Source organism: Micrasema longulum, unplaced genomic scaffold (assembly GCF_059751315.1).
Source record: "Micrasema longulum isolate JH-2025_06_02 unplaced genomic scaffold, ASM5975131v1 h1tg000931l, whole genome shotgun sequence".
Taxonomy (NCBI): Eukaryota; Metazoa; Arthropoda; class Insecta; order Trichoptera; family Brachycentridae; genus Micrasema; species Micrasema longulum.
The window spans coordinates 20,817-309,174 of NW_028278122.1; the positions used below are offsets into that span (position 1 = coordinate 20,817).

The following is a 288,358-nucleotide window of genomic DNA, read 5'->3' on the forward strand; positions in this document are numbered from 1 at the left end:
TATCACTCCATACTTTTCATAAAATCTTTATTGTAAGGTTTCTTGTTATTTTATGTTTATTTAAGATTCATATCTATATTTGCTACGGTTTTAAGATATTGATATTTTTGCACATGTCATTTCTATAAATAAGCGTTTTCAGATTATTTAAAAAAAATATATATTTATTTATCAAAAGCATACAAAAATTAACATATAAATTATCAAGTCCTACTGAACTGCATAAAATGCAGTTCGTCAGCAGGTGCTTATAGTTTAGTTCATATATATAAACAAAATCTTATCTCTTAAATTCTATAAACATATAAAAACTCTTATAACTATGAAAAAAATGAAAAATATGTACGTCGAAAATAAAAAATTGTCCAAATGGAAAAGAAAAACACCAAAAAATCTTAATATAAAAAACCACGTTCTAAAAGCCAGATTCTCAGCAGACGTCTTTCTCTTGAGCCAGATAAGTTTTTTTGATTTTTACTATTTAATAGGAGCATATTATACATTTTTTATATATTGTACTCAAGTGTCCTTTTCCCGTATTTATTTTTGAATTTAGGGAGAGCTAATTCATCTACACTAGTAAACCGAGTATTATATACATGCTCCAATTTATTTATGTATTCTGATAGAGACGCATGCTGAAAAACCAGCTTGGACTATAATAGAGCTCTAACGGATAAAATATTGATAGATTTATACAATAAGGATATTGGAATATCGTGTCGCTGACACGATATATATAAATATATACATATAGATATATTTATTTTTTCAATGAATTTTTCATTGAATCATTGATCATTGATCATTGATCATTGAATCATTGAATCATTGATATATTTATTTTTTCAATGAATTTTTCATTGAATCATTGATCATTGATCATTGATCATTGATCGTTGATCATTGATCATTGATCATTGATCATTGATCATTGATCATTGATCATTGATCATTGATCATTGATCATTGATCATTGAATCATTGATCATTGAATTTTTTAAGTTCTGTACAAGGTTTATATATTTTTTTTGTTTTTTGTATTTGATGTGTTCTTTTAATATTTTTTTAAAGCATAAGCCGTTAAGTGGATAAACAAACAGTTATGCAGCACAAAACACGTTTTACACGAACAGTAACTAAAGTTTCGATAACATAACTTAACGTCTAGTAATAAGTAAAAACAAGCGTTATAAGGAACTAACATACCCATTTGAAAAAACTTACCTTGATGGTAAGTGTAACTGATCTACATACGAGTGTGAGTTAAAATAATCTACACTTTTTGTTCTATCATTAATTCACACAAAACATGGGGTTCAATCTGTATATTGGTTTTCAACATAGTTTCTTTTTCTTTGCAATACCCTTGGTTTAGCACAGCTGTCCAGAAGCTTGCGTATTTCTTAAGAAGACTTACGATGCCACTTTTGTACTGCTTTTTGCACTTATTTGCCTGTCTGTAGAAAATCGATGACCTCACATTACCTTGTATGTTTACTATCCAGGTCTGATGATTATTGATTGATTAGGTCAGTTTTGTCAGGGGACTTGGGAACATTAATTGAGAATTGATTGACGTTCATTGTCGAAGAGACTTTACGTTGCAAATGCAATAAAGATCTTTGATATTGTCTTGCATACCACAAAGCTTGTGGTGTTAGTAATATTTTAGGAGAACTAAGGCTAATTCACTGTTTTGTTGAATAAAAAAAAAACACTCAAAGAGTATTTTACTAAAAATGTTACTCTACAAAGTAACTTTATATTGTTAATAGATTTTCAAGGATTTTTTAAGTGTTTCTTTTATACTCATTTGGAAGTAGAGGTAAAGTGTATTTGTTTAACATTTTTTTATGAAAAAAATATCATATATTTGTAATGTGTTTTCAAACACGTAATATTTAAATGAATAAAATATTTTCAATATTAGGCCATTATAAAAAAAATCCGAAGCCATTTATAACGCGGAGGTAAATTTGATTGAAGAATTTAACAAAACATGAAACATTTAAGAAGATTAAACAATTTAGTTGATAGTTTCTAGACGGAAGTTAAAATTTAAGAGTTAAAATTATTTGCATAATGGTAAAATTTAAACATAAATGATTGTACAATATTTTCATTATTGCGGAATAAAATTTGGCCAGGGTTACCAGTATCAAGGTTATATTTCTATCGTGTTTATTCAGCTGGCTGGAATGAATAAATAGTAAAATACTTTCATTATTGCGTTTACTTTAAAAATAATTGAAAACTTTGAACTTTTGATTAGAGTAATGAATATTGTGAATATTATTCGCGCGCACGCACACTATAAAATAATGGCGTGTGTACTAAAATGGTCTCATTTTTGTTCGTAGGTAAATCACTAAAATATCTAAATAGTTAATTTTGAAGCTTACAAAATTGCTTTGTAAATTAATAAAGTTTTTCGTTACCAAATGGTGGTTTCCTTGCAGACCACATTTAAGTTAATGAAATAATGAACAATATTTATATAACCAACATCCAAATATGTCTAAATGTAATTTATCACTGTAATTTGGCCTCCTGGCCTGTTATGGTGAATAATTAAATTAAACTTAGCTGTTTCTTTTCTTGTATAACATGAATTGAATGTCAATTAAATGATCCTTTGAAAAATAATAATAATAATTAAATAATTAAACAATTGAATGTATTTTAAACTTAACTTAGACTGTTTAGATTTTTTTCAAAATACATATACATATAGGTATCGATACTAAAAATAAGTTGTTCTCTAAATAATAAACTTTAAAAACTGTACAAATCTCTTTGTAAGATAAATATGATAAAGTATGAATTCTTGTATTTGTATTTATATTTCGAGTTACAATTTAAAATAAATTAAATATCAACATATTACAACAGAGATGAAGAACATTTAAGAGAAGGTAATATGAAAGTCTAGGCATCTACAGGGCTTATGACCTGCCAATGGCTGGTTTATGTGGCCACTTTACAAACTGTGTAACATTCACCATTCTGCCCATATTTAAACATCTATATTCCTTCAATTCTTTCACCTGTTGATGTTTGTGAAGTTAAAGAGCTAAAACCTTTATTTATGCGGGTTAGATTCATCTAATTGAATTATTTCACCTACACACTAGACTAGGCAACGCCTGAAAATGTTATTTTTTCAATTTCTATACTTCTTCATGGACCAGGTAATTTATCAACAATATTTTGAGTTTGTCCAATTTTTTTGTAGTTGTTCTTTATATCTGTTGTAATATGTTAATATAAACAGCTCCCCAGGGAGTTGAATCCAGTCCTTGTCTACAAAAATTTGGACAAACTCAAAATATTGTTGATAAATTAAATATGTTTAAACAAATACAAAACATTAAAAAAATTAACAAACCGACGTTAATTTTACGTACTGAGTCCTAAAATTTAAATCCGAAAATATCAAAAAACATTTTAAAAAGTTTTTTTATTTATAAATATTTTCCATTTTGGATTGATACTAATTACTGACTCACTAATTACTGACTAATTACGGAAATCCATCGACCAATGCATAGTACAACAATAAATAAATATCACTTATATTTGTCATTCTTAACGTATTCTTTATGTTTAGTATTTTACTGAAGCATCGTTTTTAAATAATTTACAGTGATCGTGAATAATTTAACAGAACTGGGGATGCAAAATAAATTGAACGTTTGTTTTTTCAACAATATACGATTTAAAGTAAACCCAATGCTGTTAATCTAGTTGATTTGATTCAGGTGGAGCTTTTTTTCGTTCTCGTAAAGCTTAATTAATTCGCTTCCGGATTGGGAGCGCTTCCTAGCGGATATCGGTCGCGCCCATAGCCTACCTGTACCTCCATACACATATTATGTAGTTACACTTATTTACTGACTTCAGACCGCTTCTCACCTACGAATATAGAGTATAATAAATTCATTTGCACAGAGTCGGATGAAAACTAATGAAAGTAAAGATTTATTATTGTATGATCTGATTCTAGTAAATAAACAGAATGCGATGAAATCGTAGTGAAGAGATACACTGGATGAGATGAAGTTCTCACCATCATAACTTTCCACTTTCCGCATTTATTGGTGCATAGGGCTCAATATAAATAAACCAAACTCAGCGTAGTTCAATCATCTGTTATATGAAGGTATGATGACCAGTCTTACTCTTCAATGTAAGAAAAAAAAATGCAATTAGAAAATTCTTAAACCCTTGTGTGGCGTGGCTATGTTGTCACATAAGTCCACATAGAATGCAAAACTAGATTTTTCTATCTTATTTTTTTTAAATAATGTAGTTATATTTTGCTAGATCAGGTCTAATTCTGACCAGAAATAGATATTTCTATAAATATATATTTATAAAGGAAATCTATTTCCTTTCATTTGGAGTTTTACAGCGTTCCGCATTTTCGATAAAGCAGTGCTTCACAGTTAGACGGTAAAACAGAAAAAACAAAGATGGCGACATTACGTCAGGTTTTTACATGCCCTAAGTAAATAAAGAATAAAAATTGTTGAAATAAATCATTAAAGCAAATTGGAAAGAGATTGACTTAATAAACTTAAATGTCGTTTATTTGTTTTTTTATAGGTAGGAGTGTTGATAAAAATATTATGTTAATTAAGTTCGTTTTGTGATGTAAAACTGATAAAATAAAATAAATAAATCTGTTTTTAGAGATCATCACAAGTATTTCATTATTCCGACAATTTAAAGTCATTAGTATTTTATATATTTAAACAATAACAGTGAAAGGGGAATAAAAGGAATCGACAAACTCTCTATAAAGTTTATTCAGTACCTACCTACTTTTAAAGATTAAATACCGTCGATATTTTTTTGATTATTTTGTTATATTCTCATGGCATATACAAAGAGAAGTGTTTTGAGTTCATTCAGGGTGCTATCGAATCTACGTTGAGCTGCATATCGAAGTCGCCATAGAAGCGGCTACTGGCCCTGCCCATCACTATACAATTATTTATTCATGTACGCTAAAGGAACTCCGTAACATAAGTCCGGATTAAAAAGGAAAAATAAATATTTTCTATTTTTCCAATGAAATTCAAAAAACATGCAAACGTTTTGTATGGAACATGAATTCGTTATCTTCCTATTTGTAACCAATGGTGCATAGGGCTGTGTATTTGAATTTTATTTGCAGCCAATCTCCATTATTCACTACGTGAAGGGAAAATGATCAGTCTCACGCTTCAGATACAAAAACACTACATTAATTAATCACCTTTTAAAATTATTATTATTATTATTATTTTATTTTTTTTAAACCAGCACAGTCATATCTTTCCTACCGGAATTCTAGGCGAGAAGGCGAGTTCTCTAACCAGTTTAACACCCTGATTTGGACTAATCTCCCCTTTATTTTCTTTTTTAGGATTTTTGCGTAAGAGTACGCATCGGGTCAAAATCACTCATCCAGGATTCTGCTTCTATTTCACGCACAGAACTGTATTCATTGTAATTAAACATGACAAAGAGAGAGAAAAATAACATATAATTACGATGAAAACACATAAAAAGTTATACTGGAATCAAATACAACTGTTTGATGATGTAGCATTAAAAAAAAAATCGTCGCAAATGCCACCTTAAATCACACTTCTTTTTTCACATACTATAATTGTAAATAGTTTTTAGTTTGAGTGCTGCTGAACAACATTTATTTGGTACTTCTTGGGGTCTTACTTATTAACCTGGTATAAAGTTACGCCTAGGCATAGTGGTAGAATAAGCATGGGAATACTATCTTTATTTTACCACTATAATAAGGATGGTATTCCCATTCGTATTCTAGCACTACGCCTCGGCGTAACTTTTTACCAAGTTTATGAGTAAGGTCCATATTTAGTAACATAATATAATGAATTACTTATGATTCATTACTATTATCAGTTAGGTACTAATTAGTAACATATTATAATGAATTACTTACAAAGTCTGAAGACTTTTCTGTGGAACGCATTTTTCTACAGGGACACTCGTATATTACACACTAAAATATAGTATATTTTCTAAAATATACATTTATTCATTACTTTTTAACAGTTGCTTAGTGGATGCATTTAACTGGCTGTAATTTTGGTACTTGTGAAAACTATTTTATATTTGTTTTAACTCTTTGTTTCCCGTATATAAAAATAAATTAAAAAAAATAAAAAATATCCACCTTTTTAAAAATTGTTTGCGTCGAATCCAAAGGTTCGCTCCCTTTTTTCATTCTGCCATTCTTATTGCGCAGTTTACACTAGGGTACACCAGCAAAGAACTTACAATCAATATTGCAAGCTTTACTTGATTTTAAAGAACATCAAACCTGACCTGTTATTGACAAGTCGCTCCAACTTCATAACAATGGAAAGTTTCGTGCTTAGATCATCCCTATCGTGTATTTTGTAGATGAAAACTAGTACTTTGCTTCGAAGTAATAATTGATTCGGGTATTGAAGGGAACAGTGAGAATCCAATCATTACGTCGAATAGGAATTGAATTTGTCGGAGCGAATACATCTTCGGCCACAAGAACGTATTGATCTTCGAGATATGTGCGGAGTAGTGTTCCAAACTGCTACATATCGAGAAAGCATATAAAATTAGACGTGATTTTTTTTTATTTTATTTTTTTTCAAAATAGTCCAGCTGGAAGAATTTAAGAAATATGTATGTTTGACATAGGCAGTGTATGTTATACGGTGGGTAAAGTGACCAGCAAAAGACAGATAATAAGCCTATTCATACCTTTGTTGTTATATGTTTATCTTGATAACTCCCTAAGGGGTGAAATTCAGCTCTTCTCAACAGGAATTTTGATGAACTAAAAACAATATTACTTTGCTTTTTAGTCATGATTTAGTTTTCTAATAGTTTTTATTTTCTGTAAATAAAAGCCCCTTGGACGTTAATAAACGTTTTTTGCGAATTTTTATTTGATTATGGAAATTTCATATTCCAATCTATTGGGAGGTGCCGCGGCCTTGCGCAATTGGTTAAACGGCTACATCGTACAAAATATGCATGAAAAAATCATTGTTTTTTTAATACTCACTTACGACAATACATTGATTATTTATTATTGGAGTTACTCGTAAATTTCAAGATTGCGACATGATCAGTCTTACAGTTATTTAGTTAACGTTGTTTTTTTTTACTCAAACAAACGGCAATTAGTAGAATTTATTATTCACAAAACTGTAGCCTTGTATCGGATTCAAACAAAATAGAGAGAAATTACAGTTAAGCGCTTTTAGAAATGTCTCAATTAGATAGCACTAGAACCAATTTCCGGCCAAAGGGTTGTTTCCGCTTGCCTTCTGTTTATCTTCCGTGGTACTGCTGAATAAATATTTATTTAACTGAACCTTTTATGCTCTTTTATCAATATTTTTAGTAGCTTCCCTTAAACAACTGCGACACGAAATTCTATTTCATTTTGTCAATATTGAAAAGTTGGGAGTATTCTTAATAGTGTTTACAGAGTGTTGTTGTTCTTGTGATTACAAACGACATGTGCAATTTACACATTTTTTGTCTATGATAAAAAATACATACTTCCGTTTTTATGATTTACCCAAATTTTCAACTAAAGGATCTTTTTTTAGTCTTCATAACGTTTTAGAAAATGGGAAACAAGTTGTGATCGAGCGGGGTTCGAACCTCAGACTTCCCGTTCCCGAGTCCCTAGCCATGGAACTACAACCCATCTTAATATCGTGACACAGTTGGTGTAATAATGTAGTATCCTATACACTATTATATGCCAATGATAATGATTTTCCTAAGTACCCTGTACACTATTATGCGTCGATAGGGAATGATAATATCCAATTTGGAAGCGGAAATTAAATGCGTTTAAAAAAAAAGATATTTTTCCATTTCCATAAAATGTTTTTTCATTTTTTTAAATAGAGAAACTAAAATACTACAAAAAATTATCTACCGTGTACAAATAAATAAATAAAATTTGTAAATAAACAAATTTAAAAACAAATTTAGCCTGCTTGTTTATCAGAAACATGTTTATAAATTTAAGCATAATGTAAGTCCAATTGGTTCTTAAATGTACTGAATTTTTAAAATTATTTATTAGAGTTTTGTAAAACACGTATTTTTACAGAAAAGTTAAGATGTTCGTTGATAAGTTTAATTATTTGTATGTTTTTACAAATTAATAAAATGACATGTAAGCATTAATTTAAACGAAAATCTCACAAAAGGTAATGAATTTATTGTCTCGCAGTAAATAAGGATATTTTTCATTTAAAGGGAATCAAGATAAAACACCATGAGCAGAAGTAACTGTGAGGGTTGAAGGGACAGCATTTTGGACCTTATTTATTCATGTTTTGGTGCTGGAAGGCTGTTCTACACGTCGACTAAATTTACGTTAATAGAAATTTACTTTACCTGTCGCTATAGTCTTATAGGGAAAAGCAGCTATTAAGCTACAGTTTAACAATATGAGTTTTGTTTTGTTAAAGAAAACGTACAAAAAAGTATTCAAGAGACAACGTTTTTAGCTCTTAAAAGACTGTGCTGAAAATTCTCTCTGAAGATGGTATTTTAACCAAACCATTTATATAAACAAATATTTAAACATCATATTTTATTTATTGATTCATTCAAAGTTACATTCGTTTAAATACATAAATGAAAATATTAAGGCTTTTTGGGCTGTGCCCGCGTCAAGCAATAATAATTAACAATGAAAATTTAATTGAAAAATTAATTTGATTAAATTATTATGACATGTGATGCAAGAGAATAACAATCCAAAAAACAAGGTATAAGTAATAAATAATGAAAGTCCAAAAAATACAATGTAAAAAAGTTAATCAGACATAAATATTAATATAAAAATTATACAAATTTAGATTCATAGATAATCAAATATACAAAATAATCGTATCATTAAAATCAACAAAATAATAGTAACATATAGATGTATTAAAAAATAAACAAAATAATAGTATCATTGAAACCAATATAAAAAGAATAGGTATATGCATATATTTATTTATAAATATACACATAATTGAGATATGGTTTCTAGAAACTCACTCTATACTTTGGTAAGAAATAGGACATAAAAATAATTTGTTAAGTAAGAGTGAACACTAAATTATATTTAAAAAAAATACATAATAAAAAATATATCAATAAAATAAGCAAATAAAAGTAAAAGTATGGAAGGAAAGCAGATTTGTCAATTTTTGCTAATTGCTAATATCGAACTTTAAAAAATTGACAACCTCGTCCCTATCGATGTGCAGCAACCATTTGCAAATATTTTTTCCTATATATATATTTAAGTACTGTTTGATAATCTGTTACCAATTATTTTCATATGCAAAAAAGATTTAATTATTTAAAACAAGTAGAGACTTATATTTTAAATAGACTTATGTGACATCATAGCCACAAAAGTCAATAAATTTTACGACAAAAATGTAGGTTATTTTTAATGACATATAACTAGATATTTGACACATTAATGTCAATGAATATTTTTATTATTTTATTAATCTAATATTTAACATCGTCTTCCTGGTAGACCATCTCAAAGATATAGACACAATTGGATCTCAATGTCCCAAGAGTAGCAGATTTTTGCAATAATTGATCAACAGATCTAAACGAAGAGAAAGAAGAAGAAATATTTTCAATGCTTTTTTCTACCGCATTCTGAAAACATAAACTATTGGGTACATTGAAAATATTGTTGTATCGCTTCCGAACATAAAAGTTGGCTAAAGAATTAACAATGCAAAATTTTTGATGGATGCATAAAACCAGGATGGCTGACAGGCATGGCTTGACCAAATCCAACAAATACTTGAAGATTGACAAGCCAAAAGTCGAAATGTTGTCGTGTTTGCATGAAAAAACGTATGAATATAAAGAAAGTGGGGTCTTTATCTAAATACATAATATGGCCTTATATCGTCTCTGCCAACCCAACGGGAAAACCGCGTGACGGTTTATATATTTTTATTGTTTTAAATACTGCTATATAATTTAATTATGTTTTTATTTTATTTCAGAAACAGTCGCGTCATCTTTTGCGTGGGATAACAATTTGTAAGTAATTAATTAATGTTTATTAATAAATGTAATTTCAATTTTACGAGATGTTATAAATTTTACTATCTGAATTATAAAACTGGATTCATATACTCATCGTTATCAAACCGCCTTTCTGCACACCGTGGGCATAGGGCACTGTATTTGAAAATAAATAAAGCACAGTTCGATTATTTGTTACATGAAGTTAAGAAGACAAGTCTTACGCTACAGGTGCCAGTCTAGGAACAATGAAAGATTGCTGCCCAGAAAAACTTTCAAATCAATATTTCACGTCCCTCCTGCCAGGAATCGAACCTTCGAACTAGAGAATGGTGAGCAAACGCATCAACTACAACACAAAAAGGCGGACTCCACATGGTTTCCTTTTTCAGGATTTTTACCTGACAGCAGCCATTGAGTCAAAAACACTCGTCTAGGGTTTTGGTTCTATCTCACACACATATATGTACTCTTCATACGCCTGGACACTGATAACACAAATGAAGTGGATTCGATGTTCTGAAAAAACTACAGCCAGTTTATATACCTACATACATATAAAGGCGGGTATATTGCCTTAAGGCAATTTCTTCCGACCTACCCAAACTGTTTGATTTAAGAAAATTAACAGTACTTACACAAATATATTGTAGTGATGTTAGTTTTTTTTTTAAATCTTTTTAAAAAAATAAACAGACCATACAATTGAAATAAAAATTTTCTCTATACCATGAGGAAAGCATTTCATAAAGCTTGTTAGAATAATATTATTATTATAAAAATAAAAACTTTGTTATTAGTGTAACATTTGGTTCCAGGAGAGCACTTCTTCCATCGACGGGTTATATAAAGCTATGTTTTATATTTTCTGAAATAACTAAACGTGTTACACTAATAAACGGTGTTTTATTTTTACAACAATTAATGTTAGTATAATTTTCTCAAATTAACTTTTCATGTTATCTTTGCAGTATCACGTTAGGTGTTTATTATACTTGGTTTAAATAACCGATACAAAAAAAACCGTTCAATTTAGTCAAAAACATGGATTTCATTCAGAATCCATTTCAATATTTCATCAAAACGTCACTTTTTGTGTAATAACAATGGGCCTTTGTTATTTTCCGATGTGTGATAATCGTAATATTTTATCGTCGTATACACGATTATTTTGTGTAAATCTAAACGTGTTACACATATTTACGTTTTGACAAGCACAAAGTTAAACGTGCTCCGAATATTTACGATTTGACACGTACTTACAATATTGATTGACCCGGTAAAAAAGTGATTTTCGTTAATAATACGAGCAATTATTCACATATTTAATATTTTAGTTAACGTTAACAATGATAGCAATGCGTAAGCTGGTTCTCGACAGTGGGTATATAAATTTATTTTTGTCACAGCGAAAAATTGGAATAAATAGGAAAGGAGTTGGGATGGACTGACTTTTTGTAGATTTTTGGTTCTTCTTGAAAACAGCAGCAAAACTCCACACTGATTGTCTCTTCTTTGTCACATAAATTATGTTTAAGTTTATTATTAATTGTATTTTTATTTTTACGCGATGGGGTATACCGAAATCGATTTGGCGATTTACGTGTATGTTAGTCGAGTTTTAAGCGGACACTGACCCCGGGTGACAAAATAAAAAAACTAAATAGTTTTTGGAATTTCATACAGGTGCGAAAGGGACAGGATTCAAGTTGGCCAGAGAAAGGGAGACATGTATAGGAATTTATTTACGCTGTGACACATTTGCAAACGGCCTAACCAATGAAGAATACATATTTAAACTTATTGCAACAGAGAAGGAAAACATTTTTGAGAAGGGAATATGGAAGTTTAGGCATTTTCAGGGCTTATGACCTGTCACTGGCTGGTTTAAGTGACCACTTTACACACTGTGTCACATTCACTATTCTGCTCATGTTTGAACATCCGAATTTCCTCAACTCTTCCATCTGTTGACTTTTGTGAAGCAAAGGAGCCGAAACCTTTATTATGCGGGTGAGATTCATCCGGCTAAACCAAATCACCATCCAAATATTTGTAGACAAGGACTGAATTCAACTCCCTGAGGAGCTGTTTATTTTACTGTTTATATTTAACTCATAAACTTTGTAGATAAGGACTGGATTCAACTCCCTGGGAAGCTGTTTATATTACTGTTTTTATTTAACTCATAAGCTCCGTAGATGCCCAGACTTCTATATTACCTACTCTAAAATGTTCCTTTTCTCTGTTGCAATATGTTAAAACAATATCTTCTTCTTTGTCTTATCAGCCCGTTTTTTTTCCACTGCTGGATATAGGCCTCTTCCAAATTTTTCCATGTTTTTCTGTCCTGGGCACTCTGTTTCCATCCATGGCCCACGAGTTCGTCGACGTCATCAGTCCATCTCCTCTGCGGTCTCCCTGTATTTGTTAATATAATACATGAACACGATATTATACTCCCAGGAGTTATAAAAAAAACCCATTTCATTTCATATTTCACATAATAAATATTAACGTCTGCTCTTCCGGAGAACGAACTCGGAATTTCAGGTATGACCGGCAAATACAGAGCAAGTGTTAGTGGGAAGATAGTGCGTTTTTTTAAAGAATGGATAAAAACATTATCATATTTAAACAGAGATAAAGAACATTTTAGAAACTGGAATATGAATATCTAGACATTTACAGGGCCTGTGACCTGTATTCGCTGGTTTAATCTGCCACTTTACACGCTGTGTAACAATCACTATTCTGCCTATGTTTGTACTTTCATTTTTCATCTACTACTCTACATGTTGATTATTGTGAAGGTAAAGAGCTAAAACATTCCACAAATAAGATGGAAAATCGTTGACCATGGAAAATAACAAAGTTGGTTCTTTAAATATTAATTGAATTTTTAGCAAAGCTTTTTACAGTGCTACTGCCACACGATTGAATAACGCCATTTTTAGTTACATATATTTATACTTTACTCTGTGGAGCTCGATAAAATCTCTTGCTCATGTTTCTCGGAAGAAGCCAAATGTTGTTATGTCGGGATAGAAAATGCCCCCCCGATTATCAGCACGAGGAAGTGAAAATGGAATCTACCAGGGTTCGTGTGGTTTGATGAGTGATTATGCCAATTATGTCGAGGGATCAGGAAGGGGTGTTTTGTAAGGAGCTTTGCTTCAGATACATAAATAGGATAAACAATTTGCCCGGTGGATTCAACACTAACAGAAAACTACACTACACTACAGTAACGTACACTCGCTCATTAAAAAAAATAGATTTAATATATTATAGAAATCGCTCCAGCTTGTGGTTTTAAATACTGATATATAACATGCAGGGATTTATTTATTTAAAGAAACAAACAGTCGACAATGACAAAATAACATTTATAAAATTGGTTTAAAGACAGACCAGCGAAGTTTCTTAATAAGAATCATACATATTATTAAATTGTGTTACAACAAACAGGTGTGTTTATGTGTATTTGTATGAGAGTAAGTGTAGATGTGTGTTTATGTGTATTAGTGTGAGAGTAAGTTTTCAAGTGTGTGTAAGTGTAAGCATCATTAAATAGTAAGCGGGATCGTATCGCAGCCAGAAATCAATATCATTGATGTATCAATAATCGCATCTGCCAATACGATATCGATATTATGTAGAAAAATATCGGCGATATCTATTCCGATTCCAATGTGGATGGTAAATTTAAAAGAGCGTGTAAACCTCAGAGTAGTAATTTAATTATTTATATATATGCCTAATGAGCATTTTTATGGACATATTTATACATAGAAAATTATTATAAAGGAAAGTAGAAAGACACAATGTTATTTAGTATACTTGGTGGGAGTCGAAGCGGGAGAGAGGTGTTTATAATTAAATTTGATTCAGTGATCGCTTGAAAGAAGACAACTTGTTATCAAAGAAATCAAGACTGGTATGTTTGTTGGCAGACCTAAAAATTCTGGGCATAAGGGAATAAAAAACATAGTTAGTTCTATGGGTATCGGTATGTAAGAGTAAGTTTTGTCTGAGGTTTCTAGTTGGGATATTTAATTTTATTGAGCTCAGTAGTTCAGGCGCATCAAAGAGTGAGTTGAGAATTTTAAATAGGACTAGAAGGTCGGCTTTATTTTGACGGTCTTGAAGAAAAAATATTTCTTAAAAATTGGTGTTGAACTGATTCAATATTTTTGATGTGAACATCATAATATAGAGACCAGATAACAACAGAGGAATACTCTAGGTGCGGGCGAACTAGGGAACAGAAGAGAAATTTAATGGTATTGATATTTTTGAAGTCAGTTGTTCTTCTGTTAATAAATCAAAGGAGTTTTAGGTATTTACTGATAATTGTTTAGTGTGAATTGTAAAAAAAAATATTAGTGAATACATAAACAAATATTAATGTATTTATAATAATTGTAATGCGCTAGCTATGGAGGGGCCCTATCGTTATTTTCCATAAAAATAAACCGTTACATATTTTTGGTTAGCGACAACTTTACCCTGCTGGCGGACATTTTGTTTTGTTTGATAACAGACACGTAAATGACGCTTTCCTCAATATGTTTGGCTCTGTTTGTAAATAACTTGGATATTTACTTGTTACAATAAATAAACATCGACAATGGTGAATTCTAGTATGTTTGGTTAGAGCAGTTGGTGTTCAAATAGTCAGTTTTTACAGGTTATTGATTTTGATTATTATTTTTATTTGATTAACATTAATTTTTGGTATTTATTGTCTCGATATGTGTATTCTACGATTTACTTTTAAAAAGTTTGAGTCCAAATCGAGTAGAGGTCGATTTAAATTAGACTCGAAAATAGCAATGTGGACCTAGAAATCGCATTTAGAATGACTTGTCCAAATTTCGGGCGGCTGCGACTCGATTTTACCGTTTTGGAAATGTGACAGACAAACAAACACATACATTTATTTTCAGTTTTATAAAATAACAATCAGAGAATCATAGAAAAATAAATTGGAATTACCCTGCAATAATAAAAATACACAGGTACATATTTCAAAGTAATTATAATGCAAATTAAAATAGATTTGGCTATTCTCGACCTGGGTACGGCCCATTGTTTTGCTGCGAACTGTAGCTAACTTAATAATTATAGTCAAATAATGGTTTTTCTACTTTTGGGCTCCTCTATAGCATGCGCATTATTACTCTTAGGTGTAAACTGAACAATCGGTACTCAAACAAAGTTGCAAAACAAAAAACAAACCTACCTGAAATAATGTTTAATACGGTTTCCATACAACGCGAAGCAAAAATTGCAAATAACCCTCATATAACACGGTTTCCATATAACACGTTTTTCGTACAAAACAACATTCCAACAACGTAAATGAGTTGAAAAGTTTATTTTTTGCGTTTATCTGCTCGTTTTTTGATCGGGAAGTACAAACTAATTTCATTTATGTACTACCCTCAATATGAGAAAACTTGATTATTAGATTTTCAGCTTATTTAAAAAAAAAGTAGGCCAAAAATACTGTGGCTTGGATCTTAAATGGCCAATTTCGTAAATCACAGCATTATTTTACGGCTAATTTGTCATGTTACAATAAACTGTTTGAGGTGTTTAAAACTATTAACAATGAAAATACACTATCTCCTATGTGCGGGTATATAAAATTATTAAATATGTATATGTTTTTTCTTGACATCAACCCTCCACAAAATGTTGGCAAGTAAAAAACGAAATATACGATGGTTACCTTTTTAATTTTTATTTTATATTTTTTTGCGGTGTTATAATTTACCTAAATATCCAAATTTTTGAGCCATTCTCAAGGAGTTGTAAATAACTTACTATTAGAAATTTTTTAATCAAATTGCGGTAGGTGTTGATCGAGCCTCAGACTTCTGATCCGTTAGTCCGCACGCTAGCTACGGAACCAACACCTGATTCAAACTTACTATTCGAAAAAATTAAAAAATTTAAAAAAAATATTGCCGTTTGTAGACATTATTATTTATTTGACGTATCGTTGAATACATGGAAACTTTGATAATGAAATTTTTATTAGTTTACGAATGTAATGCAAAACAAATCATTCTGATTTATAGACGATTTTATTTTTTATGAAATTAACTTAAGGTGGTTTCCATGTGGACATTAGCATTAATTCGGGGATTTTTATAGCGCGGTTTCCAAATAACCCGCTACAAATTAATCGCGTTATAGAAGGGCCAACTGTACTAGCAGATGCGGTACTTCCTTTATCTTCAGCGCCGCTGCCGTATTTAACATTGACAGATGTTTTGACATATTGTTATTTGATAACTTCACGTTAGTTTAGTGATAATCAAAATAATTTTGTTAATATTTGAATTAATTTGAAATAATTAATAATTCATATAAACATTACAGCTAAATTAGCTTTTGAAAATAGTGAAATTCGAAACGTATCGGTGTATTCGCAAGTAAATATCGCAGATTCTGAAAAATCAGAAACACCAAAATATTCACTGAATAGTATAGTATGGTATCGGTATAAGATTCATCTTTAATTAGAAAGAGATGATGATGACATTTTGATTTCTAAAATACCAGTATTCATTCATACTTTACTAGCCTTTTCCGTATTCATTCATCTTTTGACATGACCCAACTTAAGATTTTGGTTTATCTGATGATGCCATTTCTCCCTTGGTTATAAATATCCGATTTACCATTTTTTCACCGTTTATTTATGCTACATGACCAACCATCTTGGTGAACCTTTCTTAATCTTATCAATTAAACCTGTCTCATATTTGCACTCTTGCGTGATTTTGTCATTTGTATCATTGTCGTGCATTTATTTCTCTCACATTTGACTAGAGATCCATTTATTTGAATTTAAAACATCTGTTTTATAAAACATTATCACTTTATTTTCATACGCTTTTTAGAATATTCGGTGTTCAATAAACAATAAACATATACAGAACTCTTAAAATTCACGAATGTGACTGTAGCTGCCATGCTATGGAAAAGGTATAAAACTTAAAAATCTATCTAAAACATTGACTGTTACTTAAAATAGGTAGCATCAGTCTTCCTCATTATCTTCATACAAGATAATAACATGCAACGTAGGTACGTAAATACCAATTGATAGAATTCACGTTATTTACGAAGACAAAAAGTCTACAATTTGGGGGAACAAGCATCATTATTATTTCACGGCAGTTCTTGAGTTTGGTCCTGGTTATTGATTTATTCTCCGTCCACCGAATTTGCTTTAAGGTCGAATAAAGTTAATAAGGCAATCTCACAAACGACATTATTCTTTGTGAACCTTAATAAAACAACATCAACCGAGTTCGAATATACTTCTTTTGAGAGGAGGAGAGCTGAAAGGAAGTAGGAGACGAGTATATTCCTTTATAAAAAGTTCAAATGCTAATACAAGTCCAGTCCTGAAATTCAGAGGAGGAACGAAGTCTAGTAAAGTTTTATCCACAATTTTTTTTTTTATCAAAAACATTTTTCACTTCACTCTAAACTATTTGTTTATAAATTTGTATAAACCACCTTAACTTTTGGGTTATACGTCAACCGGTTTTGAGGATACTTCGTCATCATCAGGGTTGCTATTCTAAGTCTTCTCTTCTCCCTAGAGCGTGATTAATTCTGGATTTTCATTTTTTGCATGCGCCTACACTTGGCTTTATATGTGGCCATACTGATAATTGAACGTTAAATAAATATAAACACGTAAAATCAAACATGATGATTTTCATTTAAAACATTTTTGCGACCTTAAGTTTAATTTACTAAGCCTTATTAAGCGTATTCTTTTGTTTTCAGCTTTTTAAACAACTTTATACATAATTTGACGTTAAGTTATCAGTGTGGCCTTATGTGAAAAGAAGTATATTCGCATGCAACAAATAAAAATCCCCAAATTTATGTCTTCTCTTCCTCCACGTTAGATCTATAATTGCACCCCAGGTACTCAATCACTGATGTTTATCACGATGTTTCTCGAGTCAATTCAAAGTATTTAACCAACACTAATCCACATTTTTTTATCGTGGGCTGCTGTACCTACTTAAAATAACTTAGAATTACTCGCGTTGTTATTTGTTTTCTAAAATATTGTAAGGAAAAATCAAAAGGATGGATAATGGTAGAATGTCTAAATAAAAAAAAAATATAGATAAGTAAAGCCATTTACCAAAAACTTCCCATGATAAATAATCTATTTAATTTGACTTCGAGTTTTATTTTTAAATTATCCTGGTTATGATTCATAGGATCTTATTTCTCTCTCTTCCTTTCAATCTTCTGTTTCGTTCTTACAATATTTTAAAATATAAATAACAACGCGAGTAGTTCTAAGTTGGTTTAAATCCCGGTGAAAGGGAAGTCCTCGAAACCGGTCGACGTATGACTTAAAAGTTTATATGGTTTATTCAAATTTATAAACAAAAAGTGTAATATTTTAAGTATTTACTTCTACTACTGCAGAACAGCGTTTTTTTACTGTTATTTATTTATTTATTAAAAATATTATACATTAGTTGATTATAGACACAGTTAACAGTGACACAACCAGGAACAAATGATATTTTAAGTTACATGTTATAATTTAAGTTTCTCTCTAAATGTATAGACTTTTCAGTGGGACCAATTTTATTGAACAGGTTTTTTTTACACACGTAAAAAAATGTGTGTAAAATAAAAAAAAAACAGTTTCCTTTTTATTTGAAGACGTGCGCGAATAATGATTTTCTGGAGATGATTGAACAATCTGGAAATAACGCAATTTATTTTTTGTTCTCTGAAATAATTTATTTTTCTATAAACGACCAAGGAACCCTTAATTTAGAAATTATAGATTATAATTATAGATAAATTATACATTCACAATACTGGATTACAATCCAGTGTTGTGAATGTGAGTGTGATAAACATTTTTTTTATATTTCGGATCAACAAAGTGACCTACAATCAAATTGGAGTCACAAAATTGTTTTGCCGGCAGGACATTAAAAAAAAAATATATATATATATATATTCTCTCCCATATGTTTCGTCGCACGGATATTAGGCTACAACTCACCAAAGTAGTTCTGGATTTAACCCTTTATAAACTTAATCATATTGAGAGATATTTCAACCGAGATGGAGAATCTTTTTGAGTATGAAAAAAGTCCAAGTACAGTCATCCAATTTTTGAAATATCTGATTTTAATAATGTACTTTTTATTTAACAATTTTTTTTTTTTTATAAAACCTTACTAGGCAAACCCCGTATTTAGGAAGAAGTTACTGAGATATTTGCGAAAAACTGTAAAAAAAGAATTGTGAGATTTCTAATTATGCTTCACTAACTCAATGGAGAAGCTAAGTTTGCGGTGTCAGTATAATTATTGAAATATGTTTTTGCAAGATTTAGAGACAGTTTTAAATTACGCTATTATTTAGGTAGGTTTATTTTGGCATCAATAATTTTTAATAATAATTTAATTAATTTTTCGTTTTCGGAGGGGATTTTTAAGTTTGCTTCTAATACCCTCAATAGTAAAAATGGTTTTTTCTTGTTTTAAATTAGCATTAAAGATGAAGGTACATGTTTAATAAAATAAAATAAATTTCACAGTTCTGACACGTTTATTTTCTAAAGCCTTAATAAACTTGCTCAGTAGATTATTTATCGTTATAAGGACAACATCAAACATTGAACAATGTTTGATTGCTTAATGAATGCTGTCGATCAAATAAATGACGAATGTGATAAACTAAATAATTACTTCCTTTCAAGTTGACTCCCATCATTTTTAAGGGTTTATCGATGGTATCTATTGTAAGGCGAGTGGAAAGGTGTTACAAAGGGGAGTCAGGTGGTCTCAAGTACTCTTAAGGGCGGCAAAGAAAAATGTAAACCTTTTACAACCCATAGCAAAAGTATTATAACAACCCTGGCCGTACTGAAGTACTCTGAAACCCTGCACATGTCTTTCATTTTTCTACATATTAATAACGAAGTACCCTTTCGTTCAAAGGGTTTAAATTTGAATATTTTTTTTGTTTTGAAGGTTCCTACTTCAACTTATGAAATTGAGCAGGAAAATACTTATTATATACCAGTTATATTATTATTATGTTCAAGGTTTGTAAGTAAGTACCTAATTATGAATTTCAAGATAATTTTATCATTTAATAAAAGAAAAACCTATTTTACAATGAATCTCTGGATTTAGGTTATAAATGTTTCTTACAATTAATTTCATCGTCGTCATCATTTACCTATCCTCATCCAGTGGCGCATAGGGTACTGTATTTGTAAACCAAATGTAACGTATTTCGATGGTCTGTTACTTTTATTTTTTATTTGCAAAACCGACAGTTCAACATACATTTTTATAGAATTGTATGAATTCAGAACCAAAACAGGTTTCCACTAATCGTACAAAGTTAGCAAAGAAAATATAACACATATGTAGGATTAATGTTGCTGAGGGTTGGTTGGAGCTTCTATCCCAGTAATAGATTGACAGAGAAGACACGAGATTGCTGTTTGATGTTTATTTATTACATGGTAAATAAATAATGAATTATGTCGGACGAGTGTTACGTCGATGATGGGTTGAATAGACTACACTTGAGCTACATGCTGGAATTGAGTGACGTCGTCGAGCTGGTCTGACGTGAACTGAACTTGTTGGGCTGACTAACTGAACGAGCTGACTGTGGCCTCTTTATAGACGACGTTCATCTGTAGTTCATTTTTTCATAGTAGGGATGACGGAAATGTACTGCAGAACAATGCTCCCGGTGCCTTAACTGCTTTAACGTGCAATACTAGAAGAGTTACATTATACGAATGTATTGGATTTGATAGAAAATGATGACATTTCATCGTCGGTCATTAGTCTACTTCAGGTGAACTAATTTAACACGTGTGTGTCATCGATTATGAACTATGGACCCTACACATATATAGTTTATATTAGTATATATGAAAATTATAACTTTTAAAAAAAAAATAGGTAATAAAAGATGGTGTTTTTTTTAAATCAACAGTTTTTGTGAATGAGGCGGGATTAGAACAGGAATTCATGAAGAGAGGATAATAAGAGGAAGAACGTATTTATTATTAAAGTCTTTATCAAGTTGCATAATGCATTTTAACTGTCAATATTAAATCTGTCAGAATGGTATTTGTGAAGTCTAGTTACATGAAGATAAGGTTATCAGGTACGCTTCTGGTGCCAGATACAGTTTAAACCTTTAAAATTCATATTTTACGTCTCGGTCAGTAATCGAACCCAGAACCAAAAAAAAGGAAGCCAAACGCGTCAATCACTACACAGCGAGGCGGACTCGTCTCGACTTGATTTCTTTATTCAGGATTTTATTGGATCGAAAACACTCGTCCTGGGTTTTGGTTTTATTTCACACACAACTGTATTCTTCATGAACTGAAAACATAAAAAAATGTTATCTAAATATTTTACCTGGTCAGCGCCATGCAAAGGAACTAATAAAAGGGTACTCGCAAAGGTTGGCCTAATATTGCGACCTAACAAATCTCAGCCGAAATCAAGTGAGGGTTATCACTAGAGCCCCACAGGGTACTCCAGATTGAACAATCACCTTGCTAGAAAGAACCTTTCCGAAAATTATAGATTTAGGTTCTGCAGCGCCGATGAGGAAACATCTATACTCATTATATGTGAATGTGATGCTTTAAAGCTTACCTACCACATACCGCACACCGCATCTGAGGACATAAGTCTCCTTGGCGGTGCCCACATACACGGAAAATTTGCTCGTTGTCTAACGAGAAAAGCTGCCTGAAGGAGCTCTCTGAAATCTGGTAGCCTTAGCATCTTTGTGCTAAAAAGAAAGTAATCCAGAAGTACATAATATGTACTTCATTGGATTGAGAAGAGAGGGAAGTGAATTTTTCACTGACTGGGATTAAATTGATTGGACATGATCAATTCGCCGAAACGATTACAAAACTTTTTAAAAGCCTTGAAATTACTTTTAGAAGCCACCAGATCTGTATATCCGACATGACCTATAACACGGATAGTAGCGAGAAGCTCCATTCGGTTATCATAGAGAAGGGGAAAGGGACAAGACCACAGGATGTGTTCAGAAGATTGGTTAGGATATCCACAGCAGCACGAAGGGGAGTCAACAATATTAAAAACAAATAATTTTTGATTAAATTTACCATGACCTGATAAAAACTGCGTAGTCCAGTGATCGGGGATAACCCAAGAAGATGTGATGCTTCACATCATAAAAAGAGCCTCATCCTCGGGGGACCACTGGTTAAACATGGGGACGTTCAAAAGCTCGCTCCCTAACTAATAGCCCGATACTCCACGGATCTGGAATTGGAGGGGGAGATTTATCAAACTGTAAACTCTCGCCTTCCACACAGTAGCCAGGTTCTTTTTAGACGTGGGCCGCGATTATGAACGGCTATCTTCATGGGAGACGTTATAAACCAATATCGATATTTCTGTACGAAAGTAAGTATATTTGTGAGAAAATTCAAAGTACCTTCGTCGGTAACTGGTAATTGAACATGTTTAGAAAAAAAAATTGTAGCAAATTTTTCACAATGAAAACATAATTTTACTTTGTAGATGAAATTGAAGATAAATTTTAACTTCCCGTCAGAATACGTACCCTGGGCTAGGAGGGCGAGAATTGTTCATGGGAACCCGTAACAATAAATCTTCACAGGTCGCAGTGACGTCAGAAGCTTGTATAGCCCCGACTCTCACCTCTTAGAATAATAATAATATTTTTATATTTTACGTACTCTAAATTTAAAGTACATCAACATATTAAGAAAAAATATTTTAGCAAGGTATTAAAAATCGATTTTTCGACGGAAAATGTATGTTCCTATAATTTTGGCCAAATTTATGTTTTCAACTAATCTGAAATAACTGCAAAAACAAATTTTTTTCAAGAAAAAAACAGTTATTCCCTTTTTAAATTATATGAATATAAACTAATACAATGAACTAGTGAAGTTCGTGAGTGTGTTTATTTATGTGTTTTTGTGTGTGAATGCGAGTAGCGTCTCTTAATATGTATATTTGTAAGAGAATTCCATAGTAGTGGAGTGTGAGAAGGAAAAACAATCGTGAAACTGCTAAAAAAACTTATTGACTAGTTCCTAAGAAAACGAAAAGTCATGTTCACAAAGTTATAGTAAAGCCATAAAAGAAAATAGTTCTTTGTTAAAAATAACTTGTCAAATATATTCCTTGGCACGGGATTTGCCAGTGAGAAATACATTATAGCCAAATCCTAAATATACATATATCTATAAAACACCGAATAAAAAAATTGCCTCAAAACAGGAATCAAACTTCGAACTTCTGATAAAGAATCAACATAACTACCACTAATACAATTTTAAACTTCTTTATATTTTTTTGTACAAAAATGAGTAGTGATTCTCTTTTATATTTCTTGGTACCCAGAATTATCCTTTCTTTATAATAAATACTAAAGAAAGTTATATTCTTATTATAGACGTAAATATTTATAGTCCCTTGGGAGATTTATCTTGACTTTTTTCCCTTTTTTAAGACAACCCTTAAGAGATTTGTATGTCTTTAAGATATATATTATGCTTCAAGTATACAAATAGTACCTTACATGATTAACAATATTTTGAGTTTGTCAAAATTTTTGTAGACAAGGACTGGATTCAACTCCCTGGGGAGCTGTTTATATTAACATATTACAACAGAGATGAGGAACATTTAAGAGAAGGTAATATAGAAGTCCAGGCATCTACAGGGCTTATGACCTATCAATGGCTGGTTTAAGTGACCACTTTACACACTGTGTAACATTCACCATTCTGCCTATATTTGAACATCTATATTCCTCTAATTCTTTCATCTGTTGATGTTTGTGAAGTTAAAGAGCTGAAACCTTTATTTATGCGGGTGAGATTCATCTAATTGAATTATTTCACCTACATACTAGGCAACGCTTGAAAATATTATTTTTTCTACTTAAATTATTTTATTTTATTTGTTTTATTTAGTTTATTAATTTTATTAATTTTATTAATTTTATTTATTTTATTGATTTTATTTATTTCATTTATTTTATTTATTTTGTTTATTTTATTTTTTTAATTTATTTAACTTATTTAATTTATTATATTTATTTTATTGGGTAAACAAGCAGTATGTACACAAATTTGTCAATTTCTTTGTATATTAGTGCAGGACCTTCATGAACACACCAAAAAAATTGTTCACACTTAATCCAATAATTTAAATTATGTTAAATATAATAAATGTAAAAGAAACAAAACGCAAAAATATGTTTATAATAATAAAGTTAAATATCAGCTTCTCTCAACATTTTTATGATTTTTGACCTCATTTTCACAAAAAAACAAAATCACCTGATGCTCATATTCAGTGCCTTTTGCACTAATAGGAGAAGAAGAAAAATACTTTTAACGCGTCTAAATCATTGTTATATTTTAAAATCTTTGTTTTATGTTTCACAAATTTCGTAACATGCAATTTAAAATTAATTTTATGTTGTTGGTTCAAAAAACAAAAGCCCTTAGGCTAAAGCACACATTAGAAAATTTGTTCCTCTGTCTAAACTGTTTACCTACGGATGTATTTAGGGTAAAGCTATGAAATCTGAAACAATAACTCGGTGTTTATTATATTCAAAGTACGTACCTTTATCACCTTACCCCTAACCCTTTCCTATAAAGAGTCAAATGTTAATAAGGGTAGAGGATTCGTAAAAGAAACGCAGCCATTCAAAACACCATAAAAACAAACCGCCCCATTACACAAAACAAAGATATCCATACAAACGAAAGTTCAACAGTTTTCCAGTTTGAATACAGAACGCGTAGGTAAAATTACATAGATACTCATTTTACGTTCCATTATCTAATGTGTTAAGCGCCCGTTGTCCTTCTAACTTAGCGGTTCTCAACCTTTGTTGAATTTCGTATGCGTACTATGTATTGACAACTCACTTCACTAAATAAATCATCGTTCCCGCATACACTAGAAATTATGCGAAATCTGCGAATCTACAAAAAAATCGATTTACAATCGCTTCTTATATTTTTAATTAGTTTACACTGTTAATAATGTAATTAATGATTTATAAATAATAATAAAATTATACATCTCAACTAGAAACCTCAGACAAAACATAAGTTTTTATACCGATAACCATATAACTAACTATGGTTTTCATTTCCCATTACACATAATTCTTAGATCTGCCAAAAAACAAACCAGTCTTAATTTTTTCTTCGTCTTCTTTCAAACGACCACTGAATCAAAATTAATAATTTTAAACACCTCTCTCCCGCTTTCACTTTCACCAAGCCTACTATACACCATTCTGTCTTTCTACTTTATTTTATAATATTTGATGCACAACTTATTTTTATGTCAAACAATCGACAAATACGTAAATTAACCAAGTAACAGATTAAGTTTCTGCAATGGTTTTTTGAGTAAAATTACGTTCAAATTATACTTACTTCTGACGAATATTTTTTTTTACCAAACTCAAAATTGAAGCTTTTAAGCCTAAATAATACATTAAAAAAAATTCACAAGTAAAACTTTTTTACCCATAATACCAAACATAAATTCTTGCCATTTGGCGGTATATATATTATTGTACTCATATTTTATTGAAAAACTTTTTTTTAAAACAGCAATACTTGAATCTTATATAAATAAAATTACAATAATTACGTTTTAGTCAAAAGTATTTTTAGTTCGCCTAAATCTTTTGAAAATAAAAACTGGAAGTTCTTTATCCATGTTAAAAGTGTTTGTTCATATTGATAAAATTTGTAGCATGCATACTAAAAACACTATTTATTCTAATTACTGCTTAAAAAGAAGCATGAAAATTTAGTTAATATATTCACCGATTTCCTAGCAGGAATTCAAAATAATCATAAATATTTATTTTAAAACGTCACTCACACATAAGCTAAGTTTATTGAAGGGTTGAATGGACTGCACTCTTTTGAGATGCATTAGTAAAAAAGTGTTTCTATTTATAAGGTGTTTTTTCCGTGTTTTAAAATCACGTAAAATGTTTCCCTCGGAACGCGATGCTCCGCATTAACTTTAATGTAAAAAAATAAAAAAAACAATAAGGTTACGCCGTACATACACAGGGTAAGTCAGTTATGTTTGTATTTAAATTTATTTCAACAAAGGGAAAACGTTTTTGAGAAGGGAATATGGAAGTCTAGGCAATTACAGGGCTTATGACCTGTCATTGGCTGGTTTAACACACTGTGTAACATTCACCATTCTGCCCATGTTTGAACATCCACATTTCCTCAACTCTTGCATCTGTTGACTTTTGTGAAGTAAAAGAGCTGAAACCTTTATCACGTGGGTGAGATTCATCCGGCTGAACCAAATCACATACTAGGCAACGCCTGAAAACAATTTTCCAATTTTTATACTTTTTCTTTTACCAGGTAGTAATTCAACAATGTTTGAGTTTCCGTATTCCCTTCTCAAAAACGTTTTCCCTCTGTTGAAATAAATTTAAATATGAACAACTCCCTAGGAAGAAAATCCAGCCAGTCTGCAAGCATTTGGAGATACTCAAACATTGTTCAGTTATGTTTGTGTTACGCGTAGGTACCTCGGGTTGAGAATCACCGGTCTAACAAAACACTAGGTCGTTCATACCTTACCCCACGTAGGAGAATATGCCCCGATTACAGAACGGTTTGTTTGGGATTATGAATTAGTGTTTACATTCTTAATTTAAATATTGAAATGTGATGATTAGTCTTTATGCGCACGTTTCGTTTTTAAATTTAGTATTCATTAACAGCGAATTTCGCGTACCGAGCAAAGCGAGTGACGCGCATAACGACCATTCATGTACTGAACTGTACTTGAGTATTTAACATTCCGTCTTTTTAAGATTGAGAATTTAAAGGATCTGTAGGTACCACCGTTTTTTTGAATGACTGGAAGAGAAAAGTTTTATTCATTTTTTTATATTTTTTTTATCAATAAATTTCATAAAATGTACATGTTTTTTTAAAAACTCTATACATATCTACTTTTATATATCAAGTAAATATTACCACTGCAATTTTCCAAAAAAAGAAACTAACTCTTGTGCTTGGAGAGTGACATACACTATTGTAGTTGTTTATTTATATAATTTTAAATACGATTACATGAGAAAAAAATAAAAACATAGGATATATAAAGAAAAACATAAAACAATAAAACATTTATACTAATTAAAATTTAATGTTGTTTTTACACGTGTTCAAAAATTTTCTTTAGATTTACTTTAAATTTATTTATTGATATATTATTTTTAATAGTTTTTGGTTTATCGGGAAGATTATTATAATTTTTTACATTTTTGAAGACAAAGCTATTTTGACCATGATTTTTGTGGAATTTAGGAATTTTAACATTTGACTTTAGATTTTTCACTACTTTTCCAATTAATTTATCTGAAATTATTTTTAATGTTAATAAATATTAGTATAAAACCACTTAACGATTTGTTGTATCTTCTTTCAATTTCTTGACTTTTTACGTATTTCCATTTTCTCTGACTCAATTCCTTTTATGTATATTTAATTTCTCAAAATCGGGCTGCTTTTCATTCGATGTTACACCGATTGGTTAGTGTTCCTTTACCTAAAGATAATTTTGATATTAAACTTAACACCATTAATCAAATTGCAATCAGTAACGGTTACGCCGCAAAATTAATTGATACCCTTATAAATATAAAATTTAAAAAAAATGTTAATTAATTATAATATTACCCTGTAAATAACAACAAAGAGAGCACTTTTAAACGGAGAAAAAGTATATATGTGAATAATACCTAAAATAAATTTTCCTGCCAAAAAATATACAACCTGTTTTTTTCACACTCAAAATAGTATTGGAAAATTATTAATATATTGTAAAGATAAAAGTGATAGATTTGGTTTTGAGATAAACTAACTACAATGCATCACGTGTCCACCGAGGTATATTGAGATAACGTCACGTAACTTTAATATTTGATTAAAGAACATATCAGATGTTTAAATTATAACAAATTTTCAGAATTTGCCAATAATCTCACAAATTCAAATCACTATTTTAATAAGAATACATTTTTTTTTTCAAATACTAAATAAGGACATAAACCATGCAATATGTCGGTGTTTCATCGCACCTGCAGCGTAAGACTGATCACCTAACCTTCATGTAACAGATTATCGAAATACGCTGCGTTATTGGTGGGCCAATACAGCGCCCTATACATCACTGGATGCGAAAAGAGAAATGCAATTAAAACTGAAACTATTTTAACTATAGCATAGAAAAATATCAAACTACATCTGAGTTGGGTGCAATTTTTTTATGAACATTAAAACGTATTATATTTAGATTAACAAATTACAACAGGGACGGAGAACATTTTAGAGAAGGGAAAATGGACGTTTTTGCATTTACAGGGCTTATGACCTGTCATATTAGCTGGTTTAAATGGCCACTCTACACACTGCGTAACATCAATGATTTCGCCTATGTTTGAACAGCCATCTTTCTTCAATTCTTCCACCTGTTGATTTTAGTGAAGTTGAAGAGATGAAACCTTAATTGTTGTTAAGAGATTCATCTGACTGAATTATTTCACAAACAAGGCAACGCCTGAAAACTATCTTCTTATATGTAAGTTTCTTCTGAGACCAGTTGGTTTTATTACAATATATTTTGTATACAAACATTTGGACAAACTCAAAATAAAGTATTATGTTCAGCTATAATCATATAAATACGTCCATAGTTTTATTATCATAATCAAAATGCGGTTCCACTAAGAAATGTCAGCAGAAAAAATAATTCTACTATAAACTGACCTATTTATTTTTCCAATAAAGTTTATCAAAGGTAGAACGTATTCAAGGGTATTTCACCCAAGGGTATTCACTTTAGAATGATTGAACCAGTTTTTATTTGTTGCATATTCATAGTGAATAATTTAGCATAATTATTAAAATGCATAATTCTTCACCGCAACCCTTGTTTGTCACGAGGTGAAAAGTAAATTAATACAGGGGAGGGTTATAATTTACTTAATAAATATTTGATGTTAGCATCATAACGTTCGCATGGTAAAATTTGCTATTTTTTTTCCAAATTGATAAGTTAATGTTATGTCCAACAAATATATACCATATTTACATTTAAAATTTATCCATTAGTTCCTTAACCCCTGAATTTGTTCTGGTGTGAAATAACTCAAATATTTAACATAAGAGAATGAATTTTATGTGACTAATCACTGTTGGTACATATTTGAACGTTTTTGAGTAATTTTTTAGTTATCAGTAGTTTTGAAGTAATTAATTCCAAAAACTCACTCCTTTCAAGGATCAATTTCGCATAAAGCCGTCAACCGTTTGGTTGTATTAAATTACTGCTCCTTTACAAACTTAAAAATATGTTGATAAGTCCACCCGGTCCATGAAAAAGTATATAAATTGAAAAAATAAAAATTAAGGCGTTGCCTAGTATGTAGGTGAAATAAATCAATTAGATGAATCTCACTCGCATAAATAAAGGTTTCAGCTCTTAAGCTTCACAAACATCAACAGATGAAAGAATTGAAGGAATATAGATGTTCAAATATGGGCAGAATGGTGAATGTTACACAGTGTGTAAAGTGGCCACTTAAACCAGCTAATGACAGCCCTGTAGATGCCTAGACTTCTTTATTGCCTTCTTTAAAATATTCTTCATATCTGTTGTAATATGTTGATATTATAAATATGATAACAAGTAAGTTTTTTTTCAGTATTTTTGTTGTTTGATTATAATATCGGTTTTCATTCATAAATAAGAAGTTTTTTTAAATTGCAATTTTCTGATGGTACAAATTTATACGAATATTTTTCTCTAAATGGAGTTTTAAAAAGAAAACACAGTTGTTTTCAAGCTATAAATAACAAGTTTAAAAAATAATTCGTTCAAAACGTCTACTTAATCTATGAACAGGGATCAAAGGGTTAACATAAAAAATACAGAAAGCTTTACTATCTTCTTCTTTTGTAGATGTGCTGTGATAAAATTCCATTGTTATGGCTGTGGTATTTTACCAATAAAATATGTTTGCTAATCTATCTGCCGTTTGCAAATGTCAAAATCTATCAAATTATTTCGTACTTAAATTTCTTGTGTAGGTTCAATAATTTCAAGTTATCTAGCGGTTATTTTTCTAAACAATTAAAAAAATATACAAGTTATCGATAAAATCATGTAAATCTAGATTACATGCCACCCATGCGCTGCGTAGCTGCAAAACGTTCTGAAATCTAGCTCCTATCGTTATTTTATCATAATTGATCACAAAGAACTGGACTCCAACCATCTACATTTATTTATTTTATTTATTCATTCAAAATTACACTCGTTTAAACAAAAGTGAACTTATTAAGGCTTTTTAGGCTCTGCCTGTGTCAAGCCATAATAATTAACAATAAAAAATACGTAGTAAAATTAATTAGATTAAAATATAATGACATGTGATGCAATATAATAACAATCCAGGAAAAAAAGGTTTAAGTAAAAAATAATAAAATTCCAAAGAATTCAATTTAAAAATAGAATCACACATAAATATTAAAATGTAAATTATACATTATATAAATTGAGATTTATGCATTATCAGATATACAAAATAACAGTATTATTGAAATCCTCAAACTAAAAGTATAATAGTAAAATATAGTAGTATACCAAAAATACTAGTATCATCGAAATCAATAGAAAAAGAATATATATAATATAATAACTTAATTGAAATGATAATTGAGATATGGTTTCTATAAACTCACTCTACACTGTAGTAAGAAATAAGAGTAATAAATAATATGCTCAATAAGATTGAGTACTTAATTTAATAATACAAAAATACATAATGAAAAAAACATAAAAATATCAAGATATATAAAAAGCAACTAAAAGTAAAAGTATGGAAGGAAAGCAGATTTGTCAATTTCGGCAAATTGCTAATCTCGAACGTTAAAAAAATTGACAACCTCGTCCTAACATTATGTGCTCTTTAGCTGCAGCCGTGTTAGGATACTTATTTTGCAGTGCCTTTGTGTTCATTTTCACAAAACTGACGCTTTGTAAATAAGGAAATATCACATGCTACGAAAACCGATTAAAATATGCAATATGGATTTAGAATAATTACTTCTATCTTCAAAATCTATATGGATATAGCGAAGAAATGTTCTCATGCATAAATGTAAAAAAGAAATTTAATAAAAATACGTTCGTAGAAAAACGCGACGTATTTCTTGGTTGTTGTGACGTCAAGATTTGTAATAATGTTCTAAACAAAATTTAATGACTAGGAACGAATAAACATGAATCATGAAGAATTAGGGGCGTGGCCGAAGCAATGACCATTTTTGCGGGAATTCAAAATTTCAAATTTAAAAATATCTTTATGCTACTAATAATAAGCGAAAAAAGAGTTTTTTACTGGACAATTTTAAATAGATCTTTTTTACTTTAAAAATGTAAAAAAAGTGATATTTCTTGATTGTCTAGCATTTATATTTTTATAGTAGTAATACCAAAACAAAAATATTTTTTTGGATCAAGCGATAACTTACAAACATCTATTTCAATGTACTTTCAAATAAAAATATTTTTCTTTACTATTAAATTTTTATTTAAAGTCGTGAATGCTGTGTTTAAATAATAAACTCATAAAAAATGCAAGCATGGTAACTTTCTATGTAACACCCGTGTAATTACATTTCATTCTAACTCCCCCACGAAGTTCTACTAATTTCACTTTTCAACTGTATTAGAAAAAGAAAGGAGTAGAAATGCGTGTATGCACAAATTGGTACGCAAACAATTAGAAAAGTACCAAGAGAGTATCGAATACATTTTCGAAGTCAAACACATTTTGCATTCGTACTGATTCTCAAAAGTATTAAAAATTTGGACCGTCATAAATAACTCTTTAGATGGTAAACAAGTTATCGTAGAGCGAGATTCGAACCCCGAAATCTATGACATTAACCGTCTTTAAATAAAATCAAAAATAATAATCGATTATTTTAACTTATATACAATAAATTCATTTGAACATATTTTATTTATTTAATAGTAATTTTAACTACGGCATACCTAGTTTATTATTATTTTAGAATCACGGTTAAGGTGAAAATGTTACGATTAATAATATAGTATTAATCTTTAAAGCATAAACTTTGTGGTCAAACATTTTACTAAATGTCATTAAATATTTGTATATAACCACTTACCGACTTTTCTATGTCTACCGGTTTCGAGACATACCCGTCTCTTCGTCAGGAAACCAATCATTCCAACATGAAAACCAACATGCAAAACCCACTATACACCTTCACTATAGTTGTTGCACAAAAATATAAAACCAACACGACATGCATTTTAATAAGCACATGCACTGATTAAGACAAACATGCACTGATTAAATTATGAAAATATTCTCTTGTTTAAGAATTAATGAAAAAAGTAGAGGGGATGGAGGGAGGTGATAAGCTTAATAGGTTTTATAGGGTGATCATCACAGTGGAACATCGTATAATAGACTATTTTGGAAGTTTGTTTGATTATTGATCAAAGGAACATTATTTTTTAAAGCTTTCCTAATGTGAAATATTTCTATATTATTTACTTTTAACGACGAACTTTTTACTTTTAACTGACGAAGAGACAGGTACTTCTCGAAACCGGTAGACATAGAAAAGTCGGTAAGTGGTTATATACAAATATTAAATAACATTTAGATTAATAATAAACATGTACGCTGAAGTCGTACCATTATCCATATTCTAAAAATCGGTTGATACTTATTCTTGTGATTACCATATTGGCTTTTCACGTATGCCCAAAAAAATCCATGAAGAAGATCATAAAAGTAAAAAAATATTACTAGAAACTATATTATTATGTCACGGATCACATAAAAAGGGTAAGGAATCGATTAGGTTGGTCTTTGAACTTTAGTGATCGAATGGCCTGCCAAAAAAATAAATATGAGATAGAACATGATCCCACGTATCTAATTTATTTGATATAAAGTATTCTTTGATAAACTGAAGTTCAAGTATCAGTGTCCTCTCTCAAAAGAATTTATAAAAACAATAATGTACATTTGCAACTTCTTGAAATTGATTGTTCAGGTCTTGATCAAAATATTACAGTAATGTAATAGTAACATTCATATGACTAATTAAAGTATGTGAAGGATTAATGCTGTTGGAAAGCATTGGAGCTCCTACCCAGTTGAAGGTTGGCAAGAAAACGATGTTGATGTTTTGATCTGAGTTTATTACATGTCACAAAAACAAAGAATCAGAAAAAAGAGGGCTACATGCCGGAACTAACTTAGTGAACTGGCTGAGCTTGTACGAACTGATTAATTAAACATGCTACAACTTGCTTATGGATAGTTTTAATTCAGTATTCATTTTACTTCCTTTTTGGGATATTGAGGTCGTGTACTAATTTCGTATTTCTCAGCGATTTTATATCCGCTCGTGTTAGCAGTTCACTGTTATTTATATTAATGTTTTGACAATCTATGGTTTGCATACAAAAAATGTATGATTCACATATGTAACTTTATGTACATACGATTTGTACCGTGTCGCAATTGCCTCTATTGTACCTATTTGCAGTTTTTAATTTTTGAATGTGAATTGTGTCACGACTTTCCGAAATGTATTTATTACTCGGTACCCGGATTTTACTCATATTCTTTTGATCTCTTTTCATATAACATATTGTGATATTATATAAATAAAAATTAGTGGTTAAAAACAAAATTGTTTTATTTATTTTATTATAATGAATAACCACAAAGTTAGCGCTTCAAATATAAATTTTATATATTGATAAAAAAGTAATCAGAAAAAATATTTTAACGACTAATAAATCCGTAAAAACACATCTTAAAGTGATTTTATACCATCGAAAATTGTTGAATTCTTTTTCTACGTTTGAAATTGACGTTTTATGTGTACAAAGTTAATGTACTATGAGCGTGTTGACGTCACGACGGCCACCCACGCGTCGGCGTCGGCATCCGCGGCGGCGACTAATAAGTCGGTGACAATAAGGGCCATGCATGTTTATTGTTGAGGAATCACACACCGGCGGCGGCGGTTGTACGGGAGTGATACACTGTAATAAATGTTGAGTGACCCCCCTGGCTAAGGTCGGAGGGAGTAGTCTGCCGGCCTATTGACTGAGCTTTCAGGGCTGGGAAAATAATCGAATGTGAAAACTAAAAATGTATTTATTTAAAATAAAAAAATGGCAGTTTCAAATATTTGACAATGACGACACGTTCAAAAAAATTACAATCTATTTTGAAAAAAAAAAAAAATATTTGTATCACTAACTTTGTGATTTTCCATGCTAAAATTGAAATAATTTTTAACTTTGTTTAAAATCACCAAATATATTTTATTTGCCAGTCGGTTATTACCTCGAGAATGATATAATATTTTCATTTATACGAAAGAGAAACAATGTATGGATGTCAGAAATTTTTTGAAAATTTAGTAAAAAATTGTTTTACGCGGTTTTTTTAGAAGCAGCAAGGAGAATTTGCAGCAAATAGTCTCTAGAATGTATGATGTATGCCTGAAAAGCGAATTTGTGTTATTAAGTCGAAAGTTGTGATATTTGGTAGGAGAAGTGAAGTTTTTTTTTTATACGTGAGTTGCATTATTATTTTACCTTGCTTGTAATGTACAAGGTTTATATTTACTTCCTTATTACTAAAAAAAAAAAAAAAATCAAAATTATATTAAATTTACTTCAATGAAAAACTTTATTTGGTTATTTTATGAAAGGACCGGTGGAATGTTTCGGCTGTAACCTGTTTCAAGAGCTGAGAAGTGAGGTTACTGAGTGCATAATAAATGTGAGCAATGAATGTGTTGAACAAGTAAAATAATTTGTGTATCTGAGAAGCATGTTTTCAAGAGGCGGATAAGTAAACAAATATGTTTAAAGAAGAGTAAACGCGGGCAACAAAATGAATGGCGCACTAAGCACAGTAATTGCTAATAAAAATATTTCAATCGAAGCTACACTGGCAGTACACATCAGGGTTTTAGTCTCAACACTCATGTATGGAAGTGAAACATGGAATTGGAAGAAAAAGGACAAAAGCAGAGGGAATGCGGTTAAATTACAATCGTCTAAATGAATAGGTGGGAAATTAATGTAAGACAAGGTTACGAATGATGAAATCAGGCAAGAGTGCATATCTGAGATAGGTATACTTGATAAAATTAAGAAAAGGTCACTTATGTGATTTGCCCATCTAGACCAAATGGATGACGAAAAAATGGTAAAATATTTATACGAGTATATGGCTAGAATGAATAATAACATAAGACGTGGATGACCAAGAAAGACGGTTCACGCTCAAATAATTTAAAATCTTTAGTCTGGTCATGTCAAAAGAAGACACAATCGAAGGTCATATATTTCAAGATGTAGGAATGTGGAAAAAGATAGGAAAGTTTTTTTAATTTTTTTTATTTTATTTAATGCACAAAATACACAATTTTTCATAGACACAATTATATTTTTTATGTCCCGACTTGTTAGAAAATTCCGTGTTAAGTCGGGACTCTTCGATATATAAATCAAAAATATTTATTTACATATTAAAACAATATACAGGTAATCAAAACAATATACAAAATAATAATAGAAAAATAAAAATAATAAAAATGTATAATACATGTCGAAAATGGAATCAAAAATTATATACTAATACGTATGACAGTGATGACATACACATATACGATATACGTATATGGATAATAATGAAAACAGCAGCGATGTTATGCATTTATTCCCGAAGCAATCTCATACAGTGGTCTCTACCCCTAGATACAATCCAATTATGGATCTTCATCTTAAACATAGACGTCAGAATAGACTTTTATGGTGGTCCATCCTCTTTTCTATCCTTACGAGAAGTGGGGTGATGGTAGAAGTAGTAATTTGTATTTATTTTTTGTTTTTTTCTGCACAACCCTGTCAAGCCCAGTAGGGGTGCCAAGTGGGTAGAAACAGGTGTGTGGGGAGACGAGCTCGGTAGTGAGTCAAGGTCGACCGATCGACCGTCTCCGGGTAGCAGGAACGGGATAGAGGTGTTCAGAGAGCCGGGAAACTATGATCCGGCAAAGGTATCCTCACATTACAATAATGATATCAATGCTAGGAAAAGAAAAATCCAATAAAAGAACAACTTAATATGATTTCATGTTTCTTTAATAAGTCGAATAAGATGAAAAATTACAACATACGGGTTCAGATTCAATGGCGACAAAATTTTTTTTTATTCACAGCGTTATTTTTTAGTTCAGTTTTGTTTCAAATTTTGTAGTAAATTTATTTATTTATTTATAAACGGCATTTCTGTCATTTACATATATGTGGTTTAAAGAGTGCTGAGTTATAAAAAAATCGAGGATGATATATTAATATACTCGTACTATACAAATTATAAATAACTTTAAATAAATACATAGTTTAAAGTAATTATACAAAATCAAAATACATTAATTAATTGAATTATATTTATTCTAACCGAGTCTCCTGAAGTTGATTTGTTTTTTTTTGATAAAAATATGTCGGTCATTTTATATTTTAAGTTAGGTAGATATAAACTAAATATATCAAAATATGATGCATATTCATTCCCGGTATTCTGTTATCTAAAAATAGGTGAGTTATATGGAGCTACCGTTCGAGAATTTTGACAATAATATATTGTAGATGTTTCGCTTAACCTAGTTGGTACATAGAATGAAATCAACTTCAGTAGATCGGGGGTATCAAACATTGGTTTTATTATTCTATATTAAGTCGTAAGATCGGTCGATGTTCTTCGTTCTTGCAATTTAGTTAATTTAAGAGAGTCTAGAATTTTGTTATAATTTAATTGATTACTAGAAAAACCCATCTTAAAATTAATACATCTAAGAAACTTATTCTGAATTCTCTCAATAGAATCTGAGAAAGTGATTTGATAAGGTGTCCATATTGGAGAATTATAATCCAGTTGGCTCGTAACTAGAGATGTGTAAAGATATTTTAATGTATTTATATTATTAAAATCTTTTCCGGTTTTAAATACAAATCCTAATAATTTTAAAGCTTTTTTTTTAAATTAATAATTTCGAATCCAACAAAACACCCAGATCAGTAATTAACATCAGTAATTTTAATTTGATTTAACATATAATTAAATAGAATAGGATTTTTTATTTTATAGAATCTCATAACTTGACATTTGCTTATATTGAGTTGCAATTTATTTTGTTGGCACCAGATGATTAATTTGGTGAATATTTTTTATCTTAACTGTATTTTAAGATTCTGTAGAATTACCTAGATTATGTCCATGTAAATTCTAATTTTCTGGAACTAAATGGTTGGGGTAGGTAGAAAGAAATTGCCTTAATGCAATATGTTCGTTTATTATAAGTATATAAATTTTATAATATGTATTTAAAGTGTAAAATAATGAAATACATTAATGATTAATTTATAGTTATTTGCCTTTTTTTTCTCTTTATTTGGAAAAAAAAATACAAAACTTATGTTAATGTTTAATAGTTTACGAAACGTACACGATTTAAAAAAAAGGATATAGGTTTTTAATTAAACAACTTGGATTCTATTTATTTACTTGCTGTTTATTGTGTAGAAATCCATATTATAATGTTAATACTAAAATAATACACTAATTTAAGGCTACTTAAAATTGTTTATTTCATTTTTAAAACACAAAAACAAAAAATTAGAACAATTCTTTTGCATTGTAAGGGCATTTTCAACCGTTTCATTTCATTAATTTATTCATTCAAAATTACACTCGTTTACATATTCTTGAACGTATTAAGTCTTTTAAGGCTGTGCCCGTGTTAAGCCTTAATAATTAATTTATATATTAATTTTAAAAATATTTTTTCAGATAATTGTATATATCTTGAAATCTAAGTTAATAATATTGATGTTTTTGAATGATATTTCTTGATTAAACTCCATAGTTAATGATTTTGATAAAATTATAAATAAAGTTTTCAATAAATCTTTTTAGTTTAGTTGTACGAACTTTATTTATTTTTATTTATCAGTCTTGAAAATGCCTACTTAGGCGAAAGCACACGTTGGTTAAAATAATGAAAAAAGTAAAACCAAACCAAGAAGTTCCTACCGAGAAATCCAACTTCTGCCATTCTAATCTAAACTTGAAAATAAGGCAAAGATTGGTAAAATGTAATGTGTGGTCTGTATTGTTGTATGGCTGTGTGACTTAGACTCTGAAGGTGAACACTATAAACAGGCTGGAGGCTTTTAAGATGTGGTTGCATCTTGCATCGTAGAATGCTTAAGATATCTTGGGCAGACCTGATAACGAACCCAGAAGTCTTAAGTTGAGCTAGAATAAACAGAGAACTCTTAACCACCATAAAAGTTTTTAAAAAAATCGTATCGGGGGTATATAATGCGTGGAAAAAAGTACCATTTGCTTGATTTAATTTTGAAAGGCAAGATTGAGTGTCACCGAGATGCTGGAAGAAGACAAGTCTCCTGGCTGCGAAATATATGAGACTGGACTGGCTTCAGGAATGTGGAGCAGATTTTCCGGACAGCACAGGACAGAGAGACCTTTGCCAGAGTGATAGCCAACGTTGGAGATACCTGACAGGGCACTAAGAGAAGAATAAGTTTTATTAATAACTTTGTTTATAATTTTATCAAAATCATTAACCAAGTTAATGTATTGTTTACTCGAGAATAGACTTAAACAAAATGAACAGCAGAGCTCTGAATGTTTTCGTACATGATTGTTCTTTTATATAAAGCATAAATGTTTGTACACAAACGTTTAAGTATGTTATAATCCACATTGTTCGTTACATTGTTACCGCCTGGGGTTATATTGACCCACGAGTCCATCAAAAGGTTAAAATGGGTAACAGCTTTCAGTATACCTCGGAAAAGGTGAGTCGTTGTGCCCCATCCAGCATCTCTCAGAATAATATCATTTTACGGTTGTATTTCTCCTAACCGTTCTCTTTATAGTTTAGCAGAGAGGGTGAAATCAAGTAAATATTTTCCTTCTTTGTTGGCCAAAGACTAAGTTTTTTCGGTGTTATGATGTTTTCGGATATTGTTTTAAAATAATGAAGGTATTTTATTTTGTTTAACCGAAGAAAGAAAATGATTCAGGTAATGAGGAAGTTGAGCCCTCCGGGAAATTGGATATAAAAAATTGTTACGCCCGGTAAAAAAGTATTCTTACGCACGGTAAAAATTAGAGCGCACGAAGAAGTTTCTTGAAAATGTGTGTGTGTTTTTTTTAAAATTAACTACTTTGCATCACGTCACTAGTTTTCTGAATCAACCAATGATAAGAGGGTTGTTTTAGATTTCTGGTTTACGGTATGTAAACTGACCAATCAGCAGAACAAATCGAGTAGAGGGAATATAACGTGAGACGTCACGTGCGAAGTAATTTAAAAAACACAAAACTTTTAAAAAATCGCAGCGCTGATAAAACGATGAATTTATATATTTTTTAAATTTTAATCTTAGTTTAAGAGTCTACAAAAAAATGAAAACATAATAATAAAACACTGACTTCCTCATTATTTGTAAATAATACATACTTTTATTTGTTTTTAATATATCTTGATTATTTTATGTTTTTTCACCATGTATTTTTTATTATTTAAATGAGTACTCACTGTTGTTTGGCATATTATTTTATTACTCTCATTTCTTACAATAGTATAGTGTGAGTTTTTAGAAAGCACATCTCAATAATTATCATTTCAATTAGGTCTTTATACAAAAAATATATATTGATTTCAATGATACTATTATTTTTTTGTCTATTATTATTTATACCCTGTTTTTCTGGATTGTAATTCTATTGCATTACATGTCACTATGATTTAATTAAGTAAATTTTACTATTTGTTTTTTATTGTTAATTATTATCGCTTGACACGGGCGCAGCTTAAAAGCCTTAACAAGTTCATTAATATTTAAATGATTGTAATTTTGAATGAATGAATGAATGAAATGATTTACAGTTTGTTCATGCACATAAATGCAGCCAATTAAGTGATCTATTAACATCATGTTTCATCAAACTTTAAGCTGAGAAACCATTTTTTATTGAATAAAAGCCAGGTGCCTCGAAGCAGTTAGTAAGTAAGTTAAATGTATCTTACGTTTTCGTAAAAAAGTTTTTTTTTATTTATTACAATTTTAAAAAACCCGTTAGGGTTACATTAGAAATTTTATATTGTCTAGTCATTTTATGTCTCGTCTAGTCTAGTAAGTTCAGTCATCATGTGCTTTTTCAGATTGATTTTAAATTTGTCTCCATTAAAAGTTTTCAAGTAGTAAGGTAGGTCGTTGTAGTGTTTAAGTCCATTATGTAGTATTTTTGACTGTCCTGTGTTTGTCTTTGCTTTTCAATATGATAGTGTTTTTGTTGTCTGGTGTTATATTTGTGTATGTCAGCATTTTTGACTAATATTATGTCGTCGTCTTGTATGTTTCCCAGTGTTATTTTGTGCACAATTTTAAGGTCTCAATTTTAGTCAAGTAGTTTATGTCAAACTGGTGTGTTTTTTTGTACAGTTCAGTCGTAGAGGTCAGGTGGGGTAGGTTGTATGTTAGTTTAAAATTTTTATTTTGTTGTCTTTGTATTCTTGTTATGTCTGTCTTGTTACCAGTTCCCCAGAAGGCGATCATGTAAATCAATTTACTTTTGACATAGGCTTCGTACATCATATTTTTTCCTTTCTTGATATAAAATCTTTAATTTTGTAGAAGAGGCTATGTAGTGATGCCGTTAACTCGTTCGATAACTTTTTTTGCATTACCATTTTGACGGTTTTAATGGAAAGGTAACAGTTAAGAGTTAGTGTTCCTGTGAGGGCAGGTTTCAGTGCATGATATGCACATTTTTGCTTATACGTAGAGCTATTTACAGCGGCTATATGCATATAAGACAGCGAAATTAGTATTTCCACTCTTACTTATTTCTTGCTCATGCCTTGCTTGCCTAGCTCCTGAAATAACAGTCGTGTTCAGCAGTCCTCATTTTGCGGGGCCAAGCAATATCAGAACCCTCCTGATGATGCTGCAAGAATAAATCTCTACAGAGAAGCAACGCTTTCAACGCTGCAATATTTTATTTAGATTTAGAATGTCACGGACATAGAATTAAGAATAGTCCAGAAAGAGCGTAGAATCATATTTGAATACATCGGACTCTGTCCAATAATTCCCCCACTATGACACTTTTGCCGCGCACATTCGTGATGTGGCCGCGTAATGTTGCATAATGGAAAAAAATATAATTATAACACAAATGGGTAAAAAAAGGAATCTGTTAATTTCTCTAAAATTTTATTGTGCCTGCTGAAATATTGATTGACACAACAGAGTAGATAAATAAAGGGTAATTTAATAAGATTAATTGAATTAATGAACTTTAAACTTAAAATATAAAACATTTGACATAAAACGGATATTTTCTATCATGTTAAATAATATTTGATGTTTTGTAGATAATGTCGGTCAAATGTCCACCACAGAGTTTTTTATCCGGGATGCAATTTTCATTATTGCTCTTATTAGATGAGCAAAGTACGGTAAAAAAAATTACTACCGTGGCAACACTAACGAAATTCCCATTTTGTTTCTTCGACAATCTGACAGATGGAAAAATAATTCAATTTTTAAGTAATGCATTTGCTACTTAAACATTCGTTTGCTGATTACACATGAAAAGTGATACTATTCTGTTTTTTTAAGATCCTAGCAGTATTTCTACACTTTAAAAGGACACAACACAGCATATTTCAATTCAAATCAGGAGTTGCGTACTGAGCGACGACTATAAAGAAACTAATGGGTCAAAACGTAAACCTACTCATTTATGAGTAGTTTAGTTGCCTTTTGTTTGATATGCGTATGCGGTTTCTGGAATATTCTAAATTCTATGGTCACGGAGTAATTATTAAATGTTCTTCAAATTTGACACTAAATACTTACAATCAATTTTTTTTAAATAACGCCGCTCTATTTTTAAATGCAAAGAAAAAATGTTTTGAAATGCACTTATTTTAAACTTATTCAACTTCATAATACATATTCGGTGCTTCAACCCTTCGAGGCTTTTAACTGCTGCTAGATTTGTTCCCATTTGCATCTCCAATTATTTTGCATTAGCAATTGACGTCATATACTCATTCTGGCTTTTCCATATTTATTCATCTAAAAACAGAACCTTGTAACATTTTATCTAGAAACCCGACCACAGCTTCTTTATTAAATTCATTCTCAAATAAATTTGCGAACACAAACTTTTATTATACATATATATTTATTTAATCTTGCACGTATTACTCATTTATTTTCCATAATTGTGTTTACAGACTCAGTTCATGAAGTTATTATTAAAAAAAAAAAAACAAAAAACATATCAATTAATGGACTTACAGAATATAATCTAAAGCAGCACATTTTTGCCGTTTTCATAATTACCAAAATGTGATCATAATTTGCATCATATTTTAATTATTATACTCTAAAAAAACGATTGCTTAACCTTACGTTCAATGTGTAAATTTGTCGAAAAGAGTTGAAGATCAAATTTGGAATAATTTAGTATAGTCTGATAAAAAAAACAGATTTTTCCAAAATGAAGTTAAAAAATTCATCACTAATACGTCTACCAAGTACCTATCTTCCAACGCACATTTCATAACTCTGAACTGCCTACAGTCCTGGCTCCGCATGAAATGGCGCCAACATTTGCGTCACTAATTAAACTATACGACCATTTTATTACTGGCCTCAATGCTAAGTGAAAATTAAAAGCCTTTAATTGTTTATATGGACGGCCTTATTCCGCTCATATAAAAAAAACCCATTTGAAGTTCGTATGTAATAAAATAATTTTATATTATGATGCCACATTATTATGTAAAATGAAAGTGATTTATTTCATTAATGTTAGTAAATATTTGTATTTAACCAATTACTGGCTTTTGATGAATACTGGTTTCGAGACGTACCCGTCTTTTCGTCAAGACACTCACTACACCAACATGCAAATTCCAAAATACTATTTTAATAGGTATACAGTAGTTAAAAGGACGAAAATTAAGCAACATGGAGGTATTTCACAATTAAAAAGCATTGAAATCCATATTCCCTTAAAAAATAATAAAATATCTTTTCAATATAGCCTACTCTTTGATTAAAAAATTAACCAATCGTGTGACGTTTAACTCCTTAGCTCATCTCCTCTCTAATCCCCACCCCTACAAACATATCGCTGAATTTTACCAACCTATTTTTAGTGCATGTTCGGACATGATGGTGTTTGCATCCCGTTTAATTTTGTATGTAATTGGCGTATTTTTTCATAAATACTTTGTATACTACAGTGGTGGTAAAGGTGGAAGTGCATTTTAGTATTTGCATGTTGGTGTAGTGAGTGCCCTGACGAAGAAACGGGTACGTCTCGAAACCGGTAGACATAAAGAGTCGGTAAGTGGTTAAATACAAATAAAAATGATTGACCACAAAGTTAATGCTTTGAACATAAAAAGTGATTTATTTCAATTAGGCGTTTAAGTATACCTGATCAAAACATTTTTTTTTTTTTTAATGTGATTATGAAAATTACATATGAAATTGAAATTGAAAACACACAACAAGATGACGTAATAGTTATCCAGAATGCTGACACGAATATAAGACCAGAACGCACTACAAAATTGAAAAAATAAGGGAAATTCAGGACAGTAAAAAATGCAATGCAATGGACACTATAATGACTTACCTATCTACCTGAAAAAATTACATTGGTGAAAAACTCATAATTAACATTAAAAACATAAGGACTGTAATACAATTACAATTTTTATAGTTTTAACCAGGTGAGACATAATATGACTTAACGTTATAATATTATTTACAATAAACGGTGTTTCAAGGTCAGACCGTAAAACTTTAGTAAATCAAATTCCTTGCATAAGCAATAATAAATATTTTTTCCATAAAATCATTTCTTTAATTTTTTAAAAAATAATTTGAAAATGGAACAAACCTTTATTTTTTTAAACTAGCATCCCTTCCACAAATCCTCCCCTAAAAAAATCATTCAAATAAAAAACGTGTTTGACCGACAAAGAGATACTCAACAGACGCGGGTAAGAGAAGCCACTGGGTAGGAAAGGGGTAGGGGCTTTGTAGAAGGGATGCTAGTCAGGGAAATTAAGGATCTACGCCATTTTAAATATTATGAGGAATGTTGCTCTAAAATTTTGCCGTGTGACCCTGAAACACCGTGTATAACCCTACGGGGTTTTTAAAATTCTAAATATATATTATAAAAACAGTTTTTTTTAAAGGAATTCATTCAAACGTACCCAAAAATTAAAGTGCCGGTAAATAAAAACAAAAAAATTTTTTTTGTGGCAAGCAATGTCTTGAACATTTTTTACCAAGACGGCAAAAGTCTACGACTAATCAAAACATATTTTACGTTAACAATCCGTATAAATCATGTAATCATCTACTAGTTGAATAATCAACAAAAACAACGCTAAAATATTTCCCAAATTAATATGTTTCTTCTGTTCACGTTCATACAAAAGGGTCGTTGCATTATTAGTAATATTAATAGGATTAGTGGAATATAATACTGAAAAAATATATATAAATGTCAAAAAGCACATCCCTGTACTTAAATTTATATTTTTTCTATAGTAATTAAGAAAACGTTGTCCAGTCATTCCCAATTTTCATAATCAAATAACACTTCGATGATAAGTCGTAGCTCTTTGTTGCACTAGTAAAAATTGTTAAAAATTGCATTGTCTACAAGATACAGTTTATTTTTTTTACTGGCCGGCATTTTTTTTCTTGGGTATTTTTTGTACGAAGTATGAATTATTTCCTTTGAATGATAATAAAAATTTCGAACTTTAAAACCGTTGCTTTACGGAAATTTATTAGAAATGCGTAAATAAAAGTCGACATGAAATATACCTACCAGTATATAACAATTGACTACTAATGGGTATTTTATCTCTACTGAAGAGTGAAGATTGCCGAGTCATGCCTTTCATACAAGAATACAAAAATTTAGGTGAAAACAAAGATGGCCTTCGGAAAACCTTAAGTTTGTTACCACCAATTGAGTTGTCAGCCGCTACGCCAGAAAATAACACCATGTCGGCTTTTTGTTCATATTGTTAGCGCCTCTCAATACCGCAAACAAGTCACAATAAAAAATTAAGTAGATTATTTTTTAAGTCTCATTTTTTTATGTTATCTGCAACTTTTATTAGGTTTCTTCGTTTGTTACAATTTTCTTTAAAACACGCGTTGAGTGAAAAAACATTGTTGGGTATTCAGACTTGGTTCAATTTATACAAATGCTACAAATACAGATTTAGCAATGAAAAAAGAATCATATTATAACTGATCACCTTTTCTGCGACTGTTGCGATGTTGGATTTACAATAAAACTTGAAATATTAATACCGTTAGAATATCTTCAAAAAACTATTTTTTTCTATGATATATTTTGTTGCCCTTTAATAATAAGGAATATTTTTATGTTTTTTTATATTTTTTACTTACTTTTTTAATTACTCTTTACAAAACTACTACATAATATTTTATTTTCTCTTTCGTATTTTACACAAAAATATTATAACTGTCTATTTATTATAGAAGCGAAAATTCATATTTTTTTGTATACCCACGAACAGGCCATGCCTTTGTGGAATTTTTGTTTACTATTTTTACTATTATTATGTATTTCATTGCTATGTAATTATCTTTTATATTTTTAATACTCTGTTTTACCTCTTCTACAAAAACGTAGAACTAATATTGACTCCATATATATGTTCGGCATACTAAATGGTATAATCGATGTTCCATCATTACTGGGACAAGTAAAATTCAATATTCCGACTCGTAGATTGAGAAACAATGAAGTACTGTTCATCGATCAGCATAGAACAAACTATGGCCTAAATTCTCCAATGACCCGCCTTTGTCGTAGTGTTAACTCAAGACAGGATCTGGACTTGTTTGGTTTAAGTTTACAACGATTTAAACGAGCACTAAATAAATAGTCCAGATCTTGTCTCGATGTCCCTTATGTTTGTCAATGCTTCTTTCTTTTTTCTTTAAATGTTTTAAACTATTCTTTTATTGTAATATTTAAACCTTATAAATTGTATACATGGACAATGTCCGTTAATAAATAAATAAATTATGTATACTGTAATAAAAAAATAACTTTTAAATAGAAGCTTAAAGAAAGGGATATTTCCTAAAAATATGAGACACAGTGTTATAATACCAATGAAAACCGAAAATGATAAAATGTAACGATGGGCCCGGAGCATAATGCTCTGGTATACAGTACCTGCTCAGCACCATGCGAAGGAACTGATAAAAGGGTCTTCGCAAAGGTTCGCTTTCGATTTAATAAAGCTCATCCAAAATCAAGTGAGGGTTATCACTATAGCCCTTACAGGGCACGGCCGATTGAATAAACACCTCACTGGAATGAACCTTTCTAAAACTTATCAATGTGAATTCTGCAGTGTAGATGATGAAACACCAATACAATGCTTTGTATTACAAAAGAAGACGCGTCCTCGGGAGACCACTGGTTAAACCTGAGGATGTTAAAACGCCGGCCTCCTACATTATGGTCCGATGTTTTAAGGATTTGGTCTTAGAGATGTATAATTATCAATAAAAGAACACTCGCCTTCATTAGCCAACCGCTTTAAAATGCAAAACATGGACGGCGAGAACTAACTTATGGAGACTCATCACAATAGATCTATAAAGGTCGCAGTGACGTCAGGAGCTTACATATGAGTCATTCTGGCCGCCGATTTTTAAAATAAGGAGTTTTCTCCATCATTTCATGGACTTATGTAAAGAACGGAAAAAAATTACTTCGTTTAAAAAAACAATAAAGTCGATAAATATTAACTTTTACGCAAAAACTAAATTTGCATTGATAATATTTTAAATTATGAGTAAATGTACAGACTTAAAATAAAACATTTATGTAGGTATGATCAGAAAGTGTATGGCTGAAAATAAGACACCGACAACTTTTTTGTCAATTACTAATACTCGTGTAATATGACAATTGCCTGAATTATAATGAAAATTTATGAGAACGATAGGAACACGGCGTCGAGTCTCAAAATAATACTATAAGCAACGGTGATATTCTATTCAGGTTTTTCAAAGACTTCTGTCGGTAAATTATTTGATTTGATTATTATCTATATTATTTAACTTCCTGCGCAAAATGAACTTTATGATTCGCGAAATAATGTGGTAAAATGAATAATTAATATTCTATACCAATTCCACCATTTACAAAGTTCAGAGTTTCCCAACATTTTTTAATTATGCCTGAGGCTTCGTTTATTGAGTATCATTTTATAGTATTTGTCCATATATATTATACCTACCTCGAAAAGTTAAAATTGAAAGCTTTTTTAGTTGAAAAAATAATCCTTTAAAATTAAGATTTGCTTTGATAAAAATTACTTACAAAAAATAGCCTAGAGGAATTGAGATTGACAAAATTTGGTGTGAATTAGTATAAGATAGATTACATGGTTATTATTTGTATGCTTGGTTCATTTATTGTAAAACTTTATATTTATATAAAGATAAGATATATCTGTATAATGGCGGGCATATTGTCCGCAAGCAATTTCTTTCTACCTTCCCGAACCGTTCAATTTAATAAAATCAGTAGTATATGAACGTATTTTAGGTATATTATAATATGTTCACTGTAAAACAAAAGTTTGATGTACAAATATATTTATTTAAGAAATAAAAATTGATTTGATATGTACACTATACTATGAAGAGGGGAGGGAGTAAATAGGGAAGGAGAGAGGGAGGAGAAAGGAAAAACTAAAATATTCACGAAGTGATATTTCATACATGATTTGAATGTACATAAAAAAGGGGCGTCTCTGACATTAATGGGTAAATGGGGAAAAAAATAGAATGGTGAATGGGTATTGAAATGGTTCTCTAAGAGAAAGCCTATAATTATCCGTTTATTTATAACAAAAGCGATAAACCAGTTATTGGGTAATCTTGAGAATGAATTTTATAGCATTTACAGTAAAAATATATTTTCTTTCAAATATTGGATCTTTCGTAATTATTTTATTGTTATCAGTAATGTATTCGATGATTGCAAGTGGTTCTTTCTTCTGTATATTGATTACAAGATACAAATTTAGTTTTTTTATTGTATATTTATAAAAAGCATAAATATTACAAACAGTATGTTTAATATAATGCAAGCTTTGCAAAGCCTGGAGTAATTTGAAAAAACATACATACACAAGTAAATGCAAATTGTGAGTACGGGCCAGTTGTAAAAAAATGTTAAATAAAAGATAATTACCTTATCAAAATGAGTTTTACGAAAAAAATTAGCTTTCACAACATCTTTTGATAAAAACGTTTCTAATATCAATTTGTTGATTTTTAATAAAATTGAGAGATTGCATAGATTTATCTATTTCAAATCATAATAATATGATACACGCGTGTTCAAACTGCGTATTTTTCAAATGATGATATTGAATTTTTATTTATGTTTTAAATTTTATTTTTGTGTTAAATAATAGGTTTTTTTTACATATTACAACAGAAGTGAAGAAAACTTTAGAGAAGGAAATATGAAGTCCAAGGCTACAGCTACTTTTACTGGGCAAATGACCTATCATAGGCTGGTTTAAGTGACCACTGTTCACATTGTGTTACATTCGCCATTCTGCCTATCTATAAACAATATTCTTCCATCAGTGGATTTTTTTCGGTTAAAGAGTTAAAACTTTTATCTATGCGGGTGAGATTCATCTGACTAAATTATTACATTTACGCACTAGGCAACACCAACGCCTGAAAGCATTATTTAATTTTTACGTTTCGATCAGAACCTTTTAGTTTTATCAACAATGATTAAAGTTTGTTAAAATGTTTGTAGACAAGCCTGGATTTCACCCCCTAGGGAGCGGAGCTATTAAGATTTACAAATTACATGTACTCAACATTTGGAAAAACTTAAAATATCCTTAACCCTTTTCATGGTAATAGGATATAGGACACATGTTTTATATATTTTTTTAAAAGTTCAAACTGCTTTACCGTATTGTTCAAAATTATCATGATTCATAATAAACTTTGATTGAAATAAAAAAATCTATTTTTATCTTAGATTCTGAAGCCTTTTCAGTAAATTGATTGAAAAAAAATGGTTTCTTACTGCCAAGATAATGGTTAATATTTTAGATTACATTTTCGAAATATGTTTCTGAGTAAGATATTTTTTTTAAGTAATTAAAAAGGGATCGTTAAGGAACCAGTAATTTTGTTTTTCAATCAATCTCTACTACAAAAAAAATCTTTACTATAATCTGGTATCATTGGTTCGGGAGGTTCCTACATAAATATTATTAACTCAGTAAAAACAGTACAAAAATGAATAATAAAAGCGATTAAAAAAAACCCCATCAACATTGCCAACAAAAGAACAATGTCAAATTTTTAGTGTTTCAACAATTGACAAAATACATTTAAAAAATCTATTTTACAAATATACAAAGAGAACGAAAAAATCTTTACATTGAGTTATTCACGTACACATCAATATAACATTAAAATACCAAAATTTAGAAAAAAAATATGTATATCAGGGAATAAATTTCTATAACTACTTGCCCTACGAAATAAAAATTATTAATGTCTTTACAAAATTCAAGCTAAATTCATTTTTTTTTGTCTATTGACCTCCCTTATTAAATGTTGTTTTTTTTTAAATTTAAGTCATATTTAAGTTTTTTATTTTAAAATTAAGGAAATATGTTTTTTTTTTCAACAGTACTTCAAGTTTTTTTGTTAAGCAACATGAAATCCTTATTTTATAATTTTCTTCATGTTATATATATATTATGTATGTGAGTATATGTGTATGTGCGTGTGAGTGAGTGTGCGAGGGTGCGTATGTGTGTGTATAATTATACATGAGTGCGCACGCATACGCATTTGCATGCTTATCAATTCATTGTTTATCTCTTCGTTCTAATTCTCAAGGCACTCTCTTAATACCCATCCACAATTCCTCTTTCTTCTCTAACTCATATAGTGTCCATGCGGCTCGACTGTGGAATCATCTCCCACCCACCATCAAAGATGTTGCTACATAATCTCTGTTTAAATCACGTCTGAAAAAACATCTCCTTTCTCTTCCTTAATCTCTCCGCCTTTCCTTTTTCCTCTTTCCTCTTTTTTCCTTTTTCCCATTGAGTAATAGCTTTGATTTAAGGTAATTTATAAACAAATACGTTTATTTCTATTTTTATATACTTTTAGCTTTTTAATCTTTTTTTTTCTATTGAATATGTTCTGTAACTTGAATTATAAAAATAAAACTTTTATTTTATTGGTTGGTTGGAAAAAATTGTCATTTGGCAATAAGCCCGCCAATGTAAAAATAACATTATGCACAAAAAGTTAAATAAATAAAAAGTATATGCACTTATTTATAAAAAATGTTTTATGTACCTTCATTTATTTTTTGAAATATAAATGTATTTTGTGCTTAAAATAATAATATTATAATCCCACAGCAAGCACAATAGGTTTCCTCTTTTTTGATGTGGTATTTCGTTTCGTTTTTGTTACGTATTTCTTTTTGCTCACATGTAATTTTTTATTTTTTTAAATAAAAAAATATGTGGCAGTTCTTCGTGAGACCATGTATCTCCAGTTGAGAACCTCTGATTAACGTAACCGCCTTCTGCCGACTAGTTCTGTGAAGCATTATAAATTTAAAATGCTCGTTCTATTTCCGAATGGAAAATAGATTTAGTCTGCATTCTCCATATGTCACGAAAAGGAAAAAGAGAATAGGCCTTGACCCGAATAGGGGGGAGATTACCGCAACTCACCGGGCTAGGAATCTGATTACGACTGTGACCTATAGGAAATGTTTTATATAATGTCATAGTTTATTAAATTTTCTTTCTTTTTTCTCCATATTTGCTTCTAAATGGAGCATGTAGACATCACCAGACGTCTCCAGGAGACTCTGTCGCCGCTAGCCAGAACTGTATTTACCTCTCAAAGACGCCGTGGTGCAGTTGGTTTAAGGCTGTAGTCTAGTAAAACGAACGCAAAATTAGGAAATCATACGACTTTGCCATTTTAAAACTAATGTTTTTCAAAGGTATTTCTGTTAAAAAATGTACTTAAAATATTTATGTTGGTAACTTAAATATAATTACTTTTCGACCGGCAGATTACGCCATTTCAAATTGAGACTGAGTTAAGGTATCTGGAATCTCAATAAAAACAAAGTATTGAACTAAAAAAAATTGTAATAATTTGAAGATAATAAATTAAACATGAAAGTGGCTGAAGCCAAATTTAATTTTTCTGATTTTAAAAAGAAATACAAGCACTTTTATTTCTACGTAAAATTATGCATTCGGTAACACCTAAAAAAAAACATTTAAATATTTTAGTTAAATCTTTTTTTTATAGAATTGTATTCTCCTTTAAAAAAAAAAGATAATTCCGGTTGTAATATTAAATTTAAAACAACATTTTATTTACGTTTTTATGACCTTCATACCGGCCCTTACCGAAAACGGAAAAGGTAACTTAACAGCCTACTGCGAAAATGATGTTGTGGGTTTGATTCCCCCAGTTGCGAGAATTAAAAATAAGAAATGTTTTTCAAATGCTAGGAGCACATCATCTTTTTCCCAACTACTGACGAACCTATACAAAAAGGCTTAGCGGGTTATTCCTTTAAAATAAAAAATCCCGCTTCCTTAAGTCTTAATTCTGCCTACCAAAGACAAAAGATAGCCATCGTGTCTGAAGCCTTAAAAATCATTCAATATTTAAATCAGATGAATCCATTTACAACAATAAATGTTTCCGCTCTTTTACTTCACAAAAATCAAAAGTTGTAAGATTTTAACAAATTTTATTGTTTAAATATCGGCAAAATGGTGAATGTTACGCAGGGTATAATGAGTTCACTTAAACCAGCAAATGACTATCCATAAGCTCCGGAAACGCCTAGACTTCCATTTTTTCTTCTCTTATTTTTTTTTCATTTCTGTTGTAAATAATTAACTTACAATTAATTTATGAGTCCAGATTTCAATATTTTATCTGCAGCTTATCTTTTCGCTATATGATGCCCAATCAATTCATAAGGATTAAACAAGTATTTTAAATGTATTCAGCTTTTAGTAGATAAGACATTTAAGTCATCATTATTCACCCATTTGCACCCAGTGGTGCATAAGTTACTGCGTTGGTCAAAGTAAGGCGCCAATCCATGGACTATGAAATATTAAAGTGTAGATCCACCTTAACTCTTAAATTATTTAAATTCATCAATTATGTATTTACATTATATTGCATTACATATGTAGGTATTGGGTTACTGAGGGTTGAAGCTCTTATCCCAGTTAAAGATTAACAGAAGACGAGATTGCTGCTTATTGCGTATTTATTAGATGGCGAATAAATAATTAATTAAATTATGTAGCGCGTGTTACGGCGATGAGGTGTTGAAGTACATAACTGCACTTACACTACATGCTGGAACTGAGAGACTGCGTTGGGCTGACTTGTTGGGCTGACTGTTCTGGCTGACTGGACGTTACCACGCCCTGTGGTCTCTTTATAAGCCACGTTCCTATGTTTTTCAGGTCTGCCTGGTAGGAACAATGTTAATGTACTTAAGAACAGTACTGTTAGACTTTCAGAATATAATGTATTAAATCCCATATAAAATGATGACTTACTTTATCGGTCGTCGCTCTATATTTCAGGTGAAATGATTTTGCACGCGTGTGTGTCATTGATCATGGACTATGAGCCCCGCACATATTTTATTATAATATATCCATTATGACACTATTTAAAGTAGATAAAATGACATTCACATATTACTTGTCACATGGACTGTAAGAAAAGTGTTTAATAAAAGTATTTTTATAGTACTTTATTGTTTTGTATATTTTTTCAGTCTTTTGGAAGTGAATTGTAAAACTTTATCGCTATAAACACAAAACTGTTTTTTTCTGCTAATACTAGGTTGTTCACATGTTTAATTTTTTGTTGCTCTTTTATTTCTTGAGTTCACTGCAACAGGCCAAAATAGTGCCAAAGTAGGCGTAAATCAGGCCTTGGAAAAATTATTTTAAATGTTTGTGATCTTATTGGAAATCGAACCTGGAATCTTTCTTGCTTGAAATTATTAAACCACCAAGGCAGTGTTTTTCAACGTGTGGGTCGCAAAGCCTTGCTAGGGAGTCGCCAGCCCGAGCAAGGTAAAAGTAAAAAGTAAGGAATAAAAAACTGATCTTAACCTTTACCTTAAATTTAGAATTGCTTATGTAAGGCAAAAACTAGTTCTGGAGGCAGGGGTCATCAGCTATTTTTATTTTTGTAAGGGGGTCGCGTATTCAAAAGGTGGTCAAAATGTTTCTATTCTCGAAAACGTTATTTGACTATGTTTGCTCTCTGTTAATGCCTGGTTTTCCATGTCCCCCTTGAGAGGGTGAAATCCATTCTATGTCCACAAATATTTTAATAATCTCAAAATATTATACATCAACATTATTAATACTAAAATTTTATATACATGAAAAAATTTACTCCTTTGAGAATTAAGCTCAAGACCATACTAATTTCAATAAATTCTTTCCAATTATTACGACAAGCATTAAGTATTAAAATTATAATAAGACCGGCTTTTGGGTATGTTTCACGTCAGCATTTTTTAGTTCAACACTAAACTAACAAGTCGAGCTTAAAAGCTTTTCTGACATAGCGTAAGTGATAATCATGAGTTTTGCTCTACGCTTCATATCCAGCACAACTTTATGCTTTTACGACTGACACAAAACACACCGCGTAGCACATTTATATCTTTATTTGTATTGTGTTTTTCCGGAGAATTTTTTTGGAATTAATTGCTCACACGTATATTTTCTTGTATGTCGAAGAAATGGAGAGCGTGTGAAACAAAACAGTCTTCTAGAAGTTTTTTGTCGATCTTTTGCAAACTTTTTTTGTGAGAGGTAATTGTTACATCTGTAACTTTTGTCTCAATAGCAAAACTGTACCTTTACACTGATGAATACATGTTAATGAGAGATAAAGTAGATGTCTTGACATTTAATTAACTTATCATAAGACATTTTATTGCTTTATATTGCATGTGAGCAACTCCCGACCCGTGTGACGTTTTTAACCGTCCTGCAGGAATATTAAAAAAATGCAATATTTTGAATATCTTCAAATGTTTGTAGATATGCTAGATTTCGCTCCCCAAGGTTGAAATCCAAATTTGTTGTAACATAGAAGGAAAACATTTTAAAGAAGGGAATACGCAAGTCTAGGCATTTACGGGCTTATAATATGTCATTGGTTGGTTAAGGTGGCCAACGACTGGCCAAAAGCCCTCTAAATAGCTAGTTTTTCAAATTCCCTTCTCAGTAATGTTTGCCATGGCAATAAAATACCGAAATTCGTTCATAAGCTTAAAACATCGGACTTGTTGTGATTTATTGAAGTTTTTTTTTAAAAAATAATCATAACCTACATAATTAGGAAGTTTAGTATTTTTAAAAAAATATATATATTGATAGACTATCAAACTTTTTTTCTCAATTTTTCATCGTATCATCATCACAATGATTTTTTAATATTTTAAAATTACTCCGCCGTGACGTAACTACTTGTCTTCGATAATTTGTTCTGATTGACGAGTTGGCTTCCCGGAAACCGGAAATCTATCCAACGCTGTAGTTGATTGGTTGGTTAGCAAGATCTTGTGACGTAGTTCAAAGTAGTTCACTTTTATTAAAATCAGTTTTAATTTTTGCATACATTCATACAATTAAATTCAGTTATTTTTACCGCGTGTAAGAAAAGATTTTTTACATCCAATTTCCCGTAGCACCGAGTTCCTTCACTCTGTATCCTTCAATAACTGTAATTTCTTATTTTTATTATACGGCACAAGTGCTTTTTACAATATAAAATATAACAATATAGTGAATTAGTAAGATAAAAAAATAATTAAAAACAACATTAAAACTTGGGTATAAAAAGAAAAATAAATATAACAAGAAAAAAAAAAATACATGTATGTATGTCAGCATACAAAAAATATTTTAAAATATCGATACAAATAAATATAAAATGAGTTAACATCAGATCGTTAGCATAAGTAACATTAGCAAATAATTCGTTAATCGTTACTATAGAGCATCATAAAATATTTATAAATATATGATTTGAATTCACAGAGACTCGAGTTAAAAATGTCGATATGAGAGGTACATTCATTTCTAGTCTGTGTGTACGTGGTATAGGTGAGTGAAAAATATAGTTGGTTTGAGAAAGGTGACAATAATAAAGACTATTTTGTCTAGTTCTACGTGTTGGTAAATTAATGTTTATTAAATCCAGGAGTTCGCAAAAATCGAATTTAGAATTAATGATTTTATATAAAAATATTAGGTCAGTTATTGTCCTGCGATCCCCAGAGTGGGTATATTAAAAAAAAAATAACTAAGACATTTAGTCAATTTGTTCTAAAGGAATATGCAGTTTGAAATTAATGAATCTTAAAAGTTTTCATTGGACTCTTTCAACATTATTTATGTAAGTAGAGTTGTACTATTGGCTTCTAACCAAGGATATAGAAAAGAGTTTCATTATTGTACCTGTTTGAAATCCTTTATGGTTCTAAGAATGAAACCCAAAGTTTTCATACTTTTAGAAGTAATGCGGTTGAAGTGGCTTTTTAATTCAAGTTTTTATCAAATATGACACCAAGATCTCTGTAACTTTTCTATTTGAATGTTGTTTATTGAATAGGGAAATAAAATTTGAGGTTTATTTCGACAAAAAGATAATAATTTACATTTATTTATTTATTTATTTATTTACACTCTTTATCAAAATATAATTTCATGTTCACTTTGCCCAGCTAACAAGGATACATACCCCGTTCCAAGCTAGGCAATTACATTTTAATATATTATAATAGTTAACAAATTAATATAGAGCACAGACAAACAAAATATAAACTTATTCGGATACACATTTTGACTCATATACATACAGACATACACATATATGCACACATATATATATATATATATATATATATACACATATATACACATGTACATACACACACACGTACATACACCCATGCGCATACACATACATACATTCATTAAAACATAGACAATTTATTTATGCGAAACTTCATGGTTGTCATCTATAAATATTTTTTAAAAAATTATTCCTTATTTTTTATTACTATTAAATCAGAATAATCTTACACTGGCTCATATCTTGACGATTATAAGAAAAAAATGAAGCCCACACAAGAAATGTACATGTATTTTTATAAATATGATGTAATGATGCCCAACAAAATAAATATTTCCATACATATTACGACCCCAAAAGTTTTTCTCATACCGTTAACAATATTTACCTACTTTTGTAATATTCGGTAAAACTTTGTTTCACATTTGACACGTGTTCGACCTTGTCATTTTGTTAACGGAAAGCGTGTCAACAATAATGGAAACCAAAAGTGATATTTACCAAAAACCGTATTTTATGAACAAATATGTACAATATAGGTACTAAGTAACAGCAGAGGCGAGAAAAATACTTTGTTTCAAACAGTTAAGACATTAAGTTCCGAGTAGAACGGGGAGAATCGAGGCAGTGGATACGAGGCGTGTTCAAAAGTTTACTAAATTTACATATTATTTTAGAAAAAAATAACACGATATTGTTGTTACGCTTGTTGACTATTTTTCGTTCAATGCATGTCGTGAGCCGTAGCACAAGCTTCTTTATGCCTTCCTCGGTAAACTCTCCCGCCAGCTCCTTCCTCCACTTCAGAACCTCTTTCTGCACATGCTAGTCGGTTTGAAATTTAATTCCACCTGTTTGTGTCTTTAGCGAGAAGAAATACGGTGAGTGGTTTAAAACATCCTAACCAAAATTAGTCCAAGAGCGCCTTGGTGGCTCACCCTGTGTAAGAACGGGCGTTATCGTGCAACAAGCACAATCCTCTCGTCAGCACTCCCCCTTTAGTTTAAAAGGCTCCTTTTGAGTTTTTTAAGGGTCTCGCAATATTGTTGTGCATTAATAGTTTCCTTTTGAGGTAGAAATTTGACCGAAACGATCCATTTTCGGTCCCAAAATACTAAGGCATGATTTTTGCCGAAATTGTGGTTTTAAAATTTTTGGCAGACTGGGAATTGGTGTGACGCCACTGTGATGTCTGTCTTTTTTACTTAGGCGTGTACTAAGCCACCCACTGGTGTTATTCTTTCCGCCGGATATATGATTTTTTTTTCAAATAAAATGAGTAATGTTTTTTTATAGTATTTCATTTTGTGACAACGTTCACTTTTAAAAAGGATAAATTACTTTAACATATTTTACAAAATACGCTTTTAAATTTTTTTAAAATACGTTTTAAACGTATTAATTTTGTTTAACTGATAATTTTTCTCGCGATAAAAACAAAGTCTAGCTTGACATAAAAACTATTGGTATTGATGTATTTTCCTGTAAAAAGAACATTAAATCGCAAAGATAATTGGTCACACACAAAATCTGGTTATTTTTAGTAGTGGAGAAAACCCCGACGTTGAATAGGTTACTTTTACACAAAAAATCACTAAAGAAACAATCAAACCTTTTCCGATCAATGTTTTTTTTTGAATATGCACTTATAGCACTAACGTCAAGATTTTTTATTTTTTGTTACTCTTTCGTTTTTATTCCCTAATCGACCCAATAATACCTACACACCCCATCTTACTTTTGCTTTTAGCGCTTCTGTACTAATGATACAATTTATCATTTAATGTAACAAATTTGTAACTATGTTTTGCACAACTTCTGTCTACGGTGGAGAATATAATTCATATTTAGGTCGAAGCTTTATTATCTGACCTAATTTATTGTTTGAGCAGACCATCGTAATCTTTGTTCTTGTGGGTATCAAATCGATACTTATTAGCTACTGAAGCTACTCTGAAACTTAAATAATCTAAAGAAACCCGAAGTTTTAACGATCTTGTTAAAAATTAGACGGAAATGAACATTTTTTGCTCAATTTTAATATTCAGCTTCAAGTTTGTTAATGAAAAATTTTAGTTAAGATTTTATCGTAATTTATTTTCCAATCACTTGTTACTCAACATCCCATCTCATCAGTAAGTAAACATGCTCCAATTCATTTATTTTTTTAACACAAAGTTATCCACAGTAAAACTTCTAAAAAAAACTCAATACGTTGCTGTGCTGCTTTTAACTGAGAAAAACCATGGATCTTAACTTATTTATTTGAATATAATATGTAAGTATACTTGTTTTGTAAATCGAAAATTTATCTCTAAATATGGGTAATAAAATTTAAATAACGCATAAAAATCTCATTGAACTGTGATACACGTAAAACTGTTATTTGATATAATTTAACATATAAATTTGATAATTCATGCAATACCCAAATTGCGGATCGTGGAAGATAAAAATGTTTCTTCTTTTTAAAATATATTCGTTTTGTGAATTTTTACTCAAACATGCTGTGAAATAGGTACCTTTAGGTTAATGTTCTTTCTCTTATTTACACAGAAAATATAAAATTTTGGCTAAATAAGTCATCTTTCTTGGAAATTTTTAATAAGAATTTTATGATTTCGCGTTCACACGCTTTTTTAATCAAATTTGATTAACCTTATAACTAGTTCTTATTTAGTATTAACCATCTAAATATTTTATTTTGATTAATATAAAAAAGTTTGTTATCTTCAATATGTTTTTGTAACAATACATCATATTTTTTATTTTTTTAGTATAAAAAGAAATCTTAGCGTTCTTAAAATTTACCCTAATATTTCAATTTTGGTGGCCATTTTCAACGAGTTGTAAATAACTCACTATTAAAAAATAGAAATCAAGTTGGGGTAGAGTGGGGTTTGAACCTCGGACCTCCGGCCCGTAGGTCCGTAACACTAGCCACGGGACCGCCACCCGATTCCATTAAATTCTATTAAAATTAACAAATTACAACAGGAATAGAGAATACCTTAAAGAAGGGAATATGGAAGTCTAAGGATTTCCAGTGCTTATGACCTGTCATTGGCTGGTTTAAGTGGCCACTTTATACACTGTGTAACATTCACAATTTTGCTTATGTTTGAATATCCATATTTCTTCAATTCTTCCATTTGTTGATGTTAGTGAAGTCAAAGAGCTGAAACCTTTATTGTTGTGAAAAGATTCATCTGACTGAATTATTTCACATACTGGGCAACGCCTGAAAACAATTTTCCAATTTTTAAACTTCTTCTGGTACAGTTTTATTACAACATTTGGACAAACTCAAATATTGTAACATCATATAAAATTAAAACAGTTTTTATTTTGTTGTTATAACAAAATTTTCGCCTGTTACGTATTCGTTTATTTGTATATTTAAAAAAATACTCTATACGCCACACCTTCATTTATAAATTAAAGTTTTTGTTTTAAAAACGTTTAGATTTCTTACATTTCAATATTTTAAAGAAAAATAAAAATAAAAATTGTCAAAATATTTTTTTATTTATTTTTTCATTTTTTTATTACTGATATATTTATTCATTTTTGATTTTTATCAAACTCCTATACATTAAGAAGTATTGTGTCCAACTAGGGTTACCGCATGCTGAAGACACTTAAGAATGTTTTTTTTTTTTAAATGGGATCCTTAATTCAAGAACTTTTTCCGTTAAAAAATCATTGGTCTTAAATTTAAAACATGTTAAATTATGAATACGAATTAATGAGTAAGACGCAAAAAAACAATGAGTAAGTAAAAAAATAATTTGGAATTTTCTCAAGCTGGGTGTTCCGTATTATGATTCACAACTGTGATTTAGCCTACTAACCTATTCTGGCGCAAAAAAACCAATACCTCAGACGAGTGTTTTCGACTCCATAGCTGCTCTCAAATGAATACTCGGAAAACAAATCGAGTGAAGAAAAGCCGCCTTATTGTTGGCGCATTCGCATATCACTCTTGAAACCCTGGGTTCGATTTCTGGTATAGTCAACATGAAATATTCATATTTTTACACAGCAATAGTTTATTTTCCTTGGACTGGCACCTGAAGTCTAAAACTGATCACCTTACCTTCTAGTAATAGATTATCGAGACAATCTGCATTTCGAGCATAAGTGCAGTGTCAGGTTTGAATAGGAAAATGATGAAGATCTCGATATATTTTTTTTAGCAATATTTACCGACGTATTTGTTATATGAAAAAAATAATCTTTATTTTACATTTTGCCCGAAAAATTCCAATTTTTATGCACAAGTATTATAAAACTTTACTTATATATTTATTTACTTTATATAAATTTTCAGTGCTCTTTTCAATCTTTAGTAAAGTATTTGGAAGTGACGCATTGATAAATGTTTCCCATCAGAATGGACACTTGGAAAAAAATCTATTTATTCGACAAATTAATCGTTCCTGTCTCTCACTACAACATTGAAAAATGAATGCACTTAGTTCAGATTGAAATGCGCTTTGGAAAATGCAATCTCTTTGTGAGCTTTAACATTGCAAGACTGCTCTAAGATTTGATTTATTTACAGATATAAATAAACCATTGAGATAGACATATAAAAAAGTTTTTTTTAATGTGTGTTCTAATTTCAATTAAATCTCCTTATTTTTTTATGTTTTCTGATCTAAAGTTTTTATAATATTTATCATTTTATTAAAATTTTCATTATAATTGTAATACTTTAAGAATCATGGAAGTAAAAAAACACGTGTAACAAAAAAGGACTTGCCTGAGAATAACCTCCTAGATAGTCAAAAACAGTGAAAGAATATAAATAAGAAATATTATATAAATATTAAAATTTTCTAAAAGAAATCTAATTCACAAGCAATATTCGAATGCAAGTCTAGTAATATTAGACACTACACATAATGTAATGATGAAAATGCATTTTCACTTCCGTGAATGCATTTTCCATTATATCCAAGACTTATCCTATCTTTCAACGTAATGTATCGTATACTGAATATAATGCATTATTTTCTACTTAAAATATTGCACGCCACAATAAAGCTTACAGCGAAATATGCCTGAGGTAAATTCCATTGTTATTTCAAATATTCTATATATTATATATAAATAGATATTTGGTAATAAGATCGATGTTCAATATGAAACTAGGAAACATTTGCGCTGGGGGAGGGATGTTTCATTGAAACCTTATTTGATAAATTGTCTCCCGATCTTCTAGTTTCATGAATTTTTTATTAGTATAAAATATTAACAAATATTAATTTCAATCATGTGATCATTTATTCAAATGTTGACTTCAAATTATTTAAACATTTTGTTCACTTTTTTTTTTTCAAAAAGAATAACTCGCTACGCCTCTATTAAGAGACTTGTTATCAAGTGGGATAGGGAGGATATGGAAGGAAGTAATGGAAAATACTCACCCGAAAACACCCAGACCAATTGAGAAAAAATCTCCCTAGCGGGAATCGAACCCGCGACACAGTTTCACCGTTGGCCGTCTTACCAAGTTCGCCACGGTGCGGCGTCTTATTTCTCAATAATAATTTAATTCCATCAAGAATTGTTGGTAAATAAAATTCTTGTAGTGTTTTTTTTAATGTCGACCTCGCGCCGTAGTGGTCAGCGCCTTTGCTTACCATGCAAGAGGTCTTGGGTTCTTTTAATACTTATTTGAATATATTGATGTTTTTACACTAGAATATTTCATAGTCTCTTGACTGACACCCGATGCGTAAGACTAATAATCTTACGTTCATGTAACAAAAATGATCAAGATACGCCACGATTGGTTTACCAATGCAGTGCCCTTTTTACCATTAGGTGCGGAAAGGGAATGATGTTTTTTTTTCTGGGTTATTATGAAGGGTATTGGTACTTATTCATAGAGTATTGTAGACGTACGAGTAATTTGCACCTTACCGCAATCGCCAGATTTGTGTTATATCTATTAATTTTCAATGCTGGGGGTACCATAATGTTTTGAGGCATATTTCGCCATTTCTAAGTAATATTATATTAATGTTTTTAATTTTCTATGGCCTCTTTTATCAGACGACCTTGGTAGCTTTTAGGACGTTCTCATATTTCGGGATCGAACGCAAAGTCGAAAAAAAGCAGAGAATTCAACAAACCTGTGTTTCTCTGTTTCATTGATTATAAAAAAGCTTTTGACTGTGTAAATTGGAGCAAATTATGGTTAGTCCTCAATGAGATGAGGGTACCAGCACACCTTGTTTACCTGATAAAATCACTTTACAATAAAAGCTCAGCAATTGTAAATTTTAACAATAAATTTAATCAGATAACTTCCCAGTTCGAAAAGGTGTTAGACAGGGTTGCATTTTGTCTCCCGTCTTGTTTAATATATATGGTGAATATATCATTCGAAAGGCACTTAACGGCTGGACAAGTAAGTTCACAATTGAAGGAAAGAAGTTATCCAACCTAAGATATGCTGATGACACCACACTTATTGCATCGTCAGAGATTGAAATGAAAGAACTAATTGACCGAATAGATGCTGGTAGTTCAGATCTGGGACTCTCAATGAATATGAGCAAAACTAAGCTTATGATCATTGATCGAGCTAATAAAATAGCGCTATTATCCTCACTGCGCAACTTAGAAAGAGTCAACAATTTCATTTGTCTAGGTTCTCTCATTAGCGATGGCGGTGGGTGTGAAGGTGAAATACGGTGACGTGTTGGTTTTGCCAAAAGTGCTATGAGTCGGCTAGTGAAGATCTGGAAGAATCGCAGTATAACCATTAACATTAAAAAGAGACTGGTGAAGGCCTTGGTTTTCTCAGTGTTCATGTATGGTGTGGAGTGTTGGACACTGAGGGAATCTGAAAAGAAAAAAAATCGAAGTTTTCGAGATGTGGTGTTGGCGGCGAGTGCTGCGGATTCCGTGGACGGCCAGACGTACGAATGCATCTATTCTCCAGGAACTGGACATAGGAGAAAGACTGATATCCATGTGCGAGAAAAGAATCCTGCAGTTCTTTTGGCATATTTCCAGGGGAGATTATGATAGTTTGGAGAAAACTATTCTCCTGGGAAGTGTCGAAGGGACAAGGTCGCGTGGACGTCAACCCACAAGATGGAGCGGTACAGTCACTGAGTTATCAGAATCATCACCGACGAATGCCTATAGAAGAGCACAAGACCGTCCCAGATGGAGGGAGACTGTCCACAGACGAGCCATGCCTGGAGTCAGGCGTAATCACTATCCTCAGACATGAGGCACGGATTGAAGAGTTTCTTTACTTCTTTGTAAAAACAAAAAAAAAATAGCATCAGAAAATAAAAAAGAACCACGCTTTAAATTTTTAATTTAAAAAACTGTACCAATTATTTATATGAAATTATAAACATTTATACCAATATATTTAAGAAAAATAATTGCAATTGGTTTTTTTTTTTTATTAAATTAAATTACATCGCATAATTTGATGCTTTTGCCAATGTCATGTTAAATTATTTGATAAACAACTGGTTTGAAGTACGCAACCAGGTCCAACTGTCGGGTGTGCAAACAACATAAACATTGGTAAGTTCAATAATTCTCATTTAAAAACGAAAAAGGAGAATCCCTCCACAAAACGATCAATCAATTGTATTTTTCTAAAGTTTGTATATAATGTAAATAATATGTGTATGGAAGAATAAACCAAAAAAAACTTTAAAAAAAAATATAAACAAATAAAATCCTCCACCTATACACATACTACTGTCACCAATCCAACAACAAGCCCCAGTCAAGCACTACAAATCAATTCCGTTATTTATAAAAAAATAAGTAAAAGGTTGTATATAGATGGATTTCTGCTCGCTAAGATGAGTTGAATATTTGTAAGAAGAGAAATTAGTGGGGTCAAAGTTTTGAAAAAGGTTGGCACTCAGTCATTAATTGAGCAAACAAAGAATAAGTGGTTGAGATCTTCTTCTCTAAAACGACAATTGCAAATGGGGGAGTCAAAGACACCGATTCTCGCAAGGTGAGTCCTCGTACAGCAATGGCCTATCCTCATTCGAAATTTAAAAACGTAAATAAATATTAAAATAATACAAAAATGATACATTCGGCTTATCTGGGAAGTATTCCTTAACCAGCAACCATAAAAAACTTTGGAAACAATCACTAAAACACACAAATATGGGAAAATTACTGGAACTAAACACAAGTCTTTGCAATTGGTTGCTGGTGGTTGCATAGATATTGACGAGCTTGTCAATCTTTTTGAAATTCCAAATTATCAGAAATTGACGAATCTGATTTCCTTCCATACCTTATTTGCTTTTTATATATCTTGATATATTTATGTTTTATGTAAGTATTTTTGTATTATTTAATCTTGTACTCACTATTATTTGGCATATTATTTATTACTCTTATTTCTTAATATAGTATAGAGTGAGTTTCTAGAAACCATATCTCGATTATCATTTCAATTATGTTTTTTTTATTAGTTTTTCTACTGATTTCAAAGATACCATTATTTTGTATATTTGATTATGTTTGATTCTAAATTTGTATAATTTGTACTTTAATAATGATTATATTTTTTACATTGTCTTCTTTAAAATTTGATTAATTATTTTTTATTCTTTGGTTTTCTGGATCGTTAGATACTCTTTTGCATCACATGTCATTATTATTTGATTGAATTAATTTAAATATGTATTTTTCATTGTTAATTATGGAGGCTTGTCACGGGTACTGCCTAAAAAGCCTTTATAAGTTCATTAATATTTAAAAGAGTTTAATTTTTGAATGAATAAATCAATTTTGTTCATGAATACTTTTCAAAAAAATGGATGAAATATATATTTAAGATAACCATGATTTATTGAATACCAACTTTATATCTATAAAAGTAGTCATATAAAATCACATTCTCTTCAAATATGAAATCAAAACCGCGTTATCTTCAGACACTTACCACAAAAAAGGGGCCTTAAGAAAATGGATAAAGAGGATTTCGTTTTATCATTTGTATAATATTACCCTTATCTCGCATGCACCCCAAAAACATGACCTTTTACTTACAGAATATAAAAAGGGCTCATCGAGATATAGACCATACGAACTAGGTCAAAAAGGCAACTGGATGGAATTCTCCCTTACTATGGTATAACGTATTGTGAGGTAGCCGTTCGCTGTTGGCTTAACTTGATCTAAATATAGTGTTATGAACACGGATTGCGATAGACAGGTTTTGTTTCCGGTTTATTTGAAGGGAAGGATTTAGTATAATGTAATTTATTACACGAACCATCAAACGTACACAATACTTTTGATAAAGCTCAGAATAACGTTTCCGAATAATAAATGGGTGAATTTTTGTACCTGAATACTGTAACTAATTTATTTTAACGTATTTATCTGAGAATTTACTTGCGTCCTTATTCAGTTTAATGCATAATTTTCCATTGAACCGACATTTACCCAAACTGCTACAACCTTTACAGTCTCTTTCTCCAACCTGTTTTCTATTCTTTACTTTCTTATTTTAATTCATTTCATTAAGAGAAAAAAAAGTTGTCACACACTTCATTTGTTTGTTCGATATAATTTGATATAATTATATGAAAATTTTAGCCTGTATTCTTTTCTATAAAAAAAAATTGCTGTAAAACCCGAAAAATTCTTTCCACAAAAGCTTTAAATAAATAAAGCAAAGTATTTACATTCTTAAAAATAAATAATAGATAATTAATGTTAGTAAATACATGTATATAACCACTTACTGACTTTTTATGTCTACCAGTTTGGAGACGTACCCGTCTCTTTGTCAGGACACTCACTTCTCCAACCTATTTTAGTAAATGTTCGGACATTTGGTGGTGTTTCCATTTCCTGTAACTCTGCGTGTATTTTTTGTATTTTTTCTAGTATTTGCATGTTGGTATAGTGAGTGTCTTGACGAAGAGACAAGTACGTCTCGAAACCAGTTGACATAAAAAGTCAGTAAGTGGTTAAATACAAATAATTACTCTCATTTATTAAAACGTTTGCCCACAAAGTTAATGCTTTGAACATAAATAAATAAAAGATGAATAAACAAAATCCGATTTTTTACTGAGTTGAAGTCTCGATTAATAATATTAAGATATATGACATCATTAAATGCTTTCGCTCTTCATGTCCAAATCGACGCAGGAAAAAGTATATCTTTAAATATAAAATTCCTCTGTATGTGTGATGTCACTGAACTCCTTCTAAACGGCTTAACCGATTTACGTGCGGTTTTCAAAGAAATGTAGATCTTTGCGCTGTGCGTGTTCGTAGAAATTAAAATCTTCAATCTAATGTGTAAAAAATAAGTAAAGAGCATATTTTTTTTATTTATCAATCTACCAGGGTTGCATTCGAGGAGAATACATCGCCAAAAATTTAAAGATTTTGTTTTTTTGTGAATAAAAAAACTTTTTTTTGAATGTTTACAAACAACATTTGTTTTTTGTGGATCTCGATTAGATTATTTCCTTAAATTCCTTATAATTTCTTACCATTTATTTCTTTTTACTGGATTTTGGTAATACTAAAATAATATTCAGTTCAATACATTTTACATAAGTACACCCCTCTGTTGATAAGAAAACCGGAGTTTGACGTTTGCAAAAAGAATGCCATATTTGAAAAAATATTTATTTTATGTTTTGGAATTCAACCATAAACAAGTACCCACTTAAATTTAATATTTTAATATTCACAACTTTTAGTTTTGGAATTCGATCACAAACAAGTACTTATGTACCTACTTATCAATAAAAAGTATTTTTCCAAGTCAAGCCAACGTTCGGTCAGGACAACGTCTGTCGAGTCAGCTAGTAAAGAATAAAATATGAACAACAAAATATGACAACACCGGCAGTTCCTTTTTATATATATTTTTTTCAAACCATTAATTCAGATGTATTGTATTTTTGTACCAAAATTTGTCTTTTTTTAAAAACTAAGTAGGTAAAACCGCTTTTGGATTCAACCAATCACGATACCATACGCGCATACTGTGTACATTAATAATACTTCATAGATCAATAAAGCTGAGACGTCAATTGAGATAAATTATTCGAGTTCTTCAATTAGCGAATTCAAATTGCCTTTCACCTTCAAAGGTACTATCTTATGTCCTTTCATACGTGAAATGAGAACATTTACAATATTATTGCAGATCACTAGAGTGTCTCTTTAATTCAAAGTACAATAATAATCATTAACAATTATTGTTATTTCGTGAAATGCTTAAATAATATAGGATAGTGTGTATTACTGTAGTAAAAAGTTTGTTGTAATGGGCGAAGCCAGGGAAAAAAGATCCATAGGGCTCACCTACCTGAAAAAAAGACTCAATAAAATCTACGCTCGGGTTTTCAGTGACTGATGCTCTTTGCTTAGCCCAAATCAGGACTACCTAGAGGCAGACCATAAAAAGATTACAAATAAAATATTTAATTAACATTTCGAGCAACGACTCAAGAAGCAACCCAGCGTTTTCTATTGATGACCATATATTATAATCTGCAAGACCTGTTGGTTTATAGTATTGAATAGTATAGGATGTTAACTCAATAACGAAATCGCGAGACATATCCAGCGCAACGCCCTTTCATTCAACTTAAAAACATATAAATATTTTTATTATTAAAATTAAAATGCAGTTCCACCAAGAAATGTCAGTAGAAAAATTCAATATATTATATTTTAATTTAATTATTTTTGTTTGGTGGACACTTTTACAAAATATTACTGGATAAATATAGTACAAACGTTTGTATTGTTATTTAAATGAGTTTAAATACGCATTTTGTTAAGAACTAAAGATTTAATCTTTATATTAACCCTCTCCAAAATCAAACTCAGTACCGCAATAATGGTAGGCGAATGATCAATAACTCAACATGTAATTTTTGTAAGGCACTACGTGTCGTGTGTATTAATTAACTTATTACATAAGTAAAAAGAAAAATGTGTTGTTCAATTATTGTTATAATTCGTAAGAGTTGATAAAATATTGTCAGTGAAAAAAAATTAACGTAGTTTATCCTGGTATTTTTATTAAAAATCTTTTTCAGATTGTTTCCAAAGAGTTTCCATTAATTTAAAAAATCCATCCAACTATGCAGTTCTTGCTGGAATAGGATTACGTGTTTTCGCGTTAGTTCGTTCATCTCTTTTGTTCGTCTCAACGCAATTTGCAGTGTGATTCTTCCTGAACCCCACACGGGTTTTTGTTTCTCGAAACCCGTGGAAAGTTTGGAGCGGGAGGACCTTTCATTACACGGAGGGGAAACATTTCCTTGAGAGCAACTCGCTAAAAGGCAATGCACCCCAATAGAACTGGAGCTTTGAACGCGAACACGTCTCCAGAACAATACTCATGACTCCGGTCTGCATGAATGCTGTCCTCGTTCGTTCTAGAACATATTTATCAAGTTTGAAAACTGTAGTTTACACTCACCGAACATTTAATAAAAACAATAGTCTTTGTTTCTCATTCTAAATATATTACCTTTATTCTGAAACAGACGATCTGTGTAGTTTCGAGGCCAAGAAATTAAACTGACGCTTCTGAAATCAATCTACACTTACTAAATATTTGAGATTTCAAATGGAGGTTGGATTTTGTACCGGTTTATTATTAATAAATAAAATGTTGCATAGATAAATGATAAATTTTACCAAATTAAAATTTACTTATCAATTTTTTCGCAAACTAACGCTTTGCTAAAAGCTTTTTAACTCAATGTATTGTGGAGGTCATCACCATCAAGTCGTAAAGTTGGCAGGGCTGAACACCGTTCTAGCTCACAACGCATAACCCGACGCAACGTCAGCTCGGACAAGTAATTAAATATCGTGCAGCGAAAGAATATGCACATTTCATCTTAACATTTGGTGTCGCTCGTCCACCAGCTCCTCACCAGTGTTCGCTATTGTAAATTTCTTCTGTACAAAATTGTAAGGATGTAACTCGTGTGTACCTACTCATAAAATAACTTAAATTGTAATCCATCTTTCTCATTTAACCTCAAATCAATTCAAGCGCACCAATCCATACAGTATAAAAATTTACCTGAAGTTTTTTATAAAAACTTCATTATGTTAAACGAAAATAATGCCCGTATAAATTGTGGAATAAATGGAAATTTTATTTGAACTTGTTCCGTTGCGCTCAAAAATTTAAATTGAAACTTGCGATACATACACATAATAACATTAGTTTTGGAAAGTGTTACGATATTTTTTATGTTTAACTTAATACCATAGATACGACAACGCAGCGTTAGTAGCTATCGGTGATATTATTAATGTTCTATAAAAATTAAACAATTTAAAACACTTGTAATTATTTGTAAATTCTGATTATATCTATAAATAAAAACATTTATTCGTACTGGTTTTTACAGTAAGAGTGTAAGTCAAGCCTTTTCTCATCTCACGGGGCATTATTTTTCATAGCGTCACGTTTGATCACGACAAAAGTCCGTTTGAGAATGGAGGCAATTGAAATGTTTTTTATTATATCAATGTGTGAAATAATTTTAAATAAGTTTTTGCATTTCGAAAACTGAATTAAAAATTATTATCAGAAATAAAAATATCTACATTTAATAGAATATTCCAACCTTATGGAAAGCTCGATAAAATTAATCCATTTTCAATGTTAGTTTCGATAGTTTCGACTAATTAAGAAATTAAGTTACAATTCCAAGCTATCAAAGCTCTATCCAAATTGTTTAGCGTAGAAAGCAGAACTATTCGAATAAAACAATCTCCGACAAGCAATAATCGACGTACAAAGCTGCAGTGAAAAACTAGGCCACTGTACAAATTGGTTGGGATACCGCTCTACAAATGCTTCGAGACATTTTCCAACTTTGCTCTTCTGTCTCGCTGGCTACAATGATCCTTTATGAACGAGTGCAACAGAGATAAATAGTAGTTTCTCTTAATATCGTCAGTTTATTTCAAACTGGATAATATTTTATCGTCAATGTTTTCTATTACGTTTTTTGTTCGTTTGAAGTTTAAGGAATACTGATGAGTAAAGCATATTTTGTTTATTTTATATTGTCTGCATCCAGGTGGATTAGAATATAGTTATGTGTGTGAAATAGACTTTGAATTCTGTACAAGTATTTTCGACTCGATGGCTACTCTCAGGTTAAAAAACCTGAAAGAGAAATCGAATGGGAATAATTCCATCTCGTATAATGATTAAAGCAGTGCGTACCATGTTTGAGGTCCCGAGTTCAATTTTTACCAGTGTTGACGTGAAAAATTTGTTTTAAAGGCGGTTTTAAACTGCTATATTCCACTGTCTCCGGATTGATATCTGAAACGTAAACCTTGTAACATATACTTAGGATATGCTGCATTTGGTGTTACAATGTGATGCCCTATGCACTTTCGGCTGCAAATAGGGGTATAAAAACAATGATACATGACAGTATATTTTCCAACTTCGTTTTGAAAAATGTTTTTCAGTTTAAAAGACAATCCAAAACTTTTAAAATAAAACACGTTTTTTTTCAATTGAACGGCGCCTTGGCACAGTTGGTTAGATGGCCCACTGTAAAACTGCGGTCGCGGGTTTCGATTCCCGCCAGTTACAAGAAAAATATCCAAGAAATATTGTTTTCTCAATTGGTCAGGGTGTTGTGGTGTATTTTTCATTACTTCCTTCCATATCCCTTCTATTCCACCTGCTGACAAGCCTCTAAATAGAGGCTTCACGGGTTATTCCTTAAAAAATATATTTTTACTTTTTTATTGTTAACATATTATAAATGCATGTTTACGTAATTGACGGTTCCTTAAATGTTTTTTTTTTGTTGTTTTAAAAAGGCTCAAAATTACTAGGTATGTAAACAGATTTTTTTTCCTTCGAAGTCTGATAAATTTTCTTATACAGTTTACAATCACTTGAAAATGGGAAAAAATTCATTGAAATATTATTCGTATATTATTTTTAAGTATATATTTTTACGATTAAAAACAAAAAGAAAAAAATTAAATCAAACATAATAAATTATTATATTCTTACATAAACTATGACGATAATAAAATACATTTTATTTTTGAAGTACTTACTTTGTGGTTATTCATTATAATAAAATAAATAAAACAACTTTGTTTTTAACCACTATTTTTTTTCCACTGGCCGGTTGGAAAATTTTAATTAAATCAAAAGCAAAAACGCAAACTTATGAATAAATAATTATATTCTAGTCCCACAATAAACAAAGCAAACCCACCTTAACAATGGAGGCTGATTCTTTTTAAAATGACAACTTTTTAAAACAATTATCTAATTCCTTACCTTTAAACATTAAACCTGCTTTCTACACAACTAATAATAAAGAAACATTGTTTAAAAATCACAAAAGCAAAGAATATAAATATAATAAATCTGACATATATTATACCAATCAAATTCTTATGATTACGATTTAATCTACATTTGAAAAACTTACAAAAACTTTAATATTACAGAAAAAGAACACGTAAGGTAAACATTTTTTTTTCGAATTCGCAAAACCGTCTGATAGAAAATTATCATGATTTCAAGATGAAAAGTTCTTCATGTTGAAAATAAAATATTTAAATTAGGCAACTTGGAAATCTTAGAAATTAAAAAAGCGATTCGTAATGAGAAAAAAAAACCATAAAGAAACAATAGATCATTTAGTCCACTCCTGTCATGTTTCGAACGTATCCATCTCACTTACCATTATTTTTTTTTAAATACTTGATTAATTCATTTCATTGGTAGCATACTGATAAAATAAAATACAAAATAATTAATTAGTTAAATATACCTTGAGAAAGAAGCTTGTTTAGCTTTGAAACCGGTCGGCGGAAAAAAATATTGTTTAAAAACAAAGTGGTTTTATTTAATGACGATAATGTTATTTGAAAGTTTAATTCCACTTTCTTCTGACTTTAAAATTTAATAAACCTCCCTATATTTCCTGTATTATGTATGATCTGAAATTTCAACATTTGGCCGGTAAAAACGGTAGTCGAAAACTATACATGGACAAAATCTTAAACTATATGTCATACATTGTTATATGTAACCAGCTAAATTCAGTGAGCGTTGAGTGCATAATATTATTATTTCAATAAACATTGATGTTTAAACGGAATCTTACAGAATGGCAACAACATGCATTTAAGCGTTAATACTAGTCCATACAAAAATGTAGCAAGTTACGGTTTTTTAACTGGTGCGATCTTTTCCCCGCGTGTGCTCACACTCGTACCAAAACCACGAGATATATTTCATTTATTGTTGCGGGTTCTAAAATCGCAATCTTAGCTTGGCCGTATTGTCGAAAGACACAAATACTTTCTTACAATATCCACAAAAATCTCTGTTTGATTTTATTTCTGTAAATATAGGTTGTGTATTACTTTAATAATGTATCACCGGTAAAATAAAACCCTTTCGAGAGGAACTTTCAATGAAAGAGTATTTCGTACCCTTTGAAGGTCAGATATCTAATTTTCTCTTTGTAGTCTGCGGCGTTTGGGACTAAGTAATTTATTTCTGTTACATACAAATATGTTTCATACGCTGTACAGATAGCCCAACGACTTTTTTTGTCTAGTAGGTGATAATACCCTTGCTGGAGAAACAATAATTTTATTTCAGTGGAAAGATAAATAAAGTATAGTATAATATGATATGCCACTTTTTTATAAATTTGAAGGAGAACGATTTGAATGTTAAATAATCTCTGAAAAATCTATTTTTTTACTAGCCTGACTCTAGTCAGTAGATGTATTGAACAGTAGATGTTTCCACAAAATGAAAATATGCATTTTTCAACAGACATGACAAATCATCCTTAAAAACAAAGTAATGATTGACAAAACAAAGACAAATCGTGTTTTTCCATTTAAAACAACGACGGCACAATAAAGTGTGTTTTACATATCATAAATTGTCAACCACTACTCCATTTCTAAAGATGGTATGTCACGTATGTTGTCATGTCGCATTTTTTGTCAAGTGACATATCTCAATTAGTCATCTTTGGAAATAGAAAAATAGACATATCATAAAGTGACACGGGTAGAATTCTCTAACCTATTTATGCTCACTCAATAAATTTGCATGTTTTTTATTATTTTTATTAGTGATATACAGATTTTCCCCTTTTTTTGTAAATATTAAAATAGTGCATCCATAAACGCATTCTTATGTGTGCTCTAATAATAATATTATAGTTATAAACTGTTAAACACTTATGTCTTAACTACTAAATAAAAAGAGTTTGCTTAAACACATTTATAGTTGAAATGTATTACTGTTGTAATTCTGTTGAGAGGGTTTTTTTTAAAGGCTAGTATATGAAAGTCTAGGCATTTACAGAGCTTACGATCTGACATTGGTTGTTTTGAGTGGGCATTTTACACACTGTGTAACATTCATCATGTTTGAAACTATACTTTTCTTTAACTCTTTAACTGTTGACCTGCAATATGCAATTACACCTCGTGTAGTGCAACTGGTTAAGTTTCTCCTAAGTCCACTGCCGGACCCTCAAAACTTCGATTACAGGAGGTTGCTGTGTCCGTTATCAGACTACAATGTTATTTAGTTAGTATGTTTTTACTCCATTTTTTACCTTGTTTTTTACTGTGTCCTCTATCTTTATAACTATTTCAATATGCTCTTTAACGTCACAAACATCAACAGATGAAAGAATCGAAGGAATATAGATGTTTAAATATGGGCAGAATGGTGAATGTTACACAGTGTGTAAAGTGGCCACTTAAACCAGCCATTGACAGGTCATAAGCCATGTATATGCCTAGACTTCTATATTACTTTCTCTTAAATGTTCTTCATCTCTGTTGTAATATGTTAATATAAACAGCTCCCCAGGGAGTTGAATCCAGTCCAAAAAATTGTCTACAAAAATTTGGACAAACTCAAAATATTGTTGAAAAAATCTTTCTTGGATTTTTTTCTTGCAACTGGCGGGAATCGAACCCGCGACGCGCCTGTCTTCGGTGAATTGTCCCGATTGGTAGGTTGGCTTCCCGAAAACCGGAAATCTATCACAAAGCTCTATCACTATATGACGTAGAAGAACTAAATAAGTAATTTTATTACTTTTTTCATGTGTTTTAGAAAAAAATCGCAGTACAATTAAATACTTTAATTTTTACCGCGTGTAAAAAAACATTTTTAATATAATATTTCTCGTAGCTCTAAACTTCTTAACTCTGCCAGTTCAAAGTTTTACTTTAGGACTAAGACGCCATTATGCATTGCCAGTCGAATGAAAACAAGGGCGTAAAAATAACATTATCAACAACAGAATCCATCATCTCAATAAGATATTACAATCTTATTTCCTCTTCAGAATAAAATTCGACACAACACTTGTAACTTAATTGCTACTCAAGATGAATAATTATTGTACAGTTAAAGCATTCAGTCCTCAAATATTTTCATTGTAAGATAAGTATGCTTTCTTGTTCCATTGTTTGACCCTACCCAGTAACAAAAAGTTTATTGCCTCAGGGATGAAACTCTATACTGATGTTGGTACTTTTATAAATGTATTTAACAAGTAGGTCATTTTAATGTTATACATCCAGTTCAGTTCAATTCAGTGCCAAAAATCGGCGTTTATTGTAGTAAATAATACAATATATTTTCAAAACATTAAAAAATATATCGAATACAATCAAATTATAAGCAAACATATTAGACAATCATCAATGTTCTGAGTACGTCCAAATGTTTGCTGACAGGCTGGATTTCCTCCCTAGGGAGTTATTCCGATCTTATTTGTTGAAACCGAGAAGAAAACATTTTTGAAAACTAAATACAGAAGTCTAGGCGTTTACAGGGCTTATGATCTGTCATTGGCTAGTGTGTGTGGCCACATTATACACTTTGTAACAGTCACTATTCTGCTTAAGTTTAAACATCTACAGTTCCTCAACTCTTCCATCTGTCGACTTAAGTGAAGTAAAGGAGCTAAGACCTTTATCATGTGGGTGAGATTCATTCGGCTGAACCAAATCAACTACTATGCAACGCCTGAAAACCATTTCCCAATTTGTATACTTCTTGTTTTACCATTTGGTAGATTCAACAATGTTTTGAGTAAGTCAAAATGTTTGCAGACAGGCTGGATTTCCTCCCTAGGGAGTTATTCCGATCGAAATTTGTTGCCACAGAGAAGGAAACATTTTTAAGAAGAGAATATGAAAGTCTAGGCTAGGCATTCAGTTCAGTTTAATTTAGTGCCAAAAATCGGCGTTTATTTTAGTAAATAATACATCGTCGCGAGTTCGATTCTTCCCAGTTATACAAAATTCTATGTTTTTTTTTCTTGGTGTATTTATCATAACTTCCTTCAATATCCTTTTTTTTACCTGCTCAAAAGCTTCTCAAATAGTCTTAGCATGTTATTTTCTTTAAAAAACGGTAAGTGTTCAAAAATTAAACTAATGGAAGTGAATAATCATACCCTTGTTCGCTCCCAATCGTTATATGAAACTGTTTAATGCAACATACATAGTTTATCTATAAAATTAAGGCACGGTGATCAGCCTCACGGTTCAGGTGCCAGTCTAGGAACACTAAAATATTGCAGTGTAAATCCGCCTTATAAACTATCATTTCTTATCGACCGTCCCAGGAATCGAACCCCAGATATCAACCAATACTAATCAAACACGCTAACACATTACAAGGCGGATTTATCTGCACCCAAGGAGCAACTGATTAACGTTTTTTTTTTTTACATAAGGACAACCATAGAGCTGATAAGTGACATAGGCTACTTTTATCCCGAAAAAAATATCACTTCCTCCAAAAAATTCTAAGTGGAAAAAATATCTATTACTGACTTGTTTATTTATTTATTCATACAAATACATATTCGAGGTCTGTTCAGAAAATAAAGGGAATATGTCAAATTTCGCTGATTTGGAGTGTCCGATTGTCAATTTTTTATTCAATTTTAGATGTCAATCATCATCCCCTTTCCATACCTAATGGTACGTATTTTGATCATTTTTGTTACATGGAGGTAAGGTTATCAGTCTGGCGCTTCAGGTACCAGTATAGGGACTTGAAATATTCTAGTGTAAAAACACTAAAATATACACACAATAACATTTTATATCCCCGAGAACCCAAGACCGCTTGCATGGTGGGCAAAATGCACTGACCCTATGGTGCACTGACACCACGTAGTCGATATTAAACAATACAAAAAAAAAAAAATGATTACATAAACATATATAGATTTCAATACACATCTGGATAACAGGTTTAATCTCTATATATATATATCAAAATGAATGTATAAGAGTTTGTCCTTTGTAGACTCGATAACTACCGGACCGATTTACATGCAATTTTTCGCAAAATAATGTTATTTACGTGAATTAGGTTTGTAAATAATAATATGTTCATCAGAAAAAAAATTAGAAGCGAATATGTGTTTTTTATCGAACTTCCAGGGTTGCATTCGACTGAAATGCATATTCTAAAAAATTTGGAGGATGTTGTTTTTCGTCAATTATTTTTAATGGCTAGTGCATTAATTAATTTCCTTATTTCTTCTTAATTTCTACATATTTTGAATGGATATTTAGTAATGCTTCAATAATTTTAACTGACATTTGATACATTCAAAACGCGCTACTGTTGGTAAGTAGCCCAGAGTTTGACATTTGCAAAAATAATTACGTATTTACAAATAAATTATTTTATGTTCTGGAGTTCGACTATAAACAAGTACCTAGGTACCTAATTAAATCCAATATCTGAATATAATATTTTTTTTGTTTTAGAATTGGATCATAAACAAGTACCTAGGTACCTACTGATCAATGAGAAGTATTTTTCCTTTTGTTCGGTCAGTTTTTGCAAGCTTCCACGACACAACTATTTTTATTTTCTTTTAATTTTGAATTAAATGTCAAGGTCACGTCAAAACCTAACTGGCGGTTAAAGAATGACTAAATTTACGTTGATCTCACATTTTAGAGGGCTCAGGGTAAATTACGTTCTGAATTTTGTTCATTAACACGTATTCTCGTATTTTTTCTCTCGATAATGGCACTAGAACAGTGATTTTCGCACAATTTTGATTTGAGCACGACAAAGACTCTTAGCCAATCACATGAGGAGATAAAACGAAAAACTAACCCTTATTTAGAATTTATAAATAGCTCAAAAAACTCTAAAATAAATAACGTGTGTCCGTATTTTCACAAAAACGTTTTTAACCAGCTAGTAGCAAGCAAGCCAACGTTAGGGCAGGAAAACGTCTGTCGGGTCTGCCAGTAGCATATAAAAACTCATATACTAATTTTTCCCTAAAACCACGCAGCAATGACGCGGATAAAAGCCAGTACTAAATAAATATCAAACTTTAAAAACGATACAATTATAACAATAAGTTGAGCTGTTCTTAGATTTATTTTCTGTCTATTTAAGACTTTGTACATTATATTAAAGGTGCCTGTTTTATATCTACGACATTCTAGAAACTTAACATTATCTTGTTTTCTCTGATATGGAAACCATAAATTAACCTCGTGAAAAACACTTTCGTTTTAACAGCCTGTGGCTGACATCACGGGGCTAGACTTTTGTAGAGAAATAATTCAAGAGTGAGGCTGTGCATAGTGAGTTTCTTAAGTTTATTAATTGTTTCTTTGCTATTAAGAGTTTGTGTCGCTCTTTCGATAATAGTCTTAGTTGAAAATAGTAATAATTCAGGCGAGCCCGATAACTAAAATAATATCTTGTTTAAAATTGTATTTTTTATCCTTTTTTTTCACTCCTTAAAATACGATTTGTTTTAAGTTTTATAATTTTAACAAAAATCTTGGTTATGATAAAGAAAAAACTAAAACATCGTCTTCATTTATCACATGGCGTTATCGTTTCATAAAACAAGATATTAATTATTTTTATCAAATCTTTTTACCAGAAATCAAGAGCATCGGCCTAAGTGAGCAACTTTGCATTTTCTTTTAAACCCAAAACATTTAACTGTTAAAAACTAACTTATTACTTACAAGATCATCATTTTCTACAACTAAATCGGATGACAAATCCAATGCAACGCTCTGGAGTGCATCAACTTCGTCTCCACCTATAAATGGACCACAGGGGGTGCTAACATAACGGCTTAGTTTGGTGATCAGATATGCATATCATCCAGTTAGATTCAGTTTGAGCTAGCCTGTTTTATATTCACAATGCAATAAATACATATCGAACATCAACATCGATTCTTTTGTCATCTTAAACTAGTGTAGGAGCTCTCCTCACAATAACTAACAAAACCCTATGGATGAATTATTGAAATAGCGCTTTATATTGGCCATGATTATTTATTTTTGCTGTGCACAGTTGGTTAGACGACTTACTGTAAAACTGAGGTCGCGGGTTCGATTCCCGCCAGTTGGAAAAAAGAAATCCCAAAAATATTTTTTTCTCAGTTGGTCGTGAGGTTGAAGTATATTTTTCATAATTTCCTTCTGTATTCTGTCTTTCCCATCTGCTGACAAGCCTCTTAAATAGAGGTTTATGGTTTGATTCCTTTTTTTTTAAACTAGAAGCGATATAGAACAAACAATAATTTAATACAACAATATTTCATTTTTCCATAAAAATTGCCGAAAATAAATCAATAATTAATTGAACTTTCTAACTTTCATGATAAAATATCATATATGTATAACGTTTCCAATTCATATGTTTAAAAAAACTTACTTATTTAACAACATTTATACAAATTGCAGGATTAATATTTATTTTTTTTCATACAAGCGATGAGTCGAATCAGACTTTAATCTTTTGAAATCCTAGAACCTTATTTTGATAAATAGCGTCTAGAGTCTAGACTTCAGATCATCCTTTACTCTAAAATGTGAAGGTTGCATTAAATGTAAGACTTAAAGCAATATTCACAAAGGTAAATTCAATTACTTGCCGCAAACTAAAAGCGTCGACTAACTACCTTTTTTATGAGAACCCCGTATTAAAATTTTCATTTAATTCACTATTGTACCTCGGTATTACTCTTTGATGCACGCGAATAATAACTTAGTAGTGTTAATTAAGATCTTTTAGATTAATTACACATTGAATTATTCAAATTTTACCCTGCAACATCTATATTTGTGATACCACGAATGTAGTTAACATAAATGATGACGATCTTATGTATTATACGTTGAAATATTACAATCAGATTGTGAATGTAGTTATGAACAGCTAAACGAATTTAGAATCAGAGTCCTTTTGGTATTTTTTAACAGATGATAATATCCTATTTTTGATGTTTGAAGCACTTACTTTATAGAACATTATTATTTAATATATTAAAATAAAATAAAATCACTTTGTTTTTATGTACCACTTATATTTTGTATAATTTGACAACCAACTAGTTTCGGTTTAGCTTCATGGTTAATTACAGTAAGTTAGTTTGTAATTAACCCTGAAAAAGACATAGTATTGCCGAAACTAGTAGGTTGTCAAATTATAAAAAATATAAGTGGTGCATAAAAACAAAGTGATTTTATTTCATTTTTATAGATTAGATAATATCCTATTTGCCTAATGAATCAATACAAGGCTTACATGTTATAAATATGATAGTCCTTACCAAAACTACTGTACTAAGTATTTATGGAAAGAGTAAGGTTTTTTTTTCATTACCTCTGTTTATTTTCGATAAAAAATATTTTGCTCTATTGTTACATTAAATTTATTTGTTTTTTTATAATAATATTTGCACATTGGTGGGTTAATTGGTTAATGGAAATTATCTAACCAACAAAACAAAGGTGTTTTTTGTTTTTATGTGAAACAATAAAGTAGATACTAAAATATATCATACAATATGTTTATGAAAAAATGTCGAAACGTCTTCATTTGAGAAATGAGAAAAAAAAGAGAGGAAAGGAAAAGAGTTTAACTCTTAAAAGACTCTGGTAAATAATCCCTTTGCGCGCGGTGATGTAACATCGTGTAACCACTAATATAAGACGGAATATTCTAAAGTTCAGACATATGAAAATAAAAAAAAATATGGACTCATACTATTTAATAATTCCTTTTCCATAATTAATGCAAATTAACATATACTTTAGCCCTGTCATAGCAAAATAAATTAAAAATCATCAAAAAGCCCCTCATGTTACGCGCGTGCGTCCTCCATGACTGTCATCAACCGACTGTATTTATTTTCACAACACCCGCCGCAGAACAGCGTCTCTGTCTTCCGTATTATGAGTTCTATCCTTGCGCTCTCTTTTACAGATGTGTTGCTGAATTAGCGGACATTCATTCTCTGCGTAGCAAGAATATATATATTATGTATTAACATCCAGCATAGTTATACAAATTTTACTTTCCAATTCCGGTGGGAAAATGTCTATATAAAGATTATAAAAAATACAATATCAAAAGTTATGTAAACAAAGTTGTTGTAAAATCGTTTCTGATATGTTGTGGACGGGAAATGATTCCACTGTCGAGCCGCGAAGACAATGTAGTGCGGCTTTAAAAGTAGGAATTTTGAAATGATGGAGCGAGTGCTTCGAGAATGTGATCGAAGATGTTAGCCAATTTCTGTTAATTTATTGAAAAAATTTATTACAGCAAAACAACTTTGCCCTTTTATATCACTTACATTTACTTTATATTAAAAATGTTTTGATTTTTCGAATCAGAATGACATAATTTTATAATACCATGTGTTGCAAAGAACTTTTTTTTTTTTTGTATTGTCATTTGAACAAAAATATATTCAAAGTGCTGAAGCCCCTGTTTCAATGGAAGTTTTAGTACTAGAGATTCTCAGGTGTTAGGTATTCTCCTTAACGGTCAGTTTTTAATGGAAGCTTAAGACTTTAAGATGTCTCGTTTCGCACGTAAAACCGTAGGTGCACAAGGCGCACGTAACGTTCCTTGTTTTCACCTGCATTACCGTATAAGAAAGGTTTATCATTAATTATGAAAACTGTGAGGGAACAAAGTAACATTTTCAGATACAGTTTCAACAAAAAGCAAACGGAGAATTTTAATTGAACCATAAACATTTACAAAATGGCTTACCCCTTTTTTAAAGTGCTTTTTCTAAGACTCGTTCTTTTGTTCAAAATAACGTTTTTTGATACTGTTTTTATATGAAACATGATATTAATTGGCAAAAGTTAACAAAATTTAGATGACGCCAAACTATTTATAAATTAAAGATTGTCAGCGCGTTTCCTGAACAAAAAATATATGATATTTTAGTAGTAAAAAAATAAATAGTCGTGTTACGAATAAAATAAAAGGATAAATAATAATTAGAAACTTTTTACGCTTTGAAGTTTTAATTTTTGAAATTGACGTTCTTTTATCGTCTGTTTCTTTGCTCAAGATTAGTAGAGCACTTTATCTCGGCAGGCAGCTTGTTAAACAGCTTTGGTACAAGAAATTCAGCAGTTCTGCTTCCAAAATCTGTGTTCTTGACTTCATCAGTTTCATGGCTGAAATTGACCTAGTTAATTACCTTTTATTTCTATTCTTCCCTTGATCCATTATCATGGTATCTTTTTTTATTTGGAATTGGAATTCTAAAAATCTTATAACTCGAATCGAATCAAATATTGAGCAATAGTTTTGTGGGGTTCATTGATCGATGACACACATACGTGCAACGATTTCACATGAGATATAGAACAACGACCGATAAAGCAAGTCATAATTTTTATGTAAATATAATTCGTACTTGTGTTTGTCACTGAACTCCTCCTAAAACTCCTAGACGTGATGAACATAGGAACGTTGTCTATGAAGAGATCATAGGGTGTATAAAGTCAGTCAGCCCAAGCAAGTCAGTCCAACCAGTCAGCCCGAAGAGTCAGCAAAACCAAGTCAGCTCAACGCAATTATGTAGTTCAAGTGCAGCCAGTTCAACTCCTCATTGCCGTTAATATCGTGCTCCATCACAGCTCCAGAGTCGTATCTTATTCAACGTGCAATAAATACACGCATCAAATACTAATCTCGTCTGTAAATCTCCAACGCTCCAACCCCTAATAACGACCTCAATCCTACAGTTTTCATCCTCGAGTATACTAAATAAAAGAAAGTTATTCATATTTTAAATAGGCTCCTTTTTACCGTCTTCTTTTCTTTTTTTTTCAAATACCCTGAATCTAACCGGAAACGGAATAATATTTATTTTTTTTCTTTTGAAGTCCGCTTTTTCGTTCAGTCGTATTTTACAATTTTTGTATTAAATGTAGCAAAAATATAGTTGCATAAAAATATGGCGACATATTTAGGAGCTGATTCGAACAACGAAGTATCAAATTTTTAATTCTGTAATGTCCTGCCGGTAAAACAACTTTGTGACTACAAATTGATTGTAGATCTCTTTGTTGATCCGGAATATAAAAAAATAGTTTCCCACACTCACAACACTAAATTAAAAACTAAGGGCTCCCTGTCTGTTCCCCGAATTACAAATTACTTCGGAGAGCGAACATTAAATTGCGTTGTTCCAAGATTGTTCAATGATCTCCCACAAACCATCATTCACATGAAAAATCTTCAAATGAAAACAAAAGAACTGAAAAAATATCTTCTAGATACTTTATAGTGCCTGTTTATAAATAAATCTGTAAAATATAAATAAAATAAATGTAATATAAACCTGTCATAAAAAAAAAATGTGTCCCACCGAAAAGTCTTTAGACTTAGTGGGTAACAAATTCTTATATGTATTTTTTAATTATAAAATAAACGCTGCTCTGCAGCACTGAAACTGAAATCAAAAATGTACATCTATAAAGGTAAATAAAAAATATTTTTTTGAATTACATAAAAGAATTTCGAGATTTAAAGTGAAATTTCTTTCAAGGAAAATTTCGTCTTTATGGAATTATACACTGTCATATAAAATGTAAATCACAAAGTTCAGTGATTTCTTATATATTTTTATTCGTTAATAAACTATCAAACTAAGCCAAAAACAAATTATTTTTATATATCGTTTTATCATTCCTATGATTTTTAAGGTTTTGTAACTTTGAAATTATACCGCCCGTAACGTTACGATTTCAAGTTGGTGAATTTTCCTGACGTTTAAACGGAAGTTCCCGTACCTGTCCAAACACACTAATCACACTGGAAAACTAGAAATCTATCATGAGACAAAACAACGCTATTATTGATTGATCAATGTTCACCTGAACCTGTGACGTTTCAAAGTGGTTAATTTTTTTCGTTTGGACACGTAGAGCGAATGGACAGCGAAAGAACGGTCAAGAATATTCATAATTCGAATGTTGGTGGATGCAAAAAAAGAGGAAAACCAAATGACCAAATCCAACAAATACTTGAAGATGGACATGTCAAAAGTCGGAATAATCGGCGCGCCTGCATGAGAAGATGTATGAATGTAGAGGAAACGACATCTGTATGCAAAGATATAATGATGTGTCGTTCTATCCTCTCTGCCTACCCGGGGAAACGACGTGATGGTTTATTGTTGTTGTTGTTGAAAAAATGATAGAAATTTAATACGGTTGCATTGCTTTATGGGTTGAACGTAATGGTAAACTGTAAAATGAATCATTTTTTTTTCCAAAAAATATAATTTACTCTCCTTTTTCTGAGTGTATTTTATCGATTCCTACTAAAGAAAAGTTAAACTATTGAGAAGTTGGCATTACACATAAGTTCCTTAGATTAGTTTCTTTTATCTTTTCTTTTTGAACTGTTTTTTCAATCAAGTGATATTTTACATCTTCGGGCACTTTTTTATTTGATAAAAAGTTTCCAAATGTATTGACTGTCTCATCTTGCGGTTGGTAGTTGATATTATTTTTCGATCGAACAAGTAGGTAAACAAGTCTGAACTGGAAACAAATTACGTTCTGAAAATAGCACGGGAAAATTTTTATAGGATCTAATAAACTTCCGTAAGTTTGCAACAGATAATTGACTTACGTTGTTAAGAGTATATTTATTTAAGAAAAACCTATTTTATTCAGTTTGTATTTTAATACTTCTAACTATTCTTTATAATATTTTCTGAGTTTATTTAGTATTAACCATAATCCGTATGGTAAATTTAGTAAATTCTAAATGTTATTAAATATTTGTATCCAACCACTTACCGACTTTTCTAAGGGAGGGGGTAAGCTTAATAGGTTTGATAGGGTGACCATTACAGTGGAACATCGTACCCTTTTTCAACTCTTTCTCAAACAACAAAGAATATTTTCACAATTTAGTCAGTGCATGTTTGTTCTAATTAGTACATATGCTTATTAAAATGCATGTCGTGTTGGTTTTATATTTTTGTGCAACAACTATGGTGAAGGTGTTTAGTGGGTTTTGCATGTTGGAACGATTAGTGTCCTGACGAAGAGACGAATACGTCTCGAAACCGGTAGACATAGAAAAGTCGGTGAGTGGTTAGATACAAATATTTAATAACATTTAGTAAAATGTTTGAAATACAAGAGTCAAATAATCGGCATGTCGTTTTGGCCGAGTACAGACTAGAGTTCCAGACAGCGCGCATCATGTTAAAATGTTTAATGTCTAATTCACATACTATTATCAAAGCACTTGAGAGTGGTCAGCAAGTTGATGTTCTCTACACAGACTTTGCAAAGGCATTTGATAAAGTTACCCATAAAATTCTTATTCCTAAATTACATGCTCTTGGATTGAGAGACCCATTATTGTCATTCATAGAATCTTATGTATGTGGAAGACAGCAAAAGGTTAGGATTGGGAACTGTTTATCAGCCAGTTTCAATGTTACATCAGTACCTCATCACCCCAAGGTGCCCATCTGGCACCCCTTCTTTTTAATTTGTTTATGAACGATGTAGCAAATGTATTTTCCTTTACTCGTTTTTGGCTCTTTGCGGACGACAAAAAAATTCTTAAAATTATTATAAATACAAATGATTGTTAGCTGCTTCAGTCAGATATTGATTCTTTTAATATGTGGTGCAAAGCCAGTTACCTAGAATTAAATATAAAAAAATGTAAAATAATGTTTTTTTACAGAATGAAAAAACATATCTCTTTTGATTACAGAATAGAAAATATTAATTTAGATGTAGTCTAGTCCATTAAGAACCTCGAAGTTATCATGGACTGTAAATTAACCTTTAATGAACATATTGATATTATGAATAACAAGTCGCTAAAACTCTTGGGTTTTGTTAGCAGGACATCTGGTAACTCTAATAATATGTTCGGTTACTACAGTTAAAAAACTATATTGCTCACTTGCTCGTCCTCTTTTAGAATATGCATCTGTGATCTGGTCTCCCTTCTATGTAGGCCGGATAAATCATATTAAATATGTGCAACTACGTTTTCTAAGAAAAGTACCATGGATGATTGGCCTCGAGAAAGGAGACTACACTTACGGAGAAACGGAGTCAATGTCAAAAATCTCAAGCCTACAAAAACGTAGAAATAACACTGACTCAATATATATGTTTTATTTACTGAATGGCTAAATTGATGTACCATCGTTACTGGAACAAGTGGCATTCAATGTTCCAATCCGCCGGTTGTGAAATAATAATGTGCAGTTCCTCGATAAACTGTGGCTTGCATGCACCAATGTCCCGATTGTGTCGTATTGCAAAGTCGAGACCAGATCTGGACTTTTATGGTATGAGTCTTTATAGGTTTAAAAAATCACTAAGATAGACCAGATCTTATCTTGAGGTTGTATTTTTTTTTTGTTCTAGCTTTAATTTGATTTAGTTGTATTTTATTTTATGAGTGCCTATATTTATTATAAGAAATTGTATTTACCATCGTTAGAATGGACTGCGTAAGTCCGTCAAATAAATAAATAAATCAAAGTTTCTCCAGAGATTTCCAGGCGGGTTGCGAGCTTTTTGTGCACGCATGGTATCTTACCAAAGCTCAGAACACCAAACTTCTGAGTTTTGAAAGTGAGTGCTTGAGGAGAGTATTTGGCTTAATAAGGCATAAGCTACTTCGATTATATATAAGAGCGTCTCGGGGATGTGGCCTTGGACCTGACTTAAACACGTGCTGCGCGTGCCTCTGGAGAACCTAAACCCAAGTTGTCTCTTCTTTAAACCTGCGGGCTCACGCCGCACACCGCACTATGGAAAGTTGTCGATGACGATCTTTTGATTCTATTCGGTGGAATTAAGAGACGCTGGATTGACGTGGGAGGAGGTGAGAATGCTGGCTGGCAACAGAATCTCCTGGAGACATCCGGTGATGTCCACATGCTCCGCCTAGGATCGGATGTAGAAAAAAAAAGAGGATTCCTTAAAGTGCCCGCTATGCCCCTTTGAAATAAATATTTTTTACGTTACTTTTAATTGCTTTTATTAGGCTTCAGTGAAGGCTGTACGTGATCTATTAAACTACATCAAATATATTATATTCCAGTACTTTAGTTACCCTTTGTAACATTTAAGTAGAAAACTAGTCTGATGTACAGCAACCCCATTAAAGTAAATTGTCTTACAGGTCCTCCCAGGAGGTGGCGCGCTCAGCGGTGAAGGGTTAAGGGCGAAAATGTCACGTGACATTTAAGGTAACCGAACCTGAAATCGATAAATTTACATTTATTTTTGGAATGCTAAAAGGTTAAGGCAAAAGTTTTTCTGTATCTTTTCCCTAGTTTTTTTCTCGAAAATTTGAAGACAATCATTTGAATCAACAGACAGATGTTTGAGAGAGTGAATAAATTTTTTTGTCAGCGGATTCAATCTTCCATCATCGAAAATTGACATTACGAAATAAAAATTTAATGCAAAATAGATAGAGTACTATTTTTAATTGATGTCTCCTTCTTGCCTAGAAAAAATGAGTTTTAAAAAATAGAATTATTCGAAAACTTCCATGATTAACGTAACAAAATATACTAAGTTTAATTGGTAAAAATTAAAGCATTAAATTGCACGGTGATGTTTCTCGAAAATGAATGAAAAAATGAATAAAAAGGAACAACTCTGAAACTTCTGGGGTTCACGTGAAAACGTGTAACAACTTATCAATCAGTGATAGTGAGATTTTCCGTGTAACTATGTTTTTCGACGTTTAGCGTGTTTTAACGGGTACGGGGTTCTACTTTTACATATCAGGAAAACTTATCGACGTTAGCTCGTGACGTCACAGCGGTGTATTTCAAAATTAAGAAATTTAAAAAAATCAAAGCGATGATAATACGATACACAAAAATATGTATATATTTCTTTTTGGTTTAATTTGATAGTCTACTTATTAAATGAACATTATGGTATATCGACATTTTATTTTTCGCCTAATTGTTAACGTATTAATTTCACCCTAAGTAACTTATGTAAAAAGTGCGTTAATAGGAACTGTAACCCTCGCTCCGTTTATACCAGGCAAAGCTTAATGACGTGTTACTTAGCGAAATTAATCAGATATGGTATATTTATAATTATAGCCAAATATCTGAAATCTTTTAAAGCGTATATTAAAATATTTACCGAAACAATTTTCTCAAAATATTCGCAAAAAGTAATTTGTATATCTAAAATAATGTACACACTTTCTGTGACAAGCATTTCACTTCAGCATTTTAATACATTATTGAGTCTAACAATGTATTTTAAAGACCCAGTTTAATCAATAACAGTAAAGTTAAAATAAGTTAACCATACTTGCAACAATCTTGAGTTTTAATACGTTTTAAATAATATTTTTAATATATACCCCACTATAGCAAAACTCAATTTCTATTTTTCCAGCACAAGTTATTTACGACTTCTTTGAAACGGTCTGAAAATTTAAATATTTAAGTAAATAATAAGAATTAAAAAATAAAATAAAAAATTAAAACACTTTATTTAAAAAAAATTATCGAATAAATTGTTAACAATATTTTGAATTTGTCCAAATTTTTGTAGACAAGGACTGGATTCAACTCCCTGGGGAGCTGTTTATATTAACATATTACAACAGAGATGAGACATTTAAGAGAAGGTAATATAGAAGTCTAGGCGTCTACAGGGCTTATGACCTGTCAATGGCTGGTTTAAGTGGCCACTTTACACACTGCGTAACATTCACCATTCTGCCTATATTTGAACATCTATATTCCTTCAATTCTTTCATCTGTTGGTGTTTGTAAAGTTAAAGAGCTGCAACCTTTATTTATGCGGGTGAGATTCATCTAATTGAATTATTTCACCTACATACTAGGCAACGCCTGAAAATGTTATTTTTTCAATTTCTAGAGATGCCTAGACTTCTATATTACCTTCTCTTAAATGTTCTTCATCTCTGTTGTATTATGTTAAAATAAACAGCTCCCCAAGGAGTTGAATCCAGTCCTTGTCTACAAAAATTTGGACAAATTTAAAATATTGTTGATAAATTACCTGGTCCATGAAGAAGTATAGAAATTGAAAAAATAACATTTTCAGGCGTTGCCTAGTATGTAGGTGAAATAATTCAATTATATGAATCTCACCCGCATAAATAAAGGTTTCAGCTCTTTAACTTCACAAACATCAACAGATAAAAGAATTGAAGGAATATAGATGTTCAAATATAGGCAGAATGGTGAATGTTACACAGTGTGTAAAGTGGCCACTTAAACCAGCCATTGACAGGTCATAGGCCCTGTAGTTGAATTTAATTATGATTTTATTTGTATTGTTTCAGAACACAAATAAAGGTTTTAGTACTAAGTGCTTATTTTGGTGTTTAAATTAGATTATTACGCTTTAAATTGATATAATCGTTTTTTTCTGAACATCGAATATTTTCAGGCCTTACAACCGCGAAACTTTTAATATTTATTTTATTTATGATCGAATAAAGCGTTTAAAAATTACACGTGTACTTTAGCAATGAATTCAAGAGGAGAAAAAAAATGCAAAGCAATTATTAATTCAGTCCAGACCCAGGACCTCAAGTATGGTAGGCGAACGCGCCAACCATCCGCCGGACACAGAAAAAAACTTTTTTTTTAACAAGACAAGCGCCGTGGCACGGTTGGTTAGACAGCCAACTGTGAAACTAGCGTTTCGGATTTGATTCCCGCCAGTTGTAAGAAATGAATCAATTTTTTTTCAATTAGCCTGGGTGTTGCGTATTTTTCATAACGTATTTACATACTCTTTCCGTTATTTGCCACCTGCTGTAAAACCTCTAAAATATAAGCTTATCGTGTTGATCTTATAACAAAAAGAATTACGTTTAATTTTAAATGTGTTGAATGTTTTAACAATTATTATGATACAGTGATCAATAAATTTTATTTAACGGCATTGAGGTTTAAAGAAGGTACTTAAAACTATTTGCATATCTAGCCAATTGTGGTATAAGTAAAATAATAAATCAATAAAAAGGTTTTAATATTATAGCTTTGACCCAAATACATTCATTTCAAAAGGATAATAAGCCGCAAATACAATATGCTTTGATAATCACGATACTCGTATGTAATATTATGCCTATAGTAAGAAATACGAATATCAAATCTGTATCATTCCGAACTTAACTAAAAATTTGTAAACCATGTCATTAACTTTAAAAACATTGTGCTTATAATCCCTCTGTAAACGGTGTTGTAAAGACGTGTTGTAAAGCAAAAGACGAGTTACATATTGAAAATTTTATGATAATAAGGAATTATCACCCTTTTAAATCATAATTATGAGTTATAATACTTTCTAGAAAAAAAAAAGATTTTTTGCACTTATGAGTAGCATAAAAAACATTTTTTAGCCTGTAATTTTAAATACCGCGAAAACGCGTTTTTGCATTGGCCACGCCCATTATACGACACGATTCGCATTAAAGTTTGACGTTTTGTCATTCCAGTACGTACTTTGTATTTTCAATTTTTCAATTTTTTCAATTTTAATTTTATTTACATATACATATGTACATTACAAAATGGAATATCTTAATTCATACATATGGAAATAGTTAAAATAATCAGGTAAAATTAGGTGTATATAAAAAAAATACATAAATTGTACAGAGAATAATATGTTAAAAAAGTAAGAGAATCTTGTAATGAAAAACTCCCTCAGAGACGTGAAAAATGTCAATGTTCAAAGTAAAATTGTTCAACATAGAGATAGCTCTTCCAACAGGCATAACCATTGGCAGGTTGGTCCTGTTTATTGGAATGTGAAACAGTCTATGCTGACGCTGTTTAAGATCCGAAACATAAAATAAAAATTGTAGGATGAGACCGTCGTATATTTACATATATTACTGATTTTACAACTATTTTTTATAAATATTTTGATTACTACAGTATCTACCCAGATGTACAATGAATATAAAATTCACAACGTCAAAATCCTTCGCAAAAACCACGCCACAATAACTGCCCATTTAAATAGTAAGAAAAAATGCCAAACATTGTAGATTTATTGTTTATTGTATTGTTTACTGCCATTTGGATATTTACGTTGTCGGCTTTATTTTTTATTTAACTTTTATACATAATGTTATTTGTACATTGGCGAGCTTATTGCCAAAGGGCAATTTCTTCCAACCAATCAATAAAATAAAAATTTTATTTTTATAATTCAAGTTACAGAACATATTCAATATGTAAAAATAAATAAATTACAGAAGTTACCATGCCATTTATAATTTTTAGCGATGACTATATGAAGACAGCGGTAGGCATATTATTTAATTTTCAGTACAATACATATGCTGTCAGTTTTATTTTTGAATGTGCTATTTGTAAATTGTTACAATACGGTAGGTTCTTCCAGGCTGCTTAGGTTCCTTCTTCTCAAGGTAAACTTCTGTTCAATGTACTTCATAGTCCTAACGCTCCTATATACCCGCGTGAAAAATTTCAACGTTTATCAGTTCATGGTTTACCTCTTCGTTCTAATTCTCAAGGCACTCTCTTAATACCCATCCACAATTCCTCTTTCTTCTCTAACTCATATAGTGTCCATGCAGCTCGACTGTGGAATCATCTCCCACCCACCATCAAAGATGTTACTACATTATCTCTGTTTAAATCACGTCTGAAAAAACATCTCCTTTCTCTTCCTTAATCTCTCCTCCTTTCCTTTTTCCTTTTTCCTATTTCTTATTTTTTTCCTTTTTCCCATTGAGTAATAGTTTTGATTTAAGGTAATTTATAAACAAATACGTTTATTTCTATTTTTACATACTTTAATTTTTATTTATTTATTTTTACATATTGAATATGTTCTGTAACTTGAATTATAAAAATAAAATTTTTATTTTATTGATTGGTTGGAAGAAATTGCCCTTTGGCAATAAGCTCGCCAATGTACAAATAACATTATGTATAAAAGTTAAATAAAAAATAAAGCCGACAACGTAAATATCCAAATGGCAGTAAACAATACAATAAACAATAAATCTACAATGTTTGGCATTTTTTCTTACTATTTAAATGGGCAGTTATTGTGGCGTGGTTTTTGCGAAGGATTTTGACGTTGTGAATTTTATATTCATTGTACATCTGGGTAGATACTGTAGTAATCAAAATATTTATAAAAAATAGTTGTAAAATCAGTAATATATGTAAATATACGACGGTCTCATCCTACAATTTTTATTTTATGTTTCGGATCTTAAACAGCGTCAGCATAGACTGTTTCACATTCCAATAAACAGGACCAACCTGCCAATGGTTATGCCTGTTGGAAGAGCTATCTCTATGTTGAACAATTTTACTTTGAACATTGACATTTTTCACGTCTCTGAGGGAGTTTTTCATTACAAGATTCTCTTACTTTTTTAACATATTATTCTCTGTACAATTTATGTATTTTTTTTATATACACCTAATTTTACCTGATTATTTTAACTATTTCCATATGTATGAATTAAGATATTCCATTTTGTAATGTACATATGTATATGTAAATAAAATTAAAATTGAAAAAATTGAAAAATTGAAAATACAAAGTACGTACTGGAATGACAAAACGTCAAACTTTAATGCGAATCGTGTCGTATAATGGGCGTGGCCAATGCAAAAACGCGTTTTCGCGGTATTTAAAATTACAGGCTAAAAAATGTTTTTTATGCTACTCATAAGTGCAAAAAATCTTTTTTTTTTCTAGAAAGTATTATAACTCATAATTATGATTTAAAAGGGTGATAATTCCTTATTATCATAAAATTTTCAATATGTAACTCGTCTTTTGCTTTACAACACGTCTTTACAACACCGTTTACAGAGGGATTATAAGCACAATGTTTTTAAAGTTAATGACATGGTTTACAAATTTTTAGTTAAGTTCGGAATGATACAGATTTGATATTCGTATTTCTTACTATAGGCATAATATTACATACGAGTATCGTGATTATCAAAGCATATTGTATTTGCGGCTTATTATCCTTTTGAAATGAATGTATTTGGGTCAAAGCTATAATATTAAAACCTTTTTATTGATTTATTATTTTACTTATACCACAATTGGCTAGATATGCAAATAGTTTTAAGTACCTTCTTTAAACCTCAATGCCGTTAAATAAAATTTATTGATCACTGTATCATAATAATTGTTAAAACATTCAACACATTTAAAATTAAACGTAATTCTTTTTGTTATAAGATCAACACGATAAGCTTATATTTTAGAGGTTTTACAGCAGGTGGCAAATAACGGAAAGAGTATGTAAATACGTTATGAAAAATACGCAACACCCAGGCTAATTGAAAAAAAATTGATTCATTTCTTACAACTGGCGGGAATCAAATCCGAAACGCTAGTTTCACAGTTGGCTGTCTAACCAACCGTGCCACGGCGCTTGTCTTGTTAAAAAAAAAGTTTTTTTCTGTGTCCGGCGGATGGTTGGCGCGTTCGCCTACCATACTTGAGGTCCTGGGTCTGGACTGAATTAATAATTGCTTTGCATTTTTTTTCTCCTCTTGAATTCATTGCTAAAGTACACGTGTAATTTTTAAACGCTTTATTCGATCATAAATAAAATAAATATTAAAAGTTTCGCGGTTGTAAGGCCTGAAAATATTCGATGTTCAGAAAAAAACGATTATATCAATTTAAAGCGTAATAATCTAATTTAAACACCAAAATAAGCACTTAGTACTAAAACCTTTATTTGTGTTCTGAAACAATACAAATAAAATCATAATTAAATTCAACCGTTCCTCGTGAGCAACAAGGCCACTTTAAAAGAAGAAAATTACCCGTAATAGAAAATTTTGAAAAGTTAGAATTAATGTTTTCTGAATTTTCATTTTCCCCAATTACACTTACTTTTAAGCACACCAAAAAAATATTTTTAAAGCTTTCAACTTCCCGGAAGTCAAATATTTTATGAAATTTATCAAAATTTTTATAACAGTTCCTGAGAACTTAATTATTATTTCAGTTCAGCCCATATTTATTATAACACAGAACCAATAATAATAACTCGGTTCTATGTAATGAAAATTTTATATGTTGCTTTAGTACGTAGCCAATTTAAATACAACTCGGTAATATGGTCACCATATTATAGAATGCATTTAAATAATATCGAAAGAGTTCTACATAAATTTTTACGTTTCGTTAATTTTTAATTAGACATTCCGGTTAAAAGTATTACTTTTACATACTGAAATAAATATTTCAATGTACAAATATAAGAAAATAAAAGAGAACTTAATTACTTTTCATTTTTAATTAAAATATTAAATTCAGTATTTGACTGTTCCCAACTGTAAAAAATAATTAACTTGCGAGTGCCGGCTGCGTAACCTGATTTAATAAATTATTATATCTAAATTTATCTCAACTACAGTGCACACTCGCCAATAAGGAGAATCCATGCGTTTGCAAATGAATACGCAAAAGATATAAATATATTAACTAGCGGACCCGACAGACGTTGTCTTACCAAACGTTAGCTTGCCTGCTATTAGCTCGGAAAAAGACTCTAAATTGATAAGTAGGTACCCAGGTACTTGTTTGTGATTAAATTCCAAAACTAAAAATACATTTTTTTTCAAATATGGAATTCTTCTTGCAAACTTCAAACTCCGGTCTTTTTTTACGATTTTTTTTAAATGTATTGAATTTAATATTATTTTAGTATGACCAAACATCCAGTAAAAAGAAATAAATGGGAAGAAATCATAAGGAATTTAAGAAAAGAGTGATTGGAATCCATAAAAAGCAAATGCTGTTTAGAAACATGCAAAAACAAACTTTTTCATGCACAAAAAAACAATATCTTTCCATTTTTTCGTAAATGCATTCTCCTCGAATGCAACCCTGGTAGATTGATGAATAACACATTTATGCTCCTAACTTCTTTTTTACTCATTAGATTGAGATTTTAATATCTACGAACACGCGCAGCGCGAAGATCTATATTTATCTGAAAACCGCACGTAAATCGGCTAAGCCGTTTGGGAGGAGTTCGGTGACATTACACGTACAAAGGAATTATATATATAAAGATATAACACTTTTGAATTTTAAAAGGCAGTGTATCAATTTATTATCTTCCAATTTTAATACATTGATAATATTATTTTGATTTTATTTAATTATTGTTTTTACAACTTTTTTTAATTTTAAGAAAAAATGCACTTCTGTTCTCTCCACTGCAATATATAAATGAACTAAATGTATTCCCAATAAATGTTTTTTAGTAATGTGTAAGATGGTTTTTTATATTTTTTGTTTTTCTTATTCTACTCAATTAATTTTTATTATTTACAATTTTTGAGTGAAATTCATGTTTGTTTTTATATTTACAAATGTGAAGCGTGTAAAAGCCTAGAAAAGGTTTTAATAAATAAATGAAAAGAAATTTTATTCCTTCTAATTTTTAATTTTTAATTATTGTCAATTTTAATGAAATGTTAAATAATTATAGTTTTGCGCTCATGTTGCCACTGGTATTTATTTTATGTTGAAGAATATTAAAAGTAAGCATGTTTAATTTTTTTATATACAAGTACCAGTACTTCTATATGGGTGCGAATCCTGGCACCCTAGCAAAACTCAAAACACCAAACTTCTTAGTTGTTAGTTTGACGAGAATATTGGTTATAATGTAGTTCGATTATTTAAACTAACAATGAAGTCAGAGAACGTACGCAGCAGTCTTCCATAACGAGTATCTTGAAGCTGCGGTGGAGGACTTGGCTCGGACGTGTGCTATGGATGCCTCAGGAGAGCCTTAAGCCAAGTTGCCTTTTCTTCACACCTGCGCCGGCGGCCTCCTGCCGACCTGTCCCTCGATTATTAATGCTATCTTCATCTGTATATATCGAGACGGTGTACTTAACTTCTGTACTATCTGTATCTTACCGCGGTATGTTCTACTTACTTGTCATATCGACATCATATGATCGAAGCAAGCCAATGGAATAACCGCAAACAATTTGTCCGCGTTCGTCATTATCATTTTAAAAAAGTTCTCATTTATATTTAAAATAGGCTTCTGTAATAAAAAGTGCTCACTTCAAAGCGGTTAGAATCTCCAATAAATCCCAATTCAAGCAAAAAATGCTTGCTTGAACATGAATTTTACATGAATTTTGGAAATCAGCTGGACGGTACGCTTAAAGATCGTCTGTATGTATCTACGATCAACTGCATAGTCGGCTCCTATTACGTCTCGATACATACACTCAGAAAAATAATAAAACAGATGGAAAAAATATAAAAACGAAGTTTTTTTTTTTAGAGTGGTAACTTTTTGACGCATATAATCTGTGTCTGACGCCTAAATACTCTTTATTTGTTAATAGGACAGAATCTTGCGACATTATTTTCACATCAAGGCGTTCGTTTTATTAAAGTGACAGTTATGTCGGAATTTAATTCGACTTCAAAACTTTCTTATTTCTCCCTCATATTTTTAATAGGCTTTTAAGAAAAAAAGTTCCAACCTCGAAACGATTAAATTTTTTAATAAATCATAATCAAAGGAAAAATTGCTCGGTGGGACAAAAAAATTCACACTTTCAATGCGTAGATAAACGTATCGAGGGGTTATAGACCCGTCGGGATAAAACAATGTACTTTCATCAAAACTTGTAGGTGGGGAGGGGGGTATCGGTACTATACCTTTGTAGTCGGTCGGGAGACTTTTATCTTCGACTATGACGTCATACTGAAGCTATGTCATTTTAGATCGTAGATATGTGTACCGTGACGTACGCTTCCCCTTGATTCATACCGATGTACCTTCCCAAAACTTTAAGAAGGGGGGTCGGTAGTATATCTTTATAATCGCTAGAGGGAATTTATCTTCAACTATACCGTCAAGGTAAAAGTATGACGTCTTTATCTTTCCATCATAATCGAGGCCGTGGAAGGCCATCGATCACAAATTTTCGGCTTTATTCGGCGGAACTTATGGACGCGGAAATAACTTAAAGAGTGCCTGGCGATTGGGTCTTCTGCAGACATCTGGTGGTGACCACGTGTCCCGCTTAGGAGCTAGTGTGGAAAAGAAAGAAAATACATATTTTTAGAATTGAGTCAAGGTCGAAAAATATTTCAACAAAGAAGAACCTTTTTATAAAGAGAATATGCCAGTATTTATAATGTGTGTTTATGTTGTAACATTAATATTTTTAAATTAAAAAAGACTCATATTCTCAAAAAAGTTATTCATCTCGGTAACAATATTTCAACTTTATCATTCTCTTTTTAGCATATTATGATGCATAGAGCACTGCACAGCTTACCATGAACATTTTTCGTTTTTCGTTACAAAGAAGTATGATGATAACTTTTACGCTTCAGGCTTTATGTTTATTTTTAGTTAGGTACATCTTTATTCTTACAATGGGAAAAAATAATAAAATAAGAAAAATACATAATATATATCGTAAGGATGGTTGTTAACTATCTATAACCTGTTCTGAGATAGCTAGCAATTATTCCACAGCATTTAAAAAAAATCCTTTACTACTTTATCGTGACACGGATAAATTAATGTTCAAAAGATTATTGTTATTTATTTTGTTTGGTTTTATTATTGCTAACGTAAGTATTTATTATCAATAACGCAATTCACGTAAATTTGTAATTAAGAAACAGTTCAGAGTTAAATCTTTTGGCTTAAGAATTTAACCACGGGTCAGTAACAGTAACTAATTTGAAAGGTCAACATTGATTTGTTATAACTTACATTTACAAAGTCCCGAGGATTATTTACAATTAAGTGTAAAGTGAAATTTGAACGTTTGAGCTTTTGTAATGTATTTCTTAAGCTATGTACAAAATACAGATATAATTGTAGTTTATTTATTGAAATCTACAGACATGAATCTATTAAAGGTTGGCAAACATGGTTATGTCATTCGTTATAAATTTTGAAGGAGAGCAATTCTAAATTTGGATGGGCTCAAAAAGTTCATATTTTAAAATGTCTTCTTCGCTCATTGTAATTAGTCAATTAGTAATTGTTTATGTTGGATACACATTTTTGTCATTTGTTTTGAGATTTATTCCGTTTTACTATGTATTTGTTTCTTTCATAGTATGAATACCAAATTATAGTTGCACGTTCAAGCCGGCTTCTAGCAAATGCGAGATACAAAATTTTTAGGCTATTTATATCATTGATTTATTTAGTGACTAGTGACGAAACCTAATATCTGTAATATGCCTGACATTTCAGACTGGAACACCAAGGTCCCGAATATTTAAAACAGTCTAAATACAAAAATAATGCAAGTAATGCAATAACAATATCTTAATATTTACAATGCGAAGATATGGCATGACCAAATCCAACAAAGACTTAAAGATGGACATGTTGAAAGTCAGGTGTTCAGGCACAATCTCGGTTATGCTTGTAAGAATTATATAGATGTGAAGGACAAAATAAAAACCATTTAATGTTTATAATGTGTTTGGCTTTGGTAGAAATTGGAAGATTTATGAAATTTTTTACGATTTTTTGGTATGTTACCATTATTTTCTCCCCTGAGACCGTAATTTTGGTTTGATTAAAAAAAATATGAAGAAAGCCGACGATAGTGCTAAATGATATTGAAATGTCCTGTGAAGATAAATTTTACAATTAGGACGGTCCCTTCAAAAGACAATAGATATAAGTTCATGGTGGCCTGATTTTTATAAGAAAAAAATTAATTCTATAAAGACAATGAACCAAGCCACTCCACGAGAACAGAAAGTTAATTTTTCTGTTAATTCATATATATGGAGTTCGAGGTTCGAGTATTTACTCGCCCATTTATAAGTGACAAGTTTCGATAAACATTTTTAAAAAAAATACTTTGAAATTAATCAAGTGTATTAAGCTATCAATAAATTGATGTTTCAATGATCACCAGCTGCGTTTCATCATAGTTATAAAAGGCAGTACATTTTTTTTTAAATTCAAAATTTAAATGAGGTGAGATAGAGTTTTTTTTCTTATCTCTGAACTAACATTTGTGTACGCAAGTGTCTTTTAATAATCATTTATTCAATTGTGGATGCTCATTATCTTAGTTACTTTATTTTATCTTAATAAAATCAATTTTGAACACTTTTATTAATACATTTTTTACCAATTTTAGACAGCTTTGTTATTTTTTTTTTAATTAATGAATTATTTTTTTTATACGCCCAAGGGCCATTTAAAAAAATAATACAGGTAAGTAAAAACATAGTTTTAATTTTAAAAAATAACAACACATTTTCAATTTTTTTTTTTTAAAGACATTTAGAAACTAAAAAAGCATTCTGCAGTGCGAAATCAAAATCAGAACTTTGTTTAGTAAAAAAAGACAACATTATGGATTTAATTTAACAATTATAATAAGATTTAAAAATATGCATTAAAAAATATTTGAAAAAAATAAAAACAGCAGGTGTGTAATTTAAATAAGAATAATTTCAAATCAAATCTTAAATATTTTTTTTTTTAAATATAAAACAAAATAAAAAAAAAATGTATTGACAAATTGATATTTAAGATAAATAACAAAATCAAACTAAAGTATAAGATAATACACATATTAAAAATATTTGAAAAAATAATTTCAGAAATATTAGAGTATAGAGAGATATACAATAATACACGTTAAAAACAGAGAAAAAATTGCTTGAGTTTTATATCGACTGTAATAATTGGTTTAAAACAATGCATTTTAAGAATGTTTTAAAATGAAAAATTGTTGTTTAAAAATTTTTAATTACGAGGCGCCATTCAATGATTATATATATCGCTTCTTGCAAAAAAAATAGTTTTACAAACTCGAAACGAATAAAGAAACAGACAGAACCATTATAGAGTACAGTAACGTACTGTCACTTCACATTAGATAAGGCATGACAGTATTATCTAATTTTGTGACGCACACGCTTTTCGCATTAACAGTTCACATTTTCTGAAAACAGCAAAGGCAACAAAAGAGCGTCCCGTCGGTTCTAAATATTTACTTATTCTTTTTTTCTGGGGCGATATAAAATACGTTCAAACTGAAATATTGTAAGCTTTTTCTACGTATCCAAAATTTACGTCACTAGCCTTAGTTGTCAATTTGCTACTGACACGCGGCATAACCCAGAATAACGCTGAAAATTTACTGTGAAAATTTACGAAATTTTTTATCTGCCATTCATATGTCGTTCTTTTTTTGGTTTTTTAAAGTAAAAAAAAAGTTTTCTTAGTTTTTCTCATTGCATTTCGTGTAAAGACTTTAGACACATTAAAAGATCCAAAACATCAAAAAATGACAGCTATAGCGACTTTTACATAAGAACAATTAGATAAATCGGAACGTTGTGCTTATTAAGGTTGTGGTCCCGTGGCTAGTGTCTCGGACTCACGGACCTCAGGTCCGTCGTTCGAATCCCACTCTACCCCAACTTGATTCTATTTTCTAATAGTGAGTTATTTACAACTCGTTGAGAATGGCCGTCAAAATTAAATATTTGGGTTAATCATAAGAACGCAAATATTTCTTTTTTTTTTTTTTTTTAAAAAAAATAAAAAAAAGAGGAAAATAAAATAAGAAAATTGAAGAAAAAGAGGATTAAGAAGCGAAAAATATGTTAGTTAATGGAACTAAAAACTAAATCAAAAGGAAAAGCCATTGTTTCAATTTTTCTCGTGTAAAAATCTCTATCGCAATTTTTACACGTTGTTTGTAAGAATACCTCGTGTCAATTTTTTCAGACTTCTTTTTGCCAGCAATTTTATGCACTTTATAAAATAGTTTTATTTTTATACTTATATTTACATTGTAATTGGTCGGTATGATGTAATGTACATTTATATTATAAATAATATTAAAATAAAAAAAACACAAATTAATTACAAGACAAATTTTGGGTTTTACATGAGAACAATAAGTTCCAATAAATTAATAAACAAAATATCAACTCATGCACAGCTTACCGAGAGGAGAGTGAAAAGGAACAAAAATAAAGTTTGTCGAAAAAAATAATTAAGATGTAAAAAAACAGGAGGAACTAAAAAACAATTAAACATAGAAAGTTAAGTTTTAAATCATCTAAAAGAACAAAATATATCACAATTTTCACATGTTTAATTGTAAAAATATTATGTGTTAATTAATTCCCACTTCATCCAATCGCGAAAGAAAATATTTCTAACCCTGTAACAGACTGATAGATTGAAAAAGATTATTAATTTTGAGTACATATAGTACAAAAACACATAAATGTATATTTGGAGTTTGATAGTTGGTTCCGCTGTAATTCTTGTAATATTTTAAAGCATTTTCTATAACGGTCGTTCTTTGTTTATCTAAAGTGTTTTTCGTTAGTAGTTGATGTTGTAAAGGGATACATTTAAAAAAAAAAAAATGAATGTTAAAAAAAAATTCAATAATTATTATGTTCGATGACGTATCTAACTTGGGTGTTTTTCGTTTGTTTTTAGATAAGTGGGGGTTGTGGCGTTTAGATGGCAGTGTGTCACAATACTGCTAGATGGCGGTAAAGCAGAGATCTGAACCATATCGCGACTGCTCGCAGTCTCTTCCGCTGGAAATTCTGTAAGTATTTTTTCATAAGTTTTGTATAATATTAATTCGTGGGATTCGTACTGAAATTAGGTACTTTCAAAATAAGCCGTTTTAGGTTATCCACTAAAAACATTTATTTGTGTATTCTTCCATGAGTGCGACGAGTAGTGATTACAATCATATTATGATGATTTAAATACGAGACTAGTTTATTTGTAGCAGTCATTAAGGAGGATTAAAAAAGTGTGTTTTTAGTGGGTAACTTACAAATGCAGCTTTTTAAGTTACCTAGTTGAATAAAGTAATTATGTCTCGAAATTATTCTAAAAATCAAAGCCCAAATTGGGCTTTCGTATTAAGCGAAGTGCCTATGAACATGAGTAAAATATTGATAAAATGCACTGAAAATAAATTACTATTATATTAGGTTGTAAGCGAGATTTTAAATAAATATTTTTAGAATAAAAATATTAAAACTATTGTTAATTGTTGAATTACCAATAAATATTTCACCATTAGCATTCCAAATTGTAGAGTATCTAAATAATTAGGAAAGCAAGGTGATCAGTCTTTCAGGTGCCAGTACAAGAACACTGAAATATTACAGTTTTTAAGCACCAACAAGAACCAGAACCCTGGACAAACGTTTTTGACTCTGTCGGGTAAAAAATCTGCGAAAGGAACTTAAGGTAGTGCTTAAAGCGTTCGCCTGCCAATTTTTGAAGTTTTGAGTTCGATTCCTGGCAGAGGCAGGGTGGACGTAAAATATTGGTTTAATAATACATATCTGCAAAAAAATCAATTTTTCATAATTCAGTTTTAAAAAGATTTTTCTTAATTATTAGGTATCTTATTTATTGTTCATAAATATTATACAAACAATTTTTCTAATTTCTCGATGACAAATATTTTTTTTGCGTAAAACAGTAGTTTTTTGTTAAAAAAACCTTTTTTTTTATATATATGAAAATTAGTTATGGTAGAGCACAGGTTCATTGAGTTTGCTTTGATCCCGACATGGTCAATATGAAAAATTATCTTTAAAAAACTATTTTTTTTTTTTTTGAAAAAAAAAAAAATATTTGCGTTCTTATGATTTACCCAAATATTTAATTTTGAGGGCCATTTTCAACGAGTTGTAAATAACTCACTATTAGAAAATGGAACCAAGTTGGGGTAGAGTGGGATTCGAACCGCGGACCTTTGGTCCGTGAGTCCAAGACACTAGCCACGGGACCACAACCCGATCACCGAAAAATTTCATGATAGGTATCTGAAGCGTAAGACTGATCGTTTTGTCTACTGAAGACTAATTATACGGTGTCATATGCACAGTTTTTTTTATTGGTTAGCATAAGAATATGGGTAAATGATGAGATAAAATATAATTAAATCTTCGTTTTGGTAAATAAATTTTATTTTTAAATACATTATTGTAACATATTCGAATAACTATACTTATGAATAATATAATATAATACATTTTTATAAAATAGCTATAAAATAGCTATAAAATAAATAAAATATAATACATTTTTATAAAAATTATGTTAGTAATTATTTAACAAAAATAATGTTTGATAAAAATTGTCAGGAACAAAACAGACATTTCAATTTGAGTTTGACAATATAAATTTAGAATTTAATTGAATTAAAAATAGTTTAAAGTAATAATATTTAAGTACTTTCACTTTACTCGCTCAGTCTTTGTCCAATGGGTTGTATTGTCAATTCTTGAATCTGAAATAATTAATCAAGATAAATTTAATGAATTATTAATATAAATTTTCCATTTATTGAGAAATTACGTTTCTCTCGTAAGAGAGGTAGGCAGTGCAGGTTATTCACGATATTAATTAAAGTATTGGTTAATATTGTATTTTTACACATTACAACAGAGACGGAAAACATATTATATAAGATAATATGGAAGTCTCGGCATTTACAGTTCTTATTATCGGACATTGGCTGGTTTACGTGGCCACTTTACACGCTATGCGTGAAAGTTTTTTTTGTATTTAAGTCATAAGATTTCAACTCATATAATATTTTCTACAAATTTTTATTAACTGGACAAAATAATTTTAATGATGTTCTACAAAGTCTTCAAAATTTGGACAAACGTAAAATATTGTTCATTAAACCACTTGGTCCAAGAAGAAGCATAAAAATTGAAAAAAAAAAATTTATGTATTGCCTATTTTGTTAGGTGAAATAATTAATGATTCAGTCAAATGATTCTCACCTGCATCAAAAAATGTATCAGATTTTTAATTTCACAAAAAACTAGTAAAATTTGTCCCTACACACCTCAAAAAACCGTTTGAAAGACCGCAGGTCTTCCAATTGGGTTCGCTCATACAAAAAGGGAATGTTTTTTTTTATTTTCAAAGATTTAGTTTTTCATGTAAATTTTTTGATTCCATATTTTTAATTTAATTTAACCCTACTTATTTCACTGCCTGTTTTACTATTATATTTGCAAATTACATGGAGTCAGATATTGTTCTTCCTCATAACTGAATTTCGAACAAGAATAGTAGCAAAAACTGTGTTTACTTATATGTAGACATTTGTAATTCAAAGTCCATATCCCTTACAGTATTTTAATTAACTTATTGACTTTAAATAATAATATTACTATCACTATTTTTACATTTTCAAAACTCCGACACTCTTTAAATAAGTCACTAAAAGAGAAATTCTATAGTCATGCATAAAGCACCACATATTTATTTATTATTTTTTTCAAAATATTATATTGTGTAATTTATATGAATTTACATGTTCCATTCATGTTCCATTCACTTACTTTAGAGTATTTGGAATCGATGCTCGTGTATTTAAAATGTAAACACATGATAGGTGTTTAATAAATGACAGCATTTATCGATATTATTCCTGGCCGATAACCTTTCTTTCCCATCTTCCCTTGACCCATCCTTATGGTACCTACCTTACATAAATATTGAAGAAATACAAAATTATAGGATTTGGAACAAAATAAACAACATTTTTGACATCACTAAAGATTGCACAAAAAATATTTAATTCGTCGGGCGTCGTTGTAATCGTAAGTTATCATAATCGTTACACATTTCTTAATTCAGTGTTTAAAATTGAAGAATATCCTCATTGTATCAAAGGTAGGTCCATTTTCGTGTTCTTTTCCTTTCTTCAATTATTCCAATTTAATTAGAATTTTCACACTTTTTACAAAACTGAATGAAATTCGTTTTTTTCTACAGTCCGCTTTTCGTTAACGGAAAAAATACATCCTCTCACCTGTGCATTAGGTCTGCAGCTCAGTATGTATACGATTGCGTCAGATATATCTTCCGGTACTAGTTGCTTGAGGTAGCTACTCTCCCCGTTGAGTTTCTCGGTGATTCCAAGCACGTTTGTAGCAAATGTTCTGGTCATTTCCGTATCTACAGCGCCTGGACTTATACTCTGCAAAATACAAAATTCTTTATTACTTTTCCAGCAGTTAGAAAACCGTATTTTCTTCTGAGAAGTATGCATGCTAATTTCAGCCATTTGTAATTATACACCGAGCAGCAAACGTGATTTTTTGCAGTGTTTCTGGACTCGTTTTTACTCTTGCTTCACGGTACAAATTTTCAACACATCAATAATTTATTGATATTTTCATGATTATATATAATAATATATAATGTAAACATAATAAATACATAATATAAATTATTATCTTTTTGTAGAAATAAGTCTCCAAATTTATTTCCGTATTCAATAAACAATATTTAACGGGAAAAAGTCACCAAGATTCGTGATCTTCGTGTCATATTTGCCAAAAAACTTGAATTCAAAAGCCACATTAACCACATTACTTCTAAAAGTATGAAAACTTTTGGTTTCGAATCAGTTAAAATAATGAAACTCTTGTTTTCAATATTCTTGGTTAGGCCAATTAGAGTACAACTCTACCTTATGGTTCCTTTTTTACAAAATTCACATAAATAATGTTGAAAGAGTCCAACAAAAAAATTTAAGGTTCATTAAATTCAAACTATATATTCCTCTAGAACAAATCAACAACATGTCATCATTAATTTCTTTAAATGTATCTACTCTGAAAGATTGCAGGTAAATAAATTACCTAGAATTTTTGAATAAAATCATTAATTATAAATTCGATTGTTGCGAACTCCTGGATTTAAAAAATATTAATATACCAACACGCAGAACTAGACAAAACAGTCTTTATTATTGTCTCCCTTCCTAAACCAACTATCCTTGTCACACACCTATACCGCGTATACACATACTAGAAAATGAATGTATTTCTCATATCGATATTTTTAACTCGAGTCTCTGTGAATTCAAATCATCTCTTTATAATTATTTTATGATAATCTATAGTAACGATTAATAAATTATTTGCAAAAGCTACTTGTGCTAATGATCTGGTGTTATTTTTTTTTCTTTTGTATTCTGACATGCATACATTATATTTATTTTTCTAGTTATCCCCATGTTTTAATATTGTTTTACAGTTTTTTTTTTTTTTTTTTATCTAATTAACTCATGATATAGTTATATTTTAAAAGGCACTTGTGCCGTATAATAAATAAATAAATAATATTCTCGACAGAAATTTTCGCTGCACGTAATAATGTTTGTACATACTCGTAGTTTGTTAAAGAGGGGAAAAATAAAGTAAAAAATAAATCGGCTTTACTGTTTCTGTTAATGAGTTTATAATGAACAAAAATAATATACCAAAAAAAATTGTATGCAATCTTAACATTACTTAAAAAGTTCTTAAACCATACAATATATTTATAAGTATTCTTTAATACTTGTATGTAATAGGCTTTAAATTTTTATATTTATATTTTTAAAAACCTAATACATCTTACCATGTTTACATGTATTATCATAATTATAATCTAGATTAATAAATTGCGTAATAAATGTTGCTTTATTAAAAAAAATAACTACATGTTATCTTAATCTTAATTTAATTTTCAATTTTATTAGAAACAAAGCCAAATCACAATGAAAATATGCCTTTTTATGAAACAAAAAAAAAAAAAAAAATATGAGGAAATAATTTCCCCGAGTTAAGTACACGTAACTCACCGTAACTTTAATTCGGCTCTTGAGTGCCTGTAGTTCAACCCTTAATGACTCCGTGACGGCTGTGACAGCGTGCTTGCTAGCAGGGTACATACCCAGGGGGGTATGGGGGAAGAAGGGGACACTGTGCCCGGCGAGGCTGAAATCAAGCGGTTCAAATAAGACCGAATGCCTGACAAAGTTATCCTGTCCTACCCTAGACTCGAGAAATGAGAGAGAAATTTGAACAATTTTCTCAAACTAGTTTTATTATTAATTCTTTTATGGCTGGATGTATACTCAAGCTGGTGTGAGGGAAAAAAAGTGCACTGAAATCGTATGCCTGACAAAAATTTTATGTTACTCATTAGACCCAAGAAATATCCCGAAAAAGAAGAGATATTTTATAACGGATTTAAATTAAAGAATTCGAATAGATCTCTGCAGAAGTTCAACTACTACTACCATCAAATTACAATTTTATTTATCCATATATATGTACATTAAAAAATGGAATATCTTAATACATATATATAGAAATAATTAAAATAATAAGGTAAAATTAGGTATATACAAAAATAACACATAAGTATACATAGTATTCAGAGAATAATATGTTAAAAATTCTTAAGTAACATTATTCAACATAGAGATAGCCCTTTCAACAGGTATAACCATTGGCAGGTTGGTTCTGTGTGTAATGTGAAACAGTCTATGCTGACGCTGTCTAAGGTAAAAACATAAAAGCTAATGCTCCGCATAATTTCAGGGTTGTCAATAATACCGCGCAAACAATAATACTACTACCATCACACCCTTTTCTTGCGTAGGCAAAGAGGATGGACCGCCACCTACGTCTATCTTGACATACATCACTAGCTTTTTTCACAATTATACTTCATGTCATACGTGCCCTTCGGTTTTGTCTGCTTTTCAGATCACTTTGATTTATCTGATCATGTCACGCCTTTCTTGGTTGTCCACATCTTACGTTACCATTCCTTCTCGCTATATATATCAATTTTACCATTCTTTTGTCATCCATTCGTTGTACATGACCAAACCATCTTAGTGACCCCTTTTTATTCTTATCATTTACACGTATCTCAGATTTGCACTCTCGCCTGATTTTATCATTCGTAACCCTGTCATAGATTGATTTCCCACACATTGGTCTAAGTGACCGCACTCACTCTGCTTTCGTCCTTCTTTTGCCAATTTTATGTTTCACTCTCATACACGAGTGTTGGAACTAAAACCCTGTTGTGGTCTGCCGGTCTAGCTTCAGTAGACATATATTTATAAGCCATTACTGTGGCTTGTATTCCAAGAAATTCAATCACTTACAAATTTGTGATAGCGTGCTTGCTGACAGAACTCATGCCCTGAGGATGTAGGGGAAAGAAGGGACACAATGCCCGGGATAAAATTGAGCCGCCAAAGTTCAACCGAATTTATCGCATAGTTAACCGGTCATTCACTCGACTTTAAAAATGAGCGGAATAAGAAAAGGGAGAGATTTTATTGAGGAACACTAAAATTTTATGGAGGTCAACCATTTTCCATCATATCCAAAATTATCTCTTTGTCATTCAGTTGTTATGCTTATTTTCATAAAATATATTTTTTTAAATAAAACTATATTTAAAATAATACTGCCGTAATAAGAAAGAAGGAGGTTTCTACATAAAACAAAAAGCGGAGAAAGAATATTTTGTAACTCGGAGATTGAAAAATTCGCTGTGTGAAAAATACTACAAAAATTAAGTACATTATTAAGCGACAGTATGTATTATGATTTGTTCTAACGGAATATATAGATTAATTTTAATAAATTTTACGTTATATATTTAATAATCAACATTTTTATATTTTTTCTAGTAAAAAAATACAAGACAATATGTTATTCAGCAATGAAAAGGCGTTTCTAGTTAGAAACGCTATTTTTTATTTAGTAATTGAGTAAACGTCTTTTTTTTAGTATTAATATGCCAATTGATTCTACTCAACTAAACAAAATAGACGTGACTGGCCATTTACTGTTTTTCAAACAAGTAACACCGACTTAATAATCAATTAACTTCGAAATTACCAGCAGATCTTAAATTTAATTGAGAAACGAGTAGCTACATTAATTTCAGGTGTTTTTAAAAGTGGAATAGAAGAAAGAATAAGTCTTTTAATCAGTCTTTAATAATTATTATATAAGTCAGAACAGCCTTTTATATTTAGTAATTTTCAAAACATTTTGCAGTTTAGTATCATTTATTAGTGAAAATAATAGGGTTGTTTTAGGAATATAGATGTATTTTTAGTAGATGTGTATTTTTTTCCTGATTCCGAATATATATTTAACTTATTTTCGAAAACAATGTTAGATGCATCCTTCTTTCTTATGACGGCAGAATATCTGATTTAATTAAATTTAGCCTGATACCTGTCCATTTTATAATCAATGAAATGAGAAATATTTTTTGATATTTATTGACTATACTGTTTGATGGGTTTATTAATAATGCAATTTTATTTATTTACAAACTTGTCAAAATAACCTACATTTTTTTATTCTTTTTATTGGGGATATCAAGAGAAATACATGTAAAAAAAATATAACAAATAAAATATACAGAGAATAAAACCAATGAAAGATACCCACAGAAATACATAAAATACTCGTTCAATACATACTAGTGTGTTTGTGTGAGTGTAAATGCGTGAGAAGGGGGGTGAGTGGGTGTTATAATGGAATGAGGCTGGACAAGTGTATAAAAATTATTGAACGTGTCAAAAATATATAAAACATTCAGAGTTAGAGATAAAATATTTTCTACTGAATTTGAAGTGCAAGGTTTGCTGAAGACTGAACTGAAGAAATCATTAAATCCCTGACAAATAAACTGACCACTGTTAGATTTCTGATCTTTATACTCCAAGGGTAAGCAGAGCCACTTTGACGTTCTTTGACATATGACCAGAATTGCTTGAGGTTGGATTTGATATTATTTTGTAAAGATACATTATATTTAATGGTTGAGAACCCCTGAGCTCTTATCAGGAGACAGTTAGTATTATTCCTAGGGCATTCAATATACATTGCAACAATACCAACAAATCATTGAATTATGATTTTTGCTATTTCGAATATACCGCTTTATCTTTATTTTTATTATTTTTCTACCTAAGTATGTTAAATATTGAAATCTCAAATTTATTATATAGAACATTTATAAAACAATTGAGTAATATATATAGATATTTTGTTTTTATATTATTTCATAATTTTGTAATAGAACAAATGTTTATAAAAGGCAGACAAAACAATCTTCCTGAAGTAATTTTTGTCGATGACGCAACAAAGAAAACTCGTTGTAGTTGAGAAGGTTACCAAACTTTTTCCATTTGGCATTAACTTTATTTTTTTCTTCAATTAATAAAAACAAAGAATCGCTAAACTACTCGTAAGTGGGATATGAACGTTTGTGAATAATAGGCGGCCTCCGTGGTGTAGTGGTCAAGACGCTCGACTCACGCACGGAAGGTTCCGGGTTCGATTCCCGGTGAGAACACAAAAAAATTAAATGTGATTTTTCTCAAGCCTGGTTGTTCTGTAATGTAATTCACCACTGTAATTGGGCCTCCTGGCCTGTTGTGGTGCAAAAAAAAAAAAATGAAATGTGTGAAATTTCCTTTGTACATAATAAATTAATATTATGCAATGAATTCCATATATGAAATGAAAAATTAATGACAATTCGATAGCATATATTAAGGTAATGCAATGAAAATTACTAATTAAATAAGTTGAAACAATTTGAGAAATAATAATTAACAGTGTTTATTAAAGTTTCACATAAAAAATATAGTAGAAAATAGTTAGTGAAAGATAAATAAAGCTTAGATTTTCTGTCACATTTTAATTATGGTATTCAAACGCTGTTTAGTAAGGTAGTGAAAATAATTTAATTAGAATATATTTAAATAATTACCTGTTGATATTAATTATGTGCCCATTATCTCCCCTTTGTCTCATAGACTTAACAGCCTCCCTTGCACATAATGTTAGTGCAAGTACATTTACATCCAAAACTGATCTCCAACTTTCTATAGAACCACCTGTATAAAAAAATAGTAAAAAATATATAATTTCGAAAAATACCTAATCAGACATGTTTACCTAATTGCATTGATATCTAAACGCAGGGTATGTTTAGATAATGATATGTCAATTTATAACATGAAAATAAAATTATCAATATTACGAAAGCGTAAAGAGGTGCCAGTTCAAGTAACATTTTTTACCCAAATTTTATTTGTTAATTCATATTTTTTATCTTACAAACCAAAATTAATAATAAAAATAATGTGACCTCACTGGGGTTACCCGTGCCGAGGACACTTAACAAAATACTTTTTTTCAAATATTTTTACATTTGAGAATAAACAAAGAAGACTTACTTAATAAACAGATATAATTAACTGAATGTTTAGACAGTTTTTAACACTACGTATTTATGTTTATAATTATTTTATGTACATCTTTATTATTTATATTACAAAACGCACAATGAAATAACAAAAACCTAACATAAGCTTTACACTTGTGGAGCAGTTGATTCAATATTGGTTTGGGCGAATGAGACAATCCATTTTACTTATACCTAGCTCCACGATCCATTTTTTTATAGCCTTTTAAAATATTTTCTCGTTACTAATTGTTTTAATAGATAGTGGAAGTATTGTTTCCAAAAAGCATTCCAAAATATGTCAAATTTGTCTGGCATTTAAACAGTTTATTGCTTTTAAATATTTATAAAAATTAAAAATAATATGACTAAAAATTGAATTACCTATACCTATTCTTAAAATGTGAATGCAGTATACATGTGCCAGCCAGGATTTGTAGACGGTACCACCTGTTTCATGTACCAATAAGTAAAACATCTTTTTTTGTAGGGTTTTTTCAGTGTACAATACAAAATTTAAAGATATAGATTACACAAACATCACTCTGTCAGATTTTAAATTTACACCAAAAATCCATTATGTAACTTAGTAGACATTATAATAATAAATATGTACATCTCCCTTCCCCTCCTTATCCTCTCTTCAAGCATTCTTGTCCTAATTCCACCCAAATTATAATAACTTACTGTTCTTAAAAATATATTGATTATTGAAAAATATTTACGAGTACATGAAAATAACATTATTAAATGTATAAATTTAAAAGTATTTATTTAATATGTAATATATTTTCTTTACTAACTTTGTATACTTTGTGGAAAACTGTTATTAGTTCTGAGTTTATACACTATATCTTTTTGTTTACTATAAATATGTATGTAAATCTGCTGATTTCCTAAATAAAATAAAATAAAAATACTAAAACAGGAAGAAGAATTTGTATATCTGGGAAAGATATTGAATGGAGGGTGAGTGACGGGAACAGAGTGAATGGTGCACTTAATTACCTTGGCAAATAAATGTTTGTCGCTAAAGGCAAAATTAGCAGTTCACAATGGAGTCCTGGTGCCGACCCTGATGTAAAGGATGAAGTATGTACTTGGAAAAACAGGGACGAAAGAAGGCTAAATGCTGTCGAAATGCGACCTCTAAGACGAATGTGTGGCAAACCTATGTAAGATAGATGCACAAATGTCGAGATCCGTACATTATGTAAGACTGAGATAAGCACAATCGACAAAACCAAGAAAAGAGCTGCTTTGGTTTGGACATGCAGAGCGAATGGACAGCGAAAGAACTACTAAAAAAAATACGATTTCAATATTGATGGATGCAAACGGCAGAAGGAACCATCTGTAATTTTCAAAAATGTTCAGGAGAGCGGAAATAAGACTCAATTTCATGTTACTTTTCAATGATAAATTACCATTCGGAATTATGAGGTTTTTTTTCGTATGTGTATTTACTGAAATATTGATAAAAACTTCTGCCACCCGAGGAAGACACACAAAGACGTGGCATGACCAATTCCCGCAAATATAAGGACATGTCAAAAGTCGGAATTATCGGCGCGCGTGCATGAGAAGATGTATGAATGTAGAGGAAGCGAGATAGGTGTGCAAAGACAGAGTGATATGGCGTTTTATCCTCTCTGCCTACCCTTGCGGAGAAGCGGCGTGATGGTTTGTTGTTATTTTTAAAATACGTTTCGGTCAAATATAATTTTTGATTGATCGTTAAGTTTCGTCAGTGAAAGACGACAATAACTTTTTATGTAAAATATGCATGACAAGAAAAGCACTCATTTTTCTTTTTCCTGTGTATTTTTTTACGTGCACTTTAAGTTTAGTATCCTTAGTTTATGTCTTGACTTATTACCATAAAGAAGGTATATACTAGTTCTGGTAAACTCAGAAAATATGTAGATTTATGGCTCGTTAACATTTTGATTTTATTTTTGTCGTAAGGGATTTTAAGATGTAATAAACATAATCTACTAAAACAGATTTATAATAAAAACCATAGTAAAATAGTTATTCAAGTGATTCTAAATAAATATAAATCCTGATGATGAAGTAGTAACCTCAAAACCGGTTGACGTGTGAATAAAAATTAATGAACCTTTTAATATTTTACCGTTTTTGCCTGTATATGTAACTTTTAATACTATTGAAATATTTTTTGTGTTTTTTTATACTTTTTTAGCTTGTATTATGTATTTGTAATTTTAATACGCTTTTGATATTTTTTTAACCAGTATATTTTGTTAATTTAATTTTTATTTGTTTATTCTTGTAATTTTTTACATTTGCACTTTCGTACTAGTTCAGTTTTTATAATATATACATATGCATACATGTAATTTTTAAACTTTTTATATGTTTTAATCTTTCTTTCCCAGATTGTATAATGTATACATCATTTTGATTTTGTTTCCATACCTTGTATTATGTTTATTTTGTTATTTTTAAATATTTTTCATACCCTTTTAATTTTTAGTGTATCATAATTTTTATTCTGCTTTTGTAAATAATTTTATAATTTAAAATATAAAAACGTCTGTAAATAAATATTGTTATCTGCATGTCCCTTAATGAGTTTTTTACAAAAACTCCTTGGGATTATTATATAAAATTATGTATAATATGTTTTCAATTTGATAAAAAAAAAAAAAAAAAGTGGTTCATACTAATTTTTAAAGTAAGAATCGCAAAATGTCAAGCCGTGAAGTAAAAAATATCTTTGACATTAAAAAAATATCTGTTTTAGATGTGTCGATTTTATTTAATTAAACAAAATATGAACACATTTAAAAAACATATTTTTTGTATATCTGGTACTATGTTTTTTATTTCATTTTGAAAGATTTCGAGTAATTTTTTCAATGCCTGTGTGTTCAAAGTAAGTAATGACTCATCTTTAAATATTGAAAGTGAAAATCCTTAATTATCAAATTTTTCTTTTTCATTTTATGTTATTTTAGTACGATGAATGATGGAAAGAAACCTAATCTCTTTGTGTCTAATGATTTTATTATTTGAGCCCTTATCTTAGGTCGTGGATAATTCTCCCGGGTTCCTTGTTACCCGATCTTAAATTAAATTGTTCAAAAGAGTCTTGAGACAGAAAAGGCAATAAAATATTTTAATCTACAAGTTTCTCCAAACTAGAACTGCAAGTATGCCTAAGCCTTCGATATATATAAATAAGTTTAGTAATGAAGTTCATTATCATTAAAATTAATATTAAAATAACTTTGTTTTTAACCACTTATCTTTTATTTTATTACCGACCGGTTTCTAAGCTACACCAGCTTCCTTTTCAAGCTTTAATTAGGTAATTTATTTAATCCTTTTTTTATAATTTAAACAGTGTCTTCCAAGTAAGGCCCTCTGTGTCAAAGATGGCCAAACAATACCATGTCTATTATCGAGAAAAATTCGAAAATCTTTAATAGCATTTTTAATTGAAATTCCTAAATTCCACACAAGTCATGGTCAAAATAGCTTTGTCTTTAAAGGTGTAAAAAAAATTAATAATCGTCCCAATGAACTAAAAGCTATTAAAAATATCGATAAATAAATATAAATTTAAAGTAAATCTAAAGAAATTTTTTGAACACGTGTAAAAACTTCATTCAATTTTAAACAGCATGAATGTATTATTGTTTTATGATTTATCTTTTGAAATCCTGTTTGTATTTTTTTTCTCGTGTACTCGTATTTATAATTATATAAACTCTTATAAATAAACAACTACAACAGTATAAGTCACTCTCCAAGCACAAAAGTTAGTCTCTTTTTTTGGAGAGTTACAGTGATAATATTAACTAGATGTGTGAAAGTAGATATATAAAGAATTTTTAAAAAAACATCATCTTTTTATGAAATTTATTAATAAAAGATGATGTTTTTAAAAATTAAAATAAATATTTACAAAAAATATTTTTTATTTGATAATATTTGGTGCCATCAACACTTCGAACAATTAATCTAGAGGTTAACATAACAAGAAAAGCTATTTTTATCAAATATGCAATCGGCCGCTTTGATACTATTTTTAGCGTTTGGCCATCTTTGATACTAAGGGCCTCAAATATTTAATCCATGTTTAAACATAATATGGAGGTAGTAAGCCGATAGATAAAAATAAGGTCGTAAATAAAGTATTAAATAAGTGCTTATAAACAAACATAAAAATATTTGAAATTTATTTATTTATTCACGGATTACATGCATTTAACAAAATATTTTTTCGTTTTTAAATTCATATTCTATTTTTAACATATTTTGTAAAAGATGTCTGAGTCTTTTGTTTAGTTTTGTCTGGTAGTTTATTGTATAATTTCTCAGTCTCAGTTGTTCAATTTTAATTTTAATTACATATAATGAATAACCGCAAAACTTTTTTTTTGTTGTTGTTAAAATGGCAATCATATATTGCAATTCAATCATAAGTTTAATGGCAAGTTAAATGTTTAGTAACATAGCTATCACATTAAATTATATAAGTTGGTTGGCTGAAAGATATTGCTTTTAGCAATAAGCCCAAGTACTTATTCATTGAACTTGAAGTTTGAAAAATAAAAAATAAAAAAAACGAACAAATTATTACGATTACAAAGTATGAGGTATTATTATGTAATTATACATAATTATTATTATAGACGTCTCCATAACAAACAAAAAAAATTGTTTCTATATTTTTAAATAATTAATTGACAACATTTAAAAAATAACTGAAACAATTTTGTGATTGAAATCAGAAACACGGAATGCTTCAAATATAAATATACGTTAAATTCAGATATTTTTTTTACCAAAATAACTTTGTTAGTGGTGTTGCAAACATTTATTTTGTTGAAATAATAAAACCAGAGAGCACTCCTCTCACCGGGTGTTACAAAACTACCTATCCGTCTAGATCTGTCGCGTTTTCTAATTTTGATTTAGGTTTAATTATTTCTCCAAGAACTTAATTCATCATCATCATTCTCTTTCCGTACCAAACGGTGCATAAAGCACTGCATTAGTACACTAATCTTGGCGTTTATTGATCAGTATTCCGCTTCAGGTGGCAGTCCAGTCAGACTATGAAATATTTTAAGTGTAAAAACACAATTTTTAATAAATATTTTATATTTACCATGACGGAATCAAACCCGGGACCTCCTGCATGTAGGCAAACGCGCTGACCATTACATGACGAGGCGGAGAGTACAACTGAATGAGGAAGATCAGTGTTTCTTTAAAAATTTGTTAATAGATTATCAAACTAAGCCTAATGATTTTTTTAAAATAATTTTATGTTCGTACGGACTTTTTTCAAACTATTTATAAATGTATTTAAGTTTGTTGCAACAGAGAGGGAAAATATTTTTGAGAAGGAAATACAGGAGTCTAGGCATTTACAGGGCTTATGACCTATCATTGGTTGGTTTGAGTGGCCACTTTACACACTGTGTAACATTCACCATTCTGCCTGTGTTTGAACATCCAAATTTCCCCAACTCTTCCATCTGTTGATTTTTGTGAAGTAAAAGAGCTGAAACCTTCATTATGTGGGTAAGATATATCCTGCTAAACCAATTCAACTACTAGGCAACGCCTGAAATAATTTTTTCAATTTTTCATGCTTCTTCTTTTACCAGGAAGTTAAGTTAACAATGTGCAAGCATTTGCCCATACTCAAAACATTGTTATTTGTAAAAGACTCGTAGTCTTACTTTTTTTTTACAAACTTATTCCCGTATTTTATTTCTGGATTATAGCATTAAAGTAATGTTTTTTTTACACACTTAAGACATTTACTGTTGGCTTATCTCTATCGTATTGGTTTTTTGATAAATTGTTTTTTATGGGAGCTAGGACCATCCAAAAAACCAAATAAGAGCCCATTTTTATCTGCCATCTTCGAACGTATGGAAAACAAATATTAAAAATAATTTTGAAAAACGTAAAAAGTACCGAAACAAAAAAAATATACTGTTTGTAAAAAAAAAACAAAAATAATTTAGTTTTCAGATGCATAAAACGGTGAAATAAAATGTACGTTGTGTCAATTTTAGTTTGACTAAATCAATCCTACGTGCTGTTAGCGAGACATTAGCAAGAGAGCAACAGAAAAATAATATTCAAATACCTATTCATCAAAAATCTCTGACCCCGTATGCCCTCTTTAAAATTGGGAGTTTAATTAGGATTTGAACCTCGAAACAATTACACGTGATTCAGAGACAATACCATAGGACAACAGCTCACTTCAGTCCATTTATATAGACATATGTATTTTTATGATTATTTTTTGGTTTGATCTTGCTTGTCTATGTTTGTAATATATCCGGACTACAATACAAGTCGTTTCGATAAATATTTTCATATTGTTTCTATTTATAATACACAGGAGAAAGTTTATTGCGTGTAAGTCGGAAAAACTACTGAAAAACATCAATCAAAACACGCTACACTATGATTAGGAACTTAGTATTTAAAAAGCTTAATTTAATATCACAGTGCATAATACTGAAAAAATATTGTAGGCACCTCTTCCTGCGGAAGTTTCAAAACAAAACATGTTAAATTAAACATTTCATATTCAAAAGTATCATTTTAGTAACATGTTTATTTATTTATATATTAACGGTTCAAAGAACTTTTTACAGTAAAAAGTTTTACAGAAATAATCACAGCAGCAAACAATTCATTACGTAATACATAATATGACAAATAAAAGATAATATTTAAAGTGAGAAAACCTTATGTTCTAAATATAAATATAGCAAATTAAAATTGAGAGTAATTGAACATAAACATAAAGTGACTAGTATTTAGCCAGGTAAAAATGAAAAAGAAAAATAATGCTACAATAAAATTTTATAAATAATGCATTTTTTAGATCAATATGAAAACATAAATAATTTTAATAACACCTTTACTTTATCGGTTGGAGTTTTGGAATAAATCCAAAAATGTATAATTTAAATATAAAGAAATAAACAAAATTATGTATCCAAGAAAACAAAAAAATGTTATGTAAATATTGTTATGTTTTTATGACAGCCGCGTTAACAATTTAAAATCACTTAAGTAAATAAATTAACTGATTTCTTATTTGTTTTAAAAAATATATTATTTTAAACCATTTTTTTATATTTTCTACATCCTTATCTAGTAGTAAGCACTTTGTCTACCATGCAAGAGGTCCCGGGTTATTTTTTAAGATCTTTAATTGAAAATGTAATTTTACGCCCCAATATTAAATCGCAGCTGATCTGGCACCTAAAGCATAGGACTGATCATTTTGCCTTCACGTATACGCTGCTATTGAAATACCAACACAGTGCCCTTAGGTGCGGATAAAAGAATGATTATGGTAAGAATGATTCAACTATATATTTTTTATTTTTATGTCTTACTAAGGCAGAAAGAGAATTTGACATCAGATATTTTATTATCGGATATTTTAGCATTTTTATATTTAACCCATGAAGTTAAAATTGTTTACACGTCTTTTAGGCATTTTACGAGAAACAACGTCCAAACTATAAATAACTTTTCGCGTCTTGTCCTAAAACACGATTGAAGCACGTGATGTCAATAATTCTCCAAAAAAACACTTATAAAAATATATTCTTTCAATGTAGTGTTTGTAATATTTATGCTTGAAAATTTCATTTTCGTGGCTGTACGCTTGAACTGTCTCAAAATGAGGATGTAAAACTATATTTCGGTATTTTAAAATTCGGAGATTGATTCAATAAATAGTGATTTGTGTCTTGGTACCAAACGGGTTGATAAATGAAATATGAAGTATGTAAAATTGCTCAATCAATCAATCAACATATTTTGGTTCAAATTTTAATGAAAATCTGCGCATTCATTTATACAATTAAAACTTCGAGTTCTACCAAGCAAACTTTTAATTTCTTGAAAATTAAAACTTGAAGTAAAAAGTGTTTTTTTTATAACCTGGCATATTATTACTATTTATTCTTAATGTAACCTTTGTTACTAATACACACCTAAAAGTGATGCCGGGACAGCCTTAGTTCCTATGAATCCCGCGCAGTTTACAAGAACGTCCACACCCCCGTAGGTAGAATTAACCCATCTGAAAGCTTCCAAAATTTCCTGATCATTTGTCAAGTCACACTTCAGGCCACGAATCGATCCTCTTCCTCTGATTGATGAAGTCAACCCCTGAAAAAACACAAAAAATTCAATAATTAAAATTATGTTAACTGTGAAAACATTATTAACAGGTAAAAGAATTAAAGGAATGTGAATGTTTAAACATATACAGAATGGTGAATAATACAATGTGTAAAGTGGCTTCTAAAACCTGTTAATGTCTTGACTTCTTAATTTTTTTTTATAGAATGCTCTTCATCTGTGTTGTAATACATAAATGAAATTATAAATGAGTTTTTTCTTTGTTTGTTTTAAATTACTGTTTTAAGTATTTTGATTGCCTTAGAACGGAGTTATTTACCTTTTTACCTTAGTTAGACAGTCAAAACAACTTTATATTTATGTATGATCTTATACGTATGAAATGATAAATAAATAAATAAAAAAATTTAAACAAGTTCCTTGTATAAAATAAACAAAATATTTTGTCGTAATCGTAAAATAACGAATGCGTGAAAAATGCTAAATCGACTTACTTTTGAATTTGATCTTAAAAAGGTTTTGTAAAGTGTTTATTTTCCAGGACCTCGATTACAATGGAAAATTAACATGTATCTTTAATTTTATCTACAAAGTAAAATTGAGTTTTCTGTATGAAACGCAGAATATGCACACAATTTTTTCTTCTAAATATGTTCAATTATAGGTTACCAACGAAGATGCTTTTAATGTTTATGCAAATATAATCATTTTTGTACACAAATATCGGTTTTTCTTTATAGACAGTCAAAGATTAATTTCCCATTGAAATCGGGGCCCAGGTTCAAAACATTTTTTCTATATATAACTAACCCAAGTATCAAAGGAAACACTTTTGTACTTATAAGATGTGACATCACATCATTCCATGTCCGCTCCCTAGTTGGAGCATATGATATCCACAAAGATCCTCCATGCATGTCTATCGGCTGCCAATTCATTAGCGTCCTCCCAAATCAGGTTCTCGTCGCGAAGTTCTGTCATAAACTGCCGGTGAACAGTCAGCAGTGGACGCCCAGGACGCCGAGAACTTGATGCCTTGTAGGCAAGCGTGGTTAAGGCTCTCATGAGGCATTTGCAGTATCTGGCCTAGCCAACAGTATCGCCTCCGCTTGACGACAGTTGTCAACCGAGTTTGCTGCGAGTGAGTTTCTCTTATTACTTAATTCCTCAGAAAGTCAAACCACCGCAGGATTGTGACAAAGTGTCAAAAAGAATTTCGCCCGCTGTGATGAAAAGTGCGTCGTTGTTCTACGATCATGAAAATGTATTTTTTCGTCTAATATTTCACATTTTAAACATTTAAGGGCCTTAGTCATAAACTCGGTGTAAAATTGCGCCTTAATATAGTGGTATAATTCGAATGGTAATACCATCCTTATTCTACTACTATAAAAAGGATGGTGTTCCCATCTGAATTATACCACTAAACTTAAGTATGACTTTATGCCAAGTTTATGTGTACATACCAATTCTAACATTCCAATTATTTTTTAAATTTTTATTGATGTTCTAATATCTGTATCCATGGGTCTGATTCTGAGTCCATGCTATCGTAAGTTAACGCTAAAATCAACACGGCCGCGCTTTACTTCGAACGCAAATTCAAATCCATATTCTGGCACGATCACTACACTAATTTACATACAAAATACACGAGAAAAACTGTTTTCTCGTGCAACGAAAGTGGTTTAGAATAGCACCTTGTTAACACGAGCTCGTGTTAAATTATCGCGAACTTTGAATCAGACTGCTGGTGGATAAAGAATTAAGTTCTAGGTAAAATAGAGCAGAACCCTGGACGAGTGTTTTCGACTCGATGACTACTCTCAGGTAAATATCCTGAATATGAAAATCAAATGAAGATAAGTCCGCCTCGTTGTGTAGTGCTTGAAGCATTCGCCTACCATTCTTGAGACCTTGGGTTCGATTCCTGCAAGGGTGGAAGTGAAATAGTATTTTTTATGGTTGTTCAAACTGCAATATTTTATTCATTTACATCTATTAATATATTTACTTTCTGCTTGTGTATGGAGTATTTTGCATTGCATTGTCCTATGAATCTTAAACTTTTCATTTTTATTTTTTGACCGATATTTTTGTAAACTTCATCGTCAAGGCCTTTCGCATGAATTGAATAAAGTCGCCAACGTATTTTAATTTTTTTGCACCCTAACAAGCCAGAATATCCAATAATAGTAGTGAATTGCAGCACAAAACACCGAGGCTTAAGAAAAATCACACTAAATTTTTGTGTTCTCACCGGGAATTGAACACAGAGCCTTTCGTTTGCGTCTTGACCACTACACCACGGAAACCGCCGTAATAAATAGTTTGTTTTCTAATCTGTATAAAACTTCAAAATATTGCATTTATTATTGTCTCGTAGTCGCAATGAAACTAATTTAATTATAAATATTTTTAAAACTTTTTAACCGAATTTTATTATCAAATGTTGTTAATTAATGTCAATAAATTAACGTCTATTAAATCAATGTAATGTAGCTTATACAAATGTTGTAACGGAATAATCGTATGTTTTAATGTAATATTATTATGTACGGTATAAAATTAAACGAGCCTAGTCTATTGTGGGATATCGTCATAAATATTTGGAGGGTCCGCTTCGGATCGCCGATAATTCGCGCCATTTAGTAACATCGTGAAACCTGTGTACGGGGATTAATCTACCTTTCTCATCCCTTGGGCTTCTGATACATCCTTTACTTCCCACAGGAACAATCGAGACGATTACGGGAATCATCTGATCGCCCATCCTTTAGTTAACTAAAGACACGAGAAGAGTAATTCTCAGCACGTGTTTTCACGTTTTGATACTGAAGGGTTGTTGATAAACTTAATCAATTAATGATTTTTTTAAATATATTTGGAGCGTGTTTTAGCGGTTGATATGATAATTTGAAAAAACCGCCCATTGAATAAGTAAATGATAATAAATGAAGTCAGATGAAAGTGCGAGAATGAATGGTACCGTACGGTGAGGATGAACAAAAAAGACGTGGGATATTCAGATAAACCAAAACCTCAAGAATGTAGAAGAAGTTAGGAATGTATATTAGGATAGACGTGCGTGGCAATTTATCTTCTCTGCCTGCAAACGGAAAAATGGTATGATGAAAGTATCAATTGAAAAAAACTTCACCAAAAAATTAACAAATGTCACCTGTGAGGCAGTTTTAAATGATGTAATAGCATGTCTGTTTTTTAAATAATACATTCTGAAAATGTTCTAAATAAATTATCTAAATAAATTCTGAAAATGGTGGTGCTTTATGGTCGAAATAGTCATTCTATACCTAGTAAATTTAAACTCCTCCCTTCCTTTTCTTCCTTTTTTTCAAATTTCGTTAACACGATATCAAACTTTAAAAAAAAAATATCAGTGTATTTTAGTGTTAGCTGCTTAAAGTACGTGTCCTATCAGCACTTTTTTGTGTTTAGTGAGAATAACATGTTACTGTACTGTAAAGTCCTGACGAAAAGATGAGTACGTCTCGAAAACGGTAGACATTGAAAAGTCGGTATGTGGTTATTCAATTCAATTTACTGACATTTTATTTATTAAGGCTTTATTAAGTTGGTTCATAACATTTTAAGAACTAATATAAACTTTTAATAATATTACAATTTTTTTATCAAAATTTCTCAATTATATATTTTTTCAAATTAATTTTAAATATTTCAATTTTATCCATTTCTTTTATTTCTTCAGGTAACTCATTGTACAGCTTCAATCCCTTGTACAATGAGTTTTGAGATTCTGTTTTTTTCCTCATTGGTAATCTTTTTTTTTTTACCCCTTGTTTCATATGTATGACATTATTGGTTAAATTTTATTAATGTTTTTATTTTATTCATCCCCTTAATTATTTTATGTATAAAAATTGCCACATTATATTTAATTTGTTGCTTCACTGTGAGCAAGCCAATTTCTTTTTTTGTTATGTAAAGTATTCAAATTTCGTTTTATAATTGCCACGACTTTTATTTTTAGAATCTAATTTCACAAAGTCACCCAAAATTGAACAAATCCACTCAATAAAGTAATCCGCGTACACAAATTTGTGTACAAAAGAGACTATCCCTTGTAGTGCGTACATGACCCGTGTGTGTGTAGGTTTACAGAACAGTAAAAAAGTGAAACTTTATCGGCGTATAGGAACCATTCATAACCTCCTACGAGTATAAACAAGAATACCAATGCCTTAACATTTATTTTCACCCACGCGATATTCTAAAGCAGTGTTTCTTTTGGTTGGTTTAGGTAAATGACGCTAACATCGAACTTAAAAAAACATAAAACAATGATTTCTATAAATGGACACTTTTATTTATTTATTTTTACAAAAACGGCATAAATTTCCTTTAACATATATTGAACACAATGATTTTTTTAAAAATACATAAATAAATACAAAACAAAAGATGATAAAATTGCATAACTATAACAATTGTAACAAGTAGGTTAATACACATAAGCAACCAACAATATTAAATAAATAAATACATAAGGATGAAAAAGGAAAAAAGGAAAACATTATTAAATGTAAAAAAAAGTTTAAGAAACATATTGCGAGAGAAGAAAAAATCAGACTCGTTATACAACTTTCAAGTCCAGAACCAAATATATCAGCCTTGTCTTCACACTGATTACCATATCTGTGGAGCCTAGGGATAGGCAAGTGCATGTGATAGTTGGTCCTAGAACTTGCAGAACAAAAAGGAGATCTGTAGCGGGTATGTTGACCAGGTACACGGAAACACATTTGTTACACTTTTGTAGGATATTTGCTTGATAAGGTGGGAAGCTCCTACACTAGTTGGATACGATAGAACGTTGATGTTTCGATGTGTATTTATTACACGTTAAATAATACCAATACTACTACTACTACCTCCATCACGCCATTTCCCCGTAGGGGTAGGCAGAGAGAATGGACCGCCACTCACGTCTATCCTGGCATACACTCCTAGCCTCTTCCACATTCATACATCTTGTTATACATGCCCTTCGGTTCTGTCTGCTTTTGACATGACCAGACTTAAGATTTTGGTTTATCTGATCATGCCACGTCTTCTTTGGTCGTCCTCGTCTAGCGTTGCCGTTAATTTTTGCCATATATACTTGTTTTACCATTCTCTCGTCGTCCATTCGTTCTACGTGACCAAACCATCTCAGAGACCCTTTCTTAATTTTATCAATTATACTTGTCTCAGATTTATACTCTCGCCTGATTTCATCATTCGTAACCCTGTCATACATTGATTTCCCACACATTCGTCTATAAATAATACCAATAATACGATCAAATTAAGAATAGTCCAGAAGAAGCGTAGAATCATATTTGAATACATCGGACTGTGTCCAAAAATCCTCCCCCCTATGCCCTACTTTCACCGCGTGCATTCGTGATATCGCCGCGTAATGTTGTACGATGGGAAAAAATATAATCATAACACAAATGTAAGGTAAAAAAAAGCAATCTGTTAAATTCTCTACAATTTTATTTTGCACGCGGAAATATTTATTGACACAACAGAGTCGATAAGTAAAGGATCATTTAATAAAAGTAAATGAATGAACGAACTTTGAACATAAAATATAAAACAAATTTTATTTTACATAAAACGGTTATTTTTATATCATGTAAAATAATATTTGATGTTTTAAAGATAATTTCGGTCAAATGTCTACGATAGAGTTGTTTAATCCGAGGTCCAATTTTCATTAGTTCTCTCATTAAATGAGCAAAGTAGGGTAAAAAAAATTATTACCCTGGCAACACTAACGAAATGTTAATTTTGTTTTCTTTGACAATCTGACAGATGGAAAAATAATTCAATTTTTAAGTAATGCATTTGCTACTTTCACATTCATTTAATAATTATACATGAAATTTGATCCTATCCTGATTCTTGAAGATCCTAGCAATATTTTTACAATTTAAAAGGACACAACACGGCATAGTTGAATTCAAATCATGATTTGCTTACTTAGCGACGTCTGCAATGAAACTATTTGGTCAAAACGTAAAACTACTCATTTATGAGTAGTTTAGTCACCTTCTGTTTGATGCTCGTATGCGGTTTCTGGATTATTCTTAATTCTATGAATAATATATACTACCATAAGATGCACCCGAGTACAGCTGAACATAATTCTACCCTCCCCGACCTGAGGTTTCGGCTGAGCCGAAGTTTCTGTCAATTTTTGACTGAAACCGAAACCAAAACGTTAAATGTTCACTAATTGACATGTCAAAAGTCATAATAATTGACGTGCGTGCATGAAAAGACGGAAGCGAGGTCTGTTTGCAAAGAAAAAGTTATGTGTTATATCCCCTCTGCCTACCCCTACAAAGAAACGGCGTGATATTTTGTATTTTTTTCGATTCTCTTGATGGATACTTATGAAAACAATTGAACGTAGTTATACAGAAAGCAGCCAGCCGTAGAAAAGTGAAACTGAGATAAAAGCCATTTTGTGAAAAGAGTGAATTATAAAATCTACACAATAGTTGGAATGTTTTTGACTTTAACAAACGATAAACAATGAATACATAAGTTTTTTTTTAATATTACAAACAAGAATCTTATTATGTATTTGACCAGTTTAAAAGATTTTTTAAGTACCCTAAGATTTTTCTAGTTTTGTGGGTTTTTTCTGCAAATTGAGAAATATCGTTTTTGTGATCGACGCCTTTTTTCGAATGTGATTAATACAGTTTTTTGTATGAAAGCGGCCTGGCTGTGTTTAGCAAAACATAGAATCGACCTTACTGCACCCGATAACATCAATATCGCATTTTTCCCAAATTGTGGACTGGCTGCTTTCTGCATAACTACGTTCAATTAGATTTAGATTAATTTCTCGAATAAACTAAATATTTCAACATACAAAGAAAGAAAAATTGGCTATAAAGTATTTCGATAATTTTAAAATTGTATATAAATCTTATTTTTTAAAACGTGGAGTGCGATATTAGGCGCCGTTTCTTGCATATGTTTTATTCTCAATTTTATTTGTGAACTATGTTACACCTTTCATATTTTTTGTCCATTGACTACCGTAAAAGGACAGAGGTGCTTTACATAAACAAGCGTGAAGTGAAATTGTGTGTTTTACTGTTCTATTTTAAGATTTTCCTCGTCAGTAAATATGACTGGTGCATAACGTATGTACGTAAGACTTTGTGACTATCTTACAAGTGTTAATAAAACGCTTAATTTGCATTAATTATCTAAGTGAAGTCACATTGCTGCATGCATTTTAATATTACACCTACAAGTATAATGTACAGCGCCCTTGAAGTGACGAATTTTATTATTATTATACATCGACAATGTTTTTTTCATTTTTTTTTAATTTCATTTTTTTTTTTTGCACAACAGGCCAGGATACCCAATTACAGTTGTGAATTACATCACAGACTACCAGGGCGAGAAAAAAAACACATTTATTTTTTTGTGTTCTCACCGGGAATCGAACCCAGAACCTTCCGTGTGTGAGTCAAGCGTCTTGACCACTACACCACGGAGGCCGCCTAAGTTTGTCTTAGTTTTTTTTTAGTTTGTCCAAATTTTTGTAAACATGGACTGGATTCAACTCCTTAGGGAGCTGTTAATAATAACACATTACAACTGAGATGAAGAACATTTTACAGAAGGGAATATAGAAGTCTAGACATCCACAGGGCTTATGCTTTGTCATTGCCTGGTTTTAATGGCCATTTAAAACACTGTGTTACATTCACCACTCTGCCTATATTAAAACCTCTATATTTATTGACTCTCCGTCTGGTGACGATTTTAAATTTAAAGAGCTGAATCCTTTATTGTTACGGTTGAGATTAATCTAATTGAATCATTTCATCTCCATACTAGGCAACGCCTGAAAATATTTTTTATATATTTTATTTCTTCTTGGACCAGGTGGATTCATCAACAATGTTGGACAAGGACTGGATTCAATCCCCTAGGAAGTTGTTAATCTTAACACGTTACAACAGACATGAAGAACATTTTACAGAATGGTGAATGTTACACAGTGTGTAAAGTGGCCACTGAAACCGGCTGATGAATGTGGATGTGGATGTCTAGACTTCTATATTCCCTTCTGTAAAATGTTATTTGTGTCTGTTGTTATATGTTAAAACAATAAAATTAAAAATAAAACAAATAAATTATTTTTATATTCCAAAAACTGCAGACATTCGCAATGTTTTTTGTGCGCGGTTAACTTAAATGGCTTTTTTTAAATATATTGTTAATCCACCGAAATCCAACCGAACTAACAAAACTATCACGTCGTTTCCCCATAAAAGTAGACAGAGAAGATAGAACGACATACTGTTTTGAATTTACGAGTTCATGCTAGAGGTGGTAAGAATAATGAAACAATTATTTTAATATAGGTAAAGTACAGATAAATTTTAGAAAAAACAGAAAACGATTTCAAATTGTAAAGACAAATTAGTCTAGATGACAGTTAGAGCAGCGTACCTCGTAACAAGTAACATTTTAATTTATTTTTCTGAAACTGTTCCAGCAGTAGCTTGTACTGGATTTTTTTCCCACGCAGATCTCAACTGTTATATTGAATCAGTTTCACGAAACAGTTTAGTTAGTGAAACAGTAACTGTTACTGTTACTGCTACTCCTTTAAAATAACCGCAACACCTTGCTAACTTGAATTCATACTTTTACTCATGCACGCACGACGATTATTCTAACTTTTGGCATGTCCATAATTTTTTGTTAGTTTTTTTTCTTTTTCGGTTTTCCTCGTTTTCTGCATCCATCTAAGTACAAATGATATACCTTATTGACTGACATAACCTACGAAATGTGACAAAATCATCACCTAAACAACCTTAGCAGTTTACGATTTGTATTCTCCTTTTGTTAGTATTGCTTTTCTAATGACGTCATGAAACAAAAATTAAATTGTCTGACGGTAGCACCTAGTAGCGCAGCGATGACGGCATATCTAGCGAATTTGAGTGCCCTCGAAACAGAAAAATGCTCTGTCAAACTTGATTTAGAGGATAAAGGAATGTCTGGCGAAATCGTTGTTGGAGAAAATAACCAAAAAATTCCCATAATTACTTAAATAATATTCCGGAGTTGTAATATTTTATCGCACTGGCAATTTTTCAGTCAAATATTTATTCAGACCGACTGTAATGTACCAATATGGGGATTTAAATCGGTATATCTATCTATTACTCGGTCTATATTTGTAGAGTAATTTTTCATCACAATTGCATAATTTAATTAGGTCAAGCCGTAATAAATAAAAACTATGAATAAATTCGCATTTGATTGAATACACACATCTGTACTTAAATGGATAAAACACGCAACTCCACTTTCTGCCGTTTTAAAGTTTTAAGTTGGAAAATGCAAAAAGTGTCGCAATAAGCTATTTTTAAATTATCAAAATACGTATAAAGTTTTATTGTTGTTTTATTTCAGACTGGTGATATCGGTCACGACAAACCCTGTTTCTGGTAAAAATTATGAGTAAAAGTGGAATAAAAATATATAAATATTTTTATTAATATAATTAAAATGCAGTTTCACCAAGAAATGTCGATAGAAAAACTGAATCTATTAAAAAAGCTGTTTAATTGGCAAATAAAAATATGAAATCCACTTAGTTTTCGTGCAAAAAACATAAGTTGTTCCAGATATGCTATTTTAATATGTTCTATTATTCTCAAAATAATAATTGTTTTACTTAAATAGTTTCTTATGGATTAAGATTATCTCATTTGATTAAAATGTTATAATAGTTTGGAAATCACACAACCACAAAATCTTGTTTCCTGAACATTTTGTTCAACATGACTACCGTGGTTTATCCTTTGAGGTACAGATATTATTGCCTTAAAATAAGTAGATCTTCCAATTTGAGTAAAAAAATAAATGGTTACATTAGACATGGGACATTACAAGGCGTATATTTGTACCATTCGCAATATATTACATTTTTGTGTCCACGAAAAATGAGAATTTTGCAATCAAGGAATACGAAAAATCAATTTTATTCCTAAAATCAAATGCTTATTAATTCAACTGACATTGGGTTTAATTCAAGTATCGTTATTATTAGTAAATACTAGCCTAATGTAACCTTCCCTAACACTTGTTTTAATTGTACCTTTATATACCCAATCAAAACCAATATTGAATGAAGAGAACCTCACTTATTGGTAAAACCTTCGATTGAGGACATTGGCCTTTACGAGGCACGATTCGGTAGAATACAACCAAAGGTACCAGTAATAGGTACTTATATCGTTTCTGATGTCATTTAATATGCGCTAATAATATTCACGGAACATTTAGTAGAAAAAACTTTCATTTATTCCGTATTACGCCATGGTAACGGTTATTTTAGGAACAGTCCATGGGGTAAAATTCATGATTATTTCTTAGTTGGTAGAAACTGTTATTACTTGTATGTTAATCATACCATAATGTAAATTAATCGGTATGATTTCATCGTGGAAAAATACAAAAGGAATCATAAAAATATTTCAAGTACCTTAACTCGGGGTGACTTTGCGCCATGATGAGCAATGATTGTGAATATGATCATCATTCCCTTTCCATATGGACACTGCATTGACTTTAAACTGCACTGCATAAACTTTTTTACTCTGCTTTCATACTTTCTCTGCCAGTTTCATGTTTCACTGTCATGCATGAGTGCTGGGACTAAAACTTAATAATGCACTGCCAGTCTAGCTTCGATTGTTTCGAATATTTTTATAAGCAATAACTGTGCATAGTCTGTTATTATTATTATGCATCTGTTATTTCAGCGCGTATTTCTCAGTTTACAACGCCATAATCTTTAAACAGAATACAGGAAAGATGAAATATCCCAAACGGATATTCACATTCTCGTTAAAAGTAGTTGGCACGCGCCATTGTTCTAGGAATTTGCAACAACGGTGATTGGACTCATAAAGGTAATAAACCAAAATCAGTGACCGAACATCCCATTTCCAAGATAAACAATTACGATTTTTTTCGAGTACCTTAGCCTTGCACATAATACGTAGGGCTACTAAATACAGGGGTCCAAATATTTTTTTTAATGCATACTGTTCCCCGTTCATTTTTTGCCCACAATAAAACATTATTTTTTTTAAACTGTTGTGACGCTGTGTATGTTACTATCATATTTGAGTAAACATTTAATTTTATGTTAATAAAAATTATCCTTCCTTTTTCATTTTATTTTTTTATAATTAAAATATAAATTTGAGACACATCTAACTTTTTTTCATACTTTTCCATCTCTTAAAAACATCTAGCAATAATGTTATAATATTTAAACAGTATGCCCCCTTAATAACTATTTTTTTTTAAAACTAAAGATGGAAACAATTTCAAAAATCAATTTCACGGAAAACATTTTTTTTTTCAATTTTCCATACTTTAAAAAATGTAATTCATTCGAATTTTTATTGTATTATTGTTGTACTCTTATGCAAGTAATAATAACAATTTAAACCGATTATGTTAATAATTGTTATAATTCTATAGCAACACCTTTTGTTATGCGTAATGAAAATATTTCGTCATATAACTGCTGGCTTTATGTAACTGATTACACAAATCTTGTATAAATAAAGTGCAGTTATTTGCAATCTCAAACCTAAATAGGAAACATGGAGCGTTGTCTCTTTTCATTGTTCACCAAAATCGCTCTGTACAGCCTTGGGCGGTCATAGCATTTCACAAACTCGTACTTATTTGACTGCCTAAAATACAGTTCTCCATAATGAAATTACTTGATGGCACAGATTGTTGTAAGGCGTATAATCGGTTATAATAATCGAATAATTATATTATTTTCAAAACAGAAATATTCGATTATCACGTATAACTGTCAACAATATTTTGAGTTTGTCCAAATTTTTGTAGACAAGGACCGGATTCAACTCCCTGGGGAGCTGTTTATATTAACATATTACAACAGAGATGAAGAACATTTAAGAGAAGGTAATATAGAGTTCCAGGCATCTACAGGGCTTATGACCTGTCAATGGCTGGTTTAAGTGGCCACTTTACACACTATGTAACATTCACCATTCTGCCTATATTTGAACATCTATATTCCTTCAATTCTTTCATCTGTTGATGTTTGTGAAGTTAAAGAGCTGAAACCTTTATTTATGCAGGTGAGATTCAACGAATTGAATTATTGAATTATTGCGAATGCGATAAAAATTCACGATATTCAAATCGGCATAAAAAACTATTTAATTTTTGTATACACTTCTGCATAAAACTGCATCATATAAACTGCAATACTTTAAGCTTCAATCAAACATCATAAAAAATCTAATGAAAAAAATGTAAGTGTTGTGGGTATAGACCATTTCATGTTTTCTTTTTATTATATGTTAAGATTATATAATTTTGAAGAATGTAATGCTGATATTAATATCTTTAACGATACATGAAATATTTATAGGAGAACTGTAACGCAATTTATAAAATCAAATAGTCCCTTATGTAAGTTAGGTAAAATAATTTTTAATAACCTGTAAGGATAATTTATTGTTGTAACTTTCACAATATAAGCAGATTTTTTTTGTTCTTTTACAACAGTAGCTGCTCAATTATGGAATAATCTACCCACTATTTTTTTAATATTTTTTATTCAGGAAACATACAGTACAAATACATAGTTTTATAGTTTACATAGATAGACTTAACTCTAATGGACCAGTGAAATTTCCATATTATATTGTAATTATATCTAAAGAGAAGGATAAAAGACATAAAAGTAAGTAGTTTAAAAAAATCAAAGTAAAAAACTTATTTCAAAGTTTGTAGTTAGTATTTACAAATGGAAATAATATTAAAAATAAATGTCTAATTAACTAATTTCAGAGACTTCTTTATTAACATTAAAATCACGTATGAAATGCCACTTCTTTTTCTTCCCTCTTAACCACCTCTTTTCTTCATAGTATAGTGTAAATATTTAGTCAACTTTTATATTAAAAAAAAAAAAAATGTGTTTGTCAAAATTTTGTCATACAATGAAATTATTATAATATGTGAATATACAACTGATTTTCTCAAATTGAAAGGTTTGGGTAGATAGAAAGAAATTGCCTTTAAGCAAAATGCCTGCCTGTATTTATATGTATGTCAAATGTATAAATAAAGAATAAATAAATAAATATATATATACTTTTTTTTACAAATTTATGCATGTTGTGTTTACATATAATTTATAAACAATATCTTAACATATATTTTTTTTATTATTATACCAAAGTCAGATATTGTTTATTGTTTGTAAACCATGATAAATAAAAAAAAAAAAAAGAAACATGTACATCGTATTTAAAAGATGATATGCGATGAAAGGGCGGTTTGATAAATGGGTATTTGAATACAGTTTCTGTCTCTCTCTCGCTGATGCCTTTTCGAATACTGTGCGAAAAAGACTTCGGACTGATTATACCTAGATTAAATCGACATAACTGAGGTCTCGAAACCGTAACAAGTTAATTTGTTGAATCAATATTTAAGTTAAGTTAAGCTACGTTTTTTTTAAGACAAAGAAATTTCTGTATCTAAATGTTTTGTTTTCAAAAATATTTATCGTATTTTTATTTTTTATACCGTTAATCCGAAGACGGCAGATAAAACAAGGGTTTTTGGATGGTCCCAGCTCCCGTATTTTTTATTTTTTTTAATTAACAATACGGACACTACAATGGTGGATATCTATAGTACTACTACTACCATCACGCCATTTCCCCGTAGGGGTAGGCAGAGAGAATGGACCGCCACACACGTCTATCCTGGCATACACTCCTAGCCTCTTCCACATTCATACATCTTGTCATACATGCCCTTCGGTTCTGTCTGCTTTTGACATGACCAGACTTAAGATTTTGGTTTATCTGATCATGCCACGTCTTCCTTGGTCGTCCTCGTCTAACGTTGCCGTTCATTTTTGCCATATATACTTGTTTTACCATTCTCTCATCGTCCATTCGTTCTACGTGACCAAACCATCTCAGAGACCCTTTTTTAATCTTATCAATTATACTTGTCTCAGATTTACACTCTCTCCTGATTTCATCATTCGTAACCCTGTCATACATTGATTTCCCACACATTCGTCTAAGAGATCGCATTTCAACCGCGTTCACTCGGCTTTCATCCTTCCTCTGCCAGTTCCATGTTTCACTTCCATACATAAGTGTTGGGACTAAAACTCCGTTGTGCACTGCCAGTTTAGCTTCGATTGACATATTTTTATTAGAAATTACTGTGCTTAGTGCTCCGTTCATTTTGTTGCCCGCATTCACTCTTCTTTCAACATCTTTTTCTACTCTTCCATCTCTTGAAAACATGCTTCCCAGGTACACAAATTCTTCTACTTGCTCGAGACATTCGTTGTTTACATTTATTACGCAGTCAGTAACCTCACTATCCCTTTCAAATACCATCACTTTTGACTTACTTTCGTTCATCGCCAATTCGCTCTCCAGGCATACATCATACATTCTAGAGACTATTTGCTGCAAATCAGCCTTGCTGCTTGCTAACAGAACTGCATCGTCAGCATACAACAAGCAGCTTACTGAAAAATTATCCATTTTTGCTCCAATACCCATACATTCTATCTCTTTCATACAGTTGTCCATGTATAATCATAAGTGTAGGTAGTATGTAAGTAGTTATGCGAAATATTAAAATTAAGTAGGAGGGCAGGAAGACGAGAGAATGCCTGTAGGCAGCGATAAGGCTCACCACCCATCATGCCGCGTCTCTCGGGGGGGTGCAAAGAGGAGAATGGAGTGCCGTATTGGCGTATGGAATATAAGAGGAGGAATGGATAAGAAGATGAATGAACTGTGTGATAGTATGAAGGATAAGGGTCTAGATGTTCTTTGTATAAGTGAGAGCATGAAAAAGGAGAGTGGATCGCTGGAGCACAATGACACGCTCGTGCTGTGGTCTGGTGTGCCAGAATCAGAAAGGGCAAGTCGGGGGGTTGCGGCGATGCTCTCTCTTAGAATGGTAGAGTGCTTGAGTGAGTATGAATTTGTTAGCGCCAGACTCATGTGGATCACCTTTAAGATTGGAATAACGAGCATTATGTTAATTATCGGATATGCCCCAGTCGATTCGGCTGGTGAAGATGTGAAGCGTGAGTTCTGGGAAAATGTAAGGGAAGTATGTGCGAGGAAAAAACCGAATGAAAGAATAATTTTAGCCGGTGATCTGAATGGATGGGTAGGTACTCGTCGAGATGGCTTAGAAACAGCCCTTGGAATGTATGGCGATTCTAGGATAAATGGAAATGGAAAAAGTTTGCTCGAAGTGTGTCTTGAGTGGAACCTTTTTGTTTCGAATACCTTTTTTAAACATAAGGGTATTCACCAATACACATGGGAAAGAGGGAATGAAAGAACGATAATTGATTACGTGGTTGTTGACTCTAGATTAAGAACAAACACAACCGACACCCGCGTGTTTCGGGGCGCTGAAATGGAATCAGATCATTTTCTTGTTGTAACACGAGTGATTCTATTTCGTGGATGGCGCTCACGAACGAAAACTGTGACAACTTCGTCTAGAGTCAAGGTTGAAAAGTTGCAAGTCGAGAATGTAAGAGTGAAGTATGAACGGGATTTAACCGAAAGTTTAGGAAAGAATGAAATAGAAGTCAATATCGACCAAATGTGGGAACGATTTAAATCGTGCTTGTGTGAATCGGCAAAGAGTGTATGCGGAATGGCGTCCCGAAGAGGAAAAAAAGGAGATGCATGGTGGGATGATAGTATTAAAGACCTTGTAAAGGAAAAAAAGAATGCATGGATGAAGCTTATATCAATTAGTGACATCAATAGCAGCGAGTATGAAAGTGCGAAAAGTAGTTATAAAGTATGCAAGAGGTTGGTTAAGAATGGAGTGAAAGAACGCAAAAAACGACTAAACGAAGAGGAAGGTATAAAATTGTCCACTCATTTTCATGAAAACATAAAACTGTTTTGGAAAGAGGTGAAAAAGACAAAGAACTCCTCCGAAAGTGGAAACATTAAAGCGATAAAATCAAAAGATGGCCGAATGCTAACGAATGACGAAGGAGTGAAAGAGAGATGGATGGAATACTTTATGGAAGTATACGAAAGTACTGAAAGTGTCCTTGAGCAACAGCTTGGTTGTGCAGAGGAAGATACGAGTGATAATAGGTCATGTGTGATAAGCATGGTAGAAACAAAGAGCGCGCTGAAAAGTATGAAAAACGGAAAATCCGTTGGGTATGATAAGGTTGCTGTGGAATATCTGAAGAGTGGTGGCCAGATCGTGAGCACATGGCTGCACAGACTTTTCAATCTCTGCCTAAAGGAAGGACATACGCCGTTGGATTGGAGGAGGGCAGTTGTCATGCCTTTATATAAGGGAAAGGGATCTCGTGCGGAATGTGGAAACTATAGGGCCATCAGTCTTCTGAGTTCTGTCGGTAAACTGTATGGGAAAATTATAATCGAGAAAGTAAGAAAGGTGACGAAAGACAAAGTGTGGGACGTGCAAGGAGCCTTTATGAGTGGACGTGGATGCACGGATCAAATTTTTGCGCTGCGAATGCTAACGGAGAAGTTTTTGGCAAAAAGTCAAAAACTATTCTGCGCATTTGTCGATTTGCAAAAAGCGTATGATAAAGTAGATAGAATGAAATTGTGGGGCGTGTTGGAAAAGTATGGAGTAAACAATAAACTTATACGTGCAGTATCGTCTCTCTATGAGGAGAGTTCAGCGTGTATAAGAGTTAATGGGGGATTTACATCTTGGTTTGCGATCTCAAAAGGCGTGAAACAGGGATGTGTAATGTCACCATGGTTGTTTAATCTATACATGGACAACTGTATGAAAGAGATAGAATGATATCTATAGTGGTCTATAATATTGCTCTAGTACCATAATTCAGGGAGAAAATACGTGAATATGTTTTTATGAAGAAAGGTTAGACTGCGACGAAAATTTAAAATTGCTGAAGAAAAATATATAATTTAGAATTCTATTCAAAAGAACCAATCTTTTAATTTTTAACATAAAATTCAATACTTGCCTTTACATTGATGAATGATCTCACACCCTTATCGACTATCAAACGAATCATACGGGTATTAATGATATTATGCGTAATTAATCATTCGTAGAAAATCCAAATTGGCTTTGTGTTACAGTGATAATCTAAACTTTTGGAAATTATTAATCATTTCACACCTGTTTTTAATTGGATCACATAATAATTTACATCTAAAATAACTTGCTAATATAAATGTTTTATTAACATATTACAACAGAGATTAAGAACATTTAAGAGCAGGTAATATAGAAGTCTAGGCATGTACAGGCATGTACAGGGCTTATGACCTGTCATTGGCTGGTTTAAGTGGCCACTTTACACACTGTGTAACATTCACCATTATGCCCATATTTAAACATCTATATTCCTTCAATTCTTTCGGGTCATAAGCCCTGTACATGCCTATACTTCTATATCACCTTCTCTTAAATGTTTTTCATCTCTGTTGTAATATGTTTATGTCACCACCTCCCAGGGAGTTGAATGCAGTCTTTGTCTACAAAAATGTGGACAAACTCAAAATATTGTTGATAAATCCACCTGGTCCGGGAAGAAGTATTGAAATTGAAAAAGTAAAATTTTCAGGCGTTGCCTAGTATGTAGGTGAAATAATTCAATTAGATGAATCTCACCCGCATAAATAAAGGTTTCAGCTCTTCAACTTCACGAACATCAACAGATTGAAAGAATATAGATGTTAAAATATGGGCAGAATGGTGAATGTTACACAGTGTGTAAAGTAGCCACTTTAACCAGCCAATGACAGGTCATAAGCCCTGTACATGCCTAGACTTCTATATTACCATCTCTTAAATTGTCTTCATCTGTGTTGTAATCTGTTAATATTAACAGCTTCCCAGGGAGTTGAATCCAGTCCTTGTCTACAAAAACTTGGACAAACTCAAAATATTGTTGATTAATGTTTTAAATGCATAGCAATTTGAATCAGGTTGTGGTCCCGTGGCTAGTTTTGCGGACTCATGAATCAGGAGCTATTCAAGTTCAAACCCCACTCTGCCCTAACTTGATTTCAATGTTTTAATCCTGAGTGATTTACTAATTGAAAATGGTCACCAAAATTGAACTAATTCAGTAAATTATATGAGCGCTTGTATTTTTTTTTTTTAATAAAAATAGTAAATTAAGCTCAGTGTACACAAGTTTTTAGTAAAATATATATATTTTTTTAATGTTTTAAATATTTAAAGCATTAACTATGTATTCAATCATTTTATTAAATGTAAATGTACATAAGGTACATTTTTGGTCTTAGGAAATATGACCACATTTCTGATTATCGTAGACAACTAAAATGGCTCAAAATTGGACAGCGGAGAGACTATCACTTCCTCTTACTTCTGTTCAATGTACTTCATAGTCCTAACGCTCCTATATACCTGCGTGAAAAATTTCAACGCTTATCAGTTCACGGTTTACCTCTTTGTTCTAATTTTCGAGGCACTCTCTTAACACCCATCCACAATTCTTCTTTCTTCTCTAACTCAAATAGTGTCCATGCAGCTCGACTGTGGAATCATCTCTCATCCACCATCAAATATGTTACTACATTATCTCTGTTTAAATCATGTGTGAAGAAACATCTCCTTTCTCTTCCTTAATCTCTTCTTCTTTCCTTTTTCTTTTTTTTTCCTGTTTCCCATTAAGTAATAGTTTTGATTAAAGGTCATTAATCATTAATCATCAATCTATTAAATACCCTTCAGAATTAAAAATATTTCAATCTAAATTATAGAATTATGATATGAAATCCACTCCATTCTAACTTCCATAATGTATTCATCAATTTTAATAATAAAATAGATATTTTTTTTTTTATATTTTCAAATTTAAAATATTAAAAAAAACCATTATTACATTAATCTGTAAAACCAACTCCCCGTCCAACACAAGCATTCTGCCCCATAATCTCTTCTGCCCATACCTCTCGGTAAAACTATTAAATTTACGAATGGCATACCTATGTAACTATATATATTTTTTAAATTTGCATTTAAAAAAAATTAAATACATCATTTAAAAAATGGGAAAGTGGTATAAGATCATGCTTAACCATTCTTTTTGTAATCTTAATTGTCTTTCGTTCTTTTGTATAGTATCGTTTTTAATCAAATCAGCGGTCATCAAAAGTTTTAAATTATTCAGAAATAATTTGGGTTACTTATTCAAAAATTTCGATAGCCTTAAATTAGGAGTTAAATCAAGCAATGAGCGTTTTGCTGGCTTTAAATTTTACAGTCCAGTACTTACATTCTTAATCAGTGAACCAAACATTATGAATTTATCAAATAATTCAGTTTATTTCTGAATCTGTTATTTCAGAAGCGCTGCAAATATAAGGGGAAATTGAATTAACTACAGTAGAATAAACAAAAACAACTTTACTTTTTAAAACTAGTCTTACGTTTCAGGTAAAGCACCAGTCTAGGGACAGTAAAATATTGAAATTAAAAAACCTATTAATTTTTTATTTATCTTGACTATCTCAGGAAGATAATTCAAAACCACATTTATAGAAGACAAGTAATCCAAGCTCGCAAATCCCTGCACAACGAGGCAGACATGAATCACTATGCGCTAAATATGGGATATGCATAAGCGACATTATGTAGGCACTATAGATGGGAGTTTAAATTATTTAAAAATACTAGCAGTTACAGTTACCATTCCGTAAATTAAACTGTTTTGTAAACGGTTTCTAAATAACAGTTATGAGCAGCGTGGGTAAAAGATCAGGAACAAACAGCTGCTGAAACAGTTTCACAATAACAAATTAAACTTTTACTTTTTTTTTTGGTCGCGATACGTCATCCTTTTATTTTCATCTTTATCTTTGGGAACAGAAAAACATGCAGGGTGTCAGTCTAATGATTACGGTGGTTGGGCATCAATGCAGGCTGGTTTTTGTCGTCAATCAGTTATAAACGAGCTACAAGACGTCAACGGGCGTCTGTCATTTTCGCTCTGAAATAATCTTGGAAATTAACCAAATACACCAAAACGCGTCTAACTAGTCTATCTGTCAAAAACCAAATACGCTTCCGTGTGGTCAAAAATTGACAGATTACTGTATTTTGCAGACTACAAGATGCATCGGACCATAGAACGCACCCCAATTTTTGTTTGAATTTTCAAAATAAAAAAGTGCGTCTTGTGGTCCGAAAAATACGGTTATTGTGTGCATAGGTTCTTGCAATTATTTATAAGAAATTTCACGTTTATTTTTTTTATGGAACTTCGTACGTTGTAATTTCACGATAAACAGTTTTTAAAATTTATTTATACCTGTGATGTTTCGTTTTATGTATCCGTGGGGATAACGGATACAGCTTTGAGTGTAAAATAGAACTGAAATCCTCGACGGGTGTTTTTGACTCGATGACTCTAGTAAAATCCTAAAAAAGAAATCAATTTGAGATAAGTCTACCACGTAGTGTTGGAGTATTCGCTTTTCATGTTAGATCGATAAAAAATAGGACTTGTAAATCCTATTTTCAATTTCTGATTTCTTGAAGTAGTTCTTCACTAATATACTTCATTCTTTCTGAACTAGCACCTGGTACGTAAAAGTGATTACCTTACCTTTCATGTAATAGAAATGATCGAGAGACGCTGCATTTGGAGTACAAATGCAGTGTTATATGCACCACTGGGTCCGTACTTAGTATATCCGTATGTGGAAATGATTAACTCCGTTTTCCCGATTATTATAAAATAAGTTAAATACATTGGCGGAACGGTGCAGAGTTTAAATTATTGATCATTTCATCCAAAGACGGTATCGCTACAAAGCTGATTGATTTACCTGTATCTTATGGTGTCTCCTCGCAAGTCCTACAACTGTCATCCCATGGTCTGCAAGAGCTAAGGCAGTGGAAGCTCCGATTCCCGTACTTGCTCCAGTAACCACTGCAACCTTCCTCTCCCAACGATTCATCCCGGACGCCATGATTGAACTACCCTTAATACTTAAAGACAACCACGTAATAAAAAACAAATTTATCACTCTCACAAATCACAAGAAAATAAATCCACTTTTTCTAAGTTCACTTCACAAAACTGAATTTGTTTGTTGTATTATTTTCAATTGCTTTATTATGTTTTATTTAAATATTGTTTTATTACTGCGGCATGTACGTTGGTTCAGTGCGCTTCTCTAAAAGATACTGAATTGCCGAACGATACCTAATACACCTTTTCCGAGTTATTTTCTGAACGCGGATGCATAAATTAAACAATTTGGTAATGGAAGAGCGTATAAAAGAATCATTCGTTTACAAAGAAGCTACTCGTAATATTCTTAAATAATGCAGTGATAAAATCGCCAGTTGACAGGCAAAACTTATTAAGTACAGATTTATGTTAAATGACTATATCGCTAAATCCTATATTTTTCAACGATCTTTTGCAAAACTGTTGCGAGTGAAATTATGCAATCATAAAAAGCTGTTTCCGGTCGCTTAATGAACTTGTGTTTTTTTCAAGAAAGAGATTGATGAAAAACAAATAACTTACTCTACTTTATATCTGTAGGTAACTAACGAAATATTATTTATGCTTAACCTTTCATTCCGGCGTATATTCAAATAAACACGAAACTTAAGATTCATTTTCTTCCGTACTCGGCAAAATTAAAAACCTGCAAGTTTATTTTTGAGATTCTCATAAAGATTTTTTCAGAGAGGTTTAAGATTTACCAGTTCCTCTATTCTTGAAATCGTTTTTATATATTTATTTTGCTTAAGCAATAAAAAATTTTTTAGCCTATATATTATAGTGATATGTTTGGTTATAAAGATGTTAAACTTGCTTTGTTTCTTTGTTATTCTGAATACGTATTTTTTAAAATATGAATATATATATATTTATATATTTAAGTCCCAAATCGAGATTTATTGATCCTAGGAACGTAATTCACATGTATTACTTTGAATAAATCAAACGCTTTGTATTACATGGAAAACAAAATTTAAAAAATACTGCTCAACTCTCTAAGTACGTTTCTACTTTTTTGTTTATGTTGGTAGTCAGCATTAAAGAGAAAAGTTGTTTTTTTTATTTGACTCTTTGCTTTTTTAAATATCTGTATGTTTTTTTGTTGGTAAGGTGTATTTAATCTTCAATAGTTTATAGTCACTGGCACTTGAACTGTAAGACTAATCATCGTACCTTAACGTAACAAAACAATTGATCGAGATACACTGCTTTGATAAAACAATGCAGTGCCGATTGCAATATTAAAACATGAATGATGACCATTTATCATCCAATTTTTTTTGTCGAACAAGTTCGATCACGGGGGTTCTCGTGCGATGAACGCTCTCCTGTACGTTTGGCGTTTCTTCTATCGGCGTATGGAATATCTTGCAGTTATTACGGAATACCCTACTTTTCAAATAGCTTATTTACGATTGTTCAAGAGTTCATATATCTTTCTTACGTCAGCGCTAAAACGCGAGATTTATTTATAGTGATCTTGTCTATGAAAAAATGAGAACGCGGATAATTTCTGGTAAAGACGTTAATAGAAAATACAGAATGAATCTTATATTGGTCAATTTTTTCACATGTTTTTCTACGAAAAAGAAACCTAGAGAGAGATTGAGAAATTCGTTGAAAAACGACTAATGAATGTCTTCGAATGCCTGTTATTGGTAGTATTTTTGTTTTCTTTTATACATTTTGTAACATTTGCAATTCTGCATTTATGTTTTAACATGCGTATTTCTTCTGTCAGGGAAAAAAACAACTGCAACCAAGATGCATCCTCAAATCAGTTTTTTACGAATCTTTTATTTTTACGATATTCATAATTATTTTACTAAAAAAAATACTGTTAATGAGACTTATTCTAACACATATTATTTTAAGTTAACCATTATTTCAATAAAGCTTACGGACTCGTTTTGAAGTCCCTAAAGTAAAATGACATTTTTAAATATTCAATAACCATTATCCAAAGATACCACGGGCATGTGTTAACGATAACGATATTAAAAAAGCAGATTTGATGTTATGTCTACACAAGATACTATCATAAGTCGAAAAAAAATATTAAAATTTAAAAAATCCATACGTAGCTATACCAACATCACAGTTTTGATTGATAACATAATTTGTAGATTATTGGTGGATTTGTTGCCTTATATTATTTAAAATAAAGATGTTATTTAGATAATCAAAGTTTTCTTATTCCTCTAAAAAACTTATTATTTATAAAGTACTAATGTTGCATTAATTTTCTTTTTTATTATTACCTAGTTGAATACTTCGACCTTCGCAAATTTCACCACATAACCGAATATTGCACGCAACTACACTGGCTCAGAATCAGGCATAGAATAAACATTCACATTCTATCACTTCTTCACAATATTTGAAATAATCCCACTTCGCCTGTTTATCTGAGAGAGCTCTTCAAACCTTCACGGACTATCTCTTCGTTCTAGTGACGAGAGAACTCTTTTAATACCCTTTTATCGCTCTTATTTTCTTGCCTCCTTTTTCACAGTAGTAGCTGCTCGATTGTGGAATAATCTACCAACTCATGTTAGAGACGCCTTTTCTTTATTTACATTATGTCAAGATTGATATGTCACTATCTAAATAGTTAAGTTCCTTTATCTTTCTTCTTTACTTCCCATCCCCACTCCTCTCTTTATAGTATAGTATTATTTTTTTATGTATTTTTATTTTCTTAATCTTTGTTTTTAATTTTTGAATAAAATTGTAAGATTTAATATGTCCATGTACTTGTAATTTTCTCAAACTAAACGGTTTGGGTAGGTAGGAAGAAATTGCCTTAAGGCAATATGCCCGCCCTTATATGTATATAAACTGTATATGTACATAAAGTGTTTAATAAAATAAATAAATAATACATACCACATTATTGTTATCTTAAATAATTCTCAACTTTATTTTGTAATATTTTTATTTTTATTTTATTTATTTTTCATAAAAGAGAAATACTAGAGCTCTTATTATTTACTCAAATATTCAAATTTTCAGACCATTTCCTAAAAGTTATAAATGACTTGTGCTGGAAAAATGAAAATCGAGTTTCGGTAGAGTGGGATTTGAACCTGGGACCTTTGGTCCGTGAGTCCACCAACTACCACGGGACCACAACTCGATTAAGTTTTAGACAACTAATTTAAAACAAAAAAAAATTCATGTTTATTATTATTTTTCTTGCTAAATATTTTATGTTCACTTAATTGTTTAGTTTTAATTATTCTATTTTATTTCATATAATGTTCTACATAATTATTGTTGACTGCTTTATAATAATATTTCTGTTAAACATTTCTTTTGTAAAAGGTTCTTTGAACCGTTGATGTATAAATAAATAAATATGCCTTTTAATTCCTAAATACAATCATAAAATAGACTAGAACGTGAATGCGACTAAACTACTCATTTATGAGTAGTTTAGTCGCTTTCTGTTTGATGCTCGTATGCGGTTTCTGGAATATTATAATTCTATGGCTACAGAGTATCAAAATCTCTTTTCCATTCAGCCAATTTCAGGTCTTATTTTCTGTAAATGCCAAGTCTTCCATGTTCTTTTTAAGAGGTTCTCTAGTTTATCTGGAATTAAAAAGATAATCGAACCTACGATCTTGCGCATGCCAGTCAGTTACGTTGACTGTGTACTGCGACATACATTATTTATCTGTTTTTTAAGGATAATAATTTTACATTAACATAGTTAAGAGCAAGCTAACGCAATGTTGGCATGACATCATTGATTTTGTGAAATGTCTTATACTCTGAGAGACTTGGAATTTAAATTTGACCAGGTAGATAGCTACTTACGTCCATACGTAGGTTTCCAAATAAATAAAGTATTTTTAGAACTGGCGTAATGAAGAATATTTCAAATATTTTCTTAATAGTCCGTATTTAAAAAATACTCGCATGAATGTAATAATTTTCAATTAAAAAATAAATATGACATTATTTTCGTCCCAAAAAACTTTAAATAGTTTGTTATTAGGTGCACGGACATTACTGTTTATAGTAATCAAATAAGCTAATACAGAATAATAACATAAAATTAAATACAAATAGTGTAAAGTATAAACACTTACTTATTTTTTAATTTGTATATACCACTTCAACTTATACGTCGACCGGTTTTAAGGTCACTTCCTTAACATCAACTAAGTTAGAATTACTCTACTCGCGTTGCTATTATTTTCTTGAAAACAAGCTCTTTTACTTCACAAAAGTCAACAGATGGAAGAGTTGAGGAAATGTGGATGTTCAAACATGGGCAGAATGGTAAATGTTACACAATGTGTAATGTGGCTACTTAAACCAGCCAATGACAGGTCATAAGCCCTGTTAATCCCTGGACTTCCATATTCTCTTCTTAAAAATGTTTTCCCTCTCTGTTGAAATAAATTTTAATAATATTTTCTATTAAAAATTATTGCATGAAGGAAACATAAAAATGAAAGGGGAGAAAAAGAGGATTATATGAATTTTAACTGGAATATTTTTAAAAGAGGACCTTTTTAAAAGAGTTATGTTTATGTTAATAAAAGGCATTTGTGCCGTGTAAACACTAATAAAAAATAAAAATAAGAAGTTTTTTGTATTTTTTTGTATGCTATTGCATGAATTATTTCTAATCTTTCTAGATGGTCTAAATAAATGCCATTTTTATTAACATGTAAAATTTCTACCTCCGTTTCCTAATTAAAATTATGGTTTTAGGATATAAGATGATTTGCGAATTCTGAGAAGCTTTTACTGCTTCGATTAGTTATTATTATATGAACTTTGATTCGTATTTTAAATTTACGTGAAATTTTTCCAATATACCTAGAAATTTGGGATAGTGAATAAAAAAGTCCTTGGTTAAGTTTTATTTTATTTAATTTGGCCAGTGAATATTGTCTGCATAAGAGATTAGAATAAACTTACCTTACTTTGAGTTTTTTTTGTGAATACGGGCGTAAACATTTCTTTTGATTTGTGCAAAATGAGCAAATACATTAAAAAAATATATATATATATATATATATATATATATATACGCCTTAACTTGTTTGCGAATGATATTGTAATATATTTTTTTATCTAACGCAACAAATGTCAAATGTGTTTTTAAAACTGCCTAATTTTTAAATTTAAATTTGACGGTGCATATAAACTACAAAATTAATGCATTGCATATTGATTGTAGTAAAAAGTAAACTATTTGAATAAATTAATATTCTCATCGGCTTTGCCAGCAAACGAACCAGAGACCTCATAATGTTATAAAAACGTTTTTTTTATGTATTTTTTAAATTGTATTATCTTAAAACTTCATAAAAAAATACATTTTTGCTGACGAAATATTATAACATAATCATAAATATTTGTCGTGGTTAATCATTTCTGATACTTTTTTTTTATTTTACGCATCTAATTACATTTATTGTTTGACAAAACTAACTAATCAGTTTTGATTAAATAATCATAATATTCATACTCACACCATCCTGGCAAATAGGAACAAACCTGAATAAAAATATTAAAAAACCATATAAACGTATTTTCAATGCCTAATAGTTATTCAAATTTAAATTCATGTATAAACATTTTAATGTTTGCCAATAAAATAACTGTATTGATGATGTCATTATCGCTAACTATGATAATTCTATTTGTTAATTATTTATTCAAACAGCGACAAATCACAACAAAAAAGTGCGATTTGTCCGAAACCGAGAACATAATTTTGGATACGTATATAAAATGTACAATCCAAGTAATATTAGCAAGTATCGGACTAAATGTTCGTCTACTGAAGTCATTTGGTATTCATACAGGAAATAATGAAGTCATCTTCTAAAAGTAGCTATTATGAGACATGCACATATATTGTAATAAGTACGGTGTTTTGTTTTTACAGCTATTACACGACAGTAAGTAGAATTGTGCGTGCGTGTGTGTGTGTGCGTAAGTAAAAAAAATGTATCTGTATTTTTATGGGAGAGGTATACTGCCCTCATAAGCAAAAAAGTAGTTTTTTGACAAAAATCACAAAACGAATTAATTGTCAGGTAATTTTTTGAAAGAAATTTCGAACCATTTGACATAATTTAGCAATAGGCAGTAAATATTTCAGTACCAAAAACGATACATTTTTTTTAAAGCAATTACATAATATTTAGAGATTTGTAAGGAAAAACTCAGTGTAGATATGACCCACACTGGTTTTATGCCTTGAAATACTTTACTTTTACTTATGATTTTTTATCAGTTTTTTTTTCTCACAAGTCAACAAATTGAAGAATTCAAGAAATGTGGTTGTTTAAACAATGTCCGAACGGTGAAAGCTATACAGTGTATAAAGGGGCCACTTAGTCCAACTAACGACAGATCGTGAGCCTTGTAAATCCCTAGACTTCCACATTCCCTACTAAAAAATATTTTCCCTTCTTTTGCAATAAAGTTAGATCCTTATAACTTCCTTGGAAGCAAAATCTAGCATGTCTACAAAAATAAGCGCAACCGACTCAAAATAATGTTAACAATTTTTTTAGAAAAAAATTAATTAATTTACTTTATTCTTCACGCTTTGAGACCTGAATTAACTCCTTTAAATGAATAAAATCGTATTCTGTGTTGGTTCGATTCCCGATATATTTGGAAAATGGTTTTTATGCTGGAATATTTCATAGTCCCAGGGCCGCGATTATGAACGGATATCTTCATCGGTATATACTGAGACGGTATAAACGAATATCAATATTTATGTATGAAAGTGTGTATATTTGTATGAAAATTCAAAACATATTCGTCGGTAGCCGGTAATTGAACGTGTTAAAAAAAATGTAAAAGTTTTATATTTTTCATACAGAAAACTTAATTTTACTTTGTAGATAAAATTGAAGATAACTTTTAACTTCCCATCAGAATCGTACCCTGGAATAAAATGTCACAAAAATGATCAAGTTAAGCTGTCTTTGGTGTACCAAAGCAGTGCTTTATGCTCCGTTAACTAAGGAAAGGGAACGACGATGATGTACTAGAAGAATTGATTATTTTTTATCTTTGCGACTAAATGCAAATTATTTTAACCCCCCTTATCCCACACACCATACCTCTACAAACACAAAATACTATGTCGCTAACAAATGTGGTAACACATGACGGCCACATTAAAAATAATGAAATTAGAAAATGGTGTAATAACGAAATTGTTTTTTGTAGCAATAAAAGAAGCGGGTGTGTCCATTTTTTTGTTTGTTTTATAATTCTTATTTAAGTAAGCTATATCACAACAAACAACAAACAAACCATCACGCCGCCGTTTCTCTGTAAAGGTAGGCAGAGAGAAAATTATTTTTTCCTTAATTTGAAAATAGAGTACATCTTTAATTTCTTGGACTAGCATCCCTTTCACGAACCCCTACCTTTCCCCTTAAAAAAACCCTGGTCCGCGTAGGGGAGGGGTAAGGGTTTGTTGAAGGGATACTAGTCCGAGAAATTAAAGACTTACATCGTTTTCAAATCACAGAAAAAAGCCTTAAAAAATTATCAGATTTAAAAAAAAGTTTACCACGAGCAATATTTTTCTGGAGTTTCCCGGTCTGGCCGTGAAACACCGTGTATATATGCACTTATTTTTACAGAAACAAAAATTAACTAAAAATATTACCTTTACTATGAAGCGAGGAGAGGGGATGGGATGGAGCTAGTATTATATACTCATTTAGTGTTTATAAATATTATATAGGTCACGTAAAAAGACTTAAAACCAGAAGGAAAATGGGGCCGTTACGCGTGTGTACGATGGGTACCATTAACTTGAAGATTTTAGGCCATAAAAGTTGAGAGGATAATAAATATCGCGACCCTACGCAGCATCGTAGTAGATTGTATAAAATCAAATATATGGGGGGTTCGATTTAGGCTAGGAAATTAAAAAAATCCAAAGAAGTTTATACAAATATTATATTTATTAGAGATTTATTAAAAAAAACACATTAAAAACAATAAATTAATAAAACTAACTGATTAAATCATCATTGAATTTCCTTGCAACGTAGTAAAGTTATAAAATTTAAAATCATAATAATTATTAAAAATAACAATCAACACATTAAAACCTAAATGAAAATGTTTAATAAAATTTGTCGTTAACCACTCACTGACTTTTCTACGTCTTTCAGTTTTGAGACATACCCGTCTTTTCATCAGGATACTAATTATCGTAGAATTAGCATGTTAGTATAATTATGGTCCTGATGAAAATACGGGCACGTCTCGAAATGGTAGACAGAAAAGTTAGTAAGCGGTTATACACTAATATTTGGTAATATTTATTGAAATATTTTACAATATCAACACATAAATGGAAATTATTAAATGATTATTACATTATAATGCTTGCCCAAATGCCTGTACTGATATGTCGTGAATCTGAAAAAAAAAAAGGATTTTCATACGATTTAAACAAATATGTTAACTACATGTATTTTAAGATTGGTTTTTTGTAGTTATTACTATATTCAATGTTCAACAAATGCTAAATACCTGTACTGGGCCAAATTTTTAAAAATAAGTAGGGTTTTCAACATTTGTCTCAAAATACATTTAAAAAAACACAAACGTGTTAAATGAATTAAAATGTTTAAAATAAACAATAAAAGATAATAATTAAAAAATAAGCATAATATTCATTTTATTGATTCAATTATTTAGAATTTACGAAACAAATATAAAGTTTAACATAATATTATGGTAATAAAATAGGAAACAAGTTTTTTTAAACATCGTTAATATAATACCTATTTTATGTTTATTATATAAAAAAATTTCAATAAAACGTTTAAACCTGTTTGTGCCTTCTACATTCATTCTTATCTCAACGTACAAAGGTAATAATATATTTTAAAAAACATTGGAAAAAAAAAATAAAGATTTAAAACCATTGCGTTGAAAAAAAGCATAATGAATATGTTACACGGGAAATTGGAAATAAAAAATGTTTTGTTACGCGTGATAAAAATTAAAGCATTAAATTGTACCGCACTACTAACGACGTCACTAGTTCTTCCGAATCAATTAATGATAGTGTTGTGATAGATTTCGAGTTAACAGGAAGCTAATTCACCAATCAGCGGATTTCACCGAAAAATACTTGTCACGTCACACATGATTTAATTAAAATAATATATTAAAAATGCTTAATTTGATAGCCATTTAAAAAAACACTGAATTTCCTCATTTGTTGTGAATATTGGCATAATTTTGCTATTTTATTAAATGAGAATAAGTTTGTTATTCTGTATTTTTTTATTAAAAAATATTATAAATCGTAAAGAAATAATTGCTAAATCTTACTTGCGAGTAAGGCGGCGTTGAGAGAGCATACACCACGGCGTCAACGACATCGTCTGTTCGCAAGAATCCGTGTGGAAGAGGAGCATTTTCGTTTTCGTCTTCATCCGCCGTTTTTACTTTAGCCAAGTCACGAACCAGCTCCGTGTAGACAGAACCGGGACTAATGCACTGTGGAATTAATACGGTAGAGGGCTCTTTAATTGTATGTATATATATTTTTTAAATACAGCATAACGTCGTATTACACGTAATGGAAAATTGAACAAGATACTAGTAAAAAATCTGAATTCTGACAGAATTCTAAAAAAAAGGTTGCAGCGTATCTTGATCCTTACATGATGGTAAGGTGATTAGTCTTACGCTTCAGGTGCCAGTCCAAGGACTATTAAATAAAAATACATATTTCGTATAAACCATGTCGGGAATCGAACCCGACTTGCAAACGCGCTGACCATAATTACGAGGCAGACTAAAAAGTACTTAAATCGACAAAATGTTTCTAAAATATACCGTCATGAAAAAAAGTATACATCTGTATATGTATGTTTTAATAAATAGAAAACCAGTTTTAAATTATTTTTTTTACATTTTATTCCGAAGTATTTCTATGCGCGCGCAGGATTTGAGTAAATATTTGGATCAAAATTGCATAGAACGTGTTTTAAAATAAGGCATTTGTATACAATTTTTAAACAGTTTTTGCATTTGTATGCTATATGAAGTATGTACTTGTACAATACAACATATTTGTATGCTCTTCGGAGTTATTATATCAAAATTAAACATGTAGTCTTCGAACGATAATTTTTACTAATGCATCCATTAAGCTTATTTTTTTGTAGTTAAAATCATAGACTTATTTTGAAATTATATTAAGTACTTAAAAAAATAAAAGAAAAAGTGAAAAGACTATTTAAAATTGAAGAAAGTGTTTGTACTGTTAGTGCTTGTCGATTAATGAACACCAAAATATTTGGTTCCAGTTACTTATTTATTATATATACGGCCTAAGCCAATGAAGAACTTCAGCCCTACGGGAAATTGGATACAAAAAATGTTTTCTTGCGGGCGGTAAAAATTATAGCATTCACTTGTAATGCGAAAATTCTTGAAAATGTACGAAAAAATTTTTTTTTTAAAAAAAACGCACTATTTTTAATGACGTTACTGGTTCATATGAAACATCCAATGCTATGAGAGCTCTGAAGGATATCCGGTTTGGTCACCATAAACGAATCAATCGAAAGAACTGTCAGAAAACAACCTCTGACGTCACGCGCGGAGTTTTTTCGGTAAATAAAACTTTAAAAAATCATACCGCTGATAATACGATAAATGAAAATAAATTTTTTGGCTTAGTTTAATATTCTATTAACAAATAAAAAAATACATTATTATGGCAGTTACATGAATAAACAAATGTACAAGAAATTGAAATAAAAAAACACATATCTATGGAGCAAGTCTTATGTTCAATTTATTGCCAACGGGTTTTAGAAGGCACTATCTAGAGAGACAAGGGCAAAATTAGACAAGGTGTATTCGATCAGGGGTGCAATTATGAATCTTCTCTATCCCCATGAGAGTGGTTAATTTGGGGATATTTTTTTTACCATACGACTAATTTTTGCTTCATATATGGCCACACTGATGATTAAACGTCAAAAAATATGAACACGTAAAATCAAACATGATGATTTTCATTAAGTATATTATTGCGACCTTAAGCATTACCCAAAACACTTAATTAGGTTAAATTGACCAAACCGTATTAGTTTTATTTCCGTTTTTCAAGCAGTTTTTAACATCATTGGACGTTTGATCATCAGTGTGGCCATCATATCAAGCAAAGTATCATCGCATTAAAAATTTAAAAATATTTTTTTTGCACAACAACAGGCCAGGAGACCCAATTATAGTAGTGAATTACATCACAGAACACCCAGGCTTGAGAAAAATCATATTTATTTTTTTGTGTTCTCACCTGGAATCGAACCCGAAACCTTCCGTATGTGAGTCAAGCGTCTTGACCACTACACCGCGGAGGTCGCCTGAATGAAAAAATAACGCAATCCTTATCATGTACATTTTTTTTTTTGATTTTGGTACTTTCATTAAATTTTTGAATTATTAAATGTTCACGTGTCTTCTTTCTCTCTTTTCTTCTGGTTTAGTTAGCAGTACTAATACTCTCTAAAGATTCGATTTTTTTTCGACAAGCCAAACAAATTAGCCTGATGAGTCTTACAACTCATAATAATTTGGTCATGTATTTTGGGTACCATAAAGTGTTGTGTGACAAAACACATATTTTTTTAAAACATGCATTTTTTCTTTGTATTACCTACGCACATTTGAAAACTTTTGGTTACGCATTTATGAACAAAAGGTATTAAAGGTTTCATTGACTGTTATTGCCTTACCGTCACTTTGATCTTGCTTTTCAAGGCTTGCAACTCCACCCTGAGCGCTTCACTTAGCGCCGTGACAGCGTATTTACTGGCGCTGTACATCCCCACCGGAATATCCGGAAACTTTGGTACCACATGTCCTGCAATGCTGCAAATATATCACGATTTACTAAATAAACCTTTTTTATTAAAGAATTCAGCTCATAATAATACTTTCTTTTAAAAAAATCGTTTGAAATAACAATATTTTGATCAGTCACTACACTAACATGCAAATACTAAAATACACTTTTTATTGAAAATAACCAATCATGTAACTTTTAACCTCTAAGTCCCTCCCCTTCCCAATCCCCCACTCCCACATAATTTACAACATACCACTAACTACTATAAACCTAATTTTTAGTGCATGTTCGGACATGGTGGTGATTGCATCCCCCTATAACTCTGCATATGATTTAAGTAATTTTTCGTAAATACTTTGTCAACCAAATTTGTTGCAACAGAGGGATAACATTTTTGAGAAGAGAATATGGATATCTAGGTATTTACAGGGCTTAAAACTATTTTTTTTAATTTTTTTTTTTATATATTTTTTTATTAGAATTATTACTTGTCATTGGCTGGTTAAGATAGCTATTTTACACACTCTGTAACATTTGCCATTCTGCCCATATTTGAACATCTACATTTCCTCAACTCTTCCATCTGTTAATTTTTGTGAAGTAAAAGAGCTTAAAAATTGATCATGTTGGTGAGATTCATCCGGCTATTATATTATTATATATTGAGTGTGTCTGGATCATTCTAGATTTTTTTTAGCTCGAAAATTGAAAAAGCAAGCAAAAAGCGTATTTGATTTTTACGTGGCATTTTTACTTGTTATGTCGTAATAATAATATTTTACATCTACATTGAAAAAATATGTTAATAATTCGTTTATCAAATTGAATAATACTTTATGTTTAAAAATGTGTTTTTTTGTATTTTTATTTACATTTACATTTTTTACAAATAAACTATTAGGCCGTTTTACTGCAGGGATAGGCAGAGAGGATAGACCGCCATATTACTCTGTCTTTTCATACCGACCTCGCTTCTTCTACAGTCTGTCATTTAGTATTAATTTGTTAGGGTGGTAATTAATATTTGATTAATAAACACTACATTAAGTCAAATAAATTGTAACAAAAGTGTAGAACATTACTATGTATATTCAATTATGGCATCTGTTATTTAAGTCTTTGTGTCATTCGAAAAAACTCAAAATATTGTTTTCTGTGTTAAGTTATTATAAAATATTTTGGCTCAACGCAGATTTGCAATAAAAAGGTGAAATATACGCCATCCAATAAAATTGTATTTTTTAAAACATCATCGGGTTTTTTTTTCTATTGTAGTTTAGTGCTGGTTTCTTCCATCTCCGACAAATCAAATCCGTTCGTAGAAATATTCCTATAGACGCAACTAAAGCTCTTGTGAATGCTTGTGTCGTTTTGCGTCTAGATTACTGTAATGAAATATACGCAAGTCTTCCAAAATACCAAACTAATAAACTTCATAATAAAATAAATAAAACAACTTTGTTTTTAACCACCGATCGGTTTCAAAGCAAACAAGCTTCTTCGTCAAGGTTTACGAATCTAATGAATTAATTCCTATTTTATTTTTATCATGTTCACTAAATACAACACGTGGATCCAATAAATAAGGTCTTTTTTCCTTACAAGGCTGGTAATTTGATATCAATATTTTCGAAGCTAGATAGGAGAGGACTAAAAAGAAAGGCTTGATTTATTGGGTCCACGTGTAGTATTTAAATAAGAATTAATTCCATTAGATACGTAAACCTTGACGAAGAAGCTTGTTTGCTTTGCAACCGGTAGGTGGAAAAAAAAAAATAAAAAAATTAGTGATCAAAAACAAAGTTATTTATCCCAAATCAAAAAAAATTATCCCCAGTTAAATCCCTTCATGAAATAGCTTCAAAACACATATCGGACTTTTGTATTAGGGAAAATACATGTCAAAGAAAATAACTCTCAGGTCAGCATTTGAGTCAGGCAAAGGAAAACTTGTCAAAATCCGGCGCTCCCCAAACACTAGGTTCGGAGATCGTGCTGTTGCCGTTGCCAGCCCCTTCTACCTGGAACTTGCCTTCAAACATACGAATCATCGACAGCCCCAGTCAGTTCAGATCCCAACTCAAATCTCACTTCTTTAAGTAATCATACCCTCAATTTTAAAGCAGAAAATATAATATGTCAGTTTAGCTCAGTTAGAATGTAAGTTTAAGTATACAATTGTAAAGCGCCCTTGAAGGGATTTTTCACAAGAATGGCGCTTTATAAATGAACCAATTATTATTAAGATAATGACAATGCTTTTTTTTTACCTATTTATATGAATGATGTGTCCTTTATTATGTTTGCGCATTAATAACAACGCCTCCCTTGTAACAATACTAAGACCCAGGACATTGACATCAAGTGTCGTTTTCCAGTCTTTTGTAGCGCCATCTTTAAAATAAAGTAAAAACAAAATAGAATTAAGTATAGTTTAAAAAAAAAAGTATTCATTTTATAACATTATTTATTAGCAGAAAGGTTGATTGAAAAAAACGCATTGCTCACCGCTTATTACTTGTTACTTAACATCATCATTCCCTTTCCGCAAATGGTGGTGCATAGAGCACTGCATTGGTACACCAATCGCAGCTTATCTTGATCATTTTTGTTACATTAAGGTGATCAGTCTTACGTTTCAGGTACCAGTCCAGGGACTATGAAATATTCTGGTGTTTAAACACCCTTTTAAATAAATATTTCTTATCAACTATGTCGGGAATCGAACCTGAGACCTCTCGTATGATAGGCAAATGCGCTGACTATTTCACCGCAGTTTACTTTTCAGTTTGTATTAAATATAGTGTGATTTAATATATTTTTCATTATATTGAGAATTAACATAAGTTGTGTACGTTTTTTTCTAAATTTTTAAAAATGCACCTAGGTAAAAAAAGGTAAAGATTATTCTGCTTCACAAGAAAATATTTGTGCTTTTGCGTTACATTAAAAAAATATATATTACAAGCCTTGTTAGCTAGATAAAGTTGCTAAAAAATGTAAATATCATCAAATATATCAAGAAATAAATAAACAAAACTATTTTTCAATTAAATTTTTTGGTTTCCTTTAGAAATATTACGTGTTAAGTCGTGTCCATCTTTAACAAATTTTATTGTGAGAACCAAAAGTAAAGAAAAAATTGTTAAGGTTATACCTACGTCATTTGAATACATACATTTTTTCTGCTCTACAAGATATTGTGTTTCATTGGTAAATGAATAAAAAAATGTATATGACGAAAAAGCTAACACAATCGCAAAGTAGAACACAAACTTTCTATTTTAATGATTGTTTTTAAATTTTTTTATAATTTTTATTTTTTCTTTAGATATGAATTGAAATTTTCACTTTACTTTGTTTAATTGTTTATGTTATTTTGGTTACATTTATGAGCACACACCATTTATACTTGTAAATATATTTTTCCTTGTGTTTAAAATATATTCAAGTAAATGGCCATTCTTTTATTATAATTATATTATTTTTCTCTAGTTTCCTTCTTTTTTAAAAAATATTTTAAGCCATGTAATCTGGTTTTGTTAAGCTTTTTTCTTTTCTTTCTTCTTCTTTATGATATATTTTTTATTTTTCAAGGAATCAAAAACAAAATAAAATATAATTTTATATGTCTACAAAATTATGTTTGTACTATTTCACTTGATTCTTAATTAAAACTAATGTCTGAGCACCCGATGACAAACTATTTGTTAATAGTTTATGGGGACAAAACATGTTTTAGTACCTTGTTTTCTTTCTATGATGTATTTATAATCTTTCCGACTGTTAATTTTATTTATACAATCGTGGCTATTTAACTTTTTCATTATTATTAAGTTATTATCAGAAAAAACCTCTACTAACAAGCCGCAAGAAATGGCTTGTTGCTATTTCATTTTTTTAAATGATATGTTTTTTATGTAAATTAGTATTTTAATGTTTAAAAATAAACCAATAAAAATATTTCAAAAATATTTTTTACCTAAGAGCGAAGCAATTTTGCACACCCCAGCACTGTTTACAAGAATATCTATGGTGTTGAATGTAGTGGCTATCCATTTAAACAAATCAATAATTTGCTTCTCATCCAACAAATCACATTTTTTGGGATGAATTTTTCCCTCTATTAATTTCGCAATATCCTATAAAAAAATACATGCAACAGTCTCAAAAATTACATTATTATTTGAAAATGTATCAGGAAACGTAATAGTCTAGTACACGAACGTCTTTATAAAATAGAATTTTTAGCATAAAAATTATACTGAGTATGTTCATTTTTACTAAAACTAATTCCAAAATAAATTTGAGACTTAAATTATATTAAAATATTTCAAAAAATAAAATGAAACACTTTTTTGAACAATACGTATCGTTTGAATTCCAAATTTGTTCAAAGACTTTGAGGATTGTTTTTTCAAAACAAGATATTCGCTCCAAAAAGAGTAATGCTATAGTAAGATGTTGAAGAACTCAATCGGATACCAATAAAAAAATACTAATATACTCGTATAATAATCTTTTTTAAATTTAATTTTTGAAAAATTCGAAAGCCCCAATATTTCATCGATCAGATAATGTTAAATAAAAAATCATATTTGTGTTACTAGAAATAAAGATAGAATAAAGCTGCCATGAAAAAAAAACTTAATTTCAAAATTGCATTACGTGTTTAGGTATTAAAATGTATGATGTAATGCCTTAATATATGAAGAATAAAAAGAGTTTGATATAAATAGATATCTAATTAAAGTTAGTGTAAATATCATTATTTGAATTGACTTCCGTAAATAAATAAATAAATATTAAATAAATAAGTTTACACATTAATTTTAATATAAACTAACTTTAGACGAATAATAAATATGCCTTTTTTGTTTGAAGCCAGTTTTGAAACGCATCGATTACCTGAAAAACTCACCAAAAATACGCTAAAAACTGGCTTAAAAAATATCAATCTCACACGATAAAATATCGCGTTTTAGAAAATAATTTCAATAACTTATATTGGCTGCTGACGAAATATAAAAGAAAATTATAAACTCACAGTTAAATTGCCTTTAGGTTAAGTTGTAAGGTGTAATTTTTTTAAACAAAGATCGTTTACGCGATTTGACGCGAATCACAAAAAACCTTCTCCTGAAAAATTGCGTTTCAAGCGAATGTCGTGTTTTGAAAAAAACGGTCCTCAATTATTATTGTTGCTATAAAATACTACTTATAGTATACCGTCATTATTGAGGTATAAAAATTGCTTTTCTGTGCTCGTTCAATCAAATCATAAATTGTTCATATAAAAATGAATTCATGTGCAAATCAAAGTAAAATAGCTTAAATTAAACATTTTTACCGCTTGAAAAATTATATTTTACCACATTCAATTTATTTTGAAGTCTTTTTTTTATGTAACCAAACTACACACGCATAAATTTTTTAATGTATTATAAAGTAGTTTTATCAAATTTGTAAGTTAAGATATAACATGTAGTGTTAGAATACGTTTATTTTTGCTTTTAAAACAAATTATTTACCAAAATTTAAACAGACAACCCAAATAAAAATCCTACCTTTATTTTTTCTTCTCTCCTCGCTACTCCAATTACAATAATTCCTTTTTTCGCCAAAGATTTAGCAATGGCAGCTCCAATTCCACTACTTGCTCCTGTTACAACTGCAACTTTTCCTTTCCATTGATCCATGATATAAAAAGTTTTTGATAAATGATTTTAAAAACACGAAATTAGTCTAGCACCTTCGAGGACAAGCGATACACTGTTGTCACGTTTGAGGGGAATCAATTTAAATTCATATCTAAATAGGTTTGTATTTTGTATTGCACCATGTTAGCATTTAATGCTATTTTTCTTTTTATTTAAATTAGTTAACTCGTGAATTTTATGAATTTAGCGTGTGAAATGCTATTGCTGTATTTTTTTTGAAGAACAGTAAATTTTTGAACTGTTATGTTGAATGATTATTTAACATTTGTCTTCAATTTTAAAACCAAAAAAATACTGCATACAACATATTGAAATCACCAAACATAGTGTTAAATCACAACACAGAATCAAAATATTGCCTTGAAATTAATCGAAATTAAATCATAATTCGAATCTAAAACGGGGAGTAGAAAACAAATGTGTTAGGTCAAAATGTTGACCCCAAGCCGTATTTAATAGGCAAATTTTGGTTTCAAATATAATCTCATTTAAAAATATCATAAATTATTTTATGTTTTTTTTCCTTCATTTTATATAAGTTCCAAATTTAAATATTTAATCACTCATTTCCCTATCCGCATTCAGTGGTGCTTGGGTCACTGCATTCGTACACCAATTGCAGCGTATCTGAATTATTTTCTTAACAGGGTATGGTAATAAATCTTATTAGGAACAATTAAATATTGAATTGTAAAACAACCTATGAAACCAATATTTTACACCCTGTCATGACTCGAACCTAGAACCTCAAAATAAGTACAAAACCGTACGGTTTATCTACCCAGGCACGAAACATTTTTTTACATGCTTTTTAGGATTATTTAATATTTTTCAAAAACAACGGGTTTTTTTGCTTAATTCATCCGGTTTTTTTTTAAATCACTCTAATTTGCAAATACTTTTAGCAGTTATTTTTGCTATTTATAATTTATAATTAATTCGCAATTCGCATTGTTATTACGCTCTGACTAGTTTAAATAATATATTTTACACTTAATAATACAAATATAATGTGTAGAGTGACAAACTTGTTTATGGAAAAATAGCCACAAAAGTCTTATCTTTAAATTTAAGTTATCGAACCACAAAAATACTTATTGTTTTAAATGCCAGTAATATTTACTTATTAAAAAAATATATTTTTAAAACAGTCCATGTCGAAAGCAATAACCTACCATGCTGAGGTCACAAGTTTGATTCCGAAGAGTACTTTTATTTTCTTTTCATATATTTTTACAAAATCCTAAATAATAACTACCATATTTTGAATTTTTCCCAATGTTTGTAGACAAAATATTCCATTTCAAGCACTAGGGAGTTACAACGATTAACAAATTATAACAAAATTACAACAGAGCATTTTAAAGAAGGAAATGGAAGTATAGGCATTTACAGAGCTTATGACCTATCATTGGCTTATTTAAGTGGCCACTTTACTCACTGTAACAATCACCATTGGTGGCCTGAGTGCTGTAGTTGTTAAGACATTTGACTGAAATTCGGATGGTTCCGGGTTCGATTCTCGGTGAGAACACAAAAATTAAAAACGTGATTTTTCTCAAGCCTGGGTGTATTGAACTGTAATTCATCATTTTAATTGGGCCAAAAAAAAAAATTGCCTATGTTTGCACCTCGATATTTCTTAATTTTTTTCACCCGTTGATTTTAGTTGAGTTTAAGAGCTGAAACCTTTATTAATGTGAATAGATTCATATAATTTAATTTTTCACATACTCGTACTTTTTTTTACTACTTCTTGGACCAGTTGGTTTAAATATAATATTTTAAGTGTATCCTGATGTTTGTAGACAAAAAACTAGATTTTATCCCCCGGGGATTTATTAAGACTTACACATTACAACAAAGATGGAGAACATATTAGATAAAAAAATGTGTCGATCTTATTATTCACAATTTCAGTACGATTAAAGCATTGTTTTGTCACACACGACGACATAATATTTCTGCGGAGCATTACGCCTTATCATGATGAAAGTTCGTTGGGGAATGAAGGCCTTAAAAGCAATTAATTATCCACGAATAAAAATGATATTTTTTTACGCCAGTAACGTATCAATTAAATTATTCGCCATTAAATAAAACGAATAATAATCCAAATCGATACTGTTCATTTTTATTTATTTATTAATCATATATTCCGCCTAAGCCAAATACAACAGTTATATAAAGAAACATGTGTACAAGAAACTGAAGAAAAATAACATAAAACTTCGTAGTAAAGACAAAAAAGGGCAATTAAATAATAGTATACTATATATTTATGAACACGATCAACATACTGTATATTACATCTTTATCCTACACTGTGTTAATGATGAAAAGATCAATGAAAAGCCGGAAGATCTACCCCAAAGAATTTCAAGTTGTGTTCAAAGAATTTCACATTCCGAACATTGGGACATTAAAACAAAAGTTGCTCTTAGAACATGTGGTTTTAGCACATTTTGACTTCTGGTGACATGGTTGGGAACATGAAAAGAATTTGATCGCAACAGAGACGGAACATCACATATTATATCATGTAATATCTAAAAAATGCATTTGGGGGTTATAGTCCATTGATCGATGACACACACACGTGCAATGATTTCACCTGAAATAAATACGAACGACCAATGAAGCAAGTCTTTATTTTATATTGAACACAAGACATAATATTCTGCAAGACTAACGGAATCGCACGTAAAACGCCCGTCTACATAAAAGCAAGTCCTGCAGTACATTAACATTGTTTTTCTATGGGAAAATGAAGAACTACCTCAACCTCACCAACTGGGGTAGGAGCTCCAACTCTCAGCAATCTAAATCATACACGCATATTAGGTCAATCTTCGTTCCACGTTTCTTCAATGAAGACAGATTGAGAGATTGGTCTATTTCAAAATATGACCCCTTTGCAATCCGAGCAACCGTGCCACAACCAGGCCATCACCAACGCCACAAAATTGTTAAATTCATACTAAATACCAAAACAGAGATATTTTTTTCTAACTGGACCATACAAGTTAATAAACACAGTTTCAGCTACCTTTCGAATAATTACAATATGGTCATGGGGAAAAATGACAAATCCGACAAAAGACTTTCATACCAGTTGCCCAACTCAGAGTGAAAGAAGCGATGAAAGCATTTGAGTTAAATTAAATCGAATGGAGAAAACTCCGTCTCTTTGCCTTTCTTTCTTTCTCCCTACCATGCTTGAGGCCCCGAGTTAGATTTCAAGGCTGGCTATATATTTGTTTTCAGTTCTGTTCAGTGCCGAAAATCAGCGTTTATTATAGTAAAAAATACAATATATTCTAAATTTTGTTGCGACGGAGAGGAAAAACAGCTTGGAGACGGGAATATGGAAGTCTAGACAAATGCCTGTAAAATCAGGTAAATACCTGAACTGTCATTGGCTGGTTTAAGTGGCCACTTTACACACTGTTTAACGATCACCATTCTGCCTATGTTTAAACATGCACTTGTATAAACAATATGTTCTGTTAGCAAAACGTTGAAAAAGGGTACAATTAAGTAAAATTAGATGTTGTACAATTATGTAAAATTAAATAATAAACAAACAGATTGGAAACTGTCTATCCTCACAAGGTATGGTAAATATTTGTTTTGAGGTAGGCAGCATTCATTTATGTTTATAAAATAGCAGATTTAGACTTTGTAATGTGTAGTAAATCTTACAATAATCGTGGAACTAAAAACAAACAAACTTTAGAAATGTATGGAACTGAAAAAAATAAATGGGAAAAAGTCTAAAAAGGTAAAAATATGTGAAATTTGGCAAAATAACAATTTCTAAAATATGATACACTGACAAAATAAAAAGAATCACCCACAAACTCTTAATTGCTGCTCCAACTGGCTCCTTTCCATTTTTAAAAGCCAGTTTTTTGTACGAAAAATAAAAATAAAGTAACTAAACTAAAATATTTAATTGTGCCAGAACTAGAACTTGAAGGGTAAGACAGTTTACCTTACCATCCTGTAAAAAATGATCGAGATACGCTGCATTTAGTTAAACAATGCAGTGCTCCATAGTTCATTGACCATCAGGTGCGGTCAAGGGCTTGATGATTAATCAATGGTTGTTATGTGATCGATATGTGGTCGGTAAGAATAGAGCGGCTGGAAGGCTGAAATTTATTTGATTCTAGGCCGATTAAATTAGTTTTGCAATACGGGAAGTGGGAACAGATTTGGAGCGTTTATACTTATAAAGATTTCGAGGACATCCTTGTAAAAAATCATTGTTTTGAAATAAAAAAATAATATTTTCTTCAATAGGTTTCCTTGTACTTCACTGTTTAAATTTCATTCTCGAAAAATACATATTCTTAAGATAAAACCGATCAAATATCCTAGTAAAAACATCTTATCTTGTGTTTTTGTAATGAATATTGTTGTTTCAAAACAAATACAATAATGTATCCAGTAGAGCGGTACAATATTCTGTAATAACATATTAATGTAGTACCTACCTAACCTTTTTTCAAGAAAAACAATCCATTTAAACAGGGTTTTAAGAATGCCTTCAAAATGTTGTTTTTATTATAATGTATTTTCGACATCGAAAATAAAATTAAAGTTACCGAAATTTCATCAAATTGACTAGGTATGTTTTTTGATGAGCAATAAATATAGGTGATTTTTTTTTTTTGTTAAGTGATACCGTGAGAGCTGGATTTGTTCTGACGTTTCGGCTACAATTACAGAAGTCATTTTCAGGGTAAACAGAGTGTTTGGCAGAAAAAAGTATGCGTTTAAGTACTAGTAATTTGTACCGTGTCGCAGTCGGCAGTAGGCACACTTCTATTCGTTTTTGTAGTATGTAGTGCTGGGCACCATGTTGATTTTAATTTAAGCCCGTCTTCTTTGACTATATTATTTGGGTGTCTATGTATTTTAATTGCCGCTTCAAATATTCGTGCACTTTAATTACTGGGTTTATGTAACATTTTCAGTTTGAAGGCGAAAAAATGTCCGGTGTCTATAAAGTGTTCCGCTATTGCAGATTTGCAGGGTGCCTAAGTTTACACCCTCTTTTTGTTCGTTAATCCCTTTTGCGCCCTGTTTGTGCACACTTTATCACATCCTTGGAAACTTAGTTTATAATTGACAACATCATTACCTCGTAAGCTACAAAGAAGAACAAGGAAGAAGATATTACCAGAGGAATTGCGTACCTACCAATGCATGCAAAGTTTTGAAGAAACGTAATATTAAGAAACATAGTTATACTAGTAGACAGGCGGTACGAAGAGTCAGTTTTGTTTTCTGTCGCTAATGCACTAGATATTGGTTTAATTTAACTAATTTATATGTATATCAATATGATCGACTAGTTAGGTAGGTACTGACCAAGCGCCGCCACCGCGCTGTATCTATGGTCTCTCTGCTGTGGGCCGTTCAGATATCCTTTGTCTGTGGTAGTAATCTCTGGTGGGGCGGGGCGTAGGTAGTAGGTAGTTGTAAATACTTTGTTTCCTACTATTTTTGCGTCTAACTATTTAAATTTTAGTGTTAAATTTACAATAATACTGATGTACGTAACTGGATAACACGTCCACTGGTTAATTGACACTTGATACTTATTATAAATACACTTTTAGCAACGTGACAGTCTTATTATTTTTTGAAATTGTAAACAAGTAACTTTGTAATTTTAACAGTTGACTTTTCAGTCAAGTTATAGACAATTCTGATAAATGGATACAAATGCAAATCTTTATCCATAATATCCCACAAAGTTGTTGTTTTACGTCTAATTTCTCGAGCACGGAGTAGAATTGCGGTCGATTGATTGTTTTGTACATGTTTTAGGAGAGCAGCAATGTTTTCAGCTGATCTTCTCGTACGTTGTGGCCTAGGCTTATATTTATCTAATACAGAGCCTCTTTTTTTACAACTTTTCACCGAACGAAAAATAATGGGTTTTGATGGCACATTATTTGTACTCAAAATTTTACGTAATTTTTTAGTCGTCACAATAATTGATTGATTTTAATAAAATATTTTTACGATTAAAACACGTTTGCTTATCGAGTACTTATCTAAAATATTTTTTTTACATCGACACTTTCATCATCATCATTCCCCTTTTGCACCAAATGGCGCATAGGGCACTGCATTGGTACACCAATCGCAGCGAATCTTGATGATTTTTGTCACACGAAGGTAAGATGATCAGTCTGTCGCTTCAGGTACCAGTCCAGGGACTATGAAATACTCTTGTGTGAAAACACTCTTTTAAATAAACATTTCGTATCAACCTTGTCGAGAATCGATCCCAAGACCTCTTGAATGGTTGGCAAACACTGATATTAATGTTTACCAAAGTAATAAATCCTACCGGCGAACGCGGCTGTTTTGAAATGTACCCATCTCCGTCAGGACACTTATTACATTTGAACATTTGAATTCTTCATCTCTGTTGTAAAATGTTAAAACCAATGCATGCATTATTTCTTATTTGTTAAAGTAAAAAACATTCTAACTGTTGTGTATATTTGATTTTAAACTCTTTTCACAAAACTGATATTATCTCAGCTTCACTTTCCTATGGCTGGCTGTTTTCTGCATAACTACATGCATTTGTATCATAACCATCAAACCCTAATCCCCACCTGATGATTGGGTACTGAATTAAAAAAAAAATACGTGTAGTGTATCTCGACTACGTATTACATGAAGATAAGGTGATATGTATTACATTTCATGTTAACCCTCCCAGAAATAGAACGCAAGACCAAGCACGGCAAGCGTACACGCCATCCACTACGCTACGTCATCATCATCCACTAAATTTAATTGTTCTACTAAATCTTTTCGAAATTCGTTTGTAAATAGAACCTGCAATATGTGTAATCAGAAATTCAATTGAATTGATATTAATAACGTATCTTTAACTTCCTTTAAAAATTAAATTTCCAAAATTCATTCAAGTTATGATGTTGTGCTAAGGCGCAATTATAGGCTGCGGATTCAAGAATCCGCAGCCTATATTATGCAGGTTATGTGCAGTTCTGTATGTAGGCACATAATAAATGTATACTGTATGGTCAACTATAGTTGTATCATATATTATTGTGTTCAACTGTGTGACCAATATTCAAAAGTAGATATATTTTTAATAATATGTATTACATTTACATTTTTAGTATTATTATAAGTTAAAATATGATTTTTCTCAATCCTGGGTGTTCTTTGATGTAATTCACCACTGTAATTGGGCCTCCTGGCCTGTTGTGGTGCAAAAATAAAATGAAATGAAAATGAAAATGATGTGGGAGCCTCTAGTTGGACTTTATGATATGTATTTATAATATAATTTTATCTTATAAATGTCTGTTGGCTTTCCAATGAAATAAAAAAAAAAAAAAAAAATTAAATTATTTTATGTCCGCTCCATAGTTAGATCATTTGGTGCCCACAAAGATCCTCCAAGCATCTCTGTCGGCTGCCAATTCCTGTGCATCCTCCCGAGTCAGGTTCACGTCAGTCAGCAGTGGACGTCCAGGACGTCGAGAACCTGATGCCTTGTACAGTAGACAAACGTGGTTAAGACTCTCAGGACGTATCCGCAGCATACATGACCAAGTCAACCGTATCGCCTCCGCTTGATGAAAGTTGTCACCGGAGTTTGCTACGTCCGATCTCTTATTACTACACTACGAGCCAGACAATTATTTACTCGATTTCCTTTTTCGGATTTTTACCTGAGATTAGTCGTAGAGATGGAAACACACACTTAAGATTCCGGTTCTTTTTTACCTACATAACTGTATTCTTCATCAGCCCGAACACAGACAAAATTACGGTAACATGCAAATCTCATGTTTTTATAATATTTTTTTTTATAGAGTCTTTATTCAATAAAATATACATATTATTTTAATACATTATAAAGAAAACAAAGTATTAAGATATATTTTGTCCCGATAAACAATTCAATAATAGTTTGTCATCGGGTGCTCAGACATTAGTTTTAATTAATAATCAAAAAGGAATAAGAAGAGTACAGACATAATGCTGTATACGTATAAAATAATGAACATAAAAAATAGTTTAGAGATTTTTTTTTTTTTTAAAGTAAGAAAATAGAGTAAAATAATACAATTAAGATGAAAGATTAGTAATTTACTTAAATATATTTTAAATATAAGAAAAAAATAAAAAATTAGAAACACATATATAAATAGTGTGTGCTCATAAATGTAATCAAAACAAGATAAAAAATTAATTATACAAAGAATTAATATAAAATGTTAAATTAGTGTAAAAATATGTATAAAGTAGCGTAATTAGTGTCATAACGAAGGGAGGGGTACATTTTAAATCCGGTAGACATGGAAAGGTCGGTAACTGGTTAAATCCAAATATTTACTAATACACTGGAACTTTTTTTTACACCAGAATACGTACCACACACTACCGTGTGAAAATGCAAAAAAAAAATAAATTATCGTGTACTATTTATCCAACCTCAATTTTTTCTCATAACCCAACTTTTTCTTCTTCTTATCAGCCTGTTTCTCTCCACTGCTGGATATAGGCGTCTTTCAAATTTATCCATGTTTTTCTGTCCTGGGCACTCTGTTTTCATCCATGGCCCACGAGTTCGATGACGTCGTCAGTCCCTTTGCGGTCTCCCTACTTTCCTTTTACTTTCGTAGAGTTTCCAGTTTAGTATTTTTGGGGTCCACCTATCGACTTCTTGTCTCGCCACATGACCCGCCCACTGCCATTGTTGTCTTCCCACTCTTTCTGCAATATCGGTTACCTTTGTACGGCGTCTTATCTCCTCATTCCTTATTCGGTCTCTTAACATTTGTCTTTCCATAGACTACAGAGTGCACTTAATTTTGTGAACACTCGTAGCAGTGAGTAACCTGGTTTTAAGACCGTATGTTGTCACCGGCAGAACACGAGAGCTGTAGACTTTGGCCTTCAGATTATTTGGGATTTCCTTATTTCTGAAAATGTGTTTCAGCTTTCCAAACGCAGCCCAACTTATCCCGATTCGTCTAGACAGTTCTGCAGTTTGATTCAATTTTCCCAATTTGATTTGTACCCAAGGTAAATGTACTCGTGAACAGCACCAATAGTTTTACTTCCGATACGTTTATTGCTAGGTGTTGAACTCAATATCTTAATTTTGTCTATATTCATTTCCAGACCGATCTTTCTAGAGGCTTCGTATAATTCTTTTATTTTAGATTCCAGTTCATTTACCTCTTCACTTATTACTGTACTGTCTGCAAAACGGAGGTGATTTAGATACTTGCCATCTATTTTTATGACTTTGTTATTCCAATTTAGCATCTTGAAAACGTCGTCTAAGGCTTATGTTAAAAGTTTTGAAGATATCGTGTCACCTTGTCTTACACCCATTTTTTCTTGATTATAACTATATATAAAATGACATCAAAATACCTTATACTAAAAAAATCATAACAAATATTTATACTATCACTATCATTATATATTATACGCCAAGTAAAAGAGCGATGTAGGGCATTCCAATAACGAAATGTATAGTTAAATTATTATTACGCTAAATAAAGAGGTTCACAGCCAACTCCGGCGTAAATATCGTGGCGTTGGAAAGCAGTTTTTAATATTATATTATATGCCAGCTCCGCCTATTGGCAAAGTATTTTTTTTTTGGTTTTTACTTTTACCTTACTTTGCATGTTTTATTATTTTATTTCCGAGCTTATATGATAATGAAATATGTTCAATTTTTTCGAGGTTTAAATATTTTTTTTTTTTCAACTTAATTTTTGACCTTGTTATTTCAAAACCGTGTAAAACAAAGTTTTAGTACAATTGTGATGTCATTCTCCATTTTTTTTATTAAAATCATATTTTGTATTATTGTTATTATTTGCGTATATATCTACATATTTCGCTTTATTTATGTGCTTCGCTTATATATCTCGGTTATAACTTCGCTTCAGCTCAATGATTTATTAGTTTTTTAGTTCGATTTTGATCGAGTTTTTACTAAATACTTCCCCCGGGATCTGCAAACTCGTTCTTTTGGTTAGATGAATTTGATAGATCTTCAAGGGAATTGACTGAAATAATTTTCGTTAAAATAAAATCTAAGAACTTAAATAATATATGCAGGTATTAGAAGCAAACTTGAAAATTTCCATTGAAGAAGTTAGTGAGATATATGCAAATAACTTTGAAAACAGAAATGTAAGATTTCTAATAAATTATGCTTCACTAACTCAATGGAGGATGCTTAGTTTGCGGTGTCAAGTAGTATAATTAAAATCTGTTTTGGCAAGATTTTGAGACGGTTTTGAAATACGCTATTATTTAGGTAGGTAGGTAGATTTTTATGTATAGTTTATTTTGGCATCTATAAATATTTTTCCGTTTTTGGTGGAGATTTCTAAGTTTGCTTTTAATACCCTCATATCTTAATTTGAACTTAAGTTTTTTTATCAAATTTAAGATACAAAAATAATTTATGTATTTTTTTTTATATATCACTCATTAAGTTCAAGGTACCTGGCCGAATGACTCGTCAAGTACCTCCGTTTAGTTGCAACAATTCGCGAATCGTATACTCGTATAATGCTATTCTGAATCGACTCCGTGTGCTCGGCAATAACTATTCCGACGTTGCTGATATTTTTCACTTAAAGTATAGCTTATATAAATCAATTCTATTTAATCATTTCAAAGATGATGAACGGTAATATACATTTTTTAGATTAAAGTGCTTTCTATGTTTACTTTTGTATAGGTACTATTGTGTACCATATTTACGTGTATACTTATTTTTTAAATTACTTTAATTCTCATTATTATATATTTTATTTTTTTTGATACAAAAGAATTTTATTGTTTATAATATACTTATATTTTGTACATTTTAAAGAAAAAGTGTACATGAATTATTTTCCTTTTCATATTTTATCTACACACATTGTTTAATTATTTTTTTATATCTAAATATGTTCTTCATACAAAATTGCTGTGTTATATATATAGTATTTATATAAAATAATACTTTTGTATACAATTTTCAGTTTTTCACATTATATTAAAATGTTTATAATATTTTTAATGTGTATCTTTTTAAGGTAAAAGGCACTGTGTGCCGTGTATATATTAATAAATAAATAAATAAATATTTCTAAATGAAGGATATAAAAAAACATTTTTCATTTAATTATTGTGGTAGGTAAAATAAGTATTGTGATTTAAATATTTTTTGTTATATTTGGCAAAACAATTCGTTAAATTACATATATTAGAAAACAAAAACTTGGCACGTATAGATACTGTTTAATAATGTAACTTCCATTATTTATAATCAATATATTATAATTGAGGCTTATTTAAGCAAAATATGGCTTTTTTTAATAATACGAGATATATATCAAGTATTTTATTCTATATGGACGTATGTGACGTTATAGACATACAAAAATTATAATTTAAAAACTTTAAATTATTGGTTACGTAGTTACTTTTAAAAATCAAATATAAAATTCATATGGTTCATACAAAGAAGAAGAAATTTATTTATTTCAGTTCTGTGAGCACAAATCAATCTTTGTCTCCATGTATATCTACTTATAATATTATTGAATAAATCAACTGATCTAAAAATATATATAAAAATGGAAAAGTGATTTCAATCTTTGTCTTGGAGGTAAAATAATTCAACCAGATGAACCTCATCTACATCGTTAAAGGTTTCAGCCTTTTAGCCCCACAAAAGTCATCATATAAATCAATTAAAGAAATATAGATGTTTAAACGAACACCGAATGTGAATATTTCACTTTGTGTAAAGTATTTACGTTAACTAGCTAATAACAAATCATAAGGTCCGTAAGTGCCTAAATTTCCGTATCCATAATCAAATTATATTTCATTTATTTATATAGATTAGTATTATCCTTATAATGATGGTGTTTTTTTTTCTGATAATGAATTTAGACATCTTGTCGTCGGCCGATATTTCCCTTAAACATTCCCTTGTATTCATCATCATAATTCCCTCTTATACCTTTTTGTGCATTGAACACTGCAGTGTTGCACCAATCGCCGCATATCTTGATCTTTTTTTAAAATCAAAGTATTATGATCACTCACGATTCAGATGCCATTTCAGGGACTATGAAACATTATAGTGTAAATGCGGATTTTTAAATTGATATGTCATATTTACCGCACCGGGAATCGAACCCGAGACCTCTTACATAGCAGACAAATGCACTGATTTCATTGTATTGAAAAAAAACGTCTTTAAATTTTATTGGTTGGTTTGAGAAATTGCCAATCGGCAAAGGGCCCGCCAAGTTATTAAACTGTTTTACAAAAAATAAAAATATACATACTCGTACTAATCATTTCTAATAAGACCTAGGTGTAGTGTGTTCTCAATAAATAAAAAAGCCTAAAGTTTTATGTAGAAATTAATCATTTTCTCAAGGAAGAACTATTTTTATTGAAGCTTTTTTGGAATCAGAGATCTTAAATAGTATGACATTGCCTAAACTATACATTCTAACTTAATAACTTATTTACTATTTATTACTTTCCAATAAATTTTACGCCGTGTAATTATTTGGCTTTTTGTTCCAAATAGAACAAGATTTCTAATCAAACTTTATTACGGCGTAATACTAAAAACAAAAGCTTTTAAAATAATTGCAAAGTTAGAAAACGCGAGCTGGTTGTAAAATACTTAGAATAAAGGAACACGGAGTGAATCACATAGACAAAAATATAATTCCGTTTACGAGACGTATTTTTCTTTGATATTATTCAAATGTTGTCATGACGATTTGCCGCTATGAATAATTTCTGACAAATATTTATTTCACGAGTAAATTAAGAAAGAGCGTCCTAAAAACAGAGACAAATTGAATTTTTAGAAGGGTCCTGTAAAATGTTAGGGTAGGTATTTGTAATTGAAATGGATACGGTTTTTAAATCAAAATTTTGCAGAAAAACTTCTGCTTTCCAAAAAGTGTACAAATATTGAACAAGAGCATTCAAATTCATTGTATTATTTACGTTCAATTAAATGCCAACCTGTCTTAGAAATGGCACTACCGAGAGAAACAAGGGTAAAAAAGAAGAGTTGCTATTTGATCTGGAGTTTATTCATTAATGAAAACAAATTATGCCTATTAGATAGGAGTTCGAACTGCCAGTAGGGTCGCAGTGAGTCACATCTGGCTGAAGGATGTGGTTTTATAAAATTCTGCGAACACCCTGTTGCATTCCACTGGCAGCACTACTATAAACTCTAACTCGTTAGCTTCCACGTCGCAAACCCTAGCTGATGGGTTCACACTCATAACAGTGTGATCGCAACAAATAACGAAAGGATGAAAGGTGAGTTTCTGGCACCTTAAAACCAAAACCCATAGAATTAAGAATAGTCCAGAAGGAGCGTAGAATCATATTTGAATACATCGGACTGTGTCCAATAATTCCCCCACTTTGCCTTACTTTCGCCGCGCGCATTCGTGATGCCGTCGTGTAATGTTGCACGAGGGGGAAAAATATAATTATACCACAAATGTAAGGTAAAAAAAAACCAATCTGTTAATTTCTCTAAAATTTTATTGTGCACGCGGAAACATTGATTGACACAACAGAGTAGATAAGAAAAGGGTCATTTAATAAGAGTAATTTAATTAATGAACTTTGAACTTAAAATATAAAACAAATTTTATTTTACATAAAACGGATATTTTTATATCATGTGAAATAATATTTGATATTTTAAAGATAATTTCGGTCAAATGTCTACGATACTGTTGTTTAATCTGAAATCCAATTTTTATTAGTTCTCTCATTAGATGAGTAAAGTAGGGTAAAAAAATTTACTACCCTAGCAACACTAACGAAATGTTCATTTTGTTTCTTCGACAATCTGACAGATGGAAAAAATTTTTTTTTTTTGAGTAATGCATTTGTTACATACACATTTATTTACTAATTACATATGAAATGTGATTGCATCCTGTTTCTTTAAGATCTTAGCAGTATTTCTACACTTCAAAAGGACACAACACGGCATAGTTGAATTCAAATCAGGAGTTGCGTACTGAGCGACATCTACAAAAAAACTAATAGATCAAAACGTAAAGCTACTCTTTTATGAGTAGTTTAGTCGCCTTCTGTTTGATGTGCGTATGCGGTTTCTGGACTATTCTTAATTCTATGCCAAAACCAAACAGCTGAGGAAAAGTAACCGCGACAGACAAATCCACCAGAGAAGGCAACGGGAAACCACTCTGGTCATCTTTTCCTAGGAATCACCATGGCGAGTACATCCAATGAGTAGTTGTCCTGGCTGCGGAATATAAAAGTACCGCAGGACAGAGATGCTTTCGACCTGAAAAGGCACCGCAAGAAGAAGAAGATACATTTGTTATTTTAGTTTTTATGGTTCTATTTTATTTTTCTTATTATTTCGTATTCGTGTTTTGTTTTGAAAATATTGATATATTTTCTCTAACAGGTTACCAATACTTAGTTCTAGATAAAAAATAGTGTATTTGTATGTTTTTACAAAAAAAATCTTCACCGATAAGTCATGTAATTGGCTTGTGAACCTTGGAATAATATATTTGTAATATATTTTGTTCATATTTATTAAAACACAAAAAAGGTTTTTTCTAGGTCGAATTATTCATTTGTATTGTTTTAAATACAACTGGGAATAAAATAACAAGAAATACTAGACTTATCAAAACTAATAAACAATAACAAACAAACTCACGCTGTTAATATGTGCCACATTCCTAGCGTTTTTTATTCGATATGTTTATTTGTACATTTGTTACAAAGCTTTTACTATGTTTTATACTTCACATTAATTAATTAAGGGATATTGATTTTTTACAATCATTGGCTGTATTTCTGTCCTATTGCTTGAATAATCAATTCGTGGACCTAAAACGAAAAAAATATAAATGTACTATTATATACGACACGATACTTTTTAATTCTAAATACATAGATCATAAACGCAAAATACGATCTACCCACAAATGGCATACCCTACACATAAAATCAGAGATTTGAAAAAAGTAAGACAACCAATGAATTGTGATATTCAACCTTATAATTTTTAAAAGTTTATATTAGTTCTTGAGGCTATAAAATAATTTAACAAGTCATAAATACATATAGAACACTTCCGTTTAGTATAATATTAAATTATCTGTTTTCAAATATTTATTTAAAGCTCTCTTAATTAATATTCTTATAAAAAGAAATTGTTTGATTTCCTTACAGTGAATGTTTTATATTCTGCCTCAAAAAACCGATTTAACAAATTTAAAATAAATAAATCTGAAGGTTATTTTAATGATATAATATTAATTACATCTGCCAAAAACGACTAAATTGTGTGCCCTTGGAACATGATATTTTAGTTAAAAGTACCATTCAAATTTTATTTAACAATATTTTGTTAAACAATGTTTTTAGTATGTCCAAATGTTTGTAGACAGGCTATAATTCCTCCCTTAGGAGTTATTGAGATCGATTTTTTTTGCAACTGAAGAGGAGAATATAGAAGTCTATGCATTGACTGGGCTTATAACCTGTCATTGATTGGTTTAAGTGGCCACTTTACACACTGTGTAACATTCACCATTTTGCCTTTATTTAAACATCCACTTTCTCTCAACTTTTCCATATGTTGACTTTTGTGAAGTAAAAGAGCTGAAACCTTTTTCATCTGAGTGAGATTCATCCGGCTGAACCAATTCACCTACTAGGCAACGGTTGAAAACATTTTTTAAATTTTTATATTCTTATATAACCAGTAAGTTCAATTAACATTGTTTTTGAGCATGTCCAAATGCTTGTATACAGGCTGGATTTCCTCCCTAGGGAGCTATTGAGATCCAAATTTTCTGCAACAGAAAGGAAAAAAAATTATGAAAAGGAAATATTGAAGTCTAGGCATTTACAGGGCTTACAACCTGTCATTGGCTGGTTTAAGTGGCCATTTTAATGCTTACACCTGTAAATGCCAAGGCCTCCATATTCCCTTCTCAATGTTTTTTTCTCTGTTGTAACAGATTCACATTATTTGCAGAACTAACGAACCAACTATAGACATTGTTACCTGCACATTAGCGCGAGTACTGAGAGTATAAAGGACAGCATCGGTAACATCTTTAGCTTCTAAATGCGCTGGAGGGAGGTCTCCCTTGATGACTAGCTTTCCAGTTAATTGTGAATGGTAATTTCGGACCATATCAGTGTAAACGGATCCAGGACTTATGCTCTAAAAAATAAATTATTTTAATTTTCATTCATTTTTGCACCACTACGGGCCAGTAGGCCCAATTACAGTGGTGAATTACATCACAGAACACCCAGGCTTGAGAAAAAATCATTTTGATTTTTGTGTTCTCACCGGGAATCGAACCCGGAACCTTCCGAGCGTGAGTCAAGCGTCTTGACCACTACACCACGGAGGCCGCCTTATTATATCTTATTAGAAATTCTTAACAAAAAACAAACATTAAGAAATACGTGAATTCCAATTAAGTCAATTATATTGTAAAGGTTCGTCTTCTTTTCCTCTACTTTATGAAATAAAATGTATAAAATGTATTCCAATATTTATTAAAGTTATCCTAATACCAAAGTAAATGAAAAGATTATATTCCCGAGTAGTAAGAAGACATACATATCATAAACACAGTTTTCGATTTTTATTTTTAATAAATTATTCTAACGTATGAAGCCGAAAAAGTTAAAATATATAATATGCAACTATTATGGGGAACACGAAATCAAAATGACTCAAATTGACTTCAAAGACTGAAAAATGAAATATTAAAGTTAGTGTATGACCTCCCTTATCTAACAGCATCTGAAGAACTCTATAAACAAACTGAACAATTTAATATAACTGCACTTTACTTATTTATTTTAATTTATTTAATTTGGTACATTTTTAATAAATTAATATACCGGCATACTGAGAACTCTTTACAACTCCTCGGTGCGAATAAGACTCCCGACCCGACCGTGTTTCTCCAGGGTATGCTTGGCTACAACAGTTTAGGGACTAGAAATAATGTGTAACATTTTAATCGATTGTTGCGGGGTATTTTATTTCACTTATTTATTTTATTTTATTAATATAAACGGCAAATCTGCATTTTACAAACATTTTAATACTACATATTTGGCTTAATATTTTTTTATTTTTTTAAAAACATAAATTTCCTTATACCCAAGATAAAAAAAAATTAAACCTAAAAATTATACAAGATTTATATTAATAAAATTAACCTAAAAATTATACAGGGCTGCCAGACCTATTGGCCGGTTTAAGCGGGCACATAACACACTATGTAACATTCACCTTTCTGCCTTTGTTCGAACATTCATATTTTTTCCGTTTTTCCATTTGTTGATTTTTGTAAAATAATTCAACCAGATGAATCCCACCCACATTTATAAATATGTCAGCTCTTGAACTTCACGAAAATCAACAGATGGAAGAATGGAAAAATATGAATGTTCGAACATAGACAGAATGGCATACACATGTTAACGGACATGGACATGCCCTGAGCCGTCAAGAATGCTGACACTTAAATCATGCCCATACGCTCAGTCATACCCTACGCGTATTTAGTCGGTCTTTGCCAAGTGACTTTTAAAATCAAAATCAAAATGCCCGCTTGTGTCGTGGAAGCGTGTAAAAACCTGTTGGATAAACATTGTAAAAATGGATTGTTAAACTTTGCACAAATAAATATCTGTTCATGAGTGATCGACAAAGCTTAAAACGGTTAATATTCAAATATAAATATTATTTTTTGTAAACGTAAAACTGCGCCTAGCGGAGCAATTGCGAAGCTCTTTTTACTTACAGGGCTGGATTGATAGGAGCACATTTTTAAATTATAATAAATATTAGTCACTATTATTTTTGCATACCTCGAAATCCAGTGAAAAGATATAAATGGGTCGGAATTCTAAGATTATGGAATGAATCTGATTGGGACCCACCAAAAACTAATGTTGATTGTTATCGTTAAAATACATTCTTTTTATAGAAAAAATGAGCATCTTTTAATTTTCGGTAGTATATCGTTGAATGCAGCACTGGTGTAAATAAACAAACTCGATAACTATGGGAACATTTTTGTGTCACTACTTTTTTAAATATTTTAATCTATAGGGCTTGTCTATGCATCAATATATCAATGAACAATGGTTTATGTTACAGTGTGTAAATTGGGCACTTAGACCAGCCAATTGCACTGATTGACTTAATGGCATATTTTTACTTATATCTTTTTTTTTAAAGGAATAACCCGCTAAGCCTCTATTTCGAGGCTTGTCAGCAGGTGAAATATAAGGGATATGGAAGGAGGTAATGAAAAATACGCCACAACACCCAGACCAATTGAGAAAAAATCTGTCTTGTATTTTTTCCTTGCAACTGGCGGGAATCGAACCCGCGACGCCAGTTTCACAGTTGGCCGTCTAACCAACCACGCCATGGTGCCTGTCTAATTAAAATACATTTAAAATGACATTTTATACCTGAGAATTGTTCACTCTAATTGTTGTTTTGATATGTTTATTGTGTTTTATTCTATTGCCTTTATAAAGTATATAAAATAAATATTCATTAAGAAAATTAATAATACACATACCGTTATTTTAATATCGCTATTCAATCCTTGTAGTTCTACTCTTAAAGCCTCAGTCAATGCTGTAACCGCGTGTTTGGTTGCTGCGTACATCCCTACGGGAACATTATAGAACTTTGGCACGTAATGTCCCGAAATACTAAAAAAAAATTACCATTGAATAAATACAATAAAAAATTAACCCAGCGTAGGGCATTTTCATACATATAACATGTCATAACCACTGGCAATGCATAGACTTTTTTATTTTTTACGTTTACATTTCATACTGTATTTCAAATATAAAACATCTTAATTAATTGTATGATCTTAAGCTTACCTGTTAATATGAACAATATGTCCACTGTCCCCTCCTCTTTTACGCATTGTTTTTATAGCTTCTCTTGTTGCAATACTTAAAGCCATTATATTTGTATCCAGCATTGACTTCCAATCAGCTGCATTCCCGCCTAAAATTAAAATAATAATCTGAGTTTAATCTTAAAAATACTGTATTAATTAATTATAATAATATCTCGTGTAAGTTGAATTCGTTCTAATGTTTCTACAAAACATATAGTTTACCCTGAAGATAGCACCTGCAACGGTTTCCGAAACGTCAAAACGAATCTATATTACACGGTGTCATTAAAAAAAAGACGATACATCTTAGCAATATATATTTATTTTTTTGAAAGCCTCTTTTATCCGAGCCGCATATTCAAATACAGACCAACTTTTTTCAATAACTTTCAACTTTCGATTGTTGCGCGGTATTATTGACAACCCTGAAATTATGCGGAGCATTAGCTTTTATGTTCCTGACAGCCTTACCTTAGACAGCGTCAGCATAGACTGTTTCACATTCCAATATACAGGACTAACCTGCCAATGGTTATGCCTGTTGGAAGGACTATCTCTATGTTGAACAATATCACTTTAGACATTTACATTTTTCACGTCTCTGGGGGAGATTTTCGTTACAAGATTCTCTTACTTTTTTAACATATTATTCTTTGGATATTATGTATACTAATGTGTTTTTTTATTTAAATGTACCTAATTTTACCTCACTATTTTAATTTTTTCTATATGTATGAATTAAGATATTCCATTTTGTAATGTACATATATTTGAATAAATTAATAAACTGAAATAAATTGAAATTGAAATTGAAATAATACGTAATTTTTAAAGAATTATAAATCCCAATTGATTTTTTTGGCAATACTTTGTTTGGACTAAAATACAAATTATTTGATAAAATCGCTGTTCATTTTTTTATCTTTTACACTTTAGAAATTATGGTTAATTTTTAATAAACAGTAGGTCCCAAACTGATGATAAATCGTCGAAATTCATGAAACATGTATTATTCTTCCAATATCTCTTTGCTCAATGATAAAATTAAAAATTTTGGAAAAATATATTTAAAGCTTTAAATCATTTAATTTAGAAAGACTTCAGGATTTTACTCAAAAACAAGCAAATCGCTAAAAGCCTGCTGGCAAGCTAAAAAACTTTTCAATGTTATTTCAACTCCCAATTCAAACAATAAAAAATAGAGACGTACTTAAGGAAAGCAGTAATTACAACATAAACTCGTCGCTCCTTAATTTCGATATCCGAGCAAATCAACCTTAATTTTACTATATTATATTTGAAGGACTAAAATAGTTAGAAGTAAAAAATACAAATTTACAAAGATTTGATTTGATTTCGTGAATTCATTAAGCTCACGTTTTTTGATTAAATAATAACTTTTAGTTTACATACCAATAAGCGATGCAGGAAAAATAACTCCGGCATTATTCACCAATATATCAACTCCGCCTAAAGTACTCTCAACCCAATCAAAGGTATTTATAATGTCTTCTTCTTTGCTTAAGTCACATTCTTTTGGGTAAACTTTTCCTTCGCAAGAATCTGCAACTTCCTATAAAAACAAAAATTACATATGTTCAATATACTATTCTTCTCATTCTTTTTCCACATCCGCTTCTAAATTAAGCAAATGGTCACAACCAGACCCCTTCAGGAGGCCCTATCGCCAGCCTGCACTTTTGCCTCCTCCCAAGTCAATCCAGCGTCCTAAATTCCGTCGAATAAAGCTGAAAAATTGCTATCAACAACTTTCCGGGACTGCGGAAGCTCGCAGGTGTGAAGAAGAGGTGACAGAGGATTTTGACAAAATGGCAACAGTTATTTAACTAAATCCTTTTTTTTAACTTCAAACATTTTTTAATTTAAAAAAAAATTGTGGCAACTGGCCTCTATACAGTGTAGTTGAGTTCAAAGAATAAAAAAATAATGGAAAAGTCTTAGACATTCATTGTTCGTCAACGTGTAAAATCTAGATATATTTTTACTATTATTGAATCGTAACACTTCATTATAAATTATTGTGAAAATTAAACTTTTTCATTAGTAATGATGTAATAACTTATATTTACAACATTGAAATATTGCGTATTGTATCTTTTTCAACTTATTTTTAAATATACCTACACTTAAGATAATATTTAGCTTTATATAAATTATCCTTACACGTATAATATTCACCAGTCTGAAGATGCCCATTAGAGGGTGAAAGTGCTAATTGGTCATAATAAATAAGTGGAAGTGTATCATGTATTTTTTCAATTCCATCAAGAATTGTCAATAAATAATTTTTATGAATTTTTTTTTTACAAGTTTTACACAATTTTTATTATTTTACAAGAACACTACTACAGTTTCGGGAGAGCACTCTTCCCATCGACGGGTGGTATAGAACTAATATAGTAAACACAGAATATTGTTCACAATACGATGTCAGTAATTATGTATGTATTCGTATGTTCATTATTATATTTTTGTACCTTTTACATTATTTTTATATAACTTTTTTCTTTTCTTATTCTTCAAATTTAAATTCATCTTGTTTCTATTATTAATTGCTTTTTTTCGATACCGATTATGTACTTAATCAATATCTTACACCACTGTGGAAAATTTTTATGGACTGTTTTCACAATTTTCGTTCATATGTATTCTTATTTTCTGTATACAATATATGTAAAAACTGTTGTTTTTTTTCCAAAATAAAAAATAAATAAATAAACAATGTCATAGAATTTAAACAAATTAATCAGTGAAACTTTTGAAAGCAGGGGGGTTATTTTCCACTTATCTAAGGTGTTAGCATATATATGGATAGTTATGTTAAGTGCAGATATGAAAACATGATCAATGAGGGAAAAGACAAGTGGAAAATAATCCCCCTGCTTTAAAACCAATATTAATTGTTAGTTAACTATATTATTTTAAGTTTCACTGATTAATTTGTTTATTTTTTGTTTAAATTCTGTGACATTGTGAAAAATATTCTGTGTTAACTATATTAGTTTTATACCAACCGTCGATGGGAGGAGTGCTCTCCCAAAACTGTAGTAGTGTTCTTGTAAAGTAATAAAAATTGTGTAACATTGAGAGCAAAATTTTATTTACATAATAATTTATATTTTTACTAACCTGAAGTTTGTCTTTTCTCCTAGCCAAAGCGACTACCGTAATGCCCTCTTTAGATAGGGCCTGCACAATGTCAGCTCCTATGCCAGCACTCGCACCGGTTACAACAGCCACTTTTCCAGCCCACCTTTCCATCGCGATAGTTTAATTTCCAAGAAATAATTAACGCGTCTTTGTATTTTTGTTTGCAATTTACTACTGACGTAAGATAAACAAACTTCAACACTTATCATTTACTCATTATGATTTATATCTATGGAATATAAAGATTAAGAGATACGAGTAAATAGAGATTCCTTAGTTTGGAACTGATAATAAGTTACCATTATCGAAAAATACTGTACTTATACGATATGTTCATGATCTTTTTATAGAGTATTTTAAACTGTAAGCTCCATAATCAGTTATTTATGTCATATTAATGATGATTTCGAGGTTTTAGACCTACGTCGGACCGCTGTTAAACTTTCAGTTACATTTTAAAAAGTTATTATTTAAAAATACCTGTATTTTTTTGTTAAAACATCAACATAGTGTAGGGCAGCCTCCGTAGTGTAGTAGTCAAGACGCTTGACTCACGTACGGAAGGTTCCGGGTTCGATTCCCGGTGAGAACACCAAAATTACAATGTGGTTTTTCTCAAGCCTGGGTATTTTGTGATGTAACTCACCACTGTAATTGGGCCTTCTGGCCTGTTGTGGCGCAAAAATAAATCAAATCAAATCAAACATAGACCACATTATGATTTGTAAAATAGTTCATGACTACCATGTTCTTATTTTTAAAAAATATGTCTACTTTACTAAGTCATGCAAAACGTATTTTTTTATTAAAATTGCACACAATCTAGATATTTTTTGTTACATGGAAGATAAGATGATCAGTCTTGCTTTTTGTGTGCTAGTCCAGGAACATTGAATTATTAAAAAATATATCCACCTTTAAAACTAATATTTCACCTCCACCCTGCAAGGAATCGAAGTATGGACCTTAAAATGGGGTGGACTTTTCTCCACTCGATTTTTTTTTCAAAATTTTTGCCTGCTATCGAGTCAAAAACGCTCGTCCAGGGTTCTGGTTCATTTTAACTTTCAGAAGTGTATTTTTTATCCGTCCTGACACAGAATAAATTAATTTAACCACCGTCTTCCCCATAGAATTAAGAATAGTCCAGAAACCGCATACGCACATCAAACAGAAGGCGACTCAACTACTCATAAATGAGTAGGTTTACATCTTGATCAATTAGTTTCATTGTAGACATCGCTCAGTACGCAACTCCTGATTTAAATTCAACTATGCCGTATTGTGTCCTTATAAAATTTAGAAATACTGCTAGGATCTTAAAGAAACAGGATGCAATCACATTTCATCTGGAATTTGCAAATGAATGTGTATATAACAAATGCATTACTTTAAAATTGAATTATTTTTCCATCTGTCGGATTTTCAAAGAAACAAAATGGAAATTTCGTTAGTGTTGCCAGGGTAGAATTATTTTTTACCCTACTTTGCTCATCTAATAAAAAAAACTAATGAAAATTAGACCTCGGATTAAACAATGCCGTGGGAGACATTTAAACGGCAGTATCTTTAAAACATCAAATATTATTTAGCATGATATAAAAATATCCGTTTTATGTCAAATAAAATTTGTTTTATGTTTTAAGTTCAAAGTTCATTAATTATATTACTCTTATTAAATGACCCTTTACTTAACTACTCTGTTGTGTCAATCAATGTTTCCGCGTGCGCAATAAAATTTTAGAGAAATTAACAGATTACTTTTTTTTAACCTTACATTTGTGTTATGATTTTTTTTCCCATCAAGCAACATTACCCGGCGACTTCACGAATACGCGCGGCGAAAGTAAGCCGGAGTGGGGGAATTATTAGACACGGTCCGATGTATTCAAATATGATTCTACGCTCCTTCTGGACTATTCTTAATTCTATGGTCTTCCCATTAAAACAAAAAGTATTTTTATAATTACGTGTGTGCTTCATTAATTTTCTAATTAAAATTAAGAATTCTAAATAACGCTTTCTACCATTATATTCATATTTCCATAATAAAATATTACTTTACTGTCGTATAGTAATTAAAATATATATCTTGGTATTCGCTCTCAATCCATGACCTAATTATACTATCTTGATTATATGTAGGTAAATTTATGAATTTATCAATTAAATAATGTATTCTAAGTTGCACGTGTAATTTACCTAATAAATAACACGTGACTTTTATTGATTATTAATTTTCGTAGTGGAGCAACAAAATATTCAATTTGTTCTTTTGTTGTATACTCTGGATCAATAATATTGTGCCTTATCAGTTACCTCGGCATGATAAGAACAGTTGTTTGATGCTTCAAAACAATATGACAATAATTTCATAAATGGTCAAATTAATATGGTATCAATACTGATTTACCTTTGAATTTTTATTCTATCTAGATTTATCTGTTTGTTCCTAATATCAAACTTGATTAAATATATAATGTGTACCTATTTTTAACTAGTTTTTCATGAAAATTGAGTTTCTAATCCGAAAATTTATTGGATATTCCAAATTTGAAAATCAAAATTAAACGATCTTAATTGTTGATATTTTAATTTAAAAAGGGTTTTGTAATTTTACTGTAACAATTAATTTTTATTGTACAATTAGCGAGTGGATTATGATCATAATAAATTACTTAACAGCGGGTTTTCCAATTTTTCCAGCAACGGAACGCTTTGAAAATCAAAAATTTTAACGAAACACTTTTTTATTTTCACTATTATGAAAAAAAATTTAAAAATTAAGAATAAAAAATGTTATTAAAACATTTATTACGTATTAAGTAATTATAAAAGTTTACATCAAAATATAAGTGAATAAAACTGTCGATGTCTTGAACGATTTTGAGTTCCTGAATCACAAATCTGTTTGATAGTAGATAAATAATATTTGGTCTGTTCAAAACCGTTTTCTAAAAAAAGTCACATGGTTACTCGAATTGCAAGTAGGTAATTATTTATATTTTTAATAAGAGCAATCTCTCGATCTGTCTTCGTTGTAAAAGCGTAGAAATGAGATGGACCTTACATGAATTTTTAAAATACCTAATGCTATAAGTGATGCTATACCTCTGTTGCGATCAATTTTTTTTCATGTTCCCAACCGTGTCCTATGAAATCAAAATTTACTATTTATCAAATCTTCTAAGTGCAACTTTTGTTTTTATGCCTCAATATCCAGAATGTGTAGATTAGTCGATTCGTCGCACAACGGGGAACTCTTTGGGATAGATCTTCCGGCTTTTCGTAAATCTCTTTGTGGGAAAAATATGGATTGGTATGGTTTAGCTCGAAGTCTTATATGTTTATGAATTTATTGTATACCATTATTTTATTTCCCTTATTTTTTATAGCTACATAGTTTTTTATTATTTTTATTCAGTTTCTTGTACATATATTTTTTCATATAACTCTTGTAATCGGCTTATGCCGTATATACATAAAATAAACAAATACATATCAGGTGAGTTGAATTCTTACATATATGTATATGTTGTAACACCAAGCTTGTTTCTGCGCTTTGACTTTGTTTCAGCATAATAAGAAAATTCCACACTAAAAAAATAGTTGTTAAAAATGATAAAAAAACAATGAAATGTTATTTTGATAAATTAATACTCTTTTTACAAACATCGTTGTGAATTCATTTCATCTTTGTAGTTTTTGTTTAAAATCAGTCACTGATTAAATCAATTAGATTTAATGATCACTTGCGCTTAAGCCTACTTTATCTGTCACGGAAAATAGATTTCTAACTCAGGAATCGTCCTAACAAGTTTTAAAAAATATTGCGAAATAATTGTTTTTAGTGGCATTTTTTTTGCGGAAATCCTTTTTAGGCTCCATAGAACACTGGCGTTCCTTGAAACATAGTTTGGAAAACCGTGCTTTAGAAGATGTTTTTATGACTGAAAACACGATTTATTAATATTTTTTTTTTTCGAATTATAAACAATGATTAATAATAAAAATAATGTTACCTCACTGGGTCAACCTGTGCCGAGGACACTTAACAATACGCTTTTTTAAATATTTTTACATGTGAGAATATACAAAGAAGGCTTAATATACAGAGAAAAATAGCGAAATGTTCAAACAGTTTCAAACATTACGTATTTATATTTATATTAAATTTATGTATACCTATATTATTTATATCGTAAAACGCACAAAAACATAACATAAACTATACATTTGTGTAGCGGGTGATTTAAATTGGTTTGGGCGAATGAGACAATCCATTTTATTCCTACTCAGCTCCACTATTGATTGTTACACGTTTACATACATTTTATTTTCTTGTCAGTGTATAGTAATTTACAAATTTAAACATAAAATAAGTTAACGAAATAGAGTTTGTTTTGTTGAAATGAAAGCAGATTTAATTTTTATTAAGATTTTTATTGGCTTACGACGTGCCCTCTCTTTACAGTACGTTTCTCTACACTTTGGCATTTTAAGTGTGGTATCAATACCATTATTATTTATTTTTAAATAAAATGTTTCTCAAACTTTATTGACTGTATGCGTTTTAAATTCGTGTGTATTTCGACGCAGGTGTAAAACCATCCTATCCTTTGAATCCGGTGCCTTGTGTTTTGATTTCCACAGTCCTTAACGTCACTTCTTTCCCGGTAGCAAGTCAGGAAAAAAACAGTACTTCTTGTAATATCGTAACAAACAACATGCCAGAAAAACCTCTTCAGAATCGAGCGAAGATTTTGTGCGTAGATCAATTAAAATAACATGAAGTGCTTATAAATTCGATTGAGTGCTATTCTGGAACATGTGCTAATGGAAGGAAAGCGTAAGTCTTTACGCCTTTCATTTTATATGTTGCCTTAGTACGTAGCCAACTTGAATACAACTCGGTTAAATCGTCACTATATTCCATATAAATAATATCGAAAGAGTACAACACAAATGTTTACGTTTTGTTAATTTAAAATTAGGTATTCCAGTCGAACATATGTATAATTATACATACTAAAATAAATATTTAAATGTACAAACATTATAAAATAAAAGAACACTGAATGATTTGTCATTTTTATTTTAAATATGAAATTTAATATTCAACTTTTCTCAACTATTACAACTAATTAACTTGCGATTGCCTGACCCCGGGTTACCCGATTTAATAAACTATTATATGTTAATGTATCTACAACAAACTACAGAGCACACTCGCCAACAAGGAAAATTTATGCGTTTGCAAATGAATCCCCAAATGATATACATAGAAATAATAAAAATAACACTTCTGAATTTTAAAAACAGTGTATCAATTTATTATCTTCAAATTGAAATACGTAAATAATTCTAAGTTTATTTAAATTGTGTGCCTTTTATTAACTTCCTGTTTTCTTAATTATTATTTTTCTTCTTCTAATTTTAAGATTCTTTTAATATAACTGATGGGAAAATATAGACTTCTGTTCTTTCTACTGAAAGAAGATTATTTCAACACTAAATATGATTTTATTGTATTAAAATTATAATTAACTCTCATATTTTCTTGTGTAAGATTTTTCAATTGGCTGTATAATGATATCTTGTACCTGAAACAAAACATAAAATATATAAGTTGTACATATCTTGTCATTGCACGTGTCCTTTCACATTATTTGACACTTGCTCATTAGCGACATCTGTTGACTATTTGGTTAAGTTTTTTTTTTAAAATTTAACAAACTTAATCACCTGAACACCTGGCCTTGTGCTAATAATATAAAGCATTGCATCTACAATGTCTTGGTCTCGAAGCATCCCTTGAATAATTTTATCTGATAGTGAAATATTCATTTCTTTGGACAATTTTTTCGCCATTTCAGTATACACAGCTCCAGGACTAATGCTCTAAAAAAATTAAAATATTGTGAACTTAAAAATTAAATGAACTTTTATTTTGCCGATTTCATTTTTAGTAAGAAAAACTTTTTCATCATTTCGTATTTTAAAAATTGAACGATAAAGACATTCCAGCTTTTTAATTTGTTCAGTGTGTTTCTTTGGATCATTATGTCATGTATCGTTTGCACTCTTTTCTGATATTTTGAATCGCATTGATGTATTTGAATGAAATTCAAAACACCAGAAAGGTGCGCAAATACTTACGGCATAAGAATAACCCAGAAGAACTTATTGATATACATCAATAACCTAAAGTGATGATTTAAAATGATTTATATAAAATACTAAAACCAAATAGATTTGTGTAACTGAATTTACAAGTGAGTCCAACAGTTTTTGTTACAGTTCTTGTAATTGCAATATAGTCATGAGGAAGAATGAGAATACCCGACATAAATCCTCCGTATTATTAGCCAAACTCACAGTGAAAAGGGTAATGAGACCGGTCGTGTTAAATTCAAATTAAAGAGTAATTCATAATATTGGTATTCAAAAAAATAAAAGTCCTCAATATTTGACAAAAAATGTTTTTATAGTACAAGCGAAGCCGATAAAACTCTACAGGTCTTTTAAACGTTTTTTGGTTACGTGAAGGGAGTGCTTTTACTGTTGATTAATGTAAAGTAAAAAAGTTAAAACTTTCATTTATTTGGTCGAGATTTATCAAAATTAATTTACCTGAATGTATATTTTAATTCTCATATTTCTTATTCGACCTAATTTGAATAGAGTTGAAACAAAATTGAACTAATTAAACAATAAATTTATTATACAAGACAGTATTTAGTATTTTCGAAATTTTCTTTACCTTGTTACTATTAGTTTTGCTTTCTTATTTACCTACATATTTACCATACATTGCTGAATCGACTTTTTCTTAACTTATTTCTACAACATTTATTTGAGTTTCTAGTACTTACTGTAACTTTGATATTGCTCTTTAGACCCAATAGCTCAACCATTAGAGCTTCAGTAAGGGCTGTCATTGCGTATTTACTTGCGGGGTATGTACCAAAAGACGCCCCCAATATTTGGGGTATTTTATGACCAGCAACACTGTTGGCAGCGTGTAAATATTTCATAAGTTAATTAAAACCCTTTGTTATAATACTTTAACATAAGCCACCATCTACAAGTTATTTATATGTTTCCATTTTGTATTTGAGAATCATGTAGTTTAGTAACAAAAATGAAAAATGGCATATAACTTCGAAGGAAAAGCGAACTTCGTGCAAAATTAAAAACATTTATTAAACTGCATATTATGCTGTATTGGATCGCATAAACGTGTTGCACGGATCCAAAGTCTGAGGTTCTCACCTCGTTCCACCACTACTTCCCATTTTCAAATTGTGAGTTATGTACATTTACTATATTTGTAAATTTGATAACAATCAACACATATTTCGTTCGCAATTGTAAATGAAAATAATGTCTTAGTCAAAAAGGAAAAATCAGAGTATGGTGATATACTGCCCAAATCACAAATAAAGCAGATGAACAGATAAAAAACATGTAAACAAATTAAATAATTAACAAATTACAACAGTGTCTTCAAACATTTGGACAAACTCAAAATAATGTTTTTTTTTAAAAAACTTTTTCTTTTAAAAAAAGAAAATATTAACGTCCGTATAATTTACTCATATATTTCAGTTACGGTGGCCATTTTTTATAAATTGTAAATAACTCACTATTTGAATATGGAATTCATGTTGCGGAACAGTGGGGTTCGAACCCCAGACCTTTGATCCGTGAGTCCGCAACACTAAAAATGGGACCACAACTCGATTAAAAAATCATAAACGATAGTAGTTTTGCCCTGGAAGTGTTATGGGGATTGATTACATCACAATATCTACTTTTATTGAAAATTGGATGCATGAATTTTTAGACTCAAATAGATCTTCGATTATTGGTATGGTCTAAAACATTTCAATTCTACATTTAAGAAGGGAATTCAAAGAAAAAACCTGATTATTCATCATTATTTTAGTTCAGCTTGATATCTGTTTACGTTTTTATATTTTTGTTGGTGTTTTTTAAATGTTATCTTCTTTGAATTAATACTTAAAAACAAAAACTGTGAAATCGTTTTGTTTCCTTACCTATTAATATGAATTATCTGACCATCATCTCCTCGCTTTCTCATGGATTTCAGAGCCTCTCTAGTACAAATACACAGTCCTAGAACATTAGTATCCAGAACAGACTTAAAGTCTTTTGTTGGTCCATCTGTAAAAAAACATATCTCAAATTTATTAAAAAGAAATAAACTTAATTAAAAATATTTACCTTGTTGTTTATTAGAAATAAAAACTACAAAACTGATGGTACATTTTTGAGAAGAAAAAAGCCAAGTATTTTACAGAGCTGCCATTGGCTTATTTAAGTGATAATTTTACGCGCTTCACAAAAAATCAACATCAAAATGAATGGAAAAAATATGGACGATCTGAAAAATCACTTAATCTAGGCAAGTAAAGGTCATACATACTCGTAAGTCATGTGCCCTATTGATGTCACCAAAATAACGTGTCATAGACACTAGTCCCTGATTGTTTAACAAACATTGTTTTTTAGAAATACTAATATAAAATACCTTTTTGATTGAAAATATCAATATCACATATCACATTACCATAAAGATGTGACATTAATTTTTCAAAATATTTTACGCGTGTTTTTTAAAGAAAAAAAGGCCATTGAATTAACCAGTTTTTATTGAATTAAACCTTTTGATTTCATGACTAAAATACTAAAGATACGCTTATTACCAGACAGTCGTGTCACTGACGCTATTCCGGCGTTATTTATAAGTAAGTCAACTCCACCGAGGGAACTTTCAACCCATCTAAAGGCGTTGAGAACATCATCTTCATTAGAAACGTCGCATTTGACCGCGTGTATTCGCCCCTTTACAGTTTTAGAAATTTCCTGAAAAATATAGAAGATAAAACAATGATTTTAAAACGTTACACAAAAGATATTGGTTAATTGTCTGAATCTTTGCTAGAAATACTGCATAATCGAAGTGGATCGGAACAGAAATCTCGATAAACGTGAATAAAAGTAAAAGTTTCAACTTTTTCGAATGGAATGTGGACTATTTATTTATAAAAATGATTACACAGTTTATAAGGTAATCACTTAAACAAATCAATGACGGGTAACAACCCTTGTAATTGCCTTTATTTGAGATGCCTATCTAATAAGATGAAATCAACTAAAATATATACCATAGACTAGTTATGAATCCCAAAAAAGTCCTCATGAAGTTTTATTTTTAAAGAGGCTATTGTTGAAAGAATTCAAAATAATAGAAATCAGAAAATTGCTGATTTGGTGTTATTGCTAAAAAATATAATTTTAAAAAAATTATCAAATCATGCATTTTCGTCAAAATGGACCAAATTGGTGGGATGAAAAAAAGATAAAATCAACCATCATCCGATAACGCCACAACGCAACTAACGTCGCAAAAAATGCAATTAACTACTTTTAAATAAATAATAAGAAATTTAAAAATCAATTTCGAAAAAAATTTCATAATTTTCAATAAAATTTCGTACCTCTATCTTGTCAATTCTTCGTGCCAACCCAGCAACAATTAAACCCCTTTCTGCCAAAACTTTAGCTGCCTCGGCACCGATCCCAGAACTTGCACCAGTAATGACACAAACCTTTCCTACCCAGCGATCCATTTTGATGTAAAGCAACTTTAAAAATGATTACTCTTTTATCATCGGCAATACCGTAACAAATAACGAAAACCAGAAAATTTAGGCAAAGATAAAATAAGTATTTGAGATAGTGAAACGCGTTTTATTATCTATTCCAATTAATTATTACCTTAGATATCAAATGAAATGTCTTTAAAAACGTTAATTTTTGTATTTTAGCAGATAAACATTTAGCAATATTGTTTCATGTATAATCTAAGGTATATTTGACAATTATTGTAACATTTGAATATTAGATGTTTACTTCATAAATACCTTTGTTTTATTTTTTTGTATTTTATTTAACTTTCTTATTTTATTTAACTTTCGTATAGCCTAAAATACTTAATAAAAAATAATTATTTAAAACACTAACTTGCTGTGAAAAGACATGTAAAAATAATAAATTAATATTTATTTTGTTTATAATCCCTTAATGTATTTTTTATTTGCCGACTGGTTTCAAAACATTACTGTTCCTTCGTCAATGCATAAAATAAAAATTGAATTTAAATACTCTCAGCATAAGCGACAACTTTTTCTTTAGTTAAATGAATTGATTTAATTTTAATTAATATGCTTATATTTTGTACCTTTAAAAGAAAAAAATATAAAAAATATTTTCTCTTTAAAATTTTATACGCACACATTGTTTAATTATTTTTTTTATAATCTAAGTTTGTTCTTTATACAAAACTGTTGTTTTATATTATTTATGCAACATAATACTTTTCAAATTTATTTTCATATTTTTCACATTATATTAAAATGTTTATATTATTTTTAATCTTTGTAAGGTAAAAGGTACTGCTTGCCGTGTATATTGATAAATAAATAAATTAAAACATTTTTTTTACAATATTTTTACAACGTGTATCGAAAAAAATGTTCTTCTAAAATATCAGAGGTCCTATTTTACATTTCTATATTACCTACTTAAGTTTTACCAAATACAGTTGAGGTAAAAAAATGTTTAAATAGAAATATTTGTTGCATTTTCGTCAAAATTGGCAAAATGGGTAACGTATATATTTTTGAATAAAGCAACCTATTTTGGCCATTTCGACGATATCGCAACGGTGATTTTTTTTGTGTATCTGCCTGCTATATACAATATATTTTTTGAAAGTTTATATTTTAAACAATCTTCATTATTATCTTTTCTTGCTTTACCAGAAATCTGATATCGTTTTTGAATTACGTAATCGGGATTTATTTTATATTTTTATTGAAGCCACCAAACAGATTTATCCACTTAGAGGGCTTCCCATTGGCTGGACGATTATTTCGTGAACCTAAAAAATAAGAAAGCAAAATATGTAAATTGACTAAAAATTCAACAAAATCAATTTTTAACATACGTGTCGAGCGTCTATTTTTAGAATGACGAATTTCTTGTTCATGTGGTTAAAATTTACGTGCGATTTTATTCGGATATTAACTTAAATACAGATTTCATTTTATTTTGGATTACAATTCTTAGTCACATTAAAAAAAATACTGAAAAATTATTGGAAATGCAATTTTTCGCGCCGCAAACTAGTGTAAATAATTACGTTAGGTTCTTTTATTACTTATAATTACATTTTCTAAAATTATGTTTATAAGAGTGCTCAATATCTTGGATGAACATATTAAGTTTTCCAAAACAAAAACCATTTTCAGAATAAATATTTAAAATTGGATTTTTTCTAGGGCAAAAGACCATTGCAGGAGACTGCTGCGAAACATAATAATAAAATAGAGTATTAAAAAAATTAAGCATAATTACATATCAATGAAATACATTTTAATAGAAAAATAGGAAACAAAAAAATCCCACAAAGGCATGGCCTGTTCGTGGGTATGCAAAAAAATGTTAATGAATTTTTGCTCCTATAGTAAATAATGGACAGTAATATTTTTGTATAACATAAGAAAGAAAAAATAAAATATTCTGTAAAAGATAATATGGTATTTTTTATTTTTTATAGTTATTAAAAAAGGAAATAAAAAATATTAAAAAAAAAAACACAAAAATATTCCTTTTTATTATAGGGCAACAAAATAAATCATAGAAAAAAAGAGTTCATATCTTTAGTTTGAATCCAGGATAGTGCATATTTTTTAAAAGACAGAAAATTTTGAAAGTTCAGAATCAATGAAATATTATCAGTAAAAAAAGAATTAAAAATTTTTGGGCCTATAAAATATACATGTCTCTGTGCGATCCTCGTTTTACAATGTGGTATTTCTAACTCACGATTCCTTCTTTGACTTGATCTATTTGAATTACTTGTTAATAAATTTTGGTTCTTAAATATATATTTTAAACATTGAAAACAATATATTTTTCTTATATCTAAAAGTTTAGCTTCTTGGAACAATTGGAAAGAGGGAAAAGTGCGATTTTTGTGAAGCATTATTTTTAATATAATTTTTTGAACAGTTTCTAATGGTTTAATATGATTGTTGTATGTTCCCACCATCCAATTATTCCACTACTACTCACTAACTGCTTTTCCTAAGAGCGAATTTTGAGCTGCTCTGGTGTTGCATTTGTTGTAGCACAGTAATACAGTATGTCGAGTGCGACGAATAGGAGTATTAAAGTTTATTTCAGACAGCAAATCGGCACAATAAATCCGATTATTTAGCAAATTATAAATAAATAATTGATCCGCAATCATACGCCGTTTAAGAAGACAAGGTAACTTTAAATTACTGACATTAGGGAATTTACATTGGATGTACTTATGAAATTTATTTTGTACTTTGTCTATTAAATTTATATAAATGTTGTATTGGGGATTCCAAATGCAGGAAGCGTATTCTAAGTGACTTCTGACTAATGAGGTGTATAGTACCAAGGTCGTGCTTGGATTTTTGAATGGTTTACAAACTCTCATTAGGAAGCCTAACATTTTATATGATTTAGATAGAATAGCTTTTATATGAGTATTAAAATTCAGTGTAAATTATAAAATTTAATTCACCGTTTAGTAACCTTTTAGCATTGGTACGCCAACCACAGCATATCTTGATAACTTTTGCCATATAAACGTAAGATAATCAGCCTTACATCATATCGTTTAATAACGCAAAGTGAATCAACTATGAAAAAAAAAAATTTAAAGAACAGTAACAAGATAAATACTAATAAATAAATAAATTCTACAGAGATTTGTCAGTAAATGATTTGAATCGAAAACGAATAATGCAAACATATATTGAATACCAGAAAAAATAAAGGCTTATGGCAGTAAACCAAAAAAATTGGGTAGAAGGAAGTAAAGCTATAAAGATGTGTAAAACAATTAAGAGAAAAGGTATGCGCAACTAATATGTAAATTAATAAATATTAAAATTGCCTTACTTGAACTCCTGGTCGAGTGCTAAGGGCATACACTATAGCATCAGCGATATCCTGAGGATCCAGGAAACCGGGAGGTGTGTGATCTGGCAGTTTAATATTCATCGACTTAGTTATATTGATGGCCATGTCGGTAAATACTATTCCGGGACTTATACTCTGAAATAAAAACGTTTTTATTTGTATCATCGTGGCTGTTATCTGATAAAAAGTAAGTAAATTACACGATTCTGCCATTTTCAAAAGATGTTCTTTCAAAATCGCACCATAAAAAAATAATTCAATATTTTTTTATAAAAAGAACTGTTTTCAATTTATTTCTAAAAAATATACTGAAAAGTTTTATTTAAATAAAATATCATTTCTTTTCGACTGACGCATTACGCTTCTTGAAATTTAGACTGAACCTGTGAAGGTAGGGGAAGGTTGGGCAAGATAGGACTTTTAAGGTTAGACGTCAATAAAACACGTTTCTTTGTATAGATTTTTAAGAAATGTTTTTTGACATAAACTTCGGTCCTTAGTCTTACAAACGTACTACAAAAAAGTAAAAAGAAAATTGAATGAAATTAATCAACTAAGAAAAGTCATAACTACATCTTGCCCCACAATAGGGTAGTTTGTATCCTTTTTTTCTTTATACATAAAATGTCCTCGATAACTTTTTTCATGCATTCTTCTGACCAACTCCCTTTTTTGGTCTTTCTAACGTTGTTCCGGACCATATTCTAGGACATAAACATAACCAAAATGGTAACCATCACTGTACATGTGTATATGCTTAGTATCGAAGCGATGAGGCAAGGTGTGGTCTTGGAATCAAAAAAAAAATCACTTTTAATAATATAATAATATTTTAATAAAGTACGTCTTCTTTATTGAAAATTGATGATCTTACTTTGAAATCCAATAGTTAGGGCTTGCATAGCAACCATCAGCCAGCTTCAATCGCGATATTCTTCCTTCGATATCACAAGCAGGAAAATTATGTCAAATAAGAGGAAATTTTCAAAACACACGTGTAGTGTTGCTGCGCTTAGAAACGTGCACTCGTCGCCACTGTGATTACGTCAATTATATGAGGCTCAGGATGATAATGAAATGGCGCGATGCGCTTGGAGCAACTCGGCAGATTTTGAATTTTATTGTGGGGCCCCATCGTGCCTCCCTACCCTGTTATTCCCCTCTTTCCTCTACTCATAAAAACAAAGAATTTAAATCAAATGAGTTCTTACGATTTTAATAAACTTAATCGAATAAAAAATTAAATAATAAAAAATTCAGTTTTGGTTTTTAAAAATAAGAACAATTATTTTAAGTTACACAGGTTTTGTTGTATTTCTCTTGAATTGATTATTAGATCCATTAATAAAATCAGAAAAATAAATGAAATTTTGTATTATTATTATAGACTGTATGTAAACAAGAATTACTTCTATGAAAACCTTTAGTATACGGTATTATATTTGACAATTTGAACCACTTTAACTTTGTTTTGTATCAAAGTGTGTGCAAAATATTTCGATATTTTTTTTTTTTTTAAATAATGTTCATTTTATTAAATACTGTGTAAGGCAAAGAAAATGATTTATTCACCCGAATTTAATTCAAAGCATTCGCGTTCTTTCAAAATATTTTTTAATTTCATTATTCCCTACTGTATTCAATTTCAATCAAATGAATTCAGTGTGAAAACTGAAACCTGTAAAACTGCGATGAATAATATTTTGCTTTCTCGTACTTTTATTAAATAACGTGTATTTGATGAACTTCGCTGAGCAATAAGAATAAACTTTCATGGCGGTTAGAAATTTTCCTTTGAAAAAATGTAATAAAATATTCACATACCGTAACTTTGATGTGACTGCGCATTCCTTGTAACTCGACCCTCAGGGCGTCTGTAAGGGCAGTCACAGCGAATTTCGTGGCCGAGTAGAGGCCGAAGTGCGCCTCTGTGTATTGTGGTACATGGTGACCCATTATACTGTCAAAGAAAGTTACGGATAAAGTTCTACCTTCAGCACTGTAGCACTGTGGTGGCATGACCTGATTCACATGAGCAATCGCATGACATATTACACCCCGAATCAACTTGGAAACAAAAACAATTAACTTTTTCCCTTTTCATAGCGAAAGTCCTCGGTTTATCAAATTTTAACTTTGAAACCTTCGTTTAAGTTTTATTTTAATTCCCTTTAAACTTGTGTAAACTTCGACTAATTTATTTTTTTACAGTGTTTAACGATCATTGCTTTCTTGACACTACTTTGAAACACGAATAATTATTAATAATATGCCTATTAGGTAATAATGAACCGGAACGGCATATTATGAATACATATTTTTATTGTAATAATTTCGAAAACTTTTCATTTTTAGGTCCCTTTCAAACAATTGTTTTAATAATTTTTAACACCTGTATTTTTTGTATCAGTATACGCTGCGATTGATGTACTAATACAGTGACCTACGCTCTACGTTATTGTGTTATTTGAGTGTTATTGAGTGTTATTGAGTGGATGTTGCCGATTTTGACATAAAATCAAACTTCTGACAACAATTATTATGGTATAATAGTGGATTTTCCTATTTTTGAAACAAGTATTCTATGTAAAACTAAACTTTTAATCGTGTTTCCAAAAAAAATGTTTTTTTACCAATTTTGGATTTAACCAAAATTGATATCCACCGACACAAATGTACTTTGAAATGGAAATCAGTTGGGGTAAATAAAAATTGAAACCTCAGATCTTTGAGCTGTGAGTCCACTACACTTTTTTTATATTTATCATTTTTATTCACGAAATTGTGATTACATCAAAACTGTATATAAATTCATAAATTTTGTTCATATGATATAAATTACAAAAAAAAAACAAATCTTAACGTCATTTCCTTGTAAGGGTATGCAGGGAGAATAAAATTCCGTACCACTCTATCATCGTCGTTTCTTATGCCCGTATTTAGAGACAACTCAAGGTGAAAAAAGTAGCATGTGATTTTCTCACTTTAGGTATTGTTTCTGATTTTTTTCTTCTCGTTCGTTTGCTTTTGGCAAACCAGTTGCGAGCACGTTGGTAGGAGGGTTGCACATCGTCACGATCCGCCTCCATCCGCTCATATCTTCAGCGCTTCTGGAGGCCTCCTGAAGAGAGACGCTAGTAGGTTCTGTCACCAACTTTGTAATTCAGTATTTTTCCTTTCGTGTTTATATGGAATTTTTATTCTTGCATATTGATCACGATTCACGGTAAATCTGGCAACTTTGTATACTCTGTTCTTTGTTTTTCTATGGACGCCAGCAAATCCTAAATGGTGAACTGCACGAACGTTACAATGACGTCACTATATAGAGTTCTGACATTCAAATAAGTGACAGATTATAGTAAGCAGACAAATTAACAGAGCTCGCTAGCATTTATGATACGGTTCATTGTTTCAGACGTTTAAAAGAAACGCCAAATTTAAATTTTGAGAAAGAAAACTGCTGAGTACATCCCGCCGTCAGTCAAATTGTCTATTAATACAGGCATTCGTTTAAACATCTACTATTTTTCATGTATAACTAGAAAATAAATAATAACTTCAAAATACCGTTTTGAATTCAATATTAAATGAATACCTATGTAAATCGGCAAGCGATACCATTTGAAAATTAACTTACCTATTGATATTTATAATATGTCCGTTAATTTCCTTTTTACGCATCAATTTTAGGGCTTCTTTTGAGCAAACACTCAAACCAATTACATTCAAATCAAACATGTATTTCCAGTCACTTGTAGATCCCTCTGTAATCATTAAAATATTTAATAAACATAATATGAGTATTTATTTTTGCAATGAGAAATGTTTTTTTTAGTGATTAGGGTTAAGTGGATTATTAACAATTCACCGAAATAAGATAACAAAACTTTGAAAAGCATTGCTAATACTGGAACTTAAAAATATTGCTGGAAAAAAATATAATTTGACCACGTCGGGAACCGATCATACGATCTTTTGCACTGAATGCAATTACCCTCATTACGATACCATAAATTAGTAAAATACGTAATAAAAAACGTAGTAAAAAAACAGTAAAAAACAATAATAAACGTAGTAAAAAAAAAAGACAATGAAAAATACAATTAATTATTTAATAAAATAACATAATAAAAAACTCAATAAAAGACGTTTTAAAAAGCATAGTAAAAATAAAATATTAAAAAAAATAGTAAAGTTGTAAAAAACAACATAGTTAAAAGAAAACTGTAAAAAACGTAATTAAGTAGGAAAAAATCATAGTAAAAAGAAAACTGAAAAAATGTAGTCAAATATTTAGCAAAAAAAACATAGTAAAAAACGCACTAAAACACATTAAAAAACAAATTTAAAAAAGACAATAAAATAGGTATTTAAATACGTAATAAAAAAACATAATAAAAAACAATAAAGTAGTAAAAAACGTTGTAAAAAACGTATTAAAAAACTTAGTACAAAGAAATATAGCAGCGAAAAAATATCATTTGACCACGTCGGGAACCGAGCATGCGACCTCTTGCCCTGTAAGCTCTCATTACGATACCATAAATTGTTAAGACGGCTAATTGTGAAACTGGCGTCGTGGGTTCGGTTCCCGTCAGTTGAAAGAAAAAAAATACAAGGAACATTACTTTCTCAATTAGTTTTGGTAGTGTGGTGTATTTTCAATATCCCCTCTTTCCACCTGCTGACAAACTTCTAAAATAGAGAACCACATCAATAGACAACGATATTTAAAAATTATTGTTTATCTTTTAACCTACCTGCTAAACTCGATAGTTTTAAAACGCCTGCATTGTTAACAAGAATATCTATCCCTCCGAAAGATTTTTCAATCCATTCAAATGACTTAATTATGTCACATTCATTGGTAACATCACATTTCATGGCGTGTATAGTTCCTTTAGTTTTTGATGACAGCTCCTTAAACATGATTTATTTTTATATATTACAATAGAGATAAAATAAACATTTTATAAAAGGGAATATGGCCGTCTAGACATTAACAGGGCTTATGACCTGTCGTTGGCTGATTTAAGTGGCCCCTTTATACACTATGTAACATTTACCATTCAGCCTTTGTTATATCATCATCATTTCATGTCCGGTCCCTAGTTGAAGCATCTGGTGTCCACAAAGATCCTCCAGGTATCTCTGTTGGCTGCCAGCTCCTGTGCATCCTCCCAAGTCAGGTTCGCGTCTTGTAGTTCTGACATGAACTGCCGACGAACAATCAGCAGTGGACGAACAGGACGTCGAGAACCTGATGCCTTGTAAAGTATATAAGCGTGGTCAAGGCTCTCAGGAGGCATCCGCAGTACATGACCAAGCCAACCGCATGGCCAAAGCTTGATGACAGTTGTCACCGGAGTTCACTCCGTCCGTTCTTTTATTACTGCATTCGGCACAAAGTCAAACCACCGCACACCCGAGATTCTTCTGAGACTCCTATTCTCAAAACTCAGTATTTTGCTGTTTTGGGCCCTAGTAAGGTGTTATATAGGTGGGATATGGTTTTTATTGAGTAAATATCTGATCTCCAGTCAGACTTCATACTGTTGAATGTGGCGCCTGCTATTTATAGCCGCACTGCCAGTTCTTTTTGAAAACTGCCATTTTCCGTAACATATACTCCCAGGTATTTGAAACTCTCGACCCTTTCGATGATTTGGTTTGACAGAGTCAGGGGCTTTTGGGCATAAATGCATAAAGTGTTAAACAGTAAATGAGTTTTTGCAATATTGATTTTTAAACCCATGCATCTGAAGTACCTATTTAGGCTATCTACAGTGGCCTGAAGACCCATGTCTGAATCGTCAACCGCATCATCGACATACTCTAGGTCGCAGAGTTTTTGGGAGGAGAAGATGGATATTCCTCGATCTAGTGGATCTAGTTGACTTCCTTAGGATGATGTCCATGAGGATTATAAAAAAGAACAGTGCAAGGACGCAACCTTGACGAACTTGTTATAACATAGATGAAAATCCCCAGACTTCTTTATTATCTTGTATATAATCTTCTTCGTCTCTGTTTTAATATATTAATAATTAAAATTTCCAAGGGAGACTAACTTAAAACACTGTTGATTATTTATTTTATTTAAGAGTACGCACTTACAACATAATATAAACGTGCCATCCATTTATCATGTTTATTTGTCTTGGTTATTGATTTTAATACAAACTCGTATATTATACAAATTACATAACGATTTTTAATTAATTAAGAGCGGGTTTTATTAACAATCTATCCGATTTCTGTAAGAATTATGAAACTTTAACCGTCTCTCAATATATATCCGAAGGTTGCGTGTAGCTCAATGTGGCTAAATGGCGTTAGGTACATTTGTTTTGTTTTTAGAATAGTTTTTTCAAATCTATTTTGTCTTGAATAGGAACATGCGTTGGTTCTAAACTTAGAGTACGATAACACGATACCGTTAGCTTTTACATGCGAACCTGCATAGAGTCTTAGGATATTTCTAATTCATGGTGAAAAATGAGTCTGATTTGAATAATAATTTTATCAAAATTATTCAAACTAGTTAAATTCAGTGAAATTTCTTGGTTTTAATAAATGACAGACCTCATAGTTTGTGAGACCATTAAAAGGTTTCATCGTTTTTGGGACATCGTTAAACTGTGGTTTAAAAAAAAAACTTAGTAGAGCTGTGAAATTGAGTATATGCTGGGGGGTAAGGTATTTTGTTGAAATGAGTATAAGTTGAATGTATTTTCAAATAATGATTGTTTTGATATTCATATTTATCAGTTTTTTTTACTATTATAAATGCAGAACATTTATTTTTCAAACGAAAATGAGTGATTTAAAAATATGAAAATCTTTGAATAATAAATAAATTGCTAGGTGTGGGAATATGATAATATACAGAGATACTACCGTAAAATAGCAATAAATAAATATACAGCAAATAGTATTTATTATGGACTGGTCCAGTCTCGAAGATGTCGCGAAAGCGATGAAACCGGTCACTGGATATTCCAAATTTGTGGATTAAAGTATCACTCGTGTTTTATTTATATAATAAGTTAACAATGAACTTCCATCAAGAATTTTCACTTACAAACGCAAATAATATGTTTAATACAGTGATGAACAAAGGATACTTTACATTATTTTTAAAATCTAAGAAGCTAACCAAAAAAAAGGTGGCAATTTTTATTTTTCATTTAATATATTGTATTAAGGCAACATAATACAACACAACAAACATATCTAAACAACAGGGTTGAGAGAATAATTCTAAGGTATAAAATGTCATTTTAGTTGTATTTCAATTAGAGCCTAAATTTGTTACTATGTGTGTCAAAACCGTCAAAACAAGGTGTGTGTGTGTGAGAGAAAAAGAGGTTGAGAGAGGGTAGGTGTGTGAGGATGAGGGATGGTGTGTGTGTGTGTGTGAGTAAGAGAGTATCATAAAAATAGAGTTGCAAAGTCTAGTAAGATTTCGGTGTCGAGAGTATCTATTTACTTGTATAAGACCAGGGCACGATTAATGGCTAAATTTGTTGCTGAATTTGTATTGTATTTAGGTATGTGAAAAGTTTGGTGTATCTTGTTCGCCTAGGTGGGAAAAAAAAATTAATTGAGGAAAGTAGGTTTGGGCAGTCAATTTGGCGAATGAGTATTTTATGTAATTAAAAAATAACTAAAATTTACAATTAAATATCTGCCCTCTTCTAAAAGAAGAATTTAACAATTAACTAACGTGATTTATAAATATACTTACCTTGATCTTTTCTTCCCTTCTCGCTACACCGATTACAATAACTCCCTTATCTGCCAACGTTGTTGCAACAACAGCACCTATTCCTCCACTGCTTCCTGTCACAACAGCTATCTTTCCATACCACTGATCCATTGATGAACAATTACAATTTACCAAACTACAAATGGAAAAATACTTGTGTATCGTCTCAAGTGGATATTCTTACAGAGCCAAACTACTACTGACATGAAATGTTTGCTTTTGCGAAAAGAGAATTTATCATGACGTAATTAACTTTCATTGGCTTCAATTGATACCTGTATTCGCCGCTCGATCACTGAAAGCCTTGGTGGATCATATCAAATTTACTCGAGTTATTAAATTACATAAACGTCTGACAACTTTTGACATCCATATCATATTGATATAATTATGTTTTTATTATTATAACTGGCAGATTTCACATTAAGAAAAAAAAACAAAACTTTAATGGTAATATATTTGATGTTACTTATTTATTTTCACAATCATAAATAATCCGGATTTAGATTCTAAAAAAGGTTGATATAGAAGCCGTCCGTTTTATTGCAAACACTCTTACAATCGAGACAAAAACTCGTTTGCAGAGATCTGGACTGACAGCTGCTATCTCACGTCGGATATTTTTGTAAAAGCCACTTATTATTGAAAACAAAAAAATACTGTACACGCAAGATCTGAGGGTGTAATTTAAGAAAAAAAAACATAATGATTGAAATCAGTAATGAGTATCTTGGGGGCCGGTCTATGTCACCAATGCGACTAATTATTTTTTCAAAAAAAATGCTCCTCGCACTGGCCATTGATGTTCTAGCGATGTTTTCTTTAGCTCCATCCTACTAGAAATGGGTTATGTTATTAAAACCATCGTATTACTGCAGGTTCCGATAAAAAAGTTATTCATCGTAGCGCACTATTGTTCTAAAGTCATTGTTTCACGATTATCAAAAAAATGACCCAATTCTATGTTGGCCGGAAACGGTGCACTAAACAGTGGTCTTCGGACTATGAAGTGGCTTTTAATGGACTTCTTGCAGGTTGTTCTTGATCAAGTTGTGCATATTCTGTTTATTAATGTACCTATCGATGTAAAAATGTACCTCGTCATTAAAAAAATGTTGTTCAAACGTGTGGGGGCAGAAAATCCTTTCAAAATCACTCTGGCGTAGTTCTCCCTCCGCATATAACTATTTTATTTCAACTGCTGGAAGATTTGCAACTTGGAGAGATGGAATTTTAATTCTGTTTTATTTTTTTTGTGTTTGGAAGCCTTTTTGATGCCAGTAGATACTGCAACCTTACGAACAGATTTTCTCAGATTTCGCAAAATTTTGTCTCTCACACGGTTCACGTTTTCTAAACTCAAAACAGAAGTTGAAAGTCTCGGTTGAGACTCATTTTTATACATGTAAACTTTTGCAACCACTTCTTTATCAATATTTTTGACAGATTATCACTAAATCTTCAGATATCGAACTGAGAGCGGAAACGTCGCCTTGCCCTCTAGGTTGAATTCATGTTTGCGACATACACCTCGACCGCAAAAGCACGATGGGCTGCAGTCCACAAATTTATATATTTTTTAAATCCGCAACACTTTTGCGTCGAACGATACCCTTTTTTCTTTGTTACCACTACTACAATCAGAGCCAGAGCAATAAAAACTCTCAAACCTGCCGGCGTGCAGTAAACCTGCCGGCGTACAGTAAACCTGCCGGCGTATAGTAAACCTGCCGGCGTACAGTAAACCTGCCGGCGTACAGTAAACCTGCCGGCGTACAGTAAACCTGCCGGCGTACAGTAAACCTGCCGGCGTACAGTAAACCTGCCGGCGTACAGTAAACCTGCCGGCGTACAGTAAACCTGCCGGCGTACAGTAAACCTGCCGGCGTACAGTAAACCTGCCGGCGTACAGTAAACCTGCCGGCGTATAGTAAACCTGCCGGCGTACAGTAAACCTGCCGGCGTACAGTAAACCTGCCGGCGTACAGTAAACCTGTCGGCGTACAGTAAACCTGCAGTACAAAAATCATCATGAAAAGCCCTGAATACTGCTTTTAGCTGTTTTAAATCCGATCGTTTTCTTTACATCAAATCAGAGTTTTTCATTTCAGACCGACATCAATGGTAAATTTCAGTATTTTCAAAATAATAAAATGAAAACAACAAAAAGACATAATTTGCAAAATAAATATCACGAAAATAAAGAAAAAATACACAAAAGAAACAGAAATAATAATAGTCAACAAAAATAAACACCTTTTTTACAAAATTTGAAGACAAAGAATAAAATTGTTATTTTTGAGAGACGTTAACACATGAGTTTTGCATTGAAATAAATAAATAGTGTTTATTTAGTTATTATGAAAGAAATAAATAGTGTGTATTTATTTCTTCTCACTGTATAACACAATCTATTATTTTATTTATATTTGTAAAAACTTTAGCTGGTTGTATGTACTACTCCTATATTTATTTATTTATGTATAATGTTTCCTTTTCCGTTTAAAATAAAATAATTATTTCAATGACACCATACCAAAAATTAGAAAAAAGTGTTAGAGAATGGAGTCCATAGCCTGAAAACTCAAAGGTAAAAGGAAAGTTTTTGGATAACTTTAAAGTTCGTTCCCCCTTCATCAAACTTTGTTGACTTATTTACATTAAAATCAAAAAGCTTTGTCAACTAAGTTAACAATCAATTTATTGATAAATAAAACTTTGTTTTTCAGCTGACTCTAAGGGATTTGTTTATTAAGTACAACAGCAAAGCAAAACATAAATAAAACAAATAATTTTATTCCAACCAAAATTATCAAAAGACGATTCATTTATCATCAATAAATAATGAAACTATGGTCCAAACCCCAAAAAAAATATTAGAAATTCTTTTTCTAATAAATTTATAATTTTTCATTGATATTATTATCTGAAAATAAGTGTGTTTTTTATAGAAAACATTTTTTTTCAAGTAAAGCTATCAGACATAACATACATAAATTGTATCGAATATCATTCATAAAATCAGTCTTTTCACAGTCAATGCATAGTAGAAATGTTAAATGTCAATTCATGTGATGTTATTTAAAAAAAACAGAATCCCAAAATTGCGGTATGGATAAGGGTTGAAGAATGTAAAGAGCTTAAATGAATTTAAAAATAAATTTTATGTTTACTATAAGATGACATGTTTGATTAAAGTAAGTGTTCATATTGCTTATTGTAGTACAAGCTAACTTAAGGTTTTTTTTATTTTTATCTTGTAATAAACCATTCGTAAATGTAACACGGGGTTAATTATTAAAATAAATGTAATGGGTGCATACAAAAAAACTCTAGAAAATGTTTTCAAAACACAATTTTGGGTTCATTAATACTTTTCTTAGACAACGTATATTTTATTATATAAATAAGAGACGAGTGATACTTTAATCCTCAAATTTGGAATATCCAGTGACCGGTTTCATCGCTTTTGCGACATCTTCGAGACTGGTATCTTGAGTTCAATGTATTTATATAAAACAGAGGTAAGGATAGAAAATAGAAAAGTAAATTCAATTAAGTTATTTTTATCATTAATTATAAATTTGAGGTAACAAATGAGTTGATATAATGCTATTTTAATGAGTTTAAGTATTTTATTTTAGTGCCCCATCCTTCGTGAGTGTGATTTTTTTTAGGGTTAATTTTTAATTTATTAATTTTGAGAATTTCTAGTTTTTCAAGTTTATGGCCTTTAGGTGCAATATTAATTATATTTTAAATCAATCTCTAAGATAAAAAAAACTTTATTTAACTTACTTTCATATAATTTAATAATTTAATTATTAAGGTTTCAGCTCATTAACTTCACAAACATAAACAGATGAAAGAATTGAAGGAATATAGATGTTCAAATATAGGCAGAATGGTGAATGTTACACAGTGTGTAAAGTGGCCACTTCAACCAGCCATTGACAGGTCATAAGCCCTGTAGATGCCTAGACTTCTATATTACCTTCTCTTAAGTGTTCTTCATCTCTGTTATAATATGTTGATGTAAACAGCTCCCCAGGGAGTCGAATCCAGTCCTTGTCTACAAAAGTTAGGACAAACTCAAAATATTGTTGATGATTTTGAATTATCTCTTCTTACCTCTGTTTTGTATAAATACATTGAACTCCTTAATAAAGATACCAGTCTCGAAGATGTCACGAAAGCGATGAAACCGTTTACTGGATATTCCAAATTTGTGGATTAATGTATCACTCGTTTTTTATTTATATAATAAATTACAATGAACTTCCATCAAGAATTTTCACTTACAAACTTAAATGTTTTATTACAATATTTGAGTTTGTCCAAATGTTTGTAGACAAAAGACTAGATTTGACCCCCTCGGGAGTCATTAAGAATAACAAATTTCAACAGGTCATAAGCCCTGTAGGTGCCTAGACTTCCATATTACCTTATTTAAGGTATTCTCCATCCCTGTTGTAATTTTTCAATCTTAATGACTCCCGAGGGGGTGAAATCCAGTCTTTTGTCTACAAACATTTAGACAAACTCAAATATTGTATTGAAAACCAACTGGTTTAAGAAGACGTTTAAAAATTGGAAAATTGTTTTCAGGCGTTGCCTAGTATGCGAAATTATTCAGTCAGATGAATCTCTTTACAACAATAAATGTTTCAGCTCTTTAACTTCACTAATATCAACAAATTGAAGAAATGAAGAAATATGGATGTTCAAACATAGGCAAAATGGTGAATGTTACACGGTGCGTAAAGTGGTCACTTAAACCAGCCAATGACAGGTCATAAGCCCTGTGGATGCCTAGACTTCCATATTCCCTTTTCTAAGGTATTCTCCACCCCTGTTGTAATTTGTTAATTTGTCGAGAGTGGCTCGATGATTTGGGGACCGTGTGAGTTGAAGTACTCTCTTATGGTGGAGAGGGTTCAGAAGAAATTTCTTCGGTTTCTCTACATGAGGGAGTGCGGATATTATCCATGGCTTTATCCCACTGAGTTTCTCCAGGGTATGCTTGGTTACAGCAGTTTGAAGACTAGAAGGAATGTGTATTTAACAATGCACTTCTTTCGATTGTTGCGCGGTATTATTGACAACCCTGAAATTATGCGGAGCATTAGCTTTTATGTTCCTGATAATTACCTTAGACAGCGTCAACATAGACTGTTTCACATTCCAATATACAGGACCAACCTGCCAATGGTTATGCCTGTTGGAAGGGCTATCTCTATGTTGAACAATATCACTTTGGACATTGACATTTTTCACGTCTCTGAGGGAGTTTTTCGTTACAAGATTCTCTTACTTTTTTAACATATTATTCTTTGGATATTATGTATACTAATGTGTTTTTTTTACATATACCTAATTTTACCTAATTATTTATATATGTATGAATTAAGATATTTTATTTTGTAATGTACATATATATGAATAAATAAATAAATGATTAAATGATTAAATGATTAAATGATTAAATGATTAAATGTTTTAGATAACATATATTTTATATTTTGAAATAACAAAAATACGAGTAATCAGTCGTTTTAACGCTCTTGCTTTTGTAACTTTTCCAGACATAGAGCGTGGATTAAAATTTTCTCCCTTTCGATCATAATTACGTAACTTTATGCTGACTGATTGTAATTAATTGGCCTTTGATCCATTTAACTCCAAACGAGCTTCTGATTATACTCACATGATAAAACTTTTTTTAGTATGAATCTTTTCACGGTAAGTACTATATACGTCATTTTACATAAATTATACGTTTCTAGCTATCACTATAAACCTGGAGTGTGTTTTTTAAATTATTATTAAGCACTCATAAAAATATTGTAGAAAAAAAGTAAAATTTATATTGGACTATATCATTTAATGTATGTCCCCAAAATAATAATTTTTATTTTTGAATACTAGCATTTTTAAACATTTATGTCAGAATTGATTAGAAGGTTTGGACCTGTAGATGCTTGAGATGATTAAATATATGAAAAAAATGGGGAAGACCGAGAAAGACCGAGAAAGACACGGAATGACTAAATTTACTAAACAATTGAAGATGGGCATATAAAAAGTCGTGATGATGTATTTTTTTTTTTTAATTTTTTTTTATGTATTTGGAAGTTCAACAAGGATACATAAAATACATACAATTTTTTAGTAAGCATTGCGTAATTTCTTTATACATATCCTCAACTACAGAACTCCACCATCTTTCATAAATTATATAAAATAAGTGTGTGGCTTAAAATAATAAGTTTAGTGAGAGATAAGAATAAAGATTGAGTTAAACATAATAAAATATTTTTTTTTTTTTTTAAGAAGAAAAAAAAATGTAAAAAAGTATGAATGTAAACTAAACGAGGGCTGTATGCTTAGAATCGCATCTTGTTGGTTTTTAAGAATTGACAGCTCTTCTTTTTCATTTTTTTTTGTGAAAATGTATACACTCACAAATGTATTTTTCGGGTATTTAAGTTATCATCATCATCATCATTCCATGTCCGCTCCCTAGTTGGATATGGTGCCCACAAAGATCCTCCAAGCATCTATGTTGGCTGCCAACTCCTGTGCATCCTCACAAGTCAGGTTCACGTCCCATAGTTCTGACACGAACTGCTGACGAACAGTCAGCCGTGGATGCTCAGGACGTCAAGAACCTGATGTCTTGTAAAATAGTCAAGCGTGGTTAAGGCTCTCGGGAGGCATCCGCACCACATGGCAAAGCAAACCGTATCGCTTCCGCTTGATGACAGTCATCACTGGAGTTTGCTGCGTCCGTACCTTTATTACTTCATTCCGCACAAAGTCAAAACACCGCACACCCAAGATTAAGTTATCAAACAGTATTTTCAGTTTCAGTGACCAAATACGGCACTAATTGGCAAAAAATAAAAGCACACACTTGAAATACTAAAAAAATAACAATAAAATTAAAATAAGTTCTTGACACGTAAAAATGCAAAAAATATTGCTAGCAGCTTCACTAGATGCAAAAATACACCTTCTAAAGTACTTAGTTAAGTAAGTAGTTGGTCGGTAGAAAAAACAAAAAATAATGGTCAAAAACAAAGTTGTTTTATGTTCGTTTTATTCTTTAATTTATTTATTTATCGGGTTTTGTGCACTTCAGGTCTTTAGGTAAAAAAAAACATTATAAGAGGAAATGTTTTACAAAAGAAATCATTATTAAATAAGTATTAAATTTGTTAATTACATTGAAAAGTTGAAGCAATATAGATGTTCGAACAAAGGCAGAGTGGTGAATGTTACGCAACGTGTAAAGTGGCCCCTTAAACCAGACAATGACAAGCCATTTGCCATATAAATGCCTAGACTTCTATATTCCCTTCTATAAAATGATCTTCGTATGTGTTGTAATATATAAATATTAACAACTCCCAAGGGGGTTGTAATCCAGCCCTTGTCTACAAAAATTTGACTCACTCAGAGCTAAAGACGAAGTATAAAAATTCAAAAGCATTTACAGGCGTTGCCTAGTATCAAGGTGAAATAAATCGGTCAAAATCTCACCCAGATCAATAAAGGTTTCCGTTTTTTAACTTCACGAATATTAACAATGAAAGTTTGTTCTTCCACCACATACTTAAACCGTTTTAAATACCGTGCACTCTTTTTTTGTCAACAGATATTAACAGATTAAAGAATCAACGGAATAAAGATGTTCAAACAAAGACAGAATAATGAATGTTACGCAGTGTATAAGGCGGCCACTTAAACCACACGATTACCCCTCATAAGTTCTTTAAATGCCTTGACTTCAGACCTAAAAATGTTCTTCATCTCTGTTGAAATATACTCGTGTCATTACGAATTCGAAATGACAACAACAAAAAATAATAACAATAATCAAAATACCCACAAATCTTAAACATTTTTAGGAACCCCTGGCCCCGATTACAACGGGAAGTTGACATTTATCTTCAATTTTATCTACAAAGTAAAGTTAAGTTTTTCGTATAAAAAGCAGAATAGGCAACCATTTTTTTTCTAAACATGTTTAATTGAACGTAGTTATACAGAAAGCAGCAAGCCATAGATAAGTGCGACTGAGATATTAGCACTTTTGTGAAAAGGGTGAATAATCGAATCTACACAACAGTTGGAATGTTTTCGACTTTTGACAAATGATAAACAATGAGTACATTAGTTTCTTAATGTTACGAACAAGAATCTAATTATGTATTTGACCAGTGTTTTATGATTTTTAAAATACCGTAAGATTATTCTTGTGCTGAGAGTGTTTTCTGCAAATTGAGAAACGCCGTTTTTGCGATCGACACTATTTTCAGAAGGTGATTATAACAGTTTTTGTACAAAAGCGTCCTGGCAGTTCTAAGCAGAACATAGAATAGACCTTACTGCACCCGATAACACGAAAATATCTTTTTTTTCGAAATTGTGGACTGGCTGCTTTCTGCATAACTACGTTCAATTATAGGTTACCAACGAAGATGCTTTAAATGTTTATGCAAATATACTTATTTTTCTACACAATTATCGGTTTCAAATATTCTACGAAATTTCTTTATAGACAGTCGAAGATAGCTCTACCAACTTCTCATTGTAATCGGTTCCCAGGTCAGCTGAAAATAAATTACTCTACTATTGACTATTTAGTAATATATCATCTTCCATCAAGCTACTCGTAGGCATTGAAAAATCTCCAAATACTTCCTTATTGTTATTTCTATATGTCTCATTAATTTCTTCGATAGCCTTGGGACTGTAAAGCAAGGCTGCCTTTTCTCGAAACATGTTCGGAGAAAATTGGATACGTTCGATTTTGCGATATACGTTACGCTAAAAGTGTCAAACTGGAAATCAAATGAAATGACAAGGACTTACATTTTCCTCTTTTTCACACTGTTTCCAGAATCGCATTTGGTCGTTTTTATCAGCACTTAACGCCAGTTTAACAGTAGGCCGTCTTACCAACTGCGTCACGGCGCCTGTCTTGAACAAACTAAACGATAAAATATAACTGAAGTTTTTCAACTAGAATTCTTAAAATATTTTAATAAATTAGCAACTGACGTAATTGTAGACGAAGAACTAAAACTTGAAAAAAAATAGTATTTATAAATATAATTTTGAAAATTCAACTTTTCCCTCCAACCAATTATTTCTGGAAGCTGAACTTTTGAAGCTACGATAAATTTGTTGCCAGCAATGTCTAAAACATGTTTTATTCGCCAACATTTATTTCCTAAATTTTTTAATACATCTTGTCGAAGATTAAATAGTTGACTCGAAATTCCTTATTTTAAATCCAGACTCGAGCAAAGACACTCATTTTTGTCATAGCTCCAAAACTGTTAAATGCATTTCATAAGGACAATATGATAGAGATGAATTATTTGAATTTCTTTCAATTTGAATTTTTGTTGAAATTATGTATGAAAAAGAGCAGATTTTAAAAGTTTCTTTTTTTTAATGAATAGAATATAATTTGACCATAATTTTCTCACTTTTAGTCACAAAATAAATGTGTTCTAATATAAGCAGGCATTTTTCAACTTTTTGATGTCTGTCGAATTCTTCCAGTAGACTTTATTTCAATTCAAAATCAAATTTATACCCACACACAGGGGTATACATTTTATCTTAAATTGAAAAATTGCCTTTATTGGATTTCTTGTGTAAATGTTATAGTTTTTTTTTGTATTTGTAATTTATGTATACCCATTGTAAAATGCAAAAAAATATGAGAGTTTAAAACAATTATCACATTCAACATTATAAAACGAGACAAGGACAGTCGAGACTAATAACCCAGGGACTGGAATTATACAATAAACAACCAGATAAAACTAAACAGACGAGTCAGACAACCTTTTAAAAATATGTTAAAAATATATTAACATAAATTTAATAAAAAAATGTATTCTTTTGAAGAGACGTGGGAAACATTTCATCATGAAACAAGATACATTTTCAACGTATAAAGATACGTTTTTGATTTCATTTTTGCGCGGATTCATCGCACACGTAACTAAACGTAATGCCCATGTATCCAGCGATATTTCCATTTCAGATACGGGTGTCGGATATAACTGTGAGCCATGTACCTAATAATTTATCCTTCTCGGTCCCAGCGTGGGCGCGAAGGAAGTGCGGATTTGTGGCGGGAGATTCGGCGGGAAATGTGAGCGGAAACTAATCAATCACGTGGTCCGCACCACATTAGCGGCCCGCCCCCTCCCCCGGACACCGATACGTGACGTCATAATTTTTTCCATCAAACAACACGTGTTTCCTGAGTGTGACTATAATCTTGAAATGAACCGAATATAATGATGAAATTTTGTGTCTTTTTTGTATTTTTTATTTGTTAATAGACTATGAAACCAAACCAAATTTTTATTTATTTATTTGTAGGTATATATCGTATTATCAGCGCTATGATGTTTTAAAGTTTTCTATTTCTAAAATAACTCCGCGTAAGACGTCAGAGGTTCTTCTTTGTCGGTTTTCCCAGCTGGTTTGTTTACGGTAAGCGAACCGGATATCCTTCATAGCTCTCATATTTTTAGTTGGTTCATACGAACCAGTGACGTCGTTTAAAGTAGTGCGTTTTTAATTAAATATTTTTTATTTTTTATTTGGTACATGTTTAAGAAACTTTGTAGTACAATTTAATGCTCTAATTTTTACCGCGCGCAAAAAAACATTTTTTGTTTCCAATTTCCTGTAAGGCTGAAGGTCTTTATTTCGTATTTAAATTACTATTTTTACTAAAAGATTTTCAACGATATTTTAAGAAGTTACTTATATTCATTTTTTTGGAGAAATATATTGTAACCCTTATTTTATACCTCTTCATTTGTCTACAAATATTTGTATATGCTTAAAATATTGTCGATATGACCAACTGGTCCAAGAAAAATTTATACATCGAGAAGTGTTTCAGGCGTTGTTAGTAAGTAAATAATTTCGCGAAATAGACGATTTGAAGAAAAATAGATGTACAAACATTATAATCTAATTGATTGATTTGGTGTTTATTTTGTAGAACTCCATATTTAAACTTATAATTAGAAATCAAACACTGATTTGAGTCTACTGAACAGTCTATTGTTCAGTAGACTCAAATCAGTGTTTGATTTCTAATTATAAGATTATGATCTAATATGTTTTAACATTTTTATTTCTTTATTCTTTTTATCTCGCCGACATAAAATGTCGCAATAAGAAAGCGTCAAATGATGCAAAAGGACGCCTTCTTTTACTAGATGCTTGTATATACAACTTTTGAAAATTTTGTAGATGTCACAAACATTAGACAAAAAGTGGCAACTCAAACCAGCCAGGGCCCTATCTAGACCTAAACTACCATATTCTTTAATCTTAAATGTTCTTCATCTCTGTTGTAATGTTTTCATCTTAATAACTATATTTTTTTTCTGAATAGATTTTAAAATAAAACAAATTCCAATAAATGACGAAAAAAGGTAACGAAAGAATCAACTTTATTTTTTTTTAAAGTTCAGGTTTTTATATCTATGAACAGTCTATTAAAAAATTCAATAAACTTTACTTAGTTATGTGTGGCAGAACGTTTTTAAATAAAATATTTGAGTCTGCCCACTAACAAGCACTAACACGTCATACCTTTGTTTCTCAACAGTGATCAGTTCAGCCTTTCCCCTAACCAAAATATAAATTTTATTAAGTAAATTAATTATAATTGGAATGTTATTCAAACGGAATTTGCGGTTTGAACCCCCCTGATTTTCCACAATCGAGTTATGTGATATTATTAATATTTAAAGCATTAACCTCGTGGTCAAAATCTTTACAAAATGATATCAAATATTTGTTTATAACCACTTGCCGACTTTTCTATGTCTGCCAGTTTCGAGACGTACCCGTTTCTTCGTCAGGACATCAATTAAACCAAAGCCTACTATCACCACCCTCACCATGGTGTTGCATAAAAATATGATGCCCGCCTTCACGATAGTTGCACAAAAATGTGAAACCAACACGCCATGCATTTTAAAAGGCAACCCTTACATGCACTGATTAGGTTATAAAAATGTTTATGTTGTGGGAGAAAAAAGAGGGAGGGTATGAAGGGGTGGGCGTGAGTATAATAGATATAAGGTGAGCATTATAATGAAACATCGTACAGTGGGCTTTACTGAAAGGTTGTTAGATTATTGATGAAAATAACATTATTTGAGTTATGCGAATTTGAACATAATATTAGTAAAAATATTTGTATAAATTAAATTAAATGATTTTTTAAATGATTGTATGAATCAAATTTTAAAAAACTTAGTGACATCTAAATGTAATCATCTAAAGTCGGGTTGTGGTCCCGTTCGATTTGTTTTTTATTGGCTAACTAGCGCTTTCGTTTACAAATTATATTCCACTTTATTGTATCTACCGTGTGTTCTCTCCTAACTTTTTAAATAATAAATAATGCATATCCCCTATTCGAGTCCAATTCTCCTCTGTCGTTCCTCAGTTCTGAGGGTTGTGATCATTGGGACTCTCTTCAGCCATTCCGTTAACAATGCGTCTCCACCCTTTACGGCACTGAGCCCTCTTCACAGCTCCATATGGGGTCGCCCGTGGCGTTGTTTTCACCTGATCGATCTATCGAGTTTCAGCTCTGCCTCTGCTTCTTCGTCCTGGCACACTGCCCGTGATTATTATTTTCAGCACATTTTCCGGATCACGTCTAGCTATGTGTCCGAAGAACTGCAGAACTACGTTGGCAGCATATGGCCGATACGCGAACTTTAACGTTGAGTTCCTCCAATATTGAGACATTCGATACACACATAGAGTCATCTATGAACATAAAATTGTGCTGTTTTTCAAACTAATTGTCTGTCCCCTAATTAAAGTAATCGATGTTTTTTTCTCCTAATACTTATTAAAAAAATAACATTAAGAAAAAAATGTTTTATAAGATTTACTAGGTTTGAAGATGTCTAGAAACGAAGGCGAAAGCGATAGTTGCTTAGTAAAAAAACGGACCTTTTTTAATGTGTCCATCAAAATCATTAGACTTATACATTATCAATTGTGCGAATCCTACAATATTCAGTTAGTATTTTTTTAAATAAAAAAAGTGCTCGTTGGTTTTTGAACAGGTGCAAAAAAGCTTTCTTTAATATTTATAGTATTAAATAATGATTGAAATCAGACGTTTAAATCTGACAAAGAAAATAATAAGTATCTCTAGCCTACCAGCATTCCAAACAATAAAAAATATTTCGTATTTTATTATAATAATGCCAGCCTCCGCGGTGAAGAGGTTAAGATGCAAAACACAAGGTTTCGGGGTCGATTCCAGGTGATAACAAAAAAAATCTCAAACCAGGGTGTGAAAAATGAAAAATATAATTAATTAATAAGGTTCATACATTATGAAATAAATTCTATTCTTCAAATTTATAAAGAAGAAAAAATAAAAGAATTAGAGATGAATAAGTCACTCAGATACCAACATAATAATAAAATTCCTAAATTTCACACAAGTCATGGTCAAAATAGCCTTGTCCTTAAAGGTGTAAAAAATTATAATAATCTTCCCAATAAACTAAAAACTATATGGGTTTTCTTTAGATTTACTATCTAAGTAAATCTAAAGAAAACACGTGTTAAAACTGCATTAAATTCTAATTAGTATGAATGTATTATTGTTTAATGATTTTTCTTTATGTATTCTATGTTTTTATTTTTCTCATGTACTCGTATTTAAAATTATATAAACTCTTATAAATAAACAACTACAACAGTGTTAGTCAGTCTCCAAGCACAAGAGTTAATCTCTTTTTTTGCCGAGTTACAGTGATAACATTTACTAGATGTGTAATGAATATGATATGTATAGAATTTTTTTAAAACATGTATCTTTTATAAAATTTATCAATAAAAAAAAATATTTAAAAAAAAAAAAACTTTTTTAATTCGAATCTTATTTTCGGTACTTAGTATCTACATGTGAATAGCAACATTTTCAATATGTTATTTTATTCATTGTTAATATAAGTTCTAACGCTTTCAAATATATTATGTAGCAGAAATTTCCGTCAGACAAGTTTTGACGCAGTTGAATATCGTAATGTGAGTTCTAACGCAGTAAGTTTGCACTTTATTTTATATTCTTAAGACATAAGATTCCCCGAGAGAGATGTTTGAAGCTCAAAGGCGGCCATCTTGTATATTAATTTAGCTAATGACTTTAATCAATTTACTTGAAGATTTCCCGGGCCACTTTAGAGAACTTGCGCGGTACTAACTTTTCTTAAGAGTATAGTAGGTCACTAACTTTAATTTAGTTTAACAAACTTTTTAAATGGTATAAAAGTTTGTTATTTAGTTTCCTTATTTATCAATAAACTACGTTTTGTACTTGTTAGTTCGTGGCACTCATATGCGGAGGTGTACTGTGAGTAGAAGGATGAGAGCAGAGTAAATGTAGTGTGAAATGTGATATGCAAGGAAAATTAGTGTACAACAGTGTTATAAATGATGAAATCCTAAGAAAATGAACATTTTTAGTAGGATTTTTAAGTCAGTAAGATTTTGTTTCCCCAATTTTCTTTTATTGAAATTAAAAGGATACGAGAGTTGCCTTTTATATTTTGGGATTATATTAATAAAAACAAAGAAATACTAACAAAAATAGCTTTATCGATTTTTGAAATATTCTCTACGATGATTAATATACTTTTGCATTCGTTTGAACCAATTTTCGAAGGAATTTTTCAACTCAGACTGAGGAACCTCTAAAACTTGCATCAACCACTTCTTTAGATGCCAAAAAACGTTAACCTCGCAATTAATTTTTGATGTTCGGGAGTAAAAATAAGTCGTTGGGTGCCAAATCAGGACTTTAGGGTGGATGAGTCATTTATTCGATGTTTTGACCAGATCTTCAATTGCTTGTGCCGAAAAATTAGAGCTCGCATTGTCGTAGTGGAGAGTGATCTATCGTCAGCGTTTAGTTTTTCTTATTTCTGCGAAGATTTTTGGCAAAAAAATGGTTGTGTACCATTCAGAATTGACCGTTTTACGTTGCATCAACGGTACGGTTGCAACATGTCCAATTTTTCCGAAAAAACGAGCGACCAATTGTTTTGAAGTGCTCCGTCTACGAACAACTTTTGTTGTATTTCGCTCATCTTGAATCACCCATACCGTCGACTGCTGTTTTGTTTCGAACTCTTACGAATATATCGGAAATTCGTTATTTTTCACAAAATAGACATGTTTTGAAGCACCGCGATCATATTTTTAAGCATTTCTTTTCAGCATTTGACACAAGCCTTTTTTACAGTGATTGTCAGATTATGTGAAATCCAACGTGAACGAATCTTTTTGACACTCAATTGTTCATGTAATATTGAATGTATGCTTGTTTCACTAATGCCTAAGGATGCCTGAATCTCACGGTTAGTCAAATAAAGATCTTTCATTATCAGTTGATGCACAGCAGCAATGTTTTTTGGATCAACAACCGATTTTGGATAAATTTTACGAAATTCGTCGTTGAGCAAACTGCGGCCTCAGTTAAATTCTGTTTACTATTGATGAATACTGGTTCTTGATAGTGCTTTATTGTCAAAAGTTGAATAAAGTTGATCAATGCACTGTTGTGTTAATTCACGTCGAAATTTGTAAAAAAAAAACGCAAGAAAATGTTCACGTTTTAATTCCATTTTTGCACTTATATCAAATTTTGAAATAACAATTAAAAAAAGCGACTGCATAAAAAACTTTCTTATTAAATATAGATTCTTAAATGTCAAAGTTTATGATAGATGTGTCAGTTCCTAGACAGCAGTACCAGTTTTACCAAATCTCGAAATATAAAAGGCAAACCTCGTAAAACAACGCATTCCCCTCATTTCGACTAAAACGCAACACTTGTTATTCTAAGCTATTATAATACGTAATTTAAACATGAAGATACAGTTCTATTTTTTTATTTATTTTTTTACAAATAACTACTTAATTTACTGTCCACCTCGTAGGCAAATCGTCAGCGCATTTGTCTACTATGTAAGAGGTTTGTTCGATTTCTGATATCATCATAATCTCGACCGTCTTGGGTAGGCCTTGACTGCATCCAGGAGTCTCCTCCACTCTTGTCAGTCTGCTGTTTTTCCTCTCCAGTTTCCCACTTGCACCGTTATCATATGCGCGCTGACGCAATCCATCGACCGCATTTTGGGCTATCCTGGGCTTTCTAGCCCTTATGCCATAGAAATTTCTGACATAGTTGACTAGAAATATTGATTTAAATAGATTAGATTGTATCTATCTTAGGGAGACCGAAGACTCGCTAACGATTGGTGACAGAAGCGACATCGCGACAATATAAACAGAGATGATGGGATGCGATTAAAATAATCCTGGTACCCAGTTATAAAGAAATCACGAAAAAGCGTTGACTACGTAACGATACAGTATTGCATTAATAAGCTGCACATACATAGCAACAACTGCGACCCAGTACAAATCCTAAGTACAAAACGTTACATTTACACCGGACCTGAAATAAAAACTAAACAAATATTTGTTTACATTGATTTAACAATGCGAATCGGGTTATGGTCCCGTGGCTAGTGTCTCGGACTCACGGCTCAAAAGTCTGTCGTTCGAATCCTACTCTCCCCCACTTGATTCCCATTTTCTAATCGTGAGTTATTTACAGCTCGTTGAAAATAAATATTTGGATAAATCGTAAAACGCAAATATTTATTTTTTTCAAAACAATAAAACAAAAAAAAGTTTTTTTTGGAATAGGGAAATATCACATACTACGATTACTGACAAAAATATTTGAAATTGATTTAGAATAATTAATTGTATTTTCCGAATTAATGTGGATACTGTCGAAAAAGGTTTTCATACATAAATGTAAAAAAGAAATTTAATAAAAATATGTTAGTTGAAAAACGCGACGTGTTTGGCCTTGGTTGTTGTGACGTCAAAATTCATGAAATTGTTCTACACAAATTTCAATGACAGGAACAAATAAACATGAATCTTGACGTATTAGGAGCGTGGCCAATGGAATTACCGTTTTTGCGATAATTCAAAATTTCAAATTTAAAAGTATTTTTTATGCTACTAATAATAAGCAAAAAAAAATTTTACGGGACAGTATTTCATAGACCTTTAAAAATTATTTTAAAAAGTTATATTTCCCTATTCCTTATATTGCTTTTTTCCTTAGTAGACGTATAATATATTATGAGAGTGATAGTGATAGTGATAGTAATAGTGATAGTAAACACTTTGTTTTCAGAGCTCTCTAGTAGCCAGACAAAGTGTTTAATTAAATACATTTTATCATCATCACTCCCTTTCCGTGCCTAATGATGCATAGGGCACTGCATTCGTACACCAATCGCAGCGTATCTTTATAATTTTTATCATTTGAAGGCGAGACGATCAGTCTTACGCTTCAGGTACCGGTCAAGGGACTATGAAATATTCTAGAAACACCCTTTTAAATAAATATTTCGTATCAACCATGTTGGCAATCGAATCCGAGACCTCTTCCATGGTAGGCAAACGCACTGACCATTGCGCTACGAGGCTGACTAAATACACTTAATCATCGTTATTCTACAAAGTTAATGCCGATTTAATAAATAATAAAAAAAATCCTACGATTTTTTCAAAATATTTTATGGTCATGTATTTTTGAACATGAATTGAAATTCAAAAAGAGTTTTCCACCTATTTTAATTGCTGAAATGATTTTTTACAAGGCAACCTATCCACCATAGTTATTTTTAAGTACACTTTTTTAACATGGTACTCCGTGAAACTTATCCCCTGTGTAAAAGGAGGTTCCGCTATAAATATATATTTACACAAATATCATCAACCCTGATGATTCACGCTGAAATGAGGCCGGAAACTTTGCCAAAAACGTCCAAACGATACACGACATAGTAATCCAGAAAAACTAATTTTGTATCTGATCGGCAACAATATAAAAAAATTGATACATGCTTAATTCAAACGTTTCTACGATGTACCAGAATAATGTTTTGTGCCCTCCCACGCAAAGATTTTTTTCAGAATTATGCTATATCGTTTTTTGACGAATATAATTTATCTTTCTTATGAAATGAATGACAGTTGGCAGAGTTGCCACCTACACCAACCCGCCCACACAGTCCTTATAATTTCCTACCCCGGAGTAGGTACTTTACCGCCCTTTTGTGTGGGTTGCTTTCGTGCCTGAAGTCAGTCGCAAATAGGGTTACCATGAGTAAATGTAAAAAATTCTAACGACGCACTTATTCCATAAATAAAAGTTTGGCGTTTTTATCTTAAGTTCGCGCGACGATATCCTTAATTTGGAACGATCTGAAAAGTATGTCATGTGATGTAAAATAGTGTTTCAGGGTAAGGCAAAGGAAGAAAATAAATTACACTATTAAAAATTTAATTATTAATTATCATATTGATTTTTATTTTTATTAAAATATTATTCTGCCGTTTTTCATCAATAATTATTTACATTTGTCTTTTCTTTTCCCCCGTGTAAACACTGCAACTAACAAACATTACAATTTATTTCTCTACAGTTCAACAATCTTTGATATTTTGTTGAGTTTACATGAGTGCTTTTTGCTTTTTGGTAGGTTTTTCCAGCCATAACCACAAAAATCCAGATTTCATGCTTACATAGCTTCCCTTTCCCAACTCCCCGCTGTACTTCCACGCTAACGGTTTGTGCGACATTAAATCAGTGCTGTTTGACGTGTGACAACGAGAGCAGCGCGATGTCAAACAGCATCCTCCCGCATCACAATTTTATGAAAAAAATCTATGAATTTTGTAGAAAACTAGAGAAATTATAAAACAGTTTTATAAACTCTACCATTACAATTTTAGTAATATATTTTTTTTATTTTAAGTCATATATATAGCATTTTAGATGGAGTATTCCGGGTATCCCCTTCAGAAACTAGCGAATTTTTTTTCAGGTTCAGGTTCGAAATTTTTAAAGTCCCGAGTTAGCTTTCTGGCAAGGTTGACGTGAAATATCTGTTTCAAAGATGGTTTAACATTGCAATATTCTACTGTCATTAGACTGGTACCTGAAGCGTAAGAGTGATAAGATTACTTTCGTGTAACGGATGATCGTAATGCATTTTGATGATGTAATGCCCTATGCATCTTTTGAAGCGGAAATTAAAAGTAAAAGAAAATGTTAAATGCTGGATGTTAATAAACACCCGAATGGCTTTTTCACGTTTCTCTAACGTACTTATATATTATTGTAAATAATAATAAACACTTTAGAAAAATATTTTATTTTGCACCACAGTTTTTGAAAATGATTCAATAAAATAATTTCGAAAATAATAATTAATAAACTGTCTTGAAAACTGTGTTTTTATGTCCCGTCCCACAATGCATTCAGTTTGTTTAGCCTCATGGAGGATAATATTTTTATGTTTTAAGTATTTTAGAAAAAAAAAAGTTATTTAATTTATAGTAAAAAATTATTTGAATACTGCGGAAACCCAGACGCGTGGTAACTCTAATCGTTAACGTACACCAAAAATGAGCACGTTGGTATTAAAGACTTAAAATTCAGAAAATTAAATAAATTAGGCAGACAAAAAGGGGGTATGATAGCATAATTTTAAATGTTACATCGTATTTTAGTTAAAGTATTACGCATACTTTCTTATAATTAATTTGATATTTATGAGGTATTTTATTAGATTTTTTAGATGACTTATGGCTTTTGTCTGCCTTATGGTCTAGTGGTTAGCGAGCTTTCCTACCCTGTAAAAGATCACGAATTTGATTCTCGACAATATGTGAAAAAAACAATTCATTCAAAGATTAATTTCTTCTAGCCGCCGAACAGGCTTGGTGTGAAATATAGTTCCTCTATCTTCATCTTTAGTTTAAAATTCAAAAGTATGTGTTTAGTTGTTAAAAACATAAAACATTATGTTAATATATAATAATATATAAAAAATAAAAAACATTATGTTAATATTTTTTAGTCGCTTATGTGTGGATATGCCTTAAACAAAGAGTGAAAATAAAGATAAAATTATTATTAATCAAATACGTTATTATATTTAAACACCACAAACTTACACTGATTTTAAAACTGATTTTTTAATTGTGCATCTGTTAAAACTGTTTAAAAATTTGTTTATTTGTTACGATCAAGTGCCGAAATTTAACTATCTATCATGGAATCCTTATAATAAAGTGCTACTTATCAACGTTCATTAAAACATACACATGACACTTTTTTTCTATATCACGTAAAATTACTTTAATATCAAAAGTAAAATTCACACGTTTTTCTAAAATCCAAGTCTGCTAGATTTTTATAAATAATTTAGAACGTAAAGTCTTTAATGTTTCGAAATTATACTCAACAATAATTTGTTTAGAGTTGTAATAGTCTTTTATTATAAAATAACATTGTCAGAATGATTCAATGCATTTAAAGGCTATGTTTTTTAAAGTTATCGTTTATAAATCTTTTGATTTGTAGAAATAAATTAAAAATTAAATTTTCTCGAAATGGCTTATTTATAGTTTTACTATAAGTGTGCGATGAATGTTACCATTATATTTTTTTAAATAAATAATATATCCATGTATTTTACATTATTTAATAACGTAGAGATAGAGCTTTTTTAAATGGTCAAATAACGCATGATTTTCTTTGTGACGTGCACCGTTTTTCCCTGTGTGTAACATCCTGGGAGGAAATTGGGGGGAATGCACCTTTACGATGTTAAATTTCGGATGAAATATGAGCTGAAAGTCATATTGGCAAATTGAATATCGAATATTGACACCTGAATAAAAGCATTAGCTTACGAACGGTTTATTTTTTCTTTTATAACTGTATCTTTACAAATAATTTTATTTTTTGGAGATAAAAATGACACGATACAATAAAAAAACGAGAAAAATATTTTTTACTCTTCTTAAACCTATTATTCGCAACAGATGGTATAAACATACATATTTAACACATTACAACAGAGATGGAGAACATATAAAAAATATAAATATATAGGTTTAGGTATTTACAAGGCTTGTGACCTGTCGTTCTGGTTTACGCACTGTGTAACGTTCGCTGTTCTGCCTATTTTTTATATTTTATTTTCTTTTATTTAGGAAACATACAGTACAGTTACAAAGTTTAATATTTTACACAATTAGACTTAATTCTAATGGACCAGTGAAGTTTCCATATTATAAAGCAATTATATGTAAAGTATAAAAAAGAGAAGGAAAAAAATAAACATAATTGAAAGTTGTTTAAAAATTAAAATTTAAGTGAAAAAAAGATATTTTTAAGTTTTTAGTTTGTAGTGAGTATTTACAAATAGAAATAATATTAAAAACGAAGAAAATTTGTAAGAGTAATTAAAAATTGAAATAAAGAATGAAAAACGTGCTCAGATGTAAAAATAAAATAAAATAGTATTAACATTTTTTAAAAAAAAGGAAAAACATAAATATATACATATTTAGTTTAAGGGATTCAAAGAAACGATGAGAAGAATCTTTAAGTGAAATATAAGACAATAAATTTAGGTCAATTCAAAAAACATCTTCAAAATTAATGACACATAATAGTAAGAGCAGCAATGTATTGATTTTATTTACATATATAATATAAGAAATTAAAAGTAGTTTAAAAGTATAAAAACATGTCAATGCAACAGAGGAAAAGAACAGTCATAAATATAGCTTTATTAATTATCCATTATTTTATTTGTTAAGTTTTTTTAATGAACTATTTAATCCAGGATAAAGTTTAAAAATGAGTAAATTTTCAGGCTTTGCCTAGTACGTATATGAAACAATTCGGTTAGATAAATCATAAAGGTTTTATTTCTCAAAAATGATCAAGATACGTTGCAATTAATATGCTTATGGAGTGCCCAATGCACTAATGGGTGCAGATAGAAACATTATAATAATGGTATTGATATTTGTCTAAATTATGTTTTCTTCACGACAACGTATACTTATTATTTGGAAAAAAGAAATTGTACCTACTCTTAATTTTAAAAAAACATTCAAATTTGTAGCAACGGAGAAAGAAAATATTTTTGAGAAGGGAATAGAAAGTCTAGGCATTTAAAGGGCGTATGACTTGCCGGTGACTGGTTAAGGTTGCCACATTACACACTGTGTAACATTCCCCATTCTGCCAGCCTGTCTACAGACATTTGGAACATACTCAAAATATTTTTTATTAAAAAATCATAATTATAAAAAAGTTTCATCGTCATCCTATTTCCTTATCCCCCCATAATGGTGTATAGGACACTGCATTGTTACACCAACCGCAGCGTGTTATGGTCAATTTTTATTACACGAAGGAAAGAGATTAGGCTTACGCTTCAGGTGCCTGTCCTGGAACTATAAAATATTCCAGTGTTAAACTCCTTTTTCGAGAAGTATTTCTAATTGAACCCGGGATCTCTTGCGCTGTAAACAAACACGCAGACCACTAGACCACGAGGCGGACAACTTTAAACATAGTTTTATGTATTTAAAATTTAAGAGATAGTATCGTAATTTCCTCCTTTTAAAATTCTCAAGATTTTCATCTTTAAAATTAAAGAAGATTAGCTTTGATTAATCGTCTTTATATTTTTATGCCATTGTTCCTATCTCGTGAATTTAAATTGAAATGATGAATATATCTTTTGCACTAATAATAGTTAAAAATTTTATCACACTAAAGTCATAAAACTCCTAAAGCAAGGGTGGATGTAATTACATCAAATTTTGTTAATAAAGCAATAAGGTTTTTAGCGTTTGTTATGTTAGAGTTGAATGTCTTTTTTATAATTGTTATTTGTGTTTTTATATTTTAGTAAGTCACTTGTACTTTTTATTCCAACACTGCCATATTTTTGTACTTAAATTGAATATACAGTTTACCTTCAATCAACGTCCAATGCAATGCCCTATCCCCTTTTATGTGTGAATAAAGGGGTATTATGACAATTATATTTTAAACATTATTTGTTCAAACATTTTAAGTAACATAAAATTATTTAATTTTATACACCTATATAGGAGTAGCAGGTGCCACATTTAACAGTATAAAGGCTGTCTGGAGATTTACTCGGTGAAAATCAAATGCCGCCTATATAACGCCAGTATAACACCTATTCTCCTCTACGTATGCGAATCGTGGCACCTCACTAGAACCCGAAACAGCATGATTCTGAGTTTTGAGAATAGGTGTCTCAGATGAATCTCGGGTGTGCGGTGGTTTGACTTTAAGTAGTAAGAGAACGAACGCAGGAAGCTCCGGTGACAACTGTAGTCAAGTGAAAGCGATACGGTTGGCTAGGCCATATACTGCGGATGCTTTCTGAGAGCCTTAACCTTGCTTGTTTTCTTTGCAAGGCAACAGGTTTTCGATGTCCTGGACCTCCACTGCTGACTGTTCGTCGGCTGTTTGTGTCAGAACGGGGCGAAAAGCTGATTCGGGAGGAGACAAAGGAGTTGGCAGCCGATTGAGATGCATGGATGCTCTTTGTGGATACCATATACTCCAACTCGAGAGCGGACATGGAATGATGATGATTTAATTTTAAGTAGAGATAGATAAGAGATTCGAGAAGATGTATAGATTAGTAATAATATTAAAATTATTTAATTATAATTCTTTATTGGCAATAATATTTATCAGTCTTTAAACTTTAATTGAAATAGGGGTACTTTGTTTTATATATTCACTAACATCACTTTTTTATATCTTATTTAAATAAAGTAAGATGTTAAGTACTCATTTAAGAATACGTTTCTAATTTTTCCGTTTCCTAATTTTTTATAAGTAAATACATAGTTGTTTAAAGCTTTTAGCCTGAATAAAATACCCTGTATACGACTTAACCTTAAATTTAGTTATAAAATTACAGGTATATGAAATTTAATATGACTTAGTGTATTTTGCCAGTTTGTAGAGCGTCAAAAACTTTACAAAACTGCATCATTAAGTCAAATCAGCATATTTTTGAGTTAACGTTTTTTGCCAGTATATCCACATAAAATGGCAAACATTTATGTCAAAATAAATTATTTCTACTTATCCTAAAGTCTAACCCATTTACTTGGCTTAGTTTCTTCCACTTTTGCGCATCTGAAATTCAGTTCAGTTCAATACATCTGAAACTCCCAGGGGTTATGTTCCACACAGTACCGTGTAAAAATAATGCTAGATAGGTTTCCTTGTATAAAAATCAATTCAGGTTTTAAAGAATGAAACTTTTTGCTATTTATTTTACCCCATTTTTTAAATGAATATTACATGACGTCAAAATACTTTTAAAAATCGTAACAAAGATTATTCGCTATAATTACCAAAATATATTTTAGGAAAAGAGCGACGTAGCGTAATTCAACTACTCATAGCATACGGTAGTTTTAGTGCTACGAAAAAATAAGTATATTTATGAGAAAATATTTTCTTTCGCACGTTAAAAATTAGAACATTTAACCGCGAAGTTTCTCGAAAAAAAAAAAGAGCAAAAATTGTTTTAATAAAAATGAACAATTTTATAACGTCACAGGTTCAGATGAAACAATCAATCAGTATTATTATGTGTTGTGAGAAATTTCTGGTTTTCGGGTAGGCATGTTTTCAACTTTAGGTGTGCTTTGACGGGTACGATATTCATCTTTAAATGTCAGGAAAACTCACCGACTTGAACTTGTGACTTCATGGGCTGGTGTTATTTCAAAGTTGCAAAATTTTAATCCGGTTTTGGATTCGTGGCTAGTGTGGTGGACTCACGGATCAGAAGTCCGAGGTTCGAACCCCATTCTACCCCAACTTAATTTCCATTTCCTAAAAGTGAGTTATTTACAACTCGTTTAAAATGGCCAGCAAAATGGAAATATTTGGGTAAATTGAACGTAGTTATACAGAAAGCAGTCAGCCATAGAAAAGTGAAACTGAGATAATAGCACTTTTGTGAAAAGGGTGAATAATCGAATCTACACAACAGTTAGAATATTTTTGACTTTAACAAATGATAAACAATGAATACACTAACTTTTTTACGTGACAAACAAGAATCTAACTGTGTATTAGACCAGTTTAAATGATTTTTAAAGTACCGTAAGATTTTTCTAGTGCTGTGGGTGTTTTCTGCAAATTGTAAAATGCCATTTATGTGATCGACACTATTTTCAGAAGGTGATTAATACAGTTTTTTGTATGACAGCAGTCTGGCTGTTTTCAGCAGAATATAGGATTGACTTTACTGCACCTGATAACATTAATATCTAATTTTTTCAAAATTTTAGACTGGCTGCTTTCTGCATAACTACGTTTAATTATAAGAACGTTAATAACTCACGTTAATAAAAAATTTAAAGAAACTTTAAAAAATCGTTGCGATGATAATACAAAAAAAATAACACAAAAGAAAATTTACTTATTTTGATAGCTAAACAATTTTGTATTTTTTTTTAAAACACTGAACTTTCTCATTGTATTACTAAAATCGTTAAAATAATGTTTGAAATTTTAACGATTCATGGTTTTAATTGATACAATCATCTGTAATTAATCGTCGATTACGGGCTAGCTCCATTTGTCCATAAAATTCTAGTGATCTTCCTCCAGTAAAGTTTTCAAGTGGTTGTCAAATTGGTAGACCGCAGTGGAATCGAGAACAATATTTGGCAAGTTATTCTGAAACTGTTTTTCCGGAGATAAAGTTTTTGAGGTTGAGGTAGAATTGGGGACGATTGAGCTTCCAGCGATGACCCCACGAATGGGTGCTAGTGCAAAATTGATGCATATGTAATTTGCAAGGGACAATTGTGGTAAATGTGAATTATTAATTAAAAATAAAACATTAAAAATAAATACTAAATACCTACAGTAATTTCACACAACTGTTGTCAAAACAGCCGCACGCTTTCAAAACGCGATAACTGAAAAATGAGCGATTTCTAGTTAGAAGTTGAGCTACTCAATCAAAGAACAAAGACTTAATGTTACTGTTGTGGCAATGTTGTGCCAATGTTGTGGCGTGGGAATACATTTTTCCTGCCCTTTTCTTTAGATAACAACTGCCAGTGTACGGTTAAGTGTTGCACCTAATTTCGTAAGCTTCAAACTTTCTTGGCTACCTATCATCACAACAAGCCGTTTTGTTTTCGATGTAGGTACGCGTAATTTACTGATTTCATACATTAGTTAAATACTTTTACTTAAATCTTGAATTTCATTGGAATTTAAAAATAATAAAAAATCACACTCAATGTTCGACTATGATCTAAATATTTACTTCAAATTCTAGCGAAGAAGATAAAAAAGCGACGGACATTGCTTGCTTCAGAATCATCGTTAAATTTTTCAGACATTGAAGAGAGCATCAAATGATGGTTACCTCCTTACAGGAAAGGAGTTTTTGGTGTATACTCATCATTATCATCATTCCCTTTCCGCACCTAACAGTGCATAGGGCACTGCATTGTTACACTAATCGCAGGGTATCTTGATCATTTTTGTTACATGATGGTAAGGTGTTCAGTCCTCCGCTTCAGGTACCATTCCAGGGACTAAGAAATTTTCTACTCTCAAAACATCCTTTAAAATAAATATTTCAAATCAACTATATCGCGAATCGATCCCGAGACCTCTTACATGGCACATGGTAGGCAAACATGCTGACCATAACACCACAAGGCCGACAAACGCATATATTTACGAAGGAGAATATTGATCTTGGCAAGTTATGATAGTGGAGGAAAATGGGGCTTATATAAAATGTATGGCAAGGTCTAGCAATTTATGGAAGTGGTCAGATAATGTTTTCATTTTAAAGAAGATATTCAACTCTCCATATGTAATTCAAAGCAGAAAAGCTCCAACAGAGAGCTTTTCCAAGTACCTAAGCTCCATGGCATAAAACGAAAAAAATCGAACAATTTGTGATTTATCTAAAAATGTGTTTTCTTATACTTTAATGTAAATTTTGAATAAAATTTTATGTAAATTTCATAAAATTTAAATAGTTTTAATTTTTTGAGGTGCAATTGGTGTTAAAATTACTAAATAATTTCTTTTTTATAGACTTCATCGAATCTATGTTTTGTTTGAAAGATTATTGACAACGCTTTAATGTAATTGTAAAACAGTCCACCAACTGTTGTTCTTTTGTTGTTATCGATTTAAGTCAAATTTAGTACAACTACAGCCCAAATTTTAAAAAATAAAATAAAATATATGAGTTACAAACAAATTAACCTAAAACTTTGTATAAATAATACCAATTATACTCTTTAATACCAATTTCTGGCCCTCCGGCATACAATATCGGAAATAAAGAGTCGTTTGAAATGCTTTATTTTAAATGCCGCAACAAAATCTCTAACAAGTAGCGTACTTTTGCACCATAGTAGTGTTAATTACAATATATATTTTCTGTCATAAAATAAACAGTCATTATAAATTCAGCAAAAAATAACTGCAATTTATTGTAATAGAGAAAACATTTTTGAGGGAGGAAAATGTAAGTTTTGAGGGAAGAATATGTAAGTTAGTCGGCCTCGTGGTATAGTGTTCAGTGCATTTTGCATACCATGCTAGAGGTCTCGGGTTCGATTCCCGATATGGTTGATTTGAAATATTTATTAAAAATTGTGTTTTTACACTAGAATATTTCAGTCACTAGACTGGCACCTGAAACTTAAGACGATCATCTTACCTTTATGTAATAAAAATGATCAAGATTCGCTGCAATTTGTATACCAATACAGAAAACAGTGCCCTATGCACCATTAGCTGCGGAAAAAGAAATGATGATGATATGTGTGTTTATGCATTTACAGGGCTTAAGATCTGTCATTGTCAGGTTTGAGTAGCCACTTTCCATACTGTGTAACATTTACCATTCTGCCAATTAAGGTACCAGTGACTTACCAACGATCCGGGGTTCGAACTCTCCTCTACTCCCATTTTCTAATGTTGAGTTATCTACAACTCATTGAAAATAGCCCCAAAATTGAATGGTTTGGGTAAAGCATAAGGACAAAAAAACACAACAAAACATATTTTTAATGTATACTGGAAAAAAATACAATCCGCAATATTATCCTACCTTGAAATTAAAGTATCCGTATAAATTTAATTCTTTTCATCTTCGTTTCAAATCATCTCGCAAATCTTTTCCATTAATCGAAAAAAGCTCCAGAAATAAAGCGTAAAAATGATTTATTTTTGTAATGTAAGCTCCATTTCGAATAATTGGTTAATTATAAAACCAATTTGATTGATGCCCCAAGCGATATTAATTTCATGTACCATCCTTATAATGATGATTTCAGAGGAAAACCACAAAATTATAAAAAGATTAATGGCTACCTTAGCAATTTTTGGAATAACCGTAATTCAGAATATGGTATATACGGAAATGTTTCATGTCAGTGGAAAATTATGTTATTTAGATTAAATTACATTCAATCTCATACTACATTCAATCTCATAAATTCCACATTTATCAATTTCAATATTCAACTCTGTATCGTTGGTAATGCATTTATGATCGTTCATGTTTATTTAACTCAATTACAATTATTTTTTATTTATATCACTACAGAGATGGGTAGAATTTTTGTTTCAAGATTATGGATATTCGAGCGTTTACAGGGCTTATGACCTGTCATAGGTTGGGTTCAAGTGGCCACTTTTATGTAGATACTACAACATTCCCCATTCCGCTTATTAGCGAATATCCATATCGGTGACATTTTTGGTTTTTGTATATATGTCATGAAACAAGGACAGCTTTCGCTAGCGCGTTTGGAGCGCCATCTATGTATTTGATATTGAGGTTAAGTATTAAAGCAAATTACTTTATTTATGTAGCTAAGACTCTATCCGAGTTAAATTAATTACTAATAATCACCTGCAGATGACTCTGCAATTTATTTTTACTTAATTTTTTGACCAGATCTTGTTTACACAATATTATTTTTGGTATGTGTATATATATTTACATATTTATACACACACACTTCTTTAATACTTAACCTAAATATCAAATACATAGATGGCGCTCCAAACGCGCTAGCGAAAGCTTTCCTTGTTTCATGACATATATACAAAAACCAAAAATGTCACCGATATGGATATTCGCTAATAAGCGGAATGGGGAATGTTGTAGTATCTACATAAAAGTGGCCACTTGAACCCAACCTATGACAGGTCATAAGCCCTGTAAACGCTCGAATATCCATAATCTTGAAACAAAAATTCTACCCATCTCTGTAGTGGTATAAATAAAAAATATACCTTCTCCCCCTTGGGATAAAATCCAGAATTGTGTGTGTATAAATATGTAAATATATATACACATACCAAAAATAATATTGTGCAATTACAATTAATTTACAATATTTGGAGTTTGGGCAAATGTTTGTAGACAAAAGACTGGATTTCACCACCTAGGGAGTCATTAACATAAACATTTTAAAGAAGAAAATATGGACTTCTATATTCCTTTCTCTGAAATGTTCTCCATCTCTGTTGTTGTTTGTTTTTAAACTCTTAAATTTTGTTGTTGTACAAAATTTTTTTCGATTTGTTTTGCCCTAAACAGATTTTTTAATAGTTAAAACCTTTTGAATTCTTACAATTTTAAGCTGAAGAGGTTAATGTAGACTAAAAACAATCATATCAGTAATCAAAATCCGGATCGTGGTCCCGTGGCTAGTGACGCGGACTCGCGGATCAAAGTTCCGAGGTTCAAACCCCAGTCTACCAGAACTCGGTTCCCATTTTCTGATAGTGAGTTATTTACGAATCGTTGAAAATGGCCCCAAAATTGAAATATTTGTGTAAATCATAAGTACGCGAATATTTTATTTTTTTTAAAGTACATATTTATACAATTCATAAATTATGTATTTTTTTTATCTACATTGCCGAATGATTTTTTTTAAAACTATATTTAAAAGGGAAAACTGGCAAAGTCAATTTTTTCAGTTTTGAGAAAAAAATATACCAAACTTTAGTGCTAGATGTTGCTAGATGTTATCTTCTACTAAAAAGAAACCGATTACACTTATATTTCAATCTTTTTTTACAAAAATGATGAATGTATATTCATCAAATTAATTTCAAATTAGTCTATGAACATCTGCTATGGGAAATATTGACAACATCAAAACACTTCTATGTTAACACAATACATTGCTGATCTCTTGTCTAAAAAAAAAGCAGAAGATACTTAAAGTCTTGGGGGTAATAAAAAGCAATAGTATTAGTTCGTGACTATGTAAAAACTTGAATCTCGATTTGCCAACGAACACGAATGATGGCCAGTTTTCGTTATACACTTACGATTTATCTACCTGTGTTCACATTAGTTCACAAAACACTGACAATACTGTCACAATAATCTAAAAATGCCAAACGCGAATATCAAAGTCAACTTGGAAGAATGGTAATAATTGTTATGTGTGGACTTCCTTATTCTAAATAGTTTTGTGTCGGTCTCCAAAATTTATTTTCAAAGATTTGGGCATACTCAAAATATTGTTTTGACAAGTTCTTTATTCTTTTGTCCACAGATGGTTGCCTCGTTCGGCGATCCGGCCGCCCGAGGGCGACCTGTCGGATTGCGTCCTGGTGGTGGGGGTATCCCGGCCCAAGATGGCCGCGGCGCTGCTGTCCGTCACGCTCATCTCGCTCTTCCTCACCTTTCATGTCATCTACGACAGCGCCGTCTACAGCCTACAGGTAAGAAATAACTGAGTCTCGAAGATGTCGCGAAAGCGATGAAACCGGTCACTGGATATTCCAAATTTGTGGATTAAAGTATCACTCGTGTTTTATTTATATAATAAATTACAATGAACTTCCATCAAGAATTTTCCCTTACAAACTTAAATGTTTTAAATAACTGAGGAGTTACGGTCAAAATAACCCAATTCAACGAACCAAAGATGTTTCATTTTTCTCATAATGACAAGTGCAAATGGTGGTTATCCCTTCAAAAAACGACGGTGGTGGAGCGCTTAATTAAGACAACTGAAACAAGCAAATACTTATCAAGCTCCCAAATTTTCAGTAGACATGAAAACAAATATCCGGAGACGGGCATGACATGTGCAGAGAATACCATCATCGCGGGTACCAAAAAGAGCCATCGGTGGGTACCTAGGAGATGAAGATCAGTCAGCAGATCGAGGCTGCGATGGAATGATGACTTAAAAAAAGATGCATTTCAGCTACTAGAAATATCTAACTGGAGGGTGGCAGCGATGACTAAAGAAGTTGTAAACAAACTTTGATGGAGATCGATGCTCGATATGGCAATAGTGACATTGAAGAATAAGAAACAAGTTGCTCTTCTGGTGACTGTAGTGCACGGAACAATTTTGTCAGCTAATTCTGTTATTCCGAAAACAACTCTACTAACACATGTTATAATTTACTTAAGTCCATTTATAAAGCAGCCATAAAAGCTTTTAATGCTGCAGAAAATCCAATTGAGAGAGAATAAGGATGAAAACCAGTTGACCGTTGTAAAGTTATTTTTTTCATGATAATCTCATTTTTTATCATAGTAACACCCTATTTGCTCCCAGTAGTGCATTGAGTAATGCATTCGTACTCAGATTTCAGCGTATCTGCATCATTTTTGTTACATATAAAGGAAGATAATCAGTATTTTACCTCCAATATCAGTTCATGGACAGTAAAATATCGTAGTGATTCAGCCTTTTTTCAAACAAATATTTCACATCCACCTTGCCAGGAATCGAACTCAGGACCCCAAACATGACGTCAACCACTTTACTTTGATCTAAATGGATTTCCATTCGATTTCCTTTTTCATGTTTTTTACCTGAGAGTAGCCATCGAGTCGAAAACACACTGAACTATTTTCTTTATCCGCCAGAACACAGAAAGAACAAGATAATCTCATTGCAAAAACCTTTGTCGAATTGAGGTATTTTAAGTAAAGTTAACAATATCCTTTATTTTACAGTTGAATCGCAATACTACCATGTTTAATTGTTCATGGACTGGCACTTATGAAGCATAAGACTGATCATCTTACCGTGTTGCAAAATGTATCTTGATATGCAGAAATAAAAGCACCTGTTTTTTGCGATGCTTAGCTCAGAGTTTATTTTTCAGAGCAAGGTTCTGAAAAATAAGGTGTTTGTTACTTATGCTATTTTCCTTATACGTCGTTATATTTAATGATAAAAGTAACTTTAATTCAATATAGTCACTGTTGTATAATGATTGTTTTTCCCGCAGGTGGCAAGTTCAGGTGGAGACTCACGCAGCCAAGGCGGCGACTCCCGCAGCCAAGGCGGGGGTCCTCGTCCCGCTCTGTTAGTGAGCCACCCGTTAGCAGGGCGGCCTCGAGCCCGCCCCCGCCTGCCCAGGGCGGCGCGCCGTCTACCACAAGCCATCATCGTAGGTGTGCGCAAATGCGGCACTAGAGCGCTGCTCGAGATGTTGTACCTCCACCCCATGGTGCAAAAGGCCGCAGGAGAAGTGCACTTCTTCGACAGGGATGAGAATTATGCCAAGGGCTTGGAATGGTATAGGAGAAAGATGCCACATTCATTTAAGGGGCAGATCACGATCGAAAAAAGCCCCAGCTATTTTGTTACTCCAGAGGTAAGTTCAATATGTATTTAGTTATTTTATTATCGTCATCTTTTAGCCATCATCTTTTTTTCGACTTTGTTGAAAACGCTAGGAAAAGTACATTTCTTAGATAGGTATAAGAAATTCAGGCCATCAAAGTGGTAAGTGGAAAAATATTTAGTTCTTTTTCAGGAACACCAGGTATTTTGTCACTCCCAAGGTTAGTGTATTATCTATTGCTTCTTTTTTTATATGTGCATAATAAATAATCAATAATAAAAAATGATCGTTTTAAATATAAACAAACATTATTCTGAAACTCCAAGGCAGACATGAAAAGCTTAATGTTACGTCTGTAAAACAAATTAAACTAAAAGCTCTACTACTGTATGCATACAAAAATTATTCACTGCTTCCAATGACATAAAACACAAATTGATATAAGCGTTACTATACAATTCAATAGCAATTTTAATTTATCTTTTTCCATTTCTAAAACCTGATCGAAGTAAGTAAAATGAAACATGTTATATGAACTCCAAATATTTGTTTTTTTTAATCACACTTACTTTCAAAAAATAACATCATTGATATCCGTATTTCAAACTGTATATATCCATACCGTATGCATACGTATTCCGAATTTGTGAGTTAAGATATAGCTCGTCTTATATTTCTATGGTAAATTACAACAAACTTCCACCAATAATTTTCATCAATAGATTATATTGTGTATATTCGTCTACAAAGGGTTGATAAAACTTTAACTTTTCATTGTTCTTGGACGGGTTCCTAAAGCGCAGGATTGATCACCTTACTGATATGTAAAGAATGATTAAAATGCTGTAGTACTGATAAGTTTTACCTACATATATATGTATATACATATTTATGTCATATCTAACCGACATCTATTTGTTATGTTTTTATTTAATCGGTTGCTATTTTTTGTCTGCAAATATCTTTTACTCATTTTTTAATATTGTAAATAAGTACTCTGTGTTATAAGACAATATTTGAATTATTATACAAAAACTGTTATTTTAATTTGTAATTTCATCACAGTATTGTACAGATATTTCAGCAGTTCATCGCTAAAATCAGGATGCAGGTTAGATTTATTGAACCCTCTCTAAATGCATAGCTTTTGTAAACTTTTCCAATTTATTATTCCATAGTAACTTTGCAACCACGTCTGTAAGCTCTAAGGAAATTCGAACCAGCAGTGTATGCAATGTTATTACAACTTTATGCCACGGTATTATACACCTTTAGGCTGGCGACAAAAGAAATCAAGTGCATACATCCCTGTATAGATCTTACGAGCACTCTTTGACCTACATGTTGTAACATACATATTATATACACGACCGACAATATCCAACCAACAAAGCACTAGGCCTTCCTTCACAAAAGAAAAATATTTCATCTTTTTATTACTGTCTTGAAAGGTGTTTGTTTTTTTTTAAACCTTCTTTGACCCACTTGTTACTTTTTCATTTAGATAGAAATCACAAACGAAACTCTAAATCTTATCATGAAGCTCTTATTACATGCCATAAGGAAAATTATGGTCATTTTAGATCTTTTTTTAGATAAATTTTTATAAATATAACCGACTTTTCTTTGTTTGAGACGTACTCGTGTTTTCATTATAGGACACTTATATATAAAATCTTTATTCATGGATACTTCATTCACTAATAATGTATTCTCACTGGAATAACCCTCGGTACGCCGAGGACACTTTACAGTTTATTATTCACTTGAATAGTTACATAGATTTTCACTATCATTATTATCAATATGTATCCTCATCTTTAAGGGATCCATCTAGGTTGATTATTGAGATTACAGTGTTGAATAGAACACCCAGCTTCGAGTAAAATCATATTTAGGTTTTTCTTATTTTATCGGAAATCGAAACCGGACCTTTTAAAGTAATTTTTCTTGATAACATAATTTGAAAATCCGCTTGAAATACTCGTTTTTTCGTATTTTTTGTATTTTTTGTAGTCGTGTTTAACAAAATATTCCACCATATTATATTTGGGCATGGTGGTATCCCCTCAAGTTATGGAACGCATTTTGTATGCGCTGCATAATTTTCTCAGAGACAGAATGAATTTGGGAGTAACGATTCCCCGAATGGCATTACCGTACCACAGATGGGATTTGCATATATTTTGTAACTTTGTTATATCTAGTACACGATTGGGAGAGAAGTTTCATGATTTTCATCCACCAGCGCATTAGAATACAAACATTGATCGATTTTATCTTCAGGGAACCTCGAAACGCGAAAGTTTTTACTATGCAAATAAGTACGAGTATACTACTTAAAATTGCATCAACCAATTAAAAATTTGTTTTTTTACATTTTACTACAAGTAAATCTTTCACTGTAATGATCTTACTACGTAGTCTAACCTCAAAATACAATTTAAGCACGGAATATCAATGGTTCTCCTTAAAACAGTTTGAAAAAATGTAATATTTCATAGTAGCCGCTATCTACTGGTGTTCGGAATATTTATTATTTTGTATCATTTAAATCAGTAGTAAATATTTCATATTTGTATCAAACTCGCTTGTTTTTTTTATATTTATGATTTTCATTACTTAAAATATGTACGTTGCTTTTAAAGTTTATTAGTAAAAAGCAATTCTACTTTCTATATCAAGACAAAAAATTTTATTATACAAAAGTAAATTTTTTATTGATCCGGTAAAAATGTCACATTTTTTTTTTTTTTTTCATTACAAACAAATATTAATAATTAAAGTAATGTGACCTCACTGGGGTGCCGTACTCGTGCCAAAGACACTTAACAATATACTTATTATATTTTAATTGCATAATACTAAAAATCCCTTTGTTCAAAAATTGGTGTTAGTTTGTATTTGTTTAAGTTGTCTTTGTGTTGAGGATCTAGTGATTGTATTATTCGTATGTGTTGTATTGTTCCCCTACTTTTTCTTGTCAACTGACTAATCTAACTAATGACTAACAGAGCTAATCGCGTGATTTTAACCATAAATGATAGCCATAATTATTATAAAACAAGGATGCATATCAATATTTAGATTTTACAATAAATTGGAGATCAAATCAATATACACGGTGATCTGTCTCTAAGGGGAATATTAGTACCAAATGAATAAAAATTTATATAACAATAATTGCAGTAATTAGCGTCGCGGTCGCGGATTCAATTCCAGCCAGCTGTTTAAAAAACTTGAAGAAAGTTTTTCCTTAATAAATCTACTCGGACAGTAATAATAATGTAGATTATAATCCAATCCTTATATCCGATAGGAATGAATTTTTGTAAATTATTATTATATAAGTGAATAACAAATTATGACAAATTTGACATAAGTCTTCCATACAATTCACCAAACTACGGTTAAAAAAGCAATGAAAGCAATAGAGCAAATTTCAATTAAAATCGCGGATAGTAAAATTGAAATTTTAATATGGAGGTATATCGTTTATTGATAAAAAAAATGTGTCTACAAAACTGATTAGAATGCCTCGGAATTTAAAACGGTTCTCGGGCGTGTAAAGAGAGAACCTTTACTCGTTTGGGTGTTGTGGTGTATTTTTCATAATTTTCTCCCACCTCGTCTCTTTTCCACGTGCTGACAAGCCTCTAAAATAGAGACAGCAGATTTATCCCCTTCGAAAAAAAAAAGCCTTATATTTTTTGTTCCATCATTTCAACGATTTAAAAGTTTCACGTGTAATTTGAAACAAATATTTTTCAAAATTAGTAACCTAAGAACCTTCGATTATGATAATGAAGATTTTTATCAATGAAACCAAAAAAAGACACGAACTTTGTTGTATCTAAAACCAAACAAAATGTTCTATCTCGTCTATTTGCATTCGCAGCAATCATTCAAGATTTTTTTTAAATATATTTATTTGTAATATGTTTTCAACAGGTCCCAGAGAGGATTCGCGCCATGAACAGCAGCGTGCGACTTTTGTTAATCGTGCGCGAACCCGTGACACGTGCCATATCCGACTACACCCAGCTGAGGAGCCACGGTACAGCCTCTGGACCTCCCGCCCCCGCTCTAGGGCCCGCCCTCGCCACCCCTCCGCCGCGCCCCTTCGAACAGCTCGCCATCCATCCCGGGGGCACCATCAACACTTCGTACCGCCCAATCGCCATATCTCTCTACCACACCTATCTCCATCGGTGGCTAGAAGTCTTCCCGAGAGAGCAGATCCTCGTCGTTAATGGAGACAGACTCATCGAAGATCCTGTCCCTCAACTGCAAAAAATAGAAGCGTTCCTCGGCCTCGACAGCCGGATAGGAAGACACAACTTCTACTTCAACGAAACCAAAGGCTTCTACTGCCTAAGAAACGACACAGCGGACAAATGCCTCCGAGAAACAAAGGGAAGAAGACACCCCCGAGTTGACCCAGCCACCGTAGCCAAGCTCAGAAAATTCTTCGTCGAACACAATCAAAGGTTTTACGAACTCATTGGGGAAGATTTAGGATGGCCGGAAGATTAACACTTTAGATTTAACGAAACAAAAACATATCATGAATGTAACACATACATATCAAATAACTTTTATTTCTAATCTTACGCGAGTTTGTAAGTGTCGACGTGCTGTGGGTCATGTTGATCCGTGATACTAAACGTTAATTAGGCTAATTTGTTATATAATTAAGACTAATATAAGGAAGTAATTATAAATGAAACCGTGGCATATCAAAACGTAAATGATTTATCTTAGACTAAATACGATTGTTTTGATCGGTAAGATTACGTAAATATAGATTAATATAAAATCGTGTTCTTGATGTGTGAATTAAATTGACTAATGTTACGCGTGTTGAGTTTAAGTGCACATATTAAATTTATTTCGCTGAACTCTATAGTTTATCTTAGATTAGCCATTATATACAAAAGGGTTTGTATAAATTAAAAAGAAAAAAAAATATCGAGTTGATTTAACCAAATTTTGTCACAACCATTTTGCCAGTTTTATCTTGAAGGTAATCATTTTGCGGCGAAATAACTTTCATGATTGAACACTGAAGCTATTTTCTTCTTACGTAATAATATTCGTAAAAAGCTGCGAGTAAAATGTAAGAAACTTGTTTGTTTAATATATTTCTCGCTATAAAATTATATTTTCTTTAACTGCCACGAGAAAAATCCCCATCGGCACATTTTTTTGAAGTTTTATTAGTGTCTGTTTTCACAATGTGGCGGCTGAATATGATACTCATACACAAAAACATTTATTTTATGTGTTTAATTTAATGACCAAGTTGTAAAAGAGAGAAAAATGTGAATAAGCTCTGAAAACGAAATATCGTTTCTTTTTATTTTGTTTTCAAGTACTATACCCTAAAAGAACTTGATATATTATATAGTATATATTTATTATATTTTTAGAAATCCTACAAATGTAATATTTTTATGACCACATTTAATACCACCATTAATTATGACTTATTATGAATACATACTTTTATCATTATATTTTATTTCCAAAAAACGAATAAGGAATATGGAATTTTAAAAAAAGTTTTCAACTGATGTAAACGAATTTTATTTTTTTTTATCAAAAACTGATTTTTATGTCATTCGTTTGAATGTTGATAGTGAACACAATTTTGAATAAAGGAAAAACACTTTTAAGAAGCTTGTCAGCAGGTAGGAATTAATTTATAGTTCAAATATCATAAAAATACAAATGGTTATATATTGTTGTGGTTTCGTGTTTTCTAATTTAGAATTATGTTTTTCTTTTAACAAATATTATAAAATTCTCTAATTTTGATTTTACTTCTTTTTTAAAACCGTTTTTCGATACCTTAAAAAGAACCGTTCATACTAAAGCTTAAAAATTTAAGCAAATTACAGATGTTTTGTCTTGATGAACTCAGGATTAAAAAAAATTCGCCATTTTTATCATCTAGGATGTCTCTGTGGTATTTTTAAATCATGCCTAGTTCCCGAGAACCGTATAATTATGTTTATTAAATAAAAATGAAATGGTCCCCATTTAATTTTTAGTTTTATCAACAGCGTGTATATTTTCACGTAAAATTTTACAATTGATAACAATCATATTTGCTCAATCGAGCTGGATTTTTTTCTGGTAGTAATAAAACTAAAAATAATGCAATGGTCAATTTATTGAAATGTATTCTCGAAAAATCTAACTCGTTTTTACTTAATCGAATACGTTTTTCAAATACTTTATTTGTAATGTTATTAATTAAATTTATTACGGAAATACCAAGGTAAAAACCGTTATTTCAAATCACTGCTTTTCTACCTATGGATAATTTTTATAATTTGAAAAAAAAATTATTTCGAACCCATGGCCACGTTTCAATTCTGTTTTCAAATGTAAATTATTAAAGAAATATTTTATATGAGTGTTTAAAACAAAAAACATAAATTTAAATCAATTGCGTTTTAAATATGCCTTATCCCATTTGAGGTTTTTGTATTTTTATAACTACTAGAAAAAGATCTTACGAGTAAAAAACAGTAAATAATGTAATATAAACAAAAGTTTAAGACATTCTTAATTTCAAACAGTTATTCACACATACTTTTACGTTAACCTAAAAAGATATTTATTTGAAAGAAAATCTAAAAATAGTTTACTATTTTCTCCAGTTTTCTTTGACGTTAATGAGTGCAATCGATCTTTAGAGCGTCTCAGTAATTACAGCGCAGTTTGCAGGGGATGGCACATCAGAACTAAGGGACTTGAGACTTGGCGAGGTTTGTTCATTAGCAACGTTGTTATAGGGGACCCGAGTTCAGTGCACTCATTAAATTACTAAGGCAGTTCATTAAAATGGCAAAATACGAGACTGCTGCGAGCGAGTATTAAAATCAGTTTTACGGGCCCATTTTCTTATCCTTTGAAAAGAAATACCCGCTTAAAATGATAAGTCGTAATCTTTTATTTTGTTCTGCTTTGTAATTTTTTTAGGGTAACATATTTTTTAATTACCCCATTGATTACTCAATACATTAAAAAACGTAACATTTTTTTACAATGACTCTCTGAGGATTAAACTCGAAATCCTCCGTTCGTAAGGCAAACGTCTTCGCTATTAAACTATAAGGCCGCCATTTTTTTATATTACGAATCCTTTTATAAAATCTTCTTTTGAATGATTTTACAACATCCACTCGTATTTACAGCATTTATCAACAAAAAAAAATTACACTATATTAATGATTCCACCATTTTAATTTCTATAAACCACATTGTATTTTAACTAAAATTATACAGGATTTTTTAAAAAAATCTGTTAAATTTAACTGAAAACTTTTACTTTTGGTTTGGAGTGGTCGTTACATAAAATGGTAACACAATAATTATTTTTGCTGTTAAAAATATCAAATTAATTTTGCTCACCGAAACACAACTTTTCTAGAATTAATTTTTAATTTATTCTTTTTTTGTTTATTATTCATTAACATTGAAAACAAGAAGCCCAATAAAAATATAATAGTCCTAATCGTACCATTTTTTTAGAAATTAATATATCTAAACCGTAGGTTTGAAATCATTATGTTTTGTGATATTATGTACTTACAATTTATCAACATGCATGTCTCAAAAAACATAATAAACATTTGTTGAATAGGTATGTTGAGTTCAAAAAATATTTAAGCGATTAAATCATTATTTTCGTTTTCCTGAATTTACATACGATAAAACGTATACAATTTGTTATATTGATACCTTATTTCAATGCCAATTTTTAAAAAATATTTATGTATATTTTTCGTACGAATAGCTCCCATGCTTTAGTTTAATAAGAGTGTCATTCGTGCGAAAATTTCTCCAAAAAGTAAAATCGCAAAAATACAAGGAGAGAACGTAGATATTAAGGCTGCCGTGACTATTTCGTAGGTCGTTGTTCGATAAAATACTCGTAAGCGTCACCATACTGAACCCCACACACACACGAGGTAACTTATATAAAATCTACTTCATAAACTAAATTATAAAACTAAAAATACATGGCAGTGTTTGTTAAATAATTTGTTTGTTTGTTCTTCCGTCACAAGACACTTTTTCAAAACGGTAAATCGTGGCGACGTGAAATTTGGACACGTCATTCTAGGTGTACCGTACTATTTTCAAACCTATCTTTTCTCAACTTTTAAAACTAAACTCACTATCGGTAAAAAGCGACGCGCGATGTGAATTAAGACTCAACAAATAACATTTAAGATGAATTTTTTTTAAATAAATTGTTTTGCATATTTTAAAGCATTTTTTTTAGCATTTCGGTTTAAAATAATAACCACTTACGGTACTTACAGCGACTTCGTTGTGACATGAAAAAAAAGTATTCTGGAATATATTCACCTTAGTAGATAGGTATTTGCCTGAAAACCATTTTCCAATTTATATACTTGTTATTTTACCAGTTATTTAATTCTTAATGTTTTGAGTATGGCCAAATGTTTGCAGAAAATGTTTTCCCTCTGTTGCAACAAATTAAGATCTAGAAAACATCCTAGGTAGGAAATTCAGCATGTCTGCAAACATTTGGACATACTTAAAACAGTTTTTTTGTGTTTTATTGAGTAGAAAATCTACGCGTATGCTTTATTTTATTCGTATTTGACGCATTAAAGTTTTGCGTTGGATGAAAAGTCACGCAACCCAATTGATATCATAAACCTAATTAATATTTGCTTTTTCTGTTCATGAATAAAAATTAAATCATGAATTTTGATGTCAAAATTTCAACATAAATTGAATTATTGCCAATCCAGATTCCTTTCCAAAAAAACTATATCTGTTGAAACGATCTTGATAACTTCCATACTAAGTAGATTTGAGTATTTGTCTGCAGTGATTTTAACATGCTCTTTTTTTAAAGTTAAATAATAATGTTTTCTAAATTTTTTAATTAACCATTACTATTGACTGTCTGTGTCGGGGTGCATGAAGAATGCCTACAGTTCAGTTTTTGAAATATTCAGAATCCTGGCCCCATATCACAACGGAAAGTTAACAGAAATATGTATTTACTTCTTGTCTAGTAAGTAGGATAAATTTCTTTGTGAAAAATTTATGAAAATATGTTTATATTTTAACATGTTCACTTACAGGTTATCGACAAAAATAGTTGAATATCAAATTCAAATTTTCGATATCCGTGTATTATGTAAGACTAAGATAAACATAATCAATAAAAAAGGGGGTTCTGCGTTGGTTTGAATATGTAGGGCGAATGGACGGTGAAAGAACGGCTTAAAAGATTTACGGTTTACTTAAAAGATAACGGCCATGCAAATGTTGAATGCAGAAAACGAAAAAGACCGAGAAAGAGGTGGCAACACCAAATTCTACAAATGCTTTAAGATGAACATATTAAAAGTCGAAGGTTTAAGTAGATTTTTGAACGCAGAGAAAGCGAGGATATGTATACAAAGTCAGAGTGATGTGACGTTCTATTCTCTCTTCCCATCTTAATGGGGAAACAGCGTAATGGTTTAATGGTTTGCCTTTTGTTTTTAGACAATTAACGATAACTTTATTGAATTACCATGGTAATCAAGATCCTGGAAGAGTATTTTTTACTTGGTAGCTAATCTTAAGTTAAAAATCGCGAAAAAGTGTAATAAGTGGACACACTTCGGCATCGTATTGTAGCGATTGTAGCGTCTGCTTACTAAGTATGGGGTCTGGAGTTAGATTCCTGGCAAATCTGACATAATATATTAGTTTAATGTGGTTTTACAAAGCAATTTTTTACTATCCCAGAACTACCACCTGAAACGTTGGACTTATCACCAATTCAGCGGCCTATACTCCAGCGAGCGCGGATGGAATGATGAGGATGATTATTGACACCAGCTAAGAGAAAACTTATATGATTTCTACACAATTGCATGAAAATTTCGAGACATTTCCGAAACTTAACAAAAGCCTTAGATACAAAATAATGAATTGAAAGATTATTTTTTATGTATAAATAATATATGTAGTGAAAAGCTTATCATAATTCTATACTTGAGGGAAAAGACCCCATTGTGTGATGTGGATACAAAACATAACCATTGGTGATGGGATATATAGGTATGATAAAATAAACCTATTCATTAAATAACGTAGAGAACGTTCATGGGCCTTGAGTAAAATGTATTTTCCGAAATAAAAAAATAAATTCTTACTCTGGAGTAAGAATTTGTTTTTTTTTGTGTTTTTCGTGTTTTTATGTATGTAATATTCATTTTAATGAAAAAAATTAATAAAACAGTACCTTCCTACGTAAACCAGTAAATCTAAATATATATTTTTTTAATAATAAATTGTTGATGGTACCATTTACCTTTGTGGTCAAACATTTTAACTAATGTTAGTAAATATTAACATAAAACCACTTACTGAATTTCTATATCTACCGGTTTCAAGGTGTGCTCGTCTCTTTCAGGACACTACACTAATATGCGAATACTAAAATACACTTTCACGTTTACCATCACCATACATTATATTAACGAAAAAATACATAAATTACATCCAGAGTTATAAGATGTGCGAACACCACCGCGTCTGAACATGCACTATATTATACTGTGGATACTACGGAGATGGTTACGGTGGACGTGTATTTAAGTATTTGCAGGTGTAGTGAGTGTTTTGACGAAGTGACTGGTACGTCTCGAAACTGGTAGACATAAAAAAATCGGCAAGCGGTTTTATTACTAATATTTACTAACGATAGTTAAAGGTGTAATATAATCTTCTCAAAAATGCATACACACGATATTGAAGTATAAACATTAACAGGGCGTTTGACCAGTTAGTAGTTGATAAAAGTGATCAACTTTTTGCTCGTGTTTGAAGATGCATATAAACTATTTTCCTAACTCCTACTCCTTGTTGGTCCCTTACGACTGAGGATCCTGACCACCATGTCGTACTCTCAAGACTGCAATCCTCCTCGTCGCGGTAATAGTCCGACCAGCGCATGGGAGACCTCCCTAGTCCTCTTCTTCCCTCTACGTTGCCGACCATAACAAACTTCTCCAGGCAATCTTCCTGTATCCTTATGAGGTAACCAAAATATTAGAAAACTCGTCTGAGGCATGCGATCTAAAGTCTTTCCGTTAGCTTCAGTTCCTGTAGAATAGAAGCGTTGATGCTCTGGCTGTCCGGGGTTTTCTTAGCATTCGCTTCCAGCACCACATCTTAGAGTCATCTATAATTTCGCGTTATTTTGCCCTTATTGTCCATGTTTCCGCCCCATATAAAAAAACATGTTCTGACTAGTCTCATTTTTGTCGCGATATATAAACGGACATAGAAAAGTTAAAAGAATTTGTGAATTACGCAAAAAAAGAAATGTACCAAGTTCACGTTGAGTACTGCTCGTTTTAACGTTTGCAGGCAGTGCCTAATTTCATTTTCTAAAATATTCATTGCGTCCTTGGTTCTTTAATTCATTTGTGCAATCACCATTATGCTAATGAAATACTTTTTAATCTACAAAGTGTTTAAAACATCCCCCGCGTAGGTACCCCACCGATCATAATAGAGATTTTATCTGCTTTGTTTTATGTCGGCGCTTTCGGAACAACTAATGGATTTTCATATTTCACTAGACTAACGAAAACATTTACGGCACGAGTCTCTAATATAGTAAAAAATTGTCTCCTGTGTTGTTTTTTTATGACTTTTACAGTTTCAAGAAAAAAAAATGAAAAAGCACAAAATTTTCCTTATAAAACCATAACGCAAACCCATTAAAAAATATTTTGAAATTTACTCGCATTTGTTTGCTGTTTGTTGTAATATATGGCGTTACATAAATATTAATTTCTTTTTTTTTCTCCTTCTTTTTCAGCGTTGTTCTTTCCGCTGCTCGATAAAGGCCTCTTCTAAATGTTTCCACTCATTTCTGTCTGTCGCTTTTTTCATCCATGCTATCAAGACTTTGGCGTCAGCCCATCTTTTTCGTGGCCTTCCAACCTCTTTTGTTTGCTCAAAGTCTCCATTTTATTATTCAGAGTATCCACCTGTCATCCCGCCAAGTGTCCTGCCTATCGCCATTTTAATGTTGCTGTACGATCCGCGATATCCATGACTCCGGTTCGGCGCCTAATTTCTTCATTTCTTATTCCGCTCTTACACACACACCGAGCATCATCTGTTTCAGTGCATCGTTGCGTGCATTTCAGTTTCTGGCTATTTCTGTGTCACGACATAGTTTATAGTCCGTAAGTCATAATATGCATGAAATGTATAGTCCAAATTGTAACGTAAAGTATTTTCAAGAACCGAGTCAATGATTTTCATATAAATCTGTCTTAAAATCGGTTTTTAGAACCAATTTCAAATTTAATTTATTCCTTGCCTACATTTTGTAGAGGGTTGATACTTATTTATTTATTCTTTTTTTTTCCACATCGTAAACAATGATTAATAATGAAAATAATGTGACCTCACTGGGGTATCTGTGAGATTAACTGATTATATTAATTAAAATTACTCTGCCGTAATGTTGTGATTTACAACATTGGCCCTTTTAGACCCATTCTAGAGAAATATCACTGGTCAATAAAGATTTTTGCCCCTGAAAATCAACAGCCTACGGAATTGTCAGAAAATAAGAAATACGAAATTGAGTAGAATGGTGAATATTTTAAAACTGATTATTTAAAGCAGCCGTTAAAAGGCGTCTCAAATCAAGTAAAAGTTTAGACTAGTATGTGTGATAAATGCTATGTCTTTGAATTTATTTGTTTAACACAAAATTAAAGTGATTTAATTTTTTAAACAAAATTTAGTAACCAAACTAAATATTTTAACTAATTAAGTAATTATTTTTGTTGTTTAAGTTATTAAACGATACCCTTTTTAAAAAAAAATGAATTAGATCGATTTTAAACTTAGTAGATCTTTCCTCTATTTTTTATGATTGGTACATTCAAAGCTTATTTTAACAACTATTTATTTAAGCACTACTTGGATACTTTTACGAAATTAAAGCTGTTAACAAAGGCAGATATCGTCTGGTGAACTCGGAACCGGAAGCTAATTGTATTTTTCTCTAATTTTATAACTCAAAGTAAGAATAGCTTCTACTCTGAACAATTTGCTAATGTTTTTATTAATATAAAGAACGTGTATTTGCATTCGGCAAGTCATTTTTTTTAAGAGTTAGAATGTTAACGGATTTTATTATTTGCAGCGTATTATGGAAATGATGACATTATTATTTACAATATATTTCTCTTTGTAACAGCAAATCACATATCACGCAATAACGGAATTATGAGTGTCGTCTCATTGGAAACGTACGAAACGGAATTCTTAGAAGTTTCGACTAGGGTATTATTTTCGAAATTGATTTTCACCCTGCTATGCGTTATAGTATTGATTATTCCAATTCAGAATAAAACCAATCACACCCTTAATCGAGTTTGATACAAAAAATACCGCAGGAGTTCTTAACTTATATAGTTTCTAATGTAACACATTAATGTTCAATCAAAAGTACAATATTGGTAAAAGAACGATAATTGAACATAGTTACGCAGAAAGCAGCCAGCCATAGAAAAGTGAAACTGAGATAAAAGCACCTTTGTGAAATGAGTGAATAAACAAATATACACAACAGTTCGAATGTTGTTGACTTTAACAAATGATAAACAATGAATATATAAGTTTTTTTAAATATTACAAACAAGAATCTAATTATATGTTTAACCAGTTTTGTTTTTTTTTTTAATTCGTTTAGATTTTTCTTGTGCTGTGGGTGTTTTCTGCAAATTGATAAATGAATTTTTTGTGAAGGACACCATTTTCAAAAGGTGATTTAAACATTTTTTTGTATGAAAGCGGTCTTGCTGTTTTTGGCAGGGCATAGAATTGACCTTACTGCACCCGATAACATCAATATCTATTTTTTTTAAATTTGTAGACTGGCTGCTTTCTGCATAGCTACGTTAAATTATAAACGTATTATCCAGTAAGAAAACTTATTTCAATAAAATTTTCAACATTATTTCCCTCTCGGTACCCAGTGGTGCATAGGGCACTGCATCTGTAAACCAAATACAGCGCATTTCGATAATCTGTTACATGAAAGTAAGGTGATCAGTTCTACGCTTTGGGTGCCAGTACGGGAAAAAATGCACTGTAAACAACTTTTAAAATTAATGTTATACATCCACCCAGCTAGGAATCGAACCCAGGACTTCATGAGTGGTAGGCGAACGAGCCAACCACTACACAGTGAGGCAGACTTGTTTCCACTAGATTTCACAGAACTGTATTCTTCATTCACCTGTGTTTTGTTGTGGATGGTATGTTGCTTTTATAGTACGCACTAAATTCAGTGAACGCGCATTTGCGGTTGCAGGCCCTATGGCATGGAATGCTCTCCCAGCAGAGGTGCGAGGCTGTGAGAGTTAAGTGATATTTTGAAAAAAAATTAAAACCCACTTGTCCTCTTAATCATTTGAATAAATCCATGTAATAACAAAAAACGTTGTTTTAATTAAATTACAAATTTCGTACGGCACGCAACGGGATGAATGGCTGACATCTTTCAAGTTTAGCCATCTTTTAGACACTGTGATAACAAAATACGTTGTTTAAATGAAATTACAAATTATAAAGCTTCAATTAATTTTTTTAATCTATAGAATCACTACGTAAAACGCCCTTGAGGTATTTTATTATGAAAATGGGCTGTATAAGTTATCCATAATAATAATAGCAATAATATTCCCAATTTCCCAGTATCGTTTAAAATGACATTTCTCTAGCACGTATGATGCAATTTCCACCGCGACTCTGTCAACTAAGGGTACTTAACGTAATTTTTTTATTATTCCTGATTATTACTTCTCGTCATTCGTAATGTGAACTTTTTATCGACTGTCGAAGGGGAAACGAAAAGGCATAACGAAGTGAGGATATGCATCGGACGTGCGAGGTCAAGGCTTATGTGGGGGAGAAGGGGATGGTTAGGGAGACAGGTGGGGAGGACACGCGATATAATGCCCCCTGCCCCTTTTAACTATTCAATCATCCCCTAGAGAACGAACATTGCAAACAATAGCGCAGTTCTATGCCTGAATCGAGAATCATAGTTCCAGTATACTGCTATATCTGAATGTCTAGAAAATTCCATTTAAATGTTCTTGAATTTTGAATTATTTAGCAACATTTAGTCGTTTATATGAGATATTTCTGTCAGCAATGGAGCATTTGTATGTCAAATCAGAAGCATAGTTCTTGTTAACTTGGAATATCTGAATATCTATAAAATTCCTATTTGGTGTTTTAGAATTTTTAAGGTATTTTACGTAAGCAAGTTTTCACACATCAGTTTATATTAGATCTTTTAACAAGCAATAGCGTCATTCTTAATTGGGATTTGAACTTTTGTTTCAGTTAACTTAGAATATATATAAAAAAAACTCGATACCTTATGCTTCAAAGACAAACGTGCTGACCACAGCATAAATGTTTACAAATTCAGTAAAAAAATACATGAAAATTGCGTTTGTCGTTCGTAGTTTTATCAACATTTTAATCGACTGACGATCTGTATTTTTATACTCTATATTTAATTATTCAAATCGGAAAAATACATGTAATTTTTAAAGTATTTTCTGTTTTTCCTGTAAATATTATTTAACTTTTAAATTAGGTATTATTGTTTTATGATAAGAAACATTCAAAAAAATATTTTATTTTTCTTAAATTCCTCATTAAACTACGAAACCACCACAATTAACCTGACATTGTTTTGATTGCACTAAAAATACGTTTTATTTCGAAATACGATCCTACTTCAAATATTGAATAACTGAAGTATGATACTTAGCAATAATTTCATTGTTAGCATTATCAATATTATTTTTTTTAAATCCATTTATATTTAAGGTAAATAAATACAGCGATATAATTTACAAACAAATTTTAAAAAATAAAATAAAATTGATGTGCACGCAATAAAAAAGAAAGACTTTATAATTATTTATGTTTTTATTTTTTTTCCTGTAGTATTCATATACATATACATATAATATAAATAATAAAATGTTTATATATATATATATATATTTATATACCTTCACATAAATATTTGATACGTCTTCTAAAGCCTCTATGTTCTGCTAAGTCTTCTTGAAATGATTTTTTCAATATTTTTCTCTTTGGTGAGAACTGTCAAGAAATGATACGCATGCATTTGACCTTAAACACCAGCAATTCCTAGATAATTGTATTAGAAAAAATAGTTGTTAATTAAGTTGTTTGGATTTTTTTATTTGAAATATATTACAAATGTCTATTAAATTTTAAAACAAAATATGCATCAACAAATATTTACTGTACAATATTGTAAAAAAAAGCAATATTTACAGCGTGAATACATTAAGATTTATTGATCAATTTTGTATGTTTTTAATACTATATAATTTTAATTAATAATGTTATGTACGTAAAATAAAAATAAGGATATTTATATTTTTGGTGTACGTAATAAAATATATTGTACATATGATCGTTTTCTTCAAAATATTATATGTTTATTGCGTATTTTATTTATAAGCAAATGCCATTAAATTCCTTTTATTGAAAAAAAATATATAATGCAAAGCTTGAACATATCATAAATTTATTGATATGTTAAAAAATTTCCCTTTGGGACCGTGATTAGGAGCTGATATTCGAAATGCATATTTTTAATTATCAATCTTTTTTCTGTCACAATATTTGAAAAACTTTTTCTTAATGTAAGACAATACAGTTATTCCTATTTGTTCAGAAAATGCATATAAATTTTGGATAGTATTTTATAATTTGGAAAAATTTTTTTTTTCATAACATTACTTAAAAGCTCCTAATCCACGAATATCAAGCATATCACAAAATAAGATTAATTTGTTATTGATAAATGTAAAAATAATTATATTTATAAATAATAGTATTTTAATTCGTTTTTATGTATAATTAAATATCTTAAGTATGTTTAGAAAAATGTAATTTAAATATTATATATTTCTCGATGTGGAAACTTTATTTATACTGGCATATTGTTTTATATGTTACAAACTTAAAAGTCTTTGGAAAGAAAATCATTCTTGTAAAGCGCTCTTGAGTTCATTTATAAACTGAAACTGTATAAGTTTTCCATGATAATGAAATTGGTAAAAAGAAAATTATTTTTGGTAAACCGGATATTATTTCGATCATTTTAATATTTTTCACCTAAAAAAAAGCTATTTTCATATCTCCAGAATATTATTATGTATTTGGTCGTGGGGTACCTAGATACAAATGCTTAAAATTAAGTATCAATTTGTAATTAAACTTCATTTATTACATATTTCAACCCCTCTGATGACTACAACACAATTAGGTTGATTAGGACATAATTAAAGTTTGCAAAATTTCAATAATGATATGTATAATTGTATGCATGTAGGTACTCTTTGACCAAAATAGTTACTGTATGACATGTTTTGATGTACATATAAAACTTGTAAAAAGGCACCAATATTTTCATTCCAACGAATTAAAAGATACCTACATTTATAAAATAATTTCATTTAAATCAAACATTATGATGATAATACTACATTTTGTAATAAGTTTTTTTGCATTTAGAAATAATTAAAACACAATTAAAACGAATATTTGATAGATTACATTCGATGGTAAATTTAATAACACTGTTATATGCTGCACTAAATTAATTAATTGATTTATTTTTAATTTAAAAATTAAGTATGTCGATGGTTCGTATTCGTTTGATAGCTTTAATTTTTAATTAAACATAAGAAAATAATTACATTTCAATTAGATATTCCTGTAATATTATGAATCGTTTTCTAGTTAAGAATTCTAAATATTATAAGAATAAAACTTCATGTTAAATAACGATAAATTTAAATGTTAAGAAATTGTCCTATTTCTGAATCTTGTACCGGTATTTCAAAGGGGAAAATGTATTGAGTTTTACAAATAAAATATATACAAATTTACTTTATTGAAATCGAATAAATATTAATAATATCGCTGTTACGAAAAATGATTTAATTTTCTGTATCTAATTACTAAAAATACGACTTTATTTTGTAAATTAAAATCAATTCTTAAATGAAATATTTAAAAATTTGTTGAAAAACTTATTTGTATGCATGGTTTTACTTTTGTACATGAAATAGTTTTACCTAAGCAAATAATGTAAAATTGTTTAAGTTTTGGTCCAAAACTTTTCAATTTAATTCTAATGTATCTTGCTAGGTATTCAATAAAGTAAAATGACTGCTTGGTTTCATTGATTCTTCGTGTCAGATTTAATTACTTTCAAATTTAAACAAGAAATGTCTACCTTTTTAGATTCATGTAAATTAAGGTTCCTTCTATTTTTAAAAGGAACCTAAATTTTAATATTAATTGTAAACTAGACAAACTCTTAGTCATTAATCAGATTCTTTTTGATTTACCCTTTAGTTCTTTACTAATATGTGGGTAACAGATTAACTAAGTTATTTTTCACCCCGTTGGATTTTAAACACTTAAATTACATTTTTATTATGAACAAATCTGTTTTTAAAACTCTAATAATTGTTTTTATCTATCGGTGAATGCATGTTTTTAATTTGTAGCGTTTAATATAATTTGGATCCGATACAAGATTTACAAATTCGACTACAAGAGAACATTATTTTTTTATGGCACATGTAGTTTTCACACATTTGTTATATCAATTAAATATTATAGGCTCTTAATACACATTCATAGATTGCCAATAAGCTAAAAGCTAATAAATTTATAACGTTACATTTTTAATTCCCGATCTTAGCCAAAATAATTTAGTAGATAATTAAATTGTTGATGAAATATTATTTATTTGCTTTTTTTTCCTCTCGATTTCTGTAGAGCGCAACAGCTGTTACTTTAATAGTATTTGATTAAAATTAAGCGTGTCCGTCCAAATCTTTTTAACGTGTATTTATAAAGAGCTTATTTAAGACAGTTTTGGGCTTAATATTTAGAGTTTATTGAGTAAGTTAAAATATTCTTCATCTGTATAAACTACTAAAACTTGGTGAGTAAAAAATAAAATACTCGTATTGCGCGTCGGTGAGTCAAATCTAACCTGTTTTCCAAATAACTAATAACCGTATTAAACAGATTAGAAAACTAAAAATGAAATCGGTCAGAAATTTTAACAGAATTCTCATCACGAATCTTGTACTTAATTTTTCTATATCAAACGAAACAGTTTTCAGTTGAACATGTCTTATGCGCACTATAACAGTATTTTACGCTTACGTGCGCGCAGAATCTGAAAATTAAAATGAATACATTATTGAGTCAGGATTGAATGTCGAATTGTCATGTCGTGTGTGTGAGAAAAAGCGTCATGGCGGCGCTCTTTCTTTCTTGTAATGCTTTACCAGATCCTCCTGACGTTGGCGATCACTACACCAAAAGCATCTCGGTCCTGCGCTACTTTTATATTCCGCAGCTAGGACAATCGCTTATTAGATGTACTCGCCACAGTGATTCCTGGGAAAATATGACCAGGGTGGTTTTCCGTTGCCTTCCCTGGTGGATTTTTCTGTCGGGGTTGCCTTCCCTTAGCTAGTTGGTATTGGTTTTAAGGCGCCAGAAACTCGTTTTTTGTCCTCTCGTTATGTGCTGTGATCACAGCGTTATGGGTGTGATCCTATTGCCCAGGATTTGCGACGTGGGCGCTAACGAGTTGGACTAGTTAGTAATGTTGCCAGTGGAATGCAACTGGGCGTTCGCGGCATTTTACAGAACTACACATTCTAGTAAAATATGACTAACTGCGACCTTACTGACAGTTTGAACTTCAATTTCTAAATATCTTGCAACAATTTTATTTACCTTTTTGATTATGGTCTTTTGCTTCGCTCTTTTTAGGAGAGCACTCTCCATTCCTCAACATACCACCCACATCATTTTTAATCTTTTCCTTTTCTTTTCAAGATGCTAGACTTTGCAATGAGCTACTTCTCATCATCATCATCATTCTCTTTCCTCACCTAATGGTGCATAGGGCTCTGCATTGGTACACCAATCGCAAAGTATCTTGATCATTTTTTTTTTACATGGAGGTAAGATGATCAGTCTCACGCTTCAGGTACCAGTACAGGGACTATGAAATATTCTAGTGTGAAAACACTTCTTTAAATAAATATTTCATATCAACCATGTCGGGGGTCAAACCCGAGACCTCTTGAATGGCAGGCAAACGCACTGACCATTTAAATTACGAGGCAAATAATGAGCTACCTCTTCATATTAAAAATACACCTTCTCTAGCCACCTTCAAGAAACGCCTGAAACATTACTTTATATCCTTAGAATTTAGAACTCCGTGTATTTTATCGTTTTTTAAACATTTTTTTTTCTGCCTTTTCTTTCCTTGGTTTCTTTTTCTCTCTCCTTCTAAACTCATTATCTGATTCCACATTCCTTATTCTCTAATATGTTTAACATAATATACTCTTGTTTTATGTTAATATCTACAAGCATTATCTCCCCATTGGAAAACAGCTGTCATTTTCAATTAATTGGGTTTTTTTTTTCGTGTATGTATCTTTTGGTATATATTTTTGTTTTTGGGACAAATTTTTAACCAACTCTTCTTTTGACCAGTCTGTTTTTTGGTTGGCTAGAAGATATTGATTTTAGAAATAAGTCTGCCATAGTACTTATTCTTTGTACTTGCAGATTGAAATAATTACATAAATTTCGGCGATTTTTCTAATTTTTACATATTATTTGTATGCGTGCAAATATCAACATCAAATTCTACAATCTTATTTCAAATTTAATCAAAATTTAGACGTTTCTTTATCGCTCTCGTATAAAATATCAAACAATTTGTGAACAACAACAAACAATACAAGTCAAAATTTAACCAGTTTTCTAATCTGTTTAATAAAGCTATAAGTGTTGTGTTGAATGAATATAATACACTGCAGTGATGAGTCATTTCTTACCTTTAGTTAGTCTTCACATAATTGAAATTTTAAGTTTCAGATAAAAAGATGAGATAGAAAATTCGCTTAAGTGAATTAATTTCAATCAAAATACCTAATGTTTTACTCTCTCCTCTATTTGTTTTAATATCTTTATAAACTGTCTTCGTTTTAAATTGTTCGATTCTTACATATCCCCGCATATTTTTTCCCGCAAATATTATCAACGAGTTTTTTTTACTGATCATACTTTTTAAGAACATGACGCGTGTTTTTGGTACTAAAATTTTTTAAAAAAATTAAACAACTTGGTATTTTTATCTAACATACTATTTTTTTTAGTAAAAATATAGTTTTGTATTGATTTATTATGGAAATTGTTTATAGAGCCATTTCGGTGAACTTCACCACTGAAGCGCTGCACAATAAGGTTTACACAATCTAGATCCTATTTACATATTGAAAAAATAAATATTTAGTGGTATTTTTAATAAAATAATAATAGTTTGAATAAAGAATCTAAAATAAATGTTCTGCAGCTACACAGGGCTCGGGCGTAATCTAGACTCTATTGACAGTAAAAATTTAAGCAAGAAATAATTTTGTATTGAATCTTATTTACACAATTCAGAAGCTAATATTACTAAAATCTTGCAGCAATAAATTACATGAACAAACAAAATTCTTCCAAACTAAAAATTATTTCAAAAAGTTTTTTTTTTTAATACATTGAGCAAAGTAAGAAAGTTTACCATGATACGCCACAAAAAGTAAACGATAAAAAAATAAATAAATAAAGCGTTTTTTACCATATTATGGTTAGCAAGATGACGAAAGTTATGACCGCGTTTTTCATGCTGAACCCTTTTAGCCTAGTTGTTTATAAAAAAATACACTAAATATAAGATTTATTTACCTCCGTTCTTACCGAAATTGAAATCTGGCGAGTGTATTTTTAATTACTGGTATCCCTAAGTACATGTTTTTAAAAATTATATTAGTAGTGTCGTCATTACGGGCAAAATTCGTGTCTTGGTTTGACATCTAGTTTCTGGTAAGTTTGTTTGTTTTGGAGTAAATTTCTGTCGACCTTATAATATAGCCAAGTTAGAAATATATTATAAATAAAATTCATAAGTTAACCAAAATGAATGTTACTGTACATACATTAAATATGTATATTATACGACATCAATACTTCTTTTGTGAACTTTGACGATTAATTATCAGTTTGAGACCCATTGTTCATTAAAAAATGACGTTAAAAAATATATAAATAATAAAAGTTATTTTTTTGAAACCAAAAATATTCAAATAATTTCTATAGTAGGTACGGTACATACAGAATATCAAATAATTTTTCTATCCATAGAAATTAATTCAGGTGTAAGGGTAAAAAAACACCCGTCATGTTCTTAAAAATATTTTTAAACCTCCTTCGCTTCGATAATTTCATCTTCTACAAAAACCCTTTGGTTTATTTTTTCAGATAAAATAGTTGCTTTAAACTTAAAAATATATTGCTTTTTTTCAGTGCTTGTTTATACGTTCCCATATTTTTGCTTATTAACTCTGTTAAATGATTTATTTTAAAGACTTTTAATTTTCAACCCTTCTTGTCTGACGAGAAATCTTCTTTACGGATGTTTTTTAGTATAAATGTCTAGAGTTAATTAGGGAAAGATTACTTCATTGAATTTACTCTGTTCTTCTTATCTTGTTAAATAATATCTTAATCTTTAAGAACTGTAAGCACTAAATATGTCTTCATGCTTGTAAATGATATTTCATCCATACTTATATAAGATAATGTTCATATTTCCAATATAATAAGGTGTTCTTATCTTAAGTGAATAATAAATATATTTGAACATGTTCGTGTGTTTTATTTATTACAATATTAATCGAAAATATTTCTAAAATTCCGTAGTAATCAACGAATAACATTACAACCATTTTTACGAAGGGAATATGGAAGTCTAGACATTTACAAGGCTCATGATCTGTCATTGGCTTGCTCAAGTCATCACTTTACACACTGTGTTACATTTACCATTTTACCTAGTATTTGTGATTTCCACATCGCTACAATTTTCAGAATTTGTTAACATAATATATTATATTGTTAAAGAAGGCGTGTCTCACATTACTTGATATTTCCTCATAGGCTATTTCATTTTTTGGTGATTAAAAAAAACTTTAGTCCATTATTTCAACCGCTAGACGCTTTCATTATTTAAAATATGTAGGTGCACGTATATTTATTTATTTAAAATGACACTTTTACGTTATATTAAATATGAAAATGAAAAAATACGTACGGAGAATTACTCTGCTCGTGTCTTTCATCTTCTTTTTTCACATCCGCTCCTAAGTGGAGCATGTGGACATCACCAGCCTCCAGGAGACCCTATCGCCAGCCAGCACTATCGCCTCCCTTCACGTCAATTCCGCGTGCCTAAGTACCGCCGAATAAAGCCGAAAGATCATCAACTAGGCCAGGTCCACTGGCGCATCCTCAAAACGCTCGTTATATGAGGCTGCTTCTTCCGTTCTCGGATTTTAATGTTAGTTATAAAATCAAACCACCTTATGCCTAATATTCTCCTTAAACGCTCAGTCCCAAAACACAGAAATGTGGTGTTTTGAATTTTGGTAAGGTGCCAAGATTCGCACTCAAATAGGAGAACTGGCACTGTGCGAGAGTTGAATAATCGGCGTTTCGTTTTGAACGAGTATAGACTAGATTTTTAGTCAACACGTATCGTGTTAAAAGTTTCTCCAGCAATTCCTAGGAGGGTTGCAAGCTCTTTGTGTCTCCTACCATTCTCAGTTAAGTGAACCTCCAAGTATTTAACGCTATCTGTTTTGTCAATTATCTGCCTATTAATTACATATAAGGTTCAGAACATATTTTTTTTGCATATAATCTGGGTCTTTTTAGTATTAATATTATAAAACCCAGACGAGCAGAGATTTCCTGCAGTTTGTCAACAATATCCTGAAGATTCCTATCAGACTTTTTGAGAGGAACCGCAACATCTGCGTACTGCAAGTCGCACAACGTTTGAGGGGAGTTCACTTCTGTGCTTCGATCGGGTGGTACTTACTTGAATGCATATAAAAAGAGTAACGTGTTGGGGCCGAGGAAAAATACAGGCCTGAGTGTGAAAAAGAACAAGAACCCTGGACAAGCATTTTCAACTCGATGGCTACTCTACTTCTAGGTAAAAAATCTGAAAACTGAAATCGAGAGGGATAAGTCTGCCTCGTAGTGAAGGGGTTGGCGTATTTGCTTAATTCGATTATTGAACGGGTCAAACTGAGGCTATTGACCTTTCCTTCGTGTAACAGATAATCAAAATAAGCTGCATTTAGCGTACCAATTGCGGTATCCTATGCGCCACTTGGTGGAGAATGATGATCATATACATAGTTACTACTTATAATGGCTATAAAATAAATTCGATTTCTACACTATCAAATAATATTTTCATAGGAACTCATAAACAAGATTAGTACAGAGACATGCACTCTTGTTCGCTCTCAAACTATACAATGTATTTTAATAATAAATTGTATTTTAATAATAAACTGTGTAAGACGTAAAAAGTTTGACCAATCACACTTTTAAAAAATATGCCTAAAAATGGGTCTTGGAAAGAGATGTACTTGATTTCTTTAGCTAAATTTGTAGCAAAATATCAAATTTTTGATTATTTTTTAGTTATTTGTTTTTTGCAGTAAAACATACATAAATTTTGTGTTTTTTTATACGTGTTATATTACACGTATGTTGTGTGTGTGTATATATGTATCAGTATGTATGTGTAATTTTGTTCATAAATTTAAACCAGTATACCTACTCACGGGCTATGCCTATGTGGGATTTTCTTATCATTTTGTTCTATTATTACAACATGTAATCGTATGTTATGTAATTAAAAGATTATTTGTTTTAATGAATATATAAAAAAAGGCTACATATAAAGCTCTAAAGCCTGAAACATTATCATATTATACGAGTATATCTTTAGAATCCTCTCTTTCCTAAATCAATTTTTTTCTAAACGCGATGTTCACCCCACATAGCGATTCGGTTTTTTAAAAAAACTTTAGTATCATTCCATATCCAGTATAAAGATGCATTGACTACCTGAAAAAATACTCACCAAAATACGCTAAAAACGCCGGTTTAAAACCGGTTAAAAAGAACATCCAAGTCTTATAGTTTTTTCTAAACACGATATTATTTCATCGTGTATCCCGAATTAAAAAAAAAATCTGTTCCAACAAAAAAGAAAATAAAATTATAAACTACATTAAAGTATTTAAAAAATCATCTCCAGGCTCAGTTGGAAAGTTTTAAAAAAAAAAAAAGATTGTTAACGCAATTTGACGCGGTTCACAAAAAAACCCTCTCCTGAAAAATTACGTGTCTAGCAAATGTCGAGTTTTGAAAAAACGGTCCTCAATATTTGTTCATTTTTTTTCCTGCCTCTTTCCAAACTTCGTCCCACATTGTACGCATTCCTTTCCTCACCACATTCGTATGATAACTTGTATAACAAAAGTATTTTCGTTAATTAAAATATGTGTGCAAGTTCTCTCTATATGCCAGCTAAAAAACAGTTTTTATTTAAAAATATGTTTATATTCATAGATATGTTTTCAGTTGAAATTTTGTCAAATTTTTTAATAGTCTATTTTTGGTTGGCTTGAAGATATTACTGTTAACTAAAAGGCGGACTGTAAATGAAAAACGAATTTCATTCCAATTTTGTGATAGGGAAATATTTGAAGAAAGGATAGGAACATGGAATGGATACCTACCTTTAATACGGTGTGAATGTTCTTCAATTTCAAATGTTTTCCAATGTTTTCCACGACGCGCGGCGATTCCAACCACTTTTTATCCGAATTTGTGTGAAGTCAAAAAATGTTGTTTGGTTTTTGTTCTAAATCCGAATCTTCTAATTTTGATTTCTTCTATCTTGATGTTAGGTAAGTACCATAAGGATGGGTCAAAAGAAGGATGGGAACGAAAGGTAATCGGCTAGGAATAGTTTCGATAAATGCTGTTATTTACTTAACAATTACTTTTAGCAACATGTCTGCTAAAGTGCATATTAATTTTTTTCGGTTTAACATTAGGTTTACTTATGATACTGCCAATCCAAGTTTGATGATCGCACTTTATCATAACTCATTCTTAATTTATCAGCTTTATGTATAACTTGGTCAATAACGCTTTTGGCAATTAATTCCTTACAAGACAAAAACAACTCGGGAGATTTTAAATTCAAAGGAACCACTCAGGAGTGAGAAATCTCCAGGTACATAACGAAAACATCCCGCGTTTAATTAATTTCCCGCACACTCCCCAACTCTAAGGGGCGTAAGGACTTAGAGGGATAAGGACTTAAAAGGATACCCCCTAAATAAAACTACACCCACAAAAAGCCGGCGATTCAATGAAGCACTTCTCGCGTCTTGGCACTGCATACAGATGAGACGAAAACAAATAGATCCTTTGAGGAAACCTTAAGCAAAGCCTTTGGGATTTCTCAGTCTCTCAAATAAGCTCTCACTATTTGATCCGCACCAACTTTGAAACCAATTCTCAGCAATGTGGTAAAGGAACATTCGCGATGTCAAATAACATGTAAACTATTTCGTTCTTAATTTTACGATAATGCACCATATAAAAAATCCTTATATGTGTACATGTTTTTTTCTAATTAGTACTTACTTACCTTTTTTACTTTTACATTACATTAAATTTTAGTTCTTTATATTATGTTTTTAACACTTTTTTCGGCCTCGTGGTGTAATGTCAGCGCGTTTGCCAACCATGCAAGAGATCTCGAGTTCGATTTCCGACGGGGTTAATGATATAAAATGTTTATTTGAAAAATTGTTTTTACACTACAATAACTCATTGACCCTGGACTGGTACCTGAAGCGAAAGATTGATCATATTACCTTTAAGGTAACAAAAATGAACAAAATACGCTGTGATTGCAATGCCCTGTGCACCATTAGGTGCAGAAAAGGAATGATGATGATGATGTTTTTAATACCTATTTTTACTATAATTTTAATTACTTATAATATTAATAAAATAAATTAAACAACTTTGTTTTTAACGACTAATTTTTTTTTTATTAATATTTTCATTTTTTGGCCCTTTCAAAAAGTGGGATAACTTATATCTAGCACGGATGCGATAAAATGTTCTTTCTATTCAGAAATAAGAGATAAAAGTCATAATCTCATTGTTCTGGAGGAATCCTCACAATGCACTTGTAGAAACATTTCACACGATGTTATAAACGAAGATAAATTGAACGTCGTTGTACAAAAAACAGCCAGTCCACAATTAAAAAAATAAATGATATTGATGTTATCGGGTTTAATATTGTTGAGGAATGGACGAGGTATTAAGAATATCTCGTCCTAGGAGGAGGAAAATTTAGTAAGTGTACTGTATTGTTGGGGAAGAAAGATTGCGCAACAGATTGCAACTGCTGATGTGAGGCGTGACGTGTGATGGAACCTTGGTGCAGCTGGCAGTCGTGAGACGCTAGAACAGCTTGTATGTATCTGGCGGTCTAAAAGGACACAGGCACAGCTCTCTTGAGGAAAGATTGGTTAAGCACTTTACTCGATTGATTTTAGATTGTGTTCTCCTAATATAACGTTTTTTCCGGCACTCACACGTAGAATTATTGTTACATGGAGTGCGCTAGGAGCTGGAAAGGACAGAGAGGTAGGTATAGATTAGGTTGAGCGTTGGTCCGAATAAATATAGAATGTCACCTCATATAGTAAATTCAAAATTTTAACCAGGTCTCATATCTTTACTTAAAACAATCCCGAAAACTCCTTAAACACATAATTATACTCTTTTTAAAAATTTTATAACAAATGAACAAAGTGATTATTTACAATTTAGTACTCTAATATAAATATAAAATAATATGTTCAATACACCCTGACACAACACAATCAGAGTTTTACTAGGGCTGGCTGTTTTCTGTAAAATGCACATCTTAGGCTGTGTGGTCAACCTGACTTTAAAAATTATTCAAACTAGTCAAATACAAAATCAAATTGTTTTTTATATTATAAAAACACCGAATGTATGCCTTATTTATCATTCATTCCCTTTTTGCACCTAATGGTGCAAAGGGCGCTGCGTTAGTACACCAATAACAGCATATCTTGATTTTTTTGTTTGTTTATGAACGTAAGATGATAATTCTTACGTTTCAGGTACCAGTCCAGGAACCATGAAATATTCTAGGGCGAAAACACCCTTTGAAATAAATATTTTATTTCAACCATGTCGGGAATCGAACCCGAGACCACTTGCATGGTAGGTAAACGCGCTGAACATTACACCACGAGGCCGATTTTTCATTAATCAAAGTAAAAAACATTCCAACTGTTGTGTAGATTTAATTACTCACTCTTTTCACAAAAGTGCTATTATCTTAGTTTCACTTTTCTATGGTTGGTTCCTTTCTGCAAAACTACGTTCAATTCTACGCCAGTTGAACAAACTGTAGGGCGTAGAAGCGCGGATAAGAAATTTAATATTTCTCTCCTGGGACCCTCCAAAAAGGGAGACGATTTTAATTCTTAATTACCGTAACTTTTTTTTAATTTAACACCTACGTGTTTTAACTTCTAATAATATTATTCTTTCGTTACGTGTCCCGGTGAAATGAGGAATGCAATTCTGTGTGAAAATTAGAACCAGAAAAGGGACGAATGTTTTCGACTGAAAGATAAAAATCCTGATAAAGGAAATCGAGTAAAGATTAGTTCTAAATAATTACAGCTTGCTCTCTAACCTTCAATCAGCTTACAGAAAATTTCACTCAACTGAAACGGTACTGTTGAGGTTGAGGAGTATCAGATATAGCTCTAACAAAGTCTGAAAAACTAGCGATACTTGCTCTCCTTGATATGAAATTTTTATTTGACACAATTGACCATAGTTTTCTTATTGAATGGTTACAAGTAACTTATGGAGTTTTTTGGCTCACTAAAACATGAGTTCAATGTTATATTTCGGAGCAAACGCAATCTGTTCAAGTTGCAGGTAAAAAGTCTTAATTTACCCTTCTTAAATCTGGCATCCCCCAAGGTTCCGTGCTTGGTCCTATGCTCTTCACAATGTTCATCAACGATGTATCCAAAATTATTCACTCATTCTGGTCACTTTCTCACTGTTATGCGGATTATCAACAAACCTATATTTACTTCTCTCTACAAGATATAAACAGTATGAAAAATCGCATGTCTCGATGCATCCAAACCGTCAATAACTGGATGTCATCAAACAGACTCAAACTCAATCCATCTTAAACTGAGCTTCTATTGACAGCGACAAAAAAGCGACACCTTTTAGACCAATCTCTAATTTCAATCACAGGTTGTGATCTTACCCCTAGTATAAATGATAAACTACTGTGTGTTCATTTAGATTCAGATCTTTCTCTTCATTTTCAGGTCAATAAAATCGTAAGTGCTGGTTTCTTCCATCTCCGACAAATCAAATCCGTACGGATAAATATTCCTATAGACGCAACTAAAACTCTTGTGAATTCTTATGTCGTTTCGCGTCTAGATTACTGTAATGGAATATACACAAACCTCCCAAAATACCAAACTAATAAACTTCAATCTGTTTTCAATGCAGCAGCAAAGCTTATTACGGGAGTAAAAAAATATTCTCTAAAAATTAATATTCTATTAATCTTCGAGATTTTCACTGGTCAAAAAACCCAGAGAGAATAAAATACATGTTTTTCTGAACAGTATTCAAATCCTTTCATGAAATAGCTCCAAAATACCTATTGGACCTTTGTATTAGTGTAAATACATGTCAAAGAAAATATACTCTTACAGCATTTGATTCAGGCACAGGAAAACTTGTCGAAATCCGGCGCTCCCCAAACACTAGGTTCGGAGATCGTGCTTTTGCCGTTGCTGGCCCCTCTGCCTGGAACCAATTGCCTTCAAACTTACAAATTATCGACGGTCCCAGTCAGTTTAGATCCCAACTAAAATCTCACTTCTTTAGTTTTTCATTCCCCTTAATTTTGAATCAGATAATATAATATGTCAGTTTAGCTTAGTTAGAATGTTAATTTGTGTATACAACTGTAAAGCGCCTTTGAGGTGATTTTTCGCAAAAATGGCGGTATTTAAATCATCCAATTATTATTATTATTCGACTGCCTATGTGCTTGAAATTAATGATTTCTTCCAATCAAGTTTAACGTAGAATATACTCGTATATTGGGCGTTAACACATGTTGTGTCCATTTTTTTCCAAATTAAAAAATGTGTACCAAAATTAAAACCAAATGGTAATTAACATAACGTCATTCGAAAGAATATTTTCTGATCTACAAGATATTGTGTTTGCTTTCACTTTACTTATATTGTTTTAATATATTACAACAGTGATGAAGAACATTTTAGAGAAGGTAATATAGAAGTCTAGGCATCTACGGGGCTTATGACCTGTCATTGGTTGGTTTAAGTGGCCATTTTACACACTGTTTTACATTCACCATTTTGCCTATGTTTGAACATACCTTTACCATTGTGTTGTACTGTTGGTGCTAATTTTTTAATTTGGAAAAAACATACACAACATATTTTTACACCCGACATTTATTATGTAGTTAGGCACTACATTTATGTTTTGCACCAAAGCAGGTTAGGAGGCCCAATTACAGTGGTGAATTCGATCACAGAACACCCAGACTTGAGAAAAGTCACATTAATTTTTTGTGTTCTCACCGGGAATCGAACCCGGAACCTTCCGTTTATGATTCAAGCGTCTTGACCACTACATCACGGAGGCCGATTATATGAATTATTATACGTTGACTTACAACTTGACATCACGCCAAAGCGAAAGAAAGGTGCGGTGTTCTTGGCAGATTGGCTGGAGTAAAGCTAGGGTTTCCTAGGAGAGCGGTGCCCGTATTTTAACGGCCGTAGTGAACGGTGATGCAGTGGACAGCCGTCGTAACGTCGACTAGAGAGTGGTTTCCTAGGGAAACGGTGTTAAATGGTGCTGATAACACCGTTTTCCTAGGAAACCACACTCTAGTCACCGTTACGACGGCTGTCCACTGCATCACCGTTCACTACGGCCGTTAAAATACGGGCACCGCTGTCCTAGGAAACCCTAGCTTAATAAGTAGTAGAGGTAAAATTGGTTTTTTTCAGGGCGCAACTTTTGAATAAAGTACCGATGTTTTTTTACCAACATAACATTTTTGAAAAGCGTGTATCTCAACATTCGGATTCATATCCTTGTTTCGCATTTTTTTATATTGCAAAACATAACCCATATAATCCGATAAGAAACTTCAAAGGACGTTTACACGAAGACAATACAATATAGTTTTGTCCCAGGACTCGACCAATGTCCACGTGCAAACAACAATTTGTAGGACCACAAAATGTCCCGAGACATCGCCACCGAAATGGACGGGCAGGCTACCTTCGCGGAATAAAGGTTAATCTCACCACCGCGCGCGACGGACAGCAGCCTATGACAATAGCGATTTGTTTGATGGGAACGTGTCGCTCCCAAAATTTTTTTTTTTCTGTAATGCAACTAGCTTTAACTTAAATACTGTTAGGTCTATAGCTAGTAGCTATTATAGTTTTCCAAATAATATTTTAAAAACTGTTAACCGGGACATATTTCAGGGTGAGGAGGGGTGAAGCATCAAGTGTAGAGTTGTGAACTTTGAGTACCTTATCTGACGGTATCATGTCACACTAGTTGCAAAACTATATTAAATTTCTTCGTCTTACCCATAATGCACGGGGAAAAAGAATACGCAAAATGACTAGACTAAAACTCAAAACTCCAACAATGATAATATAAGCCCAAATATTAAGCATAAGAAAACGTGAAAATTTTCCTCAAACCGCCATCGTATCCGTTTTATCAAAACATCTTTGATTTTCCCTCGATACGCTACTAGGCGGAACTGTTTGGTTTGATTAATTTTTCAGAAATAACCCTCAACCCTCGCAAGTGTTGCAGAAACAGAAGTAAACAACAGGAGGTGGCCGGCCAGATGATTACTCGCTTTCAGGGCCAAGGACCTCCATAAAACACCTCCATTTTCCCTATCATACTCTGATTCCAGTATGGAAACACCGCAAATCAAATATAACGATGAAGGATTTCCAAACGAATATAAAAACATAGATTGGACTGTAGATAAAGGGTGAAGTATGCTAATTTTATTCATAGAATTTATTCACCAAGACATTTAAATTCATATCATTCTGCTTTTTGAAAAAAAACCTTTTTTTTCCTTTTCCTTTTAATTAAATTATCTCAAATGAACATGAGGCTTGTTTTTTACATTCCTGAATAATTCTGACGCGCGTAACCTTACGTAAACCAAAATGGTGTTTACATTCACAAAAGTATTTGTATTTCATCAATTAGTTTTATTTTCTATCTACGTGAGCAATAAAATATTCACCAATTTGTATCTAGTTCTCTAGAAAAAAAAACTTTCTTTTCAAATTCGCCGTTATTGAATAATGTTTTTTTCTGTTTCCATGTGGATGACAAATACAGTTCTAAACGCATTTCACTGAAATGGAAACCCTGGACAGCAATGAGTGTAATAAAGAACCAGAATCCTGGACGAGTGTTTTCGACTTGACGTCGAATTGGTAAGTGAAAATGTGGCTACACCTAAGTAAAAATCCTGGAAAAAGATATCGAAAGCAGTTAAGTCTGCCTTGTGGTGTAATAGTTTGCACGTTCGACTACTATGCTTGAGTTCCTAGATTCGAATCCTGGCAGTGTTCTTCAGTGAGATATTTCTTGCCCTTGGACCACCTGAAGCATAAGACTGATTACCTTACCTTCCATGTTACAAATTACGTCTTGTCCATTTTCTTAAAATCTTCTCAAGTACAATCGCTAGTGATTAACATTATCGTTAGAACCAAATCTTCCACATCAAATAATATGCATCTTGACTAACTTTTCAGTTGCACAATAATTTTCTTCCATACAAGACCTTATTAATTACTATAATATATAGAATTCGTTTTTAAGTGAGTTTAAATTGGAGTTTTCTTTTTTTAAATAAAATGGCGTATCATATTAAATTTGATGGTTTTAGTCAACCTCGTGTTCAACTATATTATAAACCAACTGATTCGCAGTACGCAAATTCCGAGGAAGTTATCTCCTTTCTTGTCTAAAAAGAAGAATCCCTCCTCAAAACGATCAATCCTCCAACCATACGCATAATACTGTCACCGATTCAACAACAAGCGCTAGTCGTGCACTATAATTGGTTCCGTCTGTTTTTTAAATTTAATTAAAAGGTTGAATATAAATGGATTCCTGCTCGCTTCGATGAGTTAGATATTTGTATGAAGAGAAATTAGTGGAGCCAAAGGTCTTGAATGGAATTTGCATTTGGTCATTTATAGGGCAAACAATGAAAAAATGGTTGAGATCTTCTTTTTTAAAACGACAATCGTAAATGGGGGAGTCAAAGACACCAATTCTCGCTACGTGGTTCAGAAATGCTCTATTCTCATTCGACAAATGGTGAATGCATCTTTTTTGTTCAGCAAAATATTCTCGAACCAAGAACGTGATGAGATATTGGGTTGAATGAGATCGTAATGTTTTTCTTTTGAAATTTGGAAGGTGTTCCATTTGTAGGACCAGCTAGAAGACATATTAATATTTGGGATTTTCTAAAAATAGTCGGCTGGGTAGTAAGATAAATTTTTACTCCCACTTAGCTCAGAGTTCTATTGACTAAAGAATCGGCTTTTTCATTACCTGGAACTCGGAATTCAGGCAAGAAAAACCTGAACATATTATTGTTTCAGTAAGGATTTTTTTTGCGAATTTGAAATTTAAATTGGAATTAAACTTGTTTGAAGGGATTGCTACTCATTTTTTAATAGGAGTTAAGGAGTCTGATAAAATAAGGCACTTTTTAAAAAAATATATAAAAATAAATGAAAGAGTTTCTCTTAAAGCCAAGCATTCAGCGGTTGAAAACTGACGAAGGTTGAGGAAGTTTGAATTGAGAACAGTGACCGTTATCTATCATGAAAAGCCAGACATTTCCAATTTGGATCCATCTGTGGAGAATAATGACCCGTCTTTCCATTTTGATTCAATTATGGAGTTGAAAAGAGGGATCGGGTTAGGGGATTTAGTCCCTACGCCAATATAAGTCATAATATTTGGTAAAAATATATTACGAAGGCAAAAGAAATTATAAAGGGAGGGGGTGGAATAAAGGTATATTTCTGGGATAAATTTTGACAGTTTTTAAAACTTTAGGTAAATACTAGATAAGGCCTATTTTGTTACGAATGGTTAAATAAAAAAGAATTTAATAATTTCATAGATGGATGATTATCAATTGCTAAACATTTTATAATATATCTGTCAGATAAATATCGCCTTCTTATGTCTAAAGGGGAATCCACTGCTTCTAATTGAAGTAATTGAAGAGCATTTGTGGAAAAAGACTTCATCGCACCCAGGATGATTCTCAAGCACTTGTCTCATACATAAGAAACTTAAAAGTTTTAATTGATTTGAAAAATCGAAATGACAGATTTTTAATACAACTGCGTCTCCGAAAATTGGTTTGCGATTAGTTTGTCATTTTTTAAAGATTGATTTTATATAAATCGTTTTCGTAAATACAAAGATACAACTAAAATTTGTATGGACAATGACAGTTTTGTTTAACCTTAATGATAATATGTGATGAATTTAAAGATGAAGGTTGGTTTGATGTAGAAGATAACCAAAAAGTTGGAGTTGAGATGTTTGATATGATCTTTGACATAATCATTTTTAAATAGATTTCTTACTTTATTTGTTAAAATTAAGGAAGGGGATAGTGAAGTGCTTGATGAAGATGTAAAGGGGATATCGGAAGATTCCTGACGACATGTTTTGATCTTCTCCGTATTCCCACAAAATTAAATTATTTGAAACTCTAAAATCGTATAACAAAGGGGAAAAAAAAGTTATTGTTACAATTTACTACTGAAACTAAAAATTTCAGTAGTATGAAATTCAAAAACATAAATTAAGATCAAAATTATAATATAAAGATAGATTAGACTTACCTGGGAAGTACTATTTTACCAGCAACCATTAAAAAACTAAATAAACATCACAAATTGATAAAACAATCATAAAAACACACAAATATGGCAAAATTACTGGAGCTTAACACTAAACGAACTGACAATTACAGCTGTCAAAACACAAGTCTTAAATTACAAGTTCTATTAAAAACAAATGGATCTTTTTTCGACTCAAATTGATTAATGATGTGTTTTTTTTTTCACTAAAAATAAAATTTCATAAATTAAAATTTAATTCAACAGAGAGGAAAAACATTTTTGAGAAGGGAATATGGAAGTCTAGGCATTTACAGGGTTTATGACCTGTCATTGTCAGCGCAGCTCTTTTACTTCACAAAAGTCAACAGCTGGAAGAGTTGAGGAAATGTTTATGTTTAAACATGGGCAGAATGGTAAATGTTACACCGTGTGTAAAGTGGCCACTTAAACCAGCCAATGACAGGTCATAAGCCCTGTTAATGCCTAGGCTCCCATATTCCCTTCTCAGAAATGTTTTCTTTCTCTGTTGCAATGCCTAGACGTCCATATTCCCTTCTCAAAAATGGTTTCCCTCTCTGTTGAAATGAAGTTTAACATGAATAACTCTCTAGGGAGGAAATCCAGCCAATCTGCAAGCATTTGGACATACTCAAACATTGTTGAAAATTTCTTTAGTATATATATTTCTAGAATAATATATTTCTTATAAGTCAGCAAACAATCATAGAAACATTTAGGTTGTAAAATGAGAGTATGTATATGTGTGTATATGTAAGTTTGAGTATATATAAAAATGTATAAAATATATGTTTGTATCTATAGGTGTGTATTTGTATATATTTATGGGGGCTTATTTTAATTTATTTCATAAAGTTGCTGTTTTTTTATTCATTTATTCATATTATGTTGTTTTTTTTCTACACAACAGGTCAGGAGGCTCGATTACAGTGGTGAATTACAACACAGAACACCCAGGCTTGAGAAAAATTATATTCACAAGACATATTTTACGGAGTCAGGTTGTGGTTTAGTCGTAGTGTCGCAAATTCTCGAATTAGATATCTGAAGTTCAATCCCCGCTCGATTTCCAAGGAGAATAATTTCCGACTTGTTGAAAATGGTTTTAATATTTTAGTATTTGAGTAAATAAGAACGCAAATATTTTTTTTATCTTTGAAAGATGAAAGATCTTTAACAAATGCAGTTTTTCATAATAAATTTGGTCTGAAGTCATCCGCAATAAAGAATATCTAATGAAACTTTTTAAATCTGTATTCTGAATCTCTATTCAGTTTTAAATAGACACTACGGTTTGTACCAGGATAATTATTTTACATTAATGGTTATAATTGCCTTTGTATTTGTAACAACGATATACATTGTGGTAGTATTTGTGCGCAGATTCTAAAATCAGAAAATAAATTTATTCTTGATTTAGAAATTGAATGGATTTATATAACAAACTATCAGCTGCCATTTTCTCCATTTTTACACAGTATTTGCATACACGCGCAAATATTTAGGAAAAAAAATTTCAATTATACGAGTATGTTTTTTTAACTACAGGATATTTCCTAAGTAAAGATTACTTATGGTTAAGAAAACCAATAAGTGTTTAGTATTCTGATCCAGATAAAACAGGCATTCATAAAGGGGGGTTGTAAATCAATATTTTAATAAAAAAAGTTTTGTCAGATTCATTTGTTTATTCATATCCTGAATAGATTCGTTGTTTTATTTTGTTTTATGCGATAACAAATATATTAAATAGTGCCATAAATTAAGCATTTTGGACAAGTTTAATATTCAATTGAGATTATGGATAAATTGTATGTACGCTTAACAGGAACAAATTCACTACGAGAGCTAGATAAGCTGTTTTACCATTTTTACATACATAGAAATCATATTTACATGTTTGATTGATAAATATTTACATCATTGACAAATCATATATACAGATAATGGCGTAACTTAAAGCTACCTTGACTTACAGCTATGTCCTGATCATTTTTTTTGTAATTATAATAACAGACAAAACTTATACAAACAAACAGAAGTAGTTTTTATTAAAATTAATGAAAGAAACTTTTTTTAACAATATGAAGGTGTTGTTAGTTTTGAGACATCTCTCCTGATATTTGAGATGAAAATACGACGAAATATATTCGGAGCTGTGCAGGAGGCTGTGATAGGCGAGGCAACCAGAAATAATGGGTGAAAAGAGAGTGCCCAATAAGATACTTCACACAAAGCCCCAGGGTAGTCGTAGCGTCGGTGGACCCAAACTCCGATGGCTGGATGGAGTGCAGTGGGATGTGGATGCTATTGGCATCAGGGGCTGAAGACATTCCAGGATAGAGGAAGATGGCGACGAATACTGGAGGAGTCCAAGGCCCATAGCGGGCTGTAAAGCCAATGATGGTGATATTTGTTAATTGAACAATTAAATAAATCATATGAACCCATTGCTTCTAGATTAAATTGATTTTTGAAAATAATAATTGCTTTTTTTTCCTTTTGGTGTGGACTACAGAAATCATCCTTATTGTGATGATTTTTGACATTCGAGTTTTTTAAAAAAGAGCGAGACTCCTAGAAGTTTATATGATTTTCACTCGGAATTCAATAGAATTTTTAATTCAATAATTATACTAAGAAAGATATAACCATTCTGTTTTTAAAATGGTCATAGAGAGTATAATGTGAGTAAACAAAAATCTTTTGATCAGGACACATCTAATGAAGTAAAAATGTCTGCTAAGGCGTTTTTTTATTTTCAAGTTACATTCAGCATGTTCTTGTGCATATTTCTAAATTGAGAGATCCTTTATTTGTATTTTTTTATATAAAAATGTTACCATGTTACTCATTTACATGTTTAAAATTAATAAGAAAATAATCTACAGTCTGATCCTGGAAAATTACAAATTTAAAATACATGTAAACATTGGATTGCACACTGCAAGGAAAAGTAAAAATTAATAATAATATGATCCGGATCGGATTGGAAAGGTTTTTGTTCAAAAGAGATTGCAAGAAGTGCAAATAAAGACATCAAAACGAAAATTTCGGGATTTTTGTGAATTTATAAAACTTACAATGATTAAGAACTAGCAAAGCATTAGTTCATAAAATTTATCATTGGTAAGCAAAACCAATTAGAAAAACATCGGTCTTTAAAATGGTTTTCGAGTATGTGGAGGGAATGGGTTCACTGGTTCATAATTAACATGCGTTTATTGAAAAGTTCAAAAAATAAAATAATACGTTTCATTTCAACTTCCACTGTACGTATACATTATACATTATTTAAATCTTGACAAATCTCTTAATAGAGGTTAGAATATACCCACTCGACATATTGTTTGAATTTATTACAGTTAAAGTCTGTGAAACCATGGCAACATTTTAACTAAGCTCTTTGGCATTATAATTTGTTTCATATGCACAACACTGCTATGTTTAATCGAAAGCTTGACATTTGAACTTCTTAAGTCGATAAACACAACATGTAAAGCCTTAAATCTAATAGGTATGCGTAATAATACTACATATTATGCTAAACATAACTTTCTGAGAACAATACTCACTTCATCTTACATAAACATACCGCTCTTTAGTACAAATTAATAAATACATATAAACGGTATTTTATACAAATTAATCATAGCGTTGATTCGCAACTTGGCAAAATACATCCAATGTACAATCGTGCATTGAAATTCAGAACTTTCAATTCAGATTTCATTAATGATGATAGTTTCCTTTAAATAAAATTGGAAATACTTTTGGATGGTCATTATTTTCCACGATTGTATCCCTTACTTCAAGTGACGCAGCACTTACCTGAGAATATTTCGATGTGCATATGTGTATTGTTTAAATATATATATATATGTATACATGTTTTAAAATTTAAAATTATATTTAAACAGCAATTTTAATTCTAAATTTAATCAAGAAACAGCTACTAATACTGTTTTCAAATGAAAGGTAAAATATGTGTCAATCGCATTTTCTATACAAAAAAGTTTTTAAGGATGACGTTTAATTATTGTCCTCGTGGTAAAAATTATTTTAATATTGAAAAAAATATAAAGGAGTTTGTTGGACCGCAAAATCAAAAAGACAAAAAGAAAAAAGGAATACACGAAAAAACTTGAAAATCACTAACACAACAATGTAAAAACATGAATATTGCATAGCAAAACAAGACATTATTTTCATTATATCCCTATTTGCACCTTATGGTGCATAGGATAATGCATAAATAGATAAAATGCAGCGTATCATGATCATCTGCTATAATATATAATATATTATTATAACTACATTTAAAAACCAACATTTATTGTCGACCTTACTAAGTAACTGGGGACCTCAAAAATATTAAATCATACTATCGATTAAAAAAAGGAATTCAGTATTTAATTTTAACTATTCACTTTTTTTACATGTTCATTTAAATCGTCGTTGATTAGAATGTCTAAGCTGTGTAACCAAAAAACAATTGAATTTACGGTTCTTAATTAAAAATGATGATATTTATCGTTAGCATCGCTGTCCTATAAAAATGTAGGTAACTTCTACAAAGTGCTATAAAAAGTAAAATATTGAACTTTAAACAATAATCCAAAAAAAAAGAGATACGAGTATAAATAATATTTTCTCAGTGCACATTCTTGCGTTTTTGGGCGATTTTTCGAGAATGAAGGTAACTAGAACAATTACCATTGTTTTGACTTTTTCTTTGACACTATTTAGTGATGTACATGTCTACAGTTGGAAAAAGAAAAGTCAGTTTATCGTCATCGAAAGAATAATTTTTGACCAATTAATCATAAGATCAAACTCAATATCACTCGTATCGATCAATATTTTTACACTCGTGAAACAATTTTCTCTCTCAAGTAAATGCAATATTCAAATAAAAGGTAGTCTAGTAATAACATAAGGCTGCCACTTAAATAAATACGTTAGTTAAATTTAACATTTCGAAATCTTATTTTTGGCTCACAGAAAAGGCCCACAGTACAAACATACTTATTACTTATTATATTTTTAACCATAAAAATGGTAAGTCACAACTTAATAACCATTTTTTAACGGTGAATTATTTATAACTTGTTGAAAATAGCTCCCAAAATTGAAATATTCTTCTAAATAAAAAGAACGCAAATATTTCATTCTATTAATAAAAAAAATATTTAGCTAAAAAAAATTAATCGAGACATTACTGATTAATATTTGATCGTGTCATATGCAATAAAAATACTATTCCGAATTTCTGGATTCATATAACCTAGTACATCAACTATACAGATTTTTTTATACGTTTAATGTGGAAAAAAAAACTATTATAACGTGTAATTTTTTGCAAAGGCTTATTATTTTTTAATATATACATATTTTTTCTTTGTTCAGATGCCTCCTGGTGAACAATATATTATTTGATAAATAAATATCTCTAATATTATTGACAAGTTATATTCGTTTTTTTCCTAGAAGGCGTCCGCAATACCAAACACATTAAACATATTACTAAATTTCATAATTTTTAAGCCTAAAAAAATTCATAAACCATGTAATTAGTTTTTTTTTTAAATATCATAAATATTTAAGTAGCACCCTTATAAAAAATAATAAAATACTTAAATTTTACTTAATTTTTCTAATAAACATTTACCCGAATATATTTCCATTATTTTGGAATTTTAGCTTTATATTACAGATCGATGTTATATTTATGAAACATTAATAATAATTTCATTATTCGTAAACAACACATTTGTATTAAATTATTCCAATGCATGTGTTTTCATAATTTAAAAAGTAATCATTTTGTAAAATTTATATTATATTATAATACTATTAGATTGAATATTTTAGAAAATGTAATTGTACAATAAATTATTGAATGTTGCTGGTGTTTTATATTTTTCATTTTGTAAAGGGGTTATTTGAAAAAATAATATTCCATACGACTTTTCAAATCAAAATAATTTTTCATTTTTATCCATTTATCTTTTTTTTTTAATTTTAATTTTAAATAAAAAAACCATTTTGAAATAAAATATTTATGCTTTAGTGTAAATTATTATGCCTGACGTCAGTTACAAATTTGTGAAATTTGTAGGAACTATTTTTAAAGGTATGAAGTGCTGATATTGTCACATATTTGCATACCAATATAAAAATATTACAAAGATTTTATTATGTAATTGGAATGCCGCAAAATATAAACGGAAATGTATTTATAAATGCAAATAACAAGACTATTTACTAATTGTATCCTATGAACTTGTACCAGCTATGGAAACAAAAATGTTTTAAAATTAACGGCTTAATTGAAATACGGTTATAAACATATATTTATTACAATTATATTTCTAAGTTATTTTCATACAACCCATAACTAAGTACATTGAATAAATCGATTAGTTCATATTGACATTTATGAAAAGATTAATTAAAGCAATCTTGAAAACACAGAGATACATTTATCTTAAATACTTTTTTTTTATTCAAATGCCAATTTGAACATATTATCAATCTTATATTTCCAAGCGACGCAAATACATTGAAAATATTATTGCATACCTACATTTGGGGTAATCTAATAACTAGAAATTCCCCACAAAATTTAAATATTTCATACCACCGTACAAATAAATTCCTTTCATAACTACATGATGAATGAGATCGAATGACAAAATATATTCTACCTAAGTAGAAAACATAAAAAAACTAATATTTTGAGTAATGCTTCAGTTTAGGGCATTAAAATATCTTTCTTTTCAAATTGAAACGTATCTAATTTTTCTAATTATTATTTTTCCTATCAATTTCGTATCTAAATATTTTCATGCACCCACCGTTGCTAAAATAAATTAATAAATAAGATTTCAAGATGATCCATATCATGACTACGTATAAAAGAGTAAAAAAATCCAGATACCAATTTAAAAAATTGTCATGTCTTTACGTTCTTAAGGATTAACATAATTTACTTATAAAATATTAAATTAACAAAAAATATTTATTATAAAAAAACATTATTTAACTAGGTTGTACATAATGACAAAAGTATAATATAAACAAACTTATCACTAATGTCTCTTTAAAAAAATTATCACCAGTCAATTGTATGTCCATGTTGATCAACGCAGACTCCACCGCCTCACCTCGCCTTGCCTTGGTCAAAATCAAGTAAAATACTGTTGCTTTATAACTGCTAAATTATATTACTTAAGTGTTTTATCACTTCTCATTGATCCTGTGAGAGATTCTATCCCGTGTGATAATACTGAAACAAAATATAACATTTGAAAAAATCCTAACATAATCTTTATTTAACATATTTGTATATTTAAAATGATTCAATCGGACTAGGCGACAACTCCAATAACATGGATTTAAGTACTAATGTAATAATTATTTGAAAAATATGATTATTTATTTGATTCAGTTAAATGATGCCATAGTGGTTTTCCTTTAATGAAATATTATAATTGTCAATAAATGAAGTTACCTTTATTTGCACATGATGCTGCTTTGACTAGTGCAGAATAGGAGGAGGCGGTCGCGCCCGACCCGGAGGAGGTCTGGGGATGGACTCCAGGGGCGAGATGAACTGCGGCATGGGCGCGCGTGAGGACGTGCGGTGCCGCTGTCTCCTGGCGGGGGGCCTCTCCTGCAGCCCTCGCGGCTGGCCACCCAGCCCGCACCGCGTAGCCCTCCGCCACTCCCCGGGGGTAGCCCCCAACCTCTTGCACTCCCGAGCGTAGGCGCTGAACGCCTCGCAGTAACAAGTCTGCGTCGGACATTCGCACATATCCATTACACAAGACTCGTAATAATTATGAGGATTCAATTTATGGCGGCACGCTGAAAACGATTCTGACTTATTGAAAAACCTGCACATTCTCGTTGCTACTTTCTTGACTCTTCTATTACACGGTTTTTCTTTAAACATATTCTCCTGTTTCCGTGAACAAGCTTTCTTTCCACCGATTCGCCACGAGTTTCCGAGCTTCCACATATCTTCTCTATTTACTTCTTTTAGGATGACGCCGTTTCTCATCTTGAGGTCATCTCTAACTATAGAATTGTAATTACCGCATAAACCACAGAGTTTATCTTTGTAAGCCGTAGGGGCGGCAACTTCCAGAAATCCTGTACCGTCCCATGTCAACTTCACTCCGATTTCTGTATTTACGTAAATACTGTCATCTTTCCTCTCAATATGAGCGACGTTTCCAGGAACATCGTAAGGAAGATCCACTTTAGTCCCATTTACTTTGACCCGCAACTTTCTTCCCAAATTTATTTTAATATCGCCAATTTTCAAAGATATTGTCTTTGTCCAGGAAGAATATTTCGTATTTCTGCCATCATTTGTAGCGCGAATCGAAAAAGTATGATTGACACAATCAGCAGCTAGCTGATACTTGCAAGATCCTTGGAAACTATAGAACTTTCCATCAAAGGTCTTGTAATGTGGATCTCCAAATACGGTGCAAACTCCGTCACTTTCTACGCAACGATGACAACACTGTCCCGGAGAGCGTTCCTTGCGATACCCTGATGGACAAGTAAGGGCAGGACACTGCTCCATTGCGCATGTCGGGTCTCCGAGGTGACACATGCAAGAAGTACACTCATCTAGTCGCCAAGCTACTCCATCCTAAAACATATTTAAACATTTCAAACAAACTTTAATAACAAAACTATACAAACAAGTAAGTAAGATGAAAATGAAAATGCCTAGTTTTTGGAGGAAAAAAATAAAACCATCCGAAAAACAAGCCAGCGGATACACATATTCCTAATCAATGTTGAAAATAAATTAATTAATGAAAATAGAGGTATACCTACAAAACAAAACTACAAATCATTCCTAGATCAAAACTGCATACCCGTTTCCTATTTTTTTAAATATATATATGTATTGTTGTTTATACAGCGTGGATTAACAAATTACAACAGGGACGGAGAAAACCTTAAAAAAAAGAATATGGAAGTCAAAGCATTTACAGGGCTTATGACCTGTTACTGGCTGGTTTAAGTGGCCACTTTACACACTGTGTAACATCCACCATTTTGCCTATGTTTAAACATTTATATTTCTTCAATTCTTCCATTTGTTGATTTAAGTGAAGTTAAAGAGCTTGAGAGAAGAATTGAAGAAATATGGATGTTTAAACATAGGTTAAATGGTGAATGTTACACAGTGTGTAAAGTGGCCACTGAAACCAGCCAATGACAGGTAATAAGCCCTGTAAATGCCTAGACTTCCATTTTCCCTTATTTAAGGTATTCTCCATCCCTGTTGTAATTTATTAATCTTAATGACTCCCGAGGGGGTGATATCCAGAAATTAAAAAATGCTTTTGTAATAAAAAACATTTACAAAGCACATGGACGAATTAAATTTAAGCGTACCTCGTAAGTCTTTCCACCAGTGGTGCACGTGGTCCGCACTTCTTCTACAGGTGGACAGTGAGGACAGCACTCCCCAGGAGTAGTCTTCTGATGCTGTGGAGCACACTCCAGTACTGGACAGGAGTTCCTCGAGCAAACGGTGGTTCCGTTCTGACAAGAGCAGTGTGTGCACCGATCTAGCACAAATGACTTCCCATGGGAATGATAATCCTTTCCTAATATGCATGGTTTGTTTGGCGTATGATCTGAAACATAAATAATTAAATTAAATTTAAATAATACTGAATACTTAAATAAAACAAAAAATTTGTACATTGGTGATATCTATGAATATTTCTTTCAAGCTTTAGCTGCGGCGCAAACCAATTGTTTGTAAAATTGGAAAGAAAATTGATTTCAGATTACAGATGTCGCTAGTATTCATATTCAAAAAAATTTTGAACGGTAGAGTAACATTAAAAACAATACTTTAAAAGTATATACGATTCGTTTTAAATATGTCTACAAAAATAAAATAAAAAGTTGAGTTTGAGTTTTAAGCTTATGAGTCAGTTGCATTATTTTTTTATTAAAAAATCGAAAAAAACCTCTTAACTTATCTTTTTGATGACCTGACCCTAAATATTAGACACATTAAAATAAAAACATTTATAAAACATGAGGAGTGCTAATTATACAAGTAATTTACCTATCCGCACCTAATAGTGCATACACTGCATTTGAATGCAGTTGACTTGCGCAAGCATGGTAGACGAACGAGTCGACCACTACTCTACAAGTCGGACTTTTGTTCACTAGACTTCCTTTTTTTAGGATTGACTAATTCTGACTTTTTCCGTGCTAAGATTGACATTAATATTAGATATTTATTTCAGCAGAAATGAAGCTTTTGAGAATACGGAAATCAGGGCATTTATAGATCATATAACTTCTTTCAATAATAGATGTCGCTTTTCTTCACACTCCATTCTCTATAGTAAACCAACACGCATGGGGAAGTATTATTTAAACCAAGCATGTATAGTCGATACAGTGATAAAACCCTCCAAATATTATTGACTTTACTTAGAAATATCGCTTTGACGTCAACAAAAGTTTTTCCAACATATTTTAGTCATGCTACATACTTGTGGGGGTCATAGTTCATTGATCGATGACACACACGTGCAATGATTTAACCTGAAATATCGAGCAACGACCGATGAAGCAAGGCATCATTTGATTTTGAATACAACACATTATATTGTGCAAGACTCTTTTTCTCTGTGGCATAATGTCTGATATTTATTTTCAAAACATTCTAATTTGTTTGGGAAAATTCTTGGCGGAAGTTCATTGTAATTTATAATAGAAACAAAAGACAAGTGATGCTAAAACCACAAATTAAGAAAGCCATGAAACCGGTCACTAATATGAAGAGATGTAATTACCAGGAAACAGCAGCTTGGCGGGTTTGCCTTCTCCACACACGGGGCAGCACTGACCCGGGGGCGTGCGCTGGAGCGCCGGCGGGCACGGGAGCACGGGGCACGCACGCTTTGCGCACGTCAGCTTGCCCTTGGAGCAGTGGCACTTCAAGCACGGGTCCTCCCACAGCGTGGCGTCGCGTCCCTCGGACACCTTTTGCCCATTTATGTAACATCCTGAAAAAAAACCATTGTATTTTTTTTATCTACATTTGTTGCAACAGAGAGGGAAAACATTTTTGATAAGGGATCATGGGAGTTTGTAAAGTAGCCACTGAAACCAGCCAATGACAGGTCATAAACCCTGTAAATGCCAAGACTCCCATATTCCTTTCACAAAAATATTTTCCCTCTGCGTTGCAACAAATTTAAACATAAATAGTATTACAACTGGTTTGCCCAAACTCATTTTTCGGAAAGTTTTATTCCAAAATTGGGATTAAGTTCTAGTCATTTTTATAGTTCTTATTATTAAAAAAGTAAAGAAAGAACATTTGGAAGAAGTGACAGAGTGAGAAATACACTTTTTGGAAGATAAACTTAGCACAATACTTTGATTTTACTATAGGGAAGTTTACATATTTTTAAGAAACATACATAAATATTATATTATGTTTCCGAAGTGAAAACATTACTATAAAGCGCTCGTTGGTCAAAATTAAATAAAGGAGAAACTTAACCTAGAAGTTTTATTGATAACTTTATATAAATCGTTAATTTTGTAGATGACAATACCACATGCATACATCACCAATGAGGAAATTCAGAGTTTTTTTTCATATATTTTTATTTGGTAATAGACTATCAAACTAAACCAAATTACAAAAAAAGTTTTTGTGTATCGTTTTATAAACTTTTTTAAATTTTTTTTTAATGATTTTTTTTAAGTATTATAATTTCGAAATTACTGCGCCCGTGACATCAGAAGTTCTCGTCGGTAGTCCTAATGACTGGTAAGTTAGCTTCCCGGAAACCGGAAATCTATTAAAACACTCTATAGTTAGTTTATTGGAAACTTGGGCAGTTCAAGGTAGTTTTTTTTTCGCACGTTGTCGAGGAATATTACTGTACAATGAAAAGTTCTAATTTTTACCGAATGCAAGAATATATTTTTATATCCAATTTCCCATAGCACCGAACTTCCTCATAAGGATGTAAGGAAACACTTTCTTACATTAACGATTGCATGTGCATCGTGATTTGCTATATCTTATTGTTTTAAATTTATGCGGGTCACGCTGTAACGTAACATTTGCAGTATCGTAAATGCAGCTTATTTAGTAAAAGCGTGTTTATTCATTGAATATCTACTAAATGTTATTAAATATTTTTATATAACCACATACCGACTTTTTTTGTCTACCGGTTTCAAAACGTACCCGTCACTTCGTCAGGACAAATTTGTGGCACAAAAATATAAAGCCAACACGACACGCATTTTAATAAGCACATGCACTGTTTAGGACAAACATGCACTGATTAAATAGGTGCGAAGGTTTTTACAGTCACCGTTATCAATTTGTTTCTTTTTTGATACCGTGTTGGATTTGTTTCGACGTTTCGAAGAAGAAGAAATATTCCTACTGCTGACTATGATACGGTACAAATTACTAGTACTTAAACACATACTTTTTTTCTACGAAACACTCAGTTTACCCTGAAGATGGCTCCTGCAATGGTAGCCGAAACATCGGAACAAATTCAACACACTCAGTATCACAAAAAAAAAACCAATTGATGCACTGATTAGATAATGAAAATATTTTATGTTGTTTAGAAATTGTTGAAAAAAAGGAGAGGGGATGGAAGAAAGAGCTTGGGTTATATAGGTTTAGGGTGACCATTACAATGGAACATCGTATAACAGGCTATATTGAAAAGTTGCTTGATTATTGATCAAAGGAACATTCTTTTTATCAATCCAATAACAAAAAACCTCCCCTGTTCGTACCATTTATATGCCGATGATTTGCAATTGTATATTCATTTCGAACCCGTCGACATTGTTGAAACACATAGAGTAATGTCACTTGCACTCGAGCATATCTGAAGAGATGAAGATGGACAAAAAAACATGGACTTCTCATAAATCCAACAAAATCCCAAATTGTACTAGTTGGTGGTAAACAAATGTATTCAAAAGTGAATTTTTCCATACTTCCTCTTTTCAAAATAGATGGTACAGAAATTTCATTCATGACTTCAGTCAAAAACTTAGGTATTATCATTCATAAGCATTTAGGGTGGCACGATCAGGTTAACGAAGTTAGTCGTAAACTTTATAGCAGTTTGCACTCACTTAAATGATTACAGAATTTCTTGCCAATTAATGTTAAGCAAACATTAGTCCAGAGCTTACTTCTTCCACTCCTTGACTACGCGGATGTATGTTATCCAGGTGCTAACTCTGAATTGCTTGATAAGTTAGAACGATTGCAGACTATTTATATTCGTTATATATTTAATCTTCGCAAATTTGACCACATAACCGAGTATCGCACGCAACTACACTGGCTCAGTATCAGGCATAGAAGAAACATTCACATTCTATCACTTCTTCACAATATTTTAAATAATCCCACTTCGCCTGTTTATCTGAGAGAGCTCATCCAACCTCTTTCACAACACGGACTATCTCTTCGTTCTAGTAACGAGAGAACCCTTTTAATACCCTGTCATCGCTCTAATTTACTTGCCTCCTCTTATATGCCCGCCCTTATATGTTTATTTATTGTATATGTATATAAAGTATCAAATAAATAAATAATAAATATTTTTTAAAGATTTCCTAATGTGAAATATTTCCATTCTATTTGATCTGGCTTTTGACCCTGACGAAGTGACGGGTACGTCGCGAAACCGGTCAAGTCGGTAAGTGGTTATGCACGAATATTTAATAACATTTAGTGAAATGTTTGACCACAAAGTTAATGTTTAAATATTAAATATCTATCAATAAATACATGTTCAGAATTATTTTGAAAAGTAGTAATTCCTACTGGTTTTGTGTTGTGTTAAGTATTTGATCATTATCGTGGTTGTTCAATTCGATATTAAAAATTAATACGTCTTGCGTACAATTTTATTATTTATATTTAAAAGTAGTGAATCGGTAATTATTATTCATTTGAATACAGTATTCGGTCATAAAAACATGTCAAATATTTATTAACACGTGTGTAAATGTTAACAACACGGACGGTGTAATTTATTTCTTCGGGGGGATTTTCCAAATAATTTTCTTGTATTAACAGCATTTTTATGGCGATTAAAATAGTAAAGGTTTTCATTGCTATTTAACGATTCGAAATATTTGAAGATGCTGTCTTAATTATATTCATTTTCTAACATTCCATAAGCGTTGTTACCGAAGCGAGTTTCCAGGTCCGTGTTTACTGGTTGGAATGCAACATAAATTAACATAGACAGATGAATTACCATACACGTATAAAAGTGTCGAAAAAACAAAGCACAGCTCAACAATAGCGGCTAACACTGCAGAAAAATATCATTGATATTTAAAAGGAATTAAGCAATAGAAATTATGTAATGTGACAATATGGCATAGGTACCGCCAGCCACCTAACATCACACACAGCAAATACATCATTCTCATATCCAAAATCCTCAGAGATGAATTAGAAATAAGTAATAATATACACATCTATAATAATAATTCCACTTACATCTGTATTCTAAATTAGTATTTTTGTAACTTCTTCTAATTTTAATATAACTTAAACGAAAAATGCACTTCAGTTCTCCACTGCAATATATGTATGGGTTATTATGTATCCTTATATATTTTCTACTAATATGTAATGATTTAAATTTTTCTTTCTCTTCTTAATTCATTTGTATTTTTTACTCCTTTTTTGTGTCAATATTTAAAAATGCACTTCTGTTCTTTCCACTTTTAAACTAATATGTAAAGATGACATTTTTAATATTTTTATTTTTCTTCCAAAAATCATTTATATATTTTTTTGCTACTCCTGTGTAAAATACATATCTGTCTTTCTTTGTAATATGTATGTAAAAACATGTTAAAGCCTAAAAGGCGTTTAAATAATTAAATAAATAAAAATAAAATATAATTGATCAAGAAAGCAAAACGAGACACGCCAATGATAAATATATATACAGTGTAAAAAACTATACATTTATTTTATAAACAGGCAGAAAAAAAATACAATTTCTGTTTGGACTACCCAAAAAAGAGTCAGGATGTTGTGGTTGGAAAGAGATTTACTAACGTGAAAAAAAATCATTTTAAAAGGATATTAAAAAGTTTTAAAAAAATGCTTTGAAAAAAAACAGCGTGTTTAGAGAAAAAATGGCGAAAAAACACATATTATTTTATTTTACAAGTTAATATACTCATAAATATTTTAAAAAAAAAATATTTTAATGATGGATAATTAAATTATGTTTTTGACCAGTTTTCATGATATTTAAAGTCTGGCTGACCACACCACCTATGTAATTGGTGCATTTTGCAGAAAACAGTCAAATCTAATATTGAATGATACCTCATACAAACTCCAATGTATGAGTGTTCATTCATTAATTTGTGTTGTTTAGAGCAGGTATTTTTAAATTAATGAATTTATAAAATTAAAAAACTTATGTATTATTACAACAGAGATAAAGAACATTTTAAAGAAGGTAATATAGAAGTCCAGGCATCTACAGGGCTTATGCCATGTCATTGGCTGGTTTAAGTGGCCACTTTACACACTGTGTAATATTCATCTTTCTGCCCATGCTTATGTTTTTATCCACTTTAATTTATTTAAAAGAACAAGATTTTTGGAGGCATTAATCTTCCTAATCGCATTTATACCATAAGATTTTTCTAGTGCTGTGAGTATTTTCAGCAAATAGAGAAATGCATTTTTTGTGATCAACGCTATTTTCAAAAGATGACTATTACAGTTTTTTGTATGGAACTGGCCTGGTTGTTTTTAGCAGATCATAGAATTGAGCATATTGCACCAATATCCATTTTTTATATTCCGGACTGGCTGCTTTCTTCATAACTACGTTCATTGGTCATATTGTCGGAATAGGGAATGGTCTTGCGGCTAGTGCAAAGACTCATGGATCAGAAATCTAAGGTTCGAATCCCACTCTACCCCAATATTCCCAAAATTTGGGTTTATTACATGAACAACTTATTTTTACATTATATTTTTGTTTATGTAGGATGGTGAAGAACCAAATTTACATTGAATGTACTTTAAAAAACATTTTGCGACTTTCAATTTTAAAGATTAACATAACATCGAATTTTACAAAAACTTACATTTTTATTTTTCGTGTAATATGATAAGAAGCATGTGTCCTATCAGCAAGTTCGGGTGAGATTTGCATTTTAGTGTGTTTAGTAAGTGTATTGACGAAAAAACAGGCACGTCTTGAAACCGGTAGACATAGAAATGTTAGTACGCGGTTATATCCAAATATTTACTAATGTTTACTGATATGTTTTACAATTGTTGAAAAAATTCAAGTCAATAGCTAGGAAAGCGTCCATTTTGCCTGTGATGCCAATCCGCTTCTGTAAGTATTTATAATTTTTCCAAATAAGTAAAGAATTTTGAACGCTCAAAGTTCTGAAATGGCGTTAGGTATGCTAATTCAAGTCACACTCAACGAATTCAAAATGTCAAGTTAATTCAATGGCACATTCAGTAATCAAAATAATCATCCGAGGAATGTAGAATACTTTGTGTTTGCTTAATTATTGTGTTACTTAAGAATACTAAATAAAAAGTGTCACCAATGTAACCATTACAAAATAATCTTTATCCGATGGATTTAGATGGATTATTTCAATGGAGCTTATATGCAAAGGCAAATATCTCATGTTTGAACTAAGGAAGTTCAGTGCTTTTTTTTATTTGTCGTTAGACTATTGAACACGTCAAAATTTTGTTAACTTGCTTTTTTTTATGTATCGTATTATCAGCGTCATCATTTATTTATGTTTCGAAATTACTCTGCCTGTGCCGTCACAAGTTCTGTACCGTGAGTTCCGCTGATTGGTGAATTGGCTTCCCGTAATCAGGAAATCTACGACAACACTCTATCGTTGGTTGATTTACAAGAACTCATGACGTTATTTAAAGTAGTTTACTTTTATTATTTTTTTTATACATTTTTAAGAAACTTCGCAGTACAATGGGAATTTCAGCCCTACGGGAAATTAAAAATTAGAGTATTAAATTGTAAACCGAAATTTCTTGAAAATGTACGAAAAAAATAATAAAAAATATTTTAATTAAAACGCACTACTTTAAATGACGTCACTTGTTCATATGAACCATCCAATGATATGAGCGCTTTGAGATATCCGGTTTGGTCACCGTAAACGAACCAATCGGAAGAACTGTCAGAAAAGAACTTTTGACATTATTCGCGGAGTTATTCCAGAAATTCAAAAAAACCATACCGCTGATAATACGATTTATAAAAAAAAAATTGGCTTAGTGTAATATTCTATTAACAAATAAAAAAATTAAAAAAAGACAATGAACTTCCTAAATGCTCTAATTTTTACCCCGCCCCGTTTAAATACATTTGGATATCTAATTTTCTGTGGCACTAAACTTCCTCAATAAGAAAATGTAAACACCTGACATATAAAATATAAACACAAAAATCGTCTTATTTCAGTTATTTTATTCATTTGCCTTGTTGTCTAATGGTCAGCGCGTTTTCTTATAGCATCCAAGAGTTCTTGGGTTCGATTCCCGATATTATTGACGTGATATAAAGGTGTTAACATAATAATATTTTATAGTCCTGTGGACTGGCACCTGAAGTGTAAGACTGATCAAATTACCTTCATTTTACAAAAATTATCAATATACGCTGCGGTTGTTGTTCTAATAAAATACCCCGTGAATGAAAATATAAAGGAAATTATGATCACGATTATTTGTTTTCATATTTATGCCCAAATGGCTTTTACCAAAATTCTTGATCATCATGTCTTCATCCGCATCAGGGCCGCGATTACAAATTATATCTGCATCGGTACATATCGAGAAAGTGCGAAGTAAATAGATATTTATCTACGAAAATGTATATATTTATTAAAAGTCGTTAACTTGTAATTAAATATGTAAAGAAACAAAATTGTACACATTTTATATTTTTCAAAGAAAAAACTAAATTTTTATTTATAGATGAAATTGAAGATAAATTTTAACTACCTATTGTAATACGAGCCCAAGTGGTGTATTGCAGTGAAAGTACTTCCTTCACATACTCGAAACCATTTCAAAGACCGTAGGTTTCCTTCGGTTTCACTTATTCAAATAGCAAGATTTTCTTGTCAACAAACTAGTAACTCCTAAAAAATGTTCAATTTCATAAATCGCGATTTTAATTTAATCTAACTATACTACTTTCACTGCGAGTTTGGCTAAATACATGGAGGGCCTTTGTCGGATATTGTCAGTCATTCTCATGACCATATTGTAGACACGAATGGTGAACAAGAAACTGCGCACATACGAACATAAGTAAATAAAGCCAATATTAAAAAAATAAAATAAGCTCAGCGTTTACTAAGTTGTATCAAATTGTTTACAATGCTCAAAATACATATAAATCAGAAACAGAATTTTAAAAATACATTAATAATAAATTAAGTACACTTATAGTTCATTAAGTTGTTTTGACTACATCTGTAGTCGAATTTTCGCAACAGCTCGTGATAAACAGCTAAACAAATTAATGATGTAACACTTTGAAAATACATTCCTATTAAATTTCTGTAATCTCTCTTTTACTGCTTTTAGTTTATCTGATTTGAGCCCAAAATTAAAATGTGCCTCCATCATATTTTAATAAGTTTGCTCGTTGTATTGGCTTAAAAAACAACCCTAAATAAGGAGAAACAAACTAACAAATCATCTACCCTATTGCTTTATCGATTTTTTTTTACCTATTAGTAATGCGAAAAGCGCTTTAAATTATTTTTTTTTTAAATAAGCCGTTACATTCAAAGACGTTTCAACGCTCGGCTCTTAATTTGTATCCACGGCGATTCTGGTTTCATGTTGTTGATCAAAATTAGTGACCAATGCCATGTCAACATGTTGACAACTAAGATCAAGGATCAATGTGTAAAATGCACGGTGAAAATATGTCGTGCATAATAATAATTTGTTTCTGCCGATAAACGTACAAATATATTCAGAAATTGTCACCATTCCCTCATCCGTGCATAATGGCGAATATCGGCAATCATCTGTTATACACATAAAGCCAAGATGATCGGTCTTACACCTCAGAAGCCAGTCCAAGGACTAAAAAAACTCAACTTCACGTCGACTGTGGCGGAAATTGAGCCGAGACTTCAGAAATGGATGTGTCCTGAAACATTTTGATTAAATTTAATATAGGTACTGAATTTAAAAATTTAAAAAAAAATATTTTTTTAATGTTGTAAGACCTACAAAAGATA

At 31.0% G+C, this 288,358-nt stretch overlaps 5 protein-coding genes across 5 annotated transcripts in view; 1 reads left to right on the forward strand and 4 right to left on the reverse strand.

Annotated features, from left to right (window-relative positions):
* Nucleotides 1-10,076: 10,076 nt before the first annotated feature.
* Hs3st-A (Heparan sulfate 3-O sulfotransferase-A) lies at nt 10,077-238,734 on the forward strand. Its single transcript, XM_088231913.1, has 5 exons — nt 10,077-10,116; nt 101,434-101,548; nt 231,713-231,881; nt 233,415-233,783; nt 237,705-238,734. Exons 2-5 carry the CDS (start codon nt 101,484-101,486, stop codon nt 238,287-238,289), a joined length of 1,188 nt encoding a protein of 395 aa, XP_088088039.1. The 5' UTR covers nt 10,077-10,116; nt 101,434-101,483; the 3' UTR covers nt 238,290-238,734.
* Nucleotides 102,918-140,585, reverse strand: LOC148278075 (farnesol dehydrogenase-like). The gene is made up of 6 exons (XM_088231912.1): nt 140,223-140,585; nt 119,085-119,262; nt 110,587-110,713; nt 106,625-106,760; nt 104,804-104,971; nt 102,918-103,258 (listed from the first exon to the last, which is right to left on the reverse strand). Exons 1-6 carry the CDS (start codon nt 140,364-140,366, stop codon nt 103,211-103,213), a joined length of 801 nt encoding a protein of 266 aa, XP_088088038.1. The 5' UTR covers nt 140,367-140,585; the 3' UTR covers nt 102,918-103,210.
* Nucleotides 148,361-180,904, reverse strand: LOC148278076 (uncharacterized). Its single transcript, XM_088231911.1, has 15 exons — nt 180,229-180,904; nt 178,492-178,651; nt 177,056-177,185; nt 176,740-176,875; nt 174,180-174,341; nt 172,954-172,993; nt 167,121-167,304; nt 166,965-167,022; nt 163,409-163,553; nt 157,874-158,025; nt 156,289-156,448; nt 154,577-154,700; nt 152,194-152,329; nt 149,771-149,938; nt 148,361-148,846 (listed from the first exon to the last, which is right to left on the reverse strand). The coding sequence occupies exons 1-15, from the start codon at nt 180,358-180,360 to the stop codon at nt 148,805-148,807; spliced, it is 1,929 nt and encodes a 642-aa protein (XP_088088037.1). The 5' UTR covers nt 180,361-180,904; the 3' UTR covers nt 148,361-148,804.
* On the reverse strand, nt 184,680-201,271 carry LOC148278077 (uncharacterized). Its single transcript, XM_088231914.1, has 12 exons — nt 201,056-201,271; nt 198,066-198,225; nt 196,943-197,069; nt 195,127-195,262; nt 193,282-193,437; nt 189,777-189,923; nt 188,982-189,141; nt 188,313-188,439; nt 187,125-187,260; nt 185,995-186,150; nt 185,301-185,852; nt 184,680-185,174 (listed from the first exon to the last, which is right to left on the reverse strand). Exons 1-11 carry the CDS (start codon nt 201,185-201,187, stop codon nt 185,793-185,795), a joined length of 1,497 nt encoding a protein of 498 aa, XP_088088040.1. The 5' UTR covers nt 201,188-201,271; the 3' UTR covers nt 184,680-185,174; nt 185,301-185,792.
* A 36,234-nt stretch (nt 238,735-274,968) lies between the features above and the next one.
* The window catches only part of LOC148278078 (BMP-binding endothelial regulator protein-like), a 20,853-nt gene continuing 7,463 nt past the window's right edge, over nt 274,969-288,358 (reverse strand). Inside the window, exons 2-5 of the mRNA XM_088231915.1 lie at nt 279,841-280,053; nt 278,411-278,655; nt 276,498-277,652; nt 274,969-276,272 (exon numbers count right to left, since the gene is read on the reverse strand). Coding sequence (XP_088088041.1) covers nt 276,525-277,652; nt 278,411-278,655; nt 279,841-280,053 — 1,586 coding nt within the window. The 3' untranslated portion in view covers nt 274,969-276,272; nt 276,498-276,524. The remainder of the gene's footprint in view (nt 276,273-276,497; nt 277,653-278,410; nt 278,656-279,840; nt 280,054-288,358) is intronic.

Bases quoted from the DNA above. Each gene is read 5' to 3' on its own strand.
- Hs3st-A (XM_088231913.1), top strand. From the start codon at position 101,484: ATGGCGGTAAAGCAGAGATCTGAACCATATCGCGACTGCTCGCAGTCT. The intron at 101,549-231,712 runs GTAAGTATTTTT...TTTTGTCCACAG, and splicing joins TCTCTTCCGCTGGAAATTCT to ATGGTTGCCTCGTTCGGCGA. The intron at 233,784-237,704 runs GTAAGTTCAATA...TGTTTTCAACAG, and splicing joins GCTATTTTGTTACTCCAGAG to GTCCCAGAGAGGATTCGCGC.
- LOC148278075 (XM_088231912.1), bottom strand. From the start codon at position 140,366: ATGGCGTCCGGGATGAATCGTTGGGAGAGGAAGGTTGCAGTGGTTACT. The intron at 119,263-140,222 runs GTAAATCAATCA...GTGTTTTTTCAG, and splicing joins GGAGACACCATAAGATACAG to GGGTTGACTTCATCAATCAG. The intron at 110,714-119,084 runs GTGTGTATTAGT...TTTTTTATACAG, and splicing joins TGTCCCGGCATCACTTTTAG to GTGGTTCTATAGAAAGTTGG.
- LOC148278076 (XM_088231911.1), bottom strand. From the start codon at position 180,360: ATGGAAAGGTGGGCTGGAAAAGTGGCTGTTGTAACCGGTGCGAGTGCT. The intron at 178,652-180,228 runs GTTAGTAAAAAT...TTGTTTTTATAG, and splicing joins GGAGAAAAGACAAACTTCAG to GAAGTTGCAGATTCTTGCGA. The intron at 149,939-152,193 runs GTAAGGCAATAA...TTAATTCCACAG, and splicing joins AAAGCAAGATCAAAGTGACG to TGCATTAGTCCCGGTTCTGT.
- LOC148278077 (XM_088231914.1), bottom strand. From the start codon at position 201,187: ATGGATCAGTGGTATGGAAAGATAGCTGTTGTGACAGGAAGCAGTGGA. The intron at 197,070-198,065 runs GTAGGTTAAAAG...TAATGATTACAG, and splicing joins AAAACTATCGAGTTTAGCAG to AGGGATCTACAAGTGACTGG. The intron at 185,853-185,994 runs GTGATTAAGTTT...GTTTTGTTTCAG, and splicing joins GCACAAGGCCAGGTGTTCAG to GTACAAGATATCATTATACA.